This window comes from Maniola jurtina, chromosome 10 (assembly GCF_905333055.1).
Source record: "Maniola jurtina chromosome 10, ilManJurt1.1, whole genome shotgun sequence".
NCBI classification, from domain to species: Eukaryota; Metazoa; Arthropoda; class Insecta; order Lepidoptera; family Nymphalidae; genus Maniola; species Maniola jurtina.
In genome coordinates this window covers 13,527,919-13,762,231 of record NC_060038.1, presented here as the reverse complement: position 1 = coordinate 13,762,231, position 234,313 = coordinate 13,527,919, and the positions used below count along the sequence as shown (strand labels likewise).

General features: G+C 38.3%; 7 protein-coding genes and 3 long non-coding RNA genes across 15 annotated transcripts; 4 read left to right on the top strand and 6 right to left on the bottom strand.

Annotated features, from left to right (window-relative positions):
- The first annotated feature begins 10,079 nt into the window (after window positions 1–10,079).
- On the top strand, window positions 10,080–17,275 carry LOC123868905 (iodotyrosine deiodinase 1). Its single transcript, XM_045911571.1, has 5 exons — window positions 10,080–10,326; window positions 15,067–15,288; window positions 15,536–15,852; window positions 16,554–16,748; window positions 17,209–17,275. Exons 1-4 carry the CDS (start codon window positions 10,155–10,157, stop codon window positions 16,734–16,736), a joined length of 894 nt encoding a protein of 297 aa, XP_045767527.1. The 5' UTR covers window positions 10,080–10,154; the 3' UTR covers window positions 16,737–16,748; window positions 17,209–17,275.
- Window positions 17,276–18,168: 893 nt separating this feature from the next.
- On the top strand, window positions 18,169–47,576 carry LOC123868896. 2 transcript variants are annotated; one of them, XM_045911556.1, is made up of 17 exons: window positions 18,169–19,468; window positions 19,983–20,215; window positions 20,693–20,760; window positions 20,954–21,176; window positions 21,851–22,033; window positions 41,482–41,610; window positions 41,978–42,121; window positions 42,253–42,360; window positions 42,645–42,889; window positions 43,191–43,410; window positions 43,786–43,859; window positions 44,088–44,582; window positions 44,925–45,306; window positions 45,669–45,771; window positions 46,215–46,772; window positions 47,112–47,242; window positions 47,433–47,576. In XM_045911556.1, the coding sequence occupies exons 1-17, from the start codon at window positions 18,630–18,632 to the stop codon at window positions 47,561–47,563; spliced, it is 4,266 nt and encodes a 1,421-aa protein (XP_045767512.1). In that variant the 5' UTR covers window positions 18,169–18,629; the 3' UTR covers window positions 47,564–47,576. The 2 variants fall into 2 exon arrangements, with proteins under 2 accessions (XP_045767512.1, XP_045767513.1); XM_045911557.1 differs by lacking the exons at window positions 47,112–47,242; window positions 47,433–47,576 and having other exon boundaries at window positions 45,669–45,754; window positions 46,215–46,347.
- LOC123868903 lies at window positions 28,087–35,946 on the bottom strand. The gene is made up of 6 exons (XM_045911569.1): window positions 35,761–35,946; window positions 34,006–34,127; window positions 32,954–33,077; window positions 32,406–32,570; window positions 31,576–31,671; window positions 28,087–28,551 (listed from the first exon to the last, which is right to left on the bottom strand). Exons 1-6 carry the CDS (start codon window positions 35,809–35,811, stop codon window positions 28,120–28,122), a joined length of 990 nt encoding a protein of 329 aa, XP_045767525.1. The 5' UTR covers window positions 35,812–35,946; the 3' UTR covers window positions 28,087–28,119.
- Window positions 36,658–41,078, bottom strand: LOC123868906. The gene is made up of 6 exons (XM_045911573.1): window positions 40,893–41,078; window positions 40,040–40,106; window positions 39,365–39,609; window positions 38,779–38,857; window positions 37,640–37,702; window positions 36,658–37,083 (listed from the first exon to the last, which is right to left on the bottom strand). Exons 2-6 carry the CDS (start codon window positions 40,091–40,093, stop codon window positions 36,670–36,672), a joined length of 855 nt encoding a protein of 284 aa, XP_045767529.1. The 5' UTR covers window positions 40,094–40,106; window positions 40,893–41,078; the 3' UTR covers window positions 36,658–36,669.
- Window positions 47,577–57,530: 9,954 nt separating the features above from the next.
- LOC123868897 (protogenin-like) lies at window positions 57,531–168,943 on the bottom strand. 2 transcript variants are annotated; one of them, XM_045911558.1, is made up of 24 exons: window positions 168,808–168,943; window positions 83,205–83,382; window positions 82,394–82,521; window positions 74,154–74,298; window positions 73,345–73,410; window positions 72,384–72,567; window positions 71,007–71,147; window positions 69,134–69,298; window positions 68,768–68,840; window positions 67,783–67,974; window positions 66,532–66,623; window positions 65,921–66,002; window positions 65,326–65,505; window positions 64,735–64,858; window positions 64,122–64,268; window positions 63,644–63,777; window positions 63,062–63,225; window positions 62,479–62,584; window positions 62,080–62,228; window positions 61,055–61,178; window positions 59,564–59,660; window positions 59,264–59,324; window positions 58,968–59,042; window positions 57,531–58,298 (listed from the first exon to the last, which is right to left on the bottom strand). In XM_045911558.1, exons 1-24 carry the CDS (start codon window positions 168,869–168,871, stop codon window positions 57,993–57,995), a joined length of 3,177 nt encoding a protein of 1,058 aa, XP_045767514.1. In that variant the 5' UTR covers window positions 168,872–168,943; the 3' UTR covers window positions 57,531–57,992. The 2 variants fall into 2 exon arrangements, with proteins under 2 accessions (XP_045767514.1, XP_045767516.1); XM_045911560.1 differs by lacking the exon at window positions 57,531–58,298 and having other exon boundaries at window positions 58,968–59,054.
- Window positions 110,194–127,453, bottom strand: LOC123868911. Its single transcript, XR_006796759.1, has 3 exons — window positions 127,443–127,453; window positions 112,654–112,656; window positions 110,194–110,239 (listed from the first exon to the last, which is right to left on the bottom strand). It is a non-coding gene; the product is annotated as an uncharacterized LOC123868911 (long non-coding RNA).
- A 6,964-nt stretch (window positions 168,944–175,907) lies between the features above and the next one.
- On the bottom strand, window positions 175,908–190,271 carry LOC123868898 (peptidyl-prolyl cis-trans isomerase G). Of its 3 annotated transcripts, none has more exons than XM_045911561.1 (19): window positions 189,898–190,271; window positions 189,455–189,560; window positions 188,876–188,963; window positions 187,508–187,537; window positions 186,735–186,874; window positions 186,301–186,406; window positions 185,479–185,655; window positions 184,376–184,448; window positions 184,149–184,250; window positions 183,879–183,945; window positions 183,039–183,107; window positions 182,508–182,573; window positions 181,501–181,624; window positions 180,736–180,993; window positions 179,288–180,436; window positions 178,731–178,794; window positions 178,243–178,333; window positions 177,382–177,490; window positions 175,908–177,062 (listed from the first exon to the last, which is right to left on the bottom strand). In XM_045911561.1, exons 1-19 carry the CDS (start codon window positions 190,090–190,092, stop codon window positions 176,993–176,995), a joined length of 3,084 nt encoding a protein of 1,027 aa, XP_045767517.1. In that variant the 5' UTR covers window positions 190,093–190,271; the 3' UTR covers window positions 175,908–176,992. The 3 variants fall into 3 exon arrangements, with proteins under 3 accessions (XP_045767517.1, XP_045767519.1, XP_045767518.1); XM_045911563.1 differs by having other exon boundaries at window positions 177,382–177,487; XM_045911562.1 differs by having other exon boundaries at window positions 181,501–181,621.
- Window positions 181,021–199,900, top strand: LOC123868913. The gene is made up of 3 exons (XR_006796760.1): window positions 181,021–181,030; window positions 181,536–181,538; window positions 199,392–199,900. It is a non-coding gene; the product is annotated as an uncharacterized LOC123868913 (long non-coding RNA).
- LOC123868901 (heterogeneous nuclear ribonucleoprotein F) lies at window positions 190,595–199,130 on the top strand. Of its 2 annotated transcripts, XM_045911568.1 has the most exons (9): window positions 190,595–190,891; window positions 191,390–191,518; window positions 191,988–192,152; window positions 192,850–192,988; window positions 195,680–195,852; window positions 196,720–196,832; window positions 197,680–197,787; window positions 198,290–198,422; window positions 198,545–199,130. In XM_045911568.1, exons 1-8 carry the CDS (start codon window positions 190,774–190,776, stop codon window positions 198,416–198,418), a joined length of 1,074 nt encoding a protein of 357 aa, XP_045767524.1. In that variant the 5' UTR covers window positions 190,595–190,773; the 3' UTR covers window positions 198,419–198,422; window positions 198,545–199,130. The 2 variants fall into 2 exon arrangements, with proteins under 2 accessions (XP_045767524.1, XP_045767523.1); XM_045911567.1 differs by having other exon boundaries at window positions 198,290–199,130.
- A 17,435-nt stretch (window positions 199,901–217,335) lies between the features above and the next one.
- LOC123868646 lies at window positions 217,336–226,942 on the bottom strand. The gene is made up of 3 exons (XR_006796699.1): window positions 226,927–226,942; window positions 225,683–225,685; window positions 217,336–217,460 (listed from the first exon to the last, which is right to left on the bottom strand). It is a non-coding gene; the product is annotated as an uncharacterized LOC123868646 (long non-coding RNA).
- Between the last annotated feature and the right edge of the window lie 7,371 nt (window positions 226,943–234,313).

Genomic DNA, 234,313 nt, shown 5'->3' with positions numbered 1-234,313 from the left:
AAATGTTCACGGGCGGCGGTAATCACTTAACATCAGGTGAACCACCTGCTCGTTTGCTCCGTTTTTTTATTTAAAAAAAAAAGATGTCGTCAAAGGAGGACTTCCTGCAGTTCGCCAATCGCATGATTGAATCACAATTTATATAGGTACTTAGATATTGACAGCGAAAAAGTATAGGTACTTAATAGCCCATTAATAACATCCACTTGCTATTTCTACGAGGACTATCAAGTAGGCACACATTGTGTTAAATTATAAACTTGCGAATTTTAGACCATAATATTGTTTGGGCAACGGGAATTTCGAAGTGCTAATTAAACCTAGGATTTGAAAAACATGACACTCGAACATTTTTGCCTTCTAATTTATACCTACGGCTTATATAAATAACTTAGGTACCTATTTATAAATGCTCTTTGTATCTAAATGCGTCGTACATAATTCTATTCGTCGGTAGCCTTATCCGTTTTTAACCCCCGACCCAAAAAGAGGGGTGTTATAAGTTTGACGTGTGTATCTGTGGCATCGTAGCTCCGAAACTAATGAACCGATTTTCTTTTTGTTTGAAAGGTGGCTTGATCGAGAGTGTTCTTAGCTATAATCCAAGAATATCAGTTAAGCCGTTTAAAAGTTAGCAGCTCTTTTCTAGTTACTGTAACCTTCACTTGTCGGGGGTGTTATAAATTATTAATTTACACTTGTGTAATATGCATTTCCCTATAATTTTCATTGACCCTAAAACAACCACCCTGTTATGTATTGGTACTCGGAAACCTGACGTGTCCAATGTCCATCTTTCCGGGTTAGTGGAATTTGGATATTATTTTTAATCTGGAATGGATAGTCGATGTGTCCAGTTGTGGACATTAATTATCGGTTAAAAAAAAGATTCCGACGAATTGAGAACCTCCTCCTTTTTTGAAAGTCGGTTAAAAATAACAATCGACACCATCATACACGAGTAAAACTTCACAGAGCGTGGAAATTGCTCGATGTCGCGTCTACACAATACATATTCGAACGTGATTGGAACTTGCTTGAATAAGTTAAGATACTTACATCTTACGCTCGTGGAGACTTATTATAAGGCATCGATGTGTAATAAGGGCCGACGCATACAGATGAAGAGGCATCGATTATCTTCTATAATAACTCAAAATTTAAAAACCCCCGACACAAAAACCCCTATAAGAAAACTAGAAGAGCTGATAACTTTCAAACGGCTGAACCAATTTTCTTGGATTATAGCTAAGAACACTCTCAATCAAGCCACTTTTCAAACAAAAAAAAAACTAAATTAAAATCGGTTCATTAGTTTAGGAGCTACGATGACACAGACAGATACACAGATACACACGTCAAACTTATAACACCCCTCTTTTTCAAAAAATTTATCCACCGCCACCTATTCAGTATTAGGTAGGTATTTAACTAGTTTATGTCAATGATGAAGAACCCTACTTTAAATGAAAATATAATATTTAAGTAAGCACTTAAATAAATAAAATCTGAATGAAATAGTTTCGCAGAGATTCAGGAAATGCATTGTACGTGTATTTTGTATGTAGGTATACGCGGAAGAGAAAAAGCAAATGACTCAAATAGGAAGTAAATCCTTAATATACCGCTATCCCTCTGTTTACACACATCACATACACATATACACATACATACAAACATACACACAAACAATACATTGCATGCTAATTTAGTATGTTTTTATTTATTTAAAAATCTTTAAGTAAGGGGGGTCTCTCCGTCACTCGCTTCATACAAACGTAGTTCCAATTTCATTTGAATATTAAGTAACCAAATTCCATGAAATTTTGCAGACATATTCTAGAAACTAATATCTATGTCTGGACTTTGGTAGCTTAATATTCAAAGGAAATTGGAACTACGATTGTATGGAGTAAGTGACGGAGAGAGCCCTGTTAAAAAAATTGTTGCATGCCGCATTGTCACAGTCATGTTGTTACTCCGGCGTAAAACAGCCTTGCGAGTGTTTCTTCCTATTTTAGGCTGAATCATCATAGTAACTTACCATCAGGTGAGGACATAGGCAAATGCGTCAGCCTAAAACCACATTTTAAATATAAATACTGTACATAAATACTAAAACACAGAAATTTAAATCAAGTAAATAGAAATGTCGCTGATTTTCAGCTACTCACTTTACAACAACTTGAACGCACACCATATCATTATTCTCTAACGGCAATTCAATAATGTACAGTGCAAATAGATACGTTGCTTTTGCAATAAGAGCCTGCGCAGGCGCAAATCTGTTGTCCGCGGAAGACAAAAATGCGCCATCTCTTACTATGGTTTTTTGCCGTACAATTTAGTCCATAATGTGCGTTATAAGATGCAGTTCTTATATTTTTAGTTATAGTTTTTCTTCTCCACCGGCAATAGTCCCTCGTCTGTGCACTGTGCAGGTCCTCACATGTACGAGTATTTCTATAATCAGTAATTCTGTTACTACTTCTATTATACCAACTGTAAATTCTGTGTTCTAAAAATTAATTAGCGAGTAAATGAAATTAACTGTGAATTTCATTTTCCACCTAAATGCTAGTTTTACTACTTAAAACAACATACATTATGATGTCATAATAATTAGCACTTCTAATCCGGGAGGCTTAGATAACAATGTACCTACTCGTAATGTTGGTAATTGAAGTCGTGATAGCTTAGTGGTTAAAAACTTCGGCTTTCTATTCGGGGATCGGGGGTTCGACTTCGGGCACGCATCTCAAACCTTTCGGAGCTATACCTATGCGTGCAATAATATCTTGATTATATCTTGATTACCTGCATGCCTGAGAGTTCTCCGTAATGTTTTCAAATATGTGTGAAGTCTCAAAATCCGCAGTTGACCAGCGTGGTAGAATACAGCCAAACCATTCTCATTCTGAGACCCATGCTCAGTAGTGAATTCAAAATTCAAAATATTTTTATTCAATTAGACTTATACAAGTTCTTTTGAATCGTCAAAAGCATCTACCACTGGTTCGGTTCATGCCTTTCCTACCGAGACATGGGTAATCGACAATGGGTTGATCAAGACGATGATGATGATGATAATGATGATTACTGAGAGTACTTCTGACTTTTCAATTTTCCTACCTATTTATTTTAATTCTTTGCTCGGGCGCGTATATTTTACTAGATGCTGAAGCTTGAATGAACTTAAAAAATCCGAGCATGTCGCAACAGTTCGAGATGGCAACCAGGGTATGAGGCGGGGGGACGCCGCCACATCACCCGCACTATCCCAGATTGCCATCTCAACCTGTCGCGTACTACGTGTGTGTGTGTGTGTGTGTGTGTGTGTGTGTGTGTGTGTGTGTGTGTGTGTGTGTGTGTTTGTGTGTGTGTGTGTGTGTGTGTGTGTGTGTGTGTGTGTGTGTGTTTGTTACTCCTTCACGCAAAAACTACTGGACGGATTGGGCTGAAATTTAGAATGGAGATAGATGATACCCTGGATTAGCACATAGGCTACTTTTTATCCCGGAAAATCAAAGAGTCCCCACGGGAATTTTAAAAAAGCTACATCCACGCGAACGAAGTCGCGGGCATCAGCTAGTAATGAATAAAAAAAACTAACTATGCATGTGCATCATGATAATCATCATTATCTAAACCCATTGCTGGCCCACTACTGGCGACAGATCTTTTCTCGGTATGAAAGGATTTAGGTCAAAGTCCTCCACGCTAGTCATAGTGCGGATCCGAAGACTTCAGACACCTTTAAAAACATTATGGAGGCATGCCAGTTTCCTCACGATATTTTCCTTAACCGTCAGAGGTATGGACTTACTGTACATGCTTTGTATGTAACTTAATAGAAACCATTTAACATAAACTAAGGTCTCAACTTACAATAATCTTAATTCATTAGTTCACGGTGTATCCGTTTATCCATCGAGTAAGGTCAGAAAAAAACGAATAAACATTAATATTTGTCAAGAGAATAGAGATTCATTTGCGATTGCTTTATCAAGATCTTGGAATGTGGTGCTAAATAATGGATGACGTCGTAACGAGGTCAAAGAGTAAGGGTAAATGATACATCCTCAGTCTAGCCTTAAACGGAAATACATAATAGCTAAATAATAATAGTATAAACTATAAATTATAGGAATATATTTACGTCCTTATAATACTTCCGCTTATAACCTAAAAAATCACGTTTTTTTAAATAAACTTTTGGCAGATTTGCGTTTGATTTAGATCCCCAGATGAATTTGATAATTTTGATAAATAGTTAGTGATTTCATCTATGTTTTATCGGAAGCATTAATCCGGTAGAATGTACTTAAAATCTTACAAAGTATTAAAAAAATCTTTATAATTCAATAGGGAAAACGACTTGTTCCATCCATCCACCCTAAAACAGCTACCCAAGGGTGCATACCTGGAAAACTGATGTGTCCGTGTGTGACTATACATAATACACCCAAGACGGCAAATTTGTTTAATATTTACTACTTTTTTAGTCCAGGGTGAATAACGGACATAGGTTTCCGAATATACACCCTAGGGTGGTTGTTTTAGGGTGGATAAACGGAAAAGGAAAACACAAAACCTTAAACGAAAAATCGGAGTAGTCTTTTGAAACTCAAAAGACTACTCTGATTTTTCCGATTTTATGAATTACGAATTAATAAAATGGTCGTTTTAAACACATACTAGGTAACGTTGATGAACACTAGAAATACTTACTCATTCTGTGAAAATTTCGACTCTACCTATTACGGTTCAGGAGATACAGACAGACGGACGGACGGATGGTTGGATGGATGAATGGACGGACGGATGGTCTTCGGAGGCTTAGTAATAGGGTCCCGTTGGCACCCTTTGCGTACGGATTTCTAAAAAGTAAAAAAAAATTGCGCCTGTATTAGTTTTGTCAGCAATATATTTAAAACAAGCATTTGCTATTTTAGTACAGAATTACTTTATTGTTCATTGTATTTTGTGACAATCTCTTTTTAACCCCCGACCCAAGAAGAGGGGTGTTATAAGTTTGACGTCTGCATCTGTGTATCTGTCTGTGGCATCGTAGATCCTAAACTAATGAACCGATTTTAATTCAGTTTTTTTTTTTGATTGAAAGATGGCTTTATCGAGAGTGTTCTTAGGTATAATCCAAGAAAATCGGTTCAGCCGTTTGAAAGTTATCAGCTCTTTTCTAGTTACAAATTAAGTGTTATAAATTTTTAATTTACACTTGTTACATTGTTATTTGCATCGATTTTGGAGCACCACGTGTATATCGTATGAAACTTTTAACAACACCTCGGGGTTTTCGGGGTTTCAACTTACTGGCAGCCGGCAGGCGTCAAATGTAGTAGGTAATTAGTATTTCAAAATCTTGAAGTAGGTAGGTACTAGTTACCTACGTACATTATGACCTATCTACTTACTGCATTTTAAATAAACCATCGGTTGCCGCAGCGATGTAATTAGCATACAAAACATTATCTTGATTGTCAATTAAGTAGGTACCTATATTGTGATGAAACAATAGCTAATTGTTCTGATAGTATAAACTTTAAACTCATAATGACTTTAGTGGTTAGCAGCATCTGTGTGGATTTTAATTCACGAGTTCATAACTAGGATTACGATAAAATCTATCTTATTGGAAAGTTAGTTTAAAATAGATTGCAATTTTTTTTGACAAACTGACTGATACGAAAAACTAACTAACAGCAACGGAAAGCAAGTTAATGAAGCATTTTCATCCAGTTCCAACTTATGTTTTAAATTTCAAACCTCTAGCTCAAGAAGTTAGTTTGAAGTCGATTCCAAAATGACCACGACTTTTTCCGACCACGGTTATGTTCAAGAGGTACACTGCAAAAGATTTTTAGGTTTCCGTACCTCAAAAGGGAAGACGGAACCCTCATAGGATCACTTTGTTGTCTGTCTGTCCGTCTGTCGTGTCAGTCAAGAAAACCTATAGGGTACTTACCGTTGACCTAGAATCATGAAATTTGGTAGGTGGGTAGCACAAGTAAAGGAAAAAATCCGAAAATCGTGATTTTGTGGTTACATTACAGAAAAAAAAAATTAAATGAGTTTCAATTTTCAAAGTAAGACAACTATACCAAGTGGGGTATCATATGAAAGGGCTTTACTTGTACATGTTAAAACAGATTTTTATTTGTTTTTAAACAAAAGTTTTTCGTTTATCGTGCAAAATGCTGGAAAAAATACACGAGTACAGAACCCTCGGTATGCGAGTCTGACTCAAACTTGGCCGGGGTTTTTTTTCATTCATTTTCAATATTATACCTTTTTGTAGAGATAACGGGATTCTAATTTACAGCATAAAACAAATAATATAGTGAGCCCTTTCTCAAACTTTACGCGTTATAGGTACTAGCTTTCGAAACGTTTTCGGACTAATTTCACCCTATTGACATTCCTGGCGAAAGAATCCGCCGTATCCGCCAGAACTCGTCAGAACACCTAGTGCTTGCCACACGCTCAGAACTATCTATTCCTGCGTACCTTGACACAGTAGCGGGGAAATATGCATAGGTTATTGACTTACTGACAATGGTACTAAAAAACTAAAACTTAATAAAAAAAATATTAATAAATTTTACTTTCTATCTCCTTTTCTGTCATTCTATCTGTCTATCTGTTTGTTACATATGCAATCACGCATCGTTTATCTGATTGATTGAAACTTTATAAAGTTTGCCGTTGTTAGCACTTTCGTGAAGCTCTCTTAAATAGTGCATTAATATACCTAGATACATATTGCAATTTTGCAACGCACGCAGGGCTAATGCTAGCTAGAACCCAGAACTAGCTTTCAAAATGTTTTCAAACTAGTTTCACCTTATTGACGACATTCCTGGCGAAAGGAATCCGCCGTATCCGCCAGAACTCGTCAGAACACGTGCGCTTGCCACACTCTGAGAACTATCTATTCCTGTGTGCCTTGACACAGTAGCGGGGAAATCTGCATAGGTTATTGGCACTTGTATACATTAAAAAACCAGACAAGGGCGAGTTAAATTCGCGTGGAGAGGGTTCCGTACGATGATAATGTTATTCTGGCTGTTACCATGTTATTTTAGTCACGAACCACGCTCGAAGTCTCCTTCTGAACTCCATAAGTCAATTAATTAGGCATAATAAATTCCTATATTGTCCCTACCGAGTATCAAACCCAGAATCTCTCACTTATCAGACCATTGCGTTCACTATGCGATAGAGGCCATTAAGTACATACATATTGCGATATAGACACCTATATAACACACAATAATGTCGGTCAAGTGCAACTCAGACTCACACAGGAAGGGTTCCGTACCCGTTAAAAAATTAAAAAGTGTTATATTTCTTGTACGGTACAAGAAATAACAATTTTTTTTTTCAATTTTCATGACAGTAATTTTGATATGCTTAGTACATATTTGTTGTTACGGCGTAAATAGATATACACATATCAGGTCTCTACCTATTATGGTTCACGAGATACAGCCCACTGACAGACAGACGGACGGACGGGCGGACGGAGAAACGGACAGCGAAGTCATTAATAAAATCACGTTGGCAGTGGCACCCTTCGGGAACGGAACCATAAAAACATATTTCGTGTTATCTATCGACAGATATTCGAAATCAAACAGTTCGATAAGACGAAGTAAGTTACCTACATAAACTTAGGTAGCACGGCTTTGTAATTTCAAAATGTTTCAAAGTTACACGGGCTCCAAGAATTGTATATCTATGTAAATATTTCAGCTCCTGGAGATTAAAAACTACTTCAGGAATCTGGGAAATCGCCAGACACATAGTAGTTAGGTACCTATTAAGAGGGGTCCCTCCGTCACTCGCTTCACACAAACGTAGTTCCAATTTCATTTGAATATTAAGCAACCAAAGTCCATGAAATTTTGCAGACATATTCTAGACACTAATATCTATGTCTGTGGTTTTCCAGATTTCTGTTAAAATATTCGGTTTCAAAGTTACGCGGTCTTAAAAATTTTTTTGAGCCCCTGTAATTTTAAAACTAAAAATTTTTAGAAAAATCTAAAGCACAGACACAGATATTAGTTTCTAGAATATGTCTGCAAAATTTCATGGACTTTGGTTGCTTAATATTCAAATGAAATTGGAACTACGATTGTGTGAAGCGAGTGACGGAGAGAGCCCTGTAAAGTATATTAATTTTTAGGACATGTCTTTTAAGTAGATACCTGTATAAAAGCCTAAAAATTGATATTTTCCAAGGGTCATAACTTTCAAAATAATATAATTTTACAAGGTCTATTTACTCCTAGATTTAGTAGGTATTAATACTTATTTACTGTTTTGGAACATAGATAATGGAGAGATAAATCGATATCTGGCTTAGTTTAAGGGAGGTCGCCCACTGCAACTTTTTGCAGCGATTCAATAGCGATACAGATGCAGAAGCGATGTTGAATCGATTTACTTTAGAATTGGATTACTTTTTTTTTTATTCCATTAAGTACAAGTTAAACCTTGACTGCAATCTCACCTGACGTTAAGTGATGATGTAGTCTAAGATGGAAACGGGCTAACTTCGAAGGGACATGGCAGTTTTGACGTGACAACGTCTTATAATTCGATAGAGCCGGCTGCACGCACGAAAAAACATGACTCATGCGGCGTTACCTCGCTCTGAGGCGTTCCATGTAAGGCTTGAAGTGCAAGCGAGAGCGCGGAACGACCGACAAAGAAGCACAATCGGCCTTTGTTGTCACGTTCAACTATCGTCAGTAAACCAACTTTACAGACAACCAATTTTTTTATTAAACCCATACCTTTACTCTTCTTGACCTTTTACACAGCATCGTACCGAAACGCTAAACGTACGGCTTTGCCAGTAGGGTGGTAACTAGCCATGGCCGTAGCCTCGTACAAGACATCACTACTGAATCGCTGCAGATGCGCGTTGCATATGCGACTAACTCCTAAAAGTAGCAATGCAGAAAACTCGCCAAAAAGTTGTGGTGTGCGATCTCCCTTAGATAGACCAAGAACAAATAGAACAATCAGCGTAAGTATCTAGTAACGTTTAAGTATAATAAGGAGGAACGAGTACTAAGCTACTAACCTTAAGCCTTATGGCCCCATGGAATCTACACTTCCTTTTTTTCTCGTCTGCAATCTGCAGTATAAAGTCAAGGTCGTTCACACATTGCACTCTGCGATAGTATAATCTACCAACTTTATTTACCTCCCATAAACTTAAATTCTATTATCACTGCAACTTAATCTATTGTAATAAAGGCTAGTTTGGATAAAATAGTTGATAATGACCGCAAATTGAAATTGTAATAAAGAATTATACATGACAACCAGTGATGCCAACTTAGCAACTTTATAGCTAGATCTAGCTATTATTTGGTGACAGACAGCCACAATTTAATGAAACTTGTAGCTAAACTTTTTAGCTACTTTTTCTAGCAACTTCCACTGCCTCATTCAAATGCAGAGGTAGAGAGGTTATTCTCTCAAATGAATTTAGTGAAAAATAAGCTAAGTTTGTTAACTCTGAACTCATTCCTCCGCAGTAGAGACTTCCTCAGGAAAAGTGGTAAATGTTGCTATAACTGTGTTTTGCCTAAAGATGTTCTGCATAAAATGGGTACTGCGGAAAAATATTCAAAACCAGCGCAAGACCCGGAACCCCAGCCATCGAAATCTTCCTATTTAATTAATTAGTTTTTAAATTATTTTTATCTTTTACTTTATTAATTTCTTATTATAAATTCTTTTGAGATTAAATTCTTTAACCACATTTTTTTTATTCAATGACGTACACCGATACTTTAGACATTTTTAACTTTAACAATGTTAGAATTAAGGAAAATAAAAATGATTCTTAGAAATTGTCATTTTATTGTCACTTACCATAATACCAAGTTCGTTAAATATTCTTTGCCTAAGTTTTAACATTTAGCACTATCTAGCAACTTTTTGGGGTAAAAAAAACTGGCAATCTAGCAACATTTTGAAAAATATCTAGCAACTGGGAAAGCTAGCAGTTGGCAACAGTGATGACAACAAACTTAGTTGGCCGCGTGCGTTGCTAGTCGTTGCCTGTGTTTGGAATTTAAAAAAAAAAGTTACGCGCGATAAGAAACAGCATGAATGTGATTTCACTGACAGTATGGGCTCTGGAAAGCAATTGTTTTATAGTTTACACGATTATGATAGTGTTTTTCGTGGCTTTTACGATGTTCCACAAGAATAGATTGGAGGCTAATCAAAATAGAATTGGCGCCAAGAAGAGATTCGCGATCCACGATGGCGGGAGAGGTTAGTAACTTTTTACTTTTTATTCGACTGCAAAAAAGGAGCTTTTTCCATTTGACGTATCTTTCCCGACTATGGCAAAATCTAAGGAAGGATTATGATTTTAGCCGTCTATGTATGTACCTATGTATGTTTGTATTTATGTATCCACCGTAGTGCCCAATTACTGAGCCGATTTTGATGAATGAGGTGTCAAGCGATTTTTTATTGCTGTCCGGGTGACATAGGCTATATTTTACATGAATAAAATCAACATAGCGGATGATACATTCAGAAAATTTAAGTTAAAAAGATATATATAATATTATGTATTTCAACGTAGGTACCTTACTACACTTTACTTACTAAAGGTACTTTACGTGGATTTAGATTTTTAAAATCCCGTTAGAAGTCTTTGATTTTCCGGAGTAACAAGTAGCCTACTTATTTATGCCTATCTCCGGGTTACAAGCTATTAGGTACCTATCTCTATGCCGATTTTCATCAATATCGGTTTAGCGGGTAGATCGTGAAAAAGGTAACAGACAGACTGGCAGACATACTTTTGCATTTGTAATAAGTAGTTAATAAGTGTGGATTTAAATAAATCTGTTAGCAGAATGTAATTTTCTATTTACACAAACAATAATGTTAGTTCAGAGATCAAAGCTTAGATTCAATTGAACGATGATGTATAAAAACTTGTCGAATTCCATGACGCACCTAATTACTTAAGTAGGTACCTACAAAATATAAGTACAAAAAATGCATCTATACTAATGAATAAAATTGGAGTGTCGTCTGTAATTTCGAAATAACTACCTCATATAAAGCTCATATGGTTATTTGAACGATCCCATAACCGAATCACACGTTTTTAAAATTTTTGTCTGTCTGTCTGTCTGTCTGTCTGTCTGTCTGTTTGAAAAGGCTAATCTTCGGAACGGCTGAACCGATTTTAACGGGACTTTCACAGACAAGTAGAGGATTCATCAGGGTGTAACATAAGCTACTTTTTTAACCGACTTTCAAAAAAGGAGTTGTGTTTTTCTACCTATGTATACCGAAATCTCCGAGATTTCTGAACCGATTTGCGTAATTTTTTTTTAATCGATAGAGGAACTTTGTGACATTGCCCTATAAAAAGTTTGGATTCCAACTCCTCAATCCTGATGCTGCAGGGGATCTGATCACCAAAGTGGATGGGATTTAGAAACTGTCGTCGGTTATAAATTGATATTGAAGGTATATTTACCAAGTAAAGACTGTCGCGCGGTACGGATAGACTACTTTTGTCCTGGGAACTCAAAAGTTCCCACGGGATTTCTAAAAACCTAAATCCACGCGGGCGAAGCTGCGGGCATCAGCTAGTTAAAAATAAACTGTAAGGACCACAAATAAGTGCCACAAAATAAGAAATGTAAGGTTGAACTTTAGAACAGATATATAGAAACCTATCATTAAAAAATGTGGGTACCTACTTCCTGAACACAAAAAGCGTGAATTGAAAAAAAAAATGGTTTACGTGTGACAGTAGATAAGCTACGGAACTCTCGGAGGGCGAGACTGACTCGCAATTGACCAATTTCCTTTAACTACGAGTACCTATTAGTGAACTACCTACCATTGATTTTAGAAGCGCGACCCCTAAAGTTTGTTAAATATAAACTTGAGTTAAAAGTGTATTCGAATTGCAATGCTAATCTTAGTCATATTTTAGTCAGTGATGTCAATGACCTTGATTAATTTAATTCTCATTTTTGCACAATTGTGCAGAATGTAGGTAGCTGTAATATTGGGATGAGTTAATGTGTAAGTGTGTAATGTGTTTTACCTTCCTCGTGTTATCATGAAACCAATTGAATTTGATACGCGTGCATGAAATGAGTTCAGGAAATTCTATTTTTATGTACACTTACATACTTACTAAGTATACATAAAATAGAATCTTACTTATATTATAAACGCGAAAGTTTGTATGTATGGATGGATGTATGTTTGTTATTCTTTCACGCAAAAACTACTCGACGGATTTGGCTGGGAATGGAGATAGATTAAACCCTGGATTAACACATAGTTACTTTTTATCCCGGAAAATCAATGAGTTCCCACGGGATTTTTAAAAACCTAGATATCCACGCGATCGAAGTCGTGGGCTAAGCTAGTCACACTAATATTATAAAGGAGAAGGTTTGTATGTGTGTGTGTGTATATTTGTTACTCCTTCACGCAAAAACTACTGGACGGATTGGGCTGAAATTTTGAATGGAGATAGATTATACCCTGGATTAGCACATAGGCTACTTTTTATCCCGGAAACTAAATGAGTTCCCAGGGGATTTTTTAAAGCCTATATCCACGCGAACGAAGTTGCGGGTATCAGCTAGTCATGAAACAAAGACGAGCAATGCTGTAGGCATTTTGCTGTTCTTTCAAGTATACGTAAGCAGTCAACCGAGGATTCTTGTTACGCAAATTGCTATATTTACTTAATTTATGAAACAGCAGGCCTTGAATATGAAAATATAAAGCAAATAAAATAATTTTACACTTAAAAGAGTTTTTACTTAAACTCCAAATTTTCTAGAAGTCAAGATTTGGAATTTTAGAGAATAAATCAGGTCCACCGCTCAGCTCGCTGCGCGTTGCGGTTTATGTATTTACTAATGTTTCTTTTTCATTTGATAACCAGATGATGCCAGCTTCTACGATCGCATGAATTTAGTTTTCAAACATACCTCGAAACTCTTTGGTTTTCCGGGATAAAAGTAGTCTATCCAGGTTGCAAGCTATTGATGTATTAAGGGGCATGAGCTCGTCCTGCCCGCGAAATTCAAATTTAATTTGGTTTTTCGCAATTTGTAAACCAATACGACAACGTAGGCTTATGGTTATTTTATTTGCGACAATAACAATATCATCCTCACAGGTTTATATAAAAATCTTTACTTGAAAGGGTCCAGTTTAAGAAATTAGCTCTATAGTATCGACTAATTCTGACACATTAGTCGATACTAAAGCTAATTTCTTAAACTGGACCCTTTCAAGTGAAGATTTTTATATAAACCTGTGAGGATGATACTGCCATTGTCGCAATTGAAAATGCCATAACCCTACGTTGTCGTATTAGTTTGAAAAATGCGAAAAACCAAATTAAATTTTAATTTCGCGGGCAGGCCCGTCGCTTCCACTTTAAGAAGGTCAAGGATTAAAATCTCGTGGGAATCTTTGATTTTGCGAGACTGAAAATTGCCTATATCCTTCCCCGTGACGCAAGTTATCACTGTACCAAACATCGGATGGGCTGTTAAAAGCTAACAGACAGACATGCTTTTACATTTCATAAATTGAACTAAGTATGGATTAATTTTTTTGAACGACTATGATATAGCAATGACCGTTTGCACTGCTAATTTATTTGTTCTAAATACTAGTAACTTTGAACTTTTGATAAGTGATTAAGAATTATTATTGTATTGTTAATTACATTGCGTATACATTGCAAAGGTTAATATGTCACAATCTTATTGGGTCAGTGTCTCGAGTACTGACTACTATCGTTACAATATCGACTATCCAAGGCATTGCAGGCTCATTAGATTGATATACTGATCACATACATTATACATACCATCTGGACCATCTGTCAATTTTACCACAAGACTATGCGACTATGCTTGCCAATCTAGAACAAGAACAAGACTATCAATATCACACTAATATAATTATAAAGGCGAAAGTTTGTGTGTATGTGTGTGTGTGTGTGTGTGTGTGTGTGTGTGTGTGTGTGTGTGTGTGTGTGTGTGTGTGTGTCTGTGTGTATGTTTGTTACTCCTTCACGCAAAAACCACTGGACGGATTTGGCTGAAATTCAGAATGGAGATAGATAATATCCTGGATTAGCACATAGGCTACTTTTCATACCGGAAAATCAAAGAGTTCCCACGGGATTTCGAAAAACCTAAATCCACGCGGACGAAGTCGCGGGCGTCAGCTAGTGCATAACATTGTAGAGTGGTCACCATGATCAACTTTTTGCCGGCTCAATGAGAAAGGTCTCCTCTCAGAATGAGGGTCTGACATCTTCTACCACACTGGCATACTTAGTGCTCTAAACAAGTCGTAACAATTACTTGGTCTCTCTGATTTTTAACTGACTTGAAAAAGGAGGAGTTCTCAATTCGTCGGAATCTTTTTTTATGCATGTTGCCCGATTATTCGAAGACGCCTGGACCAATTTAGATTTTTTTTTTTGTTTGAAAGGGTAAGTGGACCCATATAAATTTCGTGAAGATCTGATGAATATCGTCGGAGATGGAGAACAGAACTCCTCAATAAATAAGAGTAAATTGCTCGCGTTCAGTGTAATAGCTTAGTAAACAGTAGGGTTTTAACTAGGCATAGCATATGTTATTACAATGGGGCCACTAAAAATTGTGGAAAAAATAAAAAAATCAAAAAAAAAACCGACTTCAATAACCAAAAACACTAAAAAGAAAAAAAAAATTTTTTTGTTTCTACATGTGTAATGTACATTTTTTTAATTTTATTTTCCTTCGTTACAGTTACACCTAATGATTTGCCAAATTGCCACAAAAAGTATTTTAGGTATTTGATGAGTGACAAAAAGTATTTTAGGTATTTGATGAGTGAATAAGTTGTAATACTGGTCATTCCTCAGACTTTAATTTTGGTCTTCCTTTACCCCTTTACCCTCCTGTAAGATATTAGGCTATTACTTTAACAATTTACTGTTGTTTCCAGAAAAAGAGCATCCCGATGACGAAGATGACCCAGATTGGCTGGTGCCTGCCATTCCCGAAGACACCCCCCACATACCATACAAGCCGGTGAAACGGCCCATGGAGGAGGTTCTTCAAAGGTCCCTGGATTATTATGAACTGATGGCCAAGAGGAGGACAGTCAGGAGTTTCAGTACGGAGCCTATACCTCAAGAAGTGCTGGATAATATCGTGAAAACTGCAGGTACTAAAAGAAAATCCCTACTGTTATAAAATTGTGACATGTCTGTTTGTTTGTGCAATAATAACAAAATAACACAAAAATAATAACAGACAGCAAAGTAACAATAATAGAGAAAGAGTTTTGCTCTTTTTGGAACTCTAACAATGCTGCTTCTTCTTTCTTCCTGGATTTTTTCCGTTCCGTTCCTTTTTACGAGAACAAATAATGGCCTAACCCTGGGACCTAACAATGCTCCTATTAATTCCAGGTACCGCCCCATCCGGTGCGCATACAGAACCGTGGACATTCGTAGTCGTCCAAGACTCCAACATGAAGGAAGCCATACGAAGCATAGTAGAAGAAGAGGAAGAACTGAACTACAAACGGAGGATGTCCAGGCAATGGGTGACAGACCTGAAGCCCTTTGCTACTACGTATCAGAAACCCTACCTTTCTGACGCACCAGCTCTGATACTGGTGTTTCGGCAGACGTACTCTTGGAGAGAAGATGGCAAGAAGAGGATGCATTATTACAATGAGATTAGCGTTGCGATTGCTGCTGGGTTTCTTTTGGCTGCTATACAGGTAACAATAATTCATCATCATCATCATCATCATTATCAATCGATAGACGTCATCTGCTGGACGTAGGTCTCCTGTAGGGACTTCCACACACCACGTTCTGCACTGCTTGAACTCAGCGGCTCCATGTGACTCTTTTGATGTCGTCGGGCCTAGTGGGAGATAACATAACTCCGAAAAGTTAGAGTTGTCCAGAATTCGAATATTGGAACCTCCGAATAGGAAGCCAAAATTTTAACCACAAGGTTAGCAACTCCCATTTATTAAGTAAAGTCTGTTCGCTTACATGCGGTCGTCTTTATTGCGTGCCGCTTGGCACGTGCTACAGATTGTCAAAGGCGCCGCCGCGACTCAAGCATGAAGTGTACACCGGCAGGAGAATTTCGCTACCTAACTTGTGTTAATTATTTGTATTCGTATTTTATTACAAGAACCATAAGATAAAATTTATTCTATTGAAAAATAACAAACACAATAAAACAAACGCAAAATAATAAAAGCGCCTGTGGGTGTACCGGCACTATGTTAGCGAGCAGAGTATACTGCATAAAGACCTCTATTATCCTACCTACCTACTACTAGACGGGTCTGTCCGAATAAAAAATTAACGGACTGCAACTGGTTTTTGCTTTTTGAAATACATGGCCAGTTTGGCATTGCTCCTTTGCTCGCTATTTTTAATTAAAAACATATTTTGGTTTCAGTACTGCGGCCTAGTGGCTCTAACTTCCACCCCCTTGAATTGCAACGCTCGTCTCCGAGACCTCCTGTGCAGACCCCTAAACGAGCGTCTGGAGCTGCTGCTGCCAGTCGGCAGACCTCACGAGGACGCGACGGTGCCAGATATAAGCAGAAAACCCCTCGATCAGATCATTATAAACGCCTGATAATACCACATATAGTTTTACTGATTTATACAAGGAACAACAGAATAGTCAGTGGCGTGCAGCTCGTAGAGGTATAAAAGTACTGCCTACCCTAGTTGTAATGAATCAACACTTATTTTCCATCATGACCTGTCAGAGAATAAGTTTTGAGAATAGTATAGAATAGATTTTTATTCAAATAAACTTTAACAAGTGGTTTTTAATCGTCAAAATAATTTACTACTGGTTCGGAATGCCGTTCCTACCAAGAAGAACCAGCAAGAAACAAGATTGATTTGCTATAATCCGTCATCACAATCAAATCTGTATGGCACCTACAACGTCCAGTTTACGATAGACATCGCTCGCCCTTCCACTACTAAAGACGTAACTAAGTTTACATTGGAAGGGGTCGTATTTCTTCAACAATTTATGGAAAACTGTTTCCTCACGATTCACTTTTAATACAAGTGGTATTTTTCCTTTACCTCTTTTGCTTTACTGATTTGTTGCTCATTATTATTTTAAGATTATGATTAAATGTTTGTAAATACAAGGTTTTGAATAGTTTTTCTCAAATACCCTCAATATCAAGCCTAGAGCGAAATTCTTGCCAAATAACAGAAATACAGGGAAATATATTATGTATGTATGTACTTCCTCCGCCGCGTTCTTTCCTTTCGTTATAATAGAAACATCCACTCCTTATATAGAGTAGATTCCGTACCTCCGATTGAAAAAATGGAACCTTTACAGGTTAACTTGTCTGTCTTTCTGTCTGTCTGTTCGTCTATCGTAGCCAATTCAATCCGAATCTACCGGACAACTTAAGTTGAAAAGTACACATACGAGTATTTTATGGGACCCAAACGCGGACTTGTGTCGTGAGTAAATCTATGAATTTTGAAAAGGGGATCACTTTTGTGTAAAAATATTGTGCATACAAAATTACCTATATTCAACGTTCGAAACCACACGAGTTCAACTCGCGTTTGTAATGAAATAAAATTGTTTTTCTTTTTGCTAGCTCACTTTTGCAAGGCGACTAAGAAATCACCGTATATTACTGCTAGTATGATGATAAATCATAACAAGCTAAGAAAAATTCAACTTTGGCAAAATTTATGACTTTATGGCTAAAAAATCTTCAAGTTTACACAACGTGTCACAGTTTTTTAATTCATTAACATCACAAAATTCATTTACCTTCTTTTAACCATGTAAAAAGTAGTAACATAAAGCGTTCATTTATTCCCATTAAAAATATGGGTTAATGGGATCCCAGCCCCAAACGTTAAGAAAGTACGTGTTATTAATGCGTGTGCTAAACTATTTGCACTTAAAACACCTTTTGCTCATATAAATACGGGTTATAATTCCTTAGCAAAGGAGAAAAGATTCAAGTTAAAAATACTTCGTGAATACTCGTAAGTATTCGTGGCAGTCCGCGTCCGCCCGCCTTGCACGATGCGCCCGCGCACTGGGCGGAAAATGAAAATAACCGGTACTCGAGTTGATCCAAGGATTTTAACCATTAATAATATACCTTTGCCAGTCAATTAGCTTTAAAATTATCAAGTGGAAAGGGAGAGCTTATATTCTAACCGTTGTAAAATTGAATATCGGTGTGTACCGGTCCAAAACAGTGTTACGGTGAAATGTGCGTTAGTTATTTGTGTAATGTGAAATGCTAGAATGTGAACGCGTCTAGGAATAAATCGATGTGTACCGATATCAAGTGAATTTCATACGATACCTCTTGGATATACGCCATGTTAAAATATTTAGTGTAAAATTTGCCAGATGTTTGCGTATTTTAAAATGCATTCCTATAAAATTCTTTCAATCGCCGAGTGAGAATACACGTGCGTTTATTTTCATCTAAATATAGTTCCGGCATCTGCAATATTTGCGATGACGTCTCAAAAAGAACGCAAGGATGTTACTGAAGTAAAAGAAACAGAGGATGAGAAGATGAATAAACCAGCACGAAAAGAGCAAAAGGAAATAACCGAGCTTCCGCCAAGTGGTACGTCTCTACACAAGAGGCGAAGAGGCGAACCACCGGCATCCTTGTCAGTAAAATCTCCCCCAACACCATCAGATGCAGAAGGCTCATCTCCATGCACAGCTGGTCTATCACCAGAAGAATCCTGGGGTATAGATGGGGACACTACAGATCCAGAAGCGTTATGCGAGAGCATGATTCAAAGGTTAAAAGACCGCGATGATGCTGTTTCAAAACGTGGTACAGAACTAGCCTCAAGAACCAAGGATACCTTAGAATCCTTAGATCAGTTAGAGAAACTCTTAGAGCTTTTAGACCAATTTGTTACATTAAAAGAGAATAATGACAGAATTTTACGAAGATTGAAAGATGTTAACCATTTGAAGCGTCTCCATAACGCGTATAAGAAGATTAATAAAGAAAATGAAAAGTTAAGAGATGAGACTAAAGAATTAGAGCTTATTAATGAGGCATTGGATGCAGAGTTGGAATGTGAGTACGGGCAAGCCGTTTTTGATTCTATGATGTCAGGAGGACGGAGTATGAAGAGAACGGGATCTAGATGGAAGAGTCATTCCAGGTTTGGAGGATCGCTGTTGAGGAAACAGAGGTCCAGATCGGCTGGTGGAGATGACAGTGATACGTCACCAGGGACCCTCTTGAGGAGGAGATCTGATGGAGTGTTCTGCAAAGAAGTTGAAAAGTCAAAAGTTTCCAACTGGACTAGAGTCAAAGCAGCTTTCAAGTAAGTGTGCAATGGATTGGTTTATGTCCTCAGCTTGGCCAGCGTATTTTACAGTGTACCTACTTACTACTCAATCGATTTTATAACCTCCCTGGCGTGAGTGACTCAGTGGTGAGCGATGTGGTCTTATAAGTGAGAGATCCTGAGCTCGATTTCCGGCAGGAGAAACTTGAGAATTCATAATCTAGTAGGAGCCTTTACCATGGCTAGTTACTGCCATACCGGCAAATTCGTGCCACCAAAAGATTTAGCGTTCCGGTACCATGCCGCGTAGAAACCAATCAGAGGTATGGGTTTAATGAAACTATCAGCCCTAGTTAGTTTCCTAACCTCTCTAAGTTAGCTCTTAGACTTAGACTTGTCAAATTGACAGGGCTAAGTCTAAAGCTGTTCTTTTACGCAGCGAGTATTATAAAAGGAATAGCAATACTTAGCAGACCTGTCATTTTAATTTACATATTTTAGAGATTGTGTGCAACAGGAAATAGCCACGTTGTTGTTTTAATTATTGTAGATGGGAGAAAGCTCATTGGCCATCCGCGACCATCGGTGGTGCAGCCGCAGTGGCCGCGGGGGCCATGGCCACAGTGGCCCTAGTTGGCTCCACGCCTAGCACGCCAGGCCCACTGAGCCACGCCCCAGTGGTCTTGCCCAACCCTGAGCCCAGGGACTCCGCCAGCTTGACACCAGGCAGCGCCATCTCACTGTCCCCTAACTCATCTTGTGAGGAACTACGTATGGAACCTGGTAAGTAATATTGCTATCCATATACCTAAGTACTATTATTATAAAAGACTTGACTGATTGGCGGACTAATTTATCAACGCACAGCTGGGCTTAGCTTCCAGGATACAGGATTTCTGGAAATTCTACTCCTTTAGGGGTTACCTATGGGATGAAAGTTTCAAGTACAAAAGTCCGTCATTTTTCAAGTTATGGACTTTCGGTTAAAATGAAGAAATATTAGGTATGGTACGCGACAGGTCGAGAAGGCAATCGGGGTGGGGACGCCCTGACACCCGCACGTAGCCCTCAGTAACGTGCGGATATGCGGGGTATCCCCCCGCCTCATACCCCGATTGCCATCTCGACATGTCGCATACTATAATAATATGTGCTTCACGATTTTTCCAAATTCTACCCCGAAGGTTTGAAAATCATTTTTCTACAAATGCAGATTTGAAGCATAAATAACTGTTCCAACTCTATGTCCTTTATTTTTAGGCATATGCCGAAGAAGTGGTGTCCGCAGTGACGACCACGAAACTAGTTACCTCCAAGCACCAATGCAGGTAAAAATTCTATTCATAATATTTCGTAGTTTTTCCTTTAATTATTATGTTTCAAAACTTGGAATCGATCTTTGTTTAGTTGGAAGTTAAATACAAATAGTAAAAGTTGTTTAACAGGTAGTATAACAAACTAAAATTTTTGATATTGGATGAAATGATAATGACTGAAACTTATGTTTCTTCACCATCCCAGGACGACAGCTCAACGTCTCCATCTCCAAACAAACTCCATAAAAGCCCCTGGGTGAAGATGCGCGACATCATCCAAACCCACCGCGAGTCAGTCAAGAAGAAAGCCAGGCCACCTAAAGGCTCTCCAGATGTTGTACCAGCGAGGAGACGATCCTTGAGTGATGGAGGTGACAGCGACGCTCCACCGGCGCTGACGCTGACCATTCCATCATCTGAGGAGCTAGGTATATTATGCTAAGGACCAAAAATTAAGGAATTAAAAATAATTCATAGTTACCTTTCTACAGCCCATCCGCTTAACCGATTTTGGTAAAATTTGGTACAGAGATAGCTTGCATGCCAAAAACAGACTCCACTTCTCAACAAAATATATGGATTTGATGTTTTGGATTTGCATCTCAGAAAATCAAAGAGTTCTCACGGAATTTTTAAAGGCCTAAATCCGAATAGTGAAGTTGTGGGCATCATCTAAAATCTAAATCATAATTTCTTGGCCTGTGTGTAACGACTGGGCAAAACTCCCTACTCGGTACCTCTTCAAAACACCTAGATCACCATCGTTGCCTTAACCCAACGTTAACACTGGCCTTCATGATTTTGGGCCTCAAAAAAGCTGCTTTGGATCACAAGTCATTTGCACATATACGGTATAATATATCACTTGCCAAGGCCAACATCGGTATTCTAAAATGTACCTATACCTAATAAGCTGCATGCCATAGCTTTTTGGGAGACCTTGAGTTTGAGCTTTTGAGAGTTCGTCAAGGACCAAGTCTGCGTGCATCACAATATAAGAAAATGGCTCGAATGCACTTTACCAACCAAAACTATGCGCTTAGTTAATTGAAAGACTTTGATGGAGAGGACTCCAAATCAACAAATCTCTTATCACTTCTAGAATCCGAAGGTTCACACCCAGTGCTTCGCAAGCAGCGTTCCCTGGAGCTCGGAGCCAGGCCGCCGCAGCACCGGCAGCCGCGTGACTCCAAGTGGTCCAGGGTCAAACGAGCATTCCTCACCTCGGCGTCTGCCTCCGTTCCCTCCAGTCCGAACAGACACTCTGCCTTCTTTACTGATGCAGGTATGATAATTTTGAAGTAAAACTACGAGTGACTCAAATAGAAATGGACGCTGAAAATAACCACCAAACAGAACAGCTCTTTTCAGGCCGCCATCTTTTATCGGGGTGTTTTACGCTGAGTTGTTCGAAACAAATTGTAAAAAATGATAAAAAACATGTCATGTTTTTGAGTCATGAAGTTTGACAAAGGCACTGCAGCTTACTCTAAAAAAATTAAACCGTTTCCTTAATTCTACGAGTAATTTAAAGGAAACTATGCAATTTTGTTTCAATAGACAACGTCGCTTAGTGACGTCATTCGATGCTATACTAGACTTTTTGGCAGCACCGTTGCTCTAAGAAACTTGAGCAAGTAGTAGTACTGAGTAAGGATAATGACCTTATTTATATACAGAGCTCAAGACAGAGTAATCATGCGGTAAGTGCGGATCGTAGGAAAGACCCGAACTGGCCCACGTAGTTAGGGCCTTATGTGCAAGAGTCGCGTGGTCGTCAATTATCACGAGATCAAAGGCGTCGGCCTACTGTATCTTGTTTATACTGTGGTAGTAGGGTACACGTGTATGAAAATTATAGTGAAACTTTCAGCGCTATATTATTTATTAGGCAATGATTTTGTTATAAAATATTGAATTCGCTCTTAGATACATTGTATATATCCAAACTCTATGCATCATCATGTAAACAATAGTGAATTACGTTTATTTACGTACAGATATTACCTAGAACGATAGATTTCAATAGATTTCATCGGTGAAGCAAGAACAAAGCTCCGATCAAATCTAAAATTAAACAAATCTTACATTATTTTTGTCTTATAAAAGCATCAGAAACGATGTACTAGGTGTTTGATTGCTATTATCGAAGCCAAGGTCCTTTAAGATGTGGGATTTGTGAGCTAATTAGGCGGCATCAGCATGATCATGATCAAAACATTGCCGGCTCACTACTGAGCACGGTTCTGCTCTCAGAGTAAGAAAGGTTTAGCCATAGTCCACTACGCTGGGCAAGTAAAGATTGGTAGACTTCACACACCTTTGAGGACATTATAAAGAACTCTCAGGCATGCCGGTTTCACCGTCAAAAAAAATTATATATAATTGCTTAAAACGCACATAACTCCGAAAAATTAGAGGTGCATTGCCCGGGACCGAACCCTCGACCAACCGAATATGAGGCGGATGTCATACTTAACCACTAGGCTATCACGGCTCTTTTACAATAAATCCATAATAATATGTATTATAAATCTGCATGCCTGAGAATTCTCCAATTATGGAGAACATCAGTTCTCACAGGTGTGTGACACGAGCCTTTTCACCCATCCGTTCAATCGATTTTGATGAAAGACAGGGACATAAGCTATTTTTTGTCCCGAAATAATACAAGAGTTTCCACGGACTTTTTGAAAAATTCCTAACCGCCTTGAGGAACTCGCGGGCATCATCTATTTGGTACAGAGGTAGCCTACATCCCAAAGATGGGCATAGGATACTTTTTATCCCGGCGAATCAAAAATTGCCGTGCGGATGAAGTCACGGATATCATCTAGTCTGACATAATTTTCCAATGGAATCCATATTTTTTCCAAAGCAAAATTCCAAAAATCTTTGAAGAATGCAAAATTTTTCAGACATAATGAGAGCAAACAGCATTTTACAGCTCACTGAATAATAATGAAAAACCGGAAACAATCCTTGCCAAAACTTCGTAACTAGGGCGACCAATTTTCACATTGTTCAAGGATTTTCCTGATTTTCGATATAGCACCTTAATTTTCTTTCTTGTATAGTCTACTATCGCATTTTTACATTTACTTAAATCGCAATAAAGTTCAAAACCAAAACCAAATTAGGTAAGGACAACCTTTTTAAAATTACCATCAATTTTCAGATTTCTGTTTGTGGATTTGTGTAACCTCGTAAATCGTAACAATACCTCAAATCTTTTCTTTTCTTGGCAACACGGCTTTGCAGGAGGGTGATAACTAGCCACGGCCGAAGCCTCCCACTAGACCAGACCAGAGGAAATTCAGAAATCATAAAGTCTCAAGTTTCCTCTGTCAGGAATTTAAGCCGGGACCTTCCACTGATAAGAACACAACGCTCACCACTGCACAGGTCAACTGAGGTTTTCCAAAGAGTATAGTAACAACTCATAATACTTTGGTTTGGTTACATTACGGAAAGTAAACCGTTTTCTTGCAGCACGAATTTCGCTAAACATAACCCCATAAATCCAAAACACATTTAATTATTATGAAAACACGTGAACACTTTGATAAATTATGCGTCTTTACAAACATGTTGTTGTAGTTTAAAAGCTCTTAAGGCCAACACACACCGGCTGAGTGACGTGGAGTTGAGTCGTGCGGCTTCTTTCTTGATAACTACTTTTGAATTAAGCTTTATTTACTTAGCGGCTATCCATTTTGCTGCATGTCTATTAGATTCCAAGCAGTGTGGTGAGTGGTGACAATTAAAATGATGAGCAAGATATTTCAGGCTAGTGTATTTATTGATTAATGGCAATATTCATAAGAATTGAGAATGCAATTAAAGTGAAAAGTTGAATCCCAAATTTGAGCTTCTAAAAAGCTACCAAATCGCCGATCGTCCATGCAAAAAGCATTATATTATTATGTGTGATGCGATGCGATACGCTGCTATGTGGGCCCTATATGATTTTGCATATTTATATCCCTTACATTGTAGCTATGGAGTCTAACTTTATCGATAAAATGGAAACATTTTTAAACATCGAAAATGTAATGTAAATCAAAAGTTCAATAGGAACTTAGAACAAAAGCTTCAAATCGTCGATTATTTAGTGATTACCCATGAAAATGAAAATGGTATAGTTTATTTCTTTGAATATGGAATGACAAGATGTTTACAATACAGAGTTGAGTCAACCCATCCAGTCAGGAAACCCTGACTTTTTTGACAAAGTAGGTAGTTAAGTAAGTTTGTGTGCATGTGTGTTTGTGTGTGTGTGTGTGTGTGTGTGTGTGTATGTTTGTTACTCATTCACGCAAAAACTACTGGACGGATTGGGCTGAAATTTAGAATGGAGATAGATCATACCCTGGATTAGCACATAGGCTACTTATCACGGAAAATCAAAGAGTTACCACGGGATCTATAAAAATCTAAATCCACGCGAACGAAGTCACGGGCATCAGCTAGTAATTACTAATTTAAATCATAATCAGAAAGAATCGAGTATGCGATGCCCCTAAATACTCTTTAGTTGTATTAACTGTACCTAAGTCACGAAATATCCTGCGGTACAATCGCCATTTCCTGTCGAGGGTGCCAAGATCGGTAAAAACCGGAAACGATGAATTGCAAACACCATTTTGAATTCGAGTAACATACTAAAATATTAATAATAATTAACACATTTAAATTTAACTGTATAATTAATGCGTAAACCTGAAAAGTGCTATAGGTGCCCACAAGTTAGTGTAATAGTTACATTGCTTATATCCTTTGTTTATTACATCAAAGGGAAAAACGGAACCCTTATAGGATCACTTTAGTGTCTGTCTGTCGTGTCTGTCGAGAAACCTATACGGTTCTTCTCGTTGACCTAGAATCATAAAATTTGGCATGTAGGCTCTCCCTATAGTCGTTATTCCTCATTACTGAGGGTCGTGACCCATTTCCATTAATACTATGGTAGGAATTCTCTGGGGATAATAATGCGGTGGGTTCCCAGATCCTTCCGCACACGACTCTCTGAGAGAACGAGATTTCGACTCTTAGGTTAATTGACAGTTAGTGATAATAACCGGGACCGACGGCTTAACGTGCTCTCCGAGACACGGAGGGAACGAAAAGGCCAAATTTGGACCTCTGAAGTCATTCACCCATCCAGTTACCGACTTGGGTCAACGTTGCTTAAAATCACAATCGATAGATATGCGTTGTCACAACTAACGCTAAATACAAGTTAAGAAAAAAATTCACAAACCGTGAATTTGTAGTTATCAACATCATAAAAAAAGCATTGTACGATGGTATACGATGGCCACAGAGTACTTATGGAATCCTTCGTGTGCTAATCCGACTCGCACTTGTCCAGTTGTTATCATCGCCTTTTTCCTGAATTAGCAACGCGTAATATCACCATGAAGCCGACATAAAACTATCAAAGGTGAACGTCCTACCCGTCTTGCAGCCTATATAATTCATCTCTGACATCTGGAGTCTGGACATCTGCCAACTCTCAGTGCCGGACACATTTGCGGGAACTTTTGCATTTTTGGGTTTCTGGAAAAGCAATAACGCAACGTAAGATGAGTTGTAAAGAAAATCAAGAACTACAGAATGTAGTAGTTCCCATTTATAGACACATTTAAGGCCGATACGCACCAATTGCGTACTCGTGACACGTGCGTAGTGACGTGCGTAAACCCCTAACTAACCAGGTTACGCATACGTCAACGCTTTACGCAAGCTGTGTGCCATATTTCATACAGTTCCATACATTACAACGCAATGGTACGCGCTACGTCTACGCTTACGCAGCCTGTGTGAACAATCTATAAGGTAGGATAACAAATTTTTATAGTCACACACCTTACTAACAGTGGCATTATATAATTTATTACTATTGCTGTTTTACAGTTAATATGGAATGCTGAAAAATAAACACTTCTAAAGACTAATTCGCTAGGCTGAACAGTATAGTTACTTTATAACGGTTATGTTATGATCAAGCAAGACTTTTTGTCTTAATAATAGTATTATACTTCTACGGTATGCGCAGTGGAAAGTGTTCCAAGCTGACAAAATATTGTGATTTCTTCAGATGTTACCCATTATAAGGGGTAATAAACTGGGTGCTCCAATTTTCAACATTCAAAAGTGTAATGTAAACAAAATTGTACGTAATAGTCACGGATGAGCACAGGCTTTGTAAACATACCGTTTCGTAAGATGACCTCTTTTTTACCCGACTTCGGCAAAGCCAAAAGGAAGGGTTATGATTTTAGCAGTTTGTGTATGTATGTACTATGTATGTTTATATCCAGATTCTGTGTGTTCCATCGTAGCGCCTAAACTATTTTGTTGGTTTTTATGAATGAGGTTTCAATTGATTCGTTGTAAATGTCCGGGTGACATAGGCTATATTTCATACGAAAACAATTTACCTAACGGATGTTACATCAAAAAAGTGGGGGGTCTCCAAAAATGTTTTTTGTTAAGTATTGTACGTATAGTTATCGAGTGTCATCGAGGATGTCAAATGAAAGAGGAGAAAATTCTGAGTTCATGAATACAAATGTACTATAACATTAAAATTTACCAAGCAACAGAAAAACACTTTTACTATAATATTTCAGCGTTTATTAAGACGATCGTAAGCGGGTTTTAGTTTTAAACTTTATTATTGAACTCGAGTTAACGCATAGATCTGGGATTAACCCCGCAGTAACTGTAGACTGAATGACGCACGGACACCAGTGCCGACCGCAAGGGCGACTATAAAATACTGTAATTATTTAGATTTAGGACTAATAGCAGATGGAGTTGAGTAATTAAAAGCTACAATGATGAATCTGTTAGCAGCAAAGCTTCGAATAACTTTAGTATCCAGCGTTAAATTCATTATCATCATTTCAAGTGTCAACCCATCACCCGGTCCACTATGGGTCCACTCACACAATAAGGAAGGGTCTAGGGCCTAGGCCATAGTCCACCACGCTGGGCAAATCTGGATTGGTAGAGTTCACTCATCTTTCAGAACACTAAGAAGAGCTATCAGCCTGCGGGGCTCCTCACAATGTTTCCCCTCACCGTTAAAGCATTTAATTGCTGCAATTAAAGAAAGAGTCATCTTCTCCCCTCAGACGTATCCAAAAGGGGAACCAGCAGGGGAAACCCTCATTCTACCATTTTGTCAACTGCTCATCGTCGGAGACTAGAAATTATGGGCATAGATAGAAGTTAGAACCTATACTATATACCATAGACCATAGATTCTATTTGGGTTAAAATGTAAAAACATAATAATTTAGTTTAAAGACAACCATAGTTATACATTTATTTCGCAATCATTTAATCAACGTCTTTAATCTAATCATTCGGAATCGCATTAACATTTACATTCCCAACATCCAGATCGTTTTGAAGTTTCATCAGTTTATCTTTGAACGTTTCATCTAAACTATTACCATCCTTCCCTTGAATCATCCTTTGTAAAATATCTTTCATTGCTTTTACATTTGTCATATTTCCACTATTTTTCATACTTGTTTCGTTTGGTATATCAAGAACTGTTGCATTATTTTCAGCTATATATTTTTCGATATTTGCAAAATTTTCGTTTCCAAATGCACATGTTTTTACTGTTTTAATTAGTTCTATAGCTTCGTCTTCAATGGTTTTTATGACTTCTATGAGACATGCTTCATGCATAGCGCCGTGAGCCATAAGTTTTGTTAGATCAACAACACCGTTCACTAGCTTCCCTGTTATTTCCATCATCACCGACTTTATTAGCGGGGACTGTGAAAAAGAAAATGTACTTAATTATTGGTTACTTACAATCAAACACATCACGTCAGCATGAATGTTTGAAGTCGTTCATTTGATTTTCTCTGCATTGTATTCCTCATTGAGGAATTAGTTCCTATTGGAAATAGATAGGCTCCCTTTCCATTAATGGTAGGAGTTCTTGGGATAATCCATTCTAATATTATATTAAATGTGAAATTGCGTCGTTCTGTCAATCTGTCTGTTAATTTTTCCTAACCGTTTTGGATGAAATTTGATAGTAGATATCTTGCATTCCGGAAGTGGGCATAGGCTACATTTATCCCGGAAAAATGTCAATTTCAAAATCTTCCTTCTTCTTTAATTCTCGTGGCGTCAACTGTAAATACGACATACCCTTGATTTAATGGGAAACTTTCAAATATTTGTGCCAATTTGGTTTAGAAAAGCGTTAAGTAAACTTTGAGCAAAAATGAAAGCATTAGTAATGATGGTAAAGCTTTGTTGATAAAACAAATGGTACAAGCAACCACATTAATAGGTGACCTTGGTGAAAACATAAAAACTAAAACTAAATATTGTAAGGCTGGCTTTTTAATCAGTTTTTCACCTATAACTCTAATAATAAATACTTAAAGAGTGATTGGAAAAGTCTGAGGAGAATTTAGCAAAGAAGAAAAATAATGATTACGTCCAAAACTACACTAGTTTAAATAAATAATTACAGTTCCCACTTGATTCTTTGATTAGACAAGTTGATTCATTTTACTACCTCTTTGATTCAAATAATAAACTATTTGAACTTTTGAAAAGCGAGTTCCGATTCTGATCTAGAGCTTCTCGCACATTGAAGCCGTGTCGAGGAGGCCAATCAGATTATTGTTAAATGATGTGACAGCTTTATCACGTCATTTCGCAATAATCTGATTGGTTGAAAACACACGTCTCCACTTAGCGCTGCTTTAGTGGAAGCACACACTAACTTTAGTCATTATCACGATCTAAACTTGCTTTAAGAGGAGTTTATTTGTATTGTGCTCCAAACGAATGTAGTTAGGCTCTCATTTGAATATTAAACAATCAGACTTTTTTTTAATAAACGAGCAAACGAACAGGCTTAACACCAGGTCCCCTGATGTTAAGTGATTACAGCCGCTCATGAACATTTGCAGCACCAGAGGAACCCCGATGCTTTGCCGGCATTTCAGGAATTGTTGGTCCACCCCTTGAAAAACCCTATCTTGTAATCCAGTGGGAAGTTGATTCCACAGTTCGCATGTGCGTGGTAAAAACTCAATGAAATCATACAGATACGTTTTAGGAACTACTATAATACCTTTGTTTTGCTACATTTCTCAAGGCTTATGATCTCAACGATTTGCATACAAATCTTTAAACCTGTGTTACTTTAGAATAAGATACTTTTAAGAAATCTGGCAAACTACAAACAGATTATTAATTTCTGAAACGTGAACTACAGAAGTTGAGAACGTGCTTACAGAACTTCATGAAGACCAAACTATTTTTAACCCCCGACCCAAAAAGAGGTGTGTTATAAGTTTGACGTGTGTATCTGTGTATCAGTCTGTGGCATCGTAGCTCCTAAGCGAATGAACCGATTTTAATTTAGTTTTTTTTTGTTTGAAAGGTGGCTTGATCGAGAGTGTTCTTAGCTATAATTGAAGAAAATCGGTTCAGACGTTTGAAAGTTATCAGCTCTTTTCTAGTTTTCTTACAGAGGTTTTTGTGTCGGGGGTTTTTTAAATTTTGAGTTATTCAATAGAGAGCGTTGGGGAGCGAGGTAAGGAAACTTTTCTTGAGAGAGAATAAAGATTATTAAGATAAAATATTAAAATTTTGTAGCCAATTTATTATTTCAAAAAATATTAAAATCATCGAGAGCCATTAAATATTAATTTTGCGTACGAAAAGCCGATTTATTTCTCGCCTAACAACGCGCGGATATGAGTAATTTAGTACGTAAGAAGTTTTCAAACAATTTTATTTGGGTTATTTAGTTTTTATATCATGCAACGTGTTCTGGGTTTCATCAGAGTTTGTGGAAAATGTTTCACTCGCGGTGCTAAGAGCGTTTCCGTTAAATCGTTAACGTTTTAGAGTGAAACAGAATTCGATGGATCATCTGTGAGGAAAACGCGTACCTACTTACCAGTTATGACTTTACTCGTATAATGGCAATGTTGTTCATTGATTTTAGAAAAAGAGCATCCCAAAGCTCAATCAATTTAAAACATATTATAATTTCTCAGATAATGAATGTATAGGTATATAATTTTGGCAGGGCATATAGTTCAAAAAAACCGGCAAAGTGCGAGTCAGACTCGCGCACCGAGGGTTCCGTACTCGGGTATTTTTTTCGACATTTTGTTCGATAAATCAAAAAATATTATGTATAAAAATAAATAAAAATCTGTTTTAGAATATACAAGTAAATCCCTTTCATATGATATCCCACTTGGTATAGTTATCTTACTTTGAAAATTGAAACACATTTTAATTTTTTTTTCTTTGATGTAACCACAAATTCACGGTTTTCGGATTTATTCCTTTACTTGCGCTATTAAGACCTACCTACCTACCAAATTTCATGGTTCTAGGTCAACGGGAAGTACCCTATAGGTTTTCTTGTCAGACACGACGGACGGACGGACAAGTGTAAATTAAAAATTTATAACACCCCCGACAAGTGAAGGTTACAGTAACTAGAAAAGAGCTGATAACTTTCAAACGGCTGAACCGATTTTCTTGGATTATAGCTAAGAACACTCTCGATCAAGCCACCTTCCAAACAAAACAAAAAACAAAATTATAATCGGTTCATTAGTTTAGGAGCTACGATGCCACAGAATACACAGATACACACGTCAAACTTATAACACCCCTCTTTTAGGGTCGGGGGTTAATAAGGTAGGTCTCGTCGGAAGTCTTCTACACGGCAGTTTACGTATACCTACCTCTGCTATATGAAGACGCAAATAATCAAAAATACGCAAATCGATCTAAGTGAGCTCTCACCTTCGAGATGACGCACTTGATGACCTTCTTCAGAGAGTCGTGGTCGTGCCCGCAGACTTTTAGCAGCCCATAAATCTCCTTCTTTTTTTCGTACAGCTGGAAAATCACGTTTTATTGGTCCATTTATCTATGTGACATTCGAATACCCATCAAACATTCCTTCATTTTCAACTTCCCAGTTCCCATGTGATTTTTAAAGGCCCATCCTTTTACCTGATTTTCAATAAAGGTACATACTACAAAGATAGCTTATATCTTAGCCACGGATATTCATCATCATCATCATGATCAGCCGATCATCGGCCCACTACTGAGAACGGTTCTCCTTCTCCTCTCAGAATGAGAAGGGTATGGGGTAGGCCCGTTGGCACCGTTCGTTCGGGTGCGAAAACGAACCGAATCGACCTTGTCCTTTTTTATTTTTTTTCTTTACTAGAGGATTGCCCGCGACTTCGTCCGCGTGGATTTAGGTTTTTAAAGATCCCGTGGGAACTGTTTGATTTTCCGGGACAAAATGCCTATGTCAATTACAGGGACGCAAGCTACGAGTACCTCGGTACCAAATTTCATACAAATCGGTAAAGCGGATGGGTTTTTAGGAATCCCGTGAGAACTCTTTGATTTTCCGGGATAAAACTAGCCTATGTCCGTCCCCGGGATATAAGCTAACCCTGTACCAAACGTCAGAATCAGTTAAACTGTTGGGCCGTGAAAAGGTAGCAGACAGGCAGACAGACAGACACACCTTCGCATTTATAATATTAAGTATGGATTAGGTTTACCAACACTTTATTTGGAAGTCGGTTTATAAAAATGTTATTAATTCGTACTGTATTAACACCCGTCTTAATCATGTTCTTCAGGGTGATAACTTTGTGTACAGCCTGCGCAGGGTCTTGCCCGATAAGGGCGTAACCACACACCACCATCTGGTGCAGCGCCTTCTCTGCTAATGCTGAGGTCTCGTTCTGCTTTTGTGTTAGGCATATCTCCACCTGTGACACATAGGTCTAGTGGTTAGCATGTTCGACTACGGATGGATGAGGTCCTGGGTTCGATTCCCGGGTCAAAAATGAGTAGGTTTTAATACTGCGGTGCAGCCGGTGCGGGATAGTGCGGGGGATGTGTGGCTGTGCGGGACGTCCCTCGCCTCATACCCCGATTGCCATCTCGACCTGTCGCGTATATAGGAAGTCGGCGTAGTTTTACTTTTAACAAAAATAACGGAAACATTTTTAGAAACCCCCTCTAAAAATTTCTAATTAAAAAATAGAAAACTTTTGTTTCTACATTATAATATTATGTAAACTAATAATAATAACAAGATAAAGTAAATTCTATTTTAAAAAAATATGAAAAATAAGTTCACCAAACCTACCTCGTTTTCACCATGACTTTTCATCATGTCCAAAGTGCCCTGTATATCGAGCAACTTTTCTTGAATGTGCTGAGTTCCATTCTGAAGTAGCAACTTAATCTTTATAAGCACCATATCTACTGATCTGTAATTCAAAGGTTTTGATCCGGAAAAGCAGCCATCTTCTATACTTAATATTAGTTATAATAGTTTCAAGAATCGATTTGTTTCCTCATTCGTAATGCTATAGAAAGCCATACTAGTCTAAAGATTAAGTTGTCAGTGATTCAGGGGTCCGTTGTTTAATCATAGACACCTACAGTCTAACTTTAAGCAATCAAATACCACTTTTTTCAGTGAAGGAAAAGGTGAGGAACGATGTATGCCTGAGAGTTCTCCAAAATATTCTTAAAGGTGTCCCAGCCAATCGGCACATGACCAGTGTTCTAAATCCTTCTCATTCTGAGAGGAGACCCGTGTTCAGTAGTGGGCCGGTGCGGGGTTGAGATTAAGGTTGAGCTGATGATGATGATCAATTTTTTTTAAAAACTTTTCCTGTTGTTTGTAGCAATTTTTTTACTCTAGGAGTAAAATGTAAATGGCACAAAAGCAACATTTATATCGGACTAGCTGGTGCCCACGACTACGTCCGTGGATTTAGGTTTTTCAAAATCCCGTGGAAACTCTTTGATAAAAAGTAGCCTATATATGCTAATCCAGGATATTATCTATCTCCATTTCAAATTTCAGCCAAATCTGTTCAGTAGTTTTTGCGTACATACAGACAAACTTTCACATTTATAATATTAGTGTGATAAAATCGGTCAAGTACGAGTTGGACTCGCACATACAAGAAATACCACTTAATTTTTTTTAATTTTTATGGCAGTCTATTGAAATTCTCACTATTTGTTGTTAGAGCGGCAAAGTAAATACACATTCTGTGAAAATTTCAACTCTCCTGTTATTACAGTTCACGAGATACAGCTCGCTGACAGACAGACAGACAGACAGCGAAGTCTTAGGAATAGGATCCTGTTGACACCCTGTTACGGAACCCTAAAATCCTTTACCTTTCCAGGTCCACCTGGAATTTCCTCTCAACACTCTGCAACAGGTCTTCTCCCAGCTTGTATGTAATTTCATCCTCCAACACCTTGTCAAGGTCGTTTTTCTCCATTTCTGCATCTACCCACTTTATCAATTACCAAATATTACATTTTATATTACAAAGCTAAATTTTTAAAAGCTTTTAAGGAATAAGATAAATATGTTTAATTCCGTGGAAATTGATATGTATCTAACTTATTTTTCGGGTAACTTCCAATTGCCTGATTGAGTTAAAATTATACAATACGTGTGGTTCGGATGATTATGGTAGGTACTTAGGAGCATCTTTGATGATGGACATTGGAACTGACAACCGACGGTATATTTTGGCATGATAGTCTAATTTAAACTCGTCTGCTGTGTTTTCAAGAGAACTTTTCAAAACAAATGAAGACAAAGGCCTGATGATAGTGAAGTACGGTGGCAACGGAAAGTCTCGAAGGGCATATTATGGCAGAATACTCTAGTGTGGACTTAAATTATCTTTTCCTCTATAATGAGAATTGTCTAGTTTGGTTAAGTATGATGTTTTCCTTTAATGAGTATAAAAGTAAATTGCACTACACATGGTGATTAGCTTACATTAAAAAGCTTGCACTTTAAAAAATGTTTACCTATAGATTAACAGGGCTCTCTCCGTCACTCGTTTCCTCTCGTTTCATACAATCGTAGTTCCAATTTCATTTGAATATTAAGCAACCAAAGTCCTTGAAATTTTGCAGACATATTCTAGAAACTAATATCTGTGTCTGTGGTGTTTTAGATTTTTCTAAAAATATGTAGTTTTAAAATTACAGGGGTTCAAAGATTTGTATGTAAACTTTTAAGACCGCGTAACTTTGAAACCGAATATTTTAACAGAAATCTGGAAAACCACAGACATAGATATTAGTTTCTAGAATATGTCTGCAAAATTTCATGGACTTTGGTTGCTTAATATTCAAATGAAATTGGAACTACGATTGTATGAAACGAGTGACGGAGAGAGCCCTCTTAACATTTACTTTCAGTTATGTTTCAGTATTTTTAGATCACAATGTAGAGCGAACTTGACATGGAATTAAAAAGTAAAACAGTTTCATTTATTTTTCATTTTATTGTTTACCAAAATTATGTTATTTAGTGAATAGTGCCACACTGGCACGGTTGTTGGCACGAACACGGCCAATTAGTGAAACTAATGTTACTGTCCACCGAAAGATAATTTCTTTTGGACATTCCTTTCATTAATTAAAATAACAAGCTTAAAGACATGACGACATGAAGAAACTGAATTTTGCCATTCATTCATCGATGATTAATTTTTTTTAGTGACATTGAAAGACTAAAGAAATAAGCGCAATCCTACTAATAACGATGTTTCGCCTGGTCCTGCGTCTGATCTCTCTCTGGTTGTGTTGGATTTCCGTCCTATCGGGCTATGAACGTACGTGAGGGAGTAGAGAATACTCTCTACTCCTGTGTGTGTGTGTATTAATGTTGTGTGTGTGTGTGTGTGTGTGTGTGTGTGTGTGTGTGTGTGTTAAAGTTGTGTGTGTGTGTGTGTTCTCGCACACGCTTGTACACTGTAATATCTCCCGCGCAGTTGGCTAATAGAGATTGACCACACCGTGACCGAAATTCGGTCGCAAGGACACCATAGTGACAGTAGAAATGATAGCAAACCAAAACTAGGGATATTTACTCATGTGCCAAAACTATTCAAAGTAGGTACTTGCCAATAAAAAACAAATAAAACACAGTGAATCCCTCCAACGCCAGGAACTCATCTCGGAACGCCGATCGAAGTCGCACAAATTTCTCAATATCAAAACTTATAAATAAACGCGCCTAGACCGAAATAGCGGCGCGCTTAACCGTATCGAATGATAGGCAACTGTTTACGATATAACGCGCCGTAAAATCATATTTTATGGGTATTGAAGTGATTCTGTATAACGCCCGAATTGTTATCGTTTTCGAATTGAGGAATTTCAAAATTCAGAAACATTGTTGCTTTTTCTTTACACACGCAGACGCAACCTGTTAGACGCATAATGCCAAAAAAATAAAATGCCAATATAAAAATTGTGGCGTTTTGCGATACTGAAACACTACATACGCAAAAACAAAACGTAGAATGTTGAAATGTTCAGCCCTGACTTATCAACCCCAAAATTTCGTATTTTAAGCAAAGTGTACTTTACATATTCAGACTTAGTACTAAGTACTTTAAATATTTGGACTACGAGTATAATATAGACCCTTAAAATTTAAGATATCAATATACCTAGTTGTATTTTTATTCAGTTTATACAGTTTAGTTCTGTTTAATTTATAAATTTTTGCTATGCCGCACAATAGCAGCATTCTGAGTAGGTACTGTTTTTCATCATTTGGCATGTTACATTAAGATCTAAACGATTTTAAATTCTAAGTATTTATTCTAATGGTTTATGAATTTTGAAGAGCATTCCTAACCATTTAGTGGTAGGCTCAAGTCTTGACGACTTAAAAGCATTTCTAGACTTTGAAATAGGTTTAAATTTTTTTTTAAATCACAGTATATCGTCACGAATGACAGTTTTGTGGATTTCACATTTGGTGGGTTGAAAGTACAAAATAATAAACCACAGTTACTGTTAATTCTATTTATTTTCTTTATCTTTCGCTCTTGGACAATTACCCATACATACTTTACCCTTCTCGATGCATTTAGAACAACTCCTCGGATCGCTTATCGTTCCTACCGAAGTTTTAGAGTCACCATCTTTTGTAGCCTCTGATTGTTTTACATTTAAAGATGCCTTTTGAGAAGTTGCAGCTATTTTTGGCAGGTCTTTTAGTATTACTGCATCAGATCCATCTTGAAAAGCAATTTCTTTTCTTTGGCCGAGCTCTAGCTCTTTATTTTGAACAGGCGATGATACTTTTTTTGAAACGGAATTTCCTTTTTTTCTTTGACTTTGTTCTGGGTCCTTAATTTCGACTTCAACTTTAACAGCAGTTTGATTTATAAAATTAATGTTGTCTGCTGAACCCACTTGCATTATTGACAGTAACTAGAAATCAAAATCATCATATATTTTGAGCTCAAAAATCTGTTTTTGATCAAACTATTTCACACTACCCTTGATAGATGAAGTTGACCATTCAAAATGTAGTTGATACCAGATAATGCTCACGTCCTCATGCACGTGGATTTATATATTTTTTTTAATTTGTGTGGGAACTCTTTGATTTGCCGATATAAGAACTAGCCATACCGTCTTCAATGCAAGCTGCTCTTTAAGTATAACATTTTGTCAAAATGAGTTAAACGGATGGGACGTAAAAAAGTTACAGACAGACAGAAGATGCACTTTGGGCATTTATATTAATATGGATTATGGATTGGAAAAGAGAGTGACCAGAAAGCGCAGCATTGTAAGAACCCTTACTGGATGGACACAAAAAAGCGATGTAAGGTCTAGGCACAGAAATCCAAATAAATTTTATATATGGGTCTAGGTTAGACCGCGCTTGCCTAGAATACACCTCTTCACTCTTGCCGTGGTCGAATTCCGACGCAAACTAATTATAGGCTGAAATCCACGACACTTCGATATCAGTACGTACATTAGATTTACCTGGGCCTGTCTCTGACACTCCACTGCTCACTATTCGTCCCGCATCACATATCTAGAACATAAAAAATGGATGTTTTAATTCTTTGATTTTTATATCCACTGTCACCTTCACCCAACTTGCGTTGTAGCTCACCTCGCGAACCGTTTCTGTAAAATGGATAAGGATGGTTCCTTATAATAGGAAGTTTGCCTTTTTATAGTTTACTAGCGAATACTAGACAATATATTCTAATATTATTAAGAGGTAAAGTTTGTATGTTTGTTTATAGCAAGTAATCTGAACGGATTTTAAAAATTCTTTCACCATCAGTAAGTAGGAAGCTACATTATTTCTGAGTAACATAGGCTATATTTTATTTTCAAAAAAATTAGAGATCGCTACGACATTGGTTCAACAGCACCAATATCGTAGCGGATGTCAGAATCATCTGAGCACAAAATTTCTAAATTTTAGAGTATTCTCATCCTCTTCATACTCATGTAATATGAAAAGGACAGACGGTTTGACAGTTTTAAACATAGATATGTATTTAAATTTAATTTAGAGCTGCCAAACCTCGTGACTCTAGCTGTCAGTCGCGAGCCTATTGTTTAATTTTGTAGCGTGCACTTAAAATTAAGAGTCTTTAAATGGAAAATTCAGGTATCGTCTCTTTTTAGGAATATTAAAAAGAAGAGGATGCAGATACTCTAAATTTAGTTTAGAGAAAAACAACAAAATCGGCGCCATTGTAATACTTAAAGTACCCGTGCAAAGCCGGGGCGGGTCGCTAGTGTCATATATATTGGATGTTAGTGACAGTAGACGGAAAAGAAAAAGAATTCAATTGTAACATAATTATCACACTAATATTATAAAGGCGAAAGTTTGTATGTGTGTGTGTGTGTGTGTGTGTGTGTGTGTGTGTGTGTGTGTGTGTGTGTGTATGTTTGTTACTCCTTCACGCAAAAACTACTGGACGGATTGGGCTGAAATTTAGAATGGAGATAGATTATACCCTGGATTAGCACATAGGCTACTTTTTATCCCGGAAAATGAAAGAGTTCCCACGGGAATTTTAAAAAACCTACATCCACGCGAGCGAAGTCGCGGGCATCGGCTAGTCTGGAATATTTTACTGAACTTACTGCTTTCACTAAATTATAGTAACCGCTTGAAATCAACTCGATGAACTCATTATACAAACTTGTAGCAGGTCTGCACGTTCTGAAACCATCAACCAAAAATCCCAAAAATAGTATATTATGTAGAATCAACTTCTGAATGCTCTCTGTTAGGTATCTCTGCTCATGAATCTTTTTTCATTTCGCGCGATAAATTAAAAACTATTATGCATAAAAATAAATAAAAATCAGTTTCAGAATGTACATTGTACAGGTAAAGCCCTTTCATATGATACCCCACTTGGTATAGTTATCTTACTTTGAAAATTGAAAATACCAATTATTTGTTCAAAAAAACTTTTTTTTTTTTGTAATGTAACCACAAATTCACGGCTTTCGGATTTTTTGCTTTAGGTACTTGTTCTATAATACCTACCTAGCAAACTTCATGATTGCAAGTGAACAGGAAGTACGATATAGGTTTTCTTGATAGACACGACATACGGACAGACGGACAGATGGACAGACAGACAGAGAGACAGACAACAAAGTGATACTATAAGAGTTCCGTTTTTCATTTTAAGGTACGGAACCCTTGAAAAGACCGTACCTGAGTACATTCTCTACAAGATTACAGGGGCAGGTCTCGCAAACACAGTCGGGCACAGTCTGATCGGTATTGGACTGGTTGGCCAGGCCATAGGTCGGCTCTATTACTTGGGCCTGTCCTTTGTCCAGGCCTAGTGGTCCACTGACGCCACTGCTCTCATTTTCTCTGCAGGATAAACGGCAACTGCCCGACCAGATCTCACGGATTGCTGAGGCAGTCGCCTCGAATTCGCGGTTGTGATTTCTCTAAAAGATTTTAACTAATATTAATACATGCATACTAGTCAGATATATGAGAGTATTGAGCTCTAGTCATTATTTACATTATGGGGGGATGGGGGGTTCTTGGAACTATTATAAAATAGGGGGATATCCATGCTCAGTAGTGAGTTAACAATAGGTGGATCTTGATGATGACTACTATGGTGGGCTTTCATACTCTGTCACTTACGACCTGACTAAGAAAGGATATATTCATAAATTCCAACCAAGCGAAGCCGGGACGGGTCAACTAGTTCTAAATTTTAGAATTAGATATTTTGAAAAACCTCAATTCTTACGAATGAAGAGCTAGTTAGTTTTCAAATACTTTAAAGTAATCAAAAAACAAGGCAAAAATATCTAAAAAATTACCCAAACGACGTGAAAGTTACATAACAAAGAGGATTTAACTTACATACGCATACAAAACCAAAACAAATAGTAATAACACGACTACGGTAGAAACCATTTGCGAGGTTAACCTGCGAAACATAAATAATTACAGCAAATGTTTAGTCATGAACTCAAACTCCTTGAAACTTTCTTCAACGAAAATTCTACTCTCTGGAAGTTTAAATTACGTGCAAGGATTGTGTACAGTAGGAATAGTAAAGGATCCAGAATGCTTCCCTATATTACGCCACTCTAAAAAAGATGTGTTTTCTAAATTTTATAAGAAAACATTATGGACTAAGGTGAGTTTTTACGATCTCGAAGATCTCGACTTATTTCTGTTCTTTATTTTTAAACCACTTTTAAGATACATATTTATTATAACTAATTCAATACCAATTATAAATGCGAAAGTGCGTTAGTATGTCTATTTGTCAGCGTTTTCACGGCCACGTACGTAACCGATTTGAACAGGATTTTCAGATCCTAGCTCCAAGCAGACGAAGTCGCGGACATCATTTAGTGCATACTGTTCTAATATTATAAATACGAAAGTGTGTCTGTCTGTCTGCTAGCTTTCCTTTTGACGTTTGGTGCAGAAGCAAACAAAAGCTATTTTTTATCCCGGAATCCCAAAATTTAAAGAGTTTCCACGAAATTCTTTAGAACCTAAATACACATGTACCTATGCAGTTGCGGGCATCACCTATCTGCTACAGAGGCAGCTTGCATCCTAGAGAACAGACACAGGCTTCTTTTTAATCCTGGATATCAAAGAGTTTCCCACGGAATTTTTGAAAACATGCGAGTAAATCCACGCCTACGAAGTCGCGGACATCATCCCAGTATTTAATAAAATAGTTTTTAACCCTTACCAACATTATTAGGCGTCAATCCGAGTTCTACCATTTTGTAGTGTATTGAAAAGGAGGTTTATTTTAAAGGATATTAATAACGTGTTTGAGTATTTATAAATAACATTTTCGATGTGATTTTGGATTATTTAAATGCTGAAATCTGACATTCTGATATCCAATTCTGATAGTACTTTGACTTTGACATACTTTATTTGAGGTTTCGCAGATTAAATTAAGAAATTAATGATCTGCATTAGAATGTGATGAGAATGTATATAACCAAACTTCTTTGAGATATCAAAGAGATTTGACCACAAATTTGACGAAATGTCACTTTTAATCAAAAATTGTAACCTAAAAAGAGAGATGTGGGAGACCTTGGAGACCTTAGTGAAGACAAAGTAAACAAAATAGAGAAATAGAAGAGTAATAAAACAAGATAATGATGAGCCCTAAAAGTATTGAATTTTGATTAAAATTGTTGAGATTTTCCTTCATAGATTTGATGAATATTTCATTAAAAAGCAAGACGCTTCTAGGCACTCTACTGGGTCCCTTTTTCTTCTCATTGGGTATCCCATTTTCATCTAATTTTTATATTTTTCAGATACAGAAGGAGTAAGCAGTGGATGTGAAGCAAGTGCAGTCCGAGAAGAGATAGCAAGAGACTATGCGGCACTTCAAACTCGTCTAGGACGAGAGATCTCAGATAGAAGGGGTAAACTCGGTTACGTGGGTAAGAATAATTTAATCTTTCTTTTTCTCTCTCCCTTTCTACATTATCATACCTACTCATTGCAAATATATTAATGGAAGCATCACGACTCTTTCCATTAATCTGTGGTGTACAATACAATCATAACTATTCATATTCATCATTTATTCACTTAGATTCAATGTCGATTACGATACTCCTACATTACAAGATCTTATCCAAGCCCATCATTCTTCATCACCAAGGTTTTGCAGGTTTTCCTCAATAGAATCTACTTTCTGAACTGGTGGTAGAGTCACAGACATCATAGCATCTAACACTATTTATCCTACGTTAAATAAAGAAATTCTTATTATGAGAATGCAATATGACATATTAAACGTTTCAGCCCCTCGTCCAGTGGCAACAGAAGAACAGTTGTCAGCAGATTTCAGAAAGAAGCTAACAGAATGGCAGAGAATGAAAGGCGTAAGGCAACCACCACCAGTACCTGCGAGAAAAGATCTCAGCGAAGATTTCTTAAAGAAATGGGGTAAGTAAATGATAATCATATTAAACAAATTAAATCTTAACCTCCAAATCATGATCCATTTCCTGCAAAATCATTCAAAAATGAAACATACAATCAAAATGTCTGAAAAATACATAAATGAAATATTTTAGATGAATGGAAGCGAATGAAAGAAACAAATTCAGTGCCAGCTTGGGAAGAGGAGGCCAAACCAGACGAGGTTTTGGTTCGCACATCCACGGGACTCTTCAAGTTTCATGGTAAGTATAAAATAGCGCTGAAAGTATATACCTTTAACTAAAACTCATATTATGTAGACAAATAAAATAATAATGATATACCTACACATAATATTATTTAAGCCCTGAAATCTTTTAAAAAGATTAAACTAAATACAACAGGAGCAAAACTCGTTTGATGTAGTAGAGGGTCTCTGCGCTGCGTTTTCCGGTGTGAAGTCGCCACTGGCCACCTTGGGAGCCCAACGTCAAATAAAAATTAATAACTGTGCCCAATTCAGTATTTTTTTCGATGATATTTTTAGGAATTTCTCGTTCCTTCACCCGCAAGCTTCACGAATGGGAGAAGTCCAGAGGCATAGCCCCCGAAGCCTCCACGTCTGCCCTCCTCAACGCCGCTCGGAAGGGCAAGTTGCCCTCGTCTCAACTCACGCGCACGCAGTCCGATGGCAGCGTTGCGCCATCTGCAGGATCCGGTCGAATGCATGCGTCGAGTCTGAGCGTTAATGACGCCGACGATTTTGAATCCGAATACGAGAGGGAGCATTCGGTAAGATTGGAGTTTTAAGGTTGCTGTTTGAATGTTTATTTTACTAAGAAAACCAAGAGGTTTTTGCACTACACAGTACACAGGCTTAGATAGAGTTTCGTATAGTTCTTTTTTTCAGTCTGCCTGTGTATCACAGCCATTCTAAAATCAAAGTCCTACGTTTAATAGATATTTTAAATTCATTGTGATGTTTTAGACAGTTGCCGGTTTCGCCAAAATTTTAGGAAATATTTTCGAGATCCCTACCTTATAAGTTTTCTTGACCAGACTTGATGAACTTGACCAGTCATATCTGCCCCAGCTGGACGGCGCCGACGAATGTGATGCCGACAACGCCCGTTCAGCAGTTCTAGTTGAAGTGGAAGCGGAAGAGATCTGCACAGCCGCCCCGCTGGTGGCGGTGTCGCCTCGACACACCCCTCAGAAGCCGGTCTATACATACGGACAAGCTGAAGCCAGGCATCTGTGTGAGACCAGCTCTGCCATCACTGGTACTGCTGTGGTGCAGCCGAATGGTACAGGTAAGGAGCTTTTGGCCAAAGCAATGTCAATAATACTGAAACTCAAGAGTCACTGTCCAGACTTTTAATATGTGAAAGCGTCATTTGACGTATGTCTTTAATTTAAGCTCTAGCTGGTGGAGGCCAAACTTGATGTGTTTTGAAAATATATTTTTTTTTTGTTTGTACAAAACAATGGCTGAAACTTAATGATGATTTAGAATCAGCTCGTGAAGCGCTTTCATTGGATATGTCCGACATGAAGAGTTTTGCCGGCAGTATCAGTATTAAAACTAGTCTTTGTAACCTAAAGAATACAATATCGGAGGTCAAACAGCGGTACTCGAGGTGACTATTACAATTTTATTTTTATTACAATGTTTTATTTTTCTACAGTCGTTCTATCGGATTCCCGTAACGTGATGACAAGAGAACAAACTACAATGCAAAAGACGACGTCTCGTGACCAGGTAGTCCAGTGCGTTTATTTTTATACTTCATTTGTTAAATTTGATTTATTTACCATATCTTTTACCTAAAAAGATAATGTATCTTTTTCAAAACCTTGGAATTCTTTGCTGTCACAAGACATAAAACATTGGTTATGTGCGTAAGGAAAAAGAAGTAATAAAGCACAACTTTCAATTTATAATATTTGTATTTATTAAGATTTAGTACACACCCGTTTACATTTTCAGATATCAATACAAGAAAGAAGTTCTAGATCAAAAATGATTAGGCAAGCTAGCATAGAAGAAGATGCGAAGTTTATAAGACAAACAATTGAAGAAATAGAAAGAGGGAGTTCCAGTCGCTACAAAGAAGATACCAGATCAGATATTCAAAAAGAAGTCTTGTACGAAAAGCCAACACCAGCTCCGACTAGCAAAAGTTCAAGTTTAAAAAGCTTAAGACAACTTGATAATGTAAAAGATAGTAAAAACGGTAAAGGTAGTAATGATGATATGAAAGATGAAAATAAACGTAAAGATTGTGATAAAAACAATGGTAAAAAGAAATCCAAATCTCGAGCGAGGCTTGAAAGGGAGCAATCAAAACCATCTGAGAGCGATAGTGACCCAGAAGTGGACACAGTGACTGTTGAAATACCAAGAAGACGTAAACGACAACGCAGACCTTCGGAACGGCCAAGAACTCCTCCCACATCAATACATTCTGATTCTGATGGAGAAGTAAGCTTTCTTGTCCAATTTATAAACTGTTTGTAGTTCTAGAAATGGATAATTTAAATGAATGAGGTATGATAGATTTCATAATGTTGCAGTAGTAGATCTGCTGTTGTTTATGAATCCAAATGGCTGAAATAGTTCTAAATTTTTTATCTAAGAGACTAGTAATTTTAAATTTTGCCCAACTTTGGTGAACTCATGGTTGTTCTCTGACACAAATTACGCCAGCAATTTCATCGTGCCAGGAAAGTCGTTTTAATAAATTGTCGATGCAAACCCAACTCGCAGATAAGTACAGTTTTTCCTCATCCTAAATGAACTGATTGTTATTTATTTCTATTTTAGATCTTTGTGCTCAGACTTAAAGCACCACATCAGAGAGACGTGTCCCCTGAAGTGATAGTAAAAACGACTAGAAAAATCTTCTCGCCTGTTGTACGAAGCGGTGAATCTATTCCGAGAGCTGTGATACCAGTTAATGTTGAAGACTTAGATGACGTCAGACCGATCCCACTCAGCCGCAAATCTGAGTGCAGACAAATAGAACAGCAACAGAAACAAGAATTGGACAAGTCAAAAAGTGCGGGTGATATACAGGAAGAACAGAGGTCTAGGAGACCTCCCTTGCCACTATCCCCGCCTTCACAAAGAAAACCTCCATTAAAAGAAGCGTCTCCATCCATTCGTATTATGATTCAACGATACAATCAGAAAATTAATGAAGAAGGTAAAATTACTTTCAACGATTTCTTAAAATTATGTGAATCTTTACTCGTGACAAATTATCTAGTAGATAGGTACCTATCTCAGAAGAAAGTTTTAAATAACTAGGAGCAGCCTTTTGGATCTTTGATATAATTTTTACAGACTGGGCTGCACCTTTAAGTATATCACTTAACTGGTGTGCAAACCTGAGAATCCGTAATATTGTCAAAGGTGTATGAAGTCTGCCAATCCGCACTTGGCCTGCTGGTTGGTTGGTCGGTTGGCACGCTTAATGGACCCAAACTTTCCTCATTCTGAGAGGACACCTGTGCTCAATGTAGGTCGCGGATGGGTTAAAATGATTCACATGTATTAACATTTCAGGGCCTGGATCAGGCGGCAGTAGCGGCGCGTCTTCCCCAGCCTGGCGATCACCCAAATCAGAACGAAGGCGTCCTCCCGACATGCCTGTTAGTGTTAACATTAGGTAATCAATGAGCAAACTACTACTTGCGCAATGGGTAATTTATCGATCTTTTTTTATATCGTCTCTTATTGGCCTTCTATCGGATATACTTTGGAGAGTGTACTCAGGACGACCTTGCTCCTTCTTTACCATTCTACAACAGAACACTTGAAACCCTGAGGCATCCTTATGTAATGGACATCCCTGCACTCTACTTCCGCGAAACGTTTTTGCTTAATATTTCTGATACGAACCGCCAAGCCAGCGTCCGTGTTCCCTTGTTTGGTTGTCATTGATTGGTCTGTCAGTCAATCTTTCGTTTCTGGAGCGTTATAACAGAATAGCATCTATGCATGGACTATCTATTGTATCTATTGTAGCCGAGAGACCTTTTTACTAGAAACCAACAGTAGATACATTAGTTCTTTAAATATAAACATCACGTTTATTAAATTTAATTTCAGAAATAACCCGTTCCTAGAGAGGGAAGTCCAGAAATCAGCAAGCGCCTGTCAGCTTTCCCGACGAGACCAGACGTCTGTTGAAAAACGTCTCACGCCAACACCACAACCACAAGATGGCGTCCTGAAATCCCACAGTGCAAATGTTTTACATCCTGAACAAGAGGTTGAAGAAACCCCACCAAAGATCGAGGATAGCCAAGAAACCATTCAGACTATCACAGCAAGTACAGATACCATAATCCCAAATATACCAAAAGATTTACCTATCAAGGAAAGAGAAAAGTCGCCTGTTCTGCTCCCAGTTTTAAGACAGCAATCTGAGATAATAATTCCGACACTATCCAGGTTTATGCCACAGAACCCTTGTCATTACGAGAGATCCATGTCCACGATGGAAACCCCGGCTTTGTCGAAAGAGGCGGAAGCTATGAACGCCAGGTTTTCGGAAAGAGCCGCTCGAATAAGGGCGGCTAGAGATAAGTTTCTGGCATCACCGTCAGCTGTTCCTTTGAGACGTGAGGGGACGAGTTCTGCAAGTGATTTGAGGCCAGCTGATCGGTAAGAGTAACCATATACCTCGGTTGAGATAAGTTTGCATCTCGCTGGAATGCGGCGCCTGTCCCACTTCCCCTCTCACCTCCCCGCGGTCATCTTGTCGCGTCAGTACGGTTTGCATACTACGGTTACGTCACACTGACGTTTAGGTAGGTACGCCTAAGCGTCAGTGTGACGTAATCAACGCGAGGTGCAAACTTACCTTGACCGAGTAGTAAATAAAAAAAATATAGGTATTATATTTTTTTTATTAATGACAAGTATGATTTTTTATTAATGACCTCTAAGAACGCATCGTCACTTACCACCACGTGAAATTGAAAATGCCAATATATCCTTCAGGTCAAGCCGCGTCAGTTGTGGAAGTGACGTCACAGAAGATCAGAACAGTGCACAAGAGGCAGCTCTAGGGCGAAGCGCGTCGACCGGCATGGTCAATGTGGACAGAGACGCTTGGCAGAGGATTGCTGAAGGTCCGTTAATTTTAGCAAAGCATTATAACTTCTTAGTCATTATAACTTTATAATTAGGTATTTCAGCCCATATTGCTGGCAATATGCCTTGCCTAGATAGGTACTAGACAGATTCAGTCTAGGTAGATAGGTTGCTTAGATAGGTAGGTACTTCTTCAAATTCTGGCACCTAATAAAGGGTCATGTTCAGGTCCTCGCCGAGAGCGGCCCCGCTCTCGGTTCAGCCTGGCGCGGCTGGCGGCCAAGCTGCGGCGCAAGGAGGAGAGCGCGGTGTCCCGGCTGTGTCGCCAGAGCCTCTTCGTGCAGTTGCGGAAACAGTGAATAAATGTAGTCCAAAAAACATGGCCGTTGTTTTATTTTTAGGGTTCCGTAGCTCAAAAGGAAAAACGGAACCCTTATAGAATCACTTTGTTGTCTGTCTGTCTGTCTGTCTGTCCGTCCGTCCGTCGTGTCTGTCAAGAAAACTTATAGGGTACTTCCCGTTGACCTAGAATCATGAAATTTGGCAGGTAGGTAGGTCTTATAACACAAGTAAAGGAATAAATCCGAAAACCGTGAATTTGTGGTTACATCATTAAAAAAAAATTTAAATGTGTTTCAATTTTCTAAGTAAGACAACTATACCAAGTGGGGTATCATATGAAAGGACTTTACCTGTATATTCTAAAACAGATTTTTTATTTATTTTTATGCATAATAGTTTGTGATTTATCGTGCAAAATGTCGGAAAAATTACCCCATTAGGGATACCTCGGTGCGCGAGTCTGACTCGCACTTGGCGGGTTTTTTTTGGTTACAGACCAGACCGCGTACCTACCTAAGTACTTGCTGTTCTATTGCAGGAACCTCAATTATTGTAATTGACTGAATTAATTGTACTCTTGCTACAATAATAATTTTCAATGATCAGAGAATGTCAATCTCTGTACTTAGATGATACCTGTTACTTCTACCACATAGATTTTTAACCCCCGACCCAAAAAGAGGGGTGTTATAAGTTTGACCTGTGTATCTGTGTGTCTGTGTATCTGTGTATCTGTCTGTGGCATCGTAGCGCCTAAACGAATGAACCGATTTTAATTTAGTTTTTTTTTGTTTGAAAGGTGGCTTGATCGAGAGTGTTCTTAGCTATAATCTAAAAAAATTGGTTCAGCCGTTTAAGAGTTATCAGCTCTTTTCTAGTTTTCTTGTAGAAAAGAAGGTTAGATAACCGTTAGGTTCATAATATTATGTCAATAGACAAATGTCAAGCTGTCAAGATGGACGTTGCCTAAATACATAATTATTTATTTGAAAATGATGTTTTGGAAAACTCAAATACTTTGGATCATCGGGGGTGTTATAAATTTTTAATTTACACTTGTGCTTCAAAATAACATGTTCGAGGTTGGCATTCCAGCACCTTAGGACACCGGTTACCTTGTGCCTTGAGGCACATCGATGCTTGAGGCACTTCAGCTACGCAACACGCTGAGCTAAGTCGGTTATTCTGGTTATCCTACGGATCTTCTCATTTCATGATTACGAAAAGAAACTCCTAATATTAAGCTTTCTCCTTTCACCCGCTGAGTGGCTGCTTTCTTATGAAGCCTATTAGTAAGTCTATGTCTCGGAAGACTCTGGTCTTCAACCACTGAGGTACAGAGGAGGTAGGTACAATATAAATAAGTAAAATAAAAGGCACGGTAGCGTTTATTCTCAAATTTAATATCGTTTTTCAATCTTGACAACACCACAGTAACACTTCATCGTCCGCTTTCAATACGATTGGTAACAATAGTTACCATATCAAAATGTCAAGTTGGAACTAATAATAATTTTATCATCAAAAACACTACTACTTGTACAGTTATTAATTAGTAATAATTATAAGACTCAAGAGAACACTTACAAACAACGTTAATGGGTAATTTGGTTGAGGTAGATTCAATTATACTTTATAACTAATACAATGGCTTTTGTGAACATGAGGATTTTTTTTTCATTCAATAAAAAAATTGTACTTGGTTAACTTTCAATATCTATATATCTAGCACGTTACAGACGATCAATAGGTAGGTATTTAGTTTATTAATAAGGGTCTGCACAGACGAAGGGACTATTGTCCGCTGAGGACAAAATTCCCTTATCTTTTACTACGGTATTTCACCATACTGTTAGTCCATCGTGTGCGTCATGTGATAAATTTCTTATTGATCAATTTTTGTCCCCGGGGATACTAAGTCCCTCGTCTACGGTGGCCATTTTATTTTTATCACAATATCAACAAAAGGTATCCATAATAATTAATGCAATGAGGAGGACTATCATTCTAGCTTTTGGTGGCAAATCTTATTATGGGGATTTAAGTGTTCAAAAGTGATTTGACTCCATGGAATTAACTAGTTTCAGAAAATATACCTACCAATAAAAATGTTAAGTAACCAAATCAATACCATAAGGATAAAAACAACTCTAGAAAAGATCACATTTAGATTTTATAATCCCCATATCCCCAAAATCCATTTTTACAAAAAATAATCTTATAGTAAAACTTACAAATAACTGAAATATTTCGATTTCTTAATTAAGATTTTACTATGAGTTGCTTCTGGCAGATAGTAAAAATACAAAGCTACCAGTATCTAAGCTTATAGACTGGATTCGTTAAGTAAGCTTTTTGCGTATAAAAGGACAACCATACAAATATGGGATTTCGAGTTTTGCTCATTTGTTGTCTTACACAAAAATAATTATATAATTGACTGTTTTAAAAGAATCTATTTTTCTAGATCGAAATATTCCAGTGCCTTGTTTCCTTTAGGCAGGGCCTGTGATATCTCGCAGAACCACCAAATATAATACAATTACATTACGTAAGTATAATAATTACACAACAACTTCTTAATTACTTACTCCTATGGCGATGGTGATTTGTGACTTATTTTGATTTACGTATCGTTGTTTTCTGTAAAATAACTCCGGTCATAAAGATCCACCTTGGAGGACACCTGACAATGACTTATTTTCACACATAATTTTACTGCGTTCCTGTTTCCCGCCATGGGATAGCATCAAGTTAGGCGTTTATACTTTTAAAGGAATAATGTTCTCTTGAAAAACTGAATAATCGGATTTCGTTACAGTATAAAGCGTATCGAATGCATTGTACAAATCCAATTTGAGCTTATCTTAACATGTTATACGGTAAGTATACCTGAGTGTAATTTGATATATGAGGATGGATAATCAATAATAATTTTAGAGAACAAAGAACAACGTGAAATTATGTATAAAATAAATCAAACAAAAGCATCTGTTAAATTAAGTTATTTCCTTACATACGATTTCAAAATCACAAGCCACCATCAGCCCCAAACTTTTCGCGTACCAAAACAAAATAAGAACAAAAATATAAAATATGCAAGCAAACTGAAAACACAAACATAATTGTTAAGAGTATCGCACTCTCTTTCAGTAAACTAATGTAAGAAAGGGACAAAACAATAAATATACTTATATCAGCCCTGAATAGTATACAACGTAAGCCTTTATTGGACGCTTTATAATAAGTACTTTTACATCACCGTCACTCAAAATTTTTATAGATTAGTACAGTTGATATTTTCAAAAACAAAGTGGAGGTAATTAGACTTTACAGACAATAAACTAAAATATATCATTGTAAAAATACATAATTCTTGCGGTGTAAACACTTAATAATAAAATAATAGTGTGTTTAGCAGACAACACTGTTAAGAAAGGAATATGATAATCTTTATTAGCTTATTGCATAATATCTATCAGCAAGTTTAATTTTTTTTTTTTTATTCTGGAGCAGCTAGCAATGGCGTTAACATTTCTAAATACCATCCCATCATTCACTAATATGTTAGTAACCGCGGAATGCTAGTGACAACAAATGTAAAAAGTTTGAGCAATTTCATTCACTTTCAAATGATTAATCAGATTGAATCAAAATATTCCTTTTCCAACAACGTCATTTGTTTTACACATAGAACAAGTAAAAATCTGTCATCGACAACTATTGCAGCCCAAAATGGAATGTGTGGTTTATTCACTGAAATCTACTTTAAAAAGTACCCACGCTGAAAGAGATGTACGGTACAAAATGTAAATTTTTTGTGCCGAATTGAAGAGCTCTACTGAGCGCACCGGAAACTCTAAAATTGACACTTTATGTCAAATGGTCTTCGTGTCGACTCTCATTTAGTTCAATGTGCTGTGGTGCCACTATCAAAGGCCACTAATCCAAGAAACAAACACAACATTTAGTTCCGAGTACGCTCACTGCTGCTATTAGCGCCAAAAAGAAGAAAATCAAATTACTTCAAAAACAGGTTGGCAAAATCCAGCGTAGGTACTTATATTAGAAATATGTCAGTGGGTTTATTAAAATTGCTATTGAATTATATTAAAATGGAATGAAAAATCGGCACTGTAACATAAATATTTCCAATAGGGAAAGCTTTAGATGGCGCTACATGTAAGATAATGTTTTCAAGTAAGAAAACAATATAAATCAATGATTTAAATCTTACGATCAAGTGATTGGTCAATCAGCACAATTCATCGAATTTGTAAAACGCCCTTATACTGACAATCCATTTCGATACACTTAGTAAATTAATAGTCCAAAACTCATAACCATGTTTTTATTATAATGGGAAGTTTCGCTACTTACCGGCAATTCTTTTGTCAGTATATAGTTATACTATAATCAATCACCATATAACATCCAATTGTTATATTTAATTGATATTTTTCCAAGAAAATAAAAATAAAGCTTTGATGTTCTTAATTATTCATTCACAGCTATTTTTTCTACAAAAATCTATCTAATTCATTCACGACTATTCTTACAAAATATTGATCGATTTCATTTCGCAGCGCCATCTAGATTCCAATATTAACATACCATAGATTTAAAAAATCTATGCGCCTTCCCTCTTGAGTCGTTAACGATTAATAAAATATTGCAAAAAAAAAAGTGAGATTCGAAATAATTTTCAGAGGCACGTATTTCAGGCTTATGTCGGAAATTCATTCCAAGGACGGACAAGCCATATTATTATTATGTAAAAAAGTCTGTACTTTCAATACATTAAAAGTAATGTAATATCAATGGATAACTTAGTAACTTATGCTATTTTAATTTATCCTTATTTTGGTTAAATACTAAATAATGTTATGTTTCTTAAGAACATGAAACTTGTTTTAAAGTAGGTTGGTAGATACATTTATATTTTAATGGTAGTACAGAAATCCTAAATCATACTAACAGGTAATTGATTGAATCTTAAAATCAGGGTTGGCCTTGTTTTGAACAAATTTTTAAAACATGTTTTATTGAAAAAACAGTTTTAAACGTGTTTTAAACAAAAATGCTTATTTAAAAAAACTGTTTTTTGTCCAAACCTGCTTAAATGGTGTCTTGTACATTATGAAAAGGATTACACAAAAGACACGAAAATTAAGATAAATAATTCGTTTTGAATTTTTATGTAGCAAAAATAGCGCCATTTCACATAGGCATTTCATAGTTTTGTGAAGTTGTTTAAAATTTTGAGGACAATTTTTTTCATGCATGAGAAACGGTCAACATTTTTTTCACATTTTATTCTGGCGTATACAAAACGAGCTCTAGTTAATACAAAAATTTAAAGTGTCGCTTTTACTTAATATTTAAACACAATAAGGATCGATGGTGCAATAGTAATACAGCCAACTACGCTAGTGTGTTATAACCTTGCAAACTATGCTTAAATACAAAAGAGTTGTACATAGTTCAGGTATTTGCTAATGTGAAATAAATTATTACATTGGTTTGCTAAATATTATTTATAGTGAAATTTGTGACAGTCATCAAATAGATTTTATTGTTGTAAATGATTGGAGTTATTTAAGTAAAATTAATTGTAGCTTCTGTATATTTTCATGCAGGTGCATGTATTTATACAGATGATATTAAATTAGTAGATAACTTTATGTAAATCACTGGATAACTTTATACTTAGCACTGGAAATGCACGCTACAGGATTATGTGATGTGACATGTAATTAGATGATTGCATACTACTAGATAATTTTATCACTGGATAAATCACTGGATAACACATGTATGCACTATAGATTATTTAATAGTGTTTGCATATTTAATTCTGTGATTATCACTGGAATTACGGGGTGCACCACCAGATAATTTTATTCCTATCACTGGATCATTCTATGCACCTATTTAATTGTTAAATAATTATAAACTATACACCTGGATAACTCCATGCAGATCACTAGATACATTGTATAATTTTATGCAAGCAACTGGATAGCTGCATGCAAGGCCCTACAGCTTGTAGATAGATTTATGGGTTAAAACTTTGATCTATTTGATGACTATTATAAAATAATGCATTACACAACAATATTACATTTTTTCATGTAGGAATAAAGGGAAGGTAAAAATATAACTACTTATATCGTGGTTACGTTGTTACAATATACATTAAAAGTGTTTAAAACAAGAAAACACAACCTAGAGTGAACTTGTGAAAGCATATTATATAAAGAAATTTCTACACTTAAAATAATAACTATAATAGGTAGTACGTATTTATGGTTTTATGAAAATAATACAATTTTCTAATTAAAGAACAAAACAAATTATTCGTTTCAAATAAAACAGGTACCTAACTATTAGGCAATTATCAAAGGTTTGGGTATAAAAAGCTATGGGTCCACGTACTTGAAAACAACAGTTAATTAATTTATTTAAGTGTTATAATAACATTTTAAAAATAGAATTTATACGTGGGTCATATTTAAATCATTAAAATGGTACTAAACAATTTCAGTGTACCTCTTACATGCTACAGCTATACACAGATATTATATGTAATAGTATAATATTGTGATTTTATTAATATTAGATGAAATATTTAGGAAATTATTTTATAATTAAGATTTATAGGTGGCAACACTGAAATATTTTAGTACATAATGCATAATGCATTTGTTATAAATTACATTTTGTCAGTGATTGGTCCAAAGGACAGTGTCGTAAATATGTACATAATGAGGAGCACGAGAAAAACATTGATTGTTTGAAAAGCTTGGAAATAATAAAAAATAGTTCAATACTATGTAAGTACGTACAGAAATGTTTAAAAAACATCACTTAAAATAACCTATCTATAAAAAAATATTATATCCGTAAAAAATAATTTTAAAAATCTGTAGGTACACATTGTGGTAGTGTTGGGTAGCAGCAGTTACGTATTTAAATCTAATCTGAAAATGAAACTGTAGAAAAAAACTGTTTAAAAAAATAACAAATATTTTAAAACAGCAATAAAAAACATGTTTATCAAAACGGTTTAAACCTGTTTTTTTTTTCATTTTAAACATGTTTTAATACACTTAACATGTTCTAACACTACTTATCTAGCATTTCTTCGATGCTCCTCATTATTATAAAGACAACAGCGAAATTCAAACACGCGTAAAAGCATAAACATTGCAATAATATAATTATTAATTACATAAAAAAAAGAAATCGTAACACCAGCTTCATTCGACGCGCCCTAAATGTCAAAATCGAAGCTAAGACCCTGTGATAAAAAACCTAGCGTCAAAGATAAAATTCTAGTTTTTTATAACCTAACATTAGTCCTAAGTTAACTTAGTGTAATTGAAGATTCAGGTACATTGTCGGCGATTCTTTTTTTTAATTAAAATTTAAACTGAGTTTATATTAATTCATATTTATGAATATATGTACAAATGCTATTGGTGTTTTAAAAAGACACATTTTTATTATTACATAGATAAATTAACTGTCGGTATTTTTGATTATTTATTACACTTAATAAAATATAATCAAAATGTAATAATTTTTTTGTACAAAACTTAAATATTATATTTATACTTCACAGAATTATAATATGAAAATTGTAATGTTCATTAAAGAAGTGGAAATTGCGATAAAAATGATCTTTTAAAACACGCAGCTTTTTCAATACATCTTACGATTTATACATTATATAAATTGTACCTAGGTGCTTCGGATCGTTAAAATATTATTACATACAAGAAAATCGTAAATTACGTTAAAATAAATTGCAATATTCCGAAGAATTATTACATTATTCGAATATAATATTCCGTTGTTGCGGAACTTATTATTTTTATTGTCACCATTTATTTTATGTCTAGAAAGTATGTTCTTACTTACATTGAATTGGAAAAGTGGCTTTAATTTTTTTTTGTCGATTATATTGTTTGCAATTATAATAAAATATAGTTCCTTATTATTGTTAAAATTAAGATTTACGTTTATACGATTTGTAAGCAAAAAAAAATGCAAACAAGGTTCCCAGCTATACCGCTTGACTGAAATGGCTCGTGCAGTAGGCACGGGTGCAGGAGGGGTGCTATAACGACTTCAAGAGTCACACTAAAGACATACAATGACCACTTGGCTTATATGTACCGCATTTGGCCAACGCTTGCTTGCTTGCTCAGTGGTGTTAGTTTTTTACAGGATTGGAAACAGTTTAAAAAAAGTTTTTTGATTGAAAAATGTTAAAAACTGATTTTTTTCTTAAATAAAAACCGTATTTTAAACATTTGTTTAAAACAATGACAACCAACTTTTTATCCACACACGAGACTCTAAGTCTAGACTCTAGAGGATCAATTTGTAATCATTGGGCAATTGAATATACAGGATCACTCACTTATTTGGGTATTCAAGAGAACTACCAAATAGGGAAACTGTTTGCCACTGTCTCATCATATTATTGATGCAGAAGAAGCGTCATCACTACCTAAATGGTGGTTTTTGACTGATTGCACTCGCCAACACATTGGGTCATTATATACTGGAGTCTTGACTTTCATGTCAACAACAACTAGCAGTCACTCCTGTCGAAACCCACGCCTATCGCTGAAGTCGTCTCAGTGAAACGGTATAGCTCTATAGATATGACCACTACTATAAATGGTCATAAAAATTAAAATATATCTTGCGTACTCAGGAACAAATTTACTTTTATAAGTTAAATAGCTTTTTAATTTTAAATAGCGGAATATTGCAAACCATTTTCTCCTTCATACAAATATATTAATTCATACATTAAAAAATTACGCGTGCGATTGAAAAGCGAGTGTCATTCGCGATCCGGATGTACCGTATGCGCCATAAAGTTGTTAAAAAGGAAACAAAAACAATTAATCAATTAATGATTAATTAAAAAAACAGTTTATAAAAAAAGTTTCACAAGAACAAAGAAAGTAAACCTATACAGCTAAAATAAATAAAAACCTGCCTAACCAGAAACTGCCGCTGAGGACAAAATGTCGATGGGCATTAGAAAAAACGTAATTGATTCAACATTAAAATCGTAACATCTAAAAGAACCTTACAACGAATAAAATGAGGTAGATTTAAATTGTGATATGGAATAATAAACAACGAACTTGTTTTCAAATATTCAAAAAAACCAAGTCCATTGCCACTGGAGAGGTACTTTTAATATAATAACGTTTTTTTGTAACATTTTTAAAGATAACGCGTTTATTTACATAAACTATTTCACGTACATTAATACATAATATCAGTAGTTCGTTGTAATATTTTTACTTTTTTATATTTAGTTTTTTTTTTTCAAATATTTATACATTTATTTTTAATCTATCTACTTATTTTTTCATCTTTTTTTTAAGTGTCTATGTAGAAAACGATCTGTGGCGTGATTAAAAACTGCTAATATAAACTTTAACAGGTAGTTATATTATATTATAATATATGAAAAAAATGTGCGTTTTATTTAAAAAAAAAAAGTAGAATTATATTACTGCTTGTGATATATATTATATTATAGGTTATTATACTATGTTTATATATTTCAAGTGGAATGTAAATTATTATGAAGGTAACTGATAGCTTCTAAGGCTTGTCTAAGAACTGTCTATGAAAAAAAACTCAGAAATAAATATTTTTTCAACATCAATAAATACACTCGTTATTTACATATTAGTACTCAGGTAATATAAGGGCTGTTTGGATATCATTTTGGTCTATATTTTGTACGCTCATGTTGCACTAATGGTGAACTATTATATTTTGTAATAGGTGTTTTGGTGTGTACTATTCGCAGGCACTGCATTCAACCTATAATATAATTAGTATAATTTAAATTATACACATACGAAGTCGCGTGTCGCCGATTCCACGGCGTAACAAAATATTTTGAGGTTATATTAATTATTTGCCGCGCCATTTTTTTTAACCTTATTGTCTCGATGCTTATAATCTCAGGCCGATCAACGCTATATACACGCCTTAAAAGGCAGTAAAAATGTCGTATTTACATTCTCTAAGCAACAATCGAAAGGGTGATCTTTAAAAAATGGACTTTACTCCTATTGCGTTAAGAGTTTGAGCGAGAATAACTTTACGTGTCTATTATTTTTGACAGCTAAATTACAAGGTACCCGTACTGTTTGTTTACCGAAAAATCAGCCTTACGTCGTTGAAAATAAAGTCTATTAGGAACAAATACACGCCAAGCTATCCTCGCGCAAATCGATTCAGCCTCAACCCCGTGACTCCGACTACTCTATAAATGAAGTTCTGTACATAAAATCTCATTCTATCCTGCCTTAACTACGGGGTGTCGGGTTCCATTCGCAACCCGGCTCGGGGCGCCTGTCCCCTTGTAGTTCTATTTAACTCGTGTCGGAATGGGTTTCAACCGTTAGGCTGAAGCGTGGGCTGAATTTTGCTGTTGTCGAGTTGGAATTCGGTGCTTCTGGTTAGCTCAGAGTTCATGTTATCGTCGGGGAGTTTGTTGAAGGAGTTGTTTGGGCTGAGGTTGGTCGGCCGCGAGAGGCCGTGCTCCGGTTGTCGCGAGGTGTCGAGCAGGCTGAAGGCGGTCGTGTCGTCGAGCACGGTCTCGACGGTCGTATCGGGCTCGTGTCGCGACACGTCAAAGGCGTCGAAGTGCGGCGGCTGGTAGTGGCGAGCTTTCTTCAGCCTCCCGTTCGGTGTTTTGGACTGTTGAAAAATATTTAAAATATGTAATAGATGGAGACAATGTGACTAATTGTGGTGTAGGTACACAATCTCTAAACAAGACTAAAATGGCAGGTCTAAATATATCAGGATTGAAACTATTTTAAACAAATATTTTAAAGTAGTGTTTTGAACATGTTTTTTAAAAGTTTTTGTTTAAAAATTAATAAATTAATAACATATTAAAAAATAATGTTTGTGTATTAGTTCATTTATTAAGTACCTCTGTATACGTTCGCGCTTATTTTATCCGATTTTCAAAAATCCCGTAAGAACTCTTTAATTTTCTGGTATAAATGTTAATCCATTCATAGTTCATCCAGTAGTTTTGCATGAAAGAGTAACAAACATACACACACAAAAACTTTTGCCTATAGATTCAAATTCAAATTTTTTTTTATTCAATTAGACTTTTACAAGTACTTTTGAATCGTAAAGAGCATCTACCATTGGTTCAGAATGCCTTTCCTACCGAGAAGAACCAGCAAGAAGCTCAGCGGTTGCTCTTTTTTAAAGATTTGACATACAATATTATGCCATATATAGGTACAAGTAATTAAAGTCCCGCGCATTGCTGGAGCGAGCTGCAGGTCAAATCCATGCTCTTTCTAATATTAGTGTGATGAGTGTACGTTTCCATATTATACTCACGGCAGGATTCTCGGTGATGTGCACGTGTCCATTGAGCAGCGGCTCGCCGGCGCCGCCGTTGGCCACGCGCGCCATCTGTCACAACATCTGTCACTTTATTACACCACCCACTGCTTATGTCGTATTCTATTCAGGCATTCTTAGGCTGGGATCTATAGAGCGCACTTTGACTTTACTCAGCCTTAAGACACTGTTAAAACGAGACAGCGTTATACCGCTGGCATAGATCTGTCTCGTTTTAACTGAAACTTAAGTCATTATGTAGGCTATGAATTGATTCAGTTTATTCTACCTACCCTCATTTCAGAACCTTCTTCTTCGTTCCCTTCAGCTGTAGTTGTGTGTGTTCTACGCGACCTGGAAACAAATGTTTTGTTACTGATTTGCATACGAATAACGCGATTGACGCATAAGGTTTAAATTTTAGGGAGGGTCAAGTGTGCTTTCATAGTATTAAGTTTTCATTTCTGAAGTGAAACCATTGAGACAGAGCCACTATTTATATGTGTGCAAAGGAATCAAATTTGGGGAAAAAGTCGCTTGTCTTTTTCACCAAAAACTGTTTATTAACTTATATTGTAAATAAAAACACGTACCGTTGCGGTGTGCGTTTAGCCTTAGCACGCCGCCACAAGCACAGTGCTCCACCAGCCACTGCGCACAGTGCACAAGCACCACACCCCACTCCTATACCTGCACATCAATTATATAACACTTTAATGTATATGAAATATATCTGTTGCTTATACCAAATCGGTACCATACGCCATTACCACAGACAAGGGAGGCCAATTTATTGCTTCATAATAACTGACCACCAATATGAATTGTTTTTAAGTATTTTGACAATAAATTTATAACCAGTCTGTTTGTTCTTCTGTAACCTCTCTATTTTGTTCTTCTAAGTTATTCTAATTCTAGGAAGTTGAGTTTGTGTATTACACAAACTCAACGCCTCAACTCAAAAATGTAAATTTTATATCCTGTGCCTTGCGATAATATACAAAGATTTTAAATGGGACTACTTATTGTTACTTTTACATTTTACCAACGAACCGCAAGACGTCGGGCGAGTTTCCATCTTTATATCGTCGACATTCCATCTACACGCACAGAACGTTTTGCGTCTTCATTCCTCATACGCATGGCTAAGGTTTGGAATACTCTTCCGCGATCTGTGTTTCCTACCAATTACAATCCGGGTATCTTTAAAACAAGAGTGAATAGGCACCTTCTAGGTAAACGCGTCCCATCTTAGACCACATCATCACCTTCCATCAGGTGTGATTGTAGTCAAGCGCTTACCTAGTGAGAAAAAAAAATATCTTACCCAATACTTATTTAAGTACAAAATTCTTCCCTTTACCTGTATTTCTGTGGCTTGTTAACTACTGTAGGTATGTTGTGTGTGTTTGTACAAATAATTTGAAAACCGTGAATATTTTGTAGTTAATTAGAGTTTTCTAGTCTTCGAAATGTAATTTAAATATTTATAAATGTTCCAGTTAAACCCATTAATATGAATCTATTTTTAATTTAAATCGACTGACCGACTGACTAACTGCCTGAGTGGACTTGGACTACGCCAGAGACTCGCTTCGTTATCCCTTCCTTCAGCTTCACCTACTCAACTTTTGTTTCTCTATGGGTGTCACTTGGTTTGGTTTCGTAAGCTGGCCTCATTAGAACCTTCTTCAAAAGCTTCTGGCTTCGCGCTTTACAAAATCACTTAAGCGGTAAGACAAGACAGCGTGGATTCAAATCACAATTCGAATTGATCAGATTTCATTCTGGGCATTAGTAAATTCTTTATTTTATTAGTTAAAATCAATTATAAAAAGGCTTTCAGTCAGAAATAATTTTATTAGCTAAAGGAGGTTTATACTTAATCGGATTTTAACTGTGACTTTACATAGAGACGTTCTTTAAAGTTTTAAAAACCATAAAATGTAATCATCAGTGTAAAATGGGACGTAAATGTGTTAGTGTGGTAAAGTGGTGTATGTCAAATAAACAAAATAATGTGCTAAAAGAAACTCATTTATTACCAGAAAAGAAGCCCATAATGATGTTTTGCAGAACAATACCTAAATAGTAGTAGTAGTGGTTGGGAGGTCGCTCCGGGATGGTGAGCGCGGTGGGGTAGCGCCGCCGCTCGCCGCCCAACGCTGTCACCATCACGAATACTGGGCCCGCGTTCAGGTTGTTTAGCTGAGGCAAAAAAAATGGGGGTTTCAAAGAATCAGGCCTCATCGACACACAACAGTGAACAGCTAGGAGCGTTGCCATCCCTATTTACTATATTATTATACTGTACTAGCGACCCGCCCCGGCTTCGCACGGGTGGACACTACCACGAAAAATCCTATCTATTTTCCGGGATAAAATATAGCCTATACGGATTCGGAAGAATCCCTCTAAGTAATGGTAAAAGAAATTTTGAAATCATTTCAGTAGTTTTTGAGCCTATTCAATACAAACATACAAAAATACAAAGGTTTCCTCTTTATAATATTAGTATAGATATAATATTAGTATTGAAAGATGCTTATCTTTCAGGTCTGCGTCCAAGCTGGATCCATTGCGTCCCATCAGCTATGATTATCGTTAAGCATAAGCCTATCTTTAATTCATATCATACTAATATTATAAATTCGAAAGTGGGTCTGCCTGTCTGCTAGCTTTTCACGGCCCAACAGTTCAACCGTTTTTGATGAAAGGTACAGAGTTAGCTAACATCCTGGGGATGGACATAGGCTACTTTTTATCCTGGAAAATTAAAGCATTCCTACGGAGGAACGCTTTATAGGCCCATGCGTTTGACCGATTTATATGGGTAAGTACTGAGATAGCTTGCGTTCCGGAAATTTTTCATCCCGGAAAAGCAAAAAGTTCCCACACGATCGATACACGCGGACGAAGTCGCGGACATTATCTTGTTAATTATAAATCATACCTATACATTTTTAATTAAATTATAAAGTCTAATTCAAAAATGCAACCATCTAAAGAGGAAGGGGGAAGTGGATAAGTGGACAGGTGTATTATGTCCTAGTATTGGATGATAGATGACAAGATACCTAGACAGGCTGTCACTAAAATGATCCCTCACCTCAACACTAGTGCCAGTGACGTTAACAGTGGTCCAGTTCTCGACCGGCTGCGTGATGTTCTGCGTGAACCGCACCACTCTGGGGCCAGTACCGTTCCACCACACAGACACTCCCGAACTCGTGTAAGCGTACTTTAGATCTTTGTCCTCTGTAATAAAAGGCAAATAAATCGTTATCGATTTTCTGATATATCAACGTACTTTAAACTTGGGATTTTGCATGTAGGCTCTGTAATGTGCATAGACCATAAACCCTACTAGAAATTTTAAGAAATCCCACCAAATTAAAAGCCAAAGCGGGTCATTTAATAAGTTTTACGTTTTTGTGGGTGCTATATCTAAAGGTGCTACCATATAGACCAAGGAAGCAAAAGTAGCAAAGAAAATCCATGAACTCACCTAAATTCCTAACTTGTGGTGGCACATTGAGTATCGGGCTGTGCCCAAGAGGCTCGTATCCCGTCACCATAACAAACGTCTCCTCCGTCGGTTCAATGCCTGTGATCTAGGACAAAAACTCAATTATAAAAAAGGCAATCAAAGAAAGAAACATATATTTAAATACAAACAGTATTTTTGTTATATTGGTTTAACGTCTTAGTACAACAACTGCATAGCCTGTAACCATCTAATGATAAATTAAATCGGCATACCACTCAACATAACTACAGACAATGGACACCAATTTAAAATTCCATCAATGGTCACCAAATTTCTATCAATATCTAAAAAATTAAACTGTGTTTTCATACTATGTTATACATAACGATACAAAAGATATTTTTTAACAAAAAGCAACTTACCACATTGCCCATGTGATGGATCGACCAAATTAAGTCTTGGGTAGCCTTTGTAAAAGTGCAAAAGGCTTTTAACATGAGACAGAAGGGGCAAATACTTGTTAGGCGAATCACATTTACCCCAAAAAAACGTCACTTCATGACGACTACGTCTGTCTAGACTGTTAGAACAAAGAACTTACAAGTACAGTATTGCCCACGATCTCCAAAGCGGCCCACTGCTCGACTGGCAGCTTGAGTTCTGCGCTGTGGTAGACGGTGTACCGCGCCGGTGCATCGCTCCATGATACGCGAATTGTACTCGCGTTGATGTACTTGTACTTCAGGTCTTTGAAACGATGGGGTCCTGTGGACAAGCCATTGAAGATGTTTAATTCAAAGATGTTTTATGGTCATATTGCTATTATTTATCTTGCATTGAATAAGCTTTCACGCTTCGGCAAACCACTACGCAAGGGTTTCATTTCAGAATAAGAAGGGCTTAGGCCACGCTGGCAAATGCTGATTAGCAGACTTCACACAACTTTTGAGAATATATTTAGGCGTGCAGGTTTCCTTGACGATGTTTTCCTTCACGGTTAAAGCAAGTTATATTTAATTGCTTAAAATGCAAATTCCAAAAACATATCCCCAAACAGTTAAAAGTCCCGGAATCGAATCTTAGACCACTGAATAGGAAATCAAAGTCATAATCACAAGGCTCTCAATGTTTCACTGTTTCTACAGAGAACTATTAACTTTAAACAACCATATCATCCACATACCTTTAGACAGTGTGGTGACAAAATAAGGAGCAGTAAATGCTCCCCCGAGCGCCCTGCCCGGGACTCGAACCTGCACTCGAACCTCGTATTTACTATCTGGTTGTAGTCCTTCTATTTTTGTACTGGTCTCGTAACTAGAAATAAATTGACAGCCATGTATAAAATTGTAATTCCCGAACCTATGGTCCTAATGAAATACCGTTGAAACCAAATCAAAGAAAACATAAGAAAAACCCCCTGTTCAAGTGTGTGTCAAAATATGCATCAGCTCCGTAGTTATTCTAATTGCTAAATACTTTGGCGGTCATTATTTCTAAAACAGAAGTTTTTTTCTGAACTGCCTAAGAATCCTTCGAGGGAGGAAACCAAAAGCTTTTTCGACTCTCCATCCATCTTTCCACGCAGACCAAGAATGTGTGTCTTAGCGTCTTTACACTACCAACGCAGTGTCAAACTGCTGTCAAACAAATCAACCAACCTTTCTTGACAGTCGTCGTTCCCGTCTACCCTCCTCACGCAGACCAGGAACGTATATCTCGTGGAGTCTTCACACCGCCAGCGCAGTGTGAAACTCCTCTCACTCACTTCAGTTACCTCCAGGTCTTGAGGAATCACTTTCACTTCACTGTTTCAGGGACAAAGATAAACCTTTCATTGATTAACAAAACAGGGTAAGTTAGAAGGATGGTAATGAATCTTTTCTTCGAAAGATTTATTATCAAGCATCTTTGTATTTGAAAATTATACTCCTGGCTTAAAATTTCAGTTTTATGGCTCAAAGTTTATTTTTTGTTTTGCTTAAGAATGCATTGTGAACAGAACTAACTGTGAGTTTGCACTGATGAAAGCTCTGTTTTCTGTAAATATTTTGTCATAATATATTATGATAGTTAATTCTTGAAGAGGAACTTGTTTGACATTTCAAAATCGTGAAATTTTATGCATTGCGAACGAAAATTCAACAAAAGATGTTATGAGATTTTGCACATACCGACCAATGAAACATTTACATGCTTAATGGTTTTGGCGCAAACTCACAGTAAGATAGTAAAATGATTAAAACATGGTAGTCTTGGAGACCAGACCCTCACCCATCGTCGGTGTCCTGTCCGGCCGCGCTGGTGGACGTCCACGGAACCAGCGTTAAGTTCTGCGGCAGCCACTCCAAGGTCTTGGAGCCCAGCAGCCTTACTCTTAGTGGTTCAGATTCAGGAGCTACGACAAAAAATAACAATTTATTAAAAACCAGCTTTTATTCGCGCCTTCCGCGTAGATTAAGGTTTGTACAAATCCCGTCGAAACTCTGTCCCGGTATAAAAAGTATCCTATTCGTATTTAGCGTGGAAATTCCTCTAAAATGATTCTAGCAAACCTCTACAAGGGTTCATCAACTAAAGGGTGAATCATCGTCAACCAAGGTTGAAAAAAAACAGATTTAAAAAAATCAAAACTTTTTTTAAACAAGATCAAAACTATTTTCAGGGTTCCGTACCTCAAAAGGAAAAACGGAACCCTTATAGGATCACTTTGTTGTCTGTCTGTCTGTCCGTCAGTCCGTCCGTCCGTCCGTCGTGTCTGCTCGTGTCGTGGCTCCCTGCGACTCATTTAATATCGTCTGCCCACCTAGTATAGGGTCTGCTAACGCTGCGCTTTCTTTTTTACAAATATGTTTAAATACTTACCCATCAAAGTATAGTTAGTGACATGGGCTGCCAACGTGATGTTATGCTCCTGCGTATCCCCAGTACCATCATCAGGCTTGTACTGCAGGATCCACTGCACAACGCCTGGGGTCTGTTCTGCGAACTGCTTCCATGATACCAGGATCTTGTCGTCTTCTAACTTCGACAGCTTTATTGGCACTATGAAAAATATTGAAGTTGTGAGGATCACATAAAAGTTAGGATATTTATTACTTCTTTACGCCACAATCACTGATTTGGCAAACATTTTAATTCAAAACTGCTAAAGCTGAGCTGATTCCAAATTCCATGGCTAAAACTCTAAAATGTATCTAACCTATTTAATAACATAAAGGCTACACTTTATCTTGGAAATTCAAAGTTCCCAAGAATTTCTTAAAACCTAAATCCACGCGGTCAAAGTCTATAGAGCGCACTTTGACTTTGCTCAAACCTAAGATACTGTTAAAACGAGACACATTTATGCCAGTGATATAACCCTGTCTCTTTTTAACAGTGTCTTAAGTCTGAGCAAAGTCAAAGTCCACACTATAGATCTCATTCATCTCAACCTAAGTAAGGTATAAAAACTTACCCCCTTGCCCTTGGCACAGCACGCTTTCCGACATGTCGCTTGCAATATTCTTTTTAGCTGACGCCGGGATGTATGCACGGACCTGATGATTCAAACATATACGAATATTGTATAATTATACGAATACTGTATATAATACTTGTATAATTTACATATTTCCAAATAAGTACAAATTATACGAGTGTTTGAAACTAAACTCACTGAATTTATTATTACTTTGTATCTACAATTTTGGTACATGAAAAATAAAAATAAATATGTATTTAAATAAATAAATAAAGGCTGTTTTACGCCGGAGCAAGAATATACGACAATACGGCTTGCTGCTTATATTGAAAGAACAACATGGCCAACAATTCTACAGGAATTGGAATAATGTGATTTAGATGCTTGGGCATGATCTGTACAGTAGTTAAATAAGACTAGCTAAGTTTTATTGTTTTAAATAATTTTAGACTTTTTCATATTGGCTCAATGGTGTCAATTTTTTTTTAATGTGTAGGATAATGATTAGTCTTTCTCTCTAGTCATTCCTTCATTTCTGGAGGTTGTGGTCCCGGTGTTCTTGCAACCTCTTCTAATGATTAGTAGGTGCTTGTAAAATTTCTTACTTGGAAAAGGTATGGCGTTAGCGGCTCTCTAACTTTGATGATCTCTTCGGTGTTGGTGTGAGGCTGCCCCGTGATCGCTCCTCCGTGTTTATCTGCAACATAAAGAGATAGATATAGGCTAAATAAAAAAAGTAAGTATAGGTTTGTATGAAATGTTAATAACTTTTGATTTATTAAGTCTTAAAAAAAATAAAACCGACTTCAAAACCACAAACACTAAAAAGTAAAAAATAACTTTTGTTTAGCTACACTTGTAATGTGCCTAGGTATGAAGTCGAGCGAGCATATTGAAACAAAATTAGAAATCCAAGAGTGAAGCTCGCCCGACTTCATACCTAGGCACATTACAAGTGTAGCTAAAAGTTATTTTTTACTTTTTAGTGTTTGTGGTTTTGAAGTCGGTTTTATTTTTCTTTTGAAAATTTTTTATTTCACAATTTTTAGTGGCCCCACTGTACTATAATATGCTATGCCCAGTTAAAACCCTACTGTTTACTAAGCTATTACACTGATCGCGAGCAATTTGCTCCTATCCATTGAGGAGTTCTGTTCTCCATCTCCAAAGATATTCATCAGATCTTCACCAAATTTATATGGGACCACCTGCACAGTATACCCTTTCAAACAAAAAAATATTTCCAAATCGGTCCAGGGGTCTTTGAGTAATCGGGGAACATACATAAAAAAAAAAAAAAAAGATTCCGACGAATTGAGAACCTCCTCCTTTTTTGGAAGTCGGTTAATGAATTAATCTTTAAAGGCCAATGGTTTTTGTCAGCCCTAACACGGACTACGGTCTATTTGGTCTGCAAATTCCAAATGCTAGTCTCAGTTTTTATCTAGTGCTTTGGTCTACAAAGTTAGGTGTAAACATCGATGTATATGGATTAGCCTTTCCCATACAATTCCGTCCGCAAAAATACGCTTGAATCTTACGTCATCGTCATTGACAAAGTCAAGAGACTTTTGCAATTTCTCTTGACTTTTGAGCGCGTTTTTTATCTTCGAAGGGCCCATCCATATACATTGATGGGTGTAAAATGTTCACTTTTCATTAAGTCTGTAATTAAATAATAGTCTAGCCTTATTGATAGACTGAGTAATGTATAGGTAGTAGGTACACATCATCATCGTCATGATCAACCCATCGCCGGTCCACTACTGAGCACAGGTTTTAGCTCAGAATGAGATGGACTTACACCATAGAGAGACTTCACACACCTTCAGCACTCTATTGAAAAGATAGCTCACCGGTGGGCGTGGTGTCGACGGTGTAGGCCATGACCTGCTCGGCGGGCGGCAGCCAGCGCAGGGCCACGGCCGCAGCGGAGGCGGGCGCGCATGTGACCGCGCGCGGCGCATCCGCCCCTGCACCCGTTACGTTGAGGCGCGCCCATTTCGATGCCATCGAATGCCCATTCCACGCGAAGCATTGGTATACACCTGCATGAAAACCGAAAAAGATAAAGTTAAACAGCACTAAAACCCGACGGACCGCGAACTACTACCCGCGAACTGTCAATATATAGCAATTAGCAATACATATAGTAAGCCTCAATAGCCTCAATAGCTCAACGGTTATAGGAGCGGACTGAAATCCGAAAGGTCGGCGGTTCAAACCCTACCCGTTGCACTATTGTCGTACCCACTCCTAGCACAAGCTTAACGCTTAGTTGGAGGGGAAAGGGGAATGTTAGTCATGATTAAAAATGGCTAATATTCTTTTTTTTTAATATATAGTAAAATTGTTTTTCTGTCGCTTGGTGTATTTTATAACATTTATATTTATGAATTCACAATTTTATTCCTCGATAAAATAGAAAAAAAAATTTTTTGCATGTAACATAAGTCAGGTCGATTTCATTCGTATAAAATGTAGCCTATGTCCCGGACCTTTACAACGAATCGATTGATACCTCATTCATCAAAATCGGCCCAGTAGTTTAGGCACTACGGTGGAACACACAAAATTTGGATACAAACATACATACATACATAGACTGCTAAAATCATAATCCTTCCTTTTGGCTTTGCCGCAGTCGGGTAAAAATAAGACCTATTAGGCACGGTCGACTAGTAGCCCTGCGCCACTCGATCCACGGCGACCGTTAGAATTTATACTTCATACTAATATTATAAATGCGAAAGTGTGTCTGCCTGTCTATTCATCTGTCTCAAAACTCTGACGGATTTGACTTGCTCAATAATTTTGCAAAGATTCGATGATATTCTGTACCTGCGTCGTCGGAAGTAACTCCGCTTATCACCAGCTCCAAGCGTTTACGATCTACTGAACTTCGTAGGTTTCTCTGAAATGGAAAGAGAAAATTGACATAACATTGTTAAATTAATTGTTAAATAAATTAATTGTATATTTTTAATGTAAATAATAATAAATAATAAATAAATAAAAATAAAAAAAGCGAAAGCTTAAAGAGCTTTCGGGTTTTTCAGGACCAAGAAGTTCGCCCCAGCAATGTAAGCCGGTTTTTCTGGTGCTGTAAATGTTCATGGGTGGTGGTGACACTTAACATCAGGTGACCCATCAGCTCGTTTGCTCGCTATTTTTATTTGTAAAATCTTTTTATTCCCATTGCCTCACCCGTCCAGCCAAAGTGAGTTTCTCCCCGTTCTTGTACCACGTCACATTCGGCTCTGGCTTCCCAGACGCTGTGCAGTTGAACCGGACGGTGCTCGCTCGCGTCACGTCCTTCGACACTGGCGGTAGAGTTATCGCGACTGGCTCCGTCAGGGTTACGTTGAATGTCTGAAACAATACGACACATTGTCTAATCCTTTTCTGTAGGGAGCAATTTACTAGGCGCGGTTAGTCTACAACGCTTACAAACGTTACAGTACTACCAGGTATCATACCATTAGAAGGTACCATATACTACTACCAGTAGTAGGTACCATATGCTACTACCAGTAGTAGCTACCATATACTACTACCAGTAGTAGCTACCATATACTACTACCAGTAGTAGCTACTATATTATACTACTACCAGTAGTAGGTACCATATGCTACTACCAGTAGTAGCTACCATATACTACTACCAGTAGTAGCTACCATATACTACTACCAGTAGCTCTACTGAGCTATCATATACTACCAGTAGTAGGTATCTATATTTGACTTTTACTTGAATGTAATTATTTTATCAAAATTCGGGAGAAAATAAGTTTAATTTAAAAGTCCTTTCACAGGGGGCATTTTTCTTGAAATTTAATTATTTCTACCTGTTATTTACAAGTAAAGAGCGGCAGCGTTTTTATAACTTAGGTACTAAGGCTCAGATCTACAATAATGTATCGCGCATGTTTTTGCCTTTGCATTTGTTCAGACTTACACAGTTTAAAGAAAACACACACACACACACACGCACACACAAACAGATACTTACTCATTTTAACTCTAAGTAAAATCGAAGCAGTCAAAATACGCTGTATAGATCTCTGCCTAAGTATATACTATAGTAAAGTAATAGGTATTCCCCGAATTTTTGAGTTGAAAACTTCTTTCGTCGTGTTGGACAATATTGGGATGGGTAAAAACTACGCGTCACCGACATGCCAGTGGCAGTAGTGCTCAGAGTGCCGCTAAATACTAAGACTAAGCTAATGTTAATGGTTTTAACTATCAAATTATGATATTTTAATTTTTGATAGGTACTACAATTTAAATTTGAAAATCTTTATTGCGATCCATGACACTTGACAAATCCTAAATAGCAAAAAAATACGTAGGTACAGTACCTACCGTTGACAATCGCTGAATGAGTGGTTTGGTTGTCAGAAATCCGAACCATGGCAGCCTTGCGCCATACACCTTGCGGCGCGAAATCGCATCGCGTCGCAACGCAGTTCTGTTTCGGCCCTTACCCCGCTATATCCTATCACTTGGACCCCACGATCGCCAGAGGCGTCACCCTTGTTATGGCAAATGAGCTACCTATTTGCTTTGTAAGCGGTAACTAAATTTTGCTTTTAATTTCACATCCACAAAAATTCGGGTATGTATAAAACAATTCGCGATGCTTTTTCATTATTTTGTTACCAGTTCATTACCTGCAATTTTGCATACCTAAGGTTTTATTTTTCACATAATAGGTATACATACACATAATAATTAAATACCCGCGACTTTAACACACGCAATAAGGCCTCATTCGCACGAGTCTTTTAAAAGAATCTTTTAAAGAGTTAAAAAAACGTTCAAATAGAACAAATGCATTCCCAAGTATCTGTTCACACGTACAAAAAAAAAAAAAAAAAACAAAACAAACGCTTTTTTAACGCACACTTTGTATTTTCAGCGCAACGCCGCCGCCGGGTTTTAACGCAATGCTTTTTTAACGCTCGTGCGAATTAGCGTGCTTTTTGAAAATTCAACCCCTAAAAGGGAAAAATAGGGGCTTGTTTGCGTAGTCCACTCGGAGGAAGACGCAGGTATAGGCTAGGTCTGATAAATACCTTAACCATGTCGAGATAGTCCTCAAGCGAGCAAGTGTAGACGCCCTCTTGGTCGTACTCGAGGTTGTTGAGCACCAGGACCTCCTCCGTTGTCTCCAGTTCGCTCGTCTTCTCCCCTGGAGGTGTTAGCTCCCATCTTAACTGAAATAAAAAAAAAATCGTAAGTTGACTTGACGACTTCGGGGTTTGATCCAACACGCAACTTCGAAGTTATGCACGTTATAAGCCAAGCAGTCCCCTACCCTACCCCTAACCCTTCTAATAAAAATAAAAGCCGTGTTAGTAGACGACCGGCAATGGGTTGTTGATGATCTTGAACTGTTTTTAGTCTAAGGACTGATTACGATGAAACCAGATAATATTGCAGTCAAGGGCGAACATGTATCTGAGTAAAAAAAACTTTCGCTCATTGATAGATCAGTCAGTTATATACTAGCTCTTGAGATAAGATCGACTGAATTGCACAGGCTTTTGCTGGGCTGATCCATTCTTTAGGTCCAGAGATCATTTATGGTGAATTTGTCATAAATATAGGGTAATCATATTAAAGGGTAACCATACATGTTCTAAATTATATGTGGCATTGAATTGAAATCCACTAAATTTTAAAGATTGTAACTCACTTACACGACCCCGCTCCCGCACGGTAAAAGAAAAAAAATTGGCCTCAAGTCGTACTCTACATACATTTTACAGTGACAACATAGAATTGCAAACAACGCGCAGCTTGCCGCAATCTAACCACTCGATGGTTGACATCTCGCTTACCACGCGCAAGCGTGCGGCCCACGCGTCTACAGCGTGCGGGCCACTCGAGCAAGTAGTAACGTGCTCAGTAGGGAGACGCCGTACTGCTAGCTGTCATCACGTGGACAGCGAGCTTTCTGCTAGCTGTCAGCGCGTGGGCAACTAGTGGTCACTACTATTTGAGGCGGAGCCGTGCGTGTGTTGTGTGGGAACGGTGTCGAGTAAATGAGCTACGACCTAAAGCTAGTTAAGAGGGGTCTCTCCGTCACTCGCTCCATACAAACGTAGTTCTTCTCTCATTTGAAAACTAACCAATCATACTCAATGACATTTTGTAGAAACGTTCCGAGAACTGATATCTATGCCTGTGGTTTTCCAGATTTCCGTTAAAATATTCGATTTCAAAGTTACGCGAACTTAAAAATTCACATACAAATCTTTGCGCCCCTGTAATTTTAAAACTACATATTTTTAGAAAAATCTAAAACACCATAGGCACAGATATTAGTTTCTAGAATATGTCTGCAAAATTTCATGGACTTTGGTTGCTTAATATTCAAATGAAATTGGGACTACGATTGTATGGAGTAAGTGACGGAGAGAGCCCTGTTAAAGCTGCTTAGGGCTTACTTTAGGTCTAGGCCAGCCTCTGACGGGGCAGGGGAGGACGACCCGGCTCCTCCGGGGCACCGCGATGTTGTCCTCCACGCGAAGTGCAAGGAACGATGGCTCTTCATCTTTGGAGTCTATGACCGTCACTCGACCTTCCGAGCTGGTCCGACTTTTGTTTACGTAGGGGTTGGTTGCTATGCATCTGAGAAAAACATAAAATATTTTAATAGGTATATAAATACATGTATATTACATAATAATAACATAAAATTCTCTATTAAGCTTTTTTCATGAATAATTTCTATCTTTGCTGTAACTATTCTACTCCCTTTACAACCTCTCGCACTGCCAAGAGTCACTGGTAGAGATCTCTTATAGAGATAAGTGCTTCCCTGCCCACTTTTTCTTTCTTTTTCTCGTTGTTACAACTTTCTGGTACAAATAAAAAATATGTCTCTCCAATTTTTGGCAAAGCCAAAAGAAACGGTTATGATTTTAGCGGTCTATGTATGTATGTATCAGATTCTGTGTGTTCTAACTTAGCGCGTAAATTACTGGGCTGATTTTGATGAATGAGGTGTCAATCGATTCGTTATTATGGTGACATAGGCTACATCTTATACAAAAAAAAAATCGACCTGACGGATGTTACATCCAAAAAAGTGGGGGGTCACCAATTTTTTTCTTTTTGCTATTGTATCCAGTGGGATATCAAATGAAAGAGGAAAAATTCCGAGTTTACAGGCTTTCTGTGACTCGTTTGATGGTGGACCTAGTGGGGGGTCTTCCAATGCAAAGTGCGAGGTCGCTGTTCTAGCACCTTGGGGTTGGACCCCAACGCCATGGTTTTTTAAACTATGTGCCCTGCCCATTGGCACTTCAGTTTCCCTACCTATTGAGCTATGTCAGATTAGAATAACCATTATCTAGTACAGATCTCCTCATTTCTGATGATTAGCATACACAATAATATACATACCTGTATGCTCCTGCATCTTCGTTTTGCACATCTATGATCAGTAGCTCGCTCTCCAATAGGAAATACCTGAAACAAGTTATATGATTGAAATTAAGAATGAAAATCAGTGAAATATACAACCACACCGGTAAATCAATAACTCTTGCGAGCTCGTTTTGAATGTAATGCTAGGTTTTGGTTTGAAATCTCGTATTCAGTTTATATTTGCTTTAAAATCGAAGATGGTTTCTTAAGCTTCATTTACACCAGATCAACGTGGCACAAAAGGCAATGTTTTTTTTACCTTTTCAACTACTTATTTCGATCATTGTCTCTTCTTTCTGCTTTTGTTTCATTATTATTTCTGCGTAGTTTGTAATAGTCATCCAGTTTTCTTCACTATCTAGTATATCGCCTTACTGAGTTGAACGCTGCCTAACACCTAAGCTTCTAGAAGCTGTGATAGCCTAGTGGTTAGAACGTCCGCCTGTTAATCGGAGGTCTGGGGTTCGATCCCGGGCACGCACCACTAACTTTTCAGTTATGTGCGTTTTTTAGCAATTATATATCACTTGCTTTAACGGTGAAGGAAAACATCGTGAGAAAACCTGCATGCCTGAGAGTTCTCCATGTTCTCAAAGGTGTGTGAAGTCTGCCAATCCGCATTGGGCCAGCGTGGCAGACTATGGCCTGAACCCTTCTCATTTTGAGAGGAGTTCTGTACTCAGTAGTGGGGCGGAAATGGGTTGATGAAATAACACCTAAGATGAATTGTTAAAAAAGTTTTTTTTGATCAAACAAAAAGATCTTTGTTAAACCTAGGTGTCTACCTTTGATTTTGTGGAAGAGGCCTGCCATCTTTTAGCCAGGATATGGAGGCTGCAGGACCAGAGCTGATGCGGCAGGGTATGGAGGTAGGCTGGTTTAAATACGCTGTCGTGTCCGACGGTGGGTTCGAGAACTGCTTGCCGATAACTGTGAATAAATGATTTTAATGTTAGGAAAGAAAATTAAAAAAACTGGTGCGTTGATATCAGTCAGTTAGTCATTCGGCTTTCCCTTTTATATATTTAGACTAGCTTATGCTCGCGACTTTGTACGGGTGGACTACACAAATTTCAAACCCCCTCAGGGGTTGAATTTTAAAAATCCTTTTTTAGCAAATGTCTACATCATAACAGCCTCCCAGCGCAAACCATTTTGTAGTTTGAGCTATGCGTTGAGAGCTGTCAGTCAGTCAGTTAGGTTTTCTGTTTATATATTTATATTTAAACACTTTAAAAATTATAAACTAGGTAAATAAATAGGTAAAATCCCAAAAATCTTAACAAAAAGAATAATCGCACGATCAATTAACTTATTAAGTAGGTACATAATAAGGTCGAAAAAAAACTTCATGAAGTACCTAAACTTTATTTTCGAACCAAAATAAATACTACCACCCTATCACCTGTGCTACTAGTACATTTAGAAGGTCACATGTTTTCTCGGTACCTATTTATTGAACGCCTAACTGATTTAGAGAATTAAACAAGGGTTGGATTGCGTTGTCACGAACAAAACCTGGGCCCCAATCAATTTTAACAGTTCGATATAATAATTAAATACGTTTGTTTTTAAAGGTATAAAGGAAAGTTGGTATTAACGGTACTATTAGGTACATAATGTCGCTTTACAAGTACTGTCTAAACTCTAAATAGTAGGTTCGTTTCGTTTTTCTTTAAGAATATTAGCCATGATAACTATGACTAATACTCCCCTTTCCCCGCCAATTAAGCGAAGCTTGTGCCAGGAGTGGGTACGACAATAGTGCAACGGGTGGGGTTTGAACCGCCGACCTTTCGGAATTCAGTCCGCTCCTCAACCGTTGAGCTATCGAGGCTCGATGGACGCAAAAAATCCCCTGAAACATGAATAACATGACAGGATAATAATATATTGTTTGGTCAGCAAAATTCCTAAATAGCTTACTTTATACAGGTATCATCCACAAACAGTTTCCTTCACGGTTTCATCACACTGTTTTTTGCCTACTTTCAAGTGCACAGCTTCTGCGAAATGTAATTTTGTAGAGCCACGACTAGGAACACCGTTAGTTTTCTGGAAATTCGCTATTGACTGACTGACTATTGATTGAGCAGATGATTAATTTCGATGCTGTTACTTTAAAGTGAAATATTTCTCTTGTTATTTGGTCAACTGTAAAGGACGGTAACTAAGTCCCACGGTTGGACAAAGGCCTCCTCCTTGAGACTGTTAGACGTCTGCCCCAGGGGCTATCGGTGCTGCGACAGACATGGTGCGCTCACTGCCATTTCAGCTTGATAATTGATATGTCGGTTACTTTGGTTACCTATTCTATGGATTTTCTCGTTACGAATGTTGTCCCTCCGAGAGACATCCATTGCCCGTTTCATTGAGCGACTTTAAACTTGTGGACAAGGCCACGTGTCAGTGTTCACGTTTCAGCGCCATACGTCATCACAAGTAGGACATACTCATAAAGACTTTCGTCTTTATCAGGCTTCCGATAATAATAAACGAACATGGACCAAATGAAAACTTTCTCAGTACATTTTTTCACGTTCCACGTTGTTATTGTTCAAAAAAAAACTTTTTAAACAAAACAAAAAAATCCTTTAAACTGCACATAATTTCTTTAAAGTTTTGAAATTGCTTTGATATTATTATCATTTATTTGGCTGTTTAGTGACAATTTCCCTTATTCTCTGAACCGTGCTATCAAAAAAGGCAACATTTTCAAAGTTCCGTTATTATTTCCCGTACGGCGTGCATACTCTTTGTAAGACAAGCTTTGTTCACCGGACGCGGCCGTCTTTGTTTAGCCTGCATTGTGGTTTTTTCCTATTCTTACAGCTGTGATTATTTTGCGTTTTACTTTCCTTCAGTTTTTGTGCCCATAAAGGCTTGGACACATAGTAGGGCTCACCGAGGCATGGTGGAAACGAAAAGGAGAAATTCGAAACAGTTTTGACTGTAACTTATACACACTTCAAACAATACCAAACGCAACGTTTTTATAGGTTGGAGATAATTCAATTGTTTACCCATACCCATACTGGATCCAATTACGCTGTCCATTAACCAGACTAATTCGTTCTGATGCGCCCTCAGAGTCGGTAGAGGTCGGTTCAACCTTTGCGTAAAATCGGGTGACGTGAAGGATCAAGATCTGCCCTGTTTCTTATCTTTGATCTTTATACGAAATAATCCTCAAGTCTCGAAAATACCCTTAAAAAATGAGGGGATCCTTAGAAGAATCATAGTAACCGACATAGCCCAACCGGCTAGGAAGTTAAAGTGGAAATTATCTATGGAGCGGGGCAGATACCTACTCGTAGGTTGAAGAATCAGTTAGACGTTGGGGTTCTATTTGAAGGCCCCGTAACAAAGAAAAGAAGAATCGTTTCTTTAGGATTGAAGAAAAATTTCGCGCTCATTTCGCTTGCACCAAAGTCACTACTGGAAGAGTTCAAAGAGACGTCCGCGTCGGTCCCGGTTTTTATGAAGAACATCTGATAAATTGATTCGAAATCGTACCTACTCTTAGTAGTTGGGGTCCCAAGGTGCTGGAATGGCGACCTCGTACGTGGAAAGCCCACCATTAGGTGGATAGGCGACATCAAACGAGTTGTAAGGAGCCGCTGGATCCAGGTGGGCTCGCGACGCAAGATCCATATATCTGTCTATCGCTTGATGATGATGATGTAGGGCTTGCACTCCAGAATTCCAATTATAGCGTAACTCCGGAGCTTCGTAAGATTACAGAATCGTTTGTAAAACCGAAGTTATCATGAACATAACCGGAGTTCACATGTTTAGGAAAAAGTCGCGCTTTTTCAGCGTTTACATACAGCACAGAGTCTACATAAATTGTACATATTATGAAATAGGGTAAAACTTAACCAATTTATCGATGAAAAACATAATTTTGAAAAACCTAAAAGATAAATCTTACAAATCAAACGCATTAGGTACACATTTTTTTATAAAGCTTCGAAATTCCGGAACTCCGGACTTGAAGAGCTAAGCATCAAACCCCAACTCCGGAGCTAAAAAATAGTCCAATTTTCAAGCCCTATGATGATGACAGTAGAATCGTATGCAGAAGGATTTGGCAACCTCTACCATAATAATAATTAGTGTTATGGTCACTAATTACGAGTTACATTTACGACTCTCAGCAATAAGAACGCAGAGAGAGAGATCGCTCAGATCGCTTCAAAATACACCAAATTGATAACCAAGTACACGTTTTAATTATATGCGAATACTTGTAGGGGATAGGTACTTGGAGTTTGTAGTGTTTCGATCAAAGGGAGTATCGATTGAGACCGATATTTGAGCCTCGAGTGCTGTTTCATTAGTTTAACCTTAATTAGATGCGGCTTAAATGATGCCACAGTTTATTCATGCCTCATACGTATCAATATCAAAATATTTTACACTGGATGATGCCCGCGACTTTGTCCGCGAGGATTTAGATTTCCGAAAATCCCGTAGGAACTCTTTGATTTTCCGGGATAGAAAGTTGCCTGGGACGTAAGCTACCTATGTTACCAAACATTTAAATCGGTTAGACGGATGGGTCTTTCAGAATCCCGTGCGAACTCTTTGATTTTCCGGGATAAAAAGTTGCCTATGTCCGTTCCCGGGATGTAAGCTAAGTACCGAATTTACAGCTAAACGAGTTGCGAAGCTGAAGTCGAAATGGGCAGGGGCTATAGGTAATAATATGTAGGCATAGACCGACAAGAAAGTTATATAAGGGTATTTCTTTTTTTAGAGGTCTCTACGGAACCCTAAAAATGGAAAAAAAAATCTAGACGCAGTGGTTTGAGCGTACCCTTCTAAAGATATATCACTGAGTTACTTTCTCTTTTTACACACTACATAAGGATTTATTTTTATTTTGAATTTAGGAATCGTGTTAGCATGCAATATCCTGCACATCAAAGTCATTGAATGCATTTTTGTTCCAGAGAGTTGCGCTTGCGCATGAATAAATTATGTCCTCATTTAGTCGTCTGCCTAATTAAGGCCAATGAAACGGCACTCGATGTCCAAAACATTGACTTCAATCAATCTTTGCTTGATCGCTTGCGCCTATCTCTGACATCTTAAATGATTTGTACAATCATCATCATTTCAATTTTCAACCTTTCGCTGCCACACTATTGAGCGTGGTTCTCTCCTATAGGTCTTGAAAATCGGACTTATTTTCAGCCGGAGTCGTGTTTTGATGCTGAGGGTTCCAAGTCCGGAGTTCCGGAGTTTAGAAACATCATTAAAAAAATTAAATGTGATGAAATAATACGTTTGAGATTGAATATTTCTTCGCCTAAAATCTAAATGAATGTTTAAGTCCGTTAAGTATGAAATAAAACAAAAAATGAAAAGGAATCTTTATTTTACGACCTTAAAATTAATTAAGTAGTAAAAATTTTCTTTTAGGTTTTGTTTTTTAGGTGTTTTCCATTGATAAAACAGGATAAGTTTTACCGTATTTCATATGCACAATTTATGAAGAGTGTACGGGGTATCTAACCGCTGAAAAAGCCGGGATGTAAGCTAACTCTGTACCTTTCATCAAAATCGGTTAAACTGTTGAGCGGTGAATAGCTAGCAGATAGACAAACAGAGAGACACACTTATGCATTTATAATATTAGTATAGATTAGGTATTCTGAGCTATCACACTAATATTATAAAGGCGAAAGTTTGTATGTGTGTGTGTGTGTATGTGTATGTTTGTTACTCCTTCACGCAAAAACTACTGGACGGATTAGGCTGAAATTTAGAATGGAGATAGATTATACCCTGGATTAGCACATAGGCTACTTTTAATCCCGGAAAATCAAAGAGTTCCCACGGGATTTTTAAAAAACCTACATCCACGCGAACGCAGTCGCGGGCATCAGCTAGTATTATATACATCGATGTTATGAATTGGCTCTCTCCAGCGTGGATACTATTGAAGCGGTTTGAATTGCTAAACGAAACCCGGGATCACTACTAGTCTATAAGTACAAAGCAATATCTTTTATGCGTATATGCGCTTGAATAGATTATGTCCAATCATCGTTAGTGGCATTAGCGAGGAGCGATCTGCAGAGTCAGGATATTGTCATTAGGCCCCGAATCATTTTATAGAAAACATATTTTTGACCGATTTCAAAACGATAGCGTCATGTAGAGCATAATGCCTTGAGTGTTAAGTATTTGAGTAAAGAAAACACATTCTTTGAGACGCAGAAGTCGTTAGCTTTGAGTCTTCGACCCATAAAGCTCACTTTTAGGTTTCCGTACCTCAAAAGTAAAATGGAACCCTAATAGGATCACTTTGTTGTCTGTCTATCTGTCTGTCTGACCGTCTGTCCGTCTGTCGTGTCTGTCAAGAAAACCTATGGGGTACTCCCCGTTGACTTAGAATCATGAAAGGCAGGTAGGTAGGTCTTATAGCACAAATAAAGGAAAAAATCTGAAGACTGTGAATTTGGGTCATATCTAGATAACTATACTAAGTGGGGTATCATATGAAAGGGCTTTACTTGTACATTCTAAAACAGATTTTTATTTATTTTTATGCTTAATACTTTTCGATGTGCAAAATGTTGGAAAAATACCCGTGTACGGAACCCTCGGTACGCGAGTCCGACTCGCACCTGGCCGGTTTTTTACTATTTTTTTTTTTAATTATATAGACTAGCGCTTGGCTGCAATCAGACCTGCTAGCAAGTGATGTGGCAGCCTAAGATGGAGCGCGCTTGCCTAGAAGTTGCCTATTCACTCTTGACTATAGGATATAAATTATATTATAGTCCGGTCAAAATAGACATTAAGGATACAATAATTCAAAATTTTTACAATTCAAGAGGATCCTCTTAATTTAAGAAAACCAGTGTCCCTGAGACTATCGGGATTTCTAACTACAATCTTTTATTTCTAACAAAGTTGACGATCTCGGTAATGACTGTAAAGAAAATCTGTGACGATTGCTTTGTGAAATAAACCTATTAATTCTTAATTGATTCGTCGACAATTAAACTAATTTAAGCTTTTTAATGGTACTGACAGTTTCTACGAATTTCTTTCTATTCAGGTCATCGTATTGGAATTGAAATTCTACCGTCGAGTCCTTTTGATGAAAAGTGGCTAACCGTAAAAAGTAATTTTTGAGTTATCGCCTAAAAACATTAGAACATTTAAAAGAACTGATGTTTATGAAAAGTATTATACGCAGGACCAAACTAAAAACTACCTAAAACATTGATCCTATTTATTTTGGTAGCGTGCTTTCTTAGAACCATTAATTCTAAGGTAGGTACATAATATTATCTACGTCTTTTCTGCCGAATGCCATATTTTAAAAGCTCTATTTAAAATTACATCATGAAAACCACAAAAAATTAATGAAAGCAACAAATAGCATAACAATCAACAGTCCGATATTTTAATTATGGTGATGATCTTCACAACTGAAACGGATAATAGCTATCCATATTATGAAATACTTCCCGCAAAACCGCTGTATTATCTAAACGCATCCGCACTACCAAACGGCACCTTAGTTAGGGTTGCCAGGCGTCCGACATTAGCCGGATATGCTCGGCTTTCTACGGTCATCGCCATCAACAACCCATCGCGCCAGTCTACTACGCTGATCCATACTTTGTACAAGAATAAACCATTAAATTACGTATCCAAGTTTTAAGTACATTTTTTTTTAATTTATAGACTAGCACTTGGATGCAGCCAAGATGGAGCGCGCTTGCTTAGAAGATGCCTATTCACTCTTGACTTGAAGGTCTACGGTCATCGCCATCAACAACCCATCGCGCCAGTCTACTACGCTGATCCATACTTTGTACAAGAATAAACCATTAAATTACGTACCCAAGTTTTAAGTACATTTTTTTTTAATTTATAGACTAGCACTTGGATGCAGCCAAGATGGAGCGCGCTTGCTTAGAAGATGCCTATTCACTCTTGACTTGAAGGTACCTTATAATTTGGAGGGATAAACTGATGCTGGTAGGACATTCCAAATCCTAGCGGTTCGAATTGGAAATGAGGAGGCAAATCGCTTCGTAGGTATTTTGTCTGTCCAGCTTTAACAACGTACCTATATCCAGCTTTAGCGGAAGTGATAATAGCTTAGCGGTTTAGACATCGATTTCCTATTCAGGTGGTCCGAGGTTTGATCCCGGCCAAGCACCTCTAACTCTATTCAGTTATGTCCATTTTAGGCAATATGAATTAAGTAGGTACATCAATTGTTTCAATAAAAACGATGAAGGAAAATATTGAAAGGAAACCTGCATGACTGAGAATTTTCTATAATTTTCTCAAAGGTGTGTGAGGTCTGCCAATCCGCATTTGGCCAGCGTAGTGGACTATGGCCAAACCCTTATCAACTTAAGAGCCGTACTCGTAAGAGCCAGCTTGAGTTGATGATGATGATGATGATTATCCGGCTTTTAGAGCAAAATGTCCAGCCTAAAAAACCATGGAGTCCGGTTTTTGTATTTTGTGGCATGGCAACCCTAATACTGGACTGTAATAGAAACAGCCCTTGATGTATTGCCTCCTTTGTACATGCATGTATAAATAATGAAAAACGCGGCGAGAATGCCAATGAGGTTCGCTACATACCGCCCTCTGTACTCCGCCCTCCCAGCGGCCCTACGGTCAGCTACTTATATTGCTGAGTGAATAAAACCGGTCAAGTGCGAGTCTGGTAGTTTGGTCTGATAGGAGGCTTCGGCCGTGGCTTGTTACCACCCTGCTGGTAAAGCCGTGCCGCCAAGCGATTTAGCGTTCCGGTACGATGCCGTGTAGAAACCAAAGAGGTATGGAATTAATAAAAATTGCCATATCCCTTCCAGGTTAGCCCGCTTCCATCTTAGAGTGCATCATCACTTACCACTAGGTGAGATTGCAGTCAAGGCCTAACTTGTATCCGCACTTGACCAGCGTGGCATACGTCCTTCTCATTCTGAGAGGAGATCCGTGGTCAGTAGTGGGCCGGTGATGGATGGGTACTTACAGGAAAACTTGAGATTGACAGGGTAGCCCAGGACAACCCCGCCATGGTGCGACGCCGCGCACTGGTACACGCCCTCCGTGCTGCCGCCATTCTTGCGGACCACCTCTAGCGTGCCATTGTGGGAGATCCTGGAAAATAGACTCTGATAGATAGCGGCAATGGGCACGGAACATAGCTTGAAACAATAGGCTACGGAACCCTAGAAACCGGCCAAGTGCGAGTCAGACTCGCAGAGGGTTCCTTTGGACTCGAGGGACTTTTGCCAGCGGGAGGGACTTAGCGGGACTTTTCACAGACAGAACAAAATGATCCTATTAGGGTTCCTTTTTTCTCTGGAGATACGGATCCCTAAAATAATTTCTTAACGCTGTGCGGGGTGATTCTCTAACTCAGTGTTTGATAGCCACTGAGGTTGGTTGGTTCTATATTGCTACTTCTCTGGGTGATATCAAAATATATTTCCGTAGAAAACCTTCAATGGATTAAAAACTGGGCTCGGTGGCTATCATTCAGTGTTAGATACTGAGTTAGCGAATCACCCCGCAGAGCGCTACGAATTATTTTAGGGATCCGTATCTCCAGAGAAAAAAGGAACCCTTAAAGGATAATTTTGTTGTCTGTCTGTCACAAGTCCCGCTAAGTCCCTCCCGCTGGCAAAAGTGTGGCAAGAGGGACTTTCCCTCTAAGGGACGTTTATCGTTTTGCTTGGCACTGGCGACCGTCTCCTTGGCAGAAGTATTCTATGGTGTCTACTATCTAGATTCTAGTAAGTACTTGGTGTCGACACTATCCAGAGACCAAGTGAACTCACCGCTTAGTGATCACGTCCTCCCGTGTCGTAGTAACTCTGAACCATGTGTAAGGCCTGGATCGCACTAGGTCGTCATCGAGCGGCGGCGGCGGCCGTCGCGGCTGGACGCGCGTCCACTCCGGCACTACACACGGCAGTGACGCGTTTCGTACCGACTGTGACCATGTTATCGGGACATCTGTACGGACAAAAATATTTTATCATTAGTATGGACGGGAAAACTTTGAGATTTGACATCTGCATACAATGTTTACAGATCTACGCACAAGAATAACGCCAGTAATATGACGCTGCTATTTAGTTAACACAACACTTTAGCACACTAATCACACTTCACACTAATCACACTAATAGTGATTATAAAGGAGAAAGTTTGTATGTGTGTGTGTGTGTATATTTGTTACTCCTTCACGCAAAAACTACTGGACGGATTGGGCTGAAATTTAGAATGGTGATAGATTATACCCTAGATTAGCACATAGGCTACTTTTTATCCCGGAAAATCAAAGATTTCCCACGGGAATTTTAAAAAATCTACATCCACGCGAACGAAGTCGCGGGCATCAGCTAGTTAAACGAAGTCGCGGGCATCAGCTAGTTATATTATAAAGGCGACAGTACATGTGTGTGTGCGTGCGTGCGTGTGCACGTGTGTGTAATCATCTAGCAACATTATACTCGTTTGGCAGAAAGTTTTTAAACTTTGTGTTGTTATGATACAAAACTCTAATTTATGTTAGAAGCCTTTGGAACAAAGTCTGTATAACTTAGCTGTTTGGCTCGTGTAACGTGTAAGTACGTACGTACCAGAAAACCGCTCGCGCGTAACCCGGTGTTGTTAGGAACTTTGTTTTGTGACTGACTTAATTTCCCGAAATTTCAATATATTTCAGGGCGAAATTTTGCGATCATTTATAGATGGAGTACCTACCTACTTGGAGTTTCTCCACACACATAGTTCAAAAAAAAAAACCGGTCAAGTGCGAGTCAGACTCGCGCACTGAGGGTTCCGTACTCGGGTTTTCAGATTTATTCCCGTACTTGTGTACAGGAATAAATCCCTATAGGTCTTTATGACAGACAAGACAGACGGACAGACAGACGGATAGACAGACAGACAAAAAAGTGATCCTATAAGGGTTCCGTTTTTCCTCTTGAGGTACGGAACCCTAAAAATGAGCTCGGTGGCTATAATTGTTAGACACTGAATTAGCGAATCACTTCGGTGGAGCGAAAAGTCGCGGGCATCACCTAGTAACACTCAGTTAATATTATTATTATTAAATTATGTGATATGTGATAATATTTATTGTAACCCTGTCAAGTATTAATTATTTATTAACTACATTAATTATTTATTATTATCATAAATATTATCAATAATTGCTGAAGCTAATAAATAATTGATGTCATTATAATTTAATTTAAAATTATTTATAGTTAAACATCGGAATTTAGTTGCAATAAATAATTATTATTTCATCATAATATTATGATAGCCGTTATAATATTATCATCATATAAATAGCCGTTATTAAAAACTTACATAGTAGGTTTAAAGAACACAGGAATATTAATTTCTTAAGCTTATTAATATACTTATTTTACTTATTTAAAACGAGCGGATACTCAGCATTGGGAGTTGTGCTACTATGCTTAAAAAACCGGCCCAGTGCGAGTCAGATTCGCGCACCGAGGGTTCCGTACTCGGGTATTTTTTCCGACATTTTGCACTATAAATCAAAAACTATTATGCATAAAAATAAATAAAAAGCTGTTTTAGAATGTACAGGTAAAGCCCTTTCATAATATGACTATCCACTTGGTATAAGTTATCTTACTTTGAAAATTGAAACACATTTTTTTTAATGATGTAACCACAAATTCACGGTTTTCGGATTCATTGCTTTACTTGTGGTATAAGATGTACATACCAGCCAAATTTCATGATTCTAGGTCAACGGGAACGGGATACGACGGACGGACGGACATACAGATAGACAGACAGACAACGAAGCGACCCTATAAGGGTACCGTTTTTTATTTTGAGGTACGGAACCCTTAAAAAAAGAAAAATATTTTGGGTTTTTTTTTCTAAACCCATCATCGCGTTATTGCCTTTGTAATGAAACCGATTAGGGGGTATTTTTACTTAAGATTAAAATAGGTATATTTTTAGTAAGCAGTAAGTATTTTTTTTAAAAATGTTATGAAGGCAGAATTATTAATTGCCTAAATTTAGAGAAAAATGAAGGTAGGTTGGTACATATTGGGTAAACGTTTAAATATAAAGAGGTCCAGGGACCTCCGCCCGGGGCGTTTTATCTTTCGCTCAGGCCGACACGTGCAAGGGTCGTTGATACCAACAACCAAAAGCCTGGATTTTCTGTTTACGTAACCTAGCTTTACATAATATTGTTTACTTTATAATTTGGTATAGAAAAATATACCTATTAGAAAGTTGTGGGAGCTTCATATTTTTGCCTTTTGGCGTGGAGACTTTGGGCCGGGGTCTCGAGACCTTATGGAGGAAATTTCGAAAAGGGTTATCAAGTCAACCGGGGACCCGAGAGCTACCTACCTTGGGCAAAGTATTTGTTTGGCCATCCAAAGGGGTACTTAATGCTGCCAGCACCTTGGGTAAAATGCCTCGCTGTGGTAGTCTCGATGAGGTTTTAGTTTTAATTTTTTTATTTATATACTTTTTAATTAATTTTTTTTAAAATTTTAATTTAGATTTAAGTTTATTTTATAGAATTGTCAACTTGATTGTCAATTACTATTATGTCTAATTTTGAATCTAAATAATTAAATTCGGTACTTATAACAAAACTGTAACTGGACGATTTCTGTACATTAGATATTAGAAACTGCATGTTATATACATTCTCAGTAGGTAGTAATCGACATCAACATGGCCTGCTGGGCGATTCACTATCTGTCTGTCAAGAAACCTATAGAGTACTTCCCGTTGACCTAGAATCATGAAATTTGGTAGGTAGGTAGGTCTTATAGCACAAGTACAGGAATAAATCTGAAAACCGCGAATTTGTGGTCACATCATTTAAAAAAAATTAAAATGTGTTCCAATTTTCAAAGTAAGATAACTGTACCAAGTGGGGTATCATATGAAAGGGCTTTACCTGTACATTATAAAACAGATTTTTATTTATTTTTATGCATAATAGTTATTGATTTATCGTGCAAAATGTTGGAAAAAATACCCGGTTGCGGAACCCTCACTTCGCGAGTCTGAGTCGCACTTGGCCGGTTTTTGAAAAAAGAAACGGGAAATGAGACGTCTCCGAAAATTCATAACAGGATGCCACCTTACTTTAGAGGCCTACCTATATTATTTTTATTAATTCCTACCTAATAATATTTAAAATGACGCATCGAGTAAGGTCATTGCTCCGATCACAATACAGGATTACGATATTCAAGGACAAAATAATAATAATGATTACAAACAACAAAATTGGCTTATTGCGCGCCAATAATTCGGCTTTGTGGCTTTATAGTAACTGTGTAAAGCATATAAAGACGTGCCAACATGTCGGGTGCGGACATGTTCCAATCTAACATGACGTGTATATAGGTACAGTCTGAGTCAGCAACAAAGCAAGATTTGCAGTTTGCACCCATCCATAGTCGCTTGTACTGGTTAAAGCAAAGCCAGATTTGACTATCACAGCTCAATTTTTAACCCCCGACCCAAAAAGAGGGGTGTTAAAAGTTTGACGTGTGTATCTGTGTATCTCCGTATCTGTCTGTGGCATCGTAGCCCCTAAACTAATGAATAGATTTTAATTTAGTTTTTTGACGTGACAACGTCTTATAATTCGATAGAGCCGGCTGCACGCACGAAAAAACATGACTCATGCGGCGTTACCTCGCTCTGAGGCGTTCCATGTAAGGCTTGAAGTGCAAGCGAGAGCGCGGAACGAGCGACAAAGAAGCACAATCGGCCTTTGTTGTCACGTTCAACTATCGTCAGTAAACCGACTTTACAGACAACAAATTTTTTTTTTGAAAGGTGGCTTGATCGAGAGTGTTCTTAGCTACAATCCAAGAAAATCGGTTCAGCCGTTTGAAAGTTATCAGCTCTTTTCTACTTACTGTAACCTTCACTTGTCGGGGGTGTTATAAATTTTTAATTTACACTTGTTTTATTGATTGACACTTGCATTGCACGATACGGGTTACAAAGCCGTTAAAAATGCATAAAAAAATTAACTATGTACTAACAAAATAATAATTTAGTACAAAACATGGACGTATAAATTGCTCTACAAAATTAAAGATTCATTTTATTTTATAAAAGTACGTAAAAAAACTATTATTAGATAATATTTACAGTAAAAAGGAAAACCTAAGTTAGTATATACTTAGTAAAACTTGAGAAAAATCCTTGAGTTTTTAATAGACTTCTTAAAAGAAGAAGTTTCTCAGTATTTTATTAATACCTAAATTAAGTTTCAACGCTCTACAATCTGGGGCGTCTCTCTTGAATTTTCACTACAGGTAAATACCTACCTAACGGTAGCTGCCATTATAAAAAGTCGGAACCCACTCGCTTTAGGAAAATCAGGAAAAACACGGATGCCGACCTAGGTTGTTCAAAGTTGGCATGTCTATAGATGCTATAAATTATGGTTAGTATAGTTCTATAGGTAGTACCGAAAATCGTCACAGCTTGGGGGGCGCTTGGGATACTACTGCGCAGGTCAAGGTTACATCGCCCGTCCTGCTCACACTCAAGTGGAATGTACGTCCATCTCTGTCTACACGTAGCCCACGTGATTACGACGTCCGTTTTCAGTGTGTCACCGTACCGCTCGTCATTATTGGTCAATGCTAACGAGAGAAGGCAGTGTAGAGATCAGCCGATATCGATATTTGACTATCGATATTTAATTGGTACCGATAATTTGGTTACGATACTACTCAAATAGATACCTACTTAAAATATTAAATAGGTAAATAGGTAAGTCTATAGAACAGTCGTAAATCAAGTTAATGTCAAAATCAATACTTAGTAGTTAGTACCTACCTTACGGTACTATCTTTAGTATCTTTAGTGTACTTTTTCTATACTTTAACAAAATACCTTACATAAATAAATCTTTTTAAAAGACAGGCTTAGGTATCTGTTTCAAGAGAAGCCTCTATTCTTTCTCTAAGCCGATTCAACAGTTCACTCTGCTGTCACAAACAATTCAGACAGTTTAGCAAATCTAAAATAACCATTCGATCGAACCAATTTAAAAGCGATACCTACCGATTCTTTTAATTTTATCGATATTTTTTCGATACTTTCCGAATCCACGAATCTCTAGCCGTGTGTACATTTGGGAAACGTTTCCAAACATGGATGTGTGAGAGACGCACACACAGTTCTCGTGTAATTGCGATGTTTTTGTGATGCATTAACACATACGTAGGTATACAGGCCCCGCGTCTGTAGTATTTGGGGGAATGCGGAAGATTTTATTTATTCTGTAGCACTGAAGAATGAGAATGAAGAGTAATTTTTCAGCCATTTTACTTGGGCAGGTATTCTTCAGCCTTGAGCAACTCTTCACTGGAGTTGACGGAAATCTGTTAGTCTTGTACCTAGGTTCTACCTAACAAATGGTCATTTTTCAGTTTTCCGTATCCTACACTCTACGGAACTCCGTGACCTCTGTTACGGGGTTCCGTAGTACTACAGAAATCTGTTGTAGTCTGATGGACATATTTTTGCCCAAAAAATACAGACTAACAGATCTCCGTACCTACGTATTTTTTTAAAAGCTTCAAGTATGTTTTAATATTTTAGCATTTTACTTTTTAACTCCTGACCCAAAAGGAGGGGTGTTATAAGTTTGAAGTGTGTATCTGTGTATCTGTCTGTGGCATCGCAGCTCCTAAACTAATGAACGGATTTTAATTAAGTTTTTTTTTTTGAAAGGTGGCTTGATCGAGAGTGTTCTTAGTTATAATCCAAGAAAATCGGTTCAGCTGTTTGTAAGTTATCAGCTCTTTTTTAGTTACAGTAACCTTCACTTGTCGGTGGTGTTATAAATTCTTAATTTACACTTGTAACTTAAGTGAGTAATAGTCTTTTCTTGATGATTTCTAGTTTTGATCGTAATAAAAGATTTATCACATATTTATTATACTAGCTAACCCACTCCGGTTTTGCCTGATAGGTACTTCTCGATTCTTTTATTTGCTCAGTATTCTAACATGAGTTCTAAGTTCTAATCCCATTATATGCCTGGCCAAATTAGTTTTTAATCCAGTTTAAAATAGGTACGTAGGTCCAAAATACTATTAACTATGATGAGACATAAATATTAATCATAAAAAATCCTTCATAACATTCAGCCCTCCTTTCACAATACTAATGTAGGTATAAGCATTTTCTCATTTTTCTTCCCTTGCACAAGTACTTGCGACCTCCCTAAAGCTATTTTTTACGCGAAGGGTAACCTGCAAAGCAACCCTCAAATTTAACCCCAAATACGACGATTCTTAAATCTTATTCAATCTATCAAAATTGAGAATTTTATGGAAAATCCATACTAATATTATAAATGCGTCAGTGTGTCTGTCTGGCTGTATGTCTGTCTGCAGCGTTTCACGGCCCAACAGTTTAACCGATTTCGATGTTTGGTACAAAATTAGCTTACATTCCCTGAAAGGATCTAGTTTACTTTCTATCCCAGAAAATCAAAGAGTTCTCACGGGATTCTTAAAGGCCCATCCGTTTAACTGATTTATATGGGTACAGAGGTAGTTTGCATCCCGGAATATCGACATAGGCAACTTTTTATCCCGGAAAATCAAAGAGTTCCTACGGGATTTTTAGAAAACCTAAACTCACACGTACGAGTTCACGGGCATCATCTGGTGGAAAATAATTTGTAAGTAGTCAGTCAGTCAGTCAGCTTTTCCTTTTATATATTTAGATGTGGGTGATAAGAATATTATAATAACACCGCAGTGCGGAAATGACTCGCAATAATTCTAATACAATGACATGCAAATTCAGTAAGATGAGAATGAATTTAGATACTACGCAGATTATTCTGATCTGAATGATGTATTGCTTATTATCTTTTATCATGCCGGGCGGTTGATGAATGGCCCGACTTGAGTAATTTGCTGTAACATTTACGTAACAATAACCATAGTAAAAGACAGGGCGATGATGTCCTGGCGGTTTAGACTTTGGTTTCCTATTCGGGGAGTCCCAAGTTCGAATCACGGGCATACGCCACATACCTGTATCTTTTCAGGGCTGTGTTTTTTAGGAACCTCAAAAGGAAAACAGGAACCCTAGGATCACCTCGTTGTCTGTCGGTCTGTTGTCCTAGACTAGAAGGCTCTAAAAAACTCTACCACTAAAAATAATATATTCCACTGTAAAGAGCCGGAACTCACATGACTCAAAAGTGCTGTATGCACTATATAATAACTAGGGGATGCCCGCGGCTTCGCTCGCGTGGATTTCGATTTTTTTAAATCCCGTAGAAACTCTTTGATTTTCCGGGATAAAAAGCAGCCTATGTCCTTCCCCGGGATGTATCCCAAGTCTGTACCAAATTTCATTAAAATCGGTCCAGTGGTTGGGCCGTGAAAACGTAGCAGACAGACAGACAGACACACTTTCGCATTTATAATATTAAGTATGGATATGTTTATATGTTAAAAATATTTTTGGAAAAGAAATCGATCTTTATCAAAGATTAAGATTAAGGCTGTACTTAGTTCTGAAACCGTAAATGTTTGGAACCTGTTGGGAACCCTTGTTTTGGAAGTTAAGTAAATAAATAATTTGGTCGCCACCCCACGACACCCTCACGTGTTGGGAGGGGTGGGCGGTGGTGAGGAAGCGGAAATTCAAGGACGACGCCATCTTTACGAAGAGTTATGTAATGCCGGAAGTTTTTTAACACATACTTTGTGGTAGCTGATCGATGAAAATGAAGACTAATAAGACAATTCTAAGCAAAAACAAGATAGGCTAAAACCCGATTATTATTCCTAAAACGCGAAAGAAGTGGGGTGGTGAGAAGTGCCGATAAATAGCGCTAGTTTAGCATCTACGAATATGAATAACTATTGTTTATTCGTAGATAAGCATAGTAATATAAACGCTGAAATATAGTAATGATGCCCGCGACTTCGACCCCGTGGATTTAGAGTTTCAGAAATCCCGCGGGAACTCTTTGATTTTTCGGGATAAAAAGTTGCCTATGTCAGTTTCTGGGATGCAAGCTACCTCTGTACCAAACATAAATCGGTTAAACGTATAGACCTTTGAGAATTCCGTGGGAACTCTTTAATTTTCTGGGATAAAAGGTAGCCTATGTCCTTTTCCGGGTTGTAAGCTAACTCTGTACCAAATTTCAGCAAAATCGGTTAAACTGTTGGATAGTGAAAAGCTAACACACAGACAGACACACTTTCGCATTTATAAAATTATTTATAGTAAATAGTAATAATAAAAATAGTATGGATTACATAGCCTGCTAAAATCATAACCCTTCCTTTCGGCTTTGCCGTTAAAAAAAACGACGGGTAAAATAGGTAGGTAGGTACTCAGAATCACCTCGTTTTTGGAAGTTCATGAAGGTATTTGTAGATCATTATTATAGATTGGTTATATTTCCAAAAAAGAAAAGGCGTAAGTATATAAATCGGTCAAATGCGACTCGGACTCGCACACAAAGGGTTCCGTACAATCGAACTTTTAAGAAATAATTTACGCGGTGACCATTTTAAATTTTTTTTTACTACTTTTTTTCTTCAGGCTCAAAATATTGAATTCCTAATATAGCGACAATAGAACTACACATTCTGTGAAAATTTCAACTCTCTACCTATTATGTTTCACGAGATACAGTCCGCTTACGGACGGACAGCAGAGGCTTAGTAGGGTCTAGTACTCTACTTATGCCCGGTTCCTATAACCAAAAAACGATTCGTTTTTCTTACGGACAGTACTATTTACTACGAGGCGTAAGTCAAAACCGTTCCTATAAAAAACGTTTCGTAAGCTAAATTACCGATAGCTGCCTACGTACGGATGGGAGGGTAACGACTAACGAATAGTAAGACAAATGTATGTAGAAGACGGCTTGTGGTGTTCCTATAAAATAAAAGAAATGTCAACGAGCTGTCAAAGTTACGATTCGTTTGAAATTTGTTTACTGCCCGATATCGGCCGGTTGTGATGTGGTTGTGTTCTATTTTTGAGATTTGTTTCGCATATTTTGCGTTTCTACTGAAAATGTCTCGTTCAGATCGTGATTTGAGCGATTTGGTAATGTTGTCCGACTGGAATAGCTTTAATTCTGACGATGAAAGTGATGTTATTTTTAGTAGAAGGAACTACTCTCCTTACTCGTTAGTATAGGGTTACTTTGTATGAGATCTACTAGTAATGCAACCTCGTCTTTCGTCATTGGCTTCTTCATTTTCTACAAATAAAACAAATAAATATCAATTTTATTCTGTTCATGTGAATCATTTAGATTCGAAGAATACTAATAGGTATAGAGGCTATAATTTTTAACAAAATTAATTTACTTACCAATACCACTAATATTTAAGTACCTATATAAATTTTCGGGTAAGTATACGGCACAATGTGTTATTAATTAGGGGAATATTATAAATTAAAATTATTAGCCGATGCCCGCGACTTCCCGAACTCTTTGATTTTCCGGGATAAAAAGTAGTTATAGATAAAAAATATTTCAGTAGCCTATGTGCTAATCCAGGATATTATCTCCATTCGAAATTTCAGCCAAATCCGTCTAGAAGTTTTCGCGTGAAGGGATAACAAACATACACACACACACACACACACACATACACACAAACTTTCGCCTTTATAATATTAATGTGATTTTATTAAAGTATCCTTGTAACAACAAAAATTCAAAACGCGAGTTGGTATGCTACGCTATGTTCCAACGAACCACAGTGGTCAAGATTGCGTTCCGTTCACGCGCCCCGAATGACAAATTTTTTTTCTTTCCAATAAAATAAAAAGATTTCTGCAACACCGAAATCATAGATTAAACTAAAAAAAGCATTTTTTCACACCATAACATCCACATGCTTAAAATAATAATAAAGAAATTATTTTTTATTGTAATTCAAAATATGCTTCATTGGTAGAACGAAACGTGATGAGTGTCGAGGGAGTGCTTCGGTAACGGGGATAACCAACATCTGGCCGTCTCAGGTAGCTGACCCAAAAATTTATAGGAACGGTATTTACGGTTCGTTACTCGTAACTCAAAAACGAATAGTAGCTTTTGTACAATAACGATTAGTTGATTATAGGAACCAGGCATTAGTAGCTTAATAGGGTCCGGAACCCTAAAAAGAAAACCAATATAAACAACAAAAGAACTCACTTTCCGTATTTATTGGTCGCAAGTGTACAATAATAACATAATATTATTGTATTGAGATACGAGTATTACTATTTGTATAGTTAGGAAAAACTGCCTGTTCCGATATTAGTTTGTTGGACTCATATCCAGCGTTAACAGAGCTCTCTCCGTCACTTACTCCATACAATCGTAGTTCCCATTTCATTTGAATATTAAGCAACCAAAGTCCATGAAATTTTGCAGACATAGTCTAGAAACTAATATCTGTGTCTGTGGTGTTTTAGATTTTTCTAAAAATATGTAGTTTTAAAATTACAGGGGCTCAAAGATTTGTATTTTTCTTTAAAAAAAGGCCCAACTTTGTGCTCGTTTTTCTAGACAACGAAGCAATTTAATGAAATTTGGAAAAACCACAGACCTAGAAAATTTAATGAATATTATGTAGTAAAAAAATTATCGTTATATATTTTATATTGTTATAATTATGTGGGAACTACGAAAACCAGAAATTACACCCAGAAATCTTGAAAATTTCGTGCTGTCTCGATTTGTGCAAGCGGGGTGGTGAAGTGCGGGGGACGACACGTGAAACTGACAGAAACGGACAGTCTAAACACACGGGCCACATTTAGACTGCACCCGACTCCAAACTTGTCGATAGGTCTAACTAAATACATTTCAACTTGCGTTAGACGTATGCGTTACCTACTCAGACGTTGCCTGTAGATAAAAATATGTCTCATGTTTGCTGGCAATAGCGTATGCATCAAACCCTGCAAGTTGCAACTCTCTTGCGACCTATTCCTCACGCAATACGCACAGCTTTAATATTATAATTTTTGACAATGTATACTATATGTAATGCCATATCACAGGTCACTCTCTGATTTATTGCTAACAATTTACTTCCAAATGCAAAGAAATCTAAGTGTGTTGAATTCACACTGCCCAATACCAGGACCTTAAATGACATAAATTCATTGATAAATAATCATATGTTGAAAATAAAGGAGAACCCCGTGTTTCTCGGTATAATGTTAGATGCAAAGCTTCTATGGAACACCCACATATCAACACTTGATGGTAAACTCAGCTCTGCTGCTTACACTGTTAGAAAAATTCGACAGGTACTGACGTGGAAACTGCAAAAATTGTATATTTTGCCTATTTTCACTGAATTATGTCTTACGGACTCTTGCTATGAGATAAAGCGGTAGATATTGAGAAAAAAATGTATTACAGAAAAGGACAGGACGTGCAATTTATAATTTAAAACCGCGCGCTGCCATACAATAAAAATATAAGGAAATAAGTACCTTATCTATTATCTTATAGTAGCTTCTAAATATATTTACAACTAGCTAATGCCCGCAGCTTCGCTCGCGTGGATTTAGGTTTTTAAAAATCCCGATCCTTTCATTTCCCAGAACAAAAGTTGCCTCTCCGTAATAGCCCGTCCCCGGGATGCAACTTGTTTCTGTATCACGTAAGAATATTTAAACGGATTATCCTTTTCAAATCCCGAGGGATCACCAGGATTTAGGAATGCAATTTCTTACAGCATCAGGGTTGAGGTCAACGACAAAGTGTTTACTTGGTATAGATACCTTCAATATCAATTAATAATCGACACTTTTTAAATCCCATTAGCTTTAGTAGTCAGGTCCCCTGCAACATCAGGATTGAGGAGTTGGAATCCAAATTTTTTATTGAACAATGTCGCAAACTTTCTTTATCGATTAAAAAAACTACCCAAAATTACGCAGTTAGGTTACCTGCCAAATTTCATGGTTTTGAGTCAACGGGAAGTACCCTAGAGGTTTTCTTGACACACACGACAGACAGAGAGATAGACAACAAAGTGATCCTATAAGAGTTCCGTTTTTCATTTTGAGGTACGAAACCCTAGAAAACGTAGGAACGGCATTCCGAACCAGTGGTAAATTTTTCTGACCATCCAAAAACACTTTGAAGTTTACCTAAAAGTTTACAGGAATAAAAATTTATCATTGTATTCCATTCCATTTCATTCTATTCCATTCTGTTCAAAGATAAATAGATAATAAAAATATTTGTCACCGAAACAATAATTTACGATACATCGACCAATATCAATTTTACTGATGACAATCTGACTATTACCAAAGTGAACGACTACTATAATATCTATTATATACGACTAACATAATATGTATTATAAATTGTGTGCCGTTTGCATTCTCACTAGGTTCTCATTAAGTTTGTTTTATTTGGTTAAACTTTCTGGCATTTATATTGTTATGACGTTTAATTGGCAAACAGTCTGTTTATTGGCTGAAACTCAAAAATTCAGCCAATCACAACAAAGAAAATATTGTAATAATGATTTATGCAGCTTTCTGTAATTGAAAACAAAATATTTGACATTAACTTGAATGTGACAGTGTTTTCCGAATAGGGTTGCCAGAGGCCCCGTATTTTACTGGTTACCCCGTATGTCAGGATAGAGAAACCGGTAATTATGAAAATAAAATACGGGGCAAATAAAACTAAATATTTTTAGGGTTCCGTAACTCAAAAGCAAAAAGAACTCTTATAGGATCACTTCGTTGTCTATCAGTCTGTCTGTCTTTCCGTCTGTCCGTCTGTCCATCTGTCCTTCTATCCGTCTGTCATGTGTTCATGAACAAATATTAGTATTTTCAATTTTCAAAGTAAGATAACTACATATATCAAGTGGGTTATCATATGAAAGGGCTTTACCTGTTAATTCTAAAACAGATTTTTATTTATTTTTATGCATATTTTTTTTAATGCATAACAGTTTTTGATTTCTCGTGTAAAATGTCGAAAAAAATACCCGAATCGGAACCCTCGGTGCGTGAGTCTGACTCGCACTTGGCTGGCGAAACCGAACACTGACGTTATGTCCAGTAGAAAGAATATTTTCCTTTTGCGGCAATGCGTAGCCGAAACCCACTCGATATTGATCATGGTCGTAGCCAAGGCGGCGGGGCTTGGTTTGAGGATGTTAGCCTTTTTTTATACAAGTTAGCCCGTGACTTTAATCTTTTCTAGTGGTAAGTGATGATGCAGTCTAATTTCTTGGCCGTTAGGGCCATACTAACCATATAACTAGCCATGACCGAAGCCTCCCACCAGACCAGAAATTTAGAAATGGCGACTGCGCCTGGGAAGCCGTCAAAAACCTAAGCCTAAAATAATACTTACACTATTTCTTGCATTTGCTTACCAATTTTTTTTTGGAAATATATCAAACATTTCGCGCTCACTTCACTCGCGCTTTGAATTTGTATTACTTGGTGTAAGCCCCGCAATTTCGTTTGCATGAATTTAGAGTTTTAAAAATTCCGTGGGGGATTTTCCGGGCTAAAAAGTTTATGTCTGGGATGCAAGTTACCTCTGAATAGTAAGTACCAAAATTTTGGTAAAGAAGATGGGCCGTGAAAGGGTAACAAATAGATAGGCAAATAGATATACTGTCGTATTTGTAATATTAGTATGGATAGGGAGCTTTAAAAATAAAATCTTGCTATGGCTAAACTCGTTTCCCTTTCACTTTAATTCTTTCTGTAATTGAACCAAAAACACTTACGCTCACTGCGCTCGCGCTTTTTTATTGTTGTATTTTATCTCACTGTCAAATTGAAAGGCGAAATTCCACTAACCAGGTAATTAGCCCATAAAGTTGAGCGAATGTTATTTTCCTCATGACAGGATTCAGTTCCGGCCCTGATAAAACCTCTCCCGAAATCGATTCCTGGCTACGGCCATAGTATTGATACTGTGAAGGTGGAATTACAAGTTAAATGTAAATTTAAGTTAAAATGCAAAGATTGTATGCATGAAATGTATAACATTTTGCTTTACAAAACTAGAGTTTTTAAAAGCTATTTAAATAAATAAATCTTTTATTTAAAATCACATTGCAAACACAGTTCACCAATCAAGACACGGCAACATACAGAGAAAAAATACAAAACTTACAAATAAACTGAAATATCTAAATAGGCTTTCCATGCATTTCAGAGAGAACCACCGCCTATTTCTTCAAATACTTCAAATTTTTAAATTTCTTCAAATCTAAACCCCGTATTTTTGATGGTGGTAGCCTGTAAATCAAAAAGAGGCAGGTGGCAACCCTACTTGCCACATGACATTACAGAATGAAAAATTGTTTTCATTACTCGGTAAGCCTACTGCCATAGTTTCACAGAAAGTGTGACGGTAGTTGTGACCTCTGATTGGTCGACTCTCTTTCACTATTTGCTAAAATTGATGATTGCAACAACAATTTTTTCTTTTTTGTAATCAAAAACAGAACACGGACGTCATACAGGTTGACTAATTGCAATCATTTCTGACCGGCTAACATTGTTCCGCTAGTGGCTCAAACTCACTGTCGCAGCAAGAACATGGTAAATTCAGCCAATCACAGCAATTAGAATTGGTTATCACAAATGCACCGATCTAGGAACCGAGAATACACGAACCAGGGCAGATAGAGATGAGAACAATAATATCATACGTAGGAAATCGACGGGGGATCGTTGACAATGATCCTCTTAAGTTGTTTCGCAGTTTAACAATCCGTCAGTGGGGTAGTCTACAGTCGACCGTAAATCATTCCTAACAAAAAAAATGTAAAAAAAAATTGTTCTAATTTTTTTTTCGTATTTCTACTTCTTATCTCTGCACTTTACAAGTTCACTACTACTCGTAAAAGTGTATAACAAATAAATATTACAGAGAAAAAACAGGGGATATCAGTCAAAAATCTAATTCGAGTAAACAATGTCACCAAAAAGGTCTTATATATGTTTTACATTTCCTCCAAAATTATTTTATCAACAACCGGTAAAAAAATATATATTATAGGGCATAGGGTATAGTATGTTCGCCTTCCGATAGACCGAAGTCGGATTCAGAATAAAAGACGAGAGTTTGCTCACTCTACTTCACTCTGGTTGTGATCTTATAAGCTGGGTCCTGGGTTCGATTTCTGGGTTTGGGACAGTTTGAAAATTTATGTTTTCTAAATTATCTTTGGTCTGGCCCAGTGGAAGACTTTGGTCGGTGGAAGAGTTCCGACCTCTGTGCATTTGCTAAACAGCGTGTATTCAGTGTCCCACAGTGACAGCTGGTGGCAGTAAGAAGAAAAGATTAATGTTGGTCCTTGTTAGTTCGGGCACGATATGCTATCTCTAGGAGGGCACGCCTTTCTTGGGAGCTCACCAATATTTTGCGGAGGAATTACTTCAATATTAGCTGTAGGGATTTCCTGCCTTTTTAGGGTTCGTACCTCTATCGATTTATAGTAGATTGGTAGCTGTGACCAAAACATAATGATTTACGGAACCCTAAAAGAGCGACACTCAACTCACACTTGCCCGGTTTAAAAAAAAATGTTAAACTGCTTTTTAGGGTTCCGTAACTCAAAAGGAAAAACGGAACCCTTATAGGATCACTTTGTTGTCTGTCTGTATATCTGTCTGTCAGACGTGTCAGTCAAGAATCCTATAGGGTACTTCCCGTTGACCTAGAATCATGTTTGGCGGATAGGTAGGTCTTATAGTACAAGTACAGGAATAAATCTGAAAACCGCGAATTTGTGGTTACAATATTTAAAAAAAAAATTAAAATGTGTTTCAATTTTCAGAGTAAGATAACTATACCAAGGGGGGTATTATATGAAAGGGCTTTTTTACCTGTATATTCTAAAACAAATTTTTATTTATTTTTATACATAATAGTTTTTAATTTATCGTGCAAAATGTTGGAAAAAATACCCGAGTACGGAACCCTCAGTGAGCGAGTCTGACTCGCACTTGGCCGGGTTTTTAGTGTGTAATAATATCACATTATAATAGGTAGGTACAGGTAGGCAGGTAGGTTCATTGATATCATGGCGCACTCATTTTCATAGCTAGCCACACTTGACCAGGTTTTCGATGCAGCCTGGTCTGCAGATTTACTTTTGATTTCAAAAGTCTAAACAGGAAAAATCCTGATGGTATTGGACGCCTAATTTTGAAAGAATTTGTATGTAAGTATAGATTCTGTAGCCAATTTCAGACCTCTAAGGCTATATAGAACGCACTTTGACTTTACTCAGCCTTAAGACACTGTTAAAACGAGACAGCGCTATACCGCTGGCATAAACCTGTCGTCTCATTTTAACTGAAACTTAAGTCTAAGAAAATTCAAGTGCGCTATAAAGATTTCGACCTCAGTCTAAGCTCCACAGATATAAATCAATCGCTTTAAAATGTCGCATTCATAAACGTTCATACTAGGTACCTACATAACTTTCATTTACATCTCTTCCTACCACAATATTATCTATTTACACAACTGAATCACATAAAATATTATGCATTTACAATTCACACACACATGCACACACGCTGCATTCTTCCGCTCTCTGCAAAATGTCCACTTATTGATGTAGGTCAGTGTCTCCCTCTCTTTCGCACTTATAGGGAACCATCACCTGTCCCGCTCGCACTGGGAGCTACGGAGGAATTTATTGAACCCCCACTTGGTCCGGCACTTGTGTTTAATATTCCTTTCTAACTTGTATTGCTGGAATGTCCAGTTCAGTTGTAGTGCATTATAGGCACCTAGCATATTTGTCACGCCCTATGTTTCCTTAGTAACGAATATGCTAGCAAAGACTAGTTTTCGAAAAAAGGGGTGATAGCCTAGTGGTTAAGACGTCGGCCTCTTACGCGAGGGGTCCGGAGTTCAATCACCTATAACTTTTCGGAGTTATGTAAATATATAATTTCAAAGTCAAAGTCAAAATCATTTGTTCAAAATAGGTACCATTGTACACCTTTTGTTTGTCTGATTTGTTAGATCTCAAAGAGATATTATAGTGGTGACAATTAATTACGTAAACTTAAAACTAAAGCTACGAGGGTTCCAAACGCGCCCAAGTCTGAGAAGAGCCGACAATAAACTCAGCCGGGTATTCTTTACTATACTATAGGTACATCTACTTGCTTTTTCAGCGATTGACTGGAATTTGAGACTTTGTTTTGGCCAACCTTTAGAATCAAAAAGTCTTTTTTTACCTACTGTATTCGCGGTTAAAATTGTTAAAAGTAGTTTTGACCGGTTAAAACTTTTGACTGTAACATAGCTACTTGTCATGATTTTTATTATGATAAATTCGTTTTACGAGTGAGCAGCGGCATATTTCTCGAATTTTTTATAGTTTGTACCAGGTTCATAAAAACTTTATGATCCCTTTGATAGGTACCGGATTTGAGATTAAGTAGCTCGATTATTTTAGTGTCCTCGATATAATCGTCTTTCCGTAGTCATGTGTCTCTAGTGTCTATACTCTTTAATCTATAGTCTACTAGCCGATGCTTGCGACTTCGCCCGCGTGGATTTAGGTTTTTCGAAATCCCGTGGGAACTCTTTGATTTTCCGGGATAAAAAGTAGCCTATGTGCTAACCCAGAATATTGTCTATCTCCATTCCAAATTTCAGCCAAATCCGTCCAGTAGTTTTTGCGTGAAGGAGTAACAAACATACACACACACACACACACACACACACATACAAACTTTCGCCTTTATAATATTAAGTGTGATAGTGTGATACCATATCCGTGGGAGGTCAGTAGGAGAACCGGAGTAACCGACATAGTTCAGCGGGTTGAGAAGCGAACAATGGGTAGGACCGGTGGCGTGCCGGTCATAGAGGCATAAATGCACTATTAACCTCAGTTGTAATCACACTAATATTATAAAGGCAAAAGTTTGTATGTGTGTGTGTGTGTGTGTGTGTGTGTGTGTGTATGTTTGTTACTCCTTCACGCAAAAACCACTGGACGGATTTGGCTGAAATTCAGAATGGAGATAGATAATATCCTGGATTAGCACATAGGCTACTTATTATCCCGGAAAATCAAAGAGTTCCCACGGGATTTCAAAAAACCTAAATCCACGCGAACGAAGTCGCGGGCGTCAGCTAGTAGCTCAATACATATTTTTCATTATGGCCTGCTAGTGAACAGATTTCTACCTAGCTAATGCCTACCCTGGCTTCAAACGTGTGCACGCCACTGGGTAGGACACATAAATAAATAAATAATCATTTATTTGCAAAACCATGGTAAGCAGTTAGCATGGTTCGAAAAACTGATAGGTTTGGGTTGTCAACTTTCCAAGGTGCTGCAATGTAGAAGCGTCAAATAATATGGTTGCGCATTTGTATGTCATAGTATTAACGTTTGTTACAGAAAAAATATTTAATAAATTTATTTATAAAAAAACAACGGCCATTATTTAATTTTTACTTTTTTTTACATTGCCAGCCATTTTGATTTTTTTATTATTTGTTGTTATAGCGGCAATAGCAATACAAATTCTGTGAAAATTTCAACTCTCTACCTATCACGGTTCTCGAGATACAGCCCGCTGACAGACAGACGGACAGACGGACAGCCGAGTCTTAGTAATAGGGTTTCGTTGGTACGACAGCCGAGTCTTAGTAATAGGGTTTCGTTGGTACCCTTCAGGTACCTACGGAACTCTCAAAACACTAGGACAAAGCCAATACGATTGCGATAAGTAGGTACAACTCTCGTATGTGCAAGCTGTTTAATATCAAGCTTTTAAGTTATGCTGGCATGCAAGTCTGTTCCACCATATAAGGTGCGTCATGTATGATGCAGTGTATGCAGATATACGCGGTATAAGGTATTGATACAATGCAACTGCAGTCTGCGGCGTAGCGATGATGCAATCGACGGTAGTGCAACGATCGATAATTATTGTGCGTTCGCTAAAATGGTGTGCGAGTTTAGTTTGACAAACATTTTCCTACGAAATATTGTTGCTACGAAGAAGCTACGAAGTCTTGTTAAGGCGCAGGAAGTTCGGATGCAATGAATTTTCATTTTCCTGAAAAAGTAAAATATTTTTTTCAGCGTTTAGAACGGTTACGCACTCATCCGATCCGAGTCGGTGAAGATACGAATATAAAAAGCTCGGACAGAACTAGGATATTGCTTATGCGCTTTCCGATCTCTGATCGAAATCCTAACTATTCAGTACTATCTTTGACATGTTTACGTAATATTATGTGCGATATGTTCCGATTTTCACGGTTGTCGAAGAGAACTCGGATGACGGAAGTCGGAGCTAGTGCGTAAGCTACCATATAAATAGTTGTATGATGATTAGTTCGGAAGGTATTTTCACGAATTCGGATCGGATAATCTCCAAATTCTAAATCTATGAAGTGAACTGAAGACATTTCACATCGTCCCTGTATTTAAATCTTGTTTGATGTCATGGGGCCTTCCATCCAACGCTGGGGGCCTTCCATCCAACGCTGGGGCCATCCATCCAACGCTGGGGGCCTTCCATCCAACGCTGGGGCCATCCATCCAACGCTGGGGGCCTTCCATCCAACGCTGGGGCCTTCCATCCAACGCTGCGCTTTCCGTCTGTACTTATGCCACAGCCAATTTATATGAAAATCCGTTGAATAATAGCTCAACAGCAAAAGGGCGGACAGAAATCCCAAAGGTCAACTGCGAATTAAGCGAAACCGCGGGAATGCGCTAGGTTTTTTGCAATGAGAAAAGATATATTGCTCTAAAGGTCATGTCGGTGGAGCGACTTTTGTAAAAAATATCAGCAAATACTAGGGTTGCCACCCCGCTGGGTTTTCAGGGCGCAACCTGTATTCTGATAGCCTAGCTGATGAGAGATGATGATGAGATAATATGAGAGATGATGAGAGTGCTCAAGATGCGGAAGTGCATCAGGCTCCTATTCGGTGGGTCTGGTGGAATTTAGTATTGACAAACCTTTCATTAAATTAGTACGTATTTTACCAGTAACAATCGTTTGGCAGCAGGCGATGCTCGCGTGCCGACAGCCACACCCTCAGTTAAAAACTAAGTTTAATTGCCACTTATGTTTTATTCTATAAAGTAAAACTTTTTGCACGGCGTGATTGAAGGAAAAACGCTTGAAAATTAGCATGCTATCCTGCGGGAACTACCTATTATTCCGGGATAAAAAGTATCCTATGTCACAGGTCCTCAATTATACCCATGCAAAAAAATCACGTTCATCCATGGCTCTATCGCTGCGTTATTGAAAGACAACCCATCCCGGGTTAAAAAGTAGCCTATGTCACTCTCCAGGTCCTCAACTATACCCATGCAAGAAAATCACGTTAATCCATGGTTCTATTGCGGCGTTATTAAAGGACAAACCAACGACCAAACACATTTATAGTATGGGTCGGGATTATAGTATGGGTCGGGATTCAATGTGGTGGCAACCCTTGTACCTGGTCATTAAATTAGGACGTATTTTACCAGTAACAACCGTTTGGCAGCCAGGCGACGCTCGCGTGCCTATAGCCACTTCCTCAGATACAAAAGTTATTGCTTTACGAACGTTCGTTCTTATTACGAAGCATGTCGGTAGTTTAAGTGCCACTTATGTTTTATTCTATAAAATAATTGTACAGCTTTCGACCTTTGTTTAAGTTACTATTAATCAAACTTCATATTTAAACACATTAAGACGCCATGAGGAGCTAGCTTCAGGCCACCAGGCCTCCCATTATAAGAAGCTTCCACATTTTGAGAAGTCACATCGCAGAATAGGTACATAATGATATGTAGTATAAATCGATGAGTAGGTACAAGTTTGTTTGACCTCATTCCACTCTCCTTTTTCTACAATCGCACCGCACGCCACCATAAGCAATGTCGCCCTTACTACCAGCTGGGTACACCTATTGCACTTCGACCGCCCGTTGCGCCAGATCCTTTTTTTCCACGCACATGCAAACTGTGGAATCAACTCCCATCAGCGGTGTTCCCACTAGATTACAACATGGGGTTATTCAAAGGGCGGACCAATAAGATCCTGAAAAGCCGGCAACGCATCGGCGGTTCTTCTGGTGCTGCAAATGTTGATTGGCGGCAGTAATCACTTAACCCCACCCACCTGCTCGTTTGCTCCCTATTTTTTTTTAAAGTCACATCCCAAATCTGTCAGAAATATGGCAAGTATCGTAAGTCAGGGACTTTACAATTACAGGCCACCAAGTAAAAGATAAATTGTGTCTAAGATTCGTTTATGTAAAATGAAAGAAAAAACTTAAGCTCGCTTCGCTTTTCCACGCTTGTATTCTATGATTACTTACAAAAATGTTACTATTTTTATGTTCTCGTTCTCAGGGCCTATCCGAGCCACGAAGGATTTTAAATGACTTGGGCTTCCAAAATAGGACACCCATCAAATGACCGACTTGAATCAACTTCCAGCTTCAACCAAATTCCACAATAAGCAATCGTAAATCGCAATGAAAGTTCGCATTCACATCGACCGCATGTAAATCAATTTTATCTCTGAACCCACGAGGCATGTAGGCAGTAGGCACTAAATTGAGGATACGCGATCCTCGAACGGTGACGCAATCACGCGGAAGGTGACGTCACACTTTCATCGTTGATTAACGACCCGTGGGCGAGCAACACATTAATTGACGCTGTTTGCGGGAGAAAGCTGTGTTCCTAAGCCTTATCTCAGTTTATCTTATCTCTGTTCTCTTCTGAGCGAATTTCAAACACGGCAAACAACCTAATAGCATGGCGGTGACAACCTATGGTTAAAACGACGCGGCGGTCTCTTATTCGAGAGGTCGGGGGTTCGGTCCCGGGCATGCAACAGCTGGTGCACATCGACCGCCCGCACATGCGAACTGTTGAATCAACTCCCATCGGCGGTGTTCCCACTAGATTACAACATGGGGTTATTCGAGGGGCGGACCGACAAATTCCTGAAAGGCCAGCAACGCATCCGCGGTACCTCCGGTGCCGCAAATGATCATGGGCGGCGGTAACACTTAACACCAGGTGACCCGCCTGCTCGTTTGCCTGCTATTTTTAACCGACTTCGAAAAAAGGAGGAGGTTCTCAATTCGTCGGAATCTTTTTTTTTTTTCAATAAAAAACAAGCTTTCATTCAGTTTTTTACTCCTCCTGTAAAATTTTATTTCATGCAATTACACCATTTTGTTTGCCAGCTGCTGAACTGTATTCGAAGTTTACATTGCGATTTGTTAAACGGAACCCTAATAACAATCACAGAGGAAGGAGGGAAGCTGCATGCAGGTCACGTCACGAGCCGGGGTGACGTCAAACCGATGTTTTCTTCACTTCACACTGTGACGCGCTAGCTGGGCCCGCAGGATTAGTCTTCAAATTCAAATTCAAAATATTTTTATTCAATTAGACTTTTACAAGTTCTTTTGAATCGTCAAAAGCATCTACCACTGGTCTGCATTCATTATTACTAGCCGATGCCCGCGACTTCGCCCGCGTGAATTTAGGTTTTTCGAAATCCCGTGGGAACTCTTTGATTTTCCGGAATAAAAAGTAGGCTATGTCCTTCCCTGGGTTATATCCCATGTCTGTACCAAATTTCAATAAAAGCGGTTCAGCGGTAGGGCCGTGAAAAAGTAGCAGACAGACAGACACACTTTCGCATTTATAATATTAGTATGGATATTAAAATATTAATATTAATAAAGTATGGATATGTAAGTTTATTTTGAGGTGGTTAGTCTCACGCCATGTGATAAATACGACACCCGACACCACCGCACCTACCAATTAACGTCGTCATGACACTAAACAGGTGATTAACAGGCCAAATAGAGGATAAAGCATTGCTATCCATATTTCTACCTCCTATTATTATAAACGAGTGACCCAACTTCGCACGGATAGCTTTAGAACTATTCTATTACATATAAAAGTACACAAGCTAATGCCCCACTTTCAAAATCCTATTTTACCCCCTTAGGAGTTAAATTTTCAAAAAAAATCTTCGCGGATATCTACGACATATTAGCTATCTGCACCCCAAGTTTCAACCCGATCCGTCCAGTAGTTTGAGGTATGCGTTAATACATCGTTCAGTCAGTCTGTATATTTTCCCTTTTACATATGGATTGTTCTTATGGAATATTTATTTTAACTATTTACAACATATACATAGGTGGAAAGATTTTTTCGCTGATAATTTATTAGATACTTAATCCCTCTTTCAATTGGTGAAAACGCTATGAAAATCGATACACGAACTCAGCGTGGCGGGAACTTTAATTTACAATAACAGCATGAAGTGATGCGCTATCGATGGATTACAGATAGGATTGATAGGTTATTAATTTCGGCTATGAGTTGTCGTCTTTTAAAAAAATCTTGTAAACAACAGAAAAATACGGAACCCTAAAAAATGAAGTACTTTTATACGTATTTCCCAGGAAAAGAGCCCAAATTTCTACGGCTTGCGTAACTCCGCAGTCGGGGAACGAAAACAAGAGTGTCGTCTGCGCCCGCGCATGCATTACCCCCGCCCAAGGCTGCGGAGACATCGACAACACAGTGCGACTCCACTATCGGGATAAACCAAATGATTCGAGTTTGGGCAGAGAGATGCCCAGTCGATAAAGTGCCGCGATAGATCAATGAAAAACTTGTAGATATTGGAATTGACATCTAAATATATAATTGGAATAGATGACTGACTGACTAACTGACTGAATAATGTAAAGTTCTTGAGTGGAGACCGCGTATAAGCAAGCAAGCGTAGTGTGGTACGCCCTCCAGCACGATGGACTGACGATATAAAGCGGCTGGCAGGTAATTGCTGGATGAAGAAGGCTGAAGACCTGGTGTGGTGGCGCTCTTTAGGGAAGGCCTATGTCCAACAGTGGACGTCCAAAGGCTGATGATGATGAAGGCACAGTTTGCGATATTACGAATTTTCCGAATCCCGATAGTAGAGGCGTACCATGAGAAGCGTCACTAGACTCTATTTGAATACGATAATCTAATTTCGGGTTTTGTCTGCCTCACAATACGTCTCGTCTCGTCTATTTTTGACCAGTTTTTTTAAGTCTTCTATCAAGATTACTATTTGACGTATCGGAGATATTCTCGCTTTCTCTAATGCCAAAATTGTATGGCTATGTAAAACGCGGTTTTCGTGTCCATACCTAATAGATGAAAGATTTAGGTACCTACACACAAACAGAAATTAGAAAAATTACGAGACATTTCACCGCGGTAAATAGCCTCATCGGGTGACAGACGTGCTGGCTCATTTTTTTGCGCCAAGGACCAGCCTGGCTGTCCAGCGCGGAAATGCGCCAGTATTCTTGGCACCATTCCACGCGGACATTATTTGTACAGTAATTAAATGAGGCTAGTTTTAAATATTGTAACATTTTCAATTAAAAAGGTTAAGTTAAATAAATAGGCAGACACCACAGACGGACAGACAGACAACGAAGTGATCGTAATATAACGGTTCCTTTTTCGTTTTGAGGTAGAGAACCCTAAATAATGGTACTTAACCGGTAATAAATCAAAGGAGTAAGTTCTTTACCGACTTGCCGACATGCAAACTCCGTATTTCGGTCACGCGCCGCTTTGCCCCACGGAAACGGATATACCTAGTTCCTTTGCCTCATCGACTCATCATAACACCTAGGCATTCTATTGTATAGGTATTCTATTATATTGGTATTCAGTTAGCGCTCGATTTGGTCTAGTTCTCGGAACGGCGCGGCGTTGGCAATTTGTTTTATTAGGTCTGCCTATTCGGCGGTGTTTCGTTTTTGACTACATACCTGTATTCTGTGATACCTGTCTTGAATGATTATTCGCATATTTTCCGACTATTAGCATAGAAATATAGTAGTTCAATGACTATTAGGCATATTCAATGGACTCTGTGCTATTTAAATTAATTAATTTAATTTAATGAAAATTCGGAAAGAGCACGTCGATATCTATAAAACCACCTATTTTCGAAACTCACGGAAAACTTTCCAGGTAAGCCCCTTTTTGAGCACCAAATGACTGGACTATTGGGTCGGCCTCCCGTTATATAGCAGAATGTGCTATTGATGCTATGTTATAACAAGAAAATAATAGTGATTTCAAAAGAGCCGCCATGAAAATAAAAATTAAGTGTTACCTATTTCTTTCCGTATACCGAAACTATTTACAACTCACACTTGACGAATTTTTTAATTAAGTCTGATTTTCATCAAACCCAAGCCTATCTTATTATTATTATTGTAACTTCTGAAAATACCTACTTACGTTACGGGTGTCGGGTCGGGTGCAGCTTCTATACAAAAGTTACAAACGACACAAATTAATTTACCAGATGTGGTATCATTAAAACAGCGTGGCTTTGACATTCAAAAGCAAGCACTCGCGCTCGCGTGCGATGCGGTATCGGGGGAGGTAGGGGAGGCAGGTCAATACCCTCCCCTCCTCGACCTACCCCGACCTACCCAAGTACCCACTGGATACACGTTTGGTTATATTTTCACACGTACTACTTTTTATCGGCAGAAAAGCTCCAATTGAAAGGTTTTTTTGCATTTTTTGCTCTTTTAACGAACCTACCTTACCTATGTAAAATATTTAAAGGATTTATTCGTTGATTTCTTTTACTAAGTTTTTGAATACATACCGATTTACGGATTTCTGATTTGTTCCCGACTAGCTGATGCCAGTAACATCGTACGCGTGAATTAGTTTTTAATCCGGAATCTTTTTGATTTTCCGGGATAACAAGTATCACTGTTTTTAAGTTTGTTGCTGTTTTTGTATTCAAGTTTAAGATTTAGTGTGCTTTGCATAGTGGTGATGCGATTAGCTTGCTTGCCCTGCATGTGTAGTAGTGCATGTAGTAAGCTGCACTGGTTTTTCGGACTATAGCAAATTAAACTTATTGCTCTTTTGTTTTATTCTTGACGAGATGATGCCCGCGACTTCATCCGCGTATATTGAGGTTTTTTTAAAATCCCGTGGGAACTCTTTACTTTTCCGGGATAAAAAGTTACCTATGTCAATTTCCGGGACGCAAGCTACCTCTGTACCTTTCATATAAATCGCTTGAACGGATGGGCTTTTAAGAATCCCGTGGGAACTCTTTGATTTCCCATTATAAAAAGTACCCTATGTCCTTCCCCAGGGTGTAAGCTAGCTTTGTGCCTTTCATCAAAATCAATTACACTGTTGAGCCGTGAAAAACTAGCAGACAGACAGACAGACACACTTTAGCATTTATAACATTAAGTATGGAAGAATGGATGAGGTGAAAGGTTAATAAACTGTCCAAGAATTCTACGTACTTAAAGTTCCACTTAACTAATTTCCCATAGAGGCTCTCTAGTCTCTATTAGGGCACAATATGACAAAGCCACTTGTCAGCCTACTCCAGATAGCGCATCTCTAGTCTGCAACCTTTACAATAGGTCCTCTATCGGACAAGGCAAAGGCTTGCAACCCCGGAGTGCATGGATTTTAAACGGTCAATGAACAACTCCATTACCTCGAAAGCCCTTCTTAATTTGCTGACTCGGTTAGGGCTTGGGAAGACATAACGCGTGGCGGCAGCGACGCGTATGATATGCATTTAAAGATTATTTAGAAGTTTCCTTGAAGTGCAGGAATAATACTATCATAAAAATTATGAATAGTAAAAAAAAACAATATGTCATTTCTCGTGCAAAGAGCTGCATTGTAATATGGGGCTTTGAAAGTAGTTTCGATAACTACGAATTGTCACTAGTCACTACTATACTGATAAAGTCGCTTCAGTACTGTCTGGACATACATTATCTCTAATTTCGGAGCGGACAACGGAAGCGAACCCTAATCTAGCGGTCAAGGCATCCAGGCGCGATCCCCAGAAAAACGCAGGTTCAGTCCTGAAGATTCGGCAATTTTTGACATGTATTTAAATATAATTTGAGTACTACAAAATCTACAGAACACATATTAATAAATATATCCAGCTATAATGTCACAATAGGTGTGGCGGAAATTTCGCCGTTCTTAGTTTGAACGCAGGTAGAGGCTCTACTTTGCCGCTACCATATCCCGTACGGAATTCCGAACCAGTAAATTATTTTGACGATTCAAAAGCACATGTAAAAGTTTATTTGAATAAAAATATATTCTATTCTATTCGTTGTTTCCGTAGCGCTTTATGTTTACCCAGGTCTTTAGACTTTCAGAGCGTAGAATAGGTACGTGCCCCCTCCCACCTCTCGACTTTCCCCCCTCCCGGATATTCCCCACTCTGCACCGCGCTTCCGGTCTGAATATAACATGAGCACTAAGTAGGTATGCCCAACTGCTGGATTCCCAGTATGAAATATCGATCATATCTCTTTAATAACGTAATTGCTTCATTATTACGCGATTTCGGGAATTCGAAGGGGATATGTGTGTAGTATGGTAAAAAGACTTTCCCAGAACCAAAGGCACGGTAATGGTATGTATAAATATTACCGTGCCAAAGGTATGTACTATAGCTACAATCTACATGTTACCACAGGATACAGCTCTAAAGGTGCCCACGCACTCGAACTGAACTGCAGTGACGTACGCGCGTCGCGGCTGGAGAGAATATCGTGCGGGGCGCTGACGCGACGCGCAGTTCAGCTGCAGTTCAGTTAAGTGCGTGGGCACCTTAAATAATAAGAATTAACAAGACATAAGTAATTTTTTTAAACTCACGACAAACTGTTATCAAAACTACATATTTAGCAGGCTAGTTGAAAAGACTAAAAACCTTAAAACGAATCTAAGAAACTGCTCTGATACCCCTGTAATAAGCCAGTATATAACAGGAAAATGTACCTAACTGACTGACGGACCTATCAACGCACAACTCAAACTACTGGACGGATTGAATGACATGTAGGTAGTGACGTACACAATCTACACATCCGTTACGAAAAGATTTTTGAAAATTCAACCCCTAAAGGGGGTTGTCCACGCGGACAATATCAAGGTTATAAGCTAGTCTATAGTTCTATACTAATATTATAAAGAGGAAACCTTTGTATTTTTGTATGTTTGTATTGAATAGGCTCAAAAACTACTGGACCGATTTCAAAATTTCTTTTACCATTACTTAGAGGGATTCTTCCGAATCCGTATAGGCTATATTTTATCCCGGAAAATAGAAAAAATAAATGTCCACCCGTGCGAAGCCGGGGCGGGTCGCTAGTTGTTTATAAGGCGGTAGAAAAAACGAAGCCGAATACAAAAGCTAGTTTTATTAGACGTATACGGTAAAATAGACGAATACCTACGGATAACTGGCTGTTTGATCATAAAACACTCGAAGACGGTATCATCTCAAATCCCTTTGCCCTTTGCCTCAGCGATAACACTTTGGACAGTTCATTAATCCCAAAGTTTGGCGCGTCTTTGCTTTAGAACTTGCGACATACCTATGTATTATGTAATAGTGATGATCACTTCTAGTCAAAAAACTCAAAATTTAGAAGCTCCCGACACAAAAACCTCTATAAGAAAACTAGAAAAGAGCTGATAACTTTCAAACGGCTGAACCGATTTTCTTGGATTATAGCTAAGATCACTCTCGATCAAGCCAACTTTCAAACAAAAAAAAAAACTAAAATCGGTTCATTCATTTAGGAGCTACGATGCCACAGACAGATACACAGATACACACGTCAAACTTATAACAGCCCTCTTTTTGGGTCGGGGGTTAATCAGCGACTTTTTATCAAACGTCAAAACGCTCACTAGTAGAGCTTGTATGAAATTCACAGATGTGACGTCATACACATTTAACTTACTTTTTAGTTAAATCGATAATAACTTAAAACTAGCATTGAATGAGGCTTTTATCAATTTTGGAAAACACTCCATTTCACAATTACTAATTTTTTTTGACATAGGCATCCCCCATTGCACGAAATAAAATTTTCAAAATAAAGAAGAGCTAAATTATTTAGTATAGTCAAGGTCAACGGGAAGTACCCTATAGGCTATAGGTTTCTTGACAGACACGACGGACAGACACATAGACAACGAAGTGATCCTATAATGGTTCCGTTTTTCCTTTTGAGGTACGGAACCCTAAAAAAACTCACTTTATTTTTTTTGAAAAAATCCAAAGTTTTAACAACTTAGAGCGGATCTCTACCTGCTTGTTCTGACTTAACAGGGCTCTCTCTCTCTCTCTCTCTCAACCAAAGTCCATGAAATTTTGCAGACATATTCTAGAAACTAATATCTGTGTCTGTGGTGTTTTAGATTTTTCTAAAAATATGTAGTTTTAAAATTACAGGGGCTCAAAGATTTGTATGAAAATTTTAAGACCGCGTAACTTTGAAACCGAATATTTTAACAGAAATCTGGAAAACCACAGACATAGATATTAGTTTCTAGAATATATGTGCAAAATTTCATGGGCTTTGGTTGCTTAATATTCAAATGAAATTGGAACTACGATTGTATGAAACGAGTGGAAACGAGTGACGGAGAGAGCCCTCTTAATCTGACATACACTGGACCAGTTATTTATTTTCAGATTTTATATTGTAAGAGTATTGCACCACATGGGTCGTGAAGAGGTCATTGCTTCAACGGCCGATGCATGGCCGCGGCCATTTCACCCCAAACCCTCCACCCTCCAAACCGCCGCGCGTGACACGCATACGGCTTCGATCTTCGATAGGGACCGCGCATACCTAAATACTAAGACCTAACTCAGCTATTCTGTAATGACCTATACCTAAGTAAGGCGTGGGTGCTATCTATCTAGTCAAGACTAGATATCACACTAATATTATAAAGGCGAAGTAGTAGTATAAAAGATTCTCAGTGAGCGCTTGCATTATAAAAGGGACCTCAGTGATGTGTATTGCTTGATCAGTTAGTGAATCTGTCAAGATAAGTTTTTATATATCATATTCATCATATTGTACATATATTTATAAAATTATTATTGTCAACTATTTATAAATTATCTGCATATATATATCCTACAATAATATAAGTACGTGGCGCGTGTCTTGCACTTGAATAAATATTAAACGATCTATCAAAATATTTGTATTAAAATATTCCGCTTGCAAAATTATTGTTTTAAATGCAAGATAATTAAAACTAAACCTAAGTGGATTTCAAACGCGCTCTGGTCTTTAAAATAATATTTTGACCAGTATTAACTATAAATATTTAATATTTCTTTATTAACAGTTTATATTATAATATCGATACATCCATATTAATTTATTCGTGGTTTTGTTCAATTTCAGAACAATTTTTTCAATCCCCAATTAACTACAAGTGAATTATCTGCTTGACAGATTTTGAATGGGAAACCTGTACATTTTATCCCAATCAACGAACCTACATAGATAATATATGGTATTTATCTAAGTTCTAGTAAATCGACAGCTCATTAAACAAGCAACACATTGATATAGTTAACTCAATATGTATAGAAGTGCTACCCCATTAAGTTTTTTCCCCAGACAATCGCTACAACTTCACGCTCGTATACCTGCGAGATATTTCTATAAGCGACGGAACTTGGACAAAAAAATTTTGAATATACGTTAAGGACAAAACTCCATTCATGCGGAGCGAAGTGAAGAAGATTAGTTTTCAAAATGGCCGCTCAAAAAAATAAGCGCAAGACCGCACTAGCGACCGATCGACTAAAAGTTGCAGTAAATGGAAAAACACGACGAGGTAACGACAAATTGACATCCGATTACTAATAGCCGAAATTATTAATAACAGATCTACAACAACACGTGGAACAAATTCCATCCAAACACTCCTTATCGCACTTCTATTTGTTTTTCATTATCATCATGGTGTGGACGTCCACTGTTGGACATAGGCCTTCCCTGAAGAGCGCCACCAAACCCGGTCCTCAGCCTTCCTCATCCAGCCACTTCACTTATTTGATTTTGCTCCACACGAATTTGTTTATTATGGCACGATAAAATTCAAATTTATTTGTACAAACACAGAAAAGACATATACCGTGAGTATGTAAAGAGCTTTTGCGACTTATATCAAAATACAAGTTACTAACGATACGTTTTTATACTGTATCGTGTCGTCATAAAAGAAGGAAACACAGCAAAAGTTTTTTAATAAACTAACTCCTCACTGTAGTCACATCTGCTGGCTAGTGATTAGGCAGCCTAAGGTACAGCGCACTTGAGGCCTAGAGTAAAATAAAAAGTCTTCAGTGTGGTTTTGGACTTAATTCAGTAACCGCGCTATGTGGCGTGACTAGATTCAATAATGGCGGTTATTAAATGGAGATATTCCTATTTGCATGTTAATAACTGCTGCATAGGTATCCAATACAACATAGACAATAGTTTGTATGTTAAACTCCAAATATAAGGAGATATACTCGTACATATAAACACACATTGCTTTCTCATTCATGCCCTTGTTACGTTTTTGTTGATTATGGTGGAAGCGACGGGCCTGCCCGCGAAATTCAAATTTAATTTGGTTTTTCGCAATTTGTAAACTAATACGACAACCTAGGCTTATGGCATTTTAATTGCGACAATGGCAGTATCATCCTCACAGGTTTATATAAAAATCTTTACTTGAAAAGGGTCCAGTTTAAGAAATTAGCTCTAGTATCGACTAATTCAAGCCTCAATAGCTCAACGGTTTTAGAAGTGGACTGAACTCCGAAAGGTCGGCGGTTCAAACCCCAGCCGTTGCACTATTGTCGTACCCACTCCTAGCACAAGCTTTACGCTTAGTTGGAGGGGAAAAGGGAATGTTAGTCATGATTAAAATGGCTAATATTCGTTGCCGTATTAGTTAACCAATTGCGAAAAACCAAATAAAATTTGAATTTCGCGGGCAGGCCCGTCGCTTCCACCTTAAAAAAAATCTATATTGTTTTTACAATAATGTTATTAGACTGTCTAAACACCTCCCAAGCGGGTAGTTCACCAGAAGATATACAGTAATGTAACGACCCTACATTTTACACCAAAGTGTTACAAAATAATATTGAAAAAAAAAAAAAAAAAAAAAAAAAAATTAAAATTTATTTTTACTTCAATTTTATCAAAATCAGGTCAGTGAATACTTGTAGACATGTACTTACACATATGAACATAAAATTAATTTTTGAATTTTCGAAAAGAGGCAAACACCGTTTCGCATGTCGGTGATGCAGAGACGCGATCGACCGCGGCCGAATTGCGTTGGCGAGCGATGTGTGCGCGGGCGTCGTAACGCTCGGAGCAGAGTCGAAATCAGAGCGGGACCGCGTGCATTTGCGTCGGCGGGCGGTGCCTGCGCGGACGTCGTAATGCGCGGAGATAATTAATTTGTTTAAATTCTGTACTGGGGCGATACATAAAGTTTATATTAAAGAATATTGAGTTGAGACTCGGACCAAGTTGGTGTTTGGAGAGAAACATTCTAAGCAAACACTCGAATAGAAGGGACCACTTTAATTACACAGATATATTTGTTATATAGGGGCGATACCTCCTAAGATCTAAAAGCGATTTATGTTTGAACTGTTGACGACGTGGCTGCTCAGGCGGGGAGAACCGCGTGTCCTCCGGATGTTCGGTGATCTTTGCTTGAGATGGCTTTCGGTGATATTAACTAACTATCTGACATATGACAGAGCGCGTTGGAAGAAACTTATGCGAGGGAGTACCCTGGTGCCTTTGATGCTTTGTCAATCCTAACTAAGGAGAGCCCTAGTGTCTTGGGCGCTTTGTGAAACCTTTGCTGAGATGATTCTAATGTGCTTTAATAACAGACTGACCACAGAGGGCAGGTAATGCTGCTGTTCTGTTTGTATTCTGACATTTGTTGGAATACTTAACCGCCTTGTGGTGGTTACCCAATATTAATAACATACCCATACAAAATTACGCTAATGCATATATACTGAAGGTTGGGTTAAGGCCTGTGGATATTCCCGCAGTGAGTCTGACCCGTCCTTGAAACCTATTACAGGTCTGTAGTGGGAGGGCACCACTATAAAAATGCTGTTTCAGCTTTGGCTGCAACGAGGGATCATAAGTGGAACGCACCACTTCCTAAAGTATGCTTGCATACGCTGCGCTGTTTATTTGGATGATGACGTGTGTGGGGGGGGAGCTACTGTTCATTGGTATTTTATGTGCCATATTGATCTCTTGATTTATCGAGGGTCCCAGTATGACGATGGGATACCAAGGGAAGGCAGAAGCTCACCGTACGTGGCGTGGTGGAGCTACGTACCATCATTCACTCTAAACCCCTTTTACGCCACTGGAGTGAATGATGCCGCACACAACTTCTTCCTTTACGAAGGAAGGAGCACACATACACACACACACACACGTCTAATAAGTAGGGCTCTTTATAATGTGTTGTCTTGTAAGGCTGTCTCATGATCCTATCATAGTTTAATTCGGTCCTAAGCGGGAACACACCTTTTGATTCTTGAACTAGCATTTGTCTTATCAGACCAAATGCTAAATAAATATTCATACACAAACAACACACCTTCAATACTCGAACTAAGTTCGCATTGGCAATAGTCTTACCGGACCGAATGCATGGGAGATGTTATACGCAATCACACATTTTCAATACTTGAACTCTGTAAAGTCGTTTAAGTCTGATGAACTCATTATTTCCGACGCTCTAAAAGTTCTTGGTTTATTATGGACACAACATCACAAGGGGTCCTACCACTATACGATACACGTGCCACTTTAAAGAAATTGTTTTAAAATGTAATCTTTAGAAAGATCCGAAGGAAAAATAGGGTAGAGTTTTTTAAGACCCCGTTAGTTCAGTTACAATTTGGTGCCGTGACCAGGATTGGTCATAACGGCTACATAGAGTAGGATAAAGTAGGCGAAAGCCTACAATTTGTTGCTCGTGAAATGGAAAGAGTAAGGAAATTTTGAGTTCATAAAGACTTAAACGACTTGTTATCAGAGGGGTTGTGGGGGAAAAGATGATTGAAGAGAAGGAAGTAAGAATGTAGTAAGTGTCTAATTGACAGGGGGTTGTGGTAGCTGGTTGTGTGTCGTGATTATGAGTGTTAGCTAGTGTACAAGTACCCTGTTTTAAAGCATATATGCGCAAAAGTTATAAGAGATGGTATGTTTGATGATTGACGGAGTAAATGTCAGAGAATAAGGAGCAAAAGACAAATAATAGATGAAAGGTGAACATAGCGAAAGAAAGAAAGTTTGATGAAGCGAAAGATGATAGATAAAATGTGGACAGAGCGAAAGACAGAAAGTTAGTTTGTTGAAGCGAAAGAATTAAATATATTGATCGATGATGGATAATAGGTGATGGAGACGTGGATTTTAAGAGGAATTATAGGGTAATCATGTTATAGCATAATACATGCTATAACGTGAAATCTTAATAAGTTTTAGATCAATGAAGTCATAAAATCAGAGTTTATGAAAATTTAAGATATACCTAATAAATAAATAGCTTAAAAAACGGAAACATTGATAGATGGAGCACTAGACACCTTAACTAGGGGAAATCAAGAATTATTAAATTGACGCTTAGGTAATTAAAAAGGGGATAGTGGAGAATACAGAAGTACTGTAATTAAATACTTAATATTGCTTAGAATCGAGAGAATATTATCAGGATGTTGTCAAGTGAATGTGTGTGTAAATATTATATATATTGATTGACGAAGAATGATATGACAAAGATGTGAGCATAAAGTAGTAAGTTATGAAAGGGAAGTATGTAGAACAAATGATATATGATGTAAATTTAATAAATAGTCAAACTAAGTATCAGGCATAGATCGCTTTTGGATCTGGGTATAAGAATATTAATCTTAGATAAATTCAGCTGTCATAGAATCATAAGATCGGGGGGTTGACCATTGAAAGTGCAAAATAAACAGGACTTATATTTCCTAGTGTAAATTCTATTCAGCATGCTTCATAGAAGGTATTCTTTTCGCATTCTTCATAGAATTTAGGGGGTTGAATGTAACGACCCTACATTTTACACCAAAGTGTTACAAAATAATATTGAAAAAAAAAAAAAAAAAAAAAAAAAATTAAAATTTATTTTTACTTCAATTTTATCAAAATCAGGTCAGTGAATACTTGTAGACATGTACTTACACATATGAACATAAAATTAATTTTTGAATTTTCGAAAAGAGGCAAACACCGTTTCGCATGTCGGTGATGCAGAGACGCGATCGACCGCGGCCGAATTGCGTTGGCGAGCGATGTGTGCGCGGGCGTCGTAACGCTCGGAGCAGAGTCGAAATCAGAGCGGGACCGCGTGCATTTGCGTCGGCGGGCGGTGCCTGCGCGGACGTCGTAATGCGCGGAGATAATTAATTTGTTTAAATTCTGTACTGGGGCGATACATAAAGTTTATATTAAAGAATATTGAGTTGAGACTCGGACCAAGTTGGTGTTTGGAGAGAAACATTCTAAGCAAACACTCGAATAGAAGGGACCACTTTAATTACACAGATATATTTGTTATATAGGGGCGATACCTCCTAAGATCTAAAAGCGATTTATGTTTGAACTGTTGACGACGTGGCTGCTCAGGCGGGGAGAACCGCGTGTCCTCCGGATGTTCGGTGATCTTTGCTTGAGATGGCTTTCGGTGATATTAACTAACTATCTGACATATGACAGAGCGCGTTGGAAGAAACTTATGCGAGGGAGTACCCTGGTGCCTTTGATGCTTTGTCAATCCTAACTAAGGAGAGCCCTAGTGTCTTGGGCGCTTTGTGAAACCTTTGCTGAGATGATTCTAATGTGCTTTAATAACAGACTGACCACAGAGGGCAGGTAATGCTGCTGTTCTGTTTGTATTCTGACATTTGTTGGAATACTTAACCGCCTTGTGGTGGTTACCCAATATTAATAACATACCCATACAAAATTACGCTAATGCATATATACTGAAGGTTGGGTTAAGGCCTGTGGATATTCCCGCAGTGAGTCTGACCCGTCCTTGAAACCTATTACAGGTCTGTAGTGGGAGGGCACCACTATAAAAATGCTGTTTCAGCTTTGGCTGCAACGAGGGATCATAAGTGGAACGCACCACTTCCTAAAGTATGCTTGCATACGCTGCGCTGTTTATTTGGATGATGACGTGTGTGGGGGGGGAGCTACTGTTCATTGGTATTTTATGTGCCATATTGATCTCTTGATTTATCGAGGGTCCCAGTATGACGATGGGATACCAAGGGAAGGCAGAAGCTCACCGTACGTGGCGTGGTGGAGCTACGTACCATCATTCACTCTAAACCCCTTTTACGCCACTGGAGTGAATGATGCCGCACACAACTTCTTCCTTTACGAAGGAAGGAGCACACATACACACACACACACACGTCTAATAAGTAGGGCTCTTTATAATGTGTTGTCTTGTAAGGCTGTCTCATGATCCTATCATAGTTTAATTCGGTCCTAAGCGGGAACACACCTTTTGATTCTTGAACTAGCATTTGTCTTATCAGACCAAATGCTAAATAAATATTCATACACAAACAACACACCTTCAATACTCGAACTAAGTTCGCATTGGCAATAGTCTTACCGGACCGAATGCATGGGAGATGTTATACGCAATCACACATTTTCAATACTTGAACTCTGTAAAGTCGTTTAAGTCTGATGAACTCATTATTTCCGACGCTCTAAAAGTTCTTGGTTTATTATGGACACAACATCACAAGGGGTCCTACCACTATACGATACACGTGCCACTTTAAAGAAATTGTTTTAAAATGTAATCTTTAGAAAGATCCGAAGGAAAAATAGGGTAGAGTTTTTTAAGACCCCGTTAGTTCAGTTACAGTATGTCTTGTTAGTAAGGATTTAGGACAAATGGAAACAACCAGTCATTTACGACGATCACACGGTACCCCAGGGATGACGGGGCGCTTCGTAGCTTTTTATCAATCTTTAATGATTTTGGGATTCGGGCTGTTAAAAAAGTGAACCAGGGGACAAGGCGTACCTAATGCGAGGCAAAAGGTACAGTCAATGTTATATGAAGGAGGGAAAAGTTCTGAGTTAATAAATAGATTGTAGCTTGCATAAGAACAATATTAATTACCAAGCTATTTTTATACTGAAATAAGTGTAAATTAAAAATTTATAACACCCCCGACAAGTGAATGTTACAGTAACTAGAAAAGAGCTGATAACTTTCAAACGGCTGAACCGATTTTTTTGGATTGTAGCTAAGAACACTCGATCACTTACCTTTCAAACAAAAAAACTAAATTAAAATCGGTTCATTACTTTAGGAGCTACGATGCCACAGACAGATACACAGATACACACGTCAAACTTATAACACCCCTCTTTTTGGGTCGGGGGTTAAAAATACTGTAATATCACAATTAGTAAGTAGAACCATAAGGTTTTTTTTTTATTTAGAGTTAGCATTGACTGCAATCTCATCCGGTGGTAAATTATGACTTCTGATGCAGTCTAAGATGGAAGCGGGCTAACCTGCAAGTGGTTGGCAGTTATTAAATCCACACCCCTTTGGTTTCAACACGGCCTCGTACCGGAACGCGAAATCGCTTGGCGACAAAGCTTTGCCGGTAGGGTACTCGCAGAAATTATAATAGTACCTAAAAATGGAGCTATACCTAATAATGGACCTGGAATGCTCCGAATAAACAGGGGTGGCTCTAAAATCAATGGCGGAATGGCAAGCTTCAGAGAGCAAGAAAATATAAAATAAGTATTTAGTAGAGTAGGTATCTAGCTACTGCATATTTAATTTTCCCATTTAATCAATTCAAAATATTTTTTATTCAATTATACTTTTACGAGTACTTTTGAATCGTCAAATTCATCCACCACTGTGCAGAAAAATATGACATTTTCAGGCAATGTCATATTTTTTTCCATTATGTGAAACTCTTTCAATTTCTCTTGATGTGAATTTACACAAGCTTAGGTTAATACAAACATAAAAACAAACTCATAAAAAAAATTAATATCGCATAAGCACCCCATATTTAACATCACCATAATAAAAGAACCAATAAAACCCCACACACTCACACAAGATCATTATCCCACTTAAAACAAAAGGAAGAAGCAAATAATCTCATTTTTTGCATCCCCTGCAAAATGAGTTCAATATTGCACAAAAAACCTGCACCCTTAGTACATGTTTTCTAAAACGTTGATAGATTTCGAGTGTAAAATAATGTTCTCCTCACAGAATTCAGCTACGGCGCCAATCTCAACGGCGACTAACAAACAACGCAATTATAATAATGCACAAGCATGTACGCAAACACAGCACTCTCCAGTCTCTATTCCTCTCTTTCATTATTTGGATGGCAATCCGACACTATCGGCGAAAGATCAGGCGCATGACCGACGATTTTACAAGATATAACATAAATATCTCCGAGGCATAGGAGTCAAACACTACCAACTCTGTGCTTCTATTGATTTCTTGACAGAAACACGCAATAACTTTTTTGACCCGACTCGAAGCTCAAAGTTAGGAACACCTGATCCGCAGCCAAATAAACTAGCCACCAGACTAACGACGCAGTTACTAGACCAACAAGGGCCGAGGTAGCTGTGGAGTACAGAAATACTATAAAGAAAGCTGTGGAGTACAGAAATACTATAAAGAAAGATAATTGACTTGAAACAATTTGCTCTGGTTACTCTGGCCCAAGTTCTCCCAATCATAGTCTATAGTTACAATCAGGGAAGCTTAGGAAAATTATATCGATTATATCGATTGGATTGGAATAAGTATGACCTCGGAGTAAAATTAACCTGACTGAAAAGGGGTCAGTTTTGTTCTGAGGTCATACTTAATCCATATTCGAAATCTATCAACGTTGACGAGATGTGTAAACTTATACTAAGGTTACCGATACGTCGACGGATCGTCAACCCTAGGGCCTAGGTAAGCCCTATAACTACGCGTTACTACATCTATTCCCGTTCAACTTTTTCCTGTTTTCACCCCATTGTTCACGTAATAGTTGGGAAGTAGGGTGGCCAGACTATAACGGCATTTCTGCGGGACATATCGGGTTAGCTTTTCGTGGCTAACTACATTCTATAAATCAATCTAGACTAGGTCCAAACTGGTATGATCGACTAGATATTTTAACATTTTTATGGCCATCTATATTATGTGATTTAGTAAACGCATTATTTTTTGTCATGTAACAACAAGTTCGCGGTTTTCAGATTTTTTCCTTTACTTGTGCTAGACCTACCTACCTGGTAACTGCAAAATTTCATGATTCTGGGTCAACGGGAATTACCTTAATAGGTTTTTCTTGACAGACAGGACATATAGACAATTTAGTGATTCTAATAGGGGCAATTTTTTTCCTTTTCAAGTACGGAACCCTAAAAATATGGTAGCCCTAGTTGAGGATGATATAAAAGTTGCGTACAAATCCTCTTACAACAGTAGTTGTATGAGGATTTCACACGAATATTATAAAGGAGAAAGTTTGTATGTGTGTGTGTGTGTATCTTTGTTTCTCCTTCACGCAAAAACTACGGGACGGATTGGGCTGAAATTTAGAATGGAAATAGATTATACCCTAGATTAGCACATAGGCTACTTTTTATCCCGAAAAATCAAAGAGTTCCCACGGGAATTTTAAAAAAACCTACATCCACGCGAACGAAGTCGCGGGCATCAGCTAGTAAATAATATGGCGGCTAAAATGTAATTTTTAAAGTTAACGTTAACTATGCGTACTGTGTATATTTTAACTGTATTTAACTTATCAAGTTAACGTTGTTTACTTTAACTTGAAAACTAAACTTACATTAGCGCCTTTGAGTTACCTACTCTTTTGTCGCGTCTAAAGAAATTAGACCAGACTATTCCATGGTATTCTATAGTTTACTCCAAAAACCATGGTAACCGTAGTTGAGGGTGATACAAAAGTTTCGTACAAATTACGCAACACAACATGAATTTCTTACACCGAGCTGTTTGACATTGTTCCGTCACTATAACAAGTGCGCCACAACTATTGTAATAGGTTTAACAGGGCTCTCTCCGTCACTCGTTTCATACAATCGTAGTTCCAATTTCATTTGAATATTAAGCAACCAAAGTCCATGAAATTTTGCAGACATATTCTAAAAACTAATATCTGTGTCTGTGGTGTTTTAGATTTTTCTAATAGTATGTAGTTTTAAAATGACAGGGGCTCAAAGATTTGTATGAAAATTTTTAAGACCGCGTAACTTTGAAACCGAATATTTTAACAGAAATCTGGAAAACCAAAGGCATAGATATTATTTTCTAGAATATGTCTGCAAAATTTCATGGACTTTGGTTACTTAATATTCAAATGAAATTGGAACTACGTTTGTATGAAACGTGTGACGGAGGGAGCCCTCTTCAGAGTTGATTCTACCCCTTTCTACCCCGTTTTCACACGATCACCCATTATCGAGGTGTGGGTGGTGCTTAGGTTGTAAGGGGTAGGTTATTGATATCGTAGTTACCCTTTGACTAGTTATGTTTATTGTTTGTATTGAATTTAACAACTATTCAGTTTCCTACTCGATTTTTACAGTATGAGCAAATTCCTGCAGTAGGTAGGTACGTAATATTTTAATTATTAACCGACTTCCAAAAAAGGAGGAGGTTCTCAATTAATCGGGATCCTTTTTTTTTTTATCTCTGTTCCCCGATTACTCAAAGACCCCTGGACCGATTTTTTGACTTATCCACACGGAGGCACGGAAAAAAGCTAATAGTCACATAAAGAAAGAATACTCTAAGAAGACTAATTAAAATTGGCGTTAAATGCAGTCTAATGGATTAATGTACTCGAATTAGAAAAAACAGGACCAGTTGTTTTTCACCAGACCGGAAAGCCTTAAAATTATGAGTAATTAATTTAAACAGTAATACTTTTTATTTCCTCTACGTTTATTATCTCTATCCATTGTGTATATTTCATAAAAAGCGATAAATTTAATGGTTTTCTATTAAGAATACATAAAATTGAGTCATTAGTACAAAATATGCCCTCATTAAGCATATATGGAAGTTGCAAGTCGATACTTCTTGTTAATTTTCAACTTCAACAGTCATCAGCTATTCCAACGTTAATTGTAAGTCGTTACAGATAAAAATTGCTTCAATTGCTTTTTTAATGTTGGATGCATGCACCTTTAGCGCTTATAATAAACCTAGAAAAATATTGTAACAGCATTTCCACCAATAATTGAAGTATGAAAGGAAGGAATCACACTAATAATAATTATAAAGGCGAAAGTTTGTGTGTGTGTACCTATGTGTGTATGTGTGTACAACCCCGACCCAACCCGCTCCGATTTTGAAAATCGACGAGGATGTGGAATTTTCAAAAATCCTGAAACTAAGGTATTTATTTTCTTCATTTTTAACAGAAGGTCCGAATACCAATTCACATGGAAATAACTTGGAAAAAAATATAGATTTTCATAATTGAAACTTTAATCCACAGCTATTAAACCCTCTTAGGGGTGGAATTTCGAAAAATCGTGAAACATGTATTTTTTCAGTTAGATTTAGCCATCTGAATACCTATGAATATAACTTGCTTTATAAAATGAAATACTTTTATTTATTTGTTGAATATATAGACCGATTCCATCTAGACTGCATCATCACTAACCATCAGGTGAGATCGCAGTCAAGGGCTATCTTGTAATGGATTTAAAAAGTTATTCCAATCGGTTGATAATCCCTTAATAGGTAAATCGTTAATCGAGTAAGAAATCTCCAGCAGGTGGTAAGACATCTGCTATTGGTTGGCTTGTTATTCGACGGGCATTATCTGGAACCATTTATTACTAAGTATCATTACCTATCTACTTAGGAGCCTTAATTATTGAACTCATTTTTACGACTCCCTGCCCGAAGCTCGAAGGCAACGGGACCGTAATACTAAGCCTCCGCGCTATCCGTCCGTCCGTCTGTCTGTAAGCGTGCTATATCTCATGAACCGTAGTAGGTAGAGAGCTGAATAACAGAATGTGTATTTTTATATAACAACAAATATATACAGTTTCAAAATGCGGCCATTTTTAAATGAAAAAAAATTTAAAAGTGTTATTTCTTCTACGATGGTATGGAATGGAACCCTACGTTTGCAAGCCCGACTTTAAGGTCCCGTAGTAAACACAAAATCTGTAGTCTGTCTGTCCGTCCGTTCGTCCATCTGTACACAGCTTAAGTAGATTAGGCGCTATGTTGGAACATATGTACATAAATACAAACATATACATACCTATGTACCTTACATGCATATGTATTCATACTTAATTGCATACATACATCCTATACTGGGTAAACCATAACTCTTCCTCTTGGCTTTACCGTAGTCGGGTAAAAAGTATGCAAAGTGCAGACCTAAATATCAGTTGTGTTAGGAACGTTAGCATAATCGAGTATCTAAGGTTCTAAGCTGCAGGCAGCCCGTTAAAGCGTGCGGCGCAAGTACCGGCCGGCATTCCTAGGCCGGGCTCCCACGGCCAGGGCTGCCAACAGCAACTTATCACAATATTACTGTACAAACTGCTTGGTATAAGGACTATCAGTTGTGTTAGGAACGTTAGCATAATCGAGTATCTAAGGCTCTAAGCTGCAGGCAGCCCGTTACCGCGTGCGACGCAAGTACCGGCCGGCATTCCTAAGCCGGGCTCCCACGGCCAGGGCTGCCAACAGCAACTTATCACTATATTACTGTACAAACTGCTTGCTATAAGGACTATCAGATGTGTTAGCAACGTTAGCATAATCGAGTATCTAAGGCTCTAAGCTGAAAGCAGCCCGTTACCGCGTGCGGCGCAAGTACCGACCGACATTCCTAACCCGGGCTCCCACGGCCAGGGCTGCCAACAGCAACTTATCACAATATTACTGTACAAACTGTTTCGTGTTGGTCACACACACCCACAGGGCTGCCAGCTGAGACTTGCCGTATTGACCTTCTGGCCTCGCGGCGACAAGTCTCTACAGATATTAGCCAAGTGTGCGAGGGATACAAAACACAAATAATAGAATGGGGCTGATGCCTATGCCAAAAATAAGTGTCTTCCAAAATTCATAAAATCCAAGCAAGCATACAAGCTCCCTTACTAAGCGAGTGTTTTGACGTTTGGTAAAAAGTCGCTGATTTGACTAGTAGTCATCATCCCTATTGTTAAACTACTTGCCTTAGAAAATCATTAGTTCTGTCCATAGGTTCTGTCATAGTTTAGAGATAACAATTAACCACTATTTGTATTAAGCTACGCTATTTGGCAGCCCTGCCCACGAGGCTGTACGCCCCCTCCCCGCGCCGCCCGCGTGCGCCCCCCGGAAATACCTCCGTCCTCCATACCTGCGCGGGCGCACGGAACCTAACCTAGGGTGAATGCACGCGTTTAGGGGTCCGAATCGGAAATACTTGGCATACCTATGCGCAATTTACATTACAGGTGTATCTCTTATAGGCAGGTACTAACCGATCCGTGTCATTTTTTCCCTATAGTTATTAGTAATGAGTTTTTGTCACGTAAATAAAATGGCTTTTTAAATGAATTGTATAAAAATATTATTACATCTTTTAACAATGTGTAAAAAACTTATTCGGCTTTTTGTGTAAGGGTAAGTGATGAGTTTCTTAGCGGTTCTTTTCAGAAGAATAAAAATCTACTTTCTGAACCTGTGGTAGAGATTAGAGATACAAATAACCAACAAAAAATATTTTTGAATACTTATAGTACGCGAAAGGTCGAGATGGCAATCGGAGTAGAGATGCCGAAACGGGATTCTTTATATCGCTTGTAGGAAAAAGTTATCTAAAAATAACATTATAAATTCTCGGATTGGTGTGATCTAGTAGGTGGGTAACAGAATGTTAGGTCTGTCAAACGTAGATATATTCATTCCTTTCAGCACCAAAAATGTATTTAAGATCTCCTCAGAATACGAATTAGCAAGCTTCACACAGCTTTAAGAAAATTATGGAGAACTAAACAAGGCATGCCGCTTTCTTCACGATGTTTTCCTTCTCCGTTACAATAAAAACTAGTCTAGTTATACCTATCACAAATTAGAAATAAAACCGGGACGTTCACCACTGGGCCATCAGGGATGTCGAGAAATCTTACTACCTACCTGACTAAAATTCCAAGATTTCCATCCAAGATCAGATAAATATAATGGTGAAGCGCGAATCACTTAAACCCCCATTAAAACCACCAGCCGAGCAGAACAAATAACACGAAACAATGCCGGGCTATTAGTTCTACTTGTTCTCGAGGATTTTGCAAATCGCGGCGATGCGAATAATGTCACAGATTCACAGCATCTGTAATTGCGGTCCCCTTTTATATGTTTATTAGCTGTAATTAATTTACAATTTAGACAATGAAAATGCGCGCCTGGGCTTGAACCTAGTCGGCTACCTATAATTCCGCCATTTAAAAAAAATCTCGTTTCAGCGGGAAATGATAAAACACGTGTCAATCGGTAGACTATGATTACAATCAAAAAGTGTTCACTGATGAAATGTGTAAGTGATATTTGAGTTTCAGAGATATTTGAGTTCAAAATTATGAATGCGTTCATTTTTCAGGGTTTTAAACTGAAATATCTTAGAAAGTATATCACATACGACATTTCATCACTGAATGTTTCTTTGACTAATCATTTACTCCGACGATTGACACAATTTTTTCACTGGCCGCCAAAAAGTAGATTTTTTCCAAATGGAAAAAATGTAGGTATGTTAGGGTTCCATACAAAAATGTAGAAACCCTTTTTCCATCACTGAATGCTTTAAATCCCAGTTCTGATGTGCTGAAAAACGCGCAAAGGAAAAGAGGCTACTTTTGTCCTGGGAAATCAAAATTTCCCACAGGATTTTTAGAAACCTAAATCCAAGCGGGCGAAGCTGCGGGCATCAGCTAGTTGATTTATAAAATAATACCTCAGTATCGTTAGGAAAACGGATATGTCGTAAAAGCTAACAGAGAGATAGCCACGTTTAAAATATTAAAATTAGTATGGTTTCTAGCGTGTTATGTGAAACATTGTAAACCCCCTTACCTACATTTAGAGGGTGGTTAAAAACAAAACCTAATTATACTATCGCAAATCAGAATAGATTGTATAGCAACGGAAGTGCGCAATAGAGTTAATACCTAACTTTTTTATTATCAAGCAATAATTTAGACTAGAAAAGTAGTATTCGGGCCCTAAAATCCTTGAGGTGGTGCCTTGAGGCGTTGAGACAAAATAAATTAAATAGATACGGCGTGCTTGGCTATGTTAATTAATTCTAATCGCGTTTCCGAAGCTATAGTGATAATGATAATAATATGTACTACCAAAATTTTAACTAAAATACTACCATGTTAACTCAAGCAAACCTACCATCTAGTGCGAGTCGGACTAGTATACGAAGGGTTCTGTAACATCGTACAAGAAATAACACTTGTTTTTCAGGGCAGCCATTTTGAAGTTTTCATTATTTCGTTGTTATAGCGGCAATTAAAATACACATTCTGTGAAAATTTCAATTTTCTACCTATGAGGGTTCACGAGATAAAGCCCGCTGACGGACAGACGGACGGACGGACAGACAGCGGATGGTGCCAAGCCTTACAAACGATCTGATTATGGGATTGAAATATCTTATACCCTGAATTAACAGCAATTTTCTATCCCGAAAAATCAAAGAGTTACCGGGCCATGGGATTTTTAAAAAACCCATATCAACACGGACCAAATCGCGGGTCAAATTGTATTATGTAGGTCTATAATTAAATGCCCTAATTACAGACTGCTAAATAATAGACCTAACCTAGCTATAACGCGTTAACTCAGATTTCGGCTAGATTTGCAGAGGAAGCTAGCCAAAATTGTTGACCAAAAGTCCTCCTCTAACCACTAATCAAGTTTATCTTCACTATAATAAATTCCCCCATTTTGAAACCACGGCCCGTGACAAACGCAAAGATAGACAGATTTTTAAATTAAAAAAAGATAAAAAAGCTTTTAAGATATCATAGAGGCACTCGCGGAAGTGACTCACCCTGGCTACACTCGAAATACAAAAGTATTCAATTAACACGAACATTTTTTCCCCATTTTAATAATAATGTAGCAAACATTCGGATCGTAACCAGCGAGCGTTGATTAAAAACAATAATTAAAGCGATTCTCATTAAATAAGCAAGATTTTTATGAATGAAGTGCGCGGTATAATGCCTCGTATTCCGAGTGCAACCTCCACGGGTCGATGAACTTTTGACGTGCGACGCCATGTTGGAACATGGCCGCCTAGCGCGGGAAAACCACTTACTGCGATTGCTTCCACGCTATTTTTTTCATAAAAATTGCGGTTTTAGTAAATTTGTTGCTTATTAGGATTCAGCGGGCGTGGAGGACTGGAGGTTTAATCACAGGTCGGCGGCACTCGGCACATATATTGTGATCGCCGTAAAATGAGTACTTTAATGCAAGGCGGGCTTTTAGACATGAGATAAGAGGGCCTTTTCGGAGTGACAAGCGACAGAGTTATAGCGAGCATATTTCGCCGTGTTTACTGCCTGATCCTTTACATGGTTTCAATGTTAATGGAGGGGTGCAATCGCGTATAATTATTCCGTTTTGAACCTCTAATGATTCTTATTTAGAACGTGGATGAAGAACGCTTGATTTCCATTTATAGTGTGTTTATAATACATAATTACGTTTTATTGTTTATTTTATTTGTTCAGATACACGTTAGCCCTTGATTGCAATCTCACCTGGTGGTAAGTAATTATACTGTCTAAGATGGATGGGGGCTAGCCTGAAATCAACCAGATTACTCCAAGCCTTAGCCTTATGGAATAATCAGGCTGATTTGATCATCTTCATCTCGATCCATCGGCGACCCATAACTGAGCATGGGTCTCCTCATGGTCTCCTCTCAAAATGGGTCTCAAGGGTTAGGTCGCCACACTGGCCAAGTACATAATGGCGTAGAACACTATGGAGAACTGTCAAGCATGCAGGTTTCCCCGCAATGCTTTCACGTCAAAGCAAGGGATATTTAATCCCCTACCGGACTGATCAGAAAAGAATAATTCCGAATCATAATAATACCGCATTCTAGTAGATTTCCAATTCTATTTATAAACATTTTCCGCGGGTGGTGCTCGATAAATAACAAGGCCCTACGCCCGTGGGCGTCAAACAACATGTTTACACGCGTTCAAAATTAAGCGACGATTCGGGAGCGAGGTATTTTTAAAATGTTAATTTGTCGGTGACGCCCTGGTGACGCCTAAATTTGTTTGTCTATAACTAACCTATTTAATTTCAGCATTTTCTAAGCTACGTCAGGTCTCCAAATCGTCGATACCGTGAAGTCTTCAATGAGTGTGTCCTCCCTGTGATGACTGACAGTTGGCCTCGTTCACAAACTAAAAGTCGCCCAGCGCGCTGTGGAGTGAGCTATGTTGGGTATTACTCTCAGGGATAAAATCCGGAAAGAGGAAATTCGCAGTAGAACAAAAGCGACCGACATAGTTCAAAGGATTAGCAAGCTGAACTGGCAATTGGGTAGGTCATGTCATGATGAGGCAGGCGGAGGACCGTGTTTGGTAGCGCGCTCTTGGAAAGGCCTATGTCTAGCAGTGGGCGCATATACAGGCTGATGGAATGGAACCTATTTACCGATACAAAAGAAACCGACTCCTGTAGGCGATCATGATGGCTAAAACGAGGGATACGATTGGTACTGGGAAGAAGAAAAGTGAAATTTGTTAACGTAGGTGAAGCCTTGGTTACCTTCTGATGCCTTAATTTGGTTGTCTATTGTACTTTATAATTAAGCTATTTTTCAAGAACAACAATATTATCAACTTATTATAACTGGCACGCAACTCATACAACCTTTAAAGCCAAAAAATTGGGGCAAATGGATTTAGCAAAACATCGCTCCAAGCTGTATTTCGGATCACGTCCTTCCTTATTGTTATCCTGAAGTTGTTACAGAACAATTCGGGCTATAATTGGGTTACAAGTTTTAGGGCCAGCCAGGACTTCTCAATTATTGTGCTCAAGGTCCACAAACTTTCAGGGCGCCTAAAAAAATTTGCCGCAATGTGCCGCGCGGCTGCAGCGCTGCTTTGTAAATCCATATAAATAAAATCGATGAAATGATGCGCGGCCGCAGCGTGTATGTAGCGCTGCAGTTGCGCGTTTTTAGGGTTCCGTACCTCAAAAAGAAAACGGAACCCTTATAGGATCACTTTGTTGTCCGTCTGTCTGTCTGTCTGTCTCTCTCTCTGTGTGTCAAGAGACCTATAGGGTACTTCCCGTTGACCTAGAATCATGAAATTTGGTAGGTAGGTAGGCCTTAGGTCGTAGGTCTATTAGGTAGGGCACATTGCGGCTTTGAAGGCGCACTAATTACGTAGGTACCTACTGTATATTATATGCCTTCCTTATTATATGCCTGCCACGTCAACCCATCGCCGGCCCACTACTGAGCACGTCTACTACGTCTCCTCTCAGAGTGAGAAGGGTCAAGTCCTTACGTTTCATCACTATAGAGTTGCCACAATACAATTGGGACTAGTAGGGCAACAAGTTTTAGGCCCAGCGCTTCCTAAATTATTGTGCTCGAGCGCCAGAAACTTTTATTACATCAGCGTACGCCACTAGAATGATTTATACCTTCAATATCATGTAAGTCGAGTTCGCGCGAGGAATACAAATGGCAAAGTTTGCGACGCTGACGGTTGAGTTCTGATTCAAGTTGCCGCATTGCGGTCAAAGTTACTTCTGAGGAGTTCTGATAAATCATTGACACCTCTCCTTACCTATGTCACTCACTACTGTCATTGAATTGAATTGAATTGAATTGACCTGGGGACCTGGGGTCGTTTGAAGTTTTTTTTATTCCAAGTTAGCCCTTGACATGCTCTTGACTGAACTTCTAAGGAATTCTGATAAATCAAAGATACAAATCGTTTTATAGCCCACCTAGGGTCAAATGTAGGTAACATTTGACGCCTGCTAGTGTAGATGAAGCCTTGACGTTTTGCTACAATAATTGTCGCGAACAGTGCCTCTGTATGTATTTTGTTTTCATCCCAGTTTCCGGTAGCATGTTCTGTATGGGCTACAGCTACAGGCATCATGGGGTTCCGATTCGCAATAAACTGCTCGAGTTACCGTGACAAGGGGCTTTGTGTTTGCCCAATCAATCACCGCGCGTCCTTGAGCCGCTCTCAATCATAAATATTATGAAAAGCCGCCAACTTCGAGTCAAGTTAACTTGTGGATGGTTCCGTATAGTATAAATGTATCATTTATGTACTTGAGGGGACGATCGCCATCGCCAAACGGGTGATCGGCTCTATATTAGGACTTAGGAGTTATGACCGTTCAACGCAATTCTTGGGACACTTTCCAAGATCAGTTAAGTCAAGATTTGAGGTATCATCACCGAGGTATTTCGAAGCTCTCACTTATCATGTTCCGAAGCTAATTTTTTTCATGCCTCTAATAATATTATATTGCACTCAGTTACAGATATTAGATAGTTTTATAACTGTGCTGAGCAACTTTACAGATCTCACACACACACACACACACACACACACACACACACACACACACACACACACACACACACACACGCACGCACGCACGCACACACACACGCACACATCATACAAACAGACCAGTAGTACCAGCAGCAACAGTTTCTTTGTGGCATCTAAGTATACTCTATAGAAGCGCACTGAATGCGCGTTGAATCTTCCGATGGTGCTAATAAAAAACGAGGGATTTTCTAGATTAACTAAACTCTACCGACCCCTAAATGCGTTCCCTCCTTCCAAGTGGTGAACAGGACGAGGAAATGCCTCCATTGTGGAAGAAATTAACCTCCTTGGAAGTCGATAGACCTTGAATTTGATGCTATGTTTTTCTATGCTAATGTGTTATGAACTTGTACTTCGTACTAGTAAATAAAACCACCTTATCTTGGGGTGACGACACAAATTGTTAATAAGTTAATAGAAATGGTGTATACAATAGAAATGGTACAAAAGGGTCGCTAGTTTTTAACAACTCAAACAGAAAAATTCGAAATCACATAATAATATCTCTAGCATTTGTGATGCTACTTGAACGCCAAACAAATACATAAATTGGTTTTATATTACCATGCACACTCTACAAAAGTCTCTAAGCTACAAAAAATAATTTTTTTTCGATGTCCACGTGCGCTGTAATCCATACTATAATATTATAAATGCGAAAGTGTGTCTGTCTGTCTGTCTGCTACCTTTTCACGGCCCAACAGTTAATCGATTCTGACGAAATTTGATACAGGGTTAGCTTATATCCCAGGGACGGACATAGGCTACTTTTTATCCCGGAAAACCAAAGAGTTCCCACGGAATTCCCAAAAACCCATCCGCTTAACCGATTTGTATGAAATTTGGTGACGAGGTAGCTGGGGAACTCTGACTTTCCCGTGGGAACTCTTTGATTTTCTGGGATATAAAGTTGTAATGTAAGCTAACGCTGTACCAAATTTCATCAAAATCGGTTAAACTGTTGGGCCGTGAAAAGCTAACAGACAGACAGACAGACACACTGTCGCATTTATAACATTAGTATGGATTATTGCAATCGTTAGCCAACCCTCTCCAAACTCACCCTCACGATTCACCCCCAAACAAGACATTTCAATGATTTCGACATCACAAAGGACAATTTATAATTGATGTCCGGCATTTCGGAATCGACAGAATCTGTCATAAACGGAACAATTTACTTATTCGAAGCAAGGCGTGGATCTTATTTAGGGTAACCACACTTTCTGACTAACTAGGACAAATTCTGATTGATACGTCCCTAACTTCAGTTTAATTTAAATAGCACTCAAAACCGACTACTACCCGAGAACTGCCGATACATAGCGCTAGTTTTAGTATGTAGTAAAATTGTTTTTCTGTCGCAGTCTAAATACGGTCGCCGAATTTGGTAAACCAACAATTTAAACGAATGCGGTCGCCGTATTCGGTGACCGACTAAAACAAACAGCAAAATCCGATGAATCAATTCGGTTAAACCGAATGCGGTCGCCGCATTTGTCGTTACTATCTCAGAAAATTTTATATTATTCTGATTTCTGATTAATGGGAAGAGATCATAACCCTCAGCAATGAGTGACCGATGCACAGGAGAGACCCGGTGAGTAAATTTTTTACCTGCCAGAAGTCACAATGGCAAAGAATGTTCACTTCAACCATTCGTAAAGGTTAAGAGTTAATATTTTTAGAATTCCGTAACCGAAGGATGCCGCCAAAGGGACCCTATTACTAAGCCTCCGCTGTCCGTTCGTCTGTCTGTCAGCGAGCTGTATCCCGTGAACCGTAATAGGTGGAGAGTTGTTATTTTTACAGAGTATGTATTTCAACAAATAGTAAAAATTTCAAACTGGCCGCAATAAAAATTAAAAAAGTGTTATTTCTTGTACGATGGTACGGAATCCTTCGAGTGCGAGTCCCAATTGACCGTTTTTTTTTCCTTTAAAGGAAGGACAAATAAAATAGGGTATTTGTCCTTCCTTCCAAAATCTTACAGCCGCCCTAGTCTAATTTGTTTGCCTGTTCGTAAGCAATTATAGTCTGAATTACCATAGGCATAACGACGTAATTTGCATGAGATATCCCCAGCTGTTATTGTAAGGTCCGTGAAGCGTATAGTTTGCGACAAGTAGAATCCGTTCGAGATTGTTGCCTTCTTACTTTGTATTGAGTTTTAAAGTAGCTTATTTCCACGAGTTAATTCAACGGAAAATACAAGACTTTGACACTAAATTACTTGCTTTACTTATAAATAAATCAAGTAATAGTCGATGCCTCGATAGCTCAACGGTCGAGGAGCGAATTCGAAAGGTCGGCGGTTCAAACCCCACCCGTTGCACTATTGTCGTATCCACTCCTGGCACAAGCTTTACGCTTAATTGGAGGGGAAAGGGGAGTTTAGTCACGATTAGCATGGCTAATATTCTTAAAAAAAAAAAAAAGCCAGGATAGCCTAGTGGTTAAGACATCCGATTCGTATTCGGGAGGTCTACCATACCATTATTTCAAAACTACTTATTCTAAATATCAATTCGATAGCATTAGTAATTACTAATGTAATGTATATCATGTAATGTATTATCAGTTGTGACTTGTGACAGACGGACAGACAAAGTCGTTCCGTTAGAGATTTTGGTACGGAATCCTAATTAAATATCGTGGGTACTCGTGGGTGCGATTACAAGATGGTACCTACTAAATATTAGGCAGTAGGCGTAATTACCCTACGGCGCAAGAGGTGTCAGCGACCTCTACGCAACAAACAATATAGGACCACGTGTAATAGGTACCTATAGTTCGCGACAGGTTGAGATGGCAATCGGGGTCCCACACACCCGCACAGCCTCGGCGCTAACCCGGTGCGGGTGAGCGCGGTTGACGTGCGGGTGTGCGGGGCGCCTCATGCGCCGATTGCCGTCTCGATCTGTCGAGTACTTTAGCTATTCCGCGATTTTCTTGTAATATATTCCTAAAATATTTTAATTTAATCTAGGTAGGTGTCTCAGAATAGGGGGATTATAAGTAGGAGGTCCCGGGTTCGATTACCGGCAGGAAATTGAAGATCAAAAATTCAAAATTTATAGTTCAAAAATTGGTAGAGGTTGGGAGTTCGATCCCGGGCACGCACCTCTAACTTTTCGGACTTCTGTGTTCTCAAAGTTATGTGAAGTCTACCAATCTACCTACGGATCTCTTCATCAGAATGGTAACATCAAGGATTTAAGTGGGCACTATAGCTATAGAACCTGAAATGCATCGTAATCTCGGCGGTCAAGTGCGAATCTGACTCACACACGAAGGGTTCCGTACCATCGTGCAAATTGTTTTTTTTTTTTAATTTAGATGGCCGCCATTTTAAAATTTTTATTATTTGTTGTTATGGCGGTAATAAAATACACTGAAAACAACAATGGTACTATTACGGTTCACGAGATACAGCCCGCTGACAGACAGACAGACAGACGGACAAATTTTGTTTAGACTTAAGTTTCAGTTGAAACGGGACAGATTTATGCCAACGGTATAACGCTGTCTCGTTTTAACAGTGTCTTAAGTCTGAGCAAAGTCAAAGTGCGCTCTATAGATCTCAGCCTTAGTAATAGGGTCCCATTGGCAAGCTTCGGCTACGGAACCCTAACAAGGCGATCGCGACAGGTAAGAACTCGCCGGCCGCGCTCGCTCCCGCGAGTGCCTCAGCGCGCACGTTTGTCCGTTGTTGTGTTATGTGTAACGTCTAAATTCGTCTAGCGAGTAGACCACAAGGTCAGCCGGCCTCACGCGCCGTGCGTAAGATACCAGAAAAAAAACTTCATTAACGACCGGTGGCGTGACGTTGCGCAAAGAATGAACGACGCGCCATCTTACGTAGATGCGCCAGTTTGATTATGATTTTAGTTAGCTTCTGCCTATTCGCTGACAAACTCGTTGCGTATCAACTAAAGTTTATGTCTTAAAAGCTTAAGACTTAATGCTTACGACTTAAGACGTTCCTAGTTTATTATCTCAACCTGTGATCACACTCACTCCAGCACATAAGAGGAGTAATCCAGTAAAATTGCTAACATTATTATGACACCTATGTAAACCACCCATATTTAGTTAATAAATCTCAATTTTCAATTAACGACCCGCCTGCGGTTTGCATTGCATAAGTCAAAATTATTAATGATTTTATTATGTAATTTGAAAACTTACCAGGTTGTGCCAAGATTCTATTAAAAGTTAAGAATAAACGGCGTGTAGGAATAGAAGGGTTGTTTTATTTTATTAGACACTAAATCGTTTTTCCTTAAAAAGTACCTAATACTTATCCTTGTTTATATCAAATTAAGAAAATTGATGAATTGCAGAAACACAAAATTATAGGAATTGCATAATGCAATACAGAATAAAATAATAACAACTTCAATTACGCAATAAATTCCTAAGTAAATAAATATGTAAGATAGGTAACCTTTAGAATACAAATGAATAAGGAAAAATTGCGGTACCTACACATGTTTATTCTGAATTTATATGTATTTAATTAATACCTATAACTTAAGTAAACAATACACTATGGGAATAATTTATTTCGACCGTGGAGTAAATTCTAATATGTCCACGATAAATGCTTGCGTGACATTGATCGATAATATTAATTAATTGAACAATGTTCTATACAGCACCTGCAAATAGCATGTTGACATTATTCATGAGTAATTATATTCTAAGTACACAGTTAAAACTGTGTAGCTTTACATAAATAGTACTTTATAATGCTTACAAATAACATAATTTATATAAACGGTGTATTTATAAATAAATACTTTGAGGAGCTATTTATGTTAAATACACAATCAAAGGGCAGAATAATAAATTGCACTTTAAGTAAAACAATGGAGCATTTACAAACAGTTGAAGAATCGTGTACCACCTCAGTTAGACTTGAAAAATATGATGATGAAAAGCCCTCATATCAACAGAGTCGATGATATCTTTACTAACACACGACCAATTAAAGTGAATGACTATCTTTAAATTAAATCATTTTCCGGTTATATTATTGCTAGATCAAGGTTTTACTGCATGTCTGTTATTATTTCACGAGGGTGACCCATACGTCTAACCAATTTTGACGAAATTTGGTTATAGACATGCTTGCTAGCTTGTATCCCGGAGACAGACACAGGATACATTTATTTCGGGAAATCAGAGATATTCAACAAGTTTTTTAAAAACTTAAATCGACTTGATCACCTAGATACAGCGACCAGAGAAAGGGTTCCCACGGGATTTTTAAAAACATAAATCTACGCGGACGAAGTCACGGGCATCAGCTAGTATGTCATATCAGTTTCTAAATTTTGTAAGTTACTGTCTTTAGAAATCGATCATCTTTTGCGAACAGTTTTAGTATTATGCCTACAAATTATTCGTCTTATCTGCGCTATTTAGTCTATGGCGCAGAGATCGTTGGCCGGGGCCCGCGTATTCACAACAACCTCTCTTTTCAGTTATAAAATGAGTTACAATTAGCTGTGTACACGTGTGTAACGTTTGGGGATGTGAAATTAGAATTTCATGAAGACCAATAAAAATAGGACCTTCAATGTTTTTTTGGCGTTCATTTGATGTTTTCCTTTGCTTAGTTCAATCTGGAAATTGTAATATACACACTTGTTACCTTTTAAGTAAAGTAAGGAAAACTAAAGTATATATAGGATATAGGTTTTTAAAAATCCCGTGGGAACTCATTGATATTCCGGAATAAAAAGTAGCCTATGTTAATCCGGGGTATAATCTATCTCCATTCCAAATACAGTGGACCCCCGGTAATCCGACCCCTGTCTAATCCGGCACCCCCTGTAATCCGACATGTCTAATACATTGCGACATGTATTATTATTCAATATTTTTGACAATCTTCTCATTTTAATATGTACATTTGTTTGTACATAATTATTTCCTACATACAAGCTTTTACGATTATTAATATTAGTAGGATGCCTACAAATGGGTCGTCCTATCTGCGCTACTTAGTCTATGACGCGGAGATCGTTGGCCGGGGCCCGCGTGCTCACAACGCGACAGAGCGCTGTTTTTCATTTTCATACGTAGATGTGTCTTAAAATATAACTACTACGATATTACTACGACATATACTTAGCCTTATCCATTCTCTTCATCATCATCATGATCAACGAATTGCCGACTCACTACTGAGCACGGGTCTCCTCTCAGAATGAGGAGGCTTTGGTCATAGGCTACCACTTTTTTAGGGTTCCGTACTTCAAAAGGAAAAAAGGGATTATAGGATCACTTCGTAGTCTGCCTGGCTGTCGTGTCTGTCAAGAAAACTTATAGGGTACTTCCCGTTGACCTAGAATCATGTAATTTGGAAGGGAGGTAGGTCTTATAGTACAAGTAAAGGAAAGAATTCGGAAACCGTCAATTTGTTGTTACGTCACAAAAATACCTATACACCTACATACCTACTTTGTTCCTATGCTTATAACGTGCGCGAGTCTGACTCACACTTGGTCGGTTTTTTCCTTTTAGGTACGGAACCCTAAAAATGTCGGAATCAGATGTTATCTTCACACTCGAGTTTTCTACTCATTAGGTTATAGACAAGTAGCGATAGGGGGTGCGTGCAAGCTAGAAAGCGTGGCTAGGTATTATTGATGACGTCACACGATACTGACCTATAGGAACACTAGGTTTAAAGGTAGGGTATGAATTTAATAAATACAGGGGGAGGGTTCGACCTCTCGGGATTCGGGAGGACTAGAGGCGAAAATTAAAAAGTCCTAGATATACCACAGTATAAATGCGAATATGTGTTTATTTGTTTGTTGGTTTGTCCTTTAATCACGTCGCAACGATGGATTAAGATGATTTTAGGGTTCGGTACATCAAAAGGAAAAAGGAACCCTTATAGGATCACTTCGTTGTCTGTCCGTCTGTCGTGTCTGTCAAGCAAACTGGTAGTGTACTTTCCGTTGACCTAGAATCATGTAATTTGGCAGATAGGTAGGTCTTATAGCACAAGTAAAGTAAAGAATAGTGGTTACGTCACAAAGATACATGTATAGTACACACCTACATACCTACTATACATAGATTAGGTACTTATATATAACTGCAAAATCATTATCGGTACCTCTACCTATGTTTCTTAGCTATTCATCATAGCACAATAAACCACTATCCAATCTATACATATTCAAATAAGAAATTTTAAAAACTTGAGACCGCCCCCATAACCGAATAAGACTCAAATTCCATTATGAAAAAAGTAAACCCCGAATTCTATTAAGAGAATGGAACCTACGTTCTAAAGGGAATATAGAATTCATATTCTATTCTAAACACACTAATCGTTAATAAGGTGGGTTCCCACAGACGTATCTTACATTCACGACGAATAAGACATACATGAATACCCGTCTAACCTGATTCCAGACAATTCCTGCCGCTGAACTTGTATACAGACCAGTCCATCTGTCTGACGAATAGAGATTTGAAAATGTTTATCGACAAATTAATTGCATCTTTTATCGACAATGGCCGGTAGCTTCGCTTGAAGAATATTTGTAAATCGAATATCACCAAAAATTCTGAAACACGTACTCTTCACTATTGCCAATTGTTTTCGCCCGAAAGTCTAAATACCAATTAACTATTATATATTACTTGCTTTAACGGTGAAGGAAAACATCGTGAGGAAGCCTGCATGTCTGAGTTCTCCATAATGTTCTCAAAGGTGTGTGAAGTCTGCCAATCCGCACTTCGCCAGCGTGGTAGACTAAACTCTTCTCCTTCTGAGAGGAGACTAGTGCTCAGTAGTGAGCCAGCAATGGGTTGCTGAACTAGAGCTATCAAATTAGATCTGTTTCAGTAACAAACTCAGTTACAATTACGTTTGTACACGTGTGTGACATTTGGGGATGCGAAATAGAATTTCATGAAGACTAATAAAAATAGGAGCTTCAATGTTTTTTTTTTGGCCTTTTTGATGATTTCCTCTGCTTAATTCTATCTGGAAATTGTACGAGACTCGCTGAATTTGTGTAAAAAGGTAACAAAAGAAGGATTGTGGGCTTGAAAACATTATTTTTGTTACGGAAGTAAGTAATTTAGTACTCAGCATTATTAAAATTTAATTTTCCCACATTTTTGCGCTGCTGGATCCATCCAGTAGAGATAAGTTGCTCTTTGTCCGCGATTTCTCAGTAAGTATAGTTCTGTTTCAGTTTTAAGTTATTGGTCGGTACATGTATAAATAAAATCGATTTTTATGGTTATATAATCCATTTAAAAAATTTCGTTTTTATTTACCTTATAAGATCAGTTATGTTTGTGTTTGTGTATCTGTTCGTCTATCATAACCAATTTGCTCTGAATCTATTGGATCGATAAGTTTCGGACACACATGAATTTCTGAGACAACTACGAACTTGTAATTTCGAACTCACGCACATATTATCCGGTTTTTATTGAAAAAAAAATATCATTATTTTATCAAAAAAATATATAAAACTTATTGTTCTACAAAATATGACTATACTAAAGCCAATTATAATAAAATGTCAATTAAAATAAACTCACAAACGTGGTTTTATTGCTCAAACAGTAGGTAAATAGGTATCTAGTGTTCTAATAAGTAGGTTAGGATATAATTACTTGAAGTGGAGCAATGCCAGTACTTAGCAACATTCTCAGATTGCATTAGTAACTGTAACTAATACCTAACCTATTTAAATATAACTAGTTTTTAGCCACGACTTCGTCCGCGTATAGATGTAAGAAATAATTTCAAAGACCAACAGTTGCTGATAGCAATTTCCTCCAATGAAAACTATATACACTTATATTACTTCTAAAAATTTACGATTTAAAGTTTTTTTTTTTTCAAAAATAATGTGACGTAATAGGTACATCACTTTGCTTACTAAGTATCAGATACGATGAATCAGCTTAGCTTATATAGTTATAGGTACATTTTAAATTTATAAAATATCCATTCCAAAAATTCGGGAAAAATTGCAATTTTTTTTTCAGTAATTATTCCTTAAAAATTCCTGTCAAACAAAAACAAAAAAGCAACAAGACAGACTTTTGTAATTTATAAATAAAAGACAAATATTCGCCTATAAAATAGTTGAGAATATTTACGTTAATCTGTCGGTGCCTAAACTCAGTTACTTTCGTATTTACATAATATTACGATTAAACTCAAAATACCCGCAGCGATCTTAGATCAAATATCGTAGAGTTTTTTATCCCCATCGATAAATCATATTAGAAGCAACACACGTCTCTAGAGCCGAAGTTAGAACCGATTTTAAATGGGAAGTATGCCACGAAGAACGTCCTTGGATATTTCCCTATGCGTACAAAAGTAGTCGCTTTTACAACTGATTATTTATTATCCATAGACCAAAGTTCATCATGTTGAAATTTCAAAAGACTTTTCCACCTAGAGGTTAAAATGGACTTTTCCACGCAGATTTCGAACTACGAAAAACCTTTCCAAACCAGTGATATAAAAATATATCGTAGAGCTTTTTTATTTCCATCGATAAATCATATTAGAAGCAACACACGTCCCTACAGCGGGAGTTAGAAACGATTTTGAATGGAAGTGTGCTACGAAGGACGTCCTTGGACAATTCCCTATGCATATAAAAAGTAGTCGCTTTTACAACTGAACGGGTAACCGCTAAGCTTTTTGCGTTCTTGAAGGAGTAAGGACCATAATTTAACAAAACTTGTTGGTACGCGGTCGAGAATTTGAACAACTTAGGACGCATGAATATCGTATCGTTTAGATTGAGTAGTGATTCGTTAACGCGCGTCTGCATCGCAACATTTTTTTAAAAATAATAGCGACTAGGTGGGTCACCTGATGATAAGTGATTACCGCCGCCAATGAACATTTGCAGTACCAGAGGAACCGCCAATGCGTTGTCGGCCTTTCAGGAATCTGTTGATCCACTCCGAATGTTTCTGCCATATGTTTTTATCTTTGAAGCAAACTAAGGAAAACTACAGGATATTTATACTATATATATTTAAATAGTCAAGGACGGCTTATGACATGACATATGAATAGGTGAAGTAGGTTTTCAGTGAGGTACCTGGATATTGCGTCACGTAAACCCCAAGAAACCTTTCATTGTAACATCAGTATAAAGTGTAGGTATACCTTACAACCTCGCTTCACACCTAAGCTTATTACGGTCTGACTTACCTACTTTGGCTGTGTCAGAACTTTCCAGCAAAAGTGTGACTAGATTTTGTGAAAAAGGTAAAACTTGATTGGACTATTACATTCTGTGCTTCTTTCTACTTTGAAATGCGAAAAACAGTTGTTTTACTCCAAAACAAGTGCAAATAAAAAATTTATTACACCCCCGACAAGTGAGGTTTACAGTAACTAGAAAAGAGTTGATAACTTTCCAACGGGTGAACCGATTTTCTTGGATTATGGCTAAGAACACTCTCGATCAAGCCACCTTTCAAACAAAAAAACTAAATTAAAATCGGTTCATTAGTTTAGGACCTACGATACCACAGACAGATACACAGATACATCAAACTTATAACACCCCTCTTTTTGGGTCGGGGGTTAATAAAAAGGTTTTCATTAGTAGTTGCTTATTAGAGGTCCGTCAATGGTAAAATAGGAAACCTTTATGATCTAAGTCTGTCCGTCGTCACATCTGCTTACTTCTCACTAGCTGATGTAAACCCTTCTCATTGTGAGAGGAGGTCCCTGCTCAGTAGTGCGCCGGTGATGGGGTAATCATGATAATGATTAGGCAATAACAGGGAAGCGGGAGCCACACAGTACACATTGCATACTGCACGTTGTATCGTACAGATTTGTCTTATTTTGATGTACCTACCTTTTTAGGGTTCCGTACCTGAAAAGGAAAAACGGAACCCTTATAGGATCACTTTGTTGTCTGTCTGTCTGTCCGTCGTGTCTGTCAAGAAACCTATTGGGTACTTCCCGTTGACCTAGAATCATGAAATTTGGTAGGTAGGTAGGTCTTATAAAACAAGTACAGGAATAAATCTGAAAAACGCGAATTTGTGGTTACATCATTAAAAAAAAATTAAAATGTGTTTCATTTTTCAAAATAAGATAACTATACCAAGTGGGGTATCATGTGAAAGACTTTACCTGTACATCCTTAAACAGATTTTTATTTATTTTTATGAATAATAGTTTTTGATTAGTCGTGCAAAATGTTGGAAAAAATACCCGAGTACGGAACCCTTAGTGCGCGAGTCTGACTCGCACTTGGCCGGTTTTTTGTCTTCATTGAAAATATTACCTACAATAAAACTTAAAGCTAGCCTTATTCTAATTACTACACAAATCATGCCCGCGTGGAATGGTGCCACGAATACTGGCTGCATTGTACCCATAATTGTATCTTGTAAAAATTCAATTCGCTATGCAACTGGTCTAACTACCAAAATTCAATTCAGAATGATCATTCGCCAGTACAAATAAGCGCTCCAGTCTGCAGACCCGAGTCCCGACAGACGCGTTTTTCCACCCCTCTCCAAATCTCAATATAATAAGTATTTAGGGTGAAAGGGCTTGCGGAAGGTCAGGCCTAGCTCGACGGACTCGTTTAGGACGCTTAGATACACAAACGGGCTATAAATATTGCGTCGTCTTGCTGTTAAACTTGCCGACAAATAATAACCCATCTGTAAAATAAGACACATTATAATTTGAAGGTCAGGGCTATCTTGCTGGTCGTTTAGGACGTTAAGGTACTTAAAAGGCTATAAGAATTTCGATTAGCAATAAACCTTGACGACAGATTGTAGCTATTATGTTCGTAACTCATCCACGAAGTACAAGAATATGATTTCTCATTGCGACACGTACATGCTGTTTTTGTAGTAACAGCTCAGTAATAAAATAAAATATAAATTTTCATTAATGAAGACGAACAAAAAGGGACTATAGGGAGCTAAGTTAAATATTTAGTTAGTTAAAATTACTAATCACTTATCCAACAATTAAAGGTCAATATTTTTTTTAGACTTTTATTTTTAATTCTTTGGTACTTTGCCTCGTTGAAGTGGTGTTAAAATAGTGCTGTTTCTACAGATGACGGAAAAAACGTTATATGTGCGTGTCACTCTTTCCCTCTAACTGTACCTCACCACGAGAGAGGCCAGGTGAATGAATTTTCCTTAAATTTCAAGATTTTTTAGTCAAAAACGGTTTAGTGATAATTGCTAATCGATGTTTGGAATTGCGCCTATTTTTGGCAAAAGAATACATTTTTATACACAATTAAAAAAAATATGAAATAATTATGAAGTAAAGCGTGACATGAAGTTGTTAATTTTTCAATTTTTTAGTTTTTTATATACTTTATTTACGCACGAAGTTGCCTCAAAATTTGCGCTAAAATTTCCCTTTTTCAAGGGCTATAACTTTAAAAATGAATACAATTTTACTATATGAATTATTTTAAGGCATAGATAATGGAGAGATAAATCGATATATATGGCTTAGTTATAGATCTAGAACAACACAGAACAGAATAATAGGCGTATTACGTTTGTATGGAGAAGCGCTGATTATAATAGATATTTTTTTAAGTGCATCTAGAAATTGCCATAAATCTAGCCCGTTTGTGCCTGCATTTAGGTCCGCCCTTGTTTCACTGCCCTTGGTGCATTAGGTAGGTAGGTATAACGCACCGGACTTTCGGAAAAAATCAAACTCAATATATTATGTACTTACCTATCAACTTACCAACGTCTCTACACTCCAAGAACTCAGCATTAAACAACGACTTTCGGCGTTAGTACAGAATTCTTTGGACACGTATTCCGGCGTGAGAGTAACTCCATCGAGCAGCTTGTCATGCAGGGCAAGGTGGAGGGCAACAGACTCCAGAGGTCTGTCAGAAGGTCCCCCATGCGATGGACCGACTAAATTAAGTTGCTGTAGCTGGTCCCTGGCACCAGTGTAGCAGGCTGTCAGCCAGCAGGGAGAAGTGGCGAATGCTCGTGAGGCGTATAACATCTGCCCTGTATGACCACCGCCGCTCTGCCAAGAGTGTTACGACCAAGAAGAAGAATACCTATCTAGTATCTATATATTCTATAAATCAGTAATTTGATACTCGTACCTACCACATACAGGTCGTCGAGTTAGTATTAAGTCCAAGTTACTGGGCGAGGTTCGGACAATTGGACCGGATAATAGGAAATATCTAGCTGTAGTCTATTAAACATAAGTTTAATGGAAAATTTATAGCCCAAATGTAAACAGGAAAATAATGGAAACTCCCAAAGTTCAACGAAACTGAAATTTATGTCCAATGATGTAGGCTTATGGAATGATAGGAATCCTGATTTGTTAGAATTGGTTATAAGCTTTAATCAACAAGTTGGAACTTTAATTGTTTCTGAGGAACCGATAACGGGACGCTTTGATGATTGCTTTTGCTATTTACTAGAAGTAATTACCTACAAGAAGCGACATTCTTAATCAAGTAAGTGATCACTGTTTTTTTTGTAACACAGCCATGTCATTTTAAAATTACAGTTTCAATGGTGGTCCAAAAAAAACTAAATTTTAAATTAAATAAAACCGTATTAATAAAAATCGAATGGCATATTAAACACTTAATATTATAAAGGCGAAAGTTTGTGCGTATGTATGTGTGTATGTTTGTTACTCCTTAACACAAAAACTACAGGACAGATTTGTCTGGAATGGAGATAGAGTATACCCTGGATTAGCACATAGGATACTTTTTATCCTGGAAAATCAAAGATTACATCCACGCGAATGAAGTCACGCGCATCAGCTAGTAAAACAATAAAACTTTCCTGTATTCGCTCGTAGGTAATTTTTTTATCTAAGTAAGTACTTACCTAGATAGTTTTCACAAAAATGATTTTTTTTAAACTGCTTTTTTTCCAAACCTGCGTATAGGTAAGTATTGATACATAATATAATAGGTACAAGTAGCGTACACAAGGTTTATAGCCAGTTATTTGCTAGGCACCTATTTACTAGCAGGTCCTAATGAAAACTAAGCATTGAGCCGTTACAAGTAGGGTAAGCAGTGCTTTTCTGCCTCTATGACCTGCATGTATACAGGCAATATTTTGGCAACTCACATATAATGGTAATGAATTCCAAATGGCGGCCGTGTCAAAAACACAATTTATCATCCGACGACCTTTCCGCGCTTCAGGACGGCGGTGTATGAGGAGGTTGTGGCTTTTGTATGGACGTAGCTATGTTTTGTAGGCGAAGATGGTATATGACCTTTAGGGTTCTTTATCCGAAGGGTGGAAGGAAGGGAAAATATGGAAAACAAAATATCGCAAAAGCTACGAAGATCAGGCTCGTTCGGACACTTGTTTTCCCCATTTTTCTATACGCTGCGGAAACGTGGATTTTACGAATAGTCGAGAAGGAGAAGATTGATGCTCTGGAGATGTGGTGCGGGAGGCGAGTGCTAGGAGTCTCATGGACTGAATTTCGCACCAACGTCTCTATACTCCAAGAACTCGGCATTAAACAACGTTTTTCGGCGTTAGTACAGAGTCGCATACCTACTAAAGTTCTTCAGACATGTCTCCCGGCATGAAAGTGACTCCATTGAGCGTCTTGAAATCCAGGGCAAGGTGGAGGGTACCAGAGGGCGAAGAAGGTCGCCTACGCGATGGACAGATCAAATTAAGTCCTCTGTGGGCGGTGCCGTGCACGAGTGTACCAGACTATCAGCCAGCAGCGAGAAGTGGCGAATGCCCAAAAACATCACTTCATGATGACCACTACCGCTCTGCCAAGAGTGTTACGACAAAGAAGAAGAAATCCGAAGGATCCCTGTGCATCCGTCCGTCTCATCTGACTGTAAGCGGTCCGTATCTCGTGAACCTTAATAGGTCCGATCAAGCCACCAGCTTTCAAACAAAAAAACTAAATTAAAATCGGTTCATTACTTTAGGAGCTACGATGCCACAGATACACAGATACACACATCAAACTTATTACACCCCTCTCTTTGGGTGGGAGGTTAGAGACTAAAAATAAATTGAGCTACGCCCATAAAGATAGGTAAGTAGTATAAGTACCTAATTATTACGAAGTTATCATTAAAAAAACCACGCTAACTTTAATAGCTATTTAATTTGAATATTATTTCTTATAGACAACGTTATTTTTAGCTTCCCCAATCTCATTCATATAATTAGTTTTTACCTACTCAATTCTTACTAATAAAGTTTTATGGATTTTTTTCGCTAAATCCTAGAACAATAAATAATTTATTACTAAGTTAATTTTGTTCTTCACTATAAAATACTCAAGTGTTTGTAATCTTTAGGTTTACCAACGTATGAGTTGGGTATATGAAATTGGCTAACAGCTGCTAAATTGATAGAAAAAACCGGCCAAGTGCGAGTCAGACTCGCGCACCGAGGGTTCCGTACTCGGGTATTTTTCCAACATTTAGCACGACAAATCACTATTAAGCACAAAAATAAATAAGAATCTGTTTTAGAATGTACAGGTAAAGCCCTTTCATATGATATCCCACTTGGTATAGTTATCTTACTTTGAAAATTGAAACACATTTTAACTTTTTTTAATGAAGCAACCACAAATTCACGGTTTTCGGATTTATTCCTGTATTTGAGCTATAAGACCTACCTACCTGCCAAATTTCAAGATTCTAGGTCAACGGGAAGTACCCTATAGGTTTTCTTGTCAGACACGACAGATGGACAGACACAGACAGCAAAGTGATCCTATAAGGGTTTCGCTTTTCCTTTTGAGTTACGGAACCCTAAAAACCTCTCAGACATTGAGGAAACGGCTGAAACTAGCTGGCCTATAAAAACACTCGTGGTTCCATCGAGTCTAGTTTGCGTGCCGGAAAAAATCGCAAAAAAACAACTCTTGAATGATATAGGCAGCAGGCTCAAACTAAATTGACTACAGATGGACGATTTGAATACCTATTACCTATTGTAATTTCTAACTAGCGATCCACTCCGACTTCGCATTGGCGCAATGTATGTAGATACTAATGTGGTGTCAGTGTGAAGTGATTTTATGTTGTACTAGCTGTACCCGCGACTTCGTTCGCGTGGAATAGTGACCTTTCGGGCGAGGCGTGTAGTACGTACTCTGTGCGTTAAAAATGTTCGCCGTGATTCTTTAAATTGACATAACTTTTTTATTTATGAACCGATTGACATGAAATAAACACTAAATGTTAAGTGAAGCTTACTACAATATATTAGTGAAAACCGTATCTAAATCGAATAAGCCGTTTCTGATATTAGCGTGCACAAACACACAGACAAACAGACAAAAAAAAAATTAATTAAAATTTCGGGTTCGGCATCGATATAATAACAACCCCTGCTACTTTTTTTTAATATATTTCCATTGTACAAAGACCACTTTTCTACAATTTTATTATATGTATAGATTTTTAATTTTTTAGGGTTCCGTAACTCAAAAGGAAAAACGGAACTCTTATAGGATCACTTTGTTCTCTGTCTGTCTGTTTAGCACCAGCTAAGCCTTTAAGTTTTATTGTAACATTTTCTTTAAATACATAATATTCTCCAAACAATTTCATCAACATCATCTTGAAACGTTTATCTCACAATTGACACATTACTAGAACAAGAAAAAAATGTTAACTATATCCCTATACCTATAGTATTCGACAGGGATGGGGTCGCCCCGCACACCCGCACAGCCCCCGCGCTTACCCGTTGCGGAAAATGACGGTTGACGTGCGGGTCTCCCACCGCCTCTTACCCCGATTGCCATCACGACCTGTCGCGTACTATAAGTCTATAGTTGTAATAATAAATTAGCTCAATGTTTTTTTTTCTTTCTTTTTTTCTTCCGTTGCTTTAGTTTTCTTTTGTTTCTGTTATTTATTGATTTTGTTGTTGCTGTTATTTTATTTTTTATTCTTTCTGTGTTTCTGTTATATTTTTTGTTGTTTTTGTTATTTTATTGTTTGTTGTTTTTGTTATGGCTGTTATTTTTAAACATTTTTTAAAAATAGGGTAAAATGTGCAAAATAAATAAATGAGAGCAATTAATAATTAGCTCATCAAAGCTAAAGTTTGCAATGGATATGACATGATGTGTTTGTTTGTATGCCGTATGAACTCTAAACCGAAGCTCGTGTGGGATTCACTAGCTTTGCATTGCTTTGAATTATGATTTATTTATATGTCTGCTTATTCGACGTAATCTGTCTTTAGAGGCCTTAGCAATCTTACAAAGTGGAGAGCAAAAATCATACTAATATTATAAATGCGAAAGTGTGTTCGTTTGTTCATTTGTCCCTTATCAAGCCGCAACGGAACCACGGATTGGTTATTTTGTATAGTTAAAAATCTGGAAAGTGACTCAGGCTACTTTTTATCCCGGAAAATCAAAGGGTTTCCACGGGATTGTAAAAACTAAATCCACGCAGACGAACTCGCGGACCTCTGCTTGTATGTCTAATACCTGCGTCTCCTAATCGAGGGAACCGGGGTTTGAATTTTAATCCCGGGCACGCAAAAACCACTGGATGGATTTGGATGAAATTCAGAATGGAGATAGATAATCATGGATTAGCACATAGGCTACTTTTTATCCCGGAAAATCAAAGAGTTACCGGTACGCATAATATTAGTACGGTAATCCATACTAAAATGGCCGCCATTGTTGAAAGTGAAGCATTGGCTCTGTGTAAAAAATATTCTATAAATTCAATTTACACAAGTTAGTAGTGGTTGGTGCGATAAAAACTTAGAATATTATGTGATTCACAAGTGAAAACGTTTTCAAAGCAAAAGGAGTGGAGGAAATATAAAATTTTTTGTGTTTTAGTGAAATCCGTTACAAGATCGAAATGTCAACAAAAATCGATGAAAACTGTTGAAAACGCCACAAATATTACGATAAATACAGACTAATTCTTATAAAATCTACTTAAATAATATAAAAATACATAAATATAGTGGCAAAAGAAGATAATATGAGACTTTTCGTGTTTTAGTGAAATCCATTACAAGGTTAAAATGTCAACAAAAACGACCGAAAACATCACAAATATTACGATACATAAAGACTAATGCTGTGAAAATCTATTTAAATAGCATAAAAGTATTAAAATAGTGCCAAGACAAGAAAATACTAGACTTTTTGTGTTTTAGTGACATTCGATACAACTCTGTTACAACTGGAAATTAAGTTCATAGTGCCAACTTTAAAGAAAATTATATAAAAAATAAGAAAGCTGGGGACTAAACCTATTAAAAACTGATATAATAAGTGATTAATTAAACTAAAAACAATTAAAAGTGTATAATAAAACATTCTAAGTTTTCAAATTGTGAAGGTGGGCAAAAAATAAAATTGGACTCATAACGTCACGTTACATCTCTGTGGGTACATCATACACAACATCAAACCAACTGAATATTCCAGTTCAATATTTCACCGACATGCTTAAGTGAATCGCTGGCTCAGTTAAACTAAGCTCGGATTACTATACCTAAACAACAAGAACCCTGGTTCGAATCCCAGTGACAAAAAAAAAAAAAAAAAAAAAAGAAGTGAAATAAAGGAACGAATTATAAAAAAAAAAAAAAAAAAATTAAATTAAAAAAAAAAAAAAAATCTTATCTTCCAGGGTTCTTACTTATCAACGAGCATACAAGGTACACATTCAGCAGCGCGATTCTATAAAAGTCTACAATCATGGAGGACATTAAACGTATACTTAAAACTATTCAAAATGACATCAGCGAAACTAAAGAAGGCATAAAGAACAGTGAATCTAACGTTCTAAGGAAATTGGATGAAAAGTTCGACGATATGCAGATAAAACTACAAACACTGGAAATTACAGTTCAATCACAAGAATATAGACTAGACTTCATAGAAAAGCATATTAGAGCAAGAAATATTCTCATTTTCGGTATAGAAGAAAAAGAGCGGGGCTATGATGACCTACAAAGAACAATACTTCAATTATTTAATTCAACTATGAAAATAAGCTGTACAGCGCAAGAAATCGAATATATGAGAAGAAAAGGCAGAAAAAGTGAAAAACCAAGGCCAATTATGGTGACTCTCACTACACTCGGAAGAAAAATAGAAATTTTACGACACAGAAAAACGCTGGACTCGTCTAGTTATTATATAAAAGAAGATTTTCCGCCTAAAGTATTAGAGAAAAGAAAAGAATTGCAAGAAAAAGTTAGACAGGAGAAAGATAAAGGAAATAGAGCATTCATAAAATACGATAAATTAATAATACTTCCACAAAAAGAAAAATGCCAAAAACCTCGTAATAATAAACGCAACCTATCAATATCTCCTCCAAATGTTCAAAACAGCTATACAAGAAAAAACAATGAAAATAAAACTACATCCCTACAGAAAAAAAATACCCTCACGTCGTACTGGACTCCTACCCAAGCGATAAACCCTACACGAAACGAAAACTTCTTTTCTCCAGAGCCATCTACAAGCTTCCAAACAAATGTTCAAGATGATTAGCAATTACAACAAAGGAGCCCTCTCCCTCCTCCAACACGGTTGGTCACCGAGGAGGAGTATGACCAAAACCCTCCAGTTATACTCTCCCGAATAAATAAAGATCCATCTCAAAATTTATCTTTAAAAATTTGCACATATAATGTAAGGTCGCTCTCATCTATGGAAAGACTCTTAGAATTACAATATGCACTACAAAAAATTCAATTTGATATATTAGCCTTAGCAGAAATTAAAAAGGAAGGATGCAATATCGAAGAGTACCCTGACTACATATTTTACTACAAAGGCGAAATAGCGGGACTACATGGAGTAGGATTCATAGTAAAGAAAAAGCATAAAAGTAGTATTGTTAGCTTCTCCGGACTTTCAGATAGAGTAGCAATGCTGCGGATGAACTTTAATAACACACCCATCTCCATTATCCAAGCCTACGCTCCCACAGAAAATTCAAGTGAAGAAGAAATTACCCAATTTTACAAAACACTAAATAAAGCACACGACGTGGCAGATAAAAATATTATATTATTAGGAGACTTCAATGCTAAAATTGGAAAACCGAGAAAAAACGAAAAGATGATTATGGGAAATTATGGCTACGGCTCAAGAAGTAAAAGAGGTGAACTTCTAATATCGCATGCTTTCGAACATAAACTCTGTATAGCCAACACATATTTTAAGAAAAAGGAAAACCGCCGCTGGACCTGGATGTCACCAGATGGAAACACAAAAAACGAAATAGACTTTGTACTGACAAATCTTATCAAGCAGATAAAAAATATTGAAGTACTTAATAATTTCGAATTCCCATCAGATCATAGATTAGTAAGAGCTACATTGGAACTAAAAAGTACCAAAAAATCCAGAAAATCATACAAAACGACACTTCCGCTTCCTAATAACAATTTTGAAATAGAAACTTATCGAAAGAATTTAAAAATATCTCTAAGCCAATTGGAAGGCAGAAATCTCATCGAAGAAAATTTAACAGTACAGTCTTACTACGATGCCCTAGAAAACGCAATAAAAACAAGCCTTGAACCCAAATCTAAACAAAGTAAACTAAAAAGGGACATTTTAAGTGAAGGAACCAAGACGCTTATAAAAAGACGTACTGAACTACTAACAAAAGAACATAAAGATAAGGACACAAAAAAAGAACTAAGTAACCTATTCAAAATCTCAAACAGAGCGGTAAGAAAGGATTATGAAGATCACAGGAGAAATATAATCGAAAAAAATCTAGCAAAGTATAGAAGTTACAAAAGAGCTCAAAAGGAACTAAAAACACACAAAAATTGGATCCAAGCTCTAAACTCGGGTACAAAAGAAATAAAAAACAGAACAGAATTAATGGACTGTGCTACTAAATTTTACAAAGATTTGTACTCCAAACAAGGACGAGAACAAAATACCACCAGTCAAGACTTAGATGAAGAGACAAGTGACGAATTGGAACCAATTAGTGAAATTGAGACTTTTGAACATATAAAAGCACTAAAAAATGGGAAAAGTGCAGGTCCAGACAACATCCAAAACGAATTAATAAAACTTGCAGCCCAACAATTAACTACCCCTCTGACTTTATTATTCAACTTAATTTTAAATACAGGACAAGTGCCTATTCAATGGACCTATTCGGAAATTACTTTAATATATAAAAAAGGAGACCCACTTGACATTTCAAACTATAGACCGATTAGTCTCCTTTCAAATCTCTACAAACTTTTTACATCCATTCTTTCTAGTAGAATCGGTCCCCAAATCGACAACTTCCAACCTAAAGAGCAAGCTGGTTTTCGCTCGGGATTCAGCACTATAGACCACATACACGTGATGGAACAACTTATTGAAAAACATAAAGAATTTAATAAACCTCTATATATCGCCTTCGTAGACTATACGAAGGCATTCGATAGTATTTCACATGAGTCCATCTGGAAAGCCCTAAAAACATGTAATATTAACAAGAAGTATATTGATATATTGAAAAATACATACAAAAATAGTAAAAGTAGATTAAAACTTGAAGTCTGCGGAGAGGAAATAAGCATCTGCCGAGGTGTTAGACAAGGGGACCCAATTTCCCCAAAACTATTTATAGCAGTTTTGGAGAATGTCATCAAAAAAATTGATTGGAATCATGAGGGAATCAAAATTTCTGGACAATATTTGAGTCACTTAAGGTTTGCAGATGATATAGCACTTTTTGCCGAATATAGCAATAAACTCGAAAAAATGATAAATTTGCTAGATACGGAGAGCAGAAAAGTTGGGCTTGAAATGAACATAAGCAAAACTAAAGTAATGACCAACAGTACACCAAACGCAATCCTTTTAAACAACACCCAATTGGAATATGTAGACTCATACTTATATCTCGGAAAACAAGTTTCATTCAGCCCTAGGAGCGGAGAAGAAGAAGTGGAGAGACGAATAAATATAAGCTGGAATAAATACTGGACACAAAAGGAGATAATGAAAGGGAAATATCCACTAAACCTAAAAAGAACAGTTATAGACACATGTATACTTCCCTGCCTCACCTATGCCAGTCAAACGTGGGTTTTCACTAAGAATATTAAAAATAAAGTCGTAACATGCCAAAGGGCAATGGAAAGAAGTATTCTAAATTTACGGAAAATACAGAAGGTAAAAAGTGAAGAAATAAGAAGAAAGACAAAACTAACGGACGCTCTAACACACGCTCTAAAGCTAAAATGGAAGTGGGCAGGACATGTCTCGAGAATAACGGATGACCGATGGACTTTACAAACAACTATATGGCCAGGGCCAAAAGGCAAGAGGAAAGTAGGTAGACCAAAATCGAGATGGTCTAACGATATAGTACAGATAGCAGGGAAGAATTGGCTTAAAACAGCAAAAAGCAGAGAGAAATGGCGGGAACTGGAGGAGGCCTATACCCAATGAGGGGCCCTTATCAAAACAGAATTATAAATACGAGTATATATAAGTAAATATGTAAAAAAATAAATTTGTAAATAACTACTAATTAACTAACACATAAATAAACATAACTTACACACATAAATACACACGCATACTTTTATACAATACGCTTATACGCTTACACAACACACACACACACACACACACACACACACACACACACACACACACACACACACACACACACACAACGATTAACATACTAACAAATAAAATAGAATAGACATTAGAATAGATTAAATTAATTCGAAACTATGTAAATACTAGTAATTGATAAGGAAAATAAAGGCTTAATAATAATAATAATAATCCATACTAATATTAAAAATGCGAAAGTGTGTCTGTCTGTCTGCTACCTTTTCACGGCCCAACAGTTTAACCGATTCTGACGAAATTTGGTACAGAGTTAGCTTATGTCCCGGGGACGGACATAGGCTACTTTTTATCCCGCAAAATCAAAGAGTTCCCACGAGATTCCTAAAGACCCATCCGCTCAACCGATCTATATGATATTTAGTATCGAGGTAGCTTGCGTCCCTGTTATTGACATAAGCATTTTATCCCGGAAAATCAAACAGTTCCCACGGGATCTTTAAAAACCTAAATCCACGCGGACGAAGTCGCGAGCGTCAGCTAGTAAAAGTATATTCATTCATCTCTAACTTTTGGAAATCGTGCGTTAGAGACCCATGCTCTGAAATGATGGGCCGGAGTTCGGTTGACCATGATCATGAATTGCAAGTCCCGGTCAGTTAAACATTGATCAATGATTTCCTTACTAATGGTAGGCATAGGGCTATAGATGGATGGCAAAATGTCTCAATTGGACTAGATAAGTAGGTACTCGATTAGACAAAAACCTAAAAACTTTCTCTCAAAGCATTTTCAAAAAAAAGGAACACAGAAAACAAATAGGCATAACAATTTATTGGCAATAAAGCACAAGGTGACCGAGTTACTTGGATAACTTCACCAAAATAAAAACATTTTCATGAATTTATTACGCAGCTATTGCCGAAATCAAATATCCGATTATGTGAAAGTAATTTACTTAAATTAGACATAATATGGCACCTAATTTGTCTCGTGGCTACGTATATAAGTATACCTACCTACTTTAAGTTACTTAACAGGGCTCTCTCCGTCACTTACTCCATACAATCGTAGTTCCAATTTCATTTGAATATTAAGCAACCAAAGTCCATGAAATTTTGCAGACATATTCTAGAAACTGATATCTGTGTCTGTGGTGTTTTAGATTTTTCTAAAAATTTGTAGTTTTAAAATTACAGGGGCTCAAAGATTTGTATGTAAATTTTTAAGACCGCGTAAATTGAAACCGAATATTGTAACGGAAATCTGGAAAACCACAGACATAGATAATTAGTTTTTAGAATATGTCTGCAAAATTTCATGGACTTTGGTTGCTTAAAATTCAAATGAAATTGGAACTACGTTTGTATGAAGCGAGTGACGGAGAGACCCCTCTAAAGATTTATAAGTACATTGACGTCTTCGGGTTTACTCGAATGATAATAATTTTAAGTACGTAGGTATCTTCTATACTAATGGGATTCTATACAACGGGATGTACCCTATAGGTTTCTTGACAGACACGACAGACAGATAGCGAAGAGATCCTATAAAGATTTCTTTTTTCCATTTGAGACGAGGAACCCTAAAAATATGTCAACTCTTTGACCTTAGGTAGGTAGGTAGCTACTTCCATCTTTTATAGTAACATTGAAACTACATTTATAGTCCGCCATTAACATTTATTGTCAATAACTCATCAATAACTGTTTCGTAATTCGTAAGCGATATCAATGTTGGCAAAGGACAAATTCTTGACTCAATCTGTCGCAATTCGCAACCATGTCGAAAATATTTAAAAGACATAGATAAATCGATGACAAATTATTGTCCGATGATTCTCATTCATTGTTCCCAAACTGAAAATTGACATTTTTATTTACTTTTTATTGCCAACAAATTGACTGTAAAGCATTATGGAGGTAATTTGGAAAGGTAATAAAAAAATTGTTTCACAAAGAATGTTTTGTTGTACCTACTTAACAGGGCTCTCTCCGTCACTTAGTCCATACAATCGTAGTTCCAATTTCATTTGAATATTAAGCAACCAAAGTCCATGAAATTTTGCAGACATATTCTAGAAACTAATATCTATGTCTGTGGTTTTCCAGATTTCTGTTAAAATATTCGGTTTCAAAGTTACGCGGTCTTAAAAATTTACATACAAATCTTTGAGCCCCTATAATTTTAAAACTACATATTTTTAGAAGAATCTAAAACATCACAGGCACAGATATTAGTTTCTAGAACATGTCTGCAAAATTTCATGGACTTTGGTTGCTTAGTATTCAAATGAAATTGGAACTACGATTGTATGGAGTAAGTGACGAAGAGAGCCCTGTAACTGACGATTCGAAAGCAATCCGTAAAAGTTTATTTAAGCAAATCTATTTCTTTAATACTTAATCGAATTTAAAAACAAGACGCTCGCTGTCATCTCTCTAAAGGCTCGATGACACTGGGCTAATTTACGAGCTGCTAGTAGGCGAGTTTAAAAGCTAGCGAGTGAGCGAGTAAGCGAGTGTCGATGACACACAAAACATTTTACTCGCTCAGTAGCCAACTAGCTAGCGTGTTGACATTTTAGCTTTAACTGCCAAAACGCAGATGCTCGCAACTAGTTTACTAGCAGTGATGATGACACGTGGCTAGTTAACTAGCTTACAGGCCAACACGCCAGCGAATGGCGAGTAAATTAGCCCGGCTTTCTATTTTTCAAGCAGCGTTTTTACAATCTGATAATCAAAAGCAGATTGTGAAAAAGCTCGATGACACGTGGCGAGTTTACAAGTTACAAGGCAGCGAGTTCGCTAGCAGCTTGTAAACTCGCCCCGTGTCATCGAGGCTTTATTATTATTATGGGTCTTCACTCTACACTAATATTATGAACTAAGAGCCAGCGCGTGCCAGACCTTCGTTATTTTATAAAAGCTGAAAGGTTTCTCTTGGCATTGTTCCCAACACAGGGAGAAACGGTCAGCTACTATGAAGTTTGAGTCATGGTTAATTTACTTTATCGGGTGAAGTCGCGGGCAGAAGCTACAAAATAAATAAGTAGATTGCTTTGTGTATTGATTCCTTAAAATTGACCTAATCACAGGCGTTAATTAATTTTCATCCAATTAAGGAACTAATAAAATTGAAGCTAGTTATTATTTTTAAACCGTTTCTCTTCGTTATTCCGTTCACTGGTTATGTATTTCAGGTTTATTTAATCTTAGTGAATACGCCAAGAAAAGTAAACATTACTAAAAGTCTTTATTAGCCATCTCTGTTAAATATTGATTCAATGATTCTTAAGGTTCCGTAATCCGTACCCGACGGGTGTCAACAGTATCCTATAACTAAGCCTCCGCTGTCCGTCCGTCCGTCTGTCTGTCAGCGGGCTGTATCTCGAGAACCGTAATAGGTAGACAATTCAAGTCTTCACAGAATGTGTATTTCTATTGCCGCTATAACAACGAATAATAAGAATTTCAAAATGGCCGCCATTAAAATTTCTTTTCCTTTTTTTCCTCCTAATTGTCAAGATTTCAATGTTCATTATTTTATCTGTGACGGACAAACTGTAAGAATGTTTACTAAATAACATTACATAATTAACAATAAATTATTATAATGATAAAAATTACGATACATTTCACCACGGTTAATAGACTCATCTGGTGACAAGTGAAATTCTGCCGAAGAAATGGTGATGTTTTGTCAAAGTATACGATGTAAGTATTTTTTTTATTTCTTAGGAATACTATTAGAAATCACGTCATCCATTGCCAGACACTTAGTATCATGGCAACCCCCTGCCAGAAGATTTTATACACATTAATTGTTACCTGTTATCTGCCAAAGCCACGATGATCCAAACTTTATAGTCGCTGATCGTTCCACTGTTGAATGCAATGCGCAGAGAAGCTTTCAGCTTTTATAAAATAACGAAGGTCTGGGCCGATACGGGCTCTTAGTCCACAAAGACACTCATAGCGAAACCTAGGAGTTCCTAGTTGGGAGAGCTCAATGAACCGACAAACCTACAAGCATAACAAAACATAGTAGCTAGTTCATTGTACAGCGAGTAGCGACATTCGTAAATGCCCTAAAGAGGCCGGCATTATTAGCGTTTCGTGAAAAAAATATACAACGACGTAGTTACAGGCCATAATCAAGGCCGAACCATTAATTTACCTAATGAATTGTATTTTTTTATTCCACTACAAGTTAGCCCTTGACTACCATCTCACCTGGTGGAGAAAAACATCGTGAGGAAACCTGCATGCCTGAGAGTTCTCCATAATGTTCTCAAAGGTAACGACTAGACAAGGTTCTAGAGCCTCGATAGCTCAACGGTTGAGGAGCGGACTGAATTCCGAAAGGTCGGCGGTTCAAACCTCACTCGTTGCACTATTGTCGTACCCACTCCTGACACAAGCTTTACGCTTATTTGGAGGCGAAAGGGGAGTATTAGTCATGATTAGCATGGCTAATATTCTTTAAAAAAAAATTCAGCGTGGTACCTAATACCTATGACATGGCATAACCCTTCTCATTCTGAGGAGACCCGTGGTCTGTTATGAGCCATAGATTGATCATGATAATGATATCGGTTGGTTATCTACATCACATCTACACTTCTACACTATTTTCTAGCGACAGAATTTACAGATTTGCTTTTCTCATAAGAGGCGTAGAGGGGGGGAAATTCCAATTTCTCAATTTTCCTGTAGATTGTATGCATATTCTAGTCTACATACCAAATTTCAGCTTTCTAGGACTTCTGGAAGTACCCTAGAATTACAGACTATGAATTGTGATGATCATCAGTGAGGGACGAAAACGGCGTATTTTAGGTATCAATAAATCTGTAACCATAAAAGCTAGATATTTGATACTTAGTATATTTGGTAAATTTGCTGAGGACACCTTATACTGAAAATTTCAGCTTTCTAGCGTCATCCAGACCGAAGTTATGACGGGTCGAAAATACGGCGAAACACTTCGAGAAAAAGGTACGTAGCGCCCCGGCCGCCGTTTGGCTCGTCTTGGCGGGGGCACTGCCGTGCCCCCTGATAAAGAGGTAAAGTTTATAAGTTTGTTTGTAGGTGATAATCTCTGGAACTACTGTACTTTCCGTTGACTTAGAATCATTTCACATCGGCAGATAATAGGTCTTATAGCACCTGTAAAGGAAAAAATCCAAAAACCGTGAATTTGTGGAAGAAAGTTATGGATGGGTTTCGAAGAATATTTTCTTACGTTTTTCACTTACCTAATTTTACTGTTCAGTCATCAATCTTCAATAGGTATCCAACTAATCTAAGTCTTTAGTGAACTTGAAGCCAAACAGGACCCAATGTCACTCTCAGTTCGCACACAGTAAAGCCAATCAGATGTCGTCATCCACCAGCGATATGCCTGCCTACACGTTTGAATACAATTCTAGACTCAATGACTGATAGTTCTTAGATATTTTTTTTTTATTCGATAACAAGTTTTAGGCATTCACGCAAATTCAATAGAGACAACCATAGAATAGATGTAACTAGCCGATGCCCGCGACTTCGCCCGCGTGGATTTAGGTTTTTCGAAATCCCGTGGGAACTCTTTGATTTTCCGGGATAAAAAGTGGCCTATGTGCTAATCCAGTATATTATCTATCTCCATTCCAAATTTCAGCCAAATCCGTCCAGTGGTTTTTGCGTGAAGGAGTAACAGACATACACACACACACACACACACACACACACACACACAAACACACACACACACACACACACACACACATACAAAATTCGCCTTTATAATATTAGTGTGATTATAGTGACGCTACGTTCGTCATCATCGATGTCCTATCTGCGGAATGAAGTTGTATTTGATTAAATATTTTTTTTTAATTTTTCATTTTTTCTCTCTGTTTGGCTCTATCATTTGTATGGGTACATAACAAAGATAGCGCTATACTTTACTTGCCCGTGAATGAAGTTAGTAAAGCGCTCGCTCTGTTTTTTAACCCCCGACCCAAAAATACGGGTGTTATAAGTTTGACGTGTGTATCTGTCTGTGGCATCGTAGCTCCTAAATGAATGAACCGATTTCAATTTAGTTTTTTTTTTGTTTGAAAGGTGGCTTGATCGAGTCTTCTTAGCGATCGAAGAAAATCGGTTCAGCCGTTTGAAAGTTATCAGCTCTTTTCTAGTTTTCTTATAGAGGTTTTTGACGTGACAACGTCTTATAATTCGATAGAGCCGGCTGCACGCACGAAAAAACATGACTCATGCGGCGTTACCTCGCTCTGAGGCGTTCCATGTAAAGCTTGAAGTGCAAGCGAGAGCGCGGAACGAGCGACAAAGAAGCACAATCGGCCTTTGTTGTCACGTTCAACTATCGTCAGTAAACCGACTTTACAGACAACCAATTTTTTTTTTTCAGGGATTTTTTAAGTTTTGAGTTATGTATGGGATTAGGTAGAGAGAGCGCTAATATTCCAAAGTGGTGTTCCAGATTTATTAGCAGACGAAGCTAAGAAAATTCCTACTTATCTACCTGTGATACACAACGAAAAAGGTTGAAATACGAAACAGAGAGGGGCATTTCCCATCGAGACATTTAAAATTATGCCTGAATTACGGACGTGACAACACTAGCAGGTACGTACGTACTACGTACCTGCATTAGAAAGTTGCTTTAGCTGTCTGAAGAACAGGTATGTTAGGTTAGGTTAGACCTGGCGTAATAACTTTTACCTTCAAGCCTATTATTTATTGGTGCAGCTATTTGTCGTTTATTATCAAGATACTATGACTGAAACTATACAAAAGTAACAGCCTTTAATGTATATGAATATTATGACATATGAAATATGAAATATGAATATTATATAACATATGAATATTATAACTCTAGGGTTGACCGTATTTGTCGGTCTGTGCTTAATCGGTAATCTCAGAAATATTTAGTCAGATTTTATCAGACAAATTATGTGAGAAAGCATAGTTCAAGTAATATAAATTGGGCAAACTATGAGGATAATTTATCATTTGGAAAAAGCCACCAGAAAGCTTTGTGCACAATGCATCAAATCTTTAGAGTTACAATTTAAGAAATAGACGTTTTTCTTTGTTTCTTTCTAATCTATTGACGATTCAAAAGTAAGTTGTAAAACCATAGACAATTATGTAAAACCTACTAAGTTACTTACGTATTATGAAAAGAAAATTGATTGTGGAGTTGTTTCTCTTAAAAAGATCTAAAAAAGTTCGCAACGCCCTGAGTTTTTTTTTTGTATAGGTTCATTTACTTAACAAAGCTGAAAATATGTGCTTCAAAGGCGATCCTAAGGTGGACCGCTATAACAGATTAAGATAAAGCGTTCTGAGATAGAATCATTTCATTTGAAAACACTACATATTATAAGTAATAGTTATGGAGATCGATCGAAAAGGGATAAAGACCTTTTCCCATTATTTAGTTGGGTGGCTTGTATTTGGCTATGAGGGGCCTGAGGCGAGGGCGAGGGGGGGTTATGCGGCACAAGGTCAGGGGCCCCTGCTCACGCGCATTTTTGTACACCGCCGATCTGAGTGCCGTTTGCCCATTTTGCTTAGTTTATGGCCGAAAGTTGATACAAAAATTGACGATTTTTTTTTTAAATTATATAATAGACTGGCGCTTGGCTGCACAGACCTGCTAGCAAGTGATGATGCAGCCTAAGATCTAGCGCGCTTGCCTAGAAGTTGCCTATTCACTCTTGACTTGAAGGTACCCGTATTATAGGTGGAAGGGAAGACTGATGCCGGAAGGGCGTTCCATCAACCATCCTATCTACCTAGATAGGTTAGGTTAGGTAGGTTTAGGTACATAAAAGGTAAATAAAATTATTATAGCAAATAAAACTACTCAACTTAAAAAAAAAATTCTTAATAGGTTTCTATAATATTTTTTCGCTCAAACTAAATTTTCGAAATAAGAATTAATTACCACCAGCCATCGATGTATAGCCATAGGTACCTAGGTTAGGTAGGTACCTACTTTGTGGACTGTGGTTGACTTTGCCACCTACTTCACCCTATTTTAAAAAAAAAGATTCGAATTGAGAACCTCCTCCTTTTTTCGAAGTCGGTTAAAAAGCGTTCAAAACCAAACTAAAACTGCAACTATAATTTTGGTACATGAAAAATAAAAGACCGGCCAAGTGCGAGTCAGATCGCGCACCGAGGGTTCCGTACTCGAGTATTTTTTCCAACATTTTGCACGATAGGTAACTCAAAAATTATTATGCATAAAAATAAATAAAAATCTATTTAAGAATTTATAGGTAAAGCCCTTTCATATTATGATACCCCACTTGGTATAGTTATCTTACTTTGAAAATTGAAACACATTTTAATTTTTTTTAATGATGTAGCCACTTTACGGTTTTCGGATTTATATCTTTATGTACTTGTGCTATAATACTTACCTACCTGCCAAGTTTCATAATTCTAGGTCAACGGGAAGTACCCTACAGGTTTTCTTGACAGACACGACGGACGGACTGACAGACAGACAGACAGCAAAGTGATCCTATAAGGGTTCCGTTTTTCCTTTTGAGGTACGGAACCCTAAAAACTAAATAAAATTAACCGAAGCTTTAATAGACAGTCGATGATAATAGATGAATGCTAAACCTACAGATGACAGAGTTAATTTGTATAAAATTATTCTTAAGAGGGGTCTCTCCGTCACTCGCTCCATACAAACGTAGTTCCAATTTCATTTGCATATTAAGCAACCAAAGTCCATGAAATTTAAAGACATATTCTAGAAACTAATATCTATGTCTGTGGTTTTCCAGATTTCTGTTAAAATATTCGGTTTCAAAGTTACGCGATCTTAAAAATTCACATACAAATTTTTGAGCCCCTGTAATTTTAAAACTACAGATATTAGTTTCTAGAATATGTCTGCAAAATTTCATGGACTTTGGTTGCTTAATATTCAAATGAAATTGGAACTACGTTTGTATGGAGCGAGTGACGGAGAGACCCCTCTTAAATTCAATATGTAAGAACCTACCTACAGTCACATGTTTTCAATGGATGATCTATAGCGCAAAAACAATAATATTATAATAATGTCACAGGATCTAGCTATCAGATTAATAGTTATTGTGGGTGTACGAAATAAATTAGAGTTTTTTTAGTGTAAACTATCTAGAATCTAGATATTATAATAAGTACTAGATGATGCTCCCAGCTTCGTCCACGTGGATTCAGGTTATAAAAATTCCATGGGAACTCTTTGATTTTTAAAGATAAAAGTTACCTATATGTCCTTATGTAATCCATCCGTATGTAAGCTACCTTACCTTACGCGTTAAAATTGGTCAAAGGGATGGGCCGTGAAAAGGTTACAGACTGACAGACAGACAGACACACTTTGTATATTAGTATGGGTATTTTTTATTAAATTAATTAATATGGGTAGCATAAGTATTATTGTAGAGAGAGCCAGCGCGTGCCAGACCGTCGTTATTTTATAAAAGCTGAAAGTTTATCTGCGTATTGTCCCCAACACAGAGAGGAACGATCAGCGACTATAAAATTTGGATCATGGTGGCTTTAGGAGATAACAGGTAATAAAAAAGTGTAAAAAAAACTAATTACGTTTTTTTAAAATTCAGATATTACAAGTTAGCCCTTGACTAGAATCTCACCTGGTAGTAAGTGATGATGCAGCGAAAGATGGACGCGGGCTAACCTGGAAGGGGTATGGCAGTTTTTATCAATCCATATCCCTTCGATTTCTACATGGCATCGTACTGGAACGCTAAATTGCTTGGTGACACGGCTTTGCCGTTAAGGTAGTAACTAGTCACAGCTTAAGCCGCCCACCAGCCCAGACCAGAAATTTTGAAATTATAAATTTCTAAACCCCTGACGGAATCGGACCTATGACCTTCAATAATAAGACCACAGCGCTTACTACTGCACCAGGCAGGTCGTAAAAGTAGACTTTGACATAATTTTCAGCTTTTGTAAAATACCGAACGTATATCACGCACTGGCTCTTAGTCCATTAGTAGATATGGATCATTAAAACTAGTGTCCAGACATGATAGTCAATCAATTTTTCTCTCTGTGTCGAATTACTCATTGCTAATTCATAAGACAACTTCCATTTATCACAAATCACTATGATAAGGATTTTCGTGATAGATAACTATAGTTACCTAATATTGCAGTGCACAAAGCGCTCATAGATCCTTGCGCATACGACTCCAGAGGGAAGGTAGGTAGGTATAGCGTGGTATAGCTGTTATCATCAAAAATATATTTTCATCTCGCTCACCACGTTGATAGAATAGGGTCTTGGACTGTTTTATGTAAAGTAACTTAGCCTTAATTGTCTTAACTTAAAAGCTGCTAAAAATATTTTCCCGCAGAAATCCCTATTATTTTTATTTTAAAAAAATTGAAAAATATTTGTCGTTCAACGCCTTGTGAGTTGTGACCCAAGTCCTTGATCGCCTTCCGTTAAATAATAATTAATTATGTTAAAACTACATCAATAATGAATTCTAGCCCCATAAACTACCACTATACAAAACATCACACCATTTTATTACAACAGTCCAAGCTACTCAAGTGGTTTATGAGTGGAAAGTGGAAACACGCTCGGAAATCGTCAGTGTGACACGGCCTTTATGTAAAACGTTCAATCTTATATTTATTTAAAGGTTTCGCATTGATTCCACTGTGTAAATACCATTGTGCGATAACTAATGTACAGAGTACAGACCATTTACCTAACGGCTTTGTAATTCAATACGAGCATAACTACGCCATTGTTAAGGTCAATAAGAGGTTCCTTTTGGCCTTAGGCGTTTATTGAGCAAGACCTAAAAATGCCTATTTCAATAATAATACCATATACTATTAAGTTCTCCGTCTCTCCGTTACTCACTTCATACAAACGTAGTTCCAATTTCATTTGAATATTAAGCAACCGAAGTCCATGAAATTTTGCAGACATAATATTATAGAAACTAATACCTATGTCTGTGGTTTTCCAGATTTCCGTTAAAATATTCGGTTTCAAAGTTACGCGGTCTTTAAAATTTACATACAAATCTTTGAGCCCCTGTAATTTTAAAACTACATATTTTTAGAAAAATCTAATATGCGTCCTCAGCTAGAATGGTACCATTCTATCAGGTCTTTCCAAGAGCGCGCCACCAACGCTCGAGTGGAGTCCATATTATACTGTTTTCCATACAGACCTACAACCGTCAGTTTTTCGACGATTTTTGCAACATTTTATGTTCAAGCATGCTGCCCTGTGGCATACCTCAATGTCAAATGCGTTGTTTTTACTACAACTCGTGACGTAAAACTTTTTGACAGTTATTGTATTCTTCATACAATAACTGTCAAAAATTATTCAAAGTAATTAGTTATAGAAAAGAAAAGATAGAATGGCCATCAAAAATTGTATGAACAATACAAAAACTGTCACAGTATGTATTTAACACAAAGGTTAATCCAGGCCTAAATGACGTGAACTTTTCAGTTAAATAACATGAAATATCTACCTATGTACTTAACTACCTAAAGCTGTAACTTAATTTTTATAAGTAGGTATGTATGGACGGCCAAAAATTACAGTAGGTAGAGCCCGTAGAGGTCTAAGTAGGTACTTGACATATCTTCGGCGTCACCTTTTATAATTCAAAAGCATTAGAAAAAACCACCTATATTTTTATTTAAGAGTAATAAGATTCTAGTATAATTTTACTAATTAGTCACCGTAATCCGAACGTGTCTGAAAACAAACGAGTCCTTATGAAGCAAGTATACCTACCTACCTGTTACAAGGACACAATTTATTCATGTTATTATTACGTTTCATATTAATTTCGCTATACGATAGACATTTTGTACTGTATGATTTAAGATATCAAATTTGACAGAACTTGTTGTATGAAGGTCTATAGAATTTGACGTCACAGAATGGGTCTTGACTCTTGCTCAACAAGCAAGTTATGAGGTGCCAATCATACACTTATAACTATAGTATTTAATTATACTAAAGTCAGCGTAGTATTCCGAACAAGTCTAAAAACAAGCGATCGTATCCGTCCGATACATTTACAAGGACACACAATTTATTCTTGATATTATTACGTTTCATTTTAATTTGGGTACACTATAATAGACCCTGTACCTACTAATTGACTATGATTTATGATAAGTAATAATTCAAATTTGACAGTTGTTGTATGAAGATCTGTCAAAATTGACGTCACAAAATGGGCCCCAATAAACAAGCACGCTATCACCATCTCAAGTCTCAAACCATGCCGGCCCACCAACTATCATATCATATTATAAGACATATCTATGATTATAAGTCTCTTCTCGGAATGAAGCAAGTTATATACAGCTATATCTAAGTATAGTATTTGAATATACTAGAGTCAGCGTAGTATTCCAAACGAGTCTAAAAACAAGCGATCGTATCCGTCCGATACATTACAAGGACACACAATTCATGTTTTGATTGCGTTTCATTTTAATTTACACCGATAGACTTGTACTCATTGATTATGTATAGTTTTTGCCTTTGTTTTATTTTTGTGCTGTGCTATAACTACGTCTCATTCTGAATGAATAAGATTTTGTTTTTTCTCTCTTAATTTTAGAAGAATTTTTTGTTTCATGTTTGTTAATATTAGGTAGGTACCTAAAGCATCCTCAATAATAAGGAAGTGAAAATTAGTAACACGGTGAAAATAGTAGGGTGGAAGCTCTTTCGGCGGCTGTTTATCGATATTCGATAACCGCGATCGATGGATCGGCTGCATCTCGATCTGTGTCGAAACTTACCCACTCGGCGGGTCATAATTACGTATAGAGGCTTCGTAGGTTAGGCCGGTGTTTGACCTGGAGAGGCAAACAAGCGGCGCGCATGCGTCCGCTGCCGTAAACACTGCCCGATCCAGGGCTGACCACGTGGTACGCAACAACAATAAAGCACAGAAACTGACCGTCGACAGCCGCCGCGGTCACACCCAGCACCAAAACTCGCAGTAGTTGATATATGAGCGCCATAAAAACAGAATCATTTGCACACACACGTTTACACGCGGCGGGCTGCGGGTACACGAGCGGCGCAGCCCGCTTCCTCCGGCGCACTGACGCGGCCGCGACGCGTAGCGCGTAGGCACGGCCGAGCCACATCGATACGAGTTTCACTTACCGGTCCAAACTCCCATACAAGAGCGCTTTGCGATATTAATGGGGCTTAAAATTAACACATGGCAGCAATAATTACTGTTCCTCTACCAAACACAACAGCTGAAAGTATCTAATGTTACTGTCTCTAGTCTCTATGGTTTATCAGTATAAAGTACCTAAAAGGAGGTAGGAGCAAAACTCAAACTTGTAGAGATGATAATTTGAAATAGGTATTTTGGGTCCATTTTTTCACCAACTTAGTACATAATATTTTACTCTAGGTACATTGTAAAGTATTTTTATTTTTTTTTATTTTTATTTTTTTTATTTTTTTGGAGACACAGTATTAACAATAAACAATAAACAAAACAAATACAAAGCACACACACCACAACAGTCTCCAAAGAAAAGTTAACACAGAATTAAAACACACAATAGTCGGGAAAAGAAGGTACATAGAAAAAGAACAGAAATAGGTAGATAACACAAATAATAAAGTAAAAACAAAAACGAAACAAAACTGACTAGTGAAGCTAGTCAGTTTTGGATATAATGTCCTTAATTGTAGATTTATATTTCTGAAGAGAGAGATGAAAAAAGTAATTGAGTCAAAGACTATAAAATTAAAAATAAGTATACTTACACATATATAATAAATGTATTTATTAAAGATTCATTTACAAATCTAAACTCTTGAATTTCCAGCGTGAAGATCTATTTAATGTAGAGTGAATACGTTTTCATTAATAACATCCTTAAATTGCTCTACAAATTTAATTTAAACGAAGCAACAAAAAAATAATCAATTACGATTGAATGACATCATGACATCATCGATATGCTTACATTACCACCGCGGGCCATCACTATTGTACTCGGCGTGATGTCCGCGCGCCCAGCGTGGCCTCCCCGCCCGCGCCCCTCACTATCCTTGTCCATTCAACGCATTTTCTGTCATAAGCAAATCGATAATCGCATTATACTTCCGCTTTCAAGCACGCGCGCTGCATCCAAACTATGTCACAGGGCAGAGCCGACAGCATCCACTGCTGCCGATGCTGACCAACCGAAGGTGAAACAGGCTGACCTCGTGGCAACGTTGTACCAAGTCTTAACTCAAGTTAACAACTTTGGAGGCCTCGTCGTTTGCCGGTCCGTCCTTCTTATTGGAGAATTAGATCAGCCCGGTTATCTTCCCTGATTTATTTTACCTGTAAAATCCAAATCGGAAGTTTTAGACTACCTACCAAATTAGTTTCGATGCAAGACACTTTACCATGTACAACACCTGTCAAGTTATTGTCGAAAAAGTCTATTATCTACGAGCATTCTACGAGATTCAAATTGTCAATTAGGTAAGTACTAAGTAACTAGGCAAGTACCTATATAATGCGTGAAAACACGTTGTTATGCTAATTGAAATGATTTTTAACATAAAACATGCATAAAACTTGACAGTTTTTCTACAACAACTTTTTTTTACAACAATTACTGTCAAGTTGTTGTAAAAAAATCCTTTGAATATTATTTAACTAACGAAATTCGAATCGTAAGGTAGACGAGTGGCATTTTTGAAATAATACTCACATTTCCCATTGATAATAATCACACTAATATTATAAAGGAGAAAGTTTGTGTGTGTGTGTGTGTGTGTGTGTGTGTGTGTGCGTGTGTATGTTTGTTACTTCTTGACGCAAAAACTACTGGACGGATTGGGCTGAAATTTAGAGTGGAGATAGATTATACCCTGGATTAGCACATAGGCTACTTTTTATCCCGGAAAATCAAAGAGTTCCCACGGGAATTTTAAAAAACCTACATCCACGCGAACGAAGTCGCGGGTATCAGCTAGTGACTATATAAAGTCAATGACATTTCCTATTGTGAAAGATTGAATAAACAATGTAGTTATTCCTAGCTACAATTTTTTAACAATATGTACTTAATTTTTAGGGTTCCGTACCTCAAAAGGAAAAACGGAACCCTTATACGATCACTTTGTTGTCTGTCTGTCTGTCTGTCCGTCCGTCCGTCCGTCCGTCTTGTCTGTCAAGAAAACCTATTTGACCTAAAACCAGGAAATTTGGCAGGTAGATAGGTCTTATAGCACAATTAAAGGAATAAATCTGAAAACCGTGAATTTGTGGTTACATCATTAAAAAAAAATTAAAATGTGTTTCAATTTTCAAAGTAGGATAACTACCTATACCAAGAAGGGTATCATATGAAAGTGATAGGCGGCCCTTACACAGTCAATTTAGATCGCGATCAAGTAGCTCTCATCGCGATCACAGATTGATGGATTGCGCTACAACATTACACGTTCAATCTTGATTTCGTCAGTCCGTGTTATCCTATCGCCGCGTGAACACGTGTTATCATGGATTTACATGAGGTTAACGCTGAGTATCTCTTGTCTTAGCCCTAACTTTGAAGTAGAGGATTCGTAGAAGGCGCTGGGTTAAACAGTGGTTACAGAAAAGAGATACTTATTTAAATCTTCTTAAAGAAATACAACTAACTACTGATGATGATGATTACAAAAACTACTTCAGAATGGATGAAAAATCTTTTTTTACATGATAACTCCATATATAATAAAACTAACTGACGCGATCCTACGTTTACACGTTCAATCTTGATTACGGTCAGTGGATCGCGATCTTGATTTCAAAATATCCAGATATTTTGTGATCAGATGCATCAATCCGTCAATCTACTCCGTACACTATCAATCTGGATGGCGATCAATCAATCACACAGTCAATTTAGATCGCGGATCGCGATCTAAATTGACTGTGTAAGGGCTGCCATAGAACCGCGACGTAATAATTTCATCATAGGTACCTATCATCCATGATAGGTACCTATTAACTACCTACTTAGAGTTATTTGAAATCCATACAAATACGATGAGAGACGAATTCAAACATTATAAATTTGATCTAGTAGATATAGAAGCTAAACTAAAAAGGTTCTTTCTAGTACCTATAGGTAAACTCCCATTGCAAGATGTTGTGGCAAGTTCTACCACAACGCAAAGGGTAAGGTCAGTTTAAGATGCCAGTGTAATCTCGTACCCAGTATATTGGGAACTAGGTACGATTTACATGCAATAGATTTCATTAACCCTAACATTATAAACTTGGCAATTGGCATAGTAAACTGAAACGACTCTCTCTAGTGTAGGTAAACTCTAGTTGCACATGTTGCGAGTTCAACCACAACACAACTCAGTAAGGATAGGTCAATTTAAGATGCCAATGCAATGACGTATCTAGTTCCCAATAAACATTAACATTATAAACTTGGCAATTGGCATAGTAAACTGAAATGACTCTCTCCCTATAGGTAAACTCTAGTTGCAAATGTTGCGAGTTCACCCACAAAGCAGTAAGGGTAGGTCAGTTTAAGATGCCAGTGCAATGACGTAGTTCCTATTAATGTTAATAAGTAGGCACTAACATAAACTAGATCTAGTCATAAACTTTTTATTACTGGATCTACTTTTAGGATAGTTAATCTCTACTCTAAGTAATTCAAGTTGCTAGCTTCTAGCATCTAGCTTGAGGTCCTGGGTTCAAATTCTATGTCGTGTCAAACCAAAGAGTTACTGGGGTTCTGTCAAGAAATTCTTAGTAACAGCCGTGTAATTAAGCGTCTGTCAATCCGCACTTGGCCAGCGTGGTGGTCTATGGCCAAACCCTTCTGAGAAGAGACTCGTACTCAGTAGTGTGCCGGCGGTAGGTTAATGATGATAATCATGATGCATCAAGTGGAAGTGAAGTTCTCAGCTCTTCTTACCTTTGTGTTATATGTAGTAGATAGGTACACTCCATCCACAAAGAGTACAGTGTCATCAGCCTGTTCACTATTTTGAACGAGCGTAATTCAAGTCTATAGGATGGGTGACCGATTTTGATCTTGGAGGTCTGAATTTGCCCTTTTACCACAAAATAAGAAAGATAGGTAGCTAGGTACTTTAACTACGCATTGATCCAAGTTCGTAAAATCACGGATTTAAAAAATTCGGGCCGAACTCGGATATTGCTTAAACTTACCTACGCACTAATCCGATCTCTGATCCAAATTCAAGCTATTCAAAGGATATCTTGGGCATATCTACGTCATACATCTGATTCCGAGGCACATCCGAAATATTCTCACGGATGACGGAGAGGAACTTGGACGACGGAAGTCGGAGCTAGTGCGTAAGCTACCATACAAATAGTTTTATGATGATTACCTACTTCGGAATGTATTTTCACGGATTCGGATCGGATGCAGTGCGAAATCGCCCTTACTCTTCAATAATAATAATCATCATTCAACCATTGCCATTTACTAATTGGTTATCATATTTTTGAACTGCGCCACATAACGCACACGACAGACCATAAGTACGAACTTTTGTCCTCCGCCGACAATTTATAGTCCTCCTTCGTCTCAGCAGACCCTTAGTCGCCACTAAAAGGTACAGCTATGCCTTTTTACCCGAAGGGTGCCAACCGGCTCCTATTACGAAGCCTCCGCTGTCCGTCCGTCTGTCAACGTCATGTATTTCGTGAACCGTTTCTATTGCCGCTATGACAACAATAATTTCAAAATGTAGGTATCATGAACTTTTTTTAAAAAAGAATATTAGCCATGCTAATCATGACTAATACTCCCCTTTCCCCTCCAATCAAGCGTAAAGCTTGTGCCAGAAGTGGATAACTACGACAATATGCAACGGGTGGGGTTTGAACCGCCGACCTTTCGAAATTCAGTCCGCTCCTCAACCGTTGAGCTATCGAGGCTCATTTACAACATTTAAAACATTTGGATAGAATTTAATAAATAAGAAATTTAAAACATTATCATGAACATTAAAACTTAATGAAGTGTTATAACTCTTCGTGTGTTTCAGATTCGCACTTGGCCAATTTTTACCATTTTGGACATTGGCCTGGAACTCTACAAGACGAATTTTAAAGTCTAGGTTAGATATATCGCGTGACGTGCATTGTGATGCATCGCCTAAATTATAAACTGCTTTGAACTAATAGGTAGCTCAAGCCTAGCTCGCTACCGGACTCAAATGAATAAATAACGCCCCTTCGCTCCCCCTTTAGCTTTATACTTACCTATAGGCTTTATATCTAATGCCCAAATTGATTACGAGGGCTTGTATGTACGGGACTAGGTACGTACGTGTGTACGATAATTATCAGCATGATCAACACATACCCGGCCCACTTCGGTTGAGGGTTTAGACTTTAGGTCATAGTCCGCCACGCTGGCCTAGTGCGAATTTCAAGTCTACCTATTACGGTTCACGAGATACAGTCCGCTGACAGACAGACAGACGGACGGACATCGGAGGCTTAGCAATAGGGTGTTATTTGCACCCTTTGGGTACGAAAACCTAAAAAAACTGCCATACCCCCAAGTTAGTCAGCTTCCATTTTAGACTGCATCATCACAGGAGTTACCTACCACTAGGTGAAAATACAGTCAAGGGCTGTTAAAAACACTAAAAATAATGGTTTTAGAGTTCCGTCTTAACCAATTTAGCTCAAGTTCAGATAGTAAAAAAGCTGTGATAGCCTAGTGGTTAGAACGTCCCACTCCTAATCGAGAGTCGGGGGTTCACCTCTTAATTTTCAGTTATGAGCGTTTGTGCAATTTTATCACTTGCTTTAACGGTTAAGGAAAACATCGTGAGGAAACCTGCATGCCTGAGTTCTCAACGGTATGTGAAGTCTGCCAATCCGCATTGGATCAGCGTGGCAGACTATGGCCTAAACCCTTCTCACTCTAAGAACCATGGTGTTCAGTAGTGGGCCAGCAATGGGCTGATCATGATAGATAGTCAAATCCGTTCTTGGCTGTAGGTAAACTTTATAATTTCGTTTGTCTTCAAAACGGCTGAACCGATCTTGATGAAATAATTCGATTAGATCATAACTGGAAAATGATAAGGTCAAGGGGCGATACAGAATAAAACGAAAATGTCGAAATGAATTTTATTTACTAACTTAGTAAAATAACACACACAAATGCATTACATCGAATGACTTAATCTAGTAAAGAAAACAAGAATAATTTTAATCATAAAATATGTAGGTATAAGTACAAAATAGAATAGTATCAGAAAGTCAGATTAATGCACTGTAAGGCTTGGTTTCCACCAAAGCGGAATAATATTATCACGTCATCTTTGAAAAATCCGATTGATTTACTGAACACATCTTTTCTTAGGTGGAAACCGGGCCTAATAGGCGCTTTCAGACAAGGCGTAAGATATATAAAGCGTACTTTGACTTTACTTATAGTTAAAACGGGATAGATTAATGTCAAAGACATTGCAATAAATCCATCTCGTTTTATCTTTAAGGTGGATGCGACGGGTCTGCCCGCGAAATTCAAATTTTATTTGGTTTTTCTTAGCTCTAGTATCGACTATAAAAATTAGTCGATACTAGAGCTAATTTCTTAAACTGGACCCTTTCAAGTAAAGATTTTTATATAAACAGTGGAGATGATACTGCCATTGTCGCAACTAGAATGCCATAAGCCTACTTTGTACGTATTAGTTTACAAATTGCGAAAAACCAAATAAAATTTGAATTTCGCGGGCAGACCCGTCGCTTGCCCCTTAAGGGCCATGAGACCGGCCTGTCCGCGAAATTCAAATTTAATTTGGTTTTTCGCATTTTTTAAACTAATACGACAACGTAGGCTTATGGCATTTTCAATTGCGACAATGGCAGTATCATCCTCACAGGTTTCTATAAAAATCTTTACTTGAAAGGGTCCAGGTTAAGAAATTAGCTATAGTATCGACTAATTCTGACACAGTCGATACTAGAGCTAATTTCTTAAACTGGACCCTTTCAAGTAAAGATTTTTATATAAACCTGTGAGGATGATACTGCCATTGTCGCAATTGAAAATGCCATAAGCCTACTTTGTACGTATTAGTTTACAAATTGCGAAAAACCAAATAAAATTTGAATTTCGCGGGCAGACCCGTCGCTTGCCCCTTAAGTGAAGTCTGATCAAAGTCAAACTATGCACCATAGATCTAAGCCCATGTATAGCCTATTATCACGCGTTGGGTCGAGCGAACCTTTTGTTACTTCTCTATCTTGTAAAGAAATAAGGTATGAGACCTAATAGCTAAAAAGTTACCGAATAATGTATGATAGTCACTTAATTTTAAATCCACTGAAAATGAGGTTTTATTAATGCTCATTGCACATTACCGCAAGGTGTTGAAAAATTACATAGATGGGCTATATATGCATTGGTACTAATTGTACTGCCTACTAAATTTTAGAGTATTCGCGTCTTTATTTCTTTGAATATAATCGATTAAACTAAAAGAAAAAACATCAAATCATTGTGACGTCACATGCCAGTATTTCATAGAAGCTCGCATACTAAGAGCGTATTTTGACGTTTGATAAAAGATACTGATTTCACTAGTTGTCAACATCCCTATTGTCCGGGAAGTGGTCACGTGGTATGTACCCGTTATCTACATTTTAATGCAAGGTGTAACCAGAACACTAGCAAAAACTTAGAGTTATTATTATACTAGCTAAACAGAATCCAATGCCAATGACCATTTGCCTTATCTTGTAGTTTTAGTGATTCATTATTTTTCAAACCCGCAATGTATAGCGTGTAAAAATCGGGTCAATGCCCCACCTACGACGCGGCATTGACTCCGAGTGGCCTATTTACGTAACGTTCTAGCGTCAGTCAGATGTTTTATTTGCAATATATTGTGAATTTTTAAAAATGCAGGTTTTTAAAACTTTTCTTCGTAGTTTTATTTATGGTATCTTATCCGCAATAATCAGTACTATCGCCTGTCTTCGTTTTTGCTAGCGTTCTGGTTACACATGGTATGTTCCAGCTCTTGTTGACACGGTTGTACATCGTTTTGTTGGTCGGTCAGCTCCTCAAGCGGTATGGCTATGAATAGTTGTAATGGTGTCTTGATCAGTTGGATGATGACGAACGCCGCTGGCGACGCGAACGAGGGCTGCGTGAGCGGCGAGACCGGGTTCCCCTGTTGAATAACAATCATTTAATCGTTCATTAAGAGGATTCATACCCTCTGAGCCATTTTTAAGCAATTTTGACCCCTTATATTTTGTTAATCCCTGCATTAATTAATTGGAAGACAACATTTTGCAATTTGTTGATATTTTTTTTTTCTTATTGCCTAAAATACCAAACACGATTATTGAATTTTGGGTTTTGTGTAATCTTTGACGCTCACTACATCAAAAGTTACTTGTTCAATTAACAAAAAGAAATATATTTACTAAAGCAAAAGTCCTAAACTACTAAAATCCCATCTAATATTATGAATTAAAAAAAAACACCTGCTGCGACTTCGCCGGCCGCGTTCAGAGGAGCGACGTCGTCGAGACTTCTCGTCCCCAGAGCCGGAGGAGCCGCGGCTCGACGAGCGAGGCTTCTTCTTTGCTTCTACAGACAAAGTGGAAGCATTAAGGGCTACTATACTATGAGTATCTGCGAGATGAAGTTAGTACAGCGCTCTCTCTGTTACATACTCCCATATAAATGATAGAGGCAACAACATAAAGTTGAAAACTAAAACCCGACTGCGATCATCTTAATAAACGCTGAAATATTAGAGTAAAATTCTTTTTCTGTGGCTTGGTATATTTTAATGTTATTGTACATTTATATACATGAGCTCAGAATTTTCTCCTCTTTCATTTAACATCCCACTCAAAACAATAGCAAAAAAAAATCTCTTAGACCTCCACTTTTTTTGATGTAAAATCTGTTAGGTCAATTTTTTTCGTATAAAATATAGCCTGTCACCCGGTCCTTCACAACGAATCAATTGACACCTCATTCATCAAAATCGGCCTAGTAGTTTAGGCACTACGGTGGAACACACAGAATCTGGATACAAACATACTTACATACATACATAGACTGCTAAAATCATAACCCTTCCTTTTGGCTTTACCGCAGTCGGGTAAAAGTCTCAATAAACATGTTTTTAAATTGAATTTAGAATGTTTCTGAAAACATTTGCGAATAGATTTTCGAATGTTTTTGATAACATGTTTTGTGATTGGCTGGTGACTCAAATGGTTAACGCCCAGAGATTTCTGCCTCTAACATTTGTATGGGATTACGTAACAGAGAGAGCGTTATACAAACGGACAGACGGACGGATCGGACGCAGAAGAGAATGTAAGAATTACCTGGAGCCTTGTTCTCCCTCTGTTTCTGTCGGGACTTGATGAGACGCACAATCTCCATCAATTCCTTGCGAGCCTCGTTTCTTTCTTCCTCCTAAACCAAATATTGACATTTATTAACCTATTCGTTATATGGTTGACGACATAAAGAAGACAGATAGGTCACTATGGGCAAGAGAAGCACTAGACAGCCTCATTTAAGACCTGGAAGAGTCCTATGCGTCAGAAGACGCGCTGATCGCAAAGGAACCAAAGTGAGATATTTAAGTTAATATTGTCATGTAAGTTCAACAATAAAGGCTTTATTTATTTATTTATTAATCTATCCAAATGCTAACTTTATTCAAATAGAAACCGCACGTCATTGGTCGCAGATAACAGACTGTACCCAGTAAAAGTTATTTAGTGGAGAACAAATAGATCGATAACTCTCCCACTGCGCAGGTTGAATGTCAGAACTTATGTCTTGACGCCAACTCTATCCTAAATACCTTCTTTTTATCGTCATCTTCAGGGTTTTCTTGACTCTTTCGATCACGATTACGGGAAGTGGACCTGTAGAATATAAATATAAGGTTACACTCCTTACTCGTTTCTCAAACGTATTACGCTAATATAATTATTCTATTTTTGTCTAGTTTTGGTCTTGTGGTCTTGTTTTGGATTTGTCTTTGTCTTATCTTGGTTGTGTCTCTTGGTCTTGCTAAGTCGACTGTCTCACTCGGCAGTCGAAGTGATAAGTAGAAAATACCTATTTGAACCATATTATAGGTTCAAATATGTATTAGGGAGCCCTCGATCTATCTTTATTATACACTATCAAAGAAAGAGAGTCAAGTCAGTCACTATCAAATAAATAAATCACTGAGTTCTCATGAGATTTTTAAAAACCTAAATCCACATGGACGAAGTTGCAAAGTCGTATGCATTATCTAGTAGCTAATTATAATTAATAAATTATAACCATAGTGTAAGAGTAAAATAAGAAACTGGCAATCCTAGCTAGATTTTTGATCAGTGTCAAAAATAGATTAAAAGAAAATCAAACCTTTCTTTAGTTGAAGAATGCGTCTTCACGTCTCTTTTTCCATCTTCACGATCCCTTTGTCTGTCCTTATCACTCGACCTATCCCTCTTACTGTCCCGCTTATCCTCATACGATTTGTCCCTCTTGCCATCTCTTTCACGAGACCTGTCTCTCCTGCTATCTCTTTCACGAGACTTGTCCCTCTTGCTATCATTTTCACGGGATTTGTCTCTCTTGTCTCGCTTATCATCATACGATTTATCCCTCTTGCTATCTCTTTCACCAGATCTATCCCTCTTGCGATCTCTATCATAAGACTTATCCCTCCTGCTATCTCTTCCACGAGATTTGTCTCTCTTGCTATCTCGCTTATCATCATACGATTCGTCTCTCTTGCTATCTCCCTTGTCCTCATGCGATTTATCCCTCTTACTATCTCTTTCACGAGATCTGTCTCTTTTGCTATCTCTTTCTCTTGACCTACGTCTGTCATCCTTTTCTCTCGATCGTTCTCTCTTATCTGCTAATTTCTCATCTATGTCTCTTGAAGTATTTCTTTTGGATCTTTCGCGAGATTTATCACGTTTATCTTTTTCTTGCGACCGATCCCTCTTGTCATATCTATCTTTTGATCTCTCTTCCCTGTGTCTTGACGATTTATCTCCCTTATTAGCTCTTTCTCCCGATTTATCTCTATTACCATCTGTTTCTTTAGATTTATCGCGTTTAGATTCCGTTTCAATTGACCTTTCTCGCTTCTCGTTTATACTTTTAGCTCTATTGTCTTCTCTATCTCTAGAGACGTTTCTAGCGTCAATTTTTTCCGGTCTTTCGCGTTTGTCAGACTTATCTTTGAATACATCTATCTTTTCTTCTTCTTGTGATGGTCTTTTGTTATTTCTGTCTTTGGATATGCCTCTGATATCTTCATCCCTGCGATCTTGTTTATCAGAATATTTATGGCGATCTTTATTGTCAGCTTCATTTTCTGATTGTTTGCGGTCGCGGCCTTCTTTTTCCGACTGGCGTATTGTTAAATCTGGTTTTTCAAAGATTTTACTTAAATCATCCCTTTCGGAAGGTCTATGATCCCTATCAGCCCTGTGTCTATCGCGTCTTTCTTCCACCCTTGGTCTTTCCTTTTCGCGCCTTTCCTGAGGAGCTTGTTGCCTGTATGCATAAAAGAGTTATTGGTTTTTATTTAACAATTTAATAAGGAATTCGGTTCTACCTACAACTATCAAGAGTAGTTGGATTTCTTCCAGAACACTTAGGATTGGATCACCCAAAGTACTCAGAATTTATCCAAACTACTCTTAACTCGTAGATACCATGTGGTATATTCCAAAAACTTACTTTTCAATATTCAGAGGTTACACACAAATAGTCTCACCACAAAAACTTAAACAAGGTTTAACGTTAGTTAAAGCCGTATTTAAGTTTCCGCGATGAAAAACCATAGAACTTACCCTAACAGTATCTTCTCCTTATTCTTGGTAAAAGTACTACGCAACATGCTGAAAGGGTCGTATCCCTGATTGTCGTCCATCTGTGGCGGTTCAAACTTCGATTCTTCGTGAGTCACAGTTGTTATAGCGGAGGATAGCTTGGGCGCGACATGGCTGACGGTGGAAGCTAGGCCTTCGCGGCGTTTGGGTTCATAATAGTCTCTATCATCTCTGATATCCCTCTGGTTTCTGATACTAGTATCTCTGATTAGAGTTTCCCTGTGATCAAAAAATTATGATTGGTACTAATCTGGTTGTAATTATTATGTTATACAGTAATTTAGGGTGAGATTAATAGAGCATACTTTGACTTTGCTCAGACTTAAGATTAAGTTAAAACAAGACAGATTTCAAAAAATCTAATTTTTTTATTTTCGGTAACTTTGTTAACAATCATCTGTAGGAGGTTGGAGCCTTCTTTTAGAGAGAGGAGAACATCTGTGTCAGAAGACACCGCTCTTCCATAGCAATACAATATTATCTTATCTAGTGTGTGTATATGTGTGTGTGTGTGTGTATGTGTAGATTTATATGAGCGATATACATCTGTCTCGTTTTAACTCTAACATTCTTCATACGTCTCGGTCATACATTGTTAAAATCATATCCCTTCCTTTTGGCTTTGCCGTAGTTAGGTAAAAAGAGTTAATTTTAGGACACTTGACTAATCGAAAGCACTTAGAAAAGTTTTATTTGAAAAAAAAACTATTCTATAGCTGAACATACCTCTGCTTGGGGTTGACGCCCAGAGCTCGCGCCAGCATGTCGGCGCGTTCTCCTCCCGACCAGTACTGCTGGGGCGCCCTCCGGCGATCCGGCTTGCGTTTGTTAGGCGCCTCACGATCGTCTGCTGGGAAATTGCAGGTTATAACAACCAAGGTAACTTGCCGCAATGTTTTGAAGCATGCTTGAAGATGTCGTTGCCATCTTTGAGTGGTAGAGAGGGGGGAGGGGGTGGGGGAGGGGGGAGGGGGGGGGGGAGGGGGGGGGGGGAGGGGGGGGAGGGGGGAGAGAGAGAGTAAACATCGCGTGTCTATGTGGTTTGTACCACATAGACATATTACTAGTCACACACACAAGCATACTATTACAACCCTAGTCTAGGCCACATAATCCTGAATTGCTATTCTCGAAATTGACACCAATAATAAATTGTCAATCAGCAGTATGGGGCCTATAAAAACGGTGCATCTCGACAAAAGTTAGTTCTTCAGTCATACCTGTGCCATAGGCTACAGACCTGGCATTATTGCTAGCCGGCCAGGCCTCAGAGAAAGACTGCAGAACAGATTCCGGTCCGAATAAACCCCTAATTAGGGATCCGGGAAGTAGTGTATATCCAAGTACTCAGTGACTAAGTGTGAACAGACAGTAAATAAACGGGGTGTCTATCAACTTCGTGTTTTAAGAGCACTAAGACACTTCCACCAACTAGTGCGAAATTTTAAAAAATTGCGGAACCGGCAGGTTCGAACCTGCGTCTGCCCTAGGTATCGCGCCATCAGCCAACTAGGCATTCCGAACCAATGGTAAATTATTTTGACGATTCAAAAGCACTTGGAAAAGTCTACTTGAATAAAAATTTAATCTAATCTATTCTAGGCTACGGTTAACTTAGCCCAGTGCCGAATTTAAGATAATATGTATTTCAGTTCAGTACTTAAGCGACTGGGAGACGCAGAGATCGAATCCTGCCAGTTCCTCAACTTATAGTTTTTGAAGTTTAATCATACCATCATGATCGACGTCTTCCTCGAAGTCTAGCGCGTTGTAGTCGATTCTCTCATGACGCGATGTATCTAAACAAAAACAATCATTTTTTTTTAAATAGCTAAATGGGCTTGCATTTGATTGCAATCACACCAAGAAGATCCTGATCCAGAAGCAACCTGGAGATCGTCTGCCCAGAAGGTGTCTATTCATTCTTTTTCTGAAGGTACGAATATTATAGCTAACGGGAACAACGGAAACCATTCCACATCCTAGCAGTGCGTATTAGAAACGAGGAAACAAATCACTTCGTACGGGTCTGTGGAATTTCGTCTATGTAGGTATAGGTGCAGACCTTAAAAAAGAACACCAGCCATTCTCCCCACCTCAGTCACCCTTACAGCGGTCCTTGATGGTCCTCGTTATGAGCAGAGACCCTTTGAAAAAGGACCCCGGATGGGTTCGAAATTATTCGAACTCACTTCGACTAATTACCCGAGTCCAGCCAGTTTTTAACAATATTTAAAAAAGAAAACCAATGAATTATGATGTACCTATAGGTGTATCACATTCGCCTTCCTCCTTTTCTCTCGGCCTTTCCGGAGTGCCTTCTTCACCCTCTCCTGTAATACAAATCATGTTTTTAGGGTCCCGTAACTCAAAGGGGCCCTTATGAATCACTTTGTTGTCTGTCTGTCTGCACATAACACAAGTGAAGAAAAAATCCGAACCCGTGTATTTGTCGATCAAATAAAGTGTTTACAAAATCACATCATAGATGGCACTGTCTGTCATTAACTTGCAGTGTTGCACAGCTGTTGGAGCGAACATAATATTATTATACATACTGGTTTGAGATCATGTTGTCAATCATGTCGTCGAATTGGACGTATTTTATGAAAAATATTCCAACGCACCATCAACTCAAAATTATTACGAAAAAATTGATTGGTGGAAGGGTTAGTCGCATAGATGTTTATCAACAATTACTAGAGGATGCCCGCGACTTCGTTAGCGATTTAGGTTTTTAAAGATCCCATGGGAATTGTTTGATTTTCCGGGATAAAATGCCTATGTCAATTACAGGGACGCTAGCGACCTCAGTACCAAATTTCATACAAATCGCTTAAGCGGATGGGTTTTTAGGAATCCCAAGAGAACTCTTTGATTTTCCGGGATAAAAAGTAGCCTATGTCTGTCCCCGGGATATAAGCTAACCCTGTACCAAATTTCGTCAGAATCGATTACTGTTGGGCCGTGAAAAGGTAGCAGACAGACAGACACACTTTCGCATTTATAATATTAGTATGGATATGGATGAGTTCAATGACATTGTTGTTGGATGAGGACATCTTTTCGAATGAGCTTGTATATATTGCTTTTAATAAACTCACGGCTGTGTTGTTTTTCAACATGTCTGCCCTTGGACATATTATCTTGCTCGGGGTGCTCTCGATCCATCTGTTTAAAAAAGTTTTATTTAAAAAAAACTTTATGTTAAGGCCGAAACACACTACTGGGAGTTAAAATTGAATCCTCACTGCTGCAGCTAAAATTAAGTTGCGTCAAAAACCGGTCGGCAATCGCAAGTCCAGCGTGCTTTAATAGAGGTCGCTGAAACAAACACTTGGCCGAGCTTGCTGAAGGAGAGAATATCATCTTACCTCCAAATGAGCCAGTTTGACGATGCGTCTCTGCGCTTGACGCCAGTGAGGGGGCGTGGCCGAGCGCGAGCGGGAGCGAGAGCGAGACGGCGTGCGGTAACGCTGAAACAAAACACAAGTTACGTACAAACCGGTCGTTTATGTCTTATGTTATCTGCCTATTGAATACTTAAGGCTTAAAAGGGCTAGAACCCAGAGCCGTAAAGCCAGAAAAAAAGGTTACTTACAAACACTCCACGGCCTTTTATGATTCTTCCACTGCGGGTGTAAGAGTGACGCTCGCGTTCACGGAAGCGCATCCTGTATACAAAATAAAATATAACTTATCCGTGCTAAACAAAAGTAATTAGTAATTTGATTCACAAGGGGTCAAAGTGATATTTTGTTCCTCGAGGGTGTTATTTTGAATCCTGAGGAGTAATAGCGAGGAATTCAATAAGTATACGCCGCCTGAAAGTAAAATAGTTTGGCCCCGAGTGACACACACTTTTACCATTACTACCTAGCAAACCAATCAGAAGAGAGAACTCCCATGGGAGCAAAATGAAATTATCCCCTAATGCCAAGGTTTGTTTTTGAATAAGTATGATGAACAAAAATATACATTACATTGATTAATACAAAACTTCATTATAATAAGGAAATAATATACCAATAATGTAACTTACATCAAAAATTGACTAAAGCTGCAAGTCAAAACAAAATTTATTTGATTATTCTTTAATATACCTATACTTTAGCTCATACTTGCGACTTTGTCTGTATGGACTACATAAATTTCAAACCTTTATTTTACCCCCTTAGGAGTTGAATTTTCGAAAATCCTTTTTTAGCTGACTTCTACATCATAATAGCTATCTGCATGCCCAAAATTCAGCCTGATTCATCCAGTATTTTGAGCTGTGCGTTGATAGATCAGTCAGTCAGTCAGCTTTACCTTTTATATATTAAGATATCATTCTTTGTCTACCTGTCTTCCTATGGTATCACTTTGAGACAGCCAATCGCGGCAGGAGCCAGTGTCTCAGTACCAATAAATCATGAGCCCATTGCCGTTAACTGTAACACTAATTTAATTGGTTACGTGTTTAACAGAAGTGAGTTTGTGACCCCTATTTTCGAATGACAAATTATTAGAAATGCGCCTTCCATGCTTTGTCATTTACTGGAATCATGCCTCAAACAATGAACCCGCCAGCCATTTTGAATAATACCTTTCTCTATCCCTCCTAGGGTCCATCCTATACTTGTCCTGGTCACTGGTATTTCACGAGAATCGATCTTGGATTTGCTGGTGAATCCGCCAGCCATTTTGAATACTACCACATACCTTTCTCTATCCCTCCTAGGGTCCATCCTATCCTTGTCCTGGTCACGCCCACCTCTCATCAGGAACCTATTGGTGGGCACTTCGGGTATTTCTCGAGGATCAATCTTGGATGTGGTCACGAGGGGGTGAGAAGGCGCTTCCGGGACTTCCTCATCGGCTGAGCGCTCGGAATGATGGCTGCCAAAAAACAATTTTCCTGTCACATCAGGTACGATCGGCCACAGAATTCGAGTAGCAATCCCGTGAAACTATTGCATCAAACACCTGTCGCACTTATGACCTTTTTCTATAAACACTCCATACACACCTAACGTATATGCATAACCGTGCCACGCGAATATGATCATTAAGATGCGAACGACTTACGGCAAACTTCGTACCACCAAATACATCGACTAATAAGTGTAAATTAAAATTTATAACACCCCCGACAAGTGAAGGTTACAGTAACAAGAAAAGAGCTGATAACTTTCAAACGGCTGAACCGATTTTCTTGGATTATAGCTAAGAACACTCTTGAACAAGCCATCTTTCAAACAAAAAAAAACTAAATTAAAATCGGTTCATTAGTTTAGGAGCTACAATGCCACAGACAGATACACAGATACACAAGTGAAACTTACAACACCCCTCTTTTTGGGTTGGTGGTTAAAAAAGTTGACATAAATCACAGACTGCTTTTGTTCAGTTTTAGCAAGTTTATGTTTGTTTATTGTACTATAACTTGGTATGTGGAAGACCCTTCAAGAGACTACATGTCCAATAATGGGCATGTCTATCGATTGATGATGATGTTATGAAAGGAGTAGTGTGTCTGCTTACCGTTTCTTCTTCTTATCCTTTTTCTTCTTTTTCTCTTTCTTATGAGATTGGTCTGACTCTTCTCCACTCTCTTTCTCCTTTGCCTTATCCTGCTTGCGTTTTTTACCTGATAAAATTAGGAAAATAATAAATCCTACTATTATAAACGCGAAAGTTTGTATATGTATGGATGGATGTATGTTTGTTACTCAATCTCGCAAAAACTACTGGACGGATTTGGTTGAAATTTGGAATGGAGATAGATTATACCCTGGTTTAACACATAGGCTACTTTTTATCCCAGAAAATCAATGAGTTCCCACAGGATTTTTAAAAACCTATATCCCCGGGAACGAAGTCGCGGACATTAAGTAGTAGAATAATATACACATGACGTCAATCTACAAAACGGTAGGGTAAACTGCCCTATTGCAGTCACCGTAGTCAGTAATTACCATGTTTGAGTCGCACGAGCTGTCCGCAGTTGGCGACGGTCACGTCCTGCAGCGGTCGCGCGTTGCGGTCCACCGGCAGCGCCTCCAGCTGCCGCACCAGCGCCGCGCCGCCCACCACCGTGCCGAAAACGCAGTGCACACTGTGGCACCACACACCAAACTTTACACGTTTCCAAGTAAAACTTCTTTAGGTGTGACTTGAGAGTAATTCAGATCTTTTTTCAGATGGAAATAACGTTTGCGTTACTTCGACTGACCACCAAGCAGAACAGCTGTTTTGAGGCCGCCATCTTTTATATCACCTATGTGTTTGAGCATCGCAAATTTTTTTTTCAATTGTGGATAGTTGGAACAAGTTTTCTGACTGCTTGGCAGTTAAAGATATTTTCTAATCCATACTAATATTATAAATGCGAAAGTGTGTCTGTCTGTCTATCTGTCTGTCTGTCTGTCTGCTACGTTTTCACGGCCCAACCGCTGAACCGATTTTGATGAAATTTGGTACAGACATGGGCTACATCCCGGGGAAGGACATAGGCTACTTTTTATCGCGGAATATCAAAGAGTTCCTGCGGGATTTAAAAAACCGAAATCTGGATTTCGGTTTTAACTAGAGGATGCCCCCGGCAGGCGAAGCCGGGGGCATCCTCTAGTTAGTAATAAACAAGTATTATTTCATCAAACCATCATATTTTATTTTATTGGACTTTATGATATAAATTACCAGTAAAATTCTGTAAAATTATATAATTGTAGAAAAAGTAGATACTCACTTGTCGAGATGCGGCGCCGGCTGTGTTGTACTACAACACACAGAACACAACAAGAATGATAGCGCGCCGCTCGCCGCCGCGGCCGCGTTCTATGACACAACACTAATGTAAATGTGTGCCCGCATGTAATGTTACAAGCACATAGGTCCCATAATAGGGACCTTTACCCTACTTTTGTCAGAGGCATAATAGGACTTTTTTTTTCTCTAGAGAAAAATAATACACAAAATATATAAATCCGTCCTGATGTATTGTTACATGCATGTAGACAAAAACTTTTATGTAGTATGGGCTGCAACTCATTTTTGCTAACAGCATAATGTCCAATGTCATAGGAATTTTGATAGCTACATAGGACACAATTTTTGTTTGAAGCAGCGCTTCTATCCATACTAATATTATAAATGCGAAAGTGTGTCTGTCGTATGTCTGTCTGTCTGTCTGCTACGCTTTCACGGCTCAAACGCTGAACCGATTTTAATGAAATTTTGTACAGACTTAGGATACATTCCGGGGAAGGACATAGGCTACTTTTTTCCCGTAAAAACTAACAGTTCCCGCGGGATTCCTAAATACTCATCCGCTTGATCGATTTATATGAAATTTGGTGCTGAGGTAGCTTGTGTCCCTGTAATTGACATAGGCAACTTTTTATCCGGGAAAATCAAACAGTTCCCACGGGATCTTTAATCCACGCGGACGAAGTCGCGGGCATCCTCTAGTAGGTACTAATTTAGCCTAATTTATATAGGTCGCATGATATATACCTTAGCTCTACTTTTAAGAGTAGCTTTAATAATTTTGATTTGCACCTAGGGGATAATACCACACAAATGTAAATGTGTGTTCTTCAGTACATCTTGAAACATAGGTTTCATAATAGGGAATAGGGATCTTTACCCTAGTTTTGCTTGTATTTTGTACAATGAACTACTTGTTTTAGTAACAAAAGCATGTTTTATCCTTATCATCATTTTCACAATTTTCTGAATTTCTCCATAACCAAGTCCATAATCAAAATAAAGTCTAAGGGCCTAGGGATAAGCTGCTTAGCCCTGAAATCACTGGTTTATTATTTATATGGTTTGTATGGTATGTGTTATTAAGACCTAAACACTCATTTAAAAAAAATTAGTGTCTTTGTGCAGAGTAATTTTCAAAAATTTTGAACCAATTTTGACAGAACTATTGCAAAAAGGAAGAGGACTATGTATTTGAGAAAAGTAAAAGCTTTAAATTATATAGCATTTTTAAAAGAACCAACATCTACATAGATGTTGCAAGTCTTAATTAGAAATAAAAGCACAATTTATTACAATAAAATTTTAAATACAGTTCTTACCATTGGCCGTTAGATTTTTAACTTACATAAAGAACTGGGAACCATTTGTGTCCTTGCCCCTGTTAGCCATGGACAGCAAGTAAGGCCTATCATGCTTCAGCTCAAATGTCTCATCTGGAAAAAATAAAGTAATTTTTTAACATGATCCAGAATCATGTTATATTAGGAATAGAATAGATTTTCTCCTTCTGAAAGACCTTATATTTGGTTGATTAAACAAACAATCATCATCATCATCATCATCATCTCAATCTACTACTGAGCACAGGTGAGTTAGAGTGAGAAAGGTTAGGTCACAGTCCAACACCTGGCTGAGTGTATTAGAGGGCTCCACACACCTTAGAGAACAATATGAAGAACTCTCAGACATGCAGGTTTCCCCACAAATTTTCCTTCACTGTTAAAGCAAGTGAGATTTGTTTGCTTAAAATGCATGTGAACTCTGAAAAGTTGGAGGAAGCTGACATGTTAACCACCAGGCTTAACTGCTTAGCAAACAATATCAATAAAAAAGATACTTTACTATAACAATAAAGAGTAAAATGCTTGACGTCGGCTACTAGGGTTATTCACAACACATACAAATGGAAACTGTCAACACTTACCTTCAAAAGTGCCTCCGTAAATAGACTCCCCGCCTGTTCCATTTGCATTGGTAAAGTCACCTCCTTGAATCATAAAGTCTTTAACCACTCTATGAAACACCATGCCCTGTAAAAATTTTGCAGATTAAGAAATATCAAAAATATGCATATATATATTTTCCTCTGCCTGTGAATTAGTTTATAGCACTGGATCAGTAATGTTATCAACAATTCATTATTATTGTGAAAAGTCGTACATAATATAATTTAAGTGAATTAAAGCCTAGCCTTAGAGCAATGGTTTGTGGTATTTCCTGTATTATTTCACTTTTTACCGTGAAAAATAAGTTCCCACAGGATTTATGAACCCTAAATTCATGCAGACTCTTGTAATTTTCATATAATCTACCAGAGCGAAGGCAGGCCGGGTTAGCTAGTAGATTTAGGAAAAAACATCTACTAACCTTATAGGTTAACGGTTTGCCAGTAACCTTCCCAACACCCATATCCCCTGCGCAGAGCGCCCGAAAGTTCTCCGCGGTCTTCGGCGCTACATCATTAAACAGCTCAAACACTATACGGCCGGAGGGCAAGCCCCCGATCGAAATATCCATAAACACACGATCCCGCTGGGGTTGCTCGTCACCGTCCACGGTCATTTTGGTTAAAAGTTATCACACACCAAACTTAATTAAACACTTTAGTTATCTCTTTTGTAAGCAATTAAAGGCTTTCTGCCTACAAATTATAATTACTTAGCATCTAGAAATACATGGGAAAAACATGTTTTAGCACACAAATCACGATGCGATTGACAAGAAATTGGAAAAATTCGTCAAAAATTTGACTAATTTGACAGTTGACATTTGACAGCATATATCACTCGTATGCGCGTCATCATTAGCGATGCGCGTTGGCGAGTTGTTTTGTTTTCATCGATTGTTTCTATTGTTCAAACATTTCGATGGTTCGCGGAAACCATTGAGGTGTTTGAATGACTATTTAATCATAATCATAATTATACTAAGCACTAGGATTATACCTCAGAATTCAAAATACATAATAGTGTATAATTATACTAAGATCATCGATGTATAATGATACTCGATATCGAAAAGAATCGGATTCGGACCGGCTTATTATCGGCTAGTACATCCCTAGTTCATACTTTTTTAACCACGCAAAGAAAAAATTTCTATTTTTAATTCTATCAGCTATCTTAATTCATAGCGCGAAACGACGCTTTTATTCTTCAAAAAAGCTGAAATACTCGTACATCTATCTTTTAAAGTGTAGCGTATCATTACTTACGCCCGAACATTCGTAATAATAGTTGAAAAATGTTGGGGGCTGGCGATGGTGGCCACATTATCAAACTGCGTGGTTTGCCTTTCTCCACAACGGTTCAGGATGTCCTCGAGTTCTTAGGTGGTATTTCGGTTGTTAACGGCGAAGAAGGTAAGGTATTATTAGTAATCGCAAATCCAAAATATTTGCACAACACAACACTGATAATGGCGGCAGATAGGAATCAGGATGCCGTACAATCGATAGTTCTAAATGTTCTTACTTTAGTTCTTTGTCCTAGAAAATCAAATCCCCATGGGATTTTAAAGGCTCATCCATTTAACCGATTTAGTCAAGATTTTGTACAGAGATAGCTTGCATCCCAGTAATGAACAGAGGTTATTTTTTATTCTGAAAAATCAAAGAGTTACTGTAGGATTTTTAAGAACCATGCAGCTAGTAAATATTATAATTTCTTATCCCCTTTTTTTTTTCTTCTTTCTGGGCTGGTTTTTGCACTTACATGTTTCCGTCTGTGGTGTGTGCTTGTCCCTTCCTTCCAAATTTTTCACTCCAGCCATCCAAGTCTAGTTTACATTTCACATTGTAATGGAAGAATTAAATAGTTAAAAGTTAACTGTTGTGGTAACTTGTTTTCACTTTATGCAGGTGTCCATTTAACTGAGGTGCGACCAGGGAGGCCTTCAGGAGAATGCTTTGTAGAAGTGGAGACGCAGGAGGATGTGGATCAGGCTCTGAAGAAAGACAAAGAGCACATGGGCAAGAGATATATTGAGGGTACGAAGCACATACATATTAACTAATATGATTTTTTCATTTTTTTTTAAGTATAACTTCATTAGGCCAACTCAGATCTTTTTTGAGGCAAAAGTCGTATTCACTTCCTGTTACTTCCATCTCTATTTCAAATATACCACCAAACAGAACAGCTGTATAAAGTGACCTAACAAGGTGTATTAAAGTACCAAAGTATGACCATGGTTCAAACAGAAATATTGCTAGATAGTAACATACAATTAGTGCTTTAGATTAATTTTATTAGTGTTTTGCAAAGCTGTTATAAAATTCCAGATAGCGGAAGCTCAGAATACAATTTTATTTTAAAAAGTGTACACAAATTTGTAGATGTGTGTGTGGCCATATGCATAGAAACAGAGACTACATAGATATTGGTGCAAGCTTTACTCACTTTTTAAAGAATACATTTAGCACTACAACTTTTCACACAGAGCAATGATTTTTCCAGTATTCTCTACTGACCGTCAAGACATGGAATGGGCTCTAAATGCAATGCGTCAAAGTGAGAATGGCTTTGACAGCATACCCAATGTCAACGATGAATATGGCATTGTCAAGCTGAGAGGCTTGCCTTTTGGCTGCTCTAAAGAAGAAATTGAACAATTCTTTGACGGTAAGTCAAATATCAAAAAGCATTTTTAAGTTTTTTTATTTCTTTCCTAAATTGTTTGCCTTCTGGGGATGTGTAGGCAAGTCACATCAGAAGTAGATAAATAGATAGAGTTAAAATAAACCTTTTTAGTTTTTCAAAATAGAAATCAAAACATAGCATGCAATTTTAGAAAGATAATGGTTGGTTCACATTGCTAGTATTAAATTTTCAGACATGTCATTATTTTTGACATAGCCTAAGAGAAGCAGCTAGTTAAATGTTAAAATTTGAGATGGTTTTTTAAATATTTTTTTTTAGTTAGTTAATTCTTAAATGGTTGAACAAGATTGCTATAACAATTAAAATTACTTTTTTTTATCAATATTGTAATGAATTCTACTGCTCATTTGCTCATACATAACTTGCACATTATCAACTACACAACTACATATTTCAAATTATAATTGTATTAATGAACTTATTGAATTTATTTAGGGGCTTGTAAGTCAGATTAATAATTTTATGAACTCAAAAAATATTTTAATATTAAGTCGGTAATATTTAAAAAAAACTGTGAAACCAACCTTATTCATTAATAATTTAGTAAAAAAATACATACAAAAAGCGAGAAACTCTTAGAACTACATAGGAATTTACCTAAGCGACAATTATTTGGTATACAAGTATGATATAACAATGGTTTTGTTGGACGGGGCAGGGTTGACGGTGGCCCAAGACGGGGTGCACTTGCTATCGGACCACACGGGGCGGGCCTCGGGCGAGGCGTTTGTTTACTTCGTTGACAAGCTGAGCGCTCAAGAAGCTCTCAGCAGGGACAGGGAGAAAATAGGACACAGGTGGGGGGTTACTATGTATTACACTGTGGTGTACGGTCACAGGTGTTTGGCAATTTTGCTTGTTTTACAGTGTACAAATAATTAGGGGATTTATGAAACCAAGCTCAATTCAAATTTGTTAGTAAGTAGCTTGTGACTTCTGCGTGGAAATACCTAAAGTATTTTAGAAATCCCATAGGAACTTCGATTTTCCAGGATAAAAGTATTATCTTCAGGATACTATTCTTGTGCCAAATCATTGCTTTAGCGATTGAGCTGTGAGAAGGTAATAGACAGATAAATGGACACATTTTCGACATTCATACTTAAGTATGGAGTAGTTTAATATATTATTATGTCAGTCGTATCTGTTAATGATTACAAAAAATGAACATATCACATATTTTTAAGTTTATTGAAGTTCCTTGTTAAACGACTTCCAAATACGAGAGGTTTTTCATTTCGGTGCATTTTTAAAAAATTCTATATACTTATTCCTACATACAGAACAAACCATAAACAATAAGATAAAAATTAAAAACTTAATGCTAATGTTTTCTGTTGAACAGTATTTTAGTATATATTTTTTATTAATTTTAGAATGCTTTGATTCAAAAGTACTTTTCACCGAAAATCTATTTTAGAGTTTAAATATTACTATAAAAAATATTTTTGGTAAAGTTACATAATCCCTAAACAAACAATGCATACCAACTGTATTATGCAAAATACATGTATCGGACCTTGGTTTAAACTTGCTGTACATCAATAATAACACTCGCTGGCACCACCTGATTGTAAAAAATATCTTACTAAATCATTGCATAGTAATATTGCCTTACACCGTCATTATATGACTACGTACACCACATTAACTTCAGTAAAATGGTGTAGAGGGTTATTATGGGACCCCTTTTTATTTGGATCTGTGATTTATAGAATACACATTTTTTCAAAAAATAATTCAACACTCATTTAGCATTTACAATGAATCAGGACCATAACTACTACTAAAATGCTACAGAAACTTTTCATCAGGGTTTTCATTTAACTATTTGACACATTTCAGTTCTATAAATCATAGTTTCTTTTAATATTTTGGAGGTGTTTGATTTAGTTAAAAATTGGGTTAACTTAGTAAATTAAGGGCTAATCATTAAATATTTGCTGCATTTCTATAATGCTTCTCGCTGTGACCTTGTTTTGGCGAAAAAATCAAAGGCAAATATTTTTTTTTTATATAAAAGTTTTAGTTTAATTTAGCTACTTTTTCGTTTTTTTTTTTTTTTCTAGACACAATATGGCCAATTCTGTTTGACCCAATGCCTAAACTAATCTAAAATGTCAGGTCTAAATGTATTGCCATCCCTTTCATAATGCTCCCGGCAGAAACGGATAGCACTAGATTTAAACCTGTCAATTTAGTTTAGAGATTATGTAAGTTTTGTGCCTAAAATATGACAGAATTCATAATCAATGTACAATATTTTGTTATATCTGATTTGATTTTTATAGTAAGAAATCTTCTACTTACCTTAAAGTGTTTTGTCTATGATTTTTTCTCCACAAAACGTCATATTAGTGAGTGACAGCATATAGTAATGCACTTCTTGATTGGTTATTGAGTTGTCAAAGGTTGGGCGATCGAAGGGCGGGAGCGGGACGACAATATGGGAGGCACGGCGGGGAGACGAAGACGGGGGAAGAAGACCAGTGGATTATATAAATTGGTTTTATTTACATTGGTAGACTGTAAGGGCTTATACTGTGACATCAGAATTACTGGGTAGAATTTAATGGTTGACTCTGTGGCAGCAGAGTTTATGGGTAGACTGACATGTTACTCTGTAACACCAGTTATATAACAATTAATTATCATATGTTTAAAAATCTTTTTTTTTCTCAATTTATTGTATTAGATAGTTTATTGAGAAAGGCTTGATTTTCTACTTATGGCCAAATATTTATTTTCTTCACCACATTAGGCTATCTACTTATTGTGTCATGTAAAATTAGTTTATTTATCTAGAATGAAATATATGTCTACTACATACAAATTGCTTCAAATCAATTAGGATGACAAGAAGAATGATCGAATGATGGTTATATCTGTGTGTGTATGAGTTTTAACTGTGTGTGCGTGCGTACTTTGAATAAAATAACGAATTATGTATATCCTTAACATCCCATTCCATAGTTACAGGAAAAAGTCCAAAAGATTGATTTATTTCTCGACTTAAAAAGCAGACATAATTATTTTTGTATGGAAAAAATTGACTTGTGGGGTGATCCCACTTTACAATAGGAATGCAAACCTACTGCAAACAAGGCTTTATTATCACTTACCTTTATTTTAGGATTGTGTAATATAAAGTAGAAACTGACTAATAGACATCAACATACAACTCAACCAGTTGGACATAGAAACTTGAGATTTTGATGTACGGTCGGCCTCAGAATTCGAGTAGCAATTCCGCGAAATTATTGCATCAAAAACCTGTCGCACTTATGACCTTTTTCTATAAACACGACACACACACCTAACGCATGTGCATAACCGTGCTACGCGAATATGGTCATTACGGTGCTAAGCGACTTACGTCCTTTGACTGTACACGTACACTTTTCCCTATAACCTAGACCCCCTCAGAAAGGAAGTTCGACTCGACTACGTAATAGACTGAAATGACATAAACCGTCTTCCATTTACAGGTACATTGAGGTGTTCATAAGCTCGGCAGAAGAGGTTCGCGCGTACGCTTCTCGGGTTCTCGGCGAGTTCAAGTCGTCGCGCGGCTATCGTGCTACGCCGTACGACCGCAACGACAGATACTCCGGCGGACGCTTCGGCGGCAGGGGCGGCCGGGGCGGGGCTATCGGACGAGGTAATATAACAACGCTTGTAGCTACATAGAGGTACATAAGCTCGCCAGAAGAGGTTCGCGCGTACGCTTCTCGGGTTCTCGGCGAGTTCAAGTCGTCGCGCGGCTATCGTGCTACGCCGTACGACCGCAACGACAGATACTCCGGCGGACGCTTCGGCGGCAGGGGCGGCCGGGGCGGGGCTATCGGACGAGGTAATATAACAACGCTTGTAGCTACATAGAGGTACATAAGCTCGCCAGAAGAGGTTCGCGCGTACGCTTCTCGGGTTCTCGGCGAGTTCAAGTCGTCGCGCGGCTATCGTGCTACGCCGTACGACCGCAACGACAGATACTCCGGCGGACGCTTCGGCGGCAGGGGCGGCCGGGGCGGGGCTATCGGACGAGGTAATATAACAACGCTTGTAGCTACATAGAGGTACATAAGCTCGCCAGAAGAGGTTCGCGCGTACGCTTCTCGGGTTCTCGGCGAGTTCAAGTCGTCGCGCGGCTATCGTGCTACGCCGTACGACCGCAACGACAGATACTCCGGCGGACGCTTCGGCGGCAGGGGCGGCCGGGGCGGGGCTATCGGACGAGGTAATATAACAACGCTTGCAGCTACATAGAGTTACATAAGCTCGCCGGATGAAGGGCATCAGGTTCATTATATCAACTGAGATAGTGTCGATAGAATAAATTCGACGTCCCATTCCCATCACTGGTTGACTGGACTTGATTTATGACATTTCAGTTATGAGTTATGATCAATCACAACAAATTATTCTCCCCTGTCCCTCACCAACATTTTAAGATCTTTTTCAGTCAAAACCTTGTGTAGGTGGTTAGGCTTAGTGGTCTGTGGTCTCAAATAAATTTAAATCCGTGCAGGCGGTGGTTTCGGCGCGCGCGGCGGCGGTGGCGGCGGCGGGCGGCGCGGCTCGTGCCATTGCGTGCACATGCGCGGCTTGCCCTTCAAAGCCACGCCGCAGGATATTGCCTATGTGAGTATCATCATCTCTATGCGTCATTAGTCATTACCGTGTCAACCCATTGCCTGCTCGCTAGACTAACACCCGTATTCACAAACGTTACTATGAAAACCTCATAGTAACGTTGTGACAGTGCTCTGAAACGCATAGTGTAGGTTCCACCAATCAGATGACTGTGTCACGTCAATTTACAATGATCTGATTGGTGGAACCTTCACTATGCGTTCGAGCGCACTGTGAGACCTCATAGTAATGATTGTGAATACGGCCGATAGACCGTTTAACACATAGCATGAGAAATAAAAAGTGGGCTTGACCACTAGGCTAAGGCGCGGTCTCCACCTAAGCGGGGAAGAGAGGAGATGTGTTCAGTCGATTAATCACATTCCTAAGGGATGACGCAATAAAATTATCACGTCATATTTCAAAAGTTATACCAGCAATCAGCATCAACACCGCGAGCGAAGCGCGAAACTCTTGATATATTTACAAAAAAAAAAAAAAATTACTATTATAATTGCGAAAGTGTTTATCTCCCTGTTAGATATTACCTTTTTCTTAACCAAAATTTGATAAGTACTATTCAGTGATAGCATTCCGAAAATGTATATTTTTAGGCTCTTTATCCCAGAAAATCAAAGAGTTGTCACAGGATTTTTAAAAACCTTAATCCATGCGGACGAAGTTGCGGGCTACTATTATAATTTAACAACAAAAACAAAAGCGCGAGCAAAGCGAGCACGAATTTAACATAATATTCACAAAAAAGTTGGTAAATGCAAGAACTACGCTTATTGTTTCTTGTATATCATGGACTCCCGCAAAGTAGCCAAGTATCCAACAATATATTTGTGTCCAGTTCTTCAGGCCGATCCATCCAATGAACATCAACATCCTGTACGACAACAGCGGGCGGCCCAGCGGCGAGGCTGACGTCGAGTTTGAGTGCCACGAGGATGCCATGCGGGTAAGTTTACTTCAGGAGTGTGTAACCTAGTTTATTCTTGATTTTTAGAGTCCAATACCTCAAAATTATTTAATATTGCTTCAAAATGGTGGAAAATGAATTTTAAATTAAAGTCTCTTTATAGTCTAAAGGTTTCATCAGTACGTAACAGTTTAGCCACCAGTACAACTTTGATAGCTCATAATATCATATCTCATAAACGTGACACTTTTGAAGATTTTGTCTCATACAACACTTTCGTATTGATGCCAGCTATTGATTAATACGGATACTATGCGTGGCCGTTATTTTGGGGGAAAAAAATGGCGGGCTAATAGGTAGGCCAAATTCTTCAAAGCTACTTTAGAAACAATATGCTCAAGACCGAAAGTCATGAAGTTTGACAGTTCGAAATTAAAATAAGTGTGTCTGTCCTTTTCTTATTACATTGGCAAGAAAAAGATGCGAATACTCTTTTCTACATACTATCAGAATCAATACCAGTAATTACTTTCACTTACAGGCCATGAGGCGGGACAAAAACAATATGGAACATCGTTACATCGAGCTGTTTATGAACTCGTCTCCTGGTGGCGGTGGCGGTGGCGTCGGCGGTGGCTTCAAACCCAACCGCACCTTCCGCAACTACTGATGACTTCCGCACTAATATACACAAAAAAAAAGTTATGTACTGTCCGTACTCTCATCTCCCGGTGGCGGCGGAGGTGGCGTCTTTGGTGGCTTCAAACCCAACCGCACTTTCCGCAACTACTGATATTTCCGCATTAATACGCAAATATACACAAAAAAACTTTTTATATACCGTCATCACCTGGAGCTGCTCATCAAGCTGAAAAATCTCTGATGATAATGTGAGAAGTTTACTATTGCGAATGAACAATGACAAGTGTGTTCAGACACCTATATAATTTTCATATTTCAGAGAATTAAATTTAGTTGTATGTACTTAATAAATTAGTCTGAGTTTTTCCTACAAACTTGTCCTATTTTAAATAATAGCAGGTCCACAGCAAATGGTATAGGCTCTAAAATTCCGAGTTCTACGTTTCGCGTTAACCATTCCCTCTCACTTACACATTATATTTGTGCTTAGTGTGTGAGCGAGACATGATTAGGGTCCCTTCGTTTCGATTCGTATCCTTACTAACACGAGTAATAAAATCTTGGAATGGCTTGGATCTCTACTTAATGAAAAATAGTTTACTGTTTAACTGTTCAATGTCTCATGGGTCATAGTAGTAGAATTCAAATACTAAGCTTAGAACTCAAGTTCACTGAAGTAGCAAAACCTATTCGTAGTGAATATGCTATACGAATTCTATAAAATATATTTCTAAAAATAACTATGTATTCTTATTATTTTGCCTCAAATTGTTAGTTTCATATCTCTAATTTTCATGAATAAGCCTTTGCACGAAATATTTCGTTTTATAAAGGTGCAAACACATAACTGTGTTGTTGGGTGTCGTGACGCCACAAGAAGTTGGAATCATATTTTATCAATTGAAGACGTGCACACCAGATTTGTGTGTACAGTGTGTACTAGTGGCATACCAACACACAAACGACTTAGTTCTCCGGGGAAGTATGTCATTTTTTGCGAGAATAGAAACGTTTTTCCCCCGAAGGGTAAAAAACGTATATTTAGGTTTCAGCCGAAAGGCTTGACCCACTTGAGATAACCCTTTAGAACATCAGCGCCATCTAGTAGTTCGTAACGACACAACCCGAGCATTGATCCGTATCGGCTCGGTGATTTGTGGAGGGGAGTCAGCGCACAGGCAGGTGGTGTCGGCCATTTTAATTTCAGTACCGATTTCAGGAATCGAAGCGAGGTGAAGCCGGTAAGGTATTTAATGGTGGGTCAAGCCTTTCGGCTGAAACCTAAATATACGTTTTTTACCCTTCGGGGGAAAAACGTTTCTATTTAGGTGTTCGAGCCTTTAGGCTTGACCCACTTGAGATGTTTAATATCTGCCGGCGCTGACTTAGCGTACTGTGACTATGTATGGAGTATGATTCACTTAAAGATTATGTTCCATTTAGGAATGAGAAAATCAGATATTATTTTCTTAGTGATTAATATAAATCTTTCATCGTAATCACTAACATAATGTTAATGTCATAAGTTTTAATTTGTACCCGTTTACACAATCACAGATATAATAATTCTAAATTGTGAAAAAAAAAAACTATTAATCACACATTGTTAAATTTACAATAACATTTCTTGTTCTAACCTCTACTTCCTTAAATAAGTGTTTCAAGAAAGTTGAGTTTCTACGCCAATTACCTTTGCGTAGTGCCTCATCAATATTAAGGTTCTTGTTGACCCAGTTGTCTGTAGCAACAGCTGACCTAAAACTGCCGAGAGAGGCTTTTTTGTCAGCCTTTAGCATCTTTCAGAATTAGCCTTAACCCGCCTGCTATTACAGATCTAGATGCTGCTTTGACTCTGTTCCGCGTAGTGATGAATACGTTTGTTAAAGTTGGGTCTGCTTTCCTCTGTTGTTCTGATTTGTTTATCAGTTTTGGTATCCAATAGCAGAGGTCAAAAAAAAAAATCTTATCGCTCCTCGACAGGTACCAATCCGATTGCTGGTAATTCGCATTATCCGTTTTTTGACCCAAAAGAGGGCCAGAATACGATTTGCTCTCTTGTAATTTGACCGTGGTCCGCGTCTATGTGGAGCAAAGTTAAATCATGAATGCGACGACCTGCAGCGAGGAGTAGCAAAGTTGCCACGTGTTGAGAAATTTTAAATAAACTGGAAACCTCGATTTTCCTCTGCCAATCCAATTTACAAGATCCATTCCAAAATGTAAGGACATCGTATAGGAGAATTCTTTAATAAAATTGCTTTAATGGTTTTCTTCACTAATGGATGGTCACTTAGGGGAGACATGTTACAAGGCTTTGTGAAGGTAGAGATTTCTGACTTATGGACCAGTACAATTCTTGAGGCTAACTTTTTAACTTCGTAAAGATGAATTGAGTATCTGGCTGAGTTGCCAGGATTTGTCGTCTTTGGAGATACGTTGTTGTCTAATGTCCATTGTAACCATGCTCTCCAAGAGATCTGTTGGTTCTAAACATGGAGTGTCTCGAGGCTGATTGTAATATAGTGCGTTTCAATTCGCTCCAATTTGTTATCTCATGGGACCAGCCCGTACTTTCCATACCTCCAAAAAACAAATTCCGATTTCTGAATGTTCCAAGATTGTAGGTTTGTTTGTAAGTCCAGAGGTGGTCATTAAGATTTTGAATTCTGTAGGAAGCCTGTGCCCTCTTCTTCACTTCGGTCCCCCAAAAAGCTTACTTCCACTTCGGTATCACTAAGAGGTAGTGTCCCTGGGAATCATTCAGGTATTGCAGCACACGTGGAATTAGCGCTGGTGGTGGGAAGATCCAAGCCACTTTGTAATTCCATTGCCTGCTGAAAGCATCCGGGTAATTGCTTGTAGCTCCTTGTGGTCTTCGCTCACATACCTCGGGACTACTGCAGAGGATTTGCTCGCAAAGAGGTCGATTTCTGGTGTGTCCATCTTTTGAAAAATTCTCTTCTGTATCGTTAGATGGAGGTGCCATTCTTGATGACCTTTTAGTCGCGATAGGCAGTCAGCTATTCCGTTGTATCTGTCTGGCAGGTATTTCGGAATGATAGTGATTTTGAGTTGCTGTGCTAAAATCAGGATTTTTGGGGCAATCTTAAGGAGTTTTTGTGATTTCGTCCCACCCTGTTTCCTCATGTAGGAGGCCGCTGTTCTGCTGTCTGTTCGAAAGAAGATTGTTCTCCCCGAGACCTTTTCTAAGTTCATTCGAATCACTTCGAATAAGGTTCATAATTCATTTTGCTTGCAATGCCAGTGATTTTGATAGATACTCCAGTGACGGGACTGTTCCATGCCGTTTATTATAGTACTCCATCCGATGTCTGAGGCGTCGGTGGCTATGAAGATTGATGCTGGGGCGACTTGAATATTCGATGCTTCCGTAATACAAATTTTGGAGCCACCAGATCTTCCTTTATTTGATCCGGCAACGGGAACCTTTTGTATCTCCGTATGTCCGAGAGTGATTTTGCTGCAATCTGAATGCGTCTGTAATACAGAAAGCCTAGTGGGATTACATTGGCCGCAAAGTTTAATTTGCGTAATAACCGCTTAGCGTCCACCCAACACCATTTGCCTTTGGAGAGAGTATTAAGGGTTTCAGAGCGGCCACCCGCATGTCAAACTACCTCTCGCTCTGGTCGCCGAGGTAGGTTCCCGGATTTTTATCGACCCTAAAGGTCTCCGGAGGGGCTGATGTGGCGACCGACTACTGTAGGATGGTTAGACCGCGTTAGGTCGTCGCGCAACTGTTTATTGTTAGACGATGGTGATTCGCAGCAAGCCAATTCCAAGAATTGCACCTGCAAATAACACCTGCGAATAACACCTGCGAACAACACCTGCGAAGTGCACCTGCGTGCCTATTCTGGGGCGCTTGCCACCGGTATGAACCGGTATTTACTGGGTTTAGCGTAATGGAGTACGATGGATTGGGAAAGGCTATAAAAGGGCTTTTCCCACATCCCCCGTGTTCAGTTCGTTCTATTCGCCTGCTTGGGCGGTCGTTGCGTCCACCTTTTGGACGACTCGCGATAGTAAATAGGACACTTCTGTTCCGTGTAAATAACATTCTGTAAATACAAACTCTTAGTGTAACTTGTTTTTTTTTTCCATTATAATATATAAATTTCATTAAGAAAACAAGTTGGATAAATAAAAATAGTGTACATAACTTGGGTGTATCCTTTAGGATCTAACGGAGTCCACATATACCCATACGGTACCCCACAAGTATTTGCACCAATATTTAGTAGTAGATTTTTCCTTTGTTTAGACATGTCCTCTGAGGTTTTGGGTTCATACGATTCGATATTACAGTTAGAAAACCTTGTATTGGGTGGTTTTTTATTAAAGGGTATACAGTAACCTCTTATAACATTTGAGATTGTCTCTGATGCTCCTAAAGATTCCCATAGATCAAACCTTAAGCCAAGCTGACCAGGTATGAATACCTGCGAATTAGGGCTTTTTTTGTAGTGGTTTGAGGGGTCCTGGCTTTATTAGTGCCGGACGTGCCACTATCTTGTTTTGAGCGAGAGTCACGAAAATTACGCTGTTATTTTTGTGGCTTATATTCTTTAAAGTTTTTGGATCCTTTTGAGGCTGTTCTTCTTCCCAATTTTATTATTGGGATGTGCCCCCCCCCCCCTGATCCTTTATCACTTCGGATAATTTTCCTTCAGAAAAGAGATGAGTATCAGAGGGTGGTATGTCATAAAGAGTATTTCTCTCTTGGCTTGGATTCTTTCGTCTCTTCTGCCAGAAGAGTATTGCAGTAGCCCGTCAGAAATTTTCCTAAAAGAGCTGCATGCGCCAAGCATATTATGATCTTGGATCTGGATCTATTGAACGTGTTAGGATCCATTTTTTGGTGAGCTTTTTGGAAAGCTTTTCTTTGCGGCAGCAACCCATATATGTTTTAGTACCCAGGGTCATATCTGTTTTCTCTAGTTGTGCTGTTGAATTCCAGTTAGGTGTTATTGCTGCCAAATGACTGTTGACAGTAAGTGCCAAAAATACTGGAGTGGCGTGGAATGATTTTTGAACAGCGGCGTATCTTATGTTCTTCCAGCCATCTTCGTTCAGTCGTTGACACTTCCGATCTTGATCGACGAGGTTTGGATCTGCTTTGGCTAGCTTGGTTTCAGCTTCAGTGGTGCAAGGTGAAAAGTCACACTGCGGAATATTGCCGGTTGCATTAATAGAGGCCAGTTTTCGCTGAGCCTCGGCGATTTGCGCCACTAATGTAGCTTCTTCGGAATCGGCATTCATTGGGGTACTTAATAATGAGGTGTTTTCCTGAGGCAGAACATTCAGAGAAGGACCTCTAAATTCATCCTTGGGTTCAGTACTGTCTGGTGCTGATTCGAAGGGCTCGTCTAGTTCAGAAATGCCTTAATCACTCTTAGAAGCGAGGACTGAAAACCCAGCTTGCAACGCTTTCGATCGCTTAGGTTTGTTTTGTAAGGCGATCCATCATTTTCACCATGAATGAATCTGTTACGGGAGCCATGTATGGATCTAACGATTCATAGTGTGATATTTGCTGTCGCGCAAGCTGATAGGGGATGTGAGACCCCGTTTTCTCAGTGTGATTTTGCTAGACGAGGCTTCATCCCTTGACATCAGCCGCGGTTTCAGTAGTTTGATTGTCTTAATGAAGTCCTCGTAGGATTTATCATGAATCTTCTCCATAATGCTATGCGGGGAGTATAATAACGCCCTCCCCAGAGGCCATTCTAGCAATTTCCTTTTTATCACCGATATTTCTTTTCCCATGAGATCATTTGGGTAATATGCTGTAGCCATCTTGGCCGTCGGTATTGCGACTCTTAATTTTGCCTCTATCTTATCCCCAAACAAGTAATTGTTTAGTGAGATAGAGTCGTGAGTAAGATAGATCTTGGATCTCTCACGACCTCTAGTCGTCGGGGTAGGCATATTCAATAATTTGAACTATTCTGGAGAAGGAACCTTCTTGTTCTAGTGAGACTGGTCTGAGACCTAGTTCTCCCATAGTTGTAGATGCCATGATCTGGGAAGGTAGCGAAAACGTCATATGAGATGAGTTTTGCTAATTACCACTTTTTGGTTAGTTGATGTGGCGACGTATCAATTGATACGACCGGGCGTCTCAATTGATACGACCGGGCGTCTCAATTGATACGACCGGGCGTCTCAATTGATACGACCGGGCGTCTCAATTGAGACGACCGGGCGCCTGGGTCGTTGGATTGAGTCTTATCGATGCGACTGGACGTCTCAATCGATTCGACCCAACGTCTCAGTTGATACGACTGACACTGGAATTCTTTCCAGCCTATCATGGTGCTATTCTGCCATCACCTACGAAAGGTTTTCCGGCAGTTTGTCGTTCATTGCGAGACGACAAGAATTTCATAATAACATTATGAAATAGTTCGTAGCGTAACTACGAAAAGTTATAATATGTGCCGGAGCAACATATTTTAGCACCAGCTTACATGAGTGATTTCCGTATCAAACTACGGACACCGATGTAAGACTATTATTAACGATTTGTTAGTTCTTAATGTAAATGCTTACATTTGAATAATATTTAATTTTAATTCAATGTTTGAAAAATTTGAATTAATTTCAAATTAATTCTGCGGAATTAATTTCTTACTGACGACGCTGAGATTCAAAAGCGTACTGGAATTAAAATGGCCGACACCACCTGCCTGTGCGCTGACTCCCCTCCACAAATCACCGAGCCGATACGGATCAATGCTCGGGTTGTGTCGTTACGAACTACTAGATGGCGCTGATGTTCTAAAGGGTTATCTCAAGTGGGTCAAGCCTAAAGGCTCGAACACCTAAATAAAGGTTTTCATCTACGCCGTGACATAAATAAACCGATTTTTTAAGTTACATATTATGTTACAGAGCTACCTATATTTTAAATCGTCATTTTTTAAAAGAAAAGACGTGAAAAAAACTTTATGCCTAGCGAAGTGCGGGCGTGTTACTGTAAGGTCAAATCTGTGGTGTCGTCTACTACGCGCGATATTAGAAAAACATGTCCAGAGCAGATTGTTTTTCTGGGTATTTGCGGCACTTAGTATTCGTATAAGGGTCCTAATATATATAAAATAGGAAGGTACCCAGAAATGTGCATTAACGTCCTCATTTTGAATTCAATCTCAAGACAGCATGCTGTTATGAAACATATTAAATAGCTAAGTTTTTATGTTGATGGATTTGAACTCGGCAAACAAGACAAAATTATCAGATAAAACATTACCAGCATACATACCTCACCCTTTAAAAAAGCGGACAAGTGCGAGTCGGACTCGCGCACCGAGGGTTCCATACTCGGATATTTTTTTCGACATTTTACATGGAAAGGAAATGGAATACTTGTCCTCCATTTGAATACCATAATAATTATGACAACCCTGGTTGTGGACTGTGGTATACCAATGTTCGGTACGCGCCGCAACAAATTGCGTTGCAAAGTTACAACCCCCCACAACACAGCAATGTGTCTGCAGCTTAAGCAGTGTTAAAGATGTAATAACTACGAATAAAGAAATCAAATTATAATTAAAATTAGTTAGATAAATTCGTCTGATAAAGTTGTGTAAGGAATGGGGTCCAAAATTGTTTTGTACAAAGATTTACGGTCCTTTTGGATAATTTGTCTTTCTTTATTTTTTGGAAAAATTTTGCATTGAATATAACAATATCTATCAATTTTTGCGCACAAAGTTTTTTTTTAGCACCGCCATGTTTGTCCACATTATGTAACATTGTTATAAAACTTTTTGCGTAGCTTAACAGCACTAATTTTACTATAATATAACATTGCAAAATGTAATAAGTATTCCTAAGTTTGAATAATGTAATATAACATGTTGTTATATAGTGTGGGCCCAAATAAATTCATATTATTTATTACACATTGGTAATTATAATTTTAGTTTAATTTTCTAATAGTTATAATATGTCATTTTTGATGCAGGTTTTAGATACTCAACTATTATTTAAGTTCGTCAAATCTGTTTGCCTTGACTGCTTTTATAACATATTTTATATAATATTTTCTATTTTTTTATGTTTCAGTGTGTTACTCATAAAATTGTATTTTTAGTTCTTTCATATACGTACCTAAATAATTGGGTAGTCTTAAGGTTATTGCATACGAACATGCATTGGACGGTACGGGAGGACTTCTTGAACTATTGTTGGATAACTAAAACGTCCCGTGACCCGTCCCGTCCGTTTTCTAACTATCCAATAACAGTTCGAGAATTTTTTCCGTCGTGCACGTTACTATGCAATGACCCTTATGTCCGTTTTATTGTATGGATATTAATTTGCTTTTTAAAATAATCTACGAAATTGCTTGTAGAAATAATCTACGAAAAATTATTATATTACCAACGTAATTCTTTTTCAATGATATTGGTAATAGTTAATACCTTATGATTTCTGTTGAATTTTTTCGTTTTTTTTCATGGCGGTGATTTACGCTTTATGATAAACGGTGTAACAAAGTATTTAGTTTGTATTAAATAAATATTGTAGATTACAATATAATAGTTTTGATCCTAATATGCATTCAATTGCTCGTAAGTGTAGGATTTCATAATATTCTTATGATGAGTTTAGAATATGTAAGATGCTGCATAATGAGCTCATATTTTGTAACATAATAATTATATAACACGTATATTTACATTGAAATAACATATTGTTATAAGATGTTGTTTAATTAGGTACACACTACACTGCACCGGTCCATTGGACGCAACGAAGGAATATAGCGTTGGGCATCTTCCGTTACTTGTCGGACTAACTGGGGACCGACACCATTGCTGGCTTCCGTTGGTCTGGTGTGTACGCGTCCTTATGCGTAACTAGAAATATTTTTTTTTTACTTAGGTAGACTAACTTTTAGTGAATAACTTAGTTCTAAAATTTTATTGTAATGGCAACATCGATCGGTAAATATGATAGGATAGTCATTATGTTGAACTCTCGATAGTTAACAGTTAGTAATAATAATAGTTTTTACTTACTTAATGATAGTTAACTACTTTTACATTAATAAACTTTCAATGAACTTGATTTATGTGTTTTTATTTGTAAATAAAATAAAACCTTTCCCAAGGACCCGTATACAAAGCAAAGCTGAACGATGTGGTCAGCAGACCAATCAACAGACGATGTAAAAAAGTCAAACAGTACTAAAAGTTCAATGTTGGAAACCTTTTGACGAGAAAATCAACTGTAACTTGTACATGAAATACCAGAGAACACATATTTTTATGCTCTCGAGTGTAAATAAATCGGGAACATTCTAGAATCTAGTGTCTAAGCCTCGCCTCAACTGTTAGGTAAGGTTCTGACGGTATAATTTATTCATGTAAGCTGTAGACTACAGTTGGTGTCACGTCCAAGGGTCTCCGACCTTCAAAGTTCAAGGTCCTTTTGATGCAGTCAGACTGGTGGTGTCGCGACACCGGTGACGTGTACCCATAAGTTTTGACCCTATCAAAAATTATTCAACCCGTTTCGCGGCTAATGGCTGATTCACACCAATTGTGTATGCAGCACGTACACGTGACACATGCGTAGTAGTGATGCGCGTGAACCCATAGACGTAACTGCACGCATTACGTCTATGAACATTCACGCCACGCAAACGGTATGCCATGTCTCATAGTTCCACACAGTACAACGCAATGGTACGCGCTATGTCTATGCTTACGCAGCCTGTGTGAACGAGGTGTGATAAGTTTTCACTTCAATAAATCACGATCCGGTATGCCGGAAAACAAAATGGTTCGTCCATGTGTGAATGAGGCGTTACTGACGTAATCTAAACAATGGATTCAAAGGAACGGCTAGGTACCCAGTATTCAGTTTACACCGACATGTGTATAACTAACTAGAATTTAGTGACTAAATTAAGTGGTGTGATCGAAATGTAAATTAGCTTCCTTTTTCTGAATTTCTAAATTGATTCTATGCTACCTAGTACCGTCGTACTTATTATTTAGGTAACCTATGTCACTCGCAATTTACCTCACGAGATAATTCTCTAGAATTTGTTTTTCATTACAATACAATAAGCTAGGGGGTTAAACATAATATTACCGTAGAGTCTCCTAACTTCAACTTATATACCTAACATCGGCTAAAATTTAAAAAATTCAATATTTTTTTTCCTTTTAAGGAAACACTAATTGTAGTGATTTGGGAAGTATACATATTTAATCATGGCAACATTGCAATGTCATTTGTCAAAATATTGGCGGCCATTTTGGCACAATCGTGAGTAACTTCGGATCACGCACACGCTTCTTTTTTACCGACCCCGAAAATTTGTGTCATTACTCAATACTGCTTGGAGGTAAGTTTTTTAAATCTTTACTACAGTTTACTCATATAATCCATTACCAAAATTAAAAAAATCATTCAGATATGTTCGTTAACTACAGAAATATTAGGGCAGACAATGTTAGGATACAATCTGTAATGTGATGTTGTTCAAACTTCGTCTGCCCTTAGGGTCGTCAAAATTAGAATAAGAACTTATGTTTTTTTTTTGTACTATACTTATATGAAAAAGTACCTGGTCTGTATTTTTTCTTACTCTATACCCTCTATACCTATTTAAAACTGTTATGTATCTGAATAATTACCAAAACGTAGATATATTTTGTATAAATAACTATGTATTTCCTACATAACAAAATGTAAAGTAAGTTGATAAAAGAGTTGATTTCTGGCGCATTTAAGGTGTTTTAAATTGAATGATTGACGTTTTCTGTGCGCTCCATTGATTTAATGATTAAATCAATGGAGCGCACAGAAAACGTCATTGCATACTGCTTATTTTACGCCACAGAAATCGTGCACTGTTAACGATGATGATGAAGATATGCCAAAGATGAAGCCAAAAAAAGTTATAACACCGGTAAAGAATCGTCTGTTCGTTGAAGGAAGTTCTGATGAAGAAGAAGATAACTACACAGTTCATGACAGTAGCAGTTCATGTGGATCAAACTTTAATGAAGATGACAAAGAGAACAGCGATGGTGAACAGAAAACAGAATACATCGAAATAGATAATAATATTATAGATGAAAACATAAGAATAAGTTTTTTTATTAGGTACTACGATTAAAGTGTTTAATTCATTCATCATATTTAATTTTTATTTACGATACCTTTGTGCCACCCCTGAATTTAAGAACGATTTTGGACAAAGTACGACCTAACTTCGTCTACCTAAATAAAAGTATAAAATAAATAAAATTAAAAGGCAAATTAAGATAGTGTATTTGGACTTTTGAATAATTTTATCTTATTTATATTTTTTTGATAAAATTGGCATTATGTTTAAAATAAATTTCCTATGCATAGATGAAGTTTGGAATTTCGCCTTAACTTCGTCTATTTTTTTAACGGTCATTAGCTTGCCTAAACTATAAACAGTAGGTACACTTTCATACACACATAAAAAGAACTATTACTATTGGACGATGTTTGTCAGACATAACAGATTTTTTTACATCCGATTGGCGGAAAATTTGAAAAAAACGGTCAAAAGCAGACGAAGTTAGGGAACTCTACGGTATTTGATGAAGCATGGGGTAGGTACACCATAGTATAGTGGGGGAGCGGCGAGCGAGTGAAGGCGAGGCAAGACAACACTCGTGGCGCCTACTTATTTGTGAGCGGCGCGGGCGGTGCCGCGGCGCCGCGACCGGCCGCCGCCGCGCAAGAGGCGCCCCGCGGTCCGAAACTTGCGTGTGCCGCAAGTTATACGCGGTGTGAGCCTCGACTGTGCCGCGCTATGTGTACCCTGTAGTGCAGTAGTGGGGGGGCGGCGAGCGAGTGAAGGCGAGGCAAGACAACACTCGTGGCGCCTACTTATTTGTGAGCGGCGCGGGCGGTGCCGCGGCGCCGCGACCGGCCGCCGCCGCGCAAGAGGCGCCCCGCGGTCCGAAACTTGCGTGTGCCGCAAGTTATACGCGGTGTGAGCCTCGACTGTGCCGCGCTATGTGTACCCTGTAGTGCAGTAGTGGGGGGGCGGCGAGCGAGTGAAGGCGAGGCAAGACAACACTCGTGGCGCCTACTTATTTGTGAGCGGCGCGGGCGGTGCCGCGGCGCCGCGACCGGCCGCCGCCGCGCAAGAGGCGCCCCGCGGTCCGAAACTTGCGTGTGCCGCAAGTTATACGCGGTGTGAGCCTCGACTGTGCCGCGCTATGTGTACCCTGTAGTGCAGTAGTGGGGGGGCGGCGAGCGAGTGAAGGCGAGGCAAGACAACACTCGTGGCGCCTACTTATTTGTGAGCGGCGCGGGCGGTGCCGCGGCGCCGCGACCGGCCGCCGCCGCGCAAGAGGCGCCCCGCGGTCCGAAACTTGCGTGTGCCGCAAGTTATACGCGGTGTGAGCCTCGACTGTGCCGCGCTATGTGTACCCTGTAGTGCAGTAGTGGGGGGGCGGCGAGCGAGTGAAGGCGAGGCAAGACAACACTCGTGGCGCCTACTTATTTGTGAGCGGCGCGGGCGGTGCCGCGGCGCCGCGACCGGCCGCCGCCGCGCAAGAGGCGCCCCGCGGTCCGAAACTTGCGTGTGCCGCAAGTTATACGCGGTGTGAGCCTCGACTGTGCCGCGCTATGTGTACCCTGTAGTGCAGTAGTGGGGGGGCGGCGAGCGAGTGAAGGCGAGGCAAGACAACACTCGTGGCGCCTACTTATTTGTGAGCGGCGCGGGCGGTGCCGCGGCGCCGCGACCGGCCGCCGCCGCGCAAGAGGCGCCCCGCGGTCCGAAACTTGCGTGTGCCGCAAGTTATACGCGGTGTGAGCCTCGACTGTGCCGCGCTATGTGTACCCTGTAGTGCAGTAGTGGGGGGGCGGCGAGCGAGTGAAGGCGAGGCAAGACAACACTTGTGGCGCCTACTTATTTGTGAGCGGCGCGGGCGGTGCCGCGGCGCCGCGACCGGCCGCCGCCGCGCAAGAGGCGCCCCGCGGTCCGAAACTTGCGTGTGCCGCAAGTTATACGCGGTGTGAGCCTCGACTGTGCCGCGCTATGTGTACCCTGTAGTGCAGTAGTGGGGGGGGCGGCGAGCGAGTGAAGGCGAGGCAAGACAACACTCGTGGCGCCTACTTATTTGTGAGCGGCGCGGGCGGTGCCGCGGCGCCGCGACCGGCCGCCGCCGCGCAAGAGGCGCCCCGCGGTCCGAAACTTGCGTGTGCCGCAAGTTATACGCGGTGTGAGCCTCGACTGTGCCGCGCTATGTGTACCCTGTAGTGCAGTAGTGGGGGGGGGCGGCGAGCGAGTGAAGGCGAGGCAAGACAACACTCGTGGCGCCTACTTATTTGTGAGCGGCGCGGGCGGTGCCGCGGCGCCGCGACCGGCCGCCGCCGCGCAAGAGGCGCCCCGCGGTCCGAAACTTGCGTGTGCCGCAAGTTACACGCGGTGTGAGCCTCGACTGTGCCGCGCTATGTGTACCCTGTAGTGCAGTAGTGGGGGGGCGGCGAGCGAGTGAAGGCGAGGCAAGACAACACTCGTGGCGCCTACTTATTTGTGAGCGGCGCGGGCGGTGCCGCGGCGCCGCGACCGGCCGCCGCCGCGCAAGAGGCGCCCCGCGGTCCGAAACTTGCGTGTGCCGCAAGTTATACGCGGTGTGAGCCTCGACTGTGCCGCGCTATGTGTACCCTGTAGTGCAGTAGTGGGGGGGCGGCGAGCGAGTGAAGGCGAGGCAAGACAACACTTGTGGCGCCTACTTATTTGTGAGCGGCGCGGGCGGTGCCGCGGCGCCGCGACCGGCCGCCGCCGCGCAAGAGGCGCCCCGCGGTCCGAAACTTGCGTGTGCCGCAAGTTATACGCGGTGTGAGCCTCGACTGTGCCGCGCTATGTGTACCCTGTAGTGCAGTAGTGGGGGGGGCGGCGAGCGAGTGAAGGCGAGGCAAGACAACACTCGTGGCGCCTACTTATTTGTGAGCGGCGCGGGCGGTGCCGCGGCGCCGCGACCGGCCGCCGCCGCGCAAGAGGCGCCCCGCGGTCCGAAACTTGCGTGTGCCGCAAGTTATACGCGGTGTGAGCCTCGACTGTGCCGCGCTATGTGTACCCTGTAGTGCAGTAGTGGGGGGGGCGGCGAGCGAGTGAAGGCGAGGCAAGACAACACTTGTGGCGCCTACTTATTTGTGAGCGGCGCGGGCGGTGCCGCGGCGCCGCGACCGGCCGCCGCCGCGCAAGAGGCGCCCCGCGGTCCGAAACTTGCGTGTGCCGCAAGTTATACGCGGTGTGAGCCTCGACTGTGCCGCGCTATGTGTACCCTGTAGTGCAGTAGTGGGGGGGCGGCGAGCGAGTGAAGGCGAGGCAAGACAACACTCGTGGCGCCTACTTATTTGTGAGCGGCGCGGGCGGTGCCGCGGCGCCGCGACCGGCCGCCGCCGCGCAAGAGGCGCCCCGCGGTCCGAAACTTGCGTGTGCCGCAAGTTATACGCGGTGTGAGCCTCGACTGTGCCGCGCTATGTGTACCCTGTAGTGCAGTAGTGGGGGGGCGGCGAGCGAGTGAAGGCGAGGCAAGACAACACTTGTGGCGCCTACTTATTTGTGAGCGGCGCGGGCGGTGCCGCGGCGCCGCGACCGGCCGCCGCCGCGCAAGAGGCGCCCCGCGGTCCGAAACTTGCGTGTGCCGCAAGTTATACGCGGTGTGAGCCTCGACTGTGCCGCGCTATGTGTACCCTGTAGTGCAGTAGTGGGGGGGCGGCAAGCGAGTGAACGCGAGGCAAGACAACACTCGTGGCGCCTACTTATTTGTGAGCGGCGCGGGCGGTGCCGCGGCGCCGCGACCGGCCGCCGCCGCGCAAGAGGCGCCCCGCGGTCCGAAACTTGCGTGTGCCGCAAGTTATACGCGGTGTGAGCCTCGACTGTGCCGCGCTATGTGTACCCCGTAGTGCAGTAGTGGGGGGGCGGCGACCGAGTCAAGGCGAGGCGAGAGAACACTCGTGGCGCCTACTTATTTGTGAGCGGCGCGAGCTGCTTATTTCCTTATAGTCTCTTCCGCTTGTGGTTTGCGCCGCGCGCCGAGGGCCCCACTAATGATTACCCATGATTTTTTTGGAGCTCGTTTTTATTGCCGCCTGATTCTCGGCGAAACGATGAAAGGTGCCTGCTTCTTTGTATCGTACGACAGGACAACAACACATGCTCTATACCGGTATAATCTCTCCCGCCTGTGGCTTGCGCCGGGCGCCGAGGGCCCCACTAATGATTACCCATGATTTTTTTGGAGCTCGTTTTTATTGCCGCCTGATTCTCGGCGAAACGATGAAAGGTGCCTGCTTCTTTGTATCGTACGACAGGACAACGACACATGCTCTATACCGGTATTATCTCTCCCGCCTGTGGCTTGCGCCGGGCGCCGAGGGCCCCACTAATGATTGCCCATGATTTATTTGGGAGCTCGTTTTTATTGCCGCCTGACTCTCGGCGAAACGATGAAAGGTGCCTGCTTCTTTGTATCGTACGACAGGACAATGACACATGCTCTATACCGGTATTATCTCTCCCGCCTGTGGCTTGCGCCGGGCGCCGAGGGCCCCACTAATGATTGCCCATGATTTATTTGGGAGCTCGTTTTTATTGCCGCCTGACTCTCGGCGAAACGATGAAAGGTGCCTGCTTCTTTGTATCGTACGACAGGACAACGACACATGCTCTATACCGGTATTATCTCTCCCGCTTGTGGTTTGCGCCGCGCGCCGAGGGCCCCACTAATGATTGCCCATGATTTATTTGGGAGCCCGTTTTTATTGCCGCCTGACTCTGACGGAGTGATGAAAGGTGCCTGATTGTTTGTCCCCTAGAGGACAACGATACATGCTCACTTTTTATACTTAACAATAGGTACAATATTTATGTACCTACTACAGGTTCGGTAATTACCATAATTTTACCTACTGTAATGTCTGACAGTTTCATTACTCTGTAGTTTATGTATTTGTACCTACTCTAGGGAAGTCTAAAAATCATGCTAAAAATGGTCTTCAAATAAAGATATGTAACACCTACCTAGTTGTTTATTTATTGAAAGACAATGCCCTTAGTTTAATTTCGTAATAAACAGACTTCACTGAGATTTGAAATTTCTCTGTATTACAAAAAGATCTGTATTTTCCACGAAGATTGCAAAGGCTGTGTGTAAAACTTTCCTAGAGATTAAGTTATAAGCACATAATCTAGATTCTAGAAAAATTAATTTATAGGTACCTAGTCTAAAGAGATTTAAATATAGGCACTTAATTTAAAGTGATTAAATTGCAGGCACTTTAAATTAATTAATTTGATAGGATCCCATCTTCGAAGATGTGGAAGCGATGATAGGACTTCGGTCTCCCATTAGGGTACGCAGGGGTTCGATACTGGGCATGCAGCTCTTTCGGAGTATTTTCTTTTTTAAAAAGAATATTAGCCATACTAATCATGACTAAAACTCCCCTTTGCCCTCAAATTAAGCGTAAAGCTTGTGCTATGAGTAGATACGACAATAATAGTAGGTACAACGGGTGGGGTTTGAATTTGAACTGCCGGTCTTTCGAAATTCAGTCCGCTCCTCAAACGTTGAGCTATCGAGGGTCAAGGTTCGAAGTTGATGCATAAATCAAAACCTCCAACTGGAATTCCGTTAAATTAGATCGTATGTGGTGAACGTTCAAGACCTGCAGCTAAAAGCCTCATCTGGTGACAAGGGCTGGCTCATTTTTAGGGTTCCGTACCTCAAAAGGAAAAACGGAACTGTCTGTCTGTCCGTCCGTCCGTCCGTCTGTCTGTCTGACTCTGATGTTAAAAAGCATTCAAATAGAACAAATGTATTCCCAAGTATCTGTTCACACGACAACGTTTTTTTAACGCGTACAACGTTAATACTCGTCAACGCCGGGTTTTAACACAACGATTTTATAACGTTAGGGCTAAGACTAGCAGTAAGATTTAATGTAACATTTTCAGTTAAAATAAAAGAAAATGCTTGATAGGTAATAATTGAATATCAATAAGGATAGTCTCCAGCATGACACGTGATGTAAAGTGGGTGCATCTCCCGCCAGGCTGCCGCCCGCCCGCCCGGCGCGCGGCGGCGCTTCTTTCTGCCAAAACATCTCTGATTTTCTTTCAGACTTAATTATCGACATGTCAGGTAAACAAATGCGTCATCATTTCAATTGTGACCTCAGTAGCTGAGTAGTAACTACACAGAGACCGTTTTTAGGGTTCCGTACCTCAAAAGGAAAAACGGAACCCTTATAGGATCACTTTGTCTGTCAAGAAACCTATAGGGTACTTCCCGTTGACCTAGAATCATGTAATTTGGCAGGTAGGTAGGTCTTATAGCACTAGTACAGGAATAAATCTGAAAACCGCGAATTTGTGGTTACACCATTAAAAAAAAATTAAAATGTGTTTCAATTTTCAAAGTAAGATAACTATATCAAGTGGGGTATCATATGAAAGGGCTTTACATGCACATCCTAAAACAGATTTTTATTTATTTTTATGTATAGTTTTTGATTTATCGTGCAAAATGTTGGAAAAAATACCCGAGTACGGAACCCTCAGTGCGCGAGTCTGACTCGCACTTGGCCGGTTTATTTATTTATTTTTTATTTCTCATGTACCAAAACCTGAAGAAGGTGGCGGGGAGCGGGTGGATGAGGAAGGCGGAGGACCGTGTTTGGTGGCGCGCTCTTGGAAAGGCCTATGTCCAGCAGAGGACGCATACAGGCTGATGGAATGGAATGGAATTGGAAATGCTTAACTCTAAACTAAGATTTCGTCCAGCTTTCCGTTCAAGGTTGTAAGTAAGATGGTAAGGCGCATTACGTGCCATAGGTCTTATGGTACTAGAATTATAAAATGACTAATACAAGTACACAATAATACATAAATATCAATCTAAATGCATACGTTGTTTAGGGGTAAACGAAAACGTCACCTTCTGAAATCCTAGCGTATAAATTTCAAGTTAACCATGTGATTCGTGAGATACAGCTCGCTGACAGACAGACGGACGGACGGACGGACAGCGCAGGCTTAGTGATAGGGTCCCGTTGCCCTCCTTCGAGTGCGAACCCAAAAAAGATAAAATTAATAAAGAGTGGGATTAAATAAGTTCTAATTGCAACATAACATAATGCGTAAACAAGTGTAAATTAAAAATTTATAACACCCCCGACGATCCAAAGTATTTGAGTTTTCCAAAACATCATTTTCAAATAAATAATTATGTATTTAGGCAACGTCCATCTTGACAGCTCGACATTTGTCTATTGACATAATATTAAGAACCTAACGGTTATCTAACCTTCTTTTCGACAAGAAAACTAGAAAAGAGCTGATAACTCTTAAACGGCTGAACCAATTTTTTTAGATTATAGCTAAGAACACTCTCAATCAAGCCACCTTTCAAACAAAAAAAACTAAATTAAAATCGGTTCATTCGTTTAGGCGCTACGATGCCACAGACAGATACACAGATACACAGATACACAGATACACAGACACACAGATACACAGATACACACGTCAAACTTATAACACCCCTCTTTTTGGGTCGGGGGTTAAAAAGAGTTCTCACGCGCCATTTTAACTTTATGTGTCAAATATCATGTCAAAAGTACGATTTAAGTCTTATTTTAAAGGTGAACCGTACTTTTGACATGGCACTTGACCCATAGTTTAAATGGCGCATAAAAAGTCATTCTGTGCGGACTAAACATAGCTACTTTTTGACAAAAGGTGCAGCAAAGAAGTACCTTGCCTAGTCACCAGAGGGCAGAAGCGCCAGATTCCATCCTGAGTTAAGGTGCATGAGACGGGTCTGCCCGTGAAATTCAAATTTAATTTGGTTTTTCGCAATTTGTAAATTAATACGGCAAACTAGGCTTATGGCATTCTAATTTCGACAATAACAGTATCATCTTCACAGGATTACATAAAAATCTTTACTTGGAAGTGTTTAGTTTTTCAATATAATGAGTTTGACATGAGTTACTCACAAAATTAGTCGTTACTATAACTCATTTCTTAAACTGAACCCTTTCAAGTAAAGATTTTTATACAAACCTGTGAGGATGATACTGCCATTGGCGCAATTAAAGTGCCATAAGCCTACGAGTAGGTTGTCGTATTAGTTTACAAATTGCGAAATTCAAATTAAATTTTAATTTCGCGGGCAGCCCGTCTCATACACTTTAAGTTAATTTGTGAAATGTAAATAAAGTTGGTGCTTAGGTGCTTAAAATTGCATTGTAAAACTATATATTACTATTATGGTTCAGACAATGTATAATCGAGGCTGAGCTGATATTTTCATGGAGACTTTTTGACATCCGTAAACTCATCCTATAAATTATTTATTCGAATGAAATATATTATGTTTTATAGTAAAACATATACCTAAATAAGCAAATATTAAAAAATAAAGAATAATAAAGTTGTTTAAGTAGGATATCAAAGGAGGTTAGTAAAAATGACAGCGTCTGTTGGGCGGGCGCGGGCGGGGCGGCCGGCGGGCGGGCGTCCTCAACTATTGTAAACGCATCTCATATCATCTACTTAATTTCGGATCTATACCATACTGGCCGATGTCCGCGACTTCGCCCGTGTGGATTTAGGTTTTTCGAAATCCCGTGGGAACTCTTTGATTTTCCGGGATAAAAAGTAGCCTATGTGCTAATCCAGGATATTATCTATGTCTGTTCCAAATTTCAGCCAAATCTGTCCCGTAGTTTTTACGTGAAGGAGTAACAAACATACACAAACACACACACACACACACACACACAAACTTTCGCCTTTATAATATTAGTGTGATTATATAGTCCGTACAAAATGACTTCTTACGCCCCATTTCAACTCTATGGGTCAACTGTCAGGTCAAAAGTACGGTTCACCCTTTTATTTATTTTTATTTATTATATTTATTTATTTGTTAATAAAACACATTTACAGGGTATTTGACATTTTAACATGATATTTGACCCATAAAGTTAAAATTGCGAGAGTTAAAGTTGAGACGTCATTTTTACGCATTAATATGTACTTAATACTGACTCATTTCTCATAGAGATTATTTGATTAAGTAATATAAAATAGGAGCCACTTTTTATTAAAAAAGCTTGTAAAACTTTTCAATATATTACATAGTTTTAAGTTCTTGATAGGAATCTAGTTGGAACCATACGTAGCACTGCGCATGTACTTGCTTATTTAAATTAAGTTTTTTTTTTACTTAATTTTAAACAGATCATTGTATCGATTTAAAAATATTTGCAATAATAACTTCAAAGTAACTTTTAAACTAAGATAAAATATTATTTACAATGATAATTAAGATTAATTAATTTGCAAGCTTGAAAAACTTTTTCCATAAAAACTTTAACTAGAACCAGGAGCCAGCGCAACTACAGACAAAATATTTTCTTCCTCTGCTTACTTCACACTTCACACTAATATTATAAAGGCGAAAGTTTGTGTGTATGTGTGTGTATGTTTGTTACACCTTCACGCAAAAACTACTTGAGGGATTTGGCTGTTTGGAATGGAGATAGATAATATCCCGCATTAGCACATAGGCTACTTTTTATCCCGGAAAATCAAAGAGTTCTCACGGGATTTCGGAAAACGCGCGAAGTCGCGGGCATAGGCTAGTATTTTTATAAATAGAACCAACTCGATCATTATAACCCCCTCATCAGATAAATATGCAATGTGGTTCATAGTGAATATAAAAAGTATAAAAATAGTGTACGCATAAGTTGCCGGCGTGACGTCGCGCCGGCGCCGACCGTCCGACACGGCGCCGCGACGACCTCCGACACGGCGCCGCGACGATCTCGCCGATCCCACCAACCTGCCGGCGCCACTGCACTAGCGGGGAAACTAGGGTTTTTTTCTCACAAATAGTATATAATAAAGTGGTAGATTATTCAAAAACCGGCCAAGTGCGAGTCAGACTTACTCACCGAGGGTTCGGTAGAGCTTATCTAATTTACAAATTATGTACTGGGGCGCGTCATTTCAAAATAGACAAGCTCTACTCGGGTATTTTTTCCGACATTTTGCACAATAAATCAAAAACTTACTATACATAAAAATAAAATAAAACTGTTTCCGAATGTACAAGTAAAGCATTTTCATATGATACCACACTTGGTATATTGAAAATTGTAACAATAATTTTTTTTAATCATGTAACCACAAATTCACGGTTTTCAGAATTATTCCTTTACTTGTGCTAGAAGACCTCCTATCTGCCAAATTTCATGATTCTAGGTCAACGAGAAGTACCTACCCTACAGGTTTTCTTGACAGACACGACAGACGGGCAGACGGACAGACGGACAAACAGACAGACAACAAAGTGATCCTATAAGGGTTCCGTTTTTCCTTTTTGAGGTTTGGAACCCTAACGATCGTCCAACACCGCGCCGCCGCGACCATCCCACCATAACCTGATGGATCCGCTCCGCTAGCAGGGAGCTAAGGAGTTTTGTTTCACAAATAGAAATAGAAAAGTAGGTTATTCTTATAGTAGAACATTTAATATTATAAATGTGAAAGTGTGTCTGTTTGTCTGTCTGTCTGCTACGTTTTCACGGCCCAGCCACTGAACCGATTTTAATTAAATTTGGTACAGACTTGGGATACATCCCGGGGAAGGACATAGCCTACTTTTTATTTGGGAAAATTGAAGAGTTCCTAAGGGAATAAAAAAACCGAACTCTGCGTGGGCGAAACCGCGGGCATCCTCTAGTATAATTAATAAAACCGACTGTGCTTTTTGCGGCGGTGAATCTAACAAAAATGCCCTGTATCACACTAATATTATAAAGGTGAAAGTTTGTATGTGTGTGTGTGTGTGTATGTTTGTTACTCCTTCACGCAAAAACTACCACATAGGCTACTTTTTATCCCGGAAAACTAGAGAGGTCCCACGGGATTTCAAAAAACCTAAATCCACGCGGACGAAGTCGCGGGCGTCAGCTAGTATTCTATAAATTTAATAAATATAAATAAATAAAATAAATAACTATTTTCCTCACATCTTGTGGCCAAACAAAGAATGTCCAAGTATTTGACTATTTGCGATGCATATCTGCCGCCGAAGCCTCTCCGATATAAATTAGGGGATCGCTTATTGATTCTTCCCCTGCCTATTGCATGCTATTGGGAACTTCCGGAATTTGCGAGTTATGGCACTCTGGGGCGGACACCGTCTACAATGGCGCCTATGGGATACATTTAAATTATGGCAACTGTCTATTATATTGTATATTTGTCATATCACGAAATATTTCTTTTTACTAACCCCCGACCCAAAAAGAGGGGTGTTATAAGTTTGACGTGTGTATCTGTATGTGGCATCGTAGCTCCTAAACTAATGAACCGATTTTAATTTAGTTTTTTTTTGTCTGAAAGGTGGCTTGATCGAGAGTGTTCTTAGCTATAATCCAAGAAAATCGGTTCAGCCGTTTAAAAGTTATCAGCTCTTTTCTAGTAACTGTATCCTTCACTTGTCGGGGGTGTTATAATTTTTTAATTTACACCTGTTGAAAATTAAGATGCTTGCATGAAAGCATTACGCATTACAATAATAAACATATACACACTTTCGAGACATGCCCATCTACAATGTCTGATGGATATGTCATATGACCCACATACTTCTGGAGATTACCCCCTACCACCAAACTTACAAATGTTACCTCTTTATACTTAGATGTAGATAAGTGATGCCCGGCATGCGTTGCAATGTGACTCGCGCACCACCGAAGTATTATACGTTGATAGTCATCATGATCAACCCATCGCTGGCTGGTCTCCTCTCAGAATGAGAAGGGTTTAGGCCGCAGTCTGCCACGCTGGCCCAGTGCGAATTGGCTGACTGCACACCCTTGAGAACATTATGGAGAATTTTCAAACATGCAAGTCTCCTCACGATGTTTTCCTTCACCATTAAAGCAATTGATATTTAATTAGTTAAAACGCACATGACTCCGAAAAGTTAGAGGTGCGTGCCCGGGATCGAACCCCCGACCTGCCGATAAAAAAACCAACTTCCTTACCACGAGGCTATCACCACTTCCCGTTCACGTTGATAGTACTATGTCGGAAACCTTCAAACAAGTGCTAACAATAAATGTACAAAGTTTCAACTCAGTTGGTCGGATTAAAGATACGCGGACGCATAGATATCAAAAAGACAGGACAGTATGGAAAAGATTTCCGTAAAAAATTGAAAATTCAAATTCAAATTCAAAATGTTTTTATTCAATTAGACTTTTACAAGTTCTTTCGAATCGTCAAAAGCATCTACCACTGGTTCGGAATGCCTTTCCTACCGAGAAGAACCAGCAAGAAACTCGGCGGTTGCTCTTTTCAAAGATTTGATATACAATATTATGCCATGTATAAAAGCAATTGAAGTCCTGCGCATTGCTGGAGCGAATCGAAGTTCAAATCCACGCTTTTTTATCATTTACATAATCTTCGATAGTATAATATGCTTTTCTCAAGAGCATATTTTTAATAGATTTTTTGAACCTGTGTAAAGGCAAGTCCAAAATTGACTGAGGAATTTTGTTATAGAAGATTATACCCATTCCCACAAATGACTTTTGGACCTTCCTGAGACGGAGCGTAGGAGTCGCAAGCCTGTTACGGTGTCTAGTCAGCCTGTTGTGTAGATCGCCAACCTTCTTGTAACTAAGAATATTTTGTCTTACAAAAATTATGTTGTTGTAAATATATTGAGAGGCTACGGTAAGGATACCTATTTCCTTAAATTTTTCTCGAAGTGAATCGCGTGGTTTTAAGTTATAAATTGCGCGTATTGCCCTTTTTTGTAATACAAAAATTCTCCCAATATCTGCCGCTCTACCCCATATTAAGATTCCATAAGACATAATACTATGAAAATAAGCAAAATATACTATCTTTGCGGTCTCCACGTCAGTTAATTGTCGAATCTTTCTAACCGCGTAAGCAGCAGAGCTTAGTTTGCCAGCAAGAGTTGATATATGGGTGCCCCATTGCAGCTTCGCATCTAAGGTTATCCCCAAAAATGTAGTAGTCTCTTCTATTTTCAAAATATCATTATTTATCCTTAAATTAATGTTACTTGTGTTCTTGGTATTGGGCAGTGCGAATTCAATACACTTAGTTTTTTTTGCATTTAAAAGTAGATTATTTACAGTAAACCAGTGAGTTACCTGAGATATGGCACCATTTATATCGTCAAAATTGTCCTTATTTCTATCGACTTTAAAAATCAAAGACGTATCGTCAGCAAATAGTACGATATCGCAAATATTTTGGACTACATATGGTAAATCGTTTATGTATACTAAGAACATGAAAGGACCTAGAATAGAGCCTTGAGGAACACCCATTAGTGAGGCTGATCCGGATGACTTCACATCATTCACACATACTGTTTGAATACGATCACTAAGATAGGACGCAATGAGACCAAGCGCAGTGTCTTTGATTCCATAGTGGCTCAATTTAACTAAAAGAGTCTCGTGCTCAACGCAATCAAATGCCTTGGATAAATCACAGAAAATACCAATGGCATTCTGTGACCCCTCCCACGCATTGAATATATGCTTTAACAGCATTGCGGCCGCGTCGGTTGTTGATCGACCTTTAGTGAAGCCATACTGTTCAGAATGGAGTAGCTTATTAAAATTGAAATGCTGAAGCAGTTGGTTGAGCATGATTTTCTCAAATATCTTGCTCAGTGTTGGCAAAATTGAAATTGGCCTGTAATTGTTTGGGTCATTTTTGCTACCCGATTTAAAAAGTGGTATCAATTTACTACATTTCATGAGATCTGGAAAAGCGCCTGTATCCACAGACTCATTAAAAATTAAGGCTAGATATGGCGCAATAATATCAATAATATTGTTAATTATTTTTACTGATATTCCCCACAGATCTCCGGTTTTTTTGCTTTGTAAAGATTTGAACACTTTAACAATGTCATATGGAGTAACGTATTCAAACCTAAACAACACACCGCATTCAGTGACATTGGCCCTGAGAAGATCATAGGCTTCTGTTGGTGAAGAGCTAAGGGAACTAGTAGTGATGACTGGAATGTTCTGGAAAAAATTCTCAAATGTATTTGCAATTTCAATATTGGAGTCAATAATACGGTTATTAATTTTTAGCTCCAATTTATTGTTATGCACTTTTTGTTTCCCAGTTTCATCCGTGATGATATCCCAAGCTGCTTTAATTTTATTATCAGAATTAATAATTTTTTGCTTTATGCAGAGTGACTTTGCTTGTATGCAAACCTTTTTGAATAATTTTGAATAATTTTTTAAATGATTAAAATAGTTTGCAGGTGATATAAGCAAACACCTCACAAATGTAAAGTCCTTGCAGAGTAATTATTCCTTGCAAACTCTCCTTACTAAGTACGAATATAGAGGTTTTTTTAAATTTTACAGTGCAACAAAGGTTACTCTTGTCCTAGTAGTAAGTATAAAGTAATAATATTTTATGGAATACAAATGAAACTATTAAAAGAATACCAAATTGTTTTAGTGTCGGGGCGTCATGCGAGAGTATGGCGCCTGAATAGCAAACACCTCACAAATGTAAAGTCCTTGCAGAGTAATTATTCCTTGCAAACTCTCCTTACTAAGTACGAATATAGAGGTTTTTTAAATTTTACAGTACAACAAAGGTTACTCTTGTCCTAGTAGTAAGTATAAAGTAATAATAGTTTATGGAATACAAATGAAACTATTAAAAGAATACCAAATTGTTTTAGTGTCGGGGCGTCATGCGAGAGTATGGCGCCTGAATAGCAAACACCTCACAAATGTAAAGTCCTTGCAGAGTAATTATTCCTTGTAAACTCTCCTTACTAAGTACGAATAAAGAGATTTTTAAATTTTACAGTACAACAAAGGTTACTCTTGTCCTAGTAGTAAGTATAAAGTAATAATATTTTATGGAATACAAATGAAACTATTAAAAGAATACCAAATTGTTTTAGTGTCGGGGCGTCATGCGAGAGTATGGCGCCTGAATAGCAAACACCTCACAAATGTAAAGTCCTTGCAGAGTAATTATTCCTTGCAAACTCTCCTTACTAAGTACGAATAAACAGGGTTTTTTAAATTTTACAGTACAACAAAGGTTACTCTTGTCCTAGTAGTAAGTATAAAGTAATAATAGTTTATGGAATACAAATGAAACTATTAAAAGAATACCAAATTGTTTTAGTGTCGGGGCGTCATGCGAGAGTATGGCGCCTGAATAGCAAACACCTCACAAATGTAAAGTCCTTGCAGAGTAATTATTCCTTGTAAACTCTCCTTACTAAGTACGAATAAAGAGATTTTTAAATTTTACAGTACAACAAAGGTTACTCTTGTCCTAGTAGTAAGTATAAAGTAATAATATTTTATGGAATACAAATGAAACTATTAAAAGAATACCAAATTGTTTTAGTGTCGGGGCGTCATGCGAGAGTATGGCGCCTGAATAGCAAACACCTCACAAATGTAAAGTCCTTGCAGAGTAATTATTCCTTGCAAACTCTCCTTACTAAGTACGAATAAACAGGGTTTTTTAAATTTTACAGTACAACAAAGGCTACTCTTGTCTTAGTACTTAGTTATAGTAAGTATAAAGTAATAATAGTTTATGGAATACAAATGAAACTATTAAAAGAATACCAAATTGTTTTAGTGTCGGGGCGTCATGCGAGAGTATGGCGCCTGAATTTGGCGCCAAACGGAGTCGTCACAGTGGCGCTGTATTCAGTCCACACAAAAACGACCAAAACAAGCTGAAACACACCCAAAACCCGGGTGATAAGCGCTATTTTTGGAGTGATGTCAGAGAGAAGACGTAAACAATTGTATTGCTTCTATTTTCTATACGGATTGATTGACTTTGTTTATGGATAAACAATTGCTTGTTTTTAGTTTTAGCATAGACAGGGCACGGCTACTCTCCAAGTTCCATCACACTTCACACTAATCACACTAATATTATAAAGCCGAAAGTTTGTATGTGTGTGTGTATGTTTGTTACTCCTTCACGCAAAAACTACCAGACGGATTTGGCTGAAATTTGGAATGGAGATAGATAATATCTTGGATTAGCACATAGGCTACTTTTTATCCCGGAAAATCAAAGAGTTTCCACGGGATTTCGAAAAACCTAAATCCACGCGGGCGAAGCCGCGGGCATCGGCTAGTTCTATAATACCTACTTGACAGGTCAAGATGGCAATCGGGGTATGAGGCGGAGAGACGCCCTGCGGCCTGCACATCATTCGCACGTTACTCGCGCTGTCCCGCACCGGGTTAAGCGCGGGCGCTGTGCGGGTGGTCCCCACCCCGATTGCAAGGAACCAAAAGCTTAATTTGCTATAATCCGCTAACCAGATAAGTTTGTATGGTGCAACATGCAGCATGCGACATGCATCGCCCGCCCTTCCACGGCTAAACTTGCAGGAAAAGCCACCAAGCAAGTAATACGCACCACCACTATGCAGCACCACACAAATCCCAAAACCACTCGACGTTTTGCCCCGACACCGGAGCATCCTCAGGAGATGTAGACCTTACAATTTACAATTGCAAAAAAAAAGAACTTGAGATTGAGAAGAAGAAGATTGAAGAAAGAAGATAGTGGAGGTCTAGATTGGAAATCTAGTCTAGAAGAAGGATGGAGCGCGCTTCTAAAAGATGCCTATTCACTTTTGATGTGAAAGGTTATACGAGGCAAGACATGTACGTAACGGAAAATATTTACTTACCGTTATTTACCGGAAATATGAATTTTAAATCAACTAGCGCTGTGATTGATGAAAATGATCTCCATCGGCCATACGAATCAATCGTTCGCTTCAGGTGATAAATCATGTTAGCGCTTCGTGCGCTGAATTATTCAAAGCCTGTTTTGGGTTTCACCGGGTTTAGTTACAGCGGCGTTTATCTAAATATCTAAAACTCATCAATATAGGGATTATTTTTAACCGACTTCAAAAAAAGGAGGAGGTTCTCAATTCGTCGGAATCTTTTTTTTTTTTAAATGTATGTTCCCCGATTACTCAAGGACCCCTGGACCGATTTAGATTTTTTTTTTGTTTGAAAGGGTATACTGTGCAGGTGGTCCCATATAAAGGTGAAGATCTGATGAATATCTTCGGAGATGGAGAACAGAACTCCTCAATGGATAAGAGCAAATTGCTCGCGATCAGTGTACCTAATAGCGTAAACAGTAGGGTTTTAACTGGGCATAGCATATTATAGTACAGTGGGGCCACTAAAAATTGTGAAATAAAAATTTTCAAAAGCTTCACACTTGGATTTCTAATTTTGTTTTATTATGCTCGCTCGACTTCATACCTAGGTACATTACACGTGTAGCTAAACAAATATTACTTTTTACTTTTTAGTGTTTGTGGTTGTTTGAGTCGGTTTTATTTTTCTTTTGAAAATCTTAACACTAGCAGATGCCCGCGACTTCACTCGCGTCAGATCAGGGTTGAAAATGACGGCTATCTCGTAGGTTATTAGGTGTGTTACAAATTACAATGAAAAGACAAATATGACCTGTTGTTGTTATGAATTATACGATGTACCGGTCGCTGACGTGGAGACGGCCCCGAGGCGGCGGCGACGCGACGCGACGGCGACGGCGCGACACGGCGGCGACGCGCCACCACGCCGCGCGCCGGTCAGCGCCTGCCAATCTCGCGCGCAGGTACATACTCTTGCGTATTTTTAGGGTTCCGTACCTCAAAAGAAAAACGGTACCCTTATAGGTCACTTCGTTGTCTGTCTGTCTGTCTGTCTGTGTGTGTCTATGGTGCGTGCAGCGTGAGTCTGACTCGCACTTGGCCGGATTTAAAAAAAACTTATTATTAACATCACAGTACAATAATAATTGTTATTTAGGCTATCTTGTAGGTTATTAGGTGTGTTACAATGATACGATGTACCGGTCGGTGACGTGAAGAGTGGAGACGGTCACAACACGGTAATATTATCTATAAATATTACCGTGGTCCCAAGGCGGCGGCGACGCGACGCGACGGCGACGGCGCGACACGACGCCGGTCAGCGCCTGCCAATCTCGCGTGCAGGTACTTACTCTTGCGTATTTTTTTTATTACAAGTTAGGCTTCTGTTTGACGACAATCATGCATAATGACCACCAGCGCTATATATGCGTAGTTGTGTATTCAATTCCCATTCCATCAGCCTGTATGCGTTCACTGCTGGACCCCTCTACCTTCTTCAGGTCATCGGTCCAGCGGGCTGGAGGTCGTCCCACACTGTGCTTACTGGTACGCGGTCTCCACAGATATAGAATATAGATATAAGGATTCTTGTATTAGGTATTGTAGGATGTACTTGAAAAGAGCAACCGCCGAGTTTCTTGCTGGTTCTTCTCGGTAGGAACGGCATTCCAAACCAGTGGTAGATTTTTTGACGATTCAAAAGCACTTGTAAAAGTTTAATTGAATAAAAACATTTTGAATTTAGAAATTTGAAATTTTGTATTCATATTAAAATTCACGAGAATTATAATATGAATACAAGAATCCTTATCTATATTCTATATCTTTATCTTTCGTCAAAATTGGTTAAACGGAATTTGAAAAGGTCACACACAGACAGACAGATAGACACACTTTTGCATTTATAATATTATTTATTAGTAGAATTGTACAAATTATCCGCTCGGCTGGTGCCGGCGACTCTGCGGCGACGCTCCGGCGACGCTCCGGCGACGGGGCGATGCGGCGTCGACTGACCCGCCGCCGGCCAGCCTGCTGATCTCCTCCACGCAGGTAGGTAGTAGGTACGCACTCTTGCGTATGATTATTTTTTCCATAGCCAGTAAGACATAAGTAATTTGTGTTAATGGTCTTGCTGGACAGAAGGCAACTAATAACTTTGAGAATCACTCTTAGGTACTAGATACTGACGTTATCCATACTACTGTTATTAATAACTAGCGACCCGCCCCGGCTTCGCACGGGTGGACATTTATTTTTTCTATTTTCCGGGATAAAATATAGCCTATATGGATTCGGAAGAATCCCTCTAAGTAATGGTAAAAGAAATTTTGAAATCGGTCTAGTAGTTTTTGAGCCTATTCAATACAAACACAAAAATACAAAGGTTTCCTCTTTATAATATTATAGTATAGATATAGATAATACAAAAGAGTGTTGTCGCTCCGCATGATTGTTACCTTTTCACGGCCCATCATTTTAACCGAGTTTGATGAAAGGTACAGAGATGGCTTGCATCCCAGTTGTGAACGTAGGTCTCTTTTTGACCCCGGAATATCAAAGCTTTTTAAAAATAGAATTCACGCGGACAAAGTCGCGGGCATCATCTTGTTAGCAATAATTGTGAGACAGACCGACGCCTCAGTATTGGTACCTAAGTATCTACTATTGAAAATGATCATCATCACCCACAGCTGGACATATAGGTCTCTTGTAAGGACTTCCATACACCACGGGCTTGCGCCGCCTGAATCCAGCGGCTCCCTACGATTCGTTTGATGTCGTCTGTCAATTTAGTGGGGGGGCATTACTACTATTGAATGTAAATTGTAAAACAACATTATATAGCAACCAAGAATATATACTTGTCAAGAAGTCAATATTTTATTGTTAGGTAACTCGTTTTTATTAGTAAAAAAATTAATTACCTAAAATAATTTATATAAGGAATTTATTTATATGTAGTTTTAGCTGCTATCGAAGTTTTTTGTTGTTGTAGATATTTTCAAAAACAGCCACCTCGAATGGAAGTAACTAGAAACTAGTAAATGGAAGGAGAATGATGTTAATTTTTAAGATGAATAACATCATTTACTAACTCAATAGTATATATACATTTAGAATTAAATAAATAAGTATGAGTTACAAAGAAATAAACCAAGCGGACTACGGAAAAATTGGAGACGTAATCCGCGTTGGAAAATGACCCTTGAATAGACATCAACGGGTATCGCGGCTCGGGCTTCTTTACTCGAAAAGGATTCATTGCGAAACATTTTTTTTTTTAAAGGAAATTTTTATTGACTTCTTTTTCAAGCTTTAGAGATGTCTAGTTTTAATTGATGCGTTAGCCAGGAGACCTACTGTGATAAACTCTTATTTTTAACCCCCGACCCAAAAAGAGGGGTGTTATAAGTTTGACGTGTGTATCTGTGTATCTGTATGTGGCATCGTAGCTGCTAAACGAATGACGCCGCAATAACGATTTTAATTTAGTTTTTTTTTGTTTGAAAGGTGGCTTGATCGAGAGTGTTCTTAGCTATAATCGAAGAAAATCGGTTCAGCCGTTTGAAAGTTATCAGGCTCTTTTCTAGTTTTCTTATACCTAGAGGTTTTTGTGTCGGGGTTTTTTTTTTTAATTTTGAGTTATACCTAAATAATTTGGTTATGTGCCGATTTTTCTCTGTAATTTTTTTTCTCTATAAAAGAAGAAAATTAGGGTTCCGTACTTCATAAGAAAAAACGAAACCGTTATAGTCGGTTATATACGGTCTGTTCACTCTGTCTGTCTGTCCGTCTGTTCATTCTGTCCATCTGTCTAAAGGATTTTCCTCACGAAAAAAAAGGCAACAGTGGTGCCTATCGAATGAAAAATGGATGCGAGTGCGTTGTTGCTACTATCGAATGGATGCTTGCTGAAGGCGCTATCTAACCTAAATCCACCCCTGCATACAAGTTAATTTATCAAGTTTCATTCACAATTTCCCGGCTGAGCACATAAATACACCCCGTTTCGCGAATTCCCGCCATTCTTCTATCGGTACGCGGGCAGGCTACACGCCGTCATACGTATGAAACCACCACTTGATACGAAACACTTTTCTATGATTTTTCTTTTAAATATATTTCGTGAAACTTCGATGGACTATAAGTCATAGAAAAATATATTCTACAATTAATTTTATTTTATTTATGTTAAGAGTTAAAGTGGCAGATGGACTGTAACTTTTATTTATGATACTTTTTATTTTACTGCTTTTTTTTAAATTTAGAGTTCAGTGAACTGTGTTTAAATGGAGTACATAAAATTATAACGGATGGCTGTAGATGACTCGGGTATGGATTTTGGATTGAGATAAAATTGGTGTTTGTTTTGTAGCTTTTATTTATTTACTAGATGATACCCGCAGCTTCGCCCGCGTGGATTGGTCAGATCCCCTGCAGCATCAGGATTGAAGAGTTGGAATCCAATTTTTTTATGGAACAATGTAGCAAAGTTCCCTTAACGATTAAAAAAAAAAATTACGCTAATCGGTTCAGAAATCTCGGAGATATCAGTGTACATAGGTAGAAAAACACATCTCCTCCATTTTTAAAGTCGGTTAAAAAGTAGCCTATGTTACTCCTTGGTTAATCCTCTACTTGTCTGTAAAAGTCTCGTCAAAATAGGTTTAGCCATTCCGAAGATTAGCCCGTTCAAACAGACACGACACTTCAATTTTATTTATTAGTAATTATTAGTAATAATAATTAGATATACTTAGATAAAGCTTACAATTATAAATTAAGCTCCCCAAATATAAAAGTAAATAAATTTATTTAAGTACTTATATTACTACTACTAGATGATGCCCGCGACTTCGTCCGCGTGGATTTAGGTTTTGCAAAAATCCCGTGGGAACTTTTTGATTTTCCGGGATAAAAAGTAGCCTCTATGTCTTTTTCCGGGACGCAATGCACCTTTATGCCAAATTTCATATTAATCGATTAAACGGGTGGACCTTTAAGTATAAATAGTTAGGGATAAAAAGTACCTGCCTATGTCCTTCCCCGGGATGTAAGCTAACTCTACCAAAACAAAATCGGTTCAATTGTTGGGCCGTGAAACGCTAGCAGACAGACAGACACAGTTTGACACACTTATATTATTAGTATGAATTTAGGTTTGGAGAGATTTCGAGATTTTTTGTGAAAATAATAAATTACTAAAGACTTCTCTCTACGTATTTACAATTTTGCTAAAAATCCCGTAGAAACATATCGATTTTCCGGGATAAAAAGTACCTTATGCCTGTGTCTAGGATGCAAACTATTTTTCGTCAAAATTTCATCAAGATCGGTTCAGCAGTTGTGCTGTAAAAAGGTAACAGACAGACAGACGGCCGGACCAAATATCATCAGGTAACTCGCCTGCCCGTTTGCTTGATATTTTTATTTGAAAAAAAAATGTCTGACTGTTTTCTCAAAGTAATTTTTTGAGAGCTCTTTAGTCTTTTTATGTCTTCCCGGCAACTTTTATGGCTATTTATAAAAGTTAAAAAACTCAAATCATTTATTCAAAGTAGGTATTATTATTATACTCCTTTTGATGGTCAGAATTGTTAGATTTGCAAGAATTTTATGTAAAATACTAAAATAAAGAATCCATAAGTGGTGATAATAAATAATTAATTACATAAACTTAAAACTAAAGCTACAAGGGTTCCAAACGCGCCCAAGTCTACATTGTTCCACCTATTCCGATTCTTGGTCATCATTCGTCAGCCATCATGACATAAAGCCATCTGCAGCCAATGCATGGAACTTCGTATAAAATAATATGAGGTTGAAAGATTGAATCAAACTGTATCGCTTTAGTTTCGCCGCCATACAAGTAGCTCCATCTTTCGTCTGGCGCGAAATTTATTACTGTCAAGCGTGAGTCAGATTTTGCTGATAAATAGATAGTTATTCGTACGTATAACGTATGGTTACGTAGATATGGTCTACTTTGAGTATCGGAAACAAAGTAAAGGCACAGTGTTACGTGGTAAAGGCACATCGTGTGATACCTAGGTAGGCCGTAGGTGGGCAATTTCCTTTCTTTTTTTGATTGAAAATTATTTATTAGAGAAGAAAAATTAATTAAGTACCCGGCTGAGTTTGTTGTGGGCTGTTCTCAGACTTGGGCGCGTTTGGACCCCTCGTACCTTTAGTTTTAAGTTTACGTAATTAATTATCATCGCTATATCCGAGTACAAAATATAACAATTTTGACCATCAAAAGGAGTACCTACAATAGCACTACTTTGAATAAATGATTTCTATTTTGACTTTGATTTTGACTTTGACTTTGAGTACCTACCGTTTCCCATTAAAAGTAAAACAGACAGATAGACAACAAAGTGATCCTATTCGGGTTCCTTTTGAGGCACGGAACCCTAAAAATCAATTCAAGTTGGTGCCTATTTGAAGCGATTTTCATTTTTTTTTTCTGTCAAAGTCTTGAGAGTCTACCACGCTGGCCAAGTACAGATTAGCGACTTCACAAACATTATGAAGAACTCTCAGGCATGCAAGTTCTTTTAAGGTGATTTTCTCCACCGTTACAGCAAATGTCCTATTTGACTCAACCGAGAATCGAAGCCGGAACTTTCCACATAATATGCGCCACTATGCTAGGGAGGTCGTCGTTTACCTTTGTTTATGGGCATGGTCGGCTAGTTAGACACTTGGGGGGTGAGTATGAGTAAGTCTAGCCCGAGAGTCGGAGATTTGGCGTTATCGACGATGCGATGATATTAGCTTGTTGCATGTCGCCGCACATTCCGCCTGAGCCTGACGACCTGCCATAGAATATAACATATGACAGAACCGCCAAATTTTTATGCGCTTATTTAGTTGTAACTTAAAACTGTCAAAAAATATCTGTGCCTAGGCTACGTGTTCTATTCGGTCAGTGTAGCGCATGTCGGTGGCGCTACATGCAAACACGTTTTTGTTTAACCAAATTAGCCCTGTAGCTAATTCTTTAATTATTAATTATTAATTCTTTTGTATACAATTTCTAAAGTAACACTAACTAACTAATTTTCTAAATTTATTGATATCCATTACATAATGCTCCCTACGGAAAAGAATACTATTACATATACACTATCGCTCAATTAGAGATTGACATCGCTGCGCATACAAAATCAGCTGTTATTTTTTTTAGGATTTTCGTTTTTGATGTCATTTTGTTCAGTTTTAAAACTGAACAAAATTACACTGCACTGTGCTTGGGAGACCCGTTCTTTAGAGTGTGGCCATTAGACAACATTTTAGCCATGTGATTTTGATTTAAAAGTAAACCAGTTTTTTTTTAATTCCTCGACACGACCTCGCGACGTTGTGAAGGTACAATAGAAATATTATCTCCATTCTTGTTTTTTGGATTTATTCCCTTCTTCCAATTATTGGTGGTTCAATTAGCCACGTTGTCTCTCAGAGGCAATCTACGCGTATCCACAAAAGCGTGATCTAGTCGGTCAGTGTAGCGTGTGTCGGTGGCGCCGCACTCACACACGCGCGCGCACCTGACGCCGCCGGTGGCGCCAGCCGCCCGCGCCCCGCGCGCGTTGCTACCCCCGGGGAAAGTTGCCAGCGCGGGGATTCTGCCCACAGCTGGGGAGATTTTTCCCCATATTGTCGGGTCAAAATAAGTTCTGTGATTATTAATAATTAATTATTTTCGAACATTTTTTTTTTTTTTTTAATAATTTAATATTATGAGAAGTTTGAAAAGAATAATTTTATCGTCGTTATGGAAATATTTGAATTTTAATGGGTAGCCCAACTCTAGTCAGACAAGAGTTATGAAAAAACATTAAAAGATTAAATTAAAAAACTGAATAAAACAAAAACATATATTGTTAGTAAAAATAATATGGAAATAGTTTTCGTAAATAGAAAATACTGTAAGTATATCATCACTTTTCTTGATTTTTTTAACCTAATTTAGTTTTATAAAATCATGGAAAAATACATAGGTGTAATGCATACATTTTGAGAAGGCACTCACCATATTTGCTTTATGTGTCAACTGTCATATCGAAAGTGAAGTTTAC

What these genes read in the sequence shown, in the direction of transcription:
- LOC123868897 (XM_045911558.1), bottom strand. Translation starts at nt 168,871, where the DNA reads ATGGCGCTCATATATCAACTACTGCGAGTTTTGGTGCTGGGTGTGACC. An exon ending in ACTATCTCGACATGGTTAAG is followed by an intron (nt 69,299 to 71,006) that starts GTATTTATCAGA and finishes GTATTGTTTCAG; the next exon opens with ACATTCAACGTAACCCTGAC. An exon ending in GCTAAACGCACACCGCAACG is followed by an intron (nt 59,325 to 59,563) that starts GTACGTGTTTTT and finishes ATTTGTTTCCAG; the next exon opens with GTCGCGTAGAACACACACAA.
- LOC123868905 (XM_045911571.1), top strand. Translation starts at nt 10,155, where the DNA reads ATGAATGTGATTTCACTGACAGTATGGGCTCTGGAAAGCAATTGTTTT. An exon ending in GATCCACGATGGCGGGAGAG is followed by an intron (nt 10,327 to 15,066) that starts GTTAGTAACTTT and finishes TGTTGTTTCCAG; the next exon opens with AAAAAGAGCATCCCGATGAC. An exon ending in TTCTTTTGGCTGCTATACAG is followed by an intron (nt 15,853 to 16,553) that starts GTAACAATAATT and finishes TTTTGGTTTCAG; the next exon opens with TACTGCGGCCTAGTGGCTCT.
- LOC123868898 (XM_045911561.1), bottom strand. Translation starts at nt 190,092, where the DNA reads ATGACCGTGGACGGTGACGAGCAACCCCAGCGGGATCGTGTGTTTATG. An exon ending in GCTCGTGCGACTCAAACATG is followed by an intron (nt 186,407 to 186,734) that starts GTAATTACTGAC and finishes TAATTTTATCAG; the next exon opens with GTAAAAAACGCAAGCAGGAT. An exon ending in GGAAGACGTCGATCATGATG is followed by an intron (nt 181,625 to 182,507) that starts GTATGATTAAAC and finishes GCAATTTCCCAG; the next exon opens with CAGACGATCGTGAGGCGCCT.
- LOC123868901 (XM_045911568.1), top strand. Translation starts at nt 190,774, where the DNA reads ATGTTGGGGGCTGGCGATGGTGGCCACATTATCAAACTGCGTGGTTTG. An exon ending in GGTTGTTAACGGCGAAGAAG is followed by an intron (nt 190,892 to 191,389) that starts GTAAGGTATTAT and finishes CACTTTATGCAG; the next exon opens with GTGTCCATTTAACTGAGGTG. An exon ending in GGGCAAGAGATATATTGAGG is followed by an intron (nt 191,519 to 191,987) that starts GTACGAAGCACA and finishes TGATTTTTCCAG; the next exon opens with TATTCTCTACTGACCGTCAA.
- LOC123868896 (XM_045911556.1), top strand. Translation starts at nt 18,630, where the DNA reads ATGACGTCTCAAAAAGAACGCAAGGATGTTACTGAAGTAAAAGAAACA. An exon ending in ACCTCCAAGCACCAATGCAG is followed by an intron (nt 20,761 to 20,953) that starts GTAAAAATTCTA and finishes TCACCATCCCAG; the next exon opens with GACGACAGCTCAACGTCTCC. An exon ending in TTGGCAGAGGATTGCTGAAG is followed by an intron (nt 47,243 to 47,432) that starts GTCCGTTAATTT and finishes GGTCATGTTCAG; the next exon opens with GTCCTCGCCGAGAGCGGCCC.
- LOC123868906 (XM_045911573.1), bottom strand. Translation starts at nt 40,093, where the DNA reads ATGGTTTCTACCGTAGTCGTGTTATTACTATTTGTTTTGGTTTTGTAT. An exon ending in CTTGTAGAGAATGTACTCAG is followed by an intron (nt 38,858 to 39,364) that starts GTACGGTCTTTT and finishes TGATGGTTTCAG; the next exon opens with AACGTGCAGACCTGCTACAA. An exon ending in ACTATAATTTAGTGAAAGCA is followed by an intron (nt 37,703 to 38,778) that starts GTAAGTTCAGTA and finishes TTTATGTTCTAG; the next exon opens with ATATGTGATGCGGGACGAAT.
- LOC123868903 (XM_045911569.1), bottom strand. Translation starts at nt 35,811, where the DNA reads ATGAGTTCCTGGCGTTGGAGGGATTCACTGTGTTTTATTTGTTTTTTA. An exon ending in GTTTTATTTGTTTTTTATTG is followed by an intron (nt 34,128 to 35,760) that starts GCAAGTACCTAC and finishes TAATTGATAAAG; the next exon opens with TGGGTAGATGCAGAAATGGA. An exon ending in TTAAGACGGGTGTTAATACA is followed by an intron (nt 31,672 to 32,405) that starts GTACGAATTAAT and finishes GTGATTTTCCAG; the next exon opens with CTGTACGAAAAAAAGAAGGA.